General features: G+C 51.6%; 5 protein-coding genes, 2 long non-coding RNA genes and 1 pseudogene across 21 annotated transcripts, besides 2 other annotated features; 4 read left to right on the plus strand and 4 right to left on the minus strand.

Moving 5' to 3' along the window:
* Positions 1 to 7,932: 7,932 nt before the first annotated feature.
* On the plus strand, positions 7,933 to 25,778 carry Bik (BCL2-interacting killer). Of its 6 annotated transcripts, none has more exons than XM_006520354.4 (6): positions 7,933 to 8,079; positions 8,260 to 8,484; positions 22,438 to 22,585; positions 24,208 to 24,306; positions 24,723 to 24,840; positions 25,276 to 25,778. In XM_006520354.4, exons 2-6 carry the CDS (start codon positions 8,391 to 8,393, stop codon positions 25,366 to 25,368), a joined length of 552 nt encoding a protein of 183 aa, XP_006520417.1. In that variant the 5' UTR covers positions 7,933 to 8,079; positions 8,260 to 8,390; the 3' UTR covers positions 25,369 to 25,778. The 6 variants fall into 6 exon arrangements, with proteins under 6 accessions (XP_006520417.1, NP_031572.1, XP_006520418.1 ...); XM_006520355.3 differs by lacking the exons at positions 7,933 to 8,079; positions 8,260 to 8,484 and adding exons at positions 11,484 to 11,997; positions 14,689 to 14,802; NM_007546.2 differs by lacking the exon at positions 8,260 to 8,484 and having other exon boundaries at positions 8,005 to 8,079.
* Gm46495 lies at positions 14,857 to 21,435 on the minus strand (annotated as a pseudogene).
* Positions 25,779 to 27,939: 2,161 nt separating the features above from the next.
* Mcat (malonyl CoA:ACP acyltransferase (mitochondrial)) lies at positions 27,940 to 36,902 on the minus strand. Of its 3 annotated transcripts, XM_011245586.2 has the most exons (5): positions 36,414 to 36,828; positions 34,513 to 34,590; positions 33,677 to 33,764; positions 30,261 to 30,478; positions 27,940 to 29,085 (listed from the first exon to the last, which is right to left on the minus strand). In XM_011245586.2, exons 3-5 carry the CDS (start codon positions 33,690 to 33,692, stop codon positions 28,663 to 28,665), a joined length of 657 nt encoding a protein of 218 aa, XP_011243888.1. In that variant the 5' UTR covers positions 33,693 to 33,764; positions 34,513 to 34,590; positions 36,414 to 36,828; the 3' UTR covers positions 27,940 to 28,662. The 3 variants fall into 3 exon arrangements, with proteins under 3 accessions (XP_011243888.1, NP_001025185.1, XP_006520878.1); NM_001030014.2 differs by lacking the exon at positions 34,513 to 34,590 and having other exon boundaries at positions 36,414 to 36,854; XM_006520815.3 differs by lacking the exons at positions 30,261 to 30,478; positions 34,513 to 34,590 and having other exon boundaries at positions 36,414 to 36,902.
* Positions 36,903 to 44,715: 7,813 nt separating this feature from the next.
* On the plus strand, positions 44,716 to 55,346 carry Tspo (translocator protein). Its single transcript, NM_009775.4, has 4 exons — positions 44,716 to 44,787; positions 52,528 to 52,738; positions 53,343 to 53,481; positions 54,913 to 55,346. The coding sequence occupies exons 2-4, from the start codon at positions 52,557 to 52,559 to the stop codon at positions 55,099 to 55,101; spliced, it is 510 nt and encodes a 169-aa protein (NP_033905.3). The 5' UTR covers positions 44,716 to 44,787; positions 52,528 to 52,556; the 3' UTR covers positions 55,102 to 55,346.
* Positions 55,347 to 56,236: 890 nt separating this feature from the next.
* On the minus strand, positions 56,237 to 76,300 carry Ttll12 (tubulin tyrosine ligase-like family, member 12). The gene is made up of 14 exons (NM_183017.2): positions 76,092 to 76,300; positions 72,522 to 72,691; positions 69,646 to 69,844; positions 68,217 to 68,376; positions 67,994 to 68,127; positions 65,799 to 65,875; positions 63,489 to 63,605; positions 63,188 to 63,382; positions 62,811 to 62,922; positions 61,638 to 61,789; positions 61,211 to 61,292; positions 59,778 to 59,846; positions 58,890 to 59,028; positions 56,237 to 58,191 (listed from the first exon to the last, which is right to left on the minus strand). The coding sequence occupies exons 1-14, from the start codon at positions 76,251 to 76,253 to the stop codon at positions 58,040 to 58,042; spliced, it is 1,920 nt and encodes a 639-aa protein (NP_898838.2). The 5' UTR covers positions 76,254 to 76,300; the 3' UTR covers positions 56,237 to 58,039.
* Gm52182 lies at positions 73,712 to 76,589 on the plus strand. Of its 2 annotated transcripts, none has more exons than XR_003951514.1 (2): positions 73,712 to 74,436; positions 75,230 to 76,589. It is a non-coding gene; the product is annotated as a predicted gene, 52182 (long non-coding RNA). The 2 variants fall into 2 exon arrangements; XR_003951515.1 differs by having other exon boundaries at positions 75,480 to 76,589.
* A 7,136-nt stretch (positions 76,590 to 83,725) lies between these two features.
* On the minus strand, positions 83,726 to 206,194 carry Scube1 (signal peptide, CUB domain, EGF-like 1). Of its 7 annotated transcripts, NM_001271472.1 has the most exons (23): positions 205,962 to 206,182; positions 202,993 to 203,124; positions 184,561 to 184,689; positions 158,049 to 158,183; positions 140,169 to 140,294; positions 135,312 to 135,428; positions 132,798 to 132,887; positions 119,847 to 119,963; positions 115,814 to 115,936; positions 110,527 to 110,643; positions 109,095 to 109,217; positions 102,555 to 102,674; positions 102,172 to 102,276; positions 101,199 to 101,315; positions 99,695 to 99,832; positions 97,754 to 97,957; positions 96,013 to 96,174; positions 94,581 to 94,748; positions 93,559 to 93,720; positions 91,297 to 91,494; positions 89,867 to 90,019; positions 89,361 to 89,440; positions 83,726 to 88,620 (listed from the first exon to the last, which is right to left on the minus strand). In NM_001271472.1, the coding sequence occupies exons 1-23, from the start codon at positions 206,047 to 206,049 to the stop codon at positions 88,468 to 88,470; spliced, it is 3,057 nt and encodes a 1,018-aa protein (NP_001258401.1). In that variant the 5' UTR covers positions 206,050 to 206,182; the 3' UTR covers positions 83,726 to 88,467. The 7 variants fall into 7 exon arrangements, 6 of the variants coding, with proteins under 6 accessions (NP_001258401.1, XP_006521305.1, NP_073560.2 ...); XM_006521242.4 differs by lacking the exon at positions 89,361 to 89,440 and having other exon boundaries at positions 205,962 to 206,191; NM_022723.3 differs by lacking the exon at positions 132,798 to 132,887.
* Positions 119,971 to 121,861: an enhancer, noted in NCBI's record as "VISTA enhancer mm84". NCBI's record gives its function as "enhancer in: limb[7/10] | branchial arch[10/10] | heart[6/10] | other[6/10]" and the evidence as "EXISTENCE:transgenic organism evidence [ECO:0001131][PMID:17130149]".
* Positions 153,780 to 154,922: an enhancer, noted in NCBI's record as "Scube1 Hh enhancer fragment". NCBI's record gives its function as "Hedgehog-responsive enhancer" and the evidence as "EXISTENCE:reporter gene assay evidence [ECO:0000049][PMID:26912062]".
* Gm52183 lies at positions 175,758 to 177,961 on the plus strand. The gene is made up of 3 exons (XR_003951516.1): positions 175,758 to 175,801; positions 176,572 to 176,701; positions 177,908 to 177,961. It is a non-coding gene; the product is annotated as a predicted gene, 52183 (long non-coding RNA).
* Positions 206,195 to 216,093: the final 9,899 nt, after the last annotated feature.

The raw sequence follows: 216,093 nt of genomic DNA on the forward strand, positions 1-216,093 counted from the left end.
AGTCATCAGTGGGCAGGTCTTCACCTGGCACCCTTCCAGGAACAGAAGCTAAGAGAGCTGCTTGCTCCCTGGTAGGGGCCTGGCTGTCTATTCTCCTGCTTCTCTTCCCGCTCTCTTTATGGCAAGTTTCTTACACGCACAGCCCGCCTCCGGCTCCACCCCTTGTGTCCTCATACCGGGCTTAGCTCCTCTTCTTCACCGTGTAAAACTGTTCAGTCCGTGAGGAGAGAGCTGCCCTGAAACCTGTAACTAGACGATGCCTCCCTGTGCAACCCTTCTCTGAAACGACATTAGCAAGCCAACGTTTGTTATTAATGCAAGAGTAACCTCAAGTCAGGACCACTGTCCAGAGCATGTCTCTTCACCCAAGAGCAAAACCCAGGTCCGAGATTCAGTTTCTCTATTGAGTTGGATTAGGGCAAAGGGTTGGAAACCAGATCCATTCTATCAGACTGGGAAAGCTGGCCCCACTCCTCACCTTCCAGCTCCCTCCACACCCCAACCCCAAAGTATTGCTTTCAGCATAGATAGCAGGAGCCAGCTGAGAGAGAGAATGCAGATCTACCCCAAAGCCAGGCCTTGCTCCCCACTTCACCTACAGCCCAGGTCTCTTGTTCTGCTTGGTTTTGTTTTTGCACTTGGCCTGTGTGCTGTGGAGAAAACAGACTTTTATAAGCTGCATGGGGTGCATGGCCCTGGCTTGTGACAAACTCTGTCCCCTCCGCAACACCCACCCCAGCCCCTGTGCTTTTCACACATCCTCTCTGCAGACAGCACCCAAGGCCTTTAGAGACCAGGCAACCAGACAGGCGACTTTGTCATTTTGTAAGCCCCCGAGACCTGGGAAGTGGGAGACTGGGAATGCCACACAGGGCCTTCACATGGCACTCCGAGGTCTACACCCAAGTCCTGTGGAACATAGAGGAACCACCAATGGTTGAGAGGCTGGGTCAGGTACTCAGATCCTCTGAGCCCCACATAGTTAGCCTTGGGGCCCGTGGGAATCCTTGGCTAGGAGTTCCAACTGCGGTGGCCTCTATTTGACAGGCTGCATCCAGATTCACTTTTCTTCCTGAACTCTAGCCCAAAGAAGATGGAAAGTTAAACAAAACAAGCAAAAAACCAAAACCGTACTGTTCTTGCAGAGGACTCTGGGTCAGTTCTTAGCGCCTCCATGACAGCTCCCAACCATCTGTAACTGCAGTTCTAAGGGGGCCAATACCCTGTTTTGACCTTTAGGGGACACCAGGCACACACATATACATGCAGACACAACACTCATACACATACAATAAATAAATCTAAAAGTAAAATGGAAAGGACTCTGGCCTCTACACTGGTTGTTGAATTTTCCTTTCCAGTTGCAATTGCTTCCTCGATAGGAGTTCCTGGGGAATAAGGGTGACAGGCCTTCCATGAGTCTCCAGAATCACACTGAGGAGGTACAGGGAGCTTTGAGATTGCCCCAGAGAGGGGCTGTGATGGTTTGTATATGCTTGGCCCAGGGAGTGGCACTGTTAGAAGGTATGGCCCTGTTGGAGTGGGTATGGCCCTGTTGGAGTAGGTGTGTCACTGTGGATGTGGCCTTTAAGACTCTCATCCTAGCTGCCTGGAAGCCAGTATTCTGCTAGCAGCCTTCAGATGAAGATGTAGAACTCTCAGCTCCTCCTGCACCATGCCTGCCTGGATGCTGCCTCGTTCCTGCTATGACGATAATGGACTGAACCTCTGAACCAGTAAGGTAGCCTCAATTAAATGTTGTCCTTTATAAGACTTGCCTTGGTCATGGTGTCTGTTCACAGCAGTAAAACCCTAAGTAAGACAGGGACCTAGAAGTTGGGAGCCACACATTGATGAGCTCAGACGAGAGCTGTGCAAGGAAGCCAAACCCCTGTGACATCAACTCTGACATTAGGCTGTGACATGGTGTGACAGGATACAAAGGAGAAAGAAAAGTGACAAGGTCGGGCTTTGCAACCATGCTTAGCCCCTGAAGGCAGGAGAGCCAGCAGGTAGAGCCAGCAGCTTCCAGGCTGTCTGGACCTGTATTAGTTAGGGTTTCTACTGCTGTGATTTTTTTTTAAGGCTTATTTTGCCCTATGACTTATGAGCCCATTATCCAGGGAAGTCCGTGCCAGAACTCAAGCAGAGCCTGAAGGCAGGAGCTGATGCAGAAGCCTTGGAAGAGCGCTGCTTAGTGTATTGACCCTCACGGTTTGCTCAACCTGCTTTCTCATAGTCCTCAGAACCACCAGTCCGAGGATGGCACTGCCAACAGAGAACTTGGTGCTCACACACTTAATTGTCAATCAAGAAAATGCCAACCCGGGCTTGACCACAAGCCAATCTGATGGGGAGTCTTCCAAAAGGCTCTAGTTTGTGTCAGGCTGACATGAAACCAGACAGCCCAGGGCCCAACACAGGCCTCCTTAGGACTCGCCTGCTCAAGCTCTCTCAACTCCACACACCCCTGCTCAGCCCAGGAGGAGGGCTTGTCAAGGACACATAGAATTGTGAGTGACAGTGGCACCTTCCTCAGGCAAAGCACCAGACCAGCCTTGTTTTCTTTAAAGGAAGAAAAAAATCTCAGCAGAGCAGTAGGGGCACATACCTTTAACCCCAGCACTCGGGAGGCAGAGTCAAACGGATCTCTCTGAGTTCGAGTCCAGCCTGGTCTACAGAGTGAGTTCCAGGACAGCCAGAGCTACACAGAGAAACCCTGTAGAACCCAAACCTCCCAAATTGTGTGCTCCCCGCTCTCTCTCTCTCTTACTTTTCTCTGTCTCTCTGTGTCTCTCTGTGTGTGTGTGTGTGTACACACATGTACATGCATGCATGTACCCTCAGAGGCCAGAAAAAAGCAGCAGATCCCGTGGGAGCTGGAGTTAGAGGTCGTTGGGTACCAGGTGTTGAGAACCAAGCACATGACCTCTGTATAAGTAGCATAGTATCTATCTCTTTACCTGCTCCATCACCTCTCCAGCCCTGAGAGACTCGTGTCTCCGGAGGAGTGCCCACACTTGGGATTTCCTATCCTTGCTCCAGTGACCTTCCCACTCACTCACCTGAAATATCTCGTATGATAATGTTAAATGTCAATTTTACAGAATTGACAGTCACCTGGGAGATGGGTCTCTGGGCATGCTAGTGGAGGTTGTCTTAGTTAGATTAATGGGCAAGGCATCAATCCCTGGCTGGGATCGTGGATGGTATAAAGGGAGAATGAGGGCTGGACAGCAAAGCTGTCTTCATTACAGTCCTCTTCCTGAGGGCAGATGGAGGAGGAGCCTTCTTCCTGCTCCTCCTCCTCTGGTCACCTTGCCCTTCATGCCTGCTACCACATTCCCATCTTCATGCCCCGCCCCCCCTCCCGGAACTGTGAGCAACTTTCCTCCCTTAAGTTGCTTTTAGAGCATTTTGTCACAGAGGTGAGAAACTAGCCAGACAGTGGTGGCCTTTAACCCCAGCAGAGAGAGAAGAGCTAGACACAGGGGAGGATAGAATGAGCCAGAGAGGAAGCAGGAGACAGAAGATTAGAACAGATTGCCAGGGTTAGACTGAGGTCAAGCAGAGCATTCAGGAGAAGCCCAGAGAAACCAGATTGAAGAGTTTTGACCCAGAACAGCGGAGTTGAACCAGCCAGAGCTCAGAAAGCACTAACTGGGAAGGGGTGAGCTTATTCAGCAGTAAGTCTCAGAGGCTGAAAACATTCTAGGCCTAGATTAGATTGTATGGAGGCTAGGAGCTTCCAGGACTAGGCCTTGGTTAGCAGATGGAGGCAGCAAGCCTCGGAGATAGCAAGGAGCCGGAGAATAAAAGTTACATTTTTGCTGGGCAGTGGTGGTGCATGCCTTTAATTCCACCTTAATCTCCGTGTCTCAGAATATCTTCTAAATATTAAAAAAATGTATTTGTTGGGCAGTGGTGGCACACTCCTTTAATCCCAGCACTTGGGAGGCAGAGGCAAGTGGATTTCTGAGTTCAAGGCCAGCCTGAGTTCCAGGACAGCTAGGGCTACACAGAGAAACCCTGTCTCAAAAAACTAAAAGAAAAAAGAAAAAAAAGTTACACTTACAGAGGATAGTCTACTCTGGCTTCTATACCCATGCACCTATACTTATGCATACATATACAGAATGTATAATAAAGCTTTATCTACATTTCTTTTTGCACTTCAGGGGAACACAGTAGCATATTAATTTCCCCAGAGGAAAAGACGTGCCTGCAGAACTTTAAAGGAAAAAAAAATTGATGATTTCCTGTGAGAGGAAAAAAAAATCCATAAATGCCCCCCACTCCGCACTCTCCACCCCACCCCACCCATCCTCCACCTCCCCACCCCCAACCTCCCTCTTGGTTCTCTTCATTCTTTGAGGCAGGAGAAGCAGCAACCGAGAAAGGAAAGCCCAATGGGCTGGGGATGACAAGCCAGCTCGTGTCTCCTGTGGAACCTTGCGGGTGACCTTGCCTGACCTGGTGTCCCTGTGTGACGCAGCGATAACAGGGCTGTGAGGCTGGATAAAACAAAGGTCTCTCCACTGTGAGACAGATCCCTGCTTAGGGCCCTTTGTGGATGCAGCAGAGGAAACCGGCTCACAGGACCTGCCTTCTTAGGCCGAGAAGAGGGAGCTGGGCCAGAAGAGGCCCTTCTCAGGGTGCCCTGAGAGTGAGCAGACATGTGTCCAGCCTTCACTGTCCATTCCTGCTGAAGGTGAATGGTGGGTTTCTGGGAGCTGTAATTGTTTTTTTGAGAAAACCTGCTATCACACTGATAAGCTGCCTGTCAAAGGATGTTATTTCTGGATGGGAGGAGAGTCCACGGGGCTGGGGCTTCTTCCTGTCTGCACCGCGTGGGTCCACTGCCTCCCACCGGACCTGACTTGAATGATAACCAGGGGACAGCCACAGCCTGCTGCTGCTCAAGGCCTCCACGGTGCTGCAGGGCCAGCTATCTCAGGACCCTGGATTCCTGGAATTGTCTGACAGAGTGGAAGTCTGTTCTCCATCCCCTGACAAGCCGCACACTCCAAAACAGGTTATTTCGGTCACCCCAGCCACTGGTTCTCTGGCCTGACATGTGTCTAAATTAAATTGCTTTTAAATACCCATGCCACCGGGCTAAGCAAGCTGCATTGTCTATTCTGCCAGGACTGTCTTCAGTGACGATTCTTTTTGTCACCAGTGAAGCTGGCCTTGTCCAGAGAGCAACATGGTCTCAGCTAGTCAACCCTCCTGGCAGCTGTCAGTCTGGAGCTTGGTGATCCTCATTGCTTAACCTTCCGAGCCTGCTCTGTTGTCCTTTGTGGACTTAGATTCTAGTTCGTATTGATTTTTGGTTTCCTTACCAAAACTCGCACAGATGGTAAGCGTCTGACTCAGTGCATGGCAAACTGTGTGTGTGTGTGTGCCGATAACCTCAGTTCTGTCACCCAAGAAGCTCTCTTGTGCCCCCTTTTCACTAACTCCTGCCTCCATTATTTTCCCTTCTCTCCATAGATGACCTTTGCCTTGTTTCAGACTTCATGTAAATGTAACCGTGGTGCAAAGGAGAGAGCTCAGCCTGAAAAGCCATTGTTAAATTCAATCCCAGCACCCATGTAGAGACCTGTGTGGCAGTGCTGGCTTGAACCTCTGTGTTGGGGAGTCGGGGACAGTGAGATCCCTGGCATGGCTGGCTAGCTCCATTAGTGACTGGCAGGTCCAGTAGAAGGTATGCACTCCACCAACTAAGCTATACCCCAATCCCCCATTCTTCAAGTTTAAGGCAGGGGGTTTCACTATGTACCCCAGGCTGGCTGAAACTCTCATTCCTCCTGCCTCAGTTTGTAGAATGTGGATTGCCGGTGCCACTGCACCAGACTCTACCAGTATTTGTTAAACAAAGGATCCAAAGACAACTCGAGGCCAAAACTTGGCTTGAAGTCTGTGTCAGCTGGATCATAGACACAAGTGATCTCAGGCACAGAAGGCAGTGGGGTTATGAGGATCCAGAGGTAGCTGTGAGCAGCACCTGTAGATTGAGGCCACTAGAGAAGAAAGGGGCAAGTCCCTGAGTATGGTCCTCTCAGGGAGCAGGGTGCATAGCCTAGTGGCTCAGGGACAGAACACGGGATCTACATGGTGAAGGAGAAAACTGACCTCTGAGGGTTGTCTTCTGACCTTCACACACATAGTCCCCTCTCCAACAGAATGAATGAATAAATGTTTCAAAAGAAGGGAAGAGAAGAGCAAATGTGAGCCCTGGGGACAGAAGGTGGCGGTCCCCATTGTCACCACTTGTATTACTTCTTGCATCTGACCCAATTATGGAGCACTAACAGGAAGGCGCACTCTTATTTAAGTGATTTTGCCCCATTTCCCTTCATTTGTCTCTCTTTCTTTTAATTTATTTTAGACAGGGTCTCTTGTACCCCAGGCTCTCCTGGAACTCACTGGAAAACTGTGTATGTAGCCTTGAACGCCTTGGCCTCCCGGCTTCAACTTCCCAAACCTGAGATGACAGGGGTATCAACACACCCAGTTTTTCTTTGTAATTTGAGACATGGATTCTCAGCCTGGTGGTAGTAGTGGTTGGTGCATGCTTTTAAACCCAGCACTAGGGAGGCTGGGGCTGGCACATCTCTGTGAGTTCCAGAAAAGCCAGGGCTACACAGAGAAGCCCTGTCTTGAAAAAGCAAACGAACAAATAAACAAACCCCTCCAAATAATGAATTCTTGCTATATTGCCCGGAACCTACCCAACTTCCTAGTCTCCCCAGCGGCAGGCCGTTCAGGGATTGAGTCACTGTGCTAGCCTCCCATTTGATCAGCCTGTTGCCTTGGGGATCTTGCAGGCTAAATATTTTCACTCACCCCCTCCCCTGGGCCCCTAAGTCCCCATCTGACCTCAAACTGGCCTCCTTCCTCCACCTTGTCTACTGTTTACAGAACGCATCTGCTGACCGGTCAGGTCTTTCTGGACTGTGAGACCCCTTGTCACTGCCTCTCTTCTCTCAGTCTCAATTTTCTGCAAATTCATCTGCAAAATGTATTGGCAGAGAGGCTTCAAGGTCCCCTGCCCCCAACTCCAGGTTGTGACAATCCCTGATGGCTAATGGCCAAAGATCAGGGTTCAATTTGCTTCTGGGCTTGGAGGTGACAGAAGGACCACAGAACTGGAAAGATCTGAGTGGCAGGATTGGAAGGCCTCTAAGATTAAATTCTGCCGAGGACCTTCTAACATGTGGGGGGAGGGGCTGCCTTCCCGTGTCAGGAGAAGATTTAAGGAACCCCAAATATCACCACCCCTCTCCTGACAGGAGAGGGAAGAGTCCAGCTGACTACTTGACAAAGCACGCAGTAGGAGGCACCTGCCCCAGATTCTGACCTCTGCTATCCCGAGAGGAGCTGACTTGGGATAAACAAGTTTTGTTGTTGTATAGATAGTGGTTACTTTGTAATTCGGCCAGTGCTCCATCTTTACTCACCTCGGAGCCCCTGCTCCAGGGCACTGGAGACTGAACTCCTCCCACTTCACCTGTAATTCTAGATTTCACCTCCTACCGATCCTCTCCTTCACCCTAAGTCTTCGCCAAAAGGAGGGCTGGGAGAGCTCCCTATACACCGGGAGAGAAGAGAGAGGGGAAAGGGGGAGATTTGGAGGTGCAGTGCGGAACTTGTAGCAGGCGGGAGCAAAGGGAAGCCACAGAAGCACCAAGCCTTTAGGAGTACTATGAGGACCAAGTAGACAGCCCTTGCTAAGGTTTGGCCGCGGCGATGGCAGAGGCGGCGTCTGCGGAAAGCACACTCGCAGACGCACTGGCGGGGACACAGTAGCAGGTCTACAGGCGACAGAGGAATGTCTGCAAGCTAACGACTTTAAAACAGGGGTTCTGTAGCTACTTATTGGGACCGGGGATTTGGAGCCCCGGAGGGAGGAGTTAAAGGGGCGGGACGGGGAGGGCGCGGCCACCTATCAGGGTCCAGCCCGCCGCTCACAATAACCCGCCTCCAGCCAGCGCCCCCGACTCCGCCACCGGCGTCCCAGCCGAGAGGGTGTTCGGGCAGTTCGCCCGCCGCTACGCCAGCTCAGCTTGGCAGGTAAGCGTCTTGCAGCCCTAGCCCAAGTTGCTGGAAAGTTGGGGACCCGTGCCCAAATCCCTCGGTGGCCCCGGCTCTGAAACGTCCCCTCTGCGTCTGACACCCCAGAAGGTGCTAGTCTGGTCCGCGTGTCTCGCTGTGCGTCCATGCACTGGGGTGGCCCTTGTGTCCTGGTTCTAGGGCGCGCTGAGCAAGTGGCCTTCGTTGTCGCTGTGCCCTGGTTGTCGAAAACTTAGGGGGAGCAGCTTGAGACCAGGGCGCGGCACTGCCACAGTAGGGCGGCCAGGCTGAGCCCGGGCCGCAGGCGGAAGATGGCGTCGGCACCTGTCTCCGCGAGGACCGGAGAGTTCGCATCTGTCCCTCCCTCGGGGATCCTGGGATTCGCACCGTCCCTGCCGCGACCTGGTAATTCACACCTGTTCCCGACAGAATCCAGCTTCGCATCTGTCCTCTCTGGGACCCGGGGATATAGGTCTTCGAGGGGCAGCAGAAGGGCCTTCTTAGGCGACCTGGGTAGTTCAGACCATCATTTCCCCGAAGCTCCTAGCCACCTGCCTGCGCCCAGGCGCAGGGACTGGGAGTGCATCCGAGGGGCCGGCAAGGTCGCCGGTGTACCAGCCACAACCAGCACTGGGGGTTCAATACTTGTGTCACTTTTCCACCTTGTGGCCTTCAGGATGCGGATGCAGGTTGTTTTATAAACTTAATTGCTGTTCTGAAGTGTACTGAACCACCCCTACAAAGTGTTGTTTATTGTTGTTGGCGTTGATGCAGGTGATAACACTGTTACAGGGGTTTGGAGCCAGCTGCAGCTCTCAAGAAGGCTGGTCTCCTACCTACTTTGGGGGATGGGGGAGTTGTCAGTGAACCTTAATTTTAACCTCAGGGAAGCAGGCCTCATTTCAGATAGGCTTATGTCCCAACAGCTACATAGAGCTGGCTCCTTCAAAGCCTGGAGGGCTTTCTTAGAGGCCACACCAACCTCTCTACCTGTGACCTACTTTCTGTTCTGACTGTGTAGCTTTCTACAGGCTCCTCCACCATTCTGGACCTCAGTTTGTTGAGTTTGTAAACTGCGTTGTGGTTTAGCCTGGTGGGGAGGGACCTTTCCCAAGAAGTGGCTGAGTAGCTCGGCAATGCTACCTTGATTTCCACTAGGTTGGGGCATGTTTACTGTTGCTCCTTTACAAGTATACACCTAAGGGTCACCTGGGGTCCTTGGCTGCTTTTGGATCTAGTGTCCTGCCTAGGGCAGGTGGCACTCGTGACCTCCCAGCCTTGCCCCTCCCCACATCTCTCACTCCACCCTGCCAATTTTCTCCCCTCTATACTCCAGGATTTGAGACTTTCTTTGTTTTGTTTTGAGGCAAAGTTTCATGTAGCCTAGGCTGGCCCCCAGCTCACTATGTAGCTGAGGATGGTCTTGAAACTCCTGATTCTCTTACCTTCACCACCTGAGTTCTAGGATTCCAGGTATAGTTACTGTATCCAGGTTATTTGTAGCTGGGGATGGAACTCACAGCTCTGTGTATACTACCATTGTTTTCTTAAGTAAGGCCTCACTATGTAGCAGAGGCTAGCCTCGCATTCTCAATCCTTCGGTTTGCTTCCCTAGTGCTGACTTTTAGTCTGCTTTCTGTTGCTAATAAGATACAGTGCATTGGGTTGGGTTATAAAGAAGTAAAATTTATTCTGGCTTGTGATTCATGTGGGGTTGAGGGCCATCTTGGGTGACTCCCTTTTGTTGGCAGAAGACATACATTGTACATTTTACCCACCTCTCAAAGGTCCGGCCTCTAAACCCCACAGTGAGGTTGAGTTTCCCCTTTAAATACCTCACAAGGGGATTAAATGTCAACACCCCAATCTTTGGAGACCCCCAGGTCATATCTAACTACAGCGCCTCCCCTTCAAAGTCACAGAGCTGCTGTTTCTCAGTTGTTCCTCCAGAGTTAGGTTTTAAAGGTTGTCTGTGCTTTGCTCTTTTTCTATTTCGGAGACAGGGTCTCACACTTTATAGCCCAGGCTGTCTTTGAACTCTCAATTCTCCTGCCTCTGAGATCCTGGGGTTATGGGTCTTTATTGCTTATTTTTTAACTTTCTTAACTCAAAATGTGCACCTTTGCCAGAGGATGCTGGCTCTCATCCCGAGCTGGAAAACGCAGTGTGTCATTTTTCAACTTGGTGACAGGCTCATTTAACTTATCTTCTAAGCTGAACCCTAGTTAGCATTTTAAAGTTAGCTAGATCTGTTTTGTTTCCAGATCTGGGGATGGGACCCTGGGCTTTGTGTATTTTAAGCAACAGGGGGCCAAGAAGCAAGCAGGCCGCCTGGCTTACTTGGGGCATGGGATGCTGAAGGCTCAGTAAAGGGTCTAGGTAAGAGCCCAACACCACCAGAAGGAAGGAAGAGGATGGGGTCCACCTCCCAGAGGAGCCCAGACAACTCTAGTACTTCCTCCTCAGGCTCAAACATTCCAGAGCATATGAAGAACGTAGAAGCTGAAAGGGGAGGAGGTAGCTTGCTACTCTGGCCTTCTGTGATGGAGCTACTCTCCTGTCACAGTTGATCCTTTTTTGTAGCACTGGGAGGTTTATAAGGGGTCATCGGAGTGATACATCCCTGGCCTTTCATCTTCTGATGTCTTTGCTCAGTTGACATTTCTCTGACAACCCCTCCATGTCCACCCTTCCTGACATCTCACCCATTATTTGTTCTGTCCTATGCCCTTGGCTGTCTGAAATAATCTCATGTATTCGTAGCCTGCATGTTCTGTGAGACAAGGAACATCAAATTTTAGGTTCCTGGTGCCCATCATAGCCTGAACTCTCTCTGGATGGAGGGCTTACCTGCATGCTGGTCACTGTAAGGTGGTTGATATACAGTAATGAAATCACTGCTGGATTCGCTGAGAGCAAAGAAACCAGAGCTTGTGGACTGGAGATGTAGCTCAGTTGGTAGAGCGGCGGGATAACACACACAGATTCCTGGGTTCAGCTCCCAGGACCGCATATGCCAGGGGTGGAGGCCAACACTCGGAAGGAAGCAAAAGTTCAAGGTCATTCATTCTTGGCTGCATATTGAGTTGGAGGCCAATGTAGAAAACAGGAGACCCTGCCTTGAAAGAAAAGTCACAGGGTACATACAGTTTGCCATCTTGTCTTATTATGTTCCTTTCCCACCTCTCTTAGTAGAAGGGCAGGGGTATTTGGAAGGCCATATTGACTAGTGAGTCTTCAAGCTGTCCTGCCACACTGCCACAGACAGAATCCCCCCCACCCCCCGGAAAGCATCCTGTTTTCAGTGAGTTGGTTACATTTGTGGACAATTAATGACCCTTGCTTCCTCTGCGGCTGACTGAGTGAATCCTGCCAGAGAAATCACTGTTTTGCTCTCTGCCTAGAACAATTCGGAAGCTGTTTCAAGGAAGTGCCGAACGATGCCCGGCTTTTGTTGGGAGTGGCCACCAGGAAGCCAGCAGCAGGTCTGGACTGGACATGTGTGGCTGCTTCCTTTCTCCTACCCTTGGTTGGCTGAAGCCAAGCCTCAGAGAAAAGTGTCAGCAAATGCGTCCCGGGCAGGCGGGAGAGGGCAGGGCGCAGGGTGGCATGGAGAGGGCAGCTGATTTACCTAGTGTCAACACTGAGTTGTGACAATACAAAACACCCTCTGGGCACTGCCAAGGAAACCTGTTTTTCAGGAGATGGGAGAAAATGTGGTGCCCAGTTACCCGACCTGAGAGGAGGCTCACCATGCTCGGGAGGGGAGTGAAGGAGAACCTACTTGGCCGTCTGGTGGAAGGCTGGGTGCTGGAGACCACTCCAGGGTCCTCCACACAGGGGCATGGTCCCCCCTTGTCCCCGTGAACTGCTCATTCTTGCTGTTTTGCAGAGGACTTTCCCTGGGCAGACAGACAGGTAAACATTTACTGAGGCCATAAAGAGCCAAGTGCCCTATCCAAGTCAGCTGACCCGAGGTGCTGGGACAGCAGAGCCAGGAGCAGTGGAATTCTGTCCTGGAGACAGAGGGCCAAGAAGCAAGCAGGCCGCCTGGCTTACTTGGGGCATGGGATGCCGAAGGCTCAGTAAAGGGTCTAGGTAAGAGCCCAATGCCACCAGCAGGAAGGCAGAGGATGGAGTCCACCTCCCAGAGGAGCCCAGTCAACTCTGGTACTTCCTCCTCAGGCTCAAACATGCCAGAGCATATGAAGAACTTAGAAGCCGAAAGGGGAGGAGGTAGCTTGCTACTCTGGCCTTCTGTAATGGAGACAGAAAAGCAGAGAGTTCTGGTGTATATGTGTGTGTGTGTGTGTGTGTGTGTGTGTGTGTGTGTGTGTGTGAGAGAGAGAGAGAGAGAGGGAGAGGGAGAGGGAGAGGGAGAAGGAGAGGGAGAGATGGAGGGAGGGAGAGAGAGAGACAGAGAGAGACAGAGATAGATTCCAGACTCAATCAGGCAGTCAGGAGCATTGTTACATTTCCCCTGCAGATTGGACAAAGCCTGGCCCTGGTGCCTACTGGCCAGGTGCTCTGCCACAGAGTTGCAGTCCCAGACTGCAGTATTCTCAGAGAGGATTAACCTGGCAAACATACCTCTGAGCCTCTCTTCCCTGAAGAGGAATTAGGGGTCCAGGAGGCCTAAGGGAATCTATCCAAAGTTACACAGAACCCAGAGGTTCCGAGGGGCCTGGAATGTCCCCCAGAGAAATACATGTTAAACAAAACACTTGCAGGTCTCCGGTCATGTGCCCGGCAAGAAGGAAACAGAACGCGGGTGGGTGGGTGCCTTCCCTATGCACAGCTGAATGACCTTATGTGTCTTCCTGCAATCCTCAGCAGCACTGTGGGAGAGGGCAATAGAGATCTGGGGAGCAGCTCTGTGCTGGGGTCCAGGATGATAGGCAATTAAGTGCCCTTTGTCCAACATTTAAGCTGGGGCCTGAGGATGGCTCTGTCGGTCGTGTGCTTGCTTAACATCCATGAAATTCTGGGGTCTTTTCCCAGTACTGCATAAAACTGGACATGGTACAGTGTGTCCGGAATCCCAGCACTCAGGAGGTGAAGACAAAAGAATTAGAAGTTCAAGGCCAGCCTTGAAACCCTGGGTACTTTGTTTAAAACAAAACAAAAGTTTGCCTTGGCTGTCTAAGCTGAGGACTGCTCCCTGTCCTCTGGCAATCACTTCTGTAAACTCCATTGCCCTCTTCCAAGGTTTGCTTCCAGACCTTTCTTCTGTGAGGTCATTTGCAGATAACTATGAATGGCTCTGTGACCCATGAAATGTGAATATTGGTATCCACAGTAGGTCATCCACAACCGCAAATAACTACAGTTCCAGGGGACCCTATGCCCTCTTCTGGCCTGCAAGGGCATTGCACGTGCAAGGCGCACATACATGTAGGCAAAACACAAGAAATCAAACAGATCAATCTAACTGTGTCTGTCCTGGGGGGGGGGGGGGAGTGGGGACAGCGCTGAGGTTGGTGGTGACAAATGCAGGCCAGACTGAAGGGCTGAGCCTGTGGGGTTACTTCCAGGCTACCACTTCCCAGGTTACTGACAACACCCACAGACACAAAGGTCTCTTCCTTTCTTTCTCCTCCCTGTCTTCCTTCCTTTTCTACTGTTTCTCTGTCACTGCTGGGAAGTGAGCCCCGCCCACCCCACCCCCAAGCAAACTGTTTTGGACGAATGTAGGTTCCTGAGATTGGGGTCCTGGCTTGGGAAAAAAAAATACTTTAAGACAACCATCTCTATGCTCCACCAGTTTGAGCCGTTAATGAGGATTTTCGTTTTTCTTTGAATTGGTCTTGGGTTCCACAGGCGTGGAATCAGACTGAACGGTGATGGATGTATCTGTGGTAGAAAGGCCACGCCCCTCCTATGGCCTCCCTCCTCCTGAGATCCCGCCTCCTTTGGGAGATAAGTTTGTGCTTGAAGGTGTATCTGTCTGTGCTTGTGTGTGTGTGTGTGTGTGTGTGTGTGTGTGTGTGTGTGTGTGAATGGGCAGGTGTATGGAGGCCAGAAGTCAGTGGTGGGTGTCTTCCTCAATCACTCCCTACATTTTGGGGGACAGAGTGTCTCGCTGAACCTAGAGTTCATGGATTTGGCTAGACTGCTCTGGCGGTGAGCCCCAGGGATACTCCTGCCACTGTTAAGAGTCAGGCCAAGCCGCATCATCCCAGACTTTTGTGTTTTGCTTTCGTTTTTTGTTGTGGTTTGCTTCTCTGTTTTTGTTTGATGAGACAGCCCTGGCTGTCCTGGAACTCGCTCTGTAGACTAGGCCTCTGGAGTGATGGGATTAAGGGTGCGTGCCACCACCGCACAGCTCATACCAGGCTTTCTTTTGGATGGATGCTGAGAATTGGAACTCACAGCCCACTCAGTTTCCCCAGGGGCTGCTGGGTACCTGCAGGATGCCTGCAGGAGTCACATGGCACACACACCTGAAATTCAGAATGCCCAAGAGAGCATGAACTTGCCTATTTGGAGTGGAGTATGGGGCTTTGATTTAAATGAGCTGATTTCTGGTGGCAGTGGGAGAGCTACACTGGATGCCGAGGGAGCAAATCCACACAGAGCTGAGCCTTGCTAACATAACACACCCTTTAGGTTCTAACAGGGGCAAGCCCCAGAACTCTTGCCTGGACAAGGAGTCCCAGCAACGTGGCTGCATTATCTCCACTCAACAGCGTGTAGGGAAATTGAGTCCCGAGGACGGGAAAGGTGAGTTGAGGTTAGGATGGTAAGGAGGTCAGAGTGAAGTCTGTCCTGAGCTTGTCAAGATGTAAGAGCTGTGGAGTCCAAGAGGGTTCTAAGGAAGATGGAGATGGGTGCCTGACCCTCTGGCAGGGCAGGTTCTCTCCGGCCTCTGGTGTCAGCAGCCATCTGGTACTCAGGACGATGGGAGTTCAGCAAGTCAGGGCAGAGGATCAAGGAGAAGTCCAGGTGTCCAGTTTCTGGGCTGAAGTTGCATCCTGCTGTGGCTCCTGCCTTGGGGTGGGTTGGGAACAGGGGTCTGCTCTGGGGTGGAGCTGAAGATAGAGAGGTGGAGGCTGGAGTCTGGGGAGAGAAGGAAGAGGAGGAGGGGACAGATGCAAATTAGGGCCTGGCCTGCTTTCCCAGGGAAATGGCTTTGCATGCTGAGTCACCCCCCTGGCCTGAGCCTCCTCAGGGCAGCAAGGTTCTGGACACAATTTTACAAGGCCCACCCAGCAGGTACGTACACACTCACAGACATATGCAGACACACGTGTTTGCACATACTTCTTCTAGTCTGACTTCTTCTAGTCTGCACCACACCAAGACATGTTGGCCATAAGCATGCCCGTGTCTCTCTTATCTGTCTGCATCTTTGATGGTATCTATTACTATTTTATGTTTGGTGTTTTGAGGTGAAGCCTCAGGTAGCTCAGGATGTCCTCTAACTTGCTATGTAGACCAGGCTGGCCTTAAACTCTTGATCCTCCTGCTTCCACCTCCTAAGTCGGGGGTGGGGGTATAGCCTGTGCCATTATGCCTGCTTCTTTCCCATCCTTTATGTAGGCGTTTTAGAGTGTCTGAATGAAGATTTTACAAAGCTAACTTGACCTGAAACCTTCTTTTTCTCTTCCTTCCTTTCTTTTTTCCTTTACATTTTTGTTGTTACTGTAAAAAAAAAAAATGCACGCGTGTTCAACTCCCCCCCCCGCCCCCGGCCCCCCAGGGTCTCACTGTGTAGCCTTGGCTGACCTGGAACTCACTATATAGATCAGCCTGACTGAACCAAACTCACAGAGATCCCCCTGCCTCTGCCTCTGGAGTGCTGAGATGAAAGGCGTGTGCTACCATGATTGTTCAGTGAAATCTGTTTGGCATGGTGTATGGATCTAGTCTTTGGCATATTGACCTATGTCTGTCTACTCTGATACTCCGAGATAAACATGATGGTACATAGACACACATGCCTGCTGACGTGTCGAAGGAGGCTTAGCAAGAGAGAGCCCCCACCCCCACTCCCGTCCTAATGCTGAGCCTTGTCCTTGCCCCAGTGTAGGACATCTGTGGCTTCCCCATCCTGCCTTCTGTGTGAGCCCTACTTTCTCCTCCCTGCCTGCCAGGAAGCTGGCAGCACAGTGACATGGTCAGTGAGGTCAGGCTGCCTCAGTGAGATGGTGGCATTGCTGGCCACTGCCCAGGGTTGGGAATGGCTCCTATGAAGTACAAGCTCAGCCTGGGAAAGGGCCTATCATGGCCTATCGGGGCTCTGAGTGGCTTCGAGCCAAGCTAGCTAAAGATAAGCTGGCATCTCTGTATTGTAGATCCTTGGGCTGTCTCTTTTCTTTGTAACTGCTGCCAAGCACTCCCTGGGAGAAATGTGGCAAGAGTTTTGAGGTACCTGTATGAGCACATGGGTGATGCCGGGTGAGACCCGGCCAGGCCCCTTCCACAGGTCCTGGCCTAGTGGTGCAGGGGGCTTGCTCCTACTTTATAGACTTGCAGCTCTGTCTGACAGGCACACTGAGCAGGTGGAGCCCCTGTCCCTCCCGCTGTAGCCCACAGCTTCTGCCTCCAGGCAAAGGTGTTGCCCTGGCAGGTGCTGCGGCTGTGGCTGTGTTTAGCTGTGGCTGTGTTTACGCTTCTGATCCTCGAGGCCCGGCTCCTGTGAGATTTGAGCTTTCGTCAGGAACAGGTGTCCACCTCTTCTCCACCTTCCTCTCAGGAAGGGGAGACAGCCACCTCTTTGTTGAGACAGAAACCCTGGACGTGTATTCCTTTTTCCATTTCTGGAAGGAAGAACAATGCTTCCCCTTATATGGCTTCTCAAAGCCTGGAGCTCACCACGCCCTCTTGCCTGCTGTGGTGGCCGATGATGTCACCTTGTGTGCACTCAGGGCTCCTTGATCGCTCGTGCCTTGCTGACAGTCACCCGTCTCAAGTCAGTCCTGAGACACCCGGAGTGACACAGCTTATGTTCTAGTCTCCCAAGGGCCTAGGCTTCCAGCCATCTTTTTCTTTAGTACAGGGAGTGACGAGTAAATGGTGTCTAGTCTCGTGTCCTCAAGAGGATGACTTTGCGCACTGTGCCTGCGGTCACTCCACTTTACGATGGACATTATTAGTCTGCCTCGGAGAAGGGACAGGAAGTCTTAGGTCACCATCCATTCTTGGTTCAGTATGAACTTTTCTAAGACCCAGTGTTCTCTTTGAACAGAAAGTCACTTTCTGGGTGGTTCTTGTGCATCCCTGTGTGTTGCTGGGGATGAAGCCAGGGTCTTGTGCATACTAGGCAAGTGTGCTGTCCCTCCCTGGATTGTTGGGTGGCGAAATAAAGGAATCTTTACAAGCACTTTGGACACAGTGCAGGGTAGGGAAGCAGCCCCAAGCCAGCAAGCAGGACCTTTGTACCATCTCAGGATTGGGCTACCAGAAATGTTTTGGATTTAAGATGTCAGCTGCTTATCTATAGTGAGATATATGAAGGGCTGGGGCTGGAAGATGACTGTTGACATCCTCAGCACCGAAACAGAAAGCCAAGCCTGGCTGTGCTTGCCCGCAGCCCAAGAGCAGGAGCAGCAGAGACAGGAGGATCCCTGAGGTTTGCTGTCCAGCAGAAAGGACTCCAGGCCCAAGTGAAGAGCCCTGCCTCAAAAAATAAGTGGAGGGCAACCAAGGAAGATGCCAACGTTGACCTCAGGCCTTTTCATGCATGCTTGCACATACACACACACACATGCTGCAGACCCTCTGGGTCCCTTTGTGTGGACGGGTCTCTGGGTGCAGATGGGCAAGGAGTCGGCAGGAATGACAGACAGACGCACACAGGAGATTGTGTAGAATCTGAATGTCTTTTGTCAGGTCGAGCATCAAACTTTTTATACAGCAGAATAGCAAGAAACCAGACGAGATACAATCCACCAAGTTACATAATACAAAAGGAATGTATACATCAAAAGAAGGTAGGGACCAGGCTGCTGCCACTAAGAAGGGAGCCAGGTGTAAAGCTAGTCTATTGCTAAGCCCATCACCAGGGGTTCTACTTTAGCAGACCTTCTCATGAATACTGCAATACCACAACACCTCTATTTCCTAGGCCTTGATAAATTCTTATGAGTGTAACTTTAAGTATCTGGAGAATCTCCACTTGTCAGAAGAATTCACCAACTTGCTTCTAATGTGCAATGTAGCCTGTACTGAAGATTTCTGTCTCAGTGGGATTCCCTGGCTCTTTCATGGTATTCCCTTGTTTGGGTGAGACTGGTTACTGTCCTTAGTCAACACTCTGCAGACCAGCCCTGAGCTGCTGGCTCCGTCTTTTGTAATGCTTAATTAGTTTCACTGTCTTTACCATGCTCCTTGGCGTGGTGGCACACACCTTTAATTCCAGCACTTGGGAGGCAGAGGCAGGCGAATTTCTGAGTTCGAGGATAGCCTGGTCTACAGAGTGAGTTCCAGGACAGCCAGGACTATACAGAGAAACCCTGTCTCGAAAAACCAAAAGAAAAAAAAAGAAAAAAAAAAAGCATTTTCTAGGACATTGGAACACTGGTGAAGTCTCTGGCTATGTTAGAATTCAATCTTTAAAGGCACTTATAATAAGATAATACTAAAAGAGAGCACGTGGATCCATACACCAGACTAACTCGGGGATAGGGTATGAGTATACGGGTTATAAGAACGCTAAAGCTCCAGGAGGTGAGTTCCTTTTGAAACTCTTTGCCTCGTGAGTTCTCCCAGGCTTCTCAGCCTGTCAAGTAGACTTCACTGGAGTGTGCATAGCACACACACACACACACACACACACACACACACACACACACACACAGTATGGGGATGAGGCCAGAGCCTACTCATGAAATTCAGTTACCCTTACCTCTCCTATGCACTTTCATGTATGGGCTGAGGGTAACTTATAGGGTACATATGGAATGTTAAGTAATTCAGTGCATAGGATAAAGTTCCCACACTCTGAGCTATCATCACACATGTGGTATGATGTTGGGGCTCAAGGTTTTGAATTTTGGATTCTTAGGACTGCTCAATGCCTTTTTTCTTTTTCATTTCATTTCTTTTGTTTTCTTTCCTTTAAAAAAAAAAAGAAAAAAGAAAGAAAAGAAAAGGTCTCTGCTCCCTGAAGCCCTGGCTGGACTAGAAAGTACTGGACTGGCCTTGAACTCAAAACAGTCCCTCTGCCTTAGCCCCCTGAAGGCAGAGATTACAAGTGTTTGAGTTGGGCAGTTAAGAGCCCAGATCCACACCATCATTTCCTTGGTGGCAATGGTCTCCGTTTCCTGCTGTACAGAGATGACTGCATCTCATACTTCTCCACCCCGTCTGTCATATGCTCTTGCTTCCTGCAATGCATCACGTCCTACATAGAAATATAGTGGTCCAGGGGACTCTGTACTCCATTATGTGCTCTACATAGCTGAAGTGACCTCCCAGGCCATGGCAACAGTATTCTTCTAAACATCAAAGAGATAAAGGTACTTCTGAACCAGTGCATGCTGGGCCTTCTCCATGTTACCTGCCTCCTGGATTTGTTTGATGGTTGGCTGCTTGACTCCTTCCAGTTGAGCAATTATCAAGTTTTTCAACAGATTCTCCACTAGAGGTACCATGTTTCTTAGTCATATATTGTGACTCGTTTATAGGATAGGTGACAATGATAGTCATCATTGTCACAATGAGTCCTCCTACTGATATTGTACAGAAGGTCTCTGAGGTGATCACATATATTTCTTTGGATAGAAAATACAAGATAAGGGCTGGAGAGATGGCTCAGTGGTTAAGGGTGCTGACTGCTCTTCCAGGGGTCCTGAGTTTAATTCCCAGCAACCACATGGTGGCTCACAACCATCTGTAATGGGATCTGATGCCCTCTTCTGGTGTGTCTGAAGACAGCTACAGTGTACTCATATACTTACTTAAAATAAATAAGTAAATCTTTTTTTAAAGATTTATTTTGTTTATGTATTTATGCTGTCGTGTTGGTGGCAGAAAGTTCTACCTGGGACAGCATGGTCTTTGTAGGTTCCGGCATTGGTCTTTGTGTTCCTGTGAGCTTGGCCTCTGTTCCCTTTCTTCCAACCCTGTGTCCAAATTCTTGGAGACCTCACTGGCCAGACTTGGTCACATGACCAGCATTGCAAGGGATACTGGGCAAGAGAATGTGTGACAGGGTCTTGATGGACCTCAATGAGTGCTGGTGTAGAGGTGTTGTCCTAGCAGGAGTTGAGAGATGGTTAGAGATCAAAATGAAGCCTCTGACAGGAGCTTGAGGGAGAGGGGGCTGCAAAGTACTGTGGGGCAACCTTGGTTTGGAAGATGCCTATGTGGCTACAGGCGTGTTTAAAGGAAAGACTGACCAGCATAGGATCATGGAGGACTCTCATCTTATTTCGCCCATTTGTCATAATTACTCCAGAGCAATAGCAGACATTAAAGGAGGTGGGGAATCCCTTTAATCCCGGCACCAGGTGGCAGGAGCAGACAGATCTCATGTTCAAGGCTAGGCTGGTCTACAGAGAAAGTTCCAGGACATCCAGGCCTACATAAAAAAAGCTAGTCTCAAAGGTGGTGGTGGGGGTGGGGGAGTGTCAAGGGCCTGGGAAGAGGCTCACTGGGGACAAAACCTGGTGACCTCAGTGTGGTTCCTAGAACCCATGTGAAGGCAGAAGGAGAGGACAAGCTCTGCAGAGTTGTCCTCTGACCTCCCCATGGCCAGTGTGGCATGTGTCCCCTTCCATCACACACACACACACACACACACACACACACACACACACACACACTGAGACTAAGAAAAGAATAAGTAAAGAAGGAATGAGGCTGTAGGTGTGGCCCAGTGGCACACACAGCCCTGTCCTGCGTGAGGTTCAAGTTCTGCCCCCAGTGGCACACACGGCCCTGTCTTGCGTGAGGTTCAGGTTCCGCCCTCAGGGATGAAAACAGTGAAACCCGCTAGTTGTGTTCTTCATAAAGTCAGGGCGAAGGAGTCGCTCTCCTTGGGAACTCACTTCAGTCTCTTTGTGGGCAGGGGTGCCTGGGCTTTCCTCTGTCCCCAAGGACAGAGCTGGGGTCCTTAGTATCTTCACTTCAGAGACCCAGGACTTGGTGATTTGCTGAGGCACACAGCCTGCGTGGAGGACTCTGGAAGGGCTGGGGGGAGGAGGAGTCGGGGAGAGTTGGATGACGGCCCAAGCAGCTCAGAGGAAATGGCCACAGAGGCAAGAAGGTTATTCTTAGATATGGGGCAGCAGAGTCTGACATATTTCCCCTGCCCTCATTACAGGGGACATGGTTCATGTTTCTGTCATAGATGGTCAAAGACAGAAAAGTGACAGTCACTTTTTCTACCTCATGGGAGCCTTCAGGCATGAAGACCTGGAGACATGAAGAACTTTTGTATATACACATGTTTTATGTGTGGGTATGCATGCATGTGTGTGTATATACACGTGTGTGCACACATGTAGAGGGCAAAGGTCAACATTGCTGTTCCCCCAGGAGCCATCCACCTTGGGTCCCCTCCCCCCGAAGATTTGATAATTGTATGTTGTATGCATATGTGTGTGTGTGAGAGTGTGGGTGCCCTTGGAGGGTGAAAGAGGGCTCTGAGCCCCTCCACCTGGAGTTTATAAGGGGTTGCGAACTGCCGATGTGGATTCTGGGAATGGAACTCTGTTCCTCGGCAAGAGTGGTACACACTGTCTCTACCTGATTAACCCGTCCCTCCAGACGTGACTTGGGTTTCTGAGACAGGATCTGGAAACTGGGACTCACTGATGAAATTGGGCTGGCTGGTCAGCAAGCCCCATGGACTCTGTTCTCAGCTCCACAGTCCTGGGGTTCCAGGCATGTAGTGCTGCACACAGCTCCTCCAGAGTCCTGCCTTGCATTCTGGAGATCTTAAGTCAAGTCCTCATGCTTGCATGGTAAGGACAAGCTTTTCTCCCAGCCCTTGGAGAAACTTGGTTTGATGCTCAGGTCTGCTACGGGGCAGTGGTGTGTAGAGCTATGGCTGGGCAAACAGCATTAGCAGGCTCTGGACAGACTGGGGTGGGGCTAGTGGGGAGTCTATTCAGAGTCTTTGAACGTCCTGATCTTCAAGGGACCAGGAAAGAGGACCAGAATCTTGTTGAAGCTTGGTGGCCTGCTTTGGGAAAGATAGCCCAGCTTATGTGAGCAGCCTGGATGGAAGCATCTCTGGTTTTTGTGACTCATTCTGGGACAGAGGAGGGTCAGGAACACTCATATACCAAGGCCTTGTAGTTCCCGGGGGCTTTCTGTGCCCCACATACCAAGCACTTACTATGGTCTGTAGCCACCGGTGCATAGTTCTGGAGATCTAGTCACGCTCTGCCTTATTTTATCCCACAGAACACATGTCGGAGGCGAGACTTATGGCCAGAGACGTCATCAAGACTGTTCCACACGACCAGGTCCCCCAACCTCCAGTGGCCTCTGAGACTCCCAGCATGAAGGAGCCTGTGAGAGACGTGGACCTCATGGAGTGCGTGGAAGGCAGGTAGGGCCTGACTGGACTCTCCACTGGACATGGGTTGGAACAGCACCTTCTATATAGAGGAGTGGGGGGAAGGGGAGTGGGGAGATAACAGGGCAAGGAGCTCCTGGAGGTCCCCCCACCCACACAGGGCTCCAGTGTGTTTCCTGGGTGTCGGGACCAGCACAATGCAGCCTGAACCTGGGCCATCTGGTTTCACTAGTAGAGGGCTTATCTGTTGTTGCCTCTGTGTCCAGAAGGCCAAGTCCCTCCCTGCTCAGGCTCTGAGACCCATCCTTCATTTCCCAGCAGAAAGAGAGAGCAGCCATACTGGCCAGGGCGAGTCCTTCTGCACATAGGCAGGTCAGCACAGGCTCTTCACGTGTACCCTCAGCTTCAGGGTTCTCTGCCACTCTGGTTGTGGAATCAGTGTCGCCTCACTTTCTGCTCCATTCCTGAGTGGAATGAAGCCGGGGACAGTGTTTTCCTGGGGGGTCTCTCAGGGAATAGGCGGGACTAAATCCGCTCAACTCGGTTGCCAGGCGACCTTCCAGGTTCCTTGAACCCTTGTGACCATCAGAATCAGGAAGAAACCTAGGACACTGGGTGTGTGGAACAGGTGGCTCTGGAGATGCCCTCTGTAGGGACTTTCCAGTGAGCTGCTGTGTCGCTGGTGTGGAATGTGTGGGCAAACCCCAGGAAGGGCTTAGCCAGGCTGGTTTCAGTGTGTGTGTGTGTGTGTGTGTGTGTGTGTGTGTGTGTGTGTGTGTGTTTGTGTGTGTATTCACCACACAAGTGTGTCTCCTGTTTCAATGGAGACTTTTTATTGTTTTTAAAAGATTTATTTTATGTGCATGAGTGCTTGCCTGCACGTATGTCTGTGCCCTTCGTACATCCCTGGTGCCTGCAGTACTCAGAGGAGGACGCTGTAGCCCTTGGAACTGAAATTACAGGTGGCTGTAAACAATCATGTCGTCTGCCTGAGCAACAAGTACCTTAGCTGCTGAGCTACCTCTCCAGCCCCTGAGATTTTCTTTAAATTGAAGGCACGTGCTACCAGTGTAGATGGTGGAGGGAATTGAATTTGGTTTACTGCTCTCCATCTGGAGAAGGTGCAGGCACCAGTGTTCTGAGACTGGGAACCAGGGACAGGTCTCCGGGAGCAGGATAGACTGAGACCCTATAGGAAGCCAACTGAAGGGGCTCCAAGCACACACACCCCACACTTGTTCTTCAATGTTCACCAGGTAGGCCCCTCCCCAAGATTCTCTAAAGGAAAGTTCCTGGAGTAAGCAGAAGTAAGCTGTCCCTGACTTCCGGGCAGGTTCACAAGACATCCCCTAGTACTTTTGTGTCTGACTTCCGCAAGAGGCAGACATGGGGTATAGGCTGGGATAGGTCTCAGTAGCCTGTGGTTTATCCTACAGGGGCACATTTGAAATGGCTCTTACTCATAAGTGCACCCATGGATAAGAGGGACACCGAGGAGGTTTGCTGCTAGCCCCCCCGCCCCGCTCCCTCCTTCCCCCAGTATCCCACTGCCTTCCTCTTGCTGGGTCCTGAATTCCATGGAAATTAGGCTGGGTGTGTGGTATGGCCTCCCCAGCATAACCACACCAAACTGCCTTATGTATGCCTTCCTGCAGAAACCAGGTGGCCTTGAGGCTGGCCTGCATCGGCGATGAGATGGACCTGTGTCTGCGGAGCCCCCGTCTGGTCCAGCTGCCTGGGATTGCTATACACAGGTAACCAGTTACCCAGGGTGAACCGGACAGGGCTGGGCCCCAAGGGAGCCCTGCAAACCTTGGAAGAGGAGTATGGGAGTTCTCAGGCAAGCTTGAAACCCCTTGCCTTCCAGCCCCCACGTGGGTCCCCCCAAATCCTCCCTCTGGCCTTAGCAGTAGATCAAGCACCACTCAGGGCCTTTCTTTTGCTTCTCAAGCTGAAGAGTCCGGAGAGATCCCGACTCACAAGGCCGTGTGGATCTGAGCGAGGCTCAGGGGCCTTCAGAGAGGCAGGTGCTCCTTGAGGGTGGCTCTGGGCAGAGAGAGAACCAGAGGCGCACAGGGGCTCTCTGTGGGCCATGCTGTAAGGGGTCACACGCGTACACTTCCAGTGCCTACGGCTATAGTGACCACCTTGCTCATCTCGTGTCTTACAGACTCGCTGTCACCTACAGCCGGACAGGTGTCAGAGGTATTTTCAGGAGCTTGATTCGAAGCCTCACCAACCTCAGGGAAAACATCTGGTCCTGGAGAGTCTTGACTCCTGGCGCCTGGGTAAGCACCTTGAAGCCTCTAGTCCATGTCTTATCCTTCCCATGGGGCAGCCAGCAGCTCCTTAGCTACGCTGTCTAGTTAGCCACAGTCTCCACCCCTCTCTAAAGTCTCTTCCCCACCTCTTGCCCCATCCCAGCAATCTGCTTGATTGGCTGGTGAACTGAGGGAGGTTCAAGTCCACACAGTGCCATCTGGCCCCTCCTGCAGGGAGCCTTCCTCTAAGAGAGAGGATGCTCTTGTCAGTCATGGTCTCTGGGTCGCCTCCCCTGCTCACCCCCGCGCCCCCCCCCCCACTGGCTTGAATGCCCAAGTTCACACTGTATCCCAGAACCCCCCAGTTGTGCATAGGTGCTTCTTCTGAGCCAGCCCCAAGAGCTGGCTCCTCACCCCAGGCAGTCCCTGGGTCTCACTCTCCTTTCCCTCTTGGTCCCGCAGGTGTCACCTGACCAGGACCCTGGGCAGCTGTTTCCGATGGTGCTGCTGGTCTTCTTGCTGCTGGGTGGGGCCTGGTATTTGCAGCTTCAGTGAAGTGCAGCTGGGGCAGGGCTGGTCCCTGCCCCCCAACCCCTAGAGGTGCCGGCACCCTAACTGAGGTGTTTTCTGACTGTCCCCCCCCCTTTTTATATATATATTTAACTCAGGATAGTGCTGAGATTTCATACAGGTTTTCTGGGTTTTTGTAAGGCAAATGAATTCACTGTACCTCAGGAGCATTACTGGCTAAGTGCCCCTGAGGCTTGGCTGGCCCTTCTTCTCTTGACCCCTGCTCCCTTCCTCTCTGCAGGCTGGTCCTGTGGCCATCAGTGGGGGGAGTGCTGGCCACACCCCTGTCTGTGAAGCCTTGAGGCACAGGATCTACTGGACTAGAGTCCTTTGGGGTGGAGAGTTCAATTAAGTGGTGTTTGCAGGCAAGTTCAATAAAATGTTTCCAGCCAGTCTCCCCTTAGGTCGTCCTCTGTGGGGCTGTTGCAATATTGGATGTAGATGGTGGAAGGAATTGAAAGTGACCTCTGCCCCCAGTCCCATTCACCATGCCTGCACCCAAGGGCCATAAGAATGCCCCCCAGAGCTTCCCATCTTCCTGAGTTTCTCTGTATAGCCCTGGCTGTCCTGGAACTCACTCTGCAGACCAGGCTGGCCTTGAGTGCAGAAATCTGCCTGCCTCTGCTCTGTCGTGCCTAGCTCCACTGTCCCTTTCTGCCTGTCACCTGATGGGGCAGTCTGTCCATCTCCTGTATGGGCAGGGGCAGCTCTCCAGAAGAGCTGTGGCGTTGGGCTGTGCTACACAAGGAACACCAAGGGAGGAGGGCCAGGCCTGCCACCACTAAGCTCTGGACCTCCCCCAGGCCAGGCCCATTATCTTTCTAGATCAACTGAGACCTCTACCTGGAACTTTGGTTTTTCTATCTGCCCATTCCCATCAGACAGCAAAACAGTGTCCCTCCCTGTGTGACTATCAGTGGCTGTGACCACTTTCTCTGGTCTCCCAGATGCCCTCATTGTGTCCTTGAATTGTCCCAAACTTCCCAGTTCTGGGTAAGGTGCTTGTTCTGAGTCCCGTCCTCCCCAGCCCCCACTGTCTTATGCTTCCCTTTGCCACCTCGGCCTTACCTGGCAGCCCCAATGCCCTTCCCACAAGGATGGGACCATGAAGGAAATGCCATCCCGAGGAGCCAGTTTTGGAGCTGGGGAAACCTGGCATCAAGACTAAGGGTTAGGAGACCGGCTGGTGAGACCTCAGCCTGAAGGACTATGACTGGAGGTGACTGATCCATGTTGGCTATCAGAGCTGGCTCATTCCTTGGGACAGGTGCTAATACTGTGGCTCTGATCCTCCAGGAGGGAGGGGAGATGGTGGCAGCAGGCATGAGCTCTGCTCTAGGGACAGAAGGAAAGGACCTTTCTGGCCTGGGCAAAGGAAGCAGATGTCACTTAGTGCTAATGGTCCGCCCTTTCCCCACCATCAGCCCTGAGGGCCTCGGTGAGCCTTCTACCCACTTGGCCACACGTTCTAGGCCCTCTCTTCAGCAACTGTGACCCTCAGGTTGGAGCCTCACCCTAGGCAGTGGGAAACTGGGGGCACTCCTAGAGCACCTGGGGCGTTCCCTCTCAGAGTGCAGGTCAACCCAGGAGGCACCACTCCCCACTCTCACACAGCTGCCCTGGGCACAGTCTCCATGAAGCTGCTCAGAGAACAGAGGCCTCCTGCTTTGGGTCCTACTCTTCCAGGGCACAGAACTAAACTCCAGAGGCCAAGCCAAGCCACCACCCATTGCTGTTTTACCAGGCTCGCAGTCTTCAGTGAGACCAGCCCCAGTTAATAGCAGTACTCCGATCACTCCAGTGCTCAGGAGTGGGTTGGAGACTTGTCATGTTTGTCACAGCAGTGCCAGTCTCTGATCTTCACATACCTACCTGCCTGCCTGCAGTGGTCCCAGGGGCCAAGTCAGGTGGCTGACTCAGGCTCACTGAGATGGAGGCTCTGGGACAGTAGGGCAACTTCCGTCAGGTGACAAGGCTGCGGGAGTGTCTAGGTCCTGTCATGTGACCACGCTGGATGGGACCAACCACTTCCTGTGTGCTGTCATGGGATACTCTGGTTTAGGTCTGTAAGCCGGTTGACCTCATACTGGGTTCAGGAGAGGTGATCCTGAGCTTCTGGGAAGGTGGCACCTACCCTCACCCCCCACCCCCGGGCAGACAGACAGGCCGAGGTGCTCCAGACCCAGCACCCAGGCCCCTTCGAGCAAACACTGACAGCTTTCCAGAATCCCCCTCATTTACCGGCAGGCTGTACTGCCTGCTTGGTGCCAAACTTAAGAGCTAAAGCCGTTCTCCAGCCTCAGCTAGGACAGATGTGCTCACTACTTGCATGCGGGTTGAAATCCACTGGGCATCTGGAGGTCACAAGGCCTGCAAGTATACTGGCCAGGACCAAGGACACTTGTACAAGAATGGGGCACTTAGACAGTAGGACGGGTCCTGTCAGGCTGACAGCCCAGCTGACAGTCTATCACATTAGACACAGGCCTCCCCAGCTACAAAACAAGTTCATGGGCCTAATCCCCAAGACTCCTCACACAGAGAGAGAGAGCCAGCTGGCAGCTTAGAATGGCTCATGTTTATTATATGTCTTCCCAGGAGCATTGCCCCACTCCTGCTGTGGAGCAGACTGCTCTGAGGAAGCCATAAACACAGTATGAGACACACTGTCCCATGGATGACCTGCTGTTGGTGGTGTCTCTGTGTGAATGAACACAGGCTGGCCTAGGAAAGACAGGGTTCCCACTCCACACCTTACACGGTTCTCCTAGTTTCTTATACAAAGGACCACCCATTCTAGGACATACACAGGCACTTAATAAGTGCTTCTGAGGTCTGTATGGCACACGGGACTCAATCTCCCACCTGCCAAGTGAGTGAAGAACAAGGCCACCACACCTTGATTCAAGATTCAAGACCAAAGGAGCACGTCACAGGCAGCTGAGACGATCCTCTGGCACCAGGCCTAGCTTGAAGCCAAGCAGTGTGTCCACAATACCCACAGGATGAGTCTAAGACTGCCCAGGCTAGCCCTTCTGGGTTCACCGAGGAACATGGTTGGGTGCAGAGGCAGAGCAGCATTCTGGCCGGGCAGGCCGTCTGCACAGGCGCCCTTTCCCCAGCAGCCCGATGTCCTGTCAGTTGGAGGATAGGCACTCAAAGACTATGCTCTGAGGGAGCCTGAGCCACAGCTGAGACTGCAGTGTCCATCGTCCTCAAGTCTGAGGAAAAGAGGCAGGCACAGAGGCTCACACTGGGGCCATTCTAAGCCCAAGGCCCTCAGGGGTCAGGATCCATGATGTTCTGCATCACATCCACATGGCTGTAGGACTTCCACGCCTGCCTGTTGCAGCACTTGAGGATGCTTCCCAGCTGCTGCCCGGGGCCCACCTCGTAGGTGCTGGGGAACTCCATGCCTTTCTTCCGCTCGTAGATAGAGTGCATTGTCTGTTCCCATTTCACTGGCGACACCACCTGCTGCCCTAGCAGCTTTCGGATGTGTTGTGGATGTGTGTACTTCTGCCCACTGACATTGGAATGGACGGCAACCAGTGGCTTCTTGATGTTGATCGAGCCTAGAACTTTCATCAGGGGATCCACGGCTGGCTCCATGAGGCAGGTATGGAAGCCTCCACTTACAGGCAGCATCTTGGTGCGCCGGAAGTGATACTTAGCAGAATTCCTCCGGAGAAACTGAAGGGCCTGGAGGGAAAAACAGAAGGCATCTTACAGAAGCTAAGGTTCCAGCTATTCTGGTATCCTCATAGATGCACAGCTGTGTGTGTCTGTGTGTGTGTTTTGTTTTTGAGACAGGCTCCCACCATGTAGTCCTGGCCAGCTTGGAACTCACTATGTAGACTAGACTAGCTTTGAACTCAGAGATATCCTTTTGCCTCTGCCTCCCAGGTACTGGGATTAAAGAAGTGCATCACCACACCCCACACCTGATTATATGTTTCTGTTTTTGAGACAAGGTCATTGGTAAGTAAGGCTGGCCTTGAACTCACTATGTAGCCAAAGCTGGCCTAGAATGCCACATCCTTCTGCCTTCACCTCCCAAGTGCTGGGGTGACATGGCTTCAGTGGCAAATGCTTAAGGCATTTGATTGTGAGTTCAGGATCAGCACTGGCTGCACAGAAAGACTCTCACATTTCTGGCTCTTGTTTTTCTGCCTCAGCTTCCACTTGTGTGACAGGACAAAGATGCCTTCTAGATGGGGGACGAGCAGTACAGGAGGTAGACATGGTAACTGGCCCTTACATGGCTCTGTGACACTTTCTTGGCACCTCAGGTAACACTAAGTCCCCAGCTCCCACTTCCACAGGGCTCCTGCCCTTCCACTCAGGCCCTGTGCTTGCCCTGCTTGTCATTGTGTCAGTGGCCTGGAGTTCCATGTTGTGCCTCTAACAACAGGAACGCTAATGGGTCTGTGTACTAGTGCTAGTACACAGACTGCCTTGGTAAGGGACACCTGAAGTAGAGCGGCAAGCAATTGAATGCAAAATCAGACACTTAAGAAGCCAGGCAAAAAAGCCAGGCAAAGCCACAGAAGACAGCTCTTCTCCAAGCAAGTACCCAGACTGCAGACTCTTAAGAAGCCAGAGCACAGTGTGGACAGGCCTAGACATGGTGTGACCTGGTCCTCTGACCTGACCCGTGAGCCAGGCGGCTGGTTCAGAACTGTCCTGTCTGCAGGGGAACAGGCAATATCCTGGCTTCTGCTTCCCCCTGCAGTCCTCACTCTGCCACACATGCCCCCCACCCTCAGACATGTTCTCCAGATGATACTCAGCAAGGTGCCCACTCTTGCACAAGGAATGACTCCCTGCAGCACAACGGACTGGAGTCTGGGAGGGTAGCTCCCATCAACACTAACCTCAAGGTGTCCTGAGATGACCCTGCAGTCAGGAAAGAGGTAGTTGGACACCTGGCACACTGGGTTCTCTATACCCAAAGACTTGCAGTGCTCCTGGGCTTCCAAGCAGGCAAAGGAGAAGTTGGACTGACGCTGGCCAAGGACAGACAGCATCCCACTGGGAACGGCTTCGGATGCTTCTTGCATAGCTTCGGCACGGGCCTTCACCGCATACAGACCTAACCAGATAGAGGTTCGTTTGGAAATCTAACTGTGAAGTGGAAGGTAAGCTGTCATTCAGGGAAACAGGGACAGTGGTGCTGACTGCCAGCCCCAGGGCCACAGTTTTAGTTATTTTTATATGTGTGCTGAGTGGCCACATCCAGCATAGAAGAGCACTTACTGCATAGGATCAGCCTGAGTTCAAATCCTTAGCACCACATAAAAAGTCAAGTATGGCAATGTAAGCCTATAACTGAGTAAGTGGGAGTTGGGCCAGCCTAGCTCCAGGCTCAAAGGAGAGACCCTGTCTCAGCCCAGTAAGTGGTAAGACACACACTGCTCTTCTCTAGCATCTGTTAGTGCACATACGTAGTACACACACATGCACACAGCCACAGAGAGAAGGGGAGAGGCAGGGAGGAACAAAGGTAAAAAGCAGGCCGGGCGGTGGTGGCTCGCACTTTTAGTCCCAGCACTCAGGAGGCAGAGGCAGCAAAACTGGCTCGGCATCTAAGAGCGCTTCTGTTCCTGTAGAGGACTAGGGTTCTGTTCCCATCACCCACACTGAGATAGCTCACAAGTGCCTGAAACTCCAGTTTAAGGGAATCCAGTGCCCTAGGCACTGCACGCACGCATGCCCGCGCACACACACACACAAGGACACACACACACACACACACGGTGCACATAAACTCATGCAAGCACACACACATAAGAAGACAGATAATCTGAGTCAAGGAGCTTCCTACCTAGGGCAGGAATGAAGACTCTTTGGTTGTTACAACTGTGAGAGATTCTATGGACAGTGATGGACAAAGACTAGAGTCCTGCTACAAGGAGCACCTACAGTGATCAAGAAAACCCCCAAAACAAGAATCTCCTGGTCCCTGCAGACCTACACCATCCACTCTGCCTGGGTTGTTACATAAGAGAAGCTGGAAAGGAACAGTCAAGAGCACCAGATGCCCAGGCTGTCAGTCATAAACCAGGCAGGGACAACCCCTGCAGAGTATGAGAGCCAGCACTGCCAAGGCAGGAGTAGAAATGGGCTCAGGTACAGCTCCAGGGCCAAGACACCAAGGAAGGCTATGACTACACTCCTGCCCTCTCCCAGTGTCTGTGTCTTGGGCAGGACAGGCTGACTGGAACAACGAGAAACACAGGCACTGCCTTGGGCTTGACAGAAGAGCGAGGATTTGGAGAGGAGGCAGCCTCACCCCCTTCTCTATGCACGCCATTCAGTCAGTGCTTGGGTATGTTTGTACAGGACTTACAGCTCGTGCCCCAGGCAACTGTGGGGCACACACATGCTGAACTGTGACAGGAAGCAGGAGAACACACTGCAAGGTAGAGGGTACGTGTGGCCATCCCTCAAGGGTGTGGTAAAGCAGTGACCATGACACACAGACATTCAGCTCGCACCTGTAAACACACTGCACTCTGCAAACCGCACACTCAGTACTGCAAAGCTAGCGGCTGGCAGGACATGGACACACTGCCATCCCTTCCATGATAGCAATGCTTTTAAAGCAGCAGCACTGGGGCTGGAGATGCAGCTCTGTGGCAATGCTGGCCGTGCATGCTTGGGGCCATAGGTTCAATGCCCAGCACCACTCCCTCAAGAACAGCTCTCCCATTTCTTCCAACCCCAGCAGGCTCTAATCTGCCCTTTCTGCCAACTGGACTCCTGTCCTGCGCACACTTCGTATTACAGTTTAACTGTACAGCGGCGCTCCTGTTTACATTCCCAGAAGCAGGAACCTGGGCTGACTTCTGCACACCCTCAACCTTCATCTCCTATGGGGTATGAAGTGCTGCTCATGTGGGCTGTCTTTCACTTCCCTGTTGACCAGTGTCGTTACACATGGGTTTATCTTCCATCTGGGTCTCACCTCCCTAGAAATGTGCGTTCAAGTCCCTTCCCTGGACGGAACTATAAAGCAGATTTTAAATCAATGAATCATTCAGTCAAGAACTTGTGTAATATTCTGTGTGTGTGTGTGTGTGTGTGTGTGTGTGTGTGTGTGTGTGTGTGTGTATGGGGGGGGAGTCGTGTCTATCTCTGCCTCTCCCTCCCTCCCTCTCCCCCACCCCCCAGACTGAATGTTCCCTACACTAGACTTGAACTCAAATGCCCTCCCTCCACCCTTTTTGAGACAGGGTCTCACTCTGTAGCGCTGGTGGATCTGGGGCTTGCTATGTAGACCAGGCTTGCCTTGAGCTCACTTAGCCCCCCTGCCTTTGCTCATTCTCCAAGTGCTGGAATTAAGGGCACAAGTCCCAAGCTCAGCACAAGTGATCTTTTTGCCACAGCCTCCTGAGTAGCCAGGGCTACAAGTATATGATACTTTGCCCAGTTCCAGCTTAAAAAAAAAAATCTTAGGAAATGGGGCTGGAGAGCTAGCCCATCAGCTTGGAGTACTAACTCCTCTTGAAGAGGATCCAAGGTCAGTTCCCTGCACTCAAGCTGGGTGCTGAATAGGCTTTGCAAACACTAGGCAATAATCAAAGTATTCATTTACTCTTTTTTTTCATAACAGGTACTGAACATCTTCCAGGTGTGACAGGCACAGAATGTGAACGGCTTAAGAATGCAAAGGGAGGCTGGGCGTGGTGGCGCACGCCTTTAGTCCCAGCACTTTGGAGGCAAAGGCAGGCAGATTTCTGAGTTCGAGACCAGCCTGGTCTACAGTGAATTCCAGGACAGCCAGGGCTAAACAGAGAAACCCTGTCTCGAAAAAACAAAAATGCAAAGGGAGGGCCAGCAAGAGGGCTCAGTGGGTAGAGGTGCCTGTAGCCAAACCTAACAACCTGAGTTCAATCCCAGAAATCCACAGGTTAGAAGTAATAGACCAACTCTAAACATTGTCCTTTGACATCACACACACTGAGGCCTGTGCATGCATATGCATACACACACACACACACACACACACACTCTCTTATGTAATTAAAAAAAAAATGCAGAGGACAGTGAAGGGTTGCAGCCAGGAAAGCGGACCTCATGAAACTAGAGGAAGAAAGCAAACACACCTCGGATCCTTGAGATTCAAAGGGGGTCAGTGGAATCCAGTCCTTGAGCTCCAGTATCAGCTGCATCCCTGGGCTCCCTTCCCGACAACCCTGCGTGGCTCCAGCACCACTGTCCACAGAGTCCCCTGTCCCCACTGAGCCCAGCGAGAACACACCCTGAACAAGTCACACTTCTTGTGTACCTTCAGAAAAATCCATGGCTCCAGCAAATACCAAGGCAGCAAACTCTCCCACACTGAAGCCAGCCGCAGCAACACAGTTGTCGATGACCTGCGGAGACAGAGCACAACATGAGGCCGAATCCTCCGAGCTCAGTCCCGGGATGTGCCCCCTCCCTTGGAACTGACAGGGCAATTAAGTGTCACCATGAGCCAATTCTATTGGCCTGGTACTCACTCCCCTTTATTGATGAGGGCTTTCCTTAGCAAGACAGCTAAAGTCGATTCCAGTCACACTATGAGCCAGAGCACTGATCCTCTGTGGCTTCTCGGGCACATAGGATACAGAAATTACATGCACACTGCCTATGGCCGCTCATGGTTGTAATCAGTACCGGAGGAGGCTGAAGCTAAAGAGTTTTGAATTCAGTGCCAACACAGCTACATTACAGTTCACCCTTCCCATGCTTCCAAACAAAACAAAAGTACAGGCATTAAAAATATGATTTTCTAGGGGGCTGGAGAGATGGTTCATCAGTTACAAGCACTGGCTGCTCTTCCAGAGAACCCTAGTTCAATTCCCAGCATCCTTGTGGCAGCTCACAGCTGTTTCTATTCCAGGGGATCCAACACCCTCAGAGACATGAATGCAGACAAAACACCAATGCAGATAGAGTAAAATTAAACTTAAAAAACTATGATTTTCCAAGCCACAGAGAAGCAGATTTAGTCCCCCCAGACCTATTTCACATGACTGCTAACATAAGTAGGCAATGCTGGTATCTATAGACTCTCAGTGCGGGCTTGGCCCAGAGAAGCACCGAGGAAATGTGCCACAGGGCCATGCTTATTCCTGTCACCTGAGCCTTCCGTCAGGATCATGTTCATTCCTGTCGCCTGAGCCTCCCGTTGCTCCTAACAATTGCCTCAGAAGGTGGCTGTGGAGGTAGAACAGAGGGTCTCAGCACCAGTTAACATGTGTTGTCCTGGGAGTATAACATATCCGCAGCAAGTGAAGTCACATGCTCTAATGTTTGCCATGCCATCTCTGTCTTTTCAGACAGGGTCTCACTGTGTAGCCCCAACTGGCCTGGAATTTGGAGAGATCTGCCTGCTTCTGCCTCCTGAGTGTTGAGATTAAAGGTGTTCATCTCTAAGCCTGGCACATGCTCGTGGAGGCTGGAAGAGGGCACAGGATCCCTTGAATCTCAAGTTACCAGCATTTTATGAGCCAGGGTCTTGCTTGGGGCCTGAAACTGGCTTCTACATGAGCAGTAAACACTCTTAATGGATGAGCCATCCCTGAGCCCCTAACATCAATTTCTTAGTATCTTTCATTTAAGGAACTCATCTTTTAAAAACATTTTCAAAGGGCTGAAGAGAGAGAGATGGCTCAGCAGTTAAGAGCTGTTCTTCTAGAGTACCCAGGTTAGATTCCCAGCACCCACAACACAAGACAGTAACAAACTGTTTCTAACTCAAAAATCCAAAAGGTCCAGTATCCCCTTCTGGCCCCTAGGGGCACTAGACATGCATGTCACACACAGACATACCTGCAAAATAACCATACATAAATCTTTAGCATTTAATAACTATTCTAGCAACTCAAACTCATCTAAAATCACAGTCCCTTACCCTACTGTGTATTTCTTTCTCTGACACATATCTTCAAATTTTTAAAAAATCTTTTTATGTGCATTGTATTTTAATTACATATATGTCAGTGTGAGGGTGCCAGATCTCCTGTAACTGGAGTTATAGACAGTTGTGAACTGTCATGTGAATGCTGAGAATTGAACCAGGATCCTCTGGAAGAACAGTCAGTGCTCTTAACCACTGAGCAATCTCTCCAGCCTCTCAAAAATTAAAAAAAAAAAAAAAATTATGTGGGGGCTGGTGAGATGGCTCAGCAGGTAAGAGCACTGACTGTTCTTCTGAAGGCCCTGAGGTCAAATTCCAGCAACCACATGGTGGCTCACAACCACCATTAATGAGATCTGACACCCTCTTCTGGTGTGTCTGAAGACAGCTACAGTGTACTTATTTATAATAATAAATAGATCCTTGGGCCAGAGCGAGCAGGGCCAACTGGAGCCAGCAGAGGTCCTAAATTCAATTTTCAACAACCATATGAAGGCTCACAACCATCTGTACAGCTACAGTGTACTCACATACATTAAATAAATAAATAAATCCTTTTTAAAAAATTTATGTGTGTGGCCAGGTGTGGTGGCACATGCCTTTGGTCTCAGCACTTGGTAGGCAGAGGCAAAAGGATCTCCGCGAGTTTGAGGCCAGTATGGTGTACAAAGCGAGTTCAAGATATACAGGGCTGTTACACAGAAAAACCTTGTCTAGAAAAAAACCAAAATAAAGCAATTTATGTGTTTGAATGTTTTGCCTGTTTATATGTTTTGTGCACATGGTGCACATACCTGATACCCGCAGAGGCCATAAAATAGCATCAGATCCCATGGAACTGGAGTTATGGATGGTTGTGAACCTACCACATGAGTGCTAGGAACCGAACCAAGATCCTCTAGCCCAACGCATTCATCTTTAATGTGATATGTTAACTCGGTGCATTAAGTGTGAAGTGTCTGTGTCGTCTAAGATGCAAACTCCCCTGGAGCAGGGATCCTCATTTTGTGCAGTGCGTCTAGAATACTATCAACGAGGACCAGATTGGGGACCAATAAGAACCAGACTGAGGAACCCTGAGACCCAGAAGGCGGGGTCCGGCGCTCGCTCCTCGGCTCACCGCCGGCTGCAGATGATGTAGCTTCTCCACGGCGGCCAGTGAAGCCACAAAGACGGCGGGCTGGCAATGCACTGTGCGGTCCAGGTCCTCCTGGGGCCCCCGCAGGCACAGCTCCAGCAGATCGTAGCCCAGTACCCGGTGCGCGGCCTCGTAGAGCTGCCGCACACGCGGGAGGTGGAGCAGGCCGCTGCCCATGCCGACCGCCTGGCAGCCCTGGCCGGGGAAGAGCAACACGGAGCACTGTGAAGGTGGCCGCCGCCGCGCCACCGCCTCCTGGGCTCCCTCCTCGGCCACGCTGGAGTCCCGCAGCAGCTCCGCCACGTCCACGGCGTCCGGCGGCGGCTCCCGGAGGCTCGAGGCGGCGCGGCGGCCCCAGGAGCGCCAGGCCCACCCGGCCCGAGCTACCCGAGCGCTCATTGCGACGCGCAGAGCCGGTGGTCGTTATCGCTGCGGCTGAGACGCACTGCGGCTGCGCAGCGGGGCGGTCCTTCCTGTATTTCCTGTCGGGTCATCTAGGCAGCCAGTAAAAAAACGTTCCTATGTTACCTACTCATCTTTACCAGCTCTCAAACTATTTGCAGTTGCATGTCGGTCCTGGAGTGGTCCGTGCGTTTCCTTAAACATCTCCAACCAGGAACCGCAGATAGCTTCCATAGTGAGCCTTCAATAGGTATCTACGTACTAAATTGTGCACCACCGTCCAGTAGACCGTGAAAGTGCTGTGGTTGGCTTGGTTTTGCCCATGATTCTGCCAACCGTACTAAGCAAATAGTTCTTGTTGCCTACAAAGCACAGCGAGGTGTCCAAATCATAATAGGAAGCTAGTAAATCTCCGTGCGGTGGAACCAAGTACAAGTCAGATTCGCTTTTTAAATTCCACAGTTTATAGCCGAGTGGTAGTGGCGCACCTTTAATTCCAGCATTTTGAAGGCAGAGGCAGGCGGATCTGAGTTCGAGGCCAGCATCGTCCACAGAGCAGTTCCAGGACAGCCAGGGCTACTCAGAGAAACCCTATCTCAACAAACAAACAAACAAACACATACACACACACACTCAAACAAACATACACACACACACTCAGAGAAGCTCTGTCTCAATAAATAAATAAATCCTCAGTTTACAAACAAGGAGACAAACGTCGTAAAGATTGTGTACTATATGGTTAGTCACAGAATGGCACTGGAAGTTGTGCTTATGCAGTCTCTGAGAGCTATTGTGAGTCTGGGTCACACTGATCCTTACCTGAGCCCTGCACCCCTTTTCCAGAACTCTGATCTGTTCTCATTTCCTGCCAGTCTCTGCTAAGGTGCCCAGGAAATCCATCCCCGCCCCCACCTCAATACTCACCACAGCCTTTACAATGAGAAGATCTATTTGGAGGTATGTCTCAGTTTGCTCTGGCTGGCATACCAATGCCATAGACTTAAGGGCTTAATAATCGAAATTATATGTCAGAGTTCTTGAGGCTGAAAAGTCCAAGATCAAGCTCAGCACTTGCAGATTCAGTGTCTGGAAAGAATCTGTTTCATGGCTTGCAGATAACTAACTCTTCTGTATCCAAACCCGGGTGCCCTAGCCCTAACTCTGTTAGTATACAGGCAGTTCCACTGGCCTTCACTCAGGGACCTAGCAACTGCTTACCTCATTACCGGCCTTAGCCAGCTGTGCCAGGTGTGTTACAGCCACCCCAGCTCTCTCCGTCTTTGCATTCCCTCTTTGTTCAGAATGTTTCCTCTTTCTCTTTCTGCTCCCCCATCTTTGCCTCCCTGTCTACATGGCGATTTCCCTGGCCTCGTTTTCTGAGACCGGTGAACCTGTTCGAGAGCTGCCCACAATAAACCAGCTTTTATACTTTTAATTGGGCTTGAGTTGGATTATTTCATCAGTGGGGAAAAACTATTAATATCCCCACATGATAGATGGGGGGGGTGTTTTCTAATAAGGGTATTCATCTAATTCATGAAGGTCCCACCTCTACTTAATCACCCTGACCCTCCAGGTGTCCTCTAGATTCCTCTAAATGCCTTCACCCTGGGGATTAAGGCTCAATATAGGAATTTGATGTATCAGAGAGGATGTGCCTCTCAGTACTCCACATCATCAAACATATTTCACTGAGTTTGAAGAAAATCAAATAAGTGTTTCAGGCTTTCAGGCTGTTCAGTCTTGTTTTCTTATTTTATGTTTTCACATGTGTGTGTGTGTGCATGTGTGTGTGTGTGTGTGTGTGTGTGTGTGTGTGAGAGAGAGAGAGAGAGAGAGAGAGAGAGAGAGAGAGAGAGAAATAGGTGGGTAGAACCTCACTATGTAGCCAGCCTAGAACTCACTATGTAGACTAGGCTGGCCTCCAACTCTTGGAGATCTGCCTGCCTCTGCCTCCTGTGTGATGTGGCCAAAGGTGCCCATCACACATGGCTACTTTTTATCTTTTTAAAAAAAGATTTATTGATTTATTGATTGATTGATATGGATACACTGTAGCTGAACATGGTTGTCAGCCTTCATGTGGTTGTTGGTAATTGAATTTTTAGGACCTCTGCTCACTCTGGTTGGCTCTGCTTGCTCCAGATGCACCAGAAGAGGGCGTTAGATCTTATTATGGGTGGTTGTGAGCCACCATGTGGTTGCTGGAAATTGAACTCAGGACCTTCGGAAGAGCAGTCAGTGTTCTTACCCGCTGAGCCATCTTGCCAGCCCTACTTTTTATCTTTAATTATCTGTATATGTGCGGGGGCTTGCAGGCTGTTGGATCCTCTGGATCTGGAGCTATAGGTGGTTTTGAGCCACCTGATGGGAGTGCTGGGAATGGAGCTCAGGTCCTCTGCCAGATCAACAAGCACTCTCAGTTGCTGAGCCATCATTTTCTAGCCTCGAGGTTTTGCTTTGGATAAGGAAAAGGTCATAATCCCACTAGAGCAGATTCACTGTGCAAAACATGACCAGAAAACAGTGCAGGGCTCTTTGGCCTAGGGTCCAGAAATACCCAGCCAAGGACTGTTCTGTTTTCACATTTGTTCCTATGTGTATGCTTGAGTGGAATCTGTGCACATGGCGGTGTGTGCACACATGCATGTGTACATGGATGCAGAGACAAGGAGTCAATATTGATGGTCTTCCTCTATCATTCGCCACCTTACTTTTTTGCAACAGGGTCTCTCACCGAACCTGGCACTCATTGGTTCATCCAGCAGGGCTAGCCAGTGGGTTCCAGAGATGCTCGTGACGCTTCCCCTCAAATGCTAGCATTGCAGGTGCGCTCTCCCACCCCTGGCTATTTACACGGACTCTGGATATCTGAAGTGAGGTCCTCAAACTCGTGCAGCAAATGCTTTACTGACTGCGCTGTCTCCCTGTTCCAAAGGAATCTTTGGAAGATGTAAATTCCTGCCTGACAGTGGCCGTGTATGTCTTTAATCCCAGCACTCAGGAAGCAGAGGCAAGCAGATCTCTGTGAGTTCAAGGCCACCTCTGTTTACAGAGTGATGTGGGATGTAAAACCATGCCAGGAAGTTTGATAAAGTAGAGCAGGTTGAGACCCAGAAACTCTTGGGCACACACCTGAGTGTTAGGTGACTCCCAGCTCTCTGCCAGATTCCCAGCCTGAAACACATGTCACGCTCCTTACATAAGGAAACATGACCTGTGGTCATGTAGGCCCAGAACTGAGTTCTCCATGCCAATGAGGTACCTAGAGGACCAGAGGGCTTAGCCAATAAGCTTCCCTTTCCAGACATTCCTCCCTGCAAAAGGTATTCAATCTCAGGCCTACCCTGAGAAGTGGGCTTGGGCCATTTTTCACCATGAACAACTAATAAACTGTTTAGAACCATGGACTGTCTTTTTCATCAAGATCTGCCATGGGGAGCCATGAAGAAGACCTTTGTCTACAGAGCTGCAGCCTAATCTCCCTTAGAAGGCCTTTCTGTGCTCCCAGCTCCAACTGCCACCCAGACTGCCTCCACCAAGCTAAGGACAATCACTCATGGGACAAGCGGGGGCTCCCTCCACCCCTGGCCCTGGTAGATGCTGTCCCCAGTCCAAGTCCCACCCCTACTCTGTTCTCTGCTCTTCAGAGACTCCTAGTGGCATCTGGATGAATCTGAGAAACCCATGGCCCCGGCCTCGTCACAGGCCTGGGACTCCCAAACCAGCTCCGGACCCCCAAACCAGCTCCGTCTTCCCCACATCTCAGAGCTTTCCCACCCCTGAGCAGTGTCTTGGTGCTTCCCTCCAGGCAGTGCAGTCAAACTCCCCACATTCTGCCTCCCCAGTGGCTGGGCAGTCACAGAGTGAGTTCGAGGATAGCCAAAGGCTACACAGAGAAACCCTGTTTCAAAAAAAAAAATTACAAAAAAAGACATGAATTCCACAGACTGAAAGAAGATAGAAACCCTAGTCACTGATTGTCTTGAAAACAGAAAGAAGATAAGCTGGGTTACCTGTCCTGGCTGGCCCTAGACTCTCTCCAGACATGGAGGAGAAAGCTAAAGAACAGGTGGTGGTTCTTTTGATTCTAGAGGCAGGTGGATCTCTAGTTCAAGGCCAGCCTGGTCTACAGAGTGAGCTCCAGGACAGCCAGGGCTACACAGAGAAACCCTGTCTTGAAACAAACAAACAAACAAACAAACTAACTAACTAACTAACTAACCAACCAGCCAACTAACTAACCAACCAACCAACCAACTAACTAACCCAAAAGCCAGGTCTCATTCCTTTAACAGCATCCTTTAAAGCTTAGCTGTGTGCAGTAGCAGCTCCTTCTAGAAATGAGGGAGAAAGAAAGTGCAAATCTATTTGAATATATCCTTGAAATAAAAAAGATTAGATCCTTGAGCCTTCACCTCTCCCCAGCCACTGGTCCCTGGAATCATCTGAGCTTCAGTTTGGGAAAATCAAGGGAAAGGTGGGGCAGGAATCCGGGGTTCCTTTGGAACAGGCTCACAGTGAATGCTGACTCTAGAGACCCACTCCAGTGTGCTGCTTCAGAAAGCTCCTGGAATGTTAAAGTCAGACCCCTATCCTCCAAGTAAAGGACTGGGGAACCATGGCAAATGCTAAACATTTCAGAAGGAAAACCCCGACGTCACGGATGTTCCAGAAGAGCGAACCCCAACTACTGAACAACAATCACCCACAGGCTTATTTTTTTTCTTTGATGATGATGATGATGGTGGTGGTGGTGATGATGATGGTGATCATCAGGCTTTTTCTGGATAGGGTTTCTCTGTGTATCTCTGGCTGTCCTGGAACTAGCTTTGTAGACTAGGCTGGCCTTGAACTCAGAGATCCACCTGCCTATCTCCTGATGCCCAGCTTTTGTACATTTTTTTTTTTAAAGATTTATTTATTTATTATATGTAAGTACACTGTAGCTGTCTTCAGACACCAGAAGAGGGAGTCAGATCTCATTACAGATGGTTGTGAGCCACCATGTGGTTGCTGGGATTTGAACTCTGGACCTTCGGAAGAACAGTCGGGTGCTCTTACCCACTGAGCCATCTCACCAGCCCTGTACATTTTTTAAATTGGGATAAGACATCCAAGGACTCCCATGCATCTAAGAAAAGCCTCTGATGGGCAGAAAAGAAAGCTAACATATAGATTTTGGAAGCTGAGGAAAGAAGAAAACAACAGTTTTTAAATATTAACTTTAGGGCCAGTAAGACGGCTCTGTGGGTAAGGGTGCTTGCTACTAAGCCAGAAACCCTGAATTTGGTCCTTGGAACCTACATGATGGGAGGAGAAAACCACATCTGGCAAGCTCTCCACTGACCTCATGTACAAAATAAATGAATGTTACAAAAAGGTAATTAAAAGAATATCACTGATCTCTTCAGGAGGTAGGACAGTGGGGTTCTGAGATAAAAATGGGCAGTGATTGACAGCAAACGGCTGGGCAGAATTGAAACCCTCAGTGGAGTCCAGAAGAAACCACTGGGGGGAGGGGGAGGACTAAAGAAGGGAAACAGAAGAACTAAGCAAGAACAGAGAGCGAGAAGAGCAACACGGGAAGTCCAGGGCCTTGAGTGACAGGCATTCCAGAAAGAGAAGTGAGGAAACGAAAGACGAGAAACTGTTAAAAAAAAAAAAAAATTCAGGTCTGAAAAGTAACAATGAGGCCTTCCACACTGTCAGGGCTGTGGAAGCCAGGCATGATGGTGCATGTCTGTATCCCCAGCACTTGAGAAGTCAGGATCATGGGTTCAAAGCCAGCCTGGATTATACAGGAGACTCCAAAAATAAAGATTAAACAAAAATGGGAGCTGGAGAAATGGCTCAGCAGTTAGGAGTACTAGCTGCTCTTCCAGAGGAGCTGGGTTCAATTCTTACAACCATCTGTTTGTTTGTTTGTTTGTTTGTTTGTTTGTTTGTTTGTTTTGAGACAGGGTTTCTCTGTGTAGCCCTGGCTGTCCTGGAACTCACTCTGTAGACCAGGGTGATGTCGAACTCAGAAATTCACCTACCTCTGCCTCCCAAGTGCTGGGATTAAAGGTGTGCGCCACCACGCCCAGCTCTCACAACCATCTCTTAACTTTAGTTCTAGGATGTCCAAGGCCCTCTTCTGACCTCTGTGGGCACCAGGCACAGACATGGTACGCATACATATATGTGGTAAGATACCCACACGTGTAAAACAAAAAATAAAAAGGTCAGGTCCTTTGATTGCTGGCTCAGTGGACTAAGTTTAAACTCACATAGGAGGCTGTGCTTGTAAAATTTCAAATCTTTGCAGCCCAAATTTACATCCACAGGCTGTAGCAAGAAGGTAGTAGCAACAACAGTCGAGTGCGCCAGAGATGTATACAGTTGCATACTGATGTCATAACACACAGCATGAGGCCGCTGGACCACAACCCACTTCCAAGGATCTGAAGGACAGAGGGACTCTGGCAAGAGCTCTAGGAGGACTAGCCAACCTAGACAAAATGAGCCACTGAGAGGGAAGATGCTTCAGTTAGTTTTCTGTTTCTATCACTGAATGACATACTGGGCCATTTATATAGAGTACAAGTTACCGTCCTCAGGGTTGTAAAGTTCAAGGTCAGAAGCTGCATCTCACAAGAGCCTCCTTGCTGGTGGAGACTCTCTACAGAATCCAAGGGATGTAGGGCTTCATCTGACAAGAGGGGCCCTATCCGAGAACCTGCACTGGCTGGCTTTGATACCAGACCTACACTCAGGATAACCGATGGATCTATTCCTGAATGAATCGTGAATGGATAGGGGCCACACCGTGAATCCTTGGGACATAGTCACCTCAAGGTCCACCTGGTCCCACTTGGTTTCACCTCTTGATTCTTCACAACGGGGACTAAATTTCCACCATAGATCCCCTCCCCCAGCTCCCTCTCCCCCTTCCCGGTGACAGTCAATCCTTTGCAAATACACAATAGGACGTGAAACCTATCCAGGAGGCAGACAAGGGTACGCCAGAGGGGCGCAGAGAGACTGAAAAGCTGTAGGCACGTACAAGGCATGTAGAGCCGTTGCCGCAGGGATTGGCAAGGCTGCAGAGGTGTGCTGAGAGATGTCTCAATCAGACCGCCTTCGGCTGCTGTGCTGCTGGTTAAGAACAGGAAGCCCGGGACTGGGACGATACCTTAGTGGGTCGCATGCTCACCTTTACCTTGCAGACACCAGGATCTGAGTTTCATTTCCAGAACCTGTGTTAAAACCCTGGGTATAGTAGTACACAGTTATAATCCCAGGGCCCAGGAGGTTGAAACAGGCAGATTGGTGGGGCTCCTTGCCCAGCCAGCCTACTCTAATTGACTCACAGGAAGAGGTTGAGGGCTGCCAGCAAGTGGGTGTGGCCAGGCATAGCGCCTAGGGCCTTACTAACACAAGAGGCAGAAAGCGGTTAGTTTTGTTTTCCTTTATTTTGGGCAGTGCTGGGGATTGAAACTCAGGGGCCTTTGCGTGCACAGAAAGTACTCCACAATGGAACTATATCCCAAGTCCCTCATTAAAACAAACAAACAAATAAACAAACAAACAAAAAACACAAAATACGGATAAGATGATAGGTAGAATTCAGCCAGGCACAGTGGGGGGGGGGGGGGGAATATAATACGCAGCTCAGACTGACTGCGAGCTCACTGTCATCCTCCTGTCTCGGTGTGAAATACAAACATGTGCCACCTCTGTGGCATTCGTTGTCTGCCTGTCTGCGATGCATCTCTCCCCTCTGTGTCCAGGCCCACGATGAGGAGAGAAAAAAAGAGGGGTGCCTGGTTGAGGGCGGGCCTGGGAAGGCAGGGTGCCTCCGGGTGCGGCGCAGGGCGGGGCGGGGCGAGGCGGGGTCAGCGGCTACCAACCTCTGTGCGCAGTGTCCTTCACGGAACAACCAGCGACTGCGTGAGCGGGGCTGTGGGTACGTGAGACCCTGACGGCGGGGAGCCAAAAGGGAAACTGAGGCCAGGTCCAAGCGGGAGGGACTCCTCCCGAGGATGTGCTGCTGAGGCTGAGGGTGTTTGGCCTTTGGGGACAGCGGCCAATGTCCTGTGCCTACCTCGGTGAGGCAGGAGTTGGCTGCTGCAGCTGGAGGCAGCTGGGCGGGAAGAGGAGATAGCCTCTGGCTGCTGGGAATCCTGCTTCCCCTGCAGAGGAGTTCTGGGATCCGTGGGAAACCGAGACTATGCAAAGCCCAGGAGCCAGGATTTGAGCGGCAGCTGCCTAAGCCTGCTTTGAGATCAAAGCCTGCATGTGTGGTGTGGACGCTTCTCCTGCGTAGTGATTTGTGAACTTGGGTACTGCGTGTGTGTGCCTGGCCGTCTCAGGGCTGAGACCCGCCAGCGTCTAGAAACTCTTGATAGTGGTAGGTACCTGAGGGGTGAGGCCGACAGACAGCAGGCTTGCTTTTTAAGCTTTTCTCTGATCGGAGTTTTCGGCTTCTGTTTGTGTTCCCCTTGTTAGGGGGTTGTGCAAGCGGCGCCTTGAAAGCCAGTTTTGTTTGATAAAGTTGCCACTCCGCCACGCCATTTCCCCACACCCCAGACCTCATGGTGACCAGTTCCTGCCGGTCCTAACTGACCTGTTGCTGGCGCGATGATTACTTTCAGAATGAGAAAAGCTGGCAAAAGGTATAAGGAGGATTTGCAAGTTCGTTAAAAACAAAAAGTCCTAAAATTCCTCGGGACAGAAACGGCTTTGCTGGAAGGAAAGCTCAAGGATGGGAGGAGCTTCACGCAGTGGACGGAAGAGGGCGTGGCCGGCTCCCTTCTGTTTCTGGGTCATAGTCTCTAGGGAAGCCCCAGGGCAACAGGTACCCCAGGCCCATTGGCTCTGACCTAGCTTCACAGATAGCAGCCTAGGAGAAGGAGGGCTCAGGCATCCTTTCTGGCTGTCCTACTAAGAGGTGGGGCCCGAAGCTCTATGGAGTGATGGTGCTAAGTATGGAGAGGGCGATGCTGTTGGCCTGTGTCCATCAGACACTGAGAAGAGAGACAGCCTGTGGACCTGATCCTTGCCCAGGGCATTGTATCCCAAGGGAAGGTGACCGAGAGTGGCCGAGTGTCATTGTGGATGTAGAGATACCAACCTGGAATGTTCTACAGTTTCCCCATCAGTTTCTTTCTTTCTTTCTTTCTTTCTTTCCTTTCTTTCCTTCTTTTTTTTTTAAAGATTTATTTATTTATTATATGTAAGTACACTGTAGCTGTCTTCAAACACCAGAAGAGGGCATCCGATCTCATTACAGATGGTTGTGAGCCACTGTATGGTTGCTGGGATTTGAACTCAGGACATCTGGAAGAGCAGTCAGTGCTCTTAACCCCTGAGCCATCTCTCCAGCCCCATATCAGTTTCTTTACCTGGAAGGTGACACTAGCAATAAACCCTTTCTGGGGACTGTGGATCAAAGAGAGGTGGCTGACCCCTGCCCTGTGGCTGCTGTGGGGAGTACATGAAGGTTTGACTGAGTGAGTGAGTGCCTTTGAGTAAGGCTTGGCTCCTTTACTGAGGCCCTGGGGTGGTGACCATCGAGAAGGCCTACTACCATACTCTCCTCTGTCTAGTCCTTATTCTTCTGTCCAAGATGCTCTCTGGAAATGAAAAGGTAGCCATCTCCTCCTCCCCTAGAGGAAGCAGCTGAGTGGTCCCTGAACTGATAGTCACAACCCTGGGTGGAGTTTTCCAGGGAGGTCTTGGTGTTCTGTCCTTCCTTCCTGGAACACCCCAAGGACCCTGAGCAAGCTGGTGACAGGGTGAAGCTTAGGATGTTACATGTCTTCTAGAAGAGACCGAAATAAAGGGTGAGTGGGTGGCTTTGCCCCTCTGAGTATCTCCGTCCTGCACTCTATACTATCCTGGGATTCCACCCTGAGCTGATCTCCTGCCCAGCTCAGTCTAGCCGAGGGGTGACTCAGCTTTATGGGCCCCACCCCTGCCTGTCTACCACCCCTCTGTGTGGGTGACTCAGGAACTGGGCAGTCTCCAAGAAGTCCCTGGAAGGTCCCTGGCCCAACTTTCTCCTTCAGTTTCAAGTGGGGTGGTGACTGTCCTGTTTTGTGACTTTGGATGGAAATAGGGGGCCCTCCCTTTGATCCCCTTAGTGAAGCAGAGCATAAAGATAGTCTTGCCTTCCAGGGCGGCTAGAGGGTGGGAGTAGAAACCTGGGGTCCAGTGTCCTGTCCCTAGATCCTGTCCTTATGGTATGTCTTTGGGACAGCCACCACACTATAATGGGAGACTTGATGGACTCTGAAACATTGGTTGGTCCTGTTTAAGAACTTCCCAGACACAGAGAATGCCCCCCTTGCTCCCACCCCTGGCGCATAGCTGTCATGAGAGCACTTTCTCCTTCAAAGCCATGGCAAGAGGGAAGAGGTACTACTGTGGGGCGTAAGGCTGGCAAACCTCTAAGGCAGGGAGGGTTCCCAGGAAGGAAGCCAGCCACACACAGGCTCTGACCCGCTAGGGAGTGTTCAGGAAAGGCAGCTTCTGAGGGACCTAAGGGACTTGCTGGTCATGAGGAAGGGCAGGGCTGGGTTGGCACAAGAAACAAGTGCCCAGTAGGCATTGGTTTCTTTGTGGGAAATGCACACGTTTGGAACTTGGTGTCAATGGCTGGGGAGACAGCAACATCATTGACTTGTGTGATTGCTACTTTACGTTTGGGGACTTTCAGCTAAATTACTAAAACCTGTTGTCTGCAGTGGTGGTGCTTGCCCGGGAGGCTGAAGTAAGAGGACGACTATCAGTTTGAGGCTGGTCTGGGCTACATGGTGAATATCTTTGTGCCCCTATTAAGAGAGGAGAGCCAGGCAGTGGTGGCACATGCCTTTAATCCCAGCACTTGGGAGGCAGAGGCAGGTGGATTTCTGAGTTCAAGGCCAGCCTGGACTACAGAGTGAATTGAGAGAGAGAGAGAGAAGAGGCTGGCTAGAGAGAGATGGCTCAGCAGTTAAGAGCATTGACTGCTCTTCCAGGGGTGCTGAGTTCAGTTCCCAGCAAACACATGATAGTTCACAACCATTTGTAATGGGATCCGATGCCCTCTTCTGGTGTGTCTGAAGACAGCAACAGTGTACTCATATACATAAAATAAATAAATAAATCTTAGAGGAAGGAGGGGAGAGAGAGGGGAGGACAGAAGGGGAAGGAGAGGGGAAGGGGGAGGGGGAGGGGGGAGGGGGGAAGGGAGGAGGGAGCAATAGTATAAACCAGGCTGTAGCAGTGCAGGCCTGCAGGTCTGTAATCTGAGCCCTCAGGAGCTGGGAGGCTGAAGTAGGATGGTCATGCATTCAAGGCTTAGCCTGGGCTATGGAGTTCCAGGCTAGCTTGGAACAAACAAACAACAACAAAACCAACTGAAAACACTAACAGGTGTCCCCAGGCCATGGAACAGGAGTGGTACTGTGAAGGGGACTTGGCAAGGTGGAGCAGTGACCTTAAGTAGGGACACTACTTCTCCCTCCTTCTTTTCCTCCTAAGTCCCTCTGTGCATCCCATGTTGGTATCCCATGCTTGCAGTCCTCCTGCCTTGGGGCCCCAGTGCTGAGGGATTACAAGATGTGCTACAGTGCTGGGCGGGGCAGTGCAGTTTCTTGTCTAAACTTTGGAAAATGCAGAAATGCAGAATAAATGGCCCACAGGCTCCATTAACCTCCCCCTCTTCTCAGCGAGCTTCTCAGAAAACAGAAGTGGTCCCCTAGGCTGCTTCTCATACTCGCAGGTACTCCCCTCATTCAGCATCTCATTACCCCAGGTACTCTTCTCTATTCAGCTTCTCATTCTCCAGGAACACCCCTCATTCAGCTTCTCACTCCCCCAGGTACTCCCCCCATTCAGCTTCTCATTCCCCAAGTACTCCCCCCATTCAGCTTCTCATTCATTCCCCCAGGTACTCCCACCTATTCAGCTTCTCATTCCCCCAAGTACTCCCCCATTCAGTTTCTCAGACACTCAGGTATCCTCCCCCAAATTAGCTTCAGGTTTGACCTCTAGAACTTGCCACCTTCCCACACAGGCCCCAGTGAGCCCACCTTCTGCAGTTCCGGGCCTCTTCCTCCATCTTTCTTCTTGTGAGCTGATGCTTTCCAGGGGCACTGAGCACTGTCAGTCTGTGTACAGAAGGCTTCTCTTGAGAGCCCTCCTGGTGTCTCTAGGCTCAGGCCCAGGCTTGAGGTTTGGCAAGATCACCAAGTGTGCCCAAGGGGACTGTGGTGTCCATGTGTGCTGTAGAGATGGCAAGCTCCCAGTTATCTGTAGAAGGAGCTCTTCTGAGAGGGAGAGAGAAAACTGAACATACGTTGGGCCACTCAGTGCCTCACTTTCCAGCTCTCCACTCTGCCGCTGGGCCTCAGTTTCTCACAGTGTGATGTGGGGTCTCATGCTTGCTCTGATCATGCTGAATATGCAAGGAAAACCTAATTAATGTACTAGTCACGGCCCCTCCGGCTCACTGGGTACCACACTGCTGTGGCATTTATTAGAAAGGCAGGATATGTCCTCATTGCAGAGATAAGCAGCTTGTGAGGTAGCCCAGGCTTGCTTGAGGGGACACTAGGCTGAGCTAAGTGAGCAGCCAGACTTGGACAGATATTTCCTGTACCCCAGCTTTCTCAAGGCCCGGTGAGTCCTGTGACTCAGTAAAGATGCAGAAAAATGCCTTGTCTCTACTGAGAGGGGCTGCCAACCCCCTCCCCAAGAAGTAAATGTTTTGGTCGGTCTTAAGGTTATGTTGAAAACAGCTGGGTGGTGTTGGTGCATAACTTTAATCCCAGCACCCGGGAGGCAGAGGCAGGTGGATCTGAGTTCAAGGCCAGCCTGGTCTACAGAGTGAGTTCCAGGACAGCCAGGTCTGATCGGAGAAACTCTGTCTCCACTCCTGCCCTCCAAAAAAGTCCATGGTGAAAACAGTTTTCAACTCATTAAAAATGTCCTCTAAGCCATGACTGGATGCCTTACGCAGGATGTTCTAAAGTTCAAGGTCTGTGGGCTAGAGAGTGAGTTTAAGGCCGGCCTCGTTACTTACTATTCTAGTTTGCTGTCCATGGCTGTGATACAGCACTGTGACCAAAGCAACTGGTGAAGGAAAGGGCTTATGTAGGGTACAGATTACAGTCCATCACTGAGGGAAGTCAGGGTAGGAACCTGGAGGCAGGAGCTGATGCAGAGGCCATGGGTGGGTGCTGCTTGCTGGGTTGTTCCCTTGCTCAGCCTGCTTTCGTATACAACCCAGGACCTCCATCTCCTCGGGAGTGGTGCCACTCACAGTGGACTAGGCTCTCCCACATCAATCATGGATCAGACGAAGGCCTCAGACTTGCCTACAGTCAGTCTTCTGACGGAGGCATTAAGTTAACAACAACAACAATCTAATTAGGACACTTATCAAGAACTTGTCTCAAAACAAAAAGTAAAAAGAGATCTGGGAGGGGCTGGTGAGATGGCTCAGTGGGTAAGAGCACTGACTGCCCTTCCGAAGGTCCTGAGTTCAAATCCCCAGTAACCACATGGTGGCTCACAACCACCTGTAATGAAACCTGATGCCCTCTTCTGGGGTGTCTGAAGACAGCTACAGTGTACTTATATATAATAAATAAATAAATCTTAAAAAAAAAAAAGAAAAGGAGAGAGATCTGGGCTTGCAACTCAGTGGTAGAACGCTTGCTTGGTATGCACGAGGCTTAGGCTCAGTGTTCTCAGGACCAACAAGAAAAAAAAGGAAAAAACGAATAAGAAAAAAGTTCTCTTCCAGGCTAGCTAGCTGTATATCGCAGAACACGGGCATGCCAAGCACTTTATAAACAAAGAAATGAGTCTTCTGGAGCTTGGAGGGAGTGTGTGGGACTCCCCTGGTCTTGAGCACAGTATTAGCTACTTTTGAGTTATTTTGATAAAACACCAGAACCAAGGCAAGTTATAGAAGGGAGAGATTAGAGGGATAAGAGTCCACCATGGTGGGCAGGCGCGGCAGCGGGCAGCGGGCAGGTGTGGCTAAGAGCAGGTATGCTGCAAGGAGCAGGACTCTGAGAGCTCACATCTTCAAACATAAGCGTGAAACAAAGAAACCAAACTGAAGGAGGCAGGGCTTTTGGCTTTCAACGCCCGCCTCCAGTGATAGAGGCCACACCTCATACGCCTACCCAAACAGCACCACCAATCAGGAACCAAATATTCAAATCACTGAGCCTATGGGGGACAGTCTCCTTCAAACCACTACAGGAAGTGGGATTGTTTTCGTGGTGGTAATGTAGACTGATTTCAGGGTCTTGTTAATGAAGCCCTCTGTCTACCTACCACTGAGCTGCATCTCCAGCCCATAAAATTGTATGTAGAAGTTTGTTTCATTCCTTCGCGTTTGTGTGTGTCTGTGGGTGTGCCTCTGTGTGTGTCTCTGTATATGTGTGTCTGTCTCTGTGTGTGTGATGCACATGTTGGTGTACTGGCATGGACCTCTGGCTTCCATCAGATGTCCCCTTTATTGAGTGGTGTAGAATGTTGCACCCAGAGTTTGCCAATTGCCGCTAGTTTAGCTGGCTTAGCTCTGAGGATCCTGTCTCTGCACAGTGCTGGAATGACAGGTGGATTACCACACCCAACCAGCATTCATATGGATTGTTTTGGGGGGTGGGGGGAGGATCCAAACTCCGATTTTCACAGTCTGCATAGCAAATGCTTTACCATACTGAGCCATTTTCCCAGGGGTCTTCAACAATGCAAGCGGACACCCTGATTCTCCAGTTACTAACAGTATGCATGTTAGTGGGAACGATTTTTTGATGGAGAAACTGAGTCCCAGTCAGGGTACTGACTGGCTTTGCACTCCTATAGCAAGCAGAGGCAGAGCTGTCCCTGGACTTCTACACCAGGGCTCCCCATTCTCAAGCTCCTTGGGTCTTGATTTCAGCCCAGAGATTGGCTGCAAAGGGCCTGAGACCACCCGTAAGAAACAGAAAGAGGGCTGGGACCCAGTCTTGATTGTTTTCCTGAGTGTTCATGTGTGTGAAACTTTGTGATTAGGGCAGAGCCTGACCTAGAGTGCTGGGGAACTCTGGGCAGGCTGTCCTCTGGTGCATGGGTTTGGCCTCTGAGGTAGACACCACCTGAGGATCAAAATACTCTATGCTGCCCCCTGGGGACACTAAAGTAGGCAGCGTCAATTTTGTGCATAGATGGAAACAGGATTGAAGTGACTTCTCTGAGGTTATGGTAGACTAGTGTGGGAAGATTTGAGGAAGCCAAGCTTTGCCAATTGCCAATCACCAAGGGTGTGAATGAATGATGGACTGAAGCACTTAAACACAATGCACAGACCTCCCAGCATCCCCGAGTGACCCTTGACCTGAGGTCAAGCAGAACTGAGAGCCTTCCTAACAGAGGCGCAGTGAGTAGAGGTCACACCAGGAGACCACAGATCGAGGGTGAGGTGACAGAACAGATGCTTGAAGCAGAAGTAGGAAGAAGGTGGGTAGAGCCCTGGTGGCACCTCTGGGCAGGGGCACAAGTGTGAGTGGAATGGGGACTCCACTCTCCTTCCTCACCCACCAGGAATAAGTGGGCTGGTTGTTCCTGGGGAACAGGACCCTAGAGGTGCTGAAGGCAGTGATGGGTTGACCCCCAAGGTTTTGTAGAACTGCCCTCACCCCTACCCTGTGTTCTTTTTCAGATCTTTCCAGAACATCAGTTGCAATCACCATGCCTGAATCCTGGGTGCCTGCCGTGGGCCTCACTCTGGTGCCCAGCCTGGGGGGCTTCATGGGAGCCTACTTTGTACGTGGCGAGGGCCTCCGGTGGTATGCTAGCTTGCAGAAACCCTCTTGGCATCCGCCTCGCTGGACACTGGCTCCCATCTGGGGCACACTGTATTCAGCCATGGGGTAGGTAGTTGTAGGTGCCACCGTGCTGTGCTCTGTTGCCCCTGGAATCAGGCTGGGCTTTGACTCACAGACAGAGTAGCATCATTGCCCACTGAGAAGGAGAGGGTGGTGAGGCTGACAACCTATGTGTTGCAAGACTGAACTTTTTCCTGCTTGCCTCTTGGATCCCTGCCTGGGCTCCAACTACTGAGGCTGTCCCATGTATAAAGGTCAGCGTGGACAACAGCAGCGTGTGCCAAGTCAAATGCCAGGCAGCCACAATCTCCTGGTGTACAGCACCAGGCCCTGGTGTGGTCCATTCCCAGAAGCCCTCGGCAGCTGTTGTCTCATGGCCCCAACAGCCTGCAATGACCAAGCTGCCACTTATTTGTCCCCTCCCCCTCCAGCCTTCATTCTGTAACCACATACCGACTCGGGGTTCTCAACTCAGATCCCTGTAGCAGTCTTATAAGAAGCCAAGGCCCAGAGAGGGCAAGCAGCTTCTTTGAGATCATACAGAAGTCAGTAGCAAGCAAGGCATACTTGAGCCATCGCCGTGTAGTCTCAGAGGAGGGTGATACACTTGGCCTTGCCCTGTGATGTCCTGATCGGTTGTCTGTTTCAGGTATGGCTCCTACATAGTCTGGAAAGAGCTGGGAGGTTTCACAGAGGACGCTATGGTTCCCTTGGGTCTCTACACTGGTCAGCTGGCTCTGAACTGGGCGTGGCCCCCCATCTTCTTTGGTGCCCGGCAGATGGGCTGGGTAAGTATGGCTGTAACTTGACTCTTAGGTCATTGAAGATGGCTCTGGGGGAGCAGGTGGCATCACATCCCAGATAGGGTCAGTATCTACAGGGGTAAGGCCTGTGGCCTGCAGCCCCTTTAGAAGTTCCATGAGTCTGGTGCAGTGGAGTTCCTGTAGTCCCAGCTCTCCAGAGGCTGAAGTGGGACAATCAGTTGAGCCCAGGAGAGAGCCAGGTCGGCCTAGGTGACAGTGACCTGTGTACTAATGTTATTTTAGCTCATCTTCCCTCCATGAAGAAAGTCTGGAGGGCCAGTTTGAAGTGGGTGGGGCTGCGATCTTGGGTATACAAGCAATGGCATGAGACACTGGCAATACATCTGGTGCCCTGTGTTCTGACACAAGGACAAAACCTCTCCTTAAAAATGTTCTTGTTGGGCTGGTGAGATGGCTCAGCCGGTAAGAGCACTGACTGCTCTCCCAAAAGTCCTGAGTTCAAATCCGAGAAACCACATGGTGGCTCGCAACCACCCGTAATGAGATCTGACACCCTCTTCTGGTGTGTCTGAAGACAGCTACAGTGTACTTACATATAATAAATAAATAAATAAATAAATAAATAAATAAATAAATAAATAAATAAATAAGATTTGATGCCCTCTACTGGTGTTGTCTGGAGACAGCTACAGTGTACTTATGTTTAATAATAAATAAATCTTTGGGCCAGAGCCAGCAGGGACTGAGCGAGCAGAGTTGACTGGAGGGAGCAGAGGCCCTAAAAACAATTCCCAGCAACCACATGAAGGCTCATAACCATAAAAATAAATACATAATAAAATCTAAAAAAAAAAAACAACAACAACAACAAAAAAAAAAAACCAAAAAAAAAAAAAAAAAAACAAACCAGTTCGGGCTGGAGAGACAACAACAACAAAAAACCCTTGTGACTTGATTGGAAAAGGATTTAAAAAAACAAAACAAAACAAAACAAAGCAGTTCTTGTTTAGATCTGGCCTGTAGTACCAGCAGAGGCAGAAGGATTGCTATAAGTCTGACAGCCTGGTCTATAAAGCTAGTTCAAAATCAGCTAAGGCTACACAGTGAGACCTGTTTTTTTTTTTTTTTTTTTAAAAAAACGCTTTGGCTGAGCCACTGTGGGTATATCATACCAGCAGCAGTCTGGCCCTTACACTGGCCTCCTAGGTCAGCAGCACTTTACAATGTTGTATCTACAGGTCAGAGGCCTTTCAGATGCTGTTCCCCTCCGGGATATGCTGTGCCCTCTTGGGGCTTTCACACTTGGTACAGTCAGGCAGGGATTTGCAGCCAAGGAAACTGAAGCTGAGAACAGAGGTGGGCATCGGGCATCAGACCCTAAGGTTCAGCAGGGCTAAGTGAGGCTTCTAGACTTGGCATGCATGGCCTTAGTCTTCCCATCTTCTGTCTTTGCAGGCCTTGGCCGATCTTCTGCTTGTCAGTGGGGTGGCGACTGCCACAACCCTGGCTTGGCACCGAGTGAGCCCGCCGGCTGCCCGCTTGCTGTACCCTTACCTGGCCTGGCTGGCTTTTGCCACCGTGCTCAACTACTATGTATGGCGTGATAACTCTGGCCGGCGAGGGGGCTCCCGGCTCCCAGAGTGAAGGCACCCAGCCATCAGGAATGCAGCCCTGCCAGCCAGGCACCATGGGTGGCAGCCATCATGCTTTTATGACCATTGGGCCTGCTGGTCTACCTGGTCTTAGCCCAGGAAGCCACCAGGTAGGTTAGGGTGGTCAGTGCCGAGTCTCCTGCAGACACAGTTATACCTGCCTTTCTGCACTGCTCCAGGCATGCCCTTAGAGCATGGTGTTTTAAAGCTAAATAAAGTCTCTAACTTCATGTGTAACAGACTCTGTACTTAGTGGAACATCTGGCCTGTTGGACAGGCAGATGGTGGGTGGCAGCTAAGCAGGATGGTTCTGCTGCTGAGGCTGGGCCTGTCTGGGCTGGTACCACCCAGGTTCTCCACCTAGGGTGACCCAACTGGCAGGAAGAGGGTAAATTCCAGCACCCTTTCACCTGCTTCAGCCTGCTTCCATAGGCCTCATGGGTATACAGGGCACAAATGACCCATCAGGTATCACAGGCAACCATGTTGGACATTTTGATGGGTAGTGCACCCAAGACTTGGGAAGGGCTTCTTGGCAGTGCTCTTCATAGCGCTCCAGCAACTCCCTAGTGATCTGAAATGGGGGTCACGCGCCACCTACAAATGTGCTTCCCTTGCCCACCACTGGAGGCACCTTCTCTTCTATGCTGTCACCAGCTCAGATGACAATGGCTTTCTGCAGCCTTTAATGAGAAGGGCACTTGGCCTACTGGTTTAGACTGGTCTCTGGCTTGTGCTTATTCCCACAGCACAGGCCTTAAACTTTTACCCCAGCCAACTGTCAGCATGGAAGCCATGTTGATTTAGGATTAGAGGGTGCTAGAAACACTTGAGTTTGTGGTCAGCCACTGGCATCTCCCAGGCGGCCAGGCCAGGGCCTACAGAGCTCAGCTGCCTACTTCCTTCTTCAGCAACACCGCTGTGGCTACCTAGGCTCTCCAGCCTGCTGCACATGCCCACCTTGAGCACGTGCTGGCCTTTGATGACCCCTTAAGTGGAGAGAGCGACCAGGGTGTGGATGAATACCAGGAGGATTTGTCAGAGGTATAACCACTGTCTCTACAACTGGCTGGTGGCCAAGCCTGATGCTGGGCCAGCTGGTGCATGTGAAGTACCTGACTTCTTTAGAAGACTTTTAAATTATATTTTTGTGTGTACATGCCTGTCCAGTCACATGTCCCATGGTATACACATGGAGGTCAGAGGACAACCCGTGGGAGTTGGTTCTCTCTCCTGTAGCTCCCAGGGAAGTCTTCAGGCTTGGCAGCAGGCATTTTTACTCGGTGAGCTGTCTTGCTGGTCCTCTGCCAGCCCCCAGAGCCTCTTGACTACCTCATGAATTATGGCCTCTCATCCCCACTCCAGAACAAGGAGGTAACATAGAGAATGCTATTTCTCAAGGCCACCAGGTGGGACCAAGCCTCAGACCCTGCGGCCCCCAACGCCCCCTTGGGTTGGTAGTGTGGACTGGTCAGGTCAGATCTCTTCTCCAGCTTGGAACTGGGACTCTAACTAGGAAGCTAGACTGCCTTAGGGAGCTCGGAGGTCTTTCTTTTCCTTCTCATTTCTCAAAGCACACGTGGTGACATGTTGGGTCTGCTTGCAACCTTGGAGGGACACAGCCGCCCTGCCAGCCCAGCCCAGGCCTCTAGGGCCCCAAAGAGAAAAGACCAGGTGGAAAGGAGGCGTATTTTACTGCAGTATAAAAGGGCAGATGCCAGCCGCTTTCCAGGGGTGCGACCACCACAAGTGTCTCTACCCTGACCCTGATGGTGGCGGGGGCAGGCTCCCTAACAGGTGGCCTACAAGCCCAGAGATGAGCAGGAAGAACCATGTCCAGTCATGCTAAGAGAAGGTCACTTTTACCTTCACAAGTACAACAGCCACCACAGTGTCCCACCCGAACAGTAGGACATCTGGAAGGAGCTCCTGCCCACTCTTAACTTCCTGGGGGCAGGATCCCAGCGCCCAGCAGTTACAGAAGCAATGGTGGCTGACTTCAAATTCCAGCAACAAAATTAGGAACTCCACGTAACATTGTCTTTCCTGCAGGTTGAAGGAAAACCAAACCCAAAACCTTAACACTAGGACTCTGAACTTTGGCAAGAGGCAGCCTGATTCCCACATGAAGTTCTCTCCAGAGCCATCTTAGCCGCTCTGGCATTTCCACAGCCACTCCTGCTTGGATTCTGCCATGAAATGTCACAGCCCTAGAGCAACCTAGCACCCTGTCTACCACAAGAGCACAGTGGGACTTGGTGAGGTACCAACATGCAGAGACCATGGGACTCTGCATAGCCCAGCTTCCCAGAAGGGAAACACCCAGGGTAGGCATGGCTGAGAAGTCTGCTGGTGAAGGCTCTGGCGGAGGATGCCGAGGCATAAGGCCGGGTTGGCAAATGTTTCCCCTTGGCTGTTCTGGGGCCTGTGGGTGCAACACAGGGTTCCCGTACCCTGCTTGCAGCAGCCATGGGACAGGAGGGCAGAGATTCTGAGAGTACTCCCTGGCCCTTGTGGATACCGGGTTCCCAAACACTTCCCTCGTCGAACCCTGTTTCTGCAGAACATTTCTTGGTCTGCGAACTTTCTGGATGCCAGGAGAAAAGCCCTTAGCTGAGCTGCAGACTCTTCAGAGAAGAGAGGGCGTTAAGAGGTACAGAGACCAGGTACAGCTGGTCGGAGCCCAGTCCTTGGGACACCACTCACTGTCCAGCTCTGCCACACATGGACCTGATATCCCACATATGGAGCAGGAACACGGCTCAGGAGGGTTGAGTATAACTTAGGCCAAGGCTCTGGCTGAGGAAGGAAGGAGGGGAGAGAGGGAGGGAGGGAGAAGCCTGGGACTGCAAAGGCAGTTCTGTGAGCAGAGGCTGGACCGGCTGGAACCGGCTGGAACTGGCTATGAGAACAGGCAGAACTCTGGGCACCTAGATGATGCGGGTGACATGGCAGTTGTCAGTCTCGTCCAGAAACAAAGTGCTGAAGACATCATTGAAGAATGAGGGGTGGTATCTGCAGGCTCGCTCGCAGTCGGGGTTGAAGTTCACCTCCAGGATTTGGGGCTGCATCACCCGCTTTCCTGATAATGAAACAAGAGTTGGGAAGGCTCTGTGGTAGCAGGGTTGGGAGGACAGGCTGGGACTGTGATGGGTACAGACTTAGGCCCTAATTCCCAGTGTGTGCGCACAGGGTGTGACCTAGAATGTACATTCCCTAGCTTGAGACCTGCTCCCCAAAGAAAGGCTGAAGCTACCCCTACCCCTGGGGCTATAAGGGCACATTGCTTCAGGCTTCGATGGCTAGTTTGGTCAGAGGGAGTGGCATGCAGGGCTGGCAGGGTGGCTCCAGCTTTCCAGTCCCGTGAGTTCTCTTGGCCCTAGTTGGCTGCCTTTCCCCCTGAACTGATGCAGGTGTTTCCTTCAGGGATCAGGCCAGGATACCCAACCTGGACCACCTGGCTAATTATCCAGTGAAATGATAATCATGGGCTAGAGAGATAGTTCAGTAGGTAAAGGCACTTGCTGTCTTTGCAGAGGGCCTGGATTGAGTTCCTAGAATCCACAAGGCGGCTTACAACCATTCCTGACTCCAGTTCTAGGGGGTCCTGGGTCCTCTACGCACACACATACTGAACTCTCAAATACATAAAACAACCAAACCAAACCAAAGCAAACCAAGCCACATCAAAACCCTACCGCAGCCAGGGCTGTCCCAGGTGCTGCTGGTGTGGGCCCCGGTGGCCGGGGTGGGTGGTTCTGGTGTGGAGAGCCCCCTTACCATCTGGGTGGTTGTCCCAGTTGAGCATGAGATCAATGGCATACATGGCCCGGGATGAGGGGTAGTCACAGAGGCCCATGGGCGGTGGCTTGGCACATGCCACTTGGAACAGCTCCGTGAAGGCCTTGAAGATCTCAGCCTAGGGACAAGCAATGCTCTGTCACACGGTGTTCTCAACCCTGACTTTGGGACTAACAAGGCCCACTATCCTTGCCTGAACCCTGTCCTGAAGATGGACCAGATCATCCCTCCTACATCCTTTGTCTCTAGGCTTGGCCAAACGGCCATGTCAGCCTGTCCTCACCCTCCTGGAGTCCATTTCTGCTTTGTATTAAGGAAGGAGCCCAGTGCTTCAAGCATTCTAGGTAAACACCCATCACTAAGCCATGCTCCAGTGCAGGGCTCTAACCTCCAGCAAATCTGCCAATTTTCTGTCCTAAGAACAGCACCCTCCCTGCCCTGGTACCAATGAGATTGGATTCCTGGAGTTGTTGGAGCCTACTGCTCTTAGGCTACCTCATGATGCTACAAATTTCTTCCCTTCCTCCTTTTTTTTTTTTTTTCCCGAGGCAGGGTTTCTCTGTGTAGCACTGGCTGTCCTGAAACTCACTTTGTAGACCAGGCTGGCCTTGAACTCAGAGATCTGCCTGCCTCTGCCTCCCAAGTGCTGGGATTAAAGGCGTGCGCTACCACCGCCCGGCTCTTCCCTTCCTCTTTAGAATATTCTAAAGAGCCCCCAGACCTGCCACACACAGGTCCAGAGTGCATGGGAGAGGATGGCCTGAGCCCAGACATCTCTGCCTGTCTCAGCAGGAAGATGACCCCGCCCTGCCTATAAAGGAAGGGCGTGGCTTTCATAGCTCCAACCTGGCAGAGCCCAAGACTCACCTGAACATCACTCCAGGGAAACTCTGGGTACTGCTTCTCAAACTGAGGGATGAACTCATTATAGTGCACCTGCAATAGATGAGAGCCAGTTACCGTGGCAACAACTGCCTCTAGAATAAAGCAGGACATTAATCCCATAGCACAGGATTCGGTCCAGCTCTGGTCCTCAGGGTACTCAGGAGGCTAGGAGACCAAGGTTAGGCTCTAGGCAGGCAGACTCACCATTCTGAGCCTCAGTTTTCCCTTCTATGAAAAGAGTAGCGCTCCCTGCTCAGCCTACTGACTGCTGGGCTGCTGCAAGGCTTAAGCTGGGAACTTAAGGTTCAGGGCTCAGGAGGTTTTCAGGCACGGCCACCATGCCTAGCTCAGCACAGCCCACTGGCAGCAGAGTCCAGACCCACTCTGTAGGGGCCCTCACAGGCAACCCAGGACAAGATCCCTGGACCAAGATTTTATCAAAACATCTGAATAAGGAAGCTGAGATTTCTCCCAGAGAACGATAAGCCAGCACAGGCCCCTGCAGAGGTCCCGTGTGCATGTCCCATGGGACACGAGTTCCTGTACCAAGGGGCTTCTCAGGTAACACAATCACCAGGCAGAAGAAAAGAACTCAGCGTTCCTTGGGCTGCCCTCCAACCATGCCAGGGGCCTCGGTGGGTAATCTGGGTCCTGGCTTTCAATCCAATCAAAAGTAAGAGGGCCAAGAAGCAACAGGGCCACTTAGCCCCACGGAGAATCTGGGTCAGCACAGCCACTCTGCTGTCGTAGCTCCTTTCTTACAAACCTACTTAGAAGATGCTTGGGCGGGGCACAGAGAGGCACCTCAGACAGCCGTTAGCCATGGGAAATGGGTTGCTGTGAGGTCCACCAGCCTCTGCATTCAGTATCCACTTGTGAGGCTGAGGCAGGAGAGCTGGGAGTTCAAGGCTAGCCTGGGTCCCATGAGCCCACGTCTCAAAAATGTTGAAAAAAAAAACTGAAAATAAATTAAAAAAAAAAAAAAAAAAAGAACTAGAGTGTGCCCACAGAGGAAAAAAAAATCACACATTTTAGGAAGGGGGGTGGTAGGAGACAGCATGGGGCTCTCCTGGTCTCCTGTCAGACAGGGTCAGGTGTTATGGGCTTACACTCCTTAGCCAGGACAGAGGACTTTGATGTAACAAATCTAACAGCCTAGCGCCCCTTTCCAACCCATGCCCAGAGTTAGGACCTGGGGCTTGCACCCTATTGTCCTAGACGCACTGCTGGCCTGATGTCAGCCTTGTTGCCTTTAGCCCTGGCATGCAGATCTCACTGTACTCCTGTGGCAGGAGTGGCAGTGCCCCCTATAGAGACCTCATTCCACGCACTCGTCTTGGGGCCAGAGAACCCTGCCTCTCCAAAACCCAACTGTGATAGCCAGAACCTTGCTCTTGGGCCCCACCAGGCCCTACCTGCTTCAGCACCACATCCGGGTCATAGTTCATGACGGTGAAATGCTTCTCATAGTCGTCTAGGTCATCGAGGGCGAAGGGCCTGTGAGACAAGAGGACAGACAAGCATGGGTTCCCAAGCCCCATGGAGATCAGCCACACATTGCTGGGGCTGGGATACATTGCTCCCCTTGTCTGTGGACTGGGACAGCCCCTCAGCCTGAATTTCGAGTGAAGACAAGTGATGCACTGTGGAGATACTCTGTAAAGCATAGTATGTCATTATGATTCTTTGCTGATATACAGGAGTGTCACAGTTACTACAGCAATGACGTAACTGAACACTTGAGAAGCCGTGGGCTCTGTGATGTGGTGGGGGATGCCCCACAGGGAATGAGGGGTTGCCCGATCCAGCTCTTGGCACTCAGCCTCCACCTGACCCACTCACCGATTGGAGAAGCGTAGCCAAAACACATCGTAAGCAAACAACCTCAGCGGCCTCACTGAGCGCAGCAGCACAATGTAGCGGATGTCAAACTTGACGTTCCCCACATCTTCTCGGAGGAACAAGACGGGACTTTCGATGTACTTGGACACAACCTGGAGGACAGATGGGGACTTGCCAGCAGCTCCCAGCTCACCAGAGACAGAGCACCCGGGAGCTCCTGCAAGCCGAGCGAGACCCCTGATGGCTTCACCTGTGTCCGCAAAAGGACTCCACATGTGACGCCACCTTGGCCAGCTATGGCTGCTCCCTCCTCCTCCTGCACTTCAGACTCTAGCTAGGGCATGGCAGATTCTTTATGCTCACCCCGATTTTGTACTTTAAAAAGATTTATTTATGTGTAAGAGTGCTTGTCCTCGTTCACAGGCACGCAGAGGCCACAGGCAGCTATGAGCCAACATGTGGATGCTGAGAACAGGACCTGGGTCCTCGGCTGGAACACCAAGTGTTCGTAACCCCGATCCATCCCTCCAACCCTTTCTAGTTAAAGGAAAAGCATGCCATCGAGCCTCAGCATGTGGGGATGCACACACATGTAAGCCAGAGCCGCCTTTGAGTGCCGTTCCTCGGGCGTTAGCGCGGAGTTTTCTTAAAGCCAGGGTCTCTCACTGGCCTGGGGTGTGACAAGCAGGCTAGACTGGCCATGCTTGGCTCCCCTCCCCCCCTTTACGTGGGTATGGGACTGAACTCCTGTTCTCATGCTTGCAAAGCGAGCACTTTCTTTACCTGCTGAGCTCTCTCCTGGGCCCTAGTTTTCAGGTTTTAAAAGGAGGGGCTCTCAGCAATAGTTCCATCCATTCCCTCCTGCTGTCTCAAGTCTCCAACCATGACTGACAGCCCTCAAAGTTTACTTCCTTCAGCTCGTGCCATGAATGTGTAACCAGCACTGTAGCCACGGCTGAGGAGAATCTGACACACACAGCGTCTCAAACAGCCATAGGAAGTCCCGCCTCTGTAGGATCACTTCCACAGACCTGGGGGTTCCATGGGCGGTGAGCCGTGTGCTGTGTGCTGTGACTTGATCTCCACAAGCTGAGTGACCCCGAGTCACAGCTGACTCTCCTTAGAGTCTCTGCCTGTATCTGGAGCAGCTAGGCTGGGGAGCTGTGTGCCTACCTTGGGGGTGCTCTCTCGGTGCCGAATGATACTGTGGAGGTTGTTGGTGACGTGAGTGTCCAGGCTGCGGGCCAGGTTCCAGGGCTTGCAGATCCAGTGGTTGTCTTCACCCCTACGGGAAGACAGTTGAGCCATACCTGCCTTTCAGACAATGTGTCCTGAGGTTCTAGAGGTAGACTGGCCAGCCCGTGTCTTTGGGTTAGGAGTGTAATAGAACCTAAGGAAGGTTACAGGGTGGAACTAGCAACAAGAGAAGCTGGTAGGTGCTCAGCTAAGGAGAGGCTGGGCATGGGCTAAGGATGGGGACAGAGCTGCAGCACTATAATGGAACTGACCAGCAGTATCTGTTCGCCCTGCCTGAAGCCTAGGGGACTTACCGCCTCTCCCGGTGCTGGAAATAGCTGACAAACTGGGGCAGCTCAGTGCGCAGGTTGAAGGTTCGGGGTAGCCAGGGGGGACCCTCAGGACCCCCAGCCCGGCGAGCGATGGAGGCCAGACAGTCCTTAACAGTCAGCAGATTCTCACAGGGGAACTGGTTGAGTAGCACCTGTGGGCTCTCTTGGCTGAGTTTCCTGTGGGTGGAGACAGGTATGGCCAGAGAGGTCAGCTTAGCATCCCGGGGAGGGTGGCAGTCATCAGAGGCACTGGGTATGCGGTACAGGGCTTCGAGGTACCTACATGTAGTCCTTGAAGTGTGAGAAGTGGAAGAAGATGTCGGCATCAGCCTCGCTATCAGTGAAGGTGAAGCGAGGGTGGGTAAGGTGGCCGAGCACCTGCTGCACGTCGCAGTGGACTCTGTGGAGAGACTGGAGTGAGCAGCGGCCCAATTGCGGGCAGGTGCTTCTGCCCACCCCTCTCCTGTGTCTGCAAGCCCCAAGGAATACTTGGTGTTGGCAGTCTGAGCCTAGACCCATCTCCTCTACCCAGCTGTAGGAAGACATTCATATTCCCAGGTTCCCTATAGGAGCTGGGACCACAGAGCTTGCCTCACATCTGCCATCAGGACAGCAGGATGGCTTAGATGTTCGTAGATGCTGGTTTCTCATATGAGAATGGATGGGTAGGAGTCAGGCAAGCATAGGGAGAGCTTAGTATCTGGGACTCCACACACTCCACTCTGAACAACAAACAATGAGGCAAATTTCTCCTCCCCGTAATGACACCAAACTCGAACAGTTTCTATTCAAAACTACATCCTGGAGGAGGGTCAGTCTGGCCTGAACTGGCTTAGGGTGCAAGGGCAATAAGCCATACCTGTCCCCCAGAGGACTTTTAGGGAGAATCCTTCCTTTATTTACCATCTTACGTTCTTGCATAATTGGCAACAGATCTGATCAAGGTCAGATGTATTATGGGAATAGACACTCACAGTGAGTGAAGGGCTAAGAGATCTAAGCCTCTTAGTGAAAACGGAGAAGCCAGCTGTAGTGGTGCTGGCCTTCATCCCAGCACTAGAGAGGCAGAGGCAGGTGTGCCTCTAATACAAGGCCAGGCTGGTCTATGGAGCAAGTTCCCGAATAGCCAGGGCTACAGAGAGAAACCCTGTCTCAAATGACAACATAATCATCAACAAGACCACCCAAGTTATACCCCGAGGAACTAACTTTCTCTTGAACCCTGTACAAGGAAACCCCAGACAGTAACTGGGACACAAGTTATCTCTAGTCTGGGGCCATTCCTTTCTAATTTCTACTGACTCTTTGTTTTCAATAAGTTTCCCTGCTACTCTACGATCTGTGTGAACTTTCTTCTTACATTCATTTGTGTGTATGTGTGTGTGTGTGCACAGAGATCAGAAGACAACTTGCGGGAGGCAGTTGCCTTTACTGGCCGAGCCATCTCGCTGGCCCTTTTATTTCATTCTCCAATAAGAGGCTTAAAACTGCTGACACCAGCAACCTCCCAATCCTGCTTGATCTCAGCCTATGAGGCGAGCTAGTGCCCCCCAGAGGACTCTCCTGAATCTGCAGGGCTCCTGTGCCCTGGGACAGGTCTTAGGTCATACTTCAAAGCCAGCACAGAAGTGAGGACAGGGCCTAGAGGTGGCTGTACTTCTGAGGTTATTAAGTGGGAAGCAAAGAGGACTCAGAGCATAAAGGTGAGGTAGGTGGCAGCTTGGAAGGATGCTGCAGTGTGAGGGCTCAAAAGGAGGCCTAGCCTGCTGGGATGGGGCTGGCACCGGGCTGTTAACTTGCCTGAGTCTAAAATGAGTGTGAACCACAGCTGCAACCGGGACTTACTGGGCCCCTAACTAGTCCGTTCCAGAGGGAATAGAGGTGTGTGTGGGTGTGGGGTTTGCAGTCTTATCTGTGTCTCAGGACACACCCTTTGCTTGGCTGGGGCTCTGGCTTCAGGCAAGAGGAGGACCCAGTAGGGAGGCAGACCCCAGGACCTGGTAGACCTGGACGGAATGGAGCACACAGCCCAATTCTAGCTGTACCAAGTTTGAGTAGCCATAGGTATGGCACCTGGGGGCCTGTAGGGAGGGCCCCTGGAAAGGCAGAAACCCTGCTCAGCACTGGGTAGATATGGCTTTGTATTCAGGCCCCGTGGCATGGAGGTAGAGCTGTGCCTTTTCCCCATCACTGCCTATACCCTCAGACTCCTGGGACTGGTTTTCCTGGCAATATAGATGCCCTTTTCCTTTATTGAGATAGGGTCTCACCCTGTAGCCCAGGATGGCTGAGAACTTGTGATAACCTCCCTGCCTCCATCGCTCATGTTGAGATTTATAGGAATGACACTGAGCCTGGCTGTTTCTAATTTTTCCAGGGCAAGTTTAACAGCCGCCTCCTGCAGGCAGTCTTGCCTGCTTTCTCACACTCCTCTGTGATTCGAAGTGCTCTGGTACCATTGCCAGCACGGCTAGGTTCCAAGACTCCAGGACACAGCCACTGACCTGGGGCCCAGAAAAGTCTTGTTCTGGGACCTGGGAATGGCAGTCATAGAAGTCAAGTCTCAGTGACAACAGAGAACAGGGCTATGTACCTGAAGACGTGGCCCTGGGGACGTGCCACTGGGCTAATGGCGAGCGGCAGTTTCTCCTTGTTCTCCTCCAAAATGGCCTAGAATCGGAGAGAGGCGGAAACAGACCTCAATGAAGGAAGAAGCAAATAACTGATCCTGAGCTTCTCCTGTGCGCCAGGCCCCACCCCTCACATCCTTGCCTCTCTCCGAGGCAGCCCAGGGCTACCTGACCTGATGCTCTGGACTCAGGCCTCTCAAATCCCCAAGAATCCAGGCTGGGCAAAGAACAAGACACACATTGTTCTCATTCTTCCAGACACAGGTGGCAAGGGGTGCCAAACCTGTGCTGGGAGGAGCCGCTTGGTCTGAGGGGAGCCCCTGAGGGCTGTTCCTGTCCTAAACTGGTTAACAGTTTAAAACATGTCCAGACTCTGACACTCCCTTGAAAGGCAGAGTGTAGTTCATCACAGGACCCAAGGAGCTATTTCTAAATGAGCAGCAGAGAGGAAGCGAGATCTGAGCCCAGATCACAGGCTTAACTCCCTCTGGCTTGCTCCTGGATCACTGGCTCGAATAAAAGCCACCTGCCATGTCTCAGGGACACTCAGAAGCCCACAGAGAGGCACCTGTGTGGAGATGCTGAGTCCTCTCCCCTGAGTGCTACATACGAACACTTCAGCTTCAGGAAGGCTCTGACTCCTCAGCTTTGGGGGAATCTGTGCACCCAGGAAACCCTCAACCAGAACCACTTGCTGAGCACTGTCTCCAGTTCCTGTCCCCATCCAAAACTGTGGGAGGCAATAAATATTTACTGTCCTAAGCTGCTAGAGCAATTTCTCACCAGCACAGGTCACCCCAAGGCCAGATCACAGCCTGGACCCATGATTCTGTGCCAACAGGTTTCAAGTAAGGATTGTCTGTCTCTTGCAATTCGTAGAGCTTCCACTATCACCCATGTCAACTTGTCTAACCCATCTACAACCTTCCACAACTCAGTGGGCATCAGAAGTCTGCAATGCCAGGGTAGACTCAAACCAGTAGGGTGAGGTGTGCAGCCTCTGCCGAGTCACTGCAGACCCTTGGTTTTGATCTCTACTTCTTTATACCCCAGTGTGCTTACCATCAACACAACTGTGAATATAGAACAGCCCATCTATGAGGTGCCAGGCATAGGCTCCTGTGTGTATGGAATTGAGGACAAGGGAGGCAGACCTTTCTTGAAGGGGCCTGGTTTCATTCCTACCCCTTAAAGACTTATATTTATGTGTCGAGTGTTTACCTGCACATGCATTTGGAAACATGGGTGCAATGCCCACGGGGGCCAGAGAGGGTGCTAGATACCATGAACTTGAGCTATTGATGGTTGTCAACCACCTAACCTGGGTGCTGGGAACCGAACAAAGCTCTTCTGTGGCTGCAGTCAATGCTTGTACCACTACGTAATCTCTCTAGATATTAGAGGCTGTCCTCCTGATTGGTATCAAGGCCTTTGTGTGAACTCATCACAGCCAGGCACTTCTGAGTGAAACTGCAGGGTCCTGACCTACAGGCTTCCAGGTGACAGCGAGGACTCCCTGATGGCCTGCTGTGCTGTACGATGTACAATACGGTCGGCCCTCAGAGCCTCAGGCTCTACTGCTTCAGAGTCAACCAACAGTAGTAGGTCACAAGTATTTTGGGGAGGGAAAAAGTCCTCTGTAGGGATTGTGTGCTTGTCACTATTCCCAAACCAGATGACTGTCTACAGCACACCTCCACTGTACAGAGAATTACAGACTATCCAGGGAAGACGAGGGATACTGAGGCAGTGCTGAGAGTTTTACATGAGAGACCTGAGTACCCACAGATTTTAGTATCCATTCAGCCTTACAACTCACCCCCACAGACACCGAGGAACAATTAGTGTCTTCTTGTCCCCTATGAGGGAGCACCATTAGAAGAGAATAGGGAGCACCATTAGAAGGTGAGAGTAGTGCATACAGCCAGATCTAACTGCACAGACCTCTTCTTCCCAAACCCAGACTACCTGGGATCTAGACCAAGACAGACAGCCACCCTGTGTGGCTACAGGAGCTGGTGCACGGTAAGCCTCCTCCATCCCAGAGCAGCTAGCCTGAGCCTGGAATCCAGCTGACACTTAACACTTGGTAAATGGATAGAGAACATTCCAAAAAGCACCAAACACTAGGCCCAAGGTTGCAGGCGCAGGGCCACACCTGGTAGTACTTGGCAGGAGGCTCAGGCGTAGAGAAGCTGAGGTCCAGCATGTCGGCGGGGGCCCAGGGCAGCAGCATGCATTTCCGGATCAGAGGGTCTGCCTCTCCGTAGGCAAAGTCCCGGGTCACCTCCTCTGCGCCAAGACACGCATGCCCATCAGTGGGGGTGATGGAAGGCCCTCCCACGGCCCATCCTCTGGGGTATGCAAGGCACCCGACTTACCGCCTGTGTCTAGGTCCCTTAGGGGCCACAGCAGCGTGTATGCCACCTGCTGGGGCATGTAGAAGAAGGGAGCAGTGGCGAAGCTGGGCATGTCTGAGTGCTGGATCCTCGAGCCAAACTCGTCCATGATGTACCACACTGGCACCTTCTCTTCGGCTGTCTGTGGGAAGAATACAGCAATGTTCAGCCGTGTGTCCATCCACCCGCTGTGTCTCTCACATATGTACCTAACAACCACTGCTCATCTCTGCCCACTGCTGAGCTTGGAGGTTCCCCGAATCCTAATAACCATCCCAGGCCTGTGGAAATAAGGCCCTCGGTGGCATAATTAGTATGCTGAGGTAGGGAGGCTCAAGGAGCTAGCCCAGAAGAAATGAGCATGGTTTTCCCCAACTGAGAGTGGCCAGGGGCTAGAGTCTAGAGGGAAGGAGCCTAGAAGCTTGGCAGGCAGGGGGGAGGCGGGGGGGGGGGGGCGTGAAGGCCTGAAGGTGAATCAAAGCAGTCTGCTGTCCTCTCTCAAGGGTGGCAAGAACCACAGAGGGCAACATGTTTAGAAGGGGCAGCTGAGTCACTGGTGCCTGGGATTAGAGTTCTTAGGGAGGCTTGTATCCCATAAGTACAAAGGCAGAGTACCTTGCTCCCCAGCCTTGGTTGGTTGGTCCCAGGTACCAAGATAAGGTCTTGTATGTAGTCCTGGCTGGGTTAAAACTAGCTAGAGACTAAGTTAGCCTTGAACTCAGAGATCTACCAGCCTCTTCCTCCTGAGTACTGAGATTAAAGGGGTGACCTCCATGACTGGTTATAACTATTGTTTTGATTGATATTTTTATTATTTTGGTTTTTTTTTAAAAAAAGATTTATTTATTTATTTATTCTATGTAAGTACACCATAGCTGTCTTCAGACACCCCAGAAGAGGGAGTCAGATCTCACTACGGATGGTTGTGAGCCACCATGTGGTTGCTGGGATTTGAACTCAGGACCTTCGGAAGAGCAGTCGGGTGCTCTTACCCGCTGAGCCATCTCATCAGCCCCCATTATTTTGGTTTTTTGAGACAGGGTTTCTCTATGTAACAGCCTTAGCTGTCCTGGAACTTGCTTTGTAGAACATCCTGGTCCCCAACTCAAAGATCCACCTGTCTCTACCTGTCAAATATTGGGACTAAAGGGGTGTGCCACCACACTAGCTGGTGTTATAGTTGGTAATATCCTTTTAATTTTTTTAAAAGACAGTCTCTGTGTAGTCTCGGCTGTCCTGGAACTTACTTTGTAGACCAGGTTAGCCTTAGATTCAGAGATCTACCTGCCTCTGCCTCAAGTGCTGAGATTAAAGGCGTGCACCACCATGTCCAGGTGGTGACATACTTCTGATAAAGGCACAGGGACCAAGTGGGCTTCTACCAGCACTGAGAGAAAGTGAATCTACTCACCCCATGGGCCAGCTGATAGGTCTGGTTGAATTTCCACATCTCCTCCAGCACTAGGGCCACAACCTCTGGGCTGGGCACTTCCCCATGGAACTCGATGCCCATGAGGTTGGCCATCCGGTGCAGGAGTCCAGGTACCTGCTGCAGCTGTTTGCGTGCATGCTCCACACGGCACGTCCAGGCATGGTCGATGAGGAAGATGCTGCGGGCACAAGCTATCCGTGAGCTACTGCCAGCGGTTTTCAACCTTCCCAACACTGCGGCAACCCTTTAATACAATCCCTCACGTCATAGTGACCACAGACATAAAACTGTTTCGTTACTACTTCATACCTGTAATTTTGCTACTGTCATGAATTGTGATGTAAATATATGTGTTTCCTGGTAGTCTTAGGTGACCCCTGTGAAAGGATAATCCAACCCCCTCCCCCTGCCCCAAAGGGGTCGAGATTTACAGGTTGAGAACCACTGCACTAAGCAATCAGGGCAAGAACGGAGAGGGGAGCTGGGCAGTGGTGATGCACACCTTTAACCCAGCACTTGGGAGGCAGAGGCAGGCGGATTTCTGAGTTCGAGGCCAGCCTGGTCTACAGAGTGAGTTCCAGGACACCCAGGGCTACACAGAGAAACCCTGTCTTGAAAAACCAAAAAAAAAAGGAAAGGAAAGAGGAAAAGGAACAGAGGGAAAGAGAAGACACAGGCTCTGACACAACCCCTCTGAGACTTGCTCTCCCCAGCACCTCAGTCATGGAGCTCCAGCCCAAGGCCACTACTCTGACCCCACTCAGTGTGGCTCTCTCTAAGGTCTAGAGCAGGACAATGGGAGTCCCCACTGCCCACCCCAAGACGGACATGAGCATCACGTGGAACAAATATGGTCACGCTGACTGCCGGTACAGGGCGAAGGCTCCTGCTGCCACTCTGCCACTGCAGACTTAGCAGTGACAGGCATTCACCACTTGAAGGTTCTACAGACTGGAAGCACCTGTGATACCAGCAGGCAAGTGACAGAACTGAAGCACAACACACACAGTCACATACCCTAGGACCTAAAAGCACCAAGAACTTCCTATGAGAGGGGCCGGGCCTGTCCTTTTTTTTTTTTAAGATTTATTTTATTTATTATACATAAGTACTGCAGCTGTCGTCACTTTTTCTTCTTTCTCCAGCCCAACTCACTCTGGCCCAAAGATTTATTTATTTATTATTTGTAAGCACACTGTAGCTGTCTTCAGAAACCCCAGAAGAGGGGATCAGACCTCATTACGGATGGTTGTGAGCCACCATGTGGTTGCTGGGATTTGAACTTAAGACCTTTGGAAGAGCAGTCAGTGCTCTTTATTGCTGAGCCATCTCTCCAGCCCCCAGGGCCTGTCCTTCTACTCCTGGCCCCAGCAAGCTTTGCCGAATTAGGGGGACCCATACACACAGGTGTCCAAGGGACAAGGCAGCCCCTTCCCTGAGCACATAGCCCCTTGACCTCATTCGTCAAGGTCAAGTTCAGGAATTTATCACTATGCTCTTATTTTCCTTGTCTGTTTGCATATCCTGAAGGAAAGGCAGGTTTATTCCTGCACAACGCAGCGTGTGACACAGAGTCATACCCCAGAGGGTGACCATGAAGTATGACAATACTCATACCCAGGCAGGTGTGGGGTAAAGAGGACTGAGAACTTCCAGGGCCTGGCAAATGTGAATAACTCAGAGGGACAAAGTCCTTAGGGCAGAAGGGACTGAAAAGGCCACCTGTGCTCTGTGAGGGTCAGCGCGGTCACCTGGGAGATGGCACGCCTGTGAGGGGCTGCCTGGATTGATTATGTTAACTGATGTGGGAAGACACATCTTGGTTGTGGAGGAACCATTCCCTGGTTAGGGGGTCCCGGACTGTGTAAAGTGCAGAGAACCAGCCGAGTACCAACAAGACACTCACTGTTCGGTTTCCAGGTTGCAGATATAACAGGAAAGACTACTTCCGATTCCTGCTACTGGATCCCCCTGTGCCCACCCCTGCCTGTCATACAGCCTGCTTCAAGTTCTTGCTGGGGGACCCTCCTGCACCCAGCCCCACCCTTCATGATGGGCTGTATCTTACAAGGATAAGCCCTGCCTCCCTTAGCTGACCGGCTGGTGTATTTTATCACAGAAGAGGTTACTTAGATAAGTTCTGTCCAGTTTGTTTGTGGGTCCTTCCCCAGCCACTCCGTAGAGTGCTGAGGTGTAGGACAGCATTGAGCTTAGTGAGACTCAAGCACCTGGGGCAGTGCCTAAGTCACTTATAGGTTAACGCCCTCAGTTGGGGTGATCCCTATAGCTTCCTAGGCCTGGGGAAGGGGAAGATAAAAGCTTGGAATCAGGGATGCCAGGGAAACTCAAGAAGTTCCTTCCTTAGGCTTCAACAAAGCCTCTTGCAGAGAGAGCCACAGGCCTACCCAGGTCCCTGGGAGATGGAAAGGGCTGAGTCTCTGGTTAACACTAGGCAGGCCTGTGTCAGGTCTCAGGTCTTCCTGCTTCCTGGGAACCTTCTCCAGGACTGAGTCAGCATGGTTCAGGGACAGGGGACAAAGGTCCTCGGCAAAGCCAGGCTCTGTTAGGTCTTGCTGGGTTCAGCAGCCATATCCTTAGCCTACTGACCCCATGCAAGTCCTTCCTTCCCTGGGTTTGGTCGCCCTTAGCAAAACCAGGAGCTACAGCACTGTGAAGTCACAGGGATGCGCTCTTGTGGGGCGTCAAGTTCAATTCCTGGTCCCGATGAACCTGTTAACAGCATAGGTTAGAAACAGCCCCAAAGCCTGTGGGGACACCACTGGCCACACATGTCACAGGGAAACAGGGTCTAGGTGAAACCTCTCTAAAAACCAATGCCCAGACCCCGATCCTACCTGTTGGGGTCGTCAGCCCGGACGCCGCTCTCACTGGTCACAATGACCTTGTAGCACAGCTCGCCCCCAGGGTTGGGCTGCTTCCTCTGAGCCTCCCTGGCGGCCTCGTCCTCAGCCTCCTCCACCTCCTCCACCTGCATTATCCCAAACATCTCCCCGGCATCGAAAACCTACAGCCAAAGCACAGTCAATCAGGGGTGTGGATAGGGAACCACACTCCCGAGCCCTCCACCTCCAAGGAGCAAGTCCTAGTTACTAAACAGCCTCTTAGCAACACCTAACTGAAGAACTGAGGCCTCGATAGGCACATCTTGGGGTCATTCGTAATCTATGCCAGGGTCTCCTAGGCCACTGTTCTCAAGACACCACATGTTGGCAAAGGCAGAAAAGGTATCCACTCGAGAATCATGTCTACATCCCTTGCTTTACAAGGGAAATGAGGCCCAAAGGCAGAGGGTGGCTCTATGGCATTGGAGGTGGATTTGGGCTCAGGATGGTAGTTGGTCCAGGGTGGGGGTGGCGCACCCTGACTTCCTTTTTACTAGAGCTATCCCAGGACAGCTGACACCAGGACAGCTGAGGCAGCCCACAGGTACCTTCCCACACTCGTGCAGCAGAAAGTGTGGCCTCTGGGGCAACCCTCAGGGCAGCCGGGAACTGTAAAATGTGGGCTTGGATCTCCCAGGCCAGGAATGATTGGGAGTCAAGGACAGCCTGAGAAGCAACAAGTCTTTCTCTTCTCCCACGGGCTCTCCCAGTTTTCATCCCGTAGGGACCCCAGGCCTGTCACGAGCCAGAAGAGGGGGGAGCGTGGGGGGGGGGGACCTCTGGAATCTAAGGCCCAATTGTGAGGTTTGAATCTTGAATTTGCCACATCTTATATAGGTAGCAAAGTCATGACTCAAACCCTCTGTGACTTGGTTTCCCCATCTGTACTACAGGAAGGTCTGGGGTTGCTGGGACATTTAACCAATACAAAGTCAGGCACAGAATGGGGCTTGGGCTATATAGTAAAGGCTCTTCCAAGCCAGGCTCCAGTATCACACATTTGAAACTCAGTTCCTTCACCCACCCTGCAGGACAGCTGCAGGAATCAGATAACACGGGACTAAACAGGCGAGTTCTCCCTGAGACCTCTCCCACCCTGGGGCAGCAACGACCCCCTACCTACTCAGGCACAGGTAAGCTTTGTGAGGCTGGAGGAAAGAGGCTCTTCAGGGGACTTCCAGCTCAGCAAGGACTAGACCTGGCTCCTCCAGGAGGGAGCACCCAGAGGGAAAGATTCAGGCCTGCAGTTCTGGAGTGTGGAGGGAACTAGCCACCGGTGGGGAGGAAAGAAAGGCACAGGGGAGGGTGGCATGGTGAGAGGCTCATGGGGTAAAGGCAACGGCCCTGGGACCAAGCTTGATGACCTAAGTTTGGTCACAGGTTTCCCAAGGTGGAATGAGAGAACCAACTCCTGAAAGTTGTCCTCTGATCTCCACAAATGCATAAACTCACGCGCACACACACTTGATAATTCTATGAAAAAAAAAAATGTGTGTGGGGAGCAGGGAGTTTACCACACTCCAGGGTGGAGGCCGGCAGGCCAAACAGAAGATAAGGGAAAGCTGGTGCTCTGGGGAAAGCTCTTACTTAGGTAGAAGGAGTGCAGAGTCTCAGCCAAGTTCTTTCTTGATCCCTGAGTGAGGGGAGGCCTCAGGTCTTCCACACCCCCAGCCTTTCACCCCAGGTCTTCTGGGGGACAAGCAGGCCCAACCTGAAGCCTGGCTTGGTTGTTCCTCTGCTTTGGCATGGAGGGACCAACCCCCACCTGTCAAGCTGTAAACCCCTAGGGAGGTGACCCCAGTGGATGTTCCTGAAAGTGGGAGGGAGTGTGAAAACACCCCCAGTCTTTTCTGTGGAGCCCTCTGAGGTAAGGAACCAGAGCTGATTGCCTGCTTGGTGGGGGAGGGTGGCTCTCTACAGGCAGGGATGCAGTCCTGCTGAGCATTCCCTCTGGGCCTTGTGGCAGGTCTCACTGTGGTGACTCAGCTTTGTCTGGAATGGCTCAGGAGGGCCTGGGGAAAAAAAAAAAATGGGTATCCCTGACTAGGCCACAGCAGCCCAAGTGAGAAGGGACAGGACACTGGTGGAGTGCAGTGGCCTGTCATTATCTTCTGCACCCCCTCAGGGAGCCAGGTGCTGGTGTTTCTCCATGCCTGCTTTCCAAATCAGACAGCTTAGGTGGGGAGTCACCTGACCAGGGAGAGTGCCCCTGAGTGGGGTCCCAGGGCATTCCAAAAACAAACAAACAAACAAACAAACAAAGAAGCCCAGCCCTTGCAGCATCTTGGGTACCCTCTTATCGTCACTAATAAATGGGGGTCCAGTTCTACCTCAGCACTGGCCTGAGATCAAGGCAAGTCTGCAGAAAGTAGCAGTGCGGAGGAGGGCCCAACACCACGTGAGCAGAGAACTTAGTGACAGGGAGTAAGTAACCCTCTGTAAGGAGGTGCCACTGACAGATGAGCCTCGACCAATGATGTAGTAATATCTGATAATCAGACTGAAGTAGAGAAATCACTTAATACTCCACCTACCAAACCGGTCACTACAGCTGCTTGCCCTGGGGCTGACGGCCAGTTATAACCTCACGGTATTGCCCAGGACCATCAACAATGTAACACTAGCACAAGGCTGGCTCCTCCTCTTTTACTGTCCCACAGGGCTAAGGATTGAGGCGCCTCCCAACCGCCAGCATGCTATAGTGAGCTGCAGTACAGCCCTACGTATAGGCTTAACCAGGAAATATCTGGCCCATACACAGTGTGGAACTAGATCAAAGAGGGTAAGCCTACCCCATTGAGAGGCACCGGGGAATCCTAGCTTTTGGACTCTCCCAGTCACCTGAAGGCTTAGTGGGTCTCAGATAGGAGGTGGTGTCCTGTGAAAAACCAAGCTCTTGCTTCGCAAAAGACCCTCCGCCCAGCCTAGCAGCTGCTGTCTTCATCACCCAAACCCTGTTCTCCGACGGAAGAAGCCGGGCACCCCGTGGAAGCCTAGCTCAGGTGAAGGATGGAGCCATTCTCTCAAAAGATGGGGGAGACCTTCTAAACCCTCTCTTAGCGTCGTCTCCATGTCTCAGGGCCTCCATTCTCTTTAGTGTACAAAGGGAGACCTGCTACTCACGCCGTGGGAAACAACTCCACAGAGTTCTACGGACTAAGCAGAGCTGCACAGAGCTGACTGAAATGATGCCGGTGTAGCTTGAATCTAACAGGAGCTCCTGCATCCGCCGGAGCCTCAGTTTCCTCATCCGTAAGTGGAGTCGCGAGTTCTACTCTTAATATATCAACCGAGGCGTTGGGATGCTGCGAGCCAAGCGCATGCCGGTTTGCAGGTCCCTGCGCATCCTCGGCGGGCCCATAACCCTGCAGGATGGCGGCACAGGCGCATCTCTCGGCCTGTACCCTTCTGACTCCCAGGTACATCCTGCTCCTGAACTTATAAGTGGCTCCCCTTCAGAGCTGCTGAGCTGTGCTCCCCACTCGACCGCATAGCCTGCCCGCAGCCCGTGCCATCTCGTACCTCGTGCTCCAGCTTGTGCAGAAGGCGGCCCCATAGTCGCTCTGGGACTCCCGAGGCGCGCAGCGTAGGGCCGTGCAGCGACACGAACTCGTCCAGCAGCCGCGCGTTCAGCCTCTCGGCGCGGCCGGGACTGCCAGGCTGCGGCCCGGACTGGATCTCCATAGTGCTCGGAAGAGCACGGCGCCGCCCACCGCAGGATTTAAGCGGACGGCGCGCACGCGCCTGCGTCCTGGGTTGCGAGGTTCCAAGAGTGCGCACGCGCGCTGGGGGCGTGTCTTCTCCATTCATCCCAGGACTGCCGCGAGGGATTCTGGGAACGCTGCTTAGAAGCCCCAGAGAGTCAGAATCAGGAGAGATTGTCCTCAAGGAGCCGGTGAAGCTGAGATGGGGAGGGGGTCGGGAAGAGGCAGAAGGTGCTCCCCCTTGCGCTGGTTGCAATCTTGTTTCGCCTGAATTTTTTTTTTAATTTTAGTTTAAAATTTTTATTTTTTTATTTTACGTGTGTGAGTGCTTTTATTTTACGTGTATGAGTGTGTATGTAAGTGCATATATGGCTCATGAAGGTTAGGAGACTGCGTCAGGTCCCTTGGAACTGGAATTACACATGGGGTGCTGGGATCCAAACCGGGTCATCTGCAAGAGCAGTTAACTACTAAGCCATTTTCCCAGACTTGTTTTGTTTTATTTTGTTTTGGTGTGTGTGTGTGTGTGTGTGTTTGTGTGTGTGTCACAGCGCACTTGTGGAAAGCAAAGAACAAAACATTGTAGAGTCTGTTCTCTTTCCATTTTTATCAAACGCAAGTCATTAAGATTGCATGGCAAATGCTTTACCACTGAGCCATTTGCTAGGGCTTGGTTATCATCATCATATTGCCACAGGGTCACATTCAGCTCAGACTAATCTGACCAAGAAACTCACTTTGTTTCGAAGGCTGGCCTTGAACCCTTCCTCCCTCCACCTGTCAAGCATTGGGAGACACCAGCGTGTGGGGATCCTAGTTATATCTCAAAGGTGGACAGATCTTTCTAGGGATTGGAGGAGCCTTCTCAGTCCTTGGAATGCCTTGTTGAATTCAAAGGTTGTGATAACTTGGTGTGCCATCAAAAGGGTTATTCCACAAGTGCAGAGATCAGCTTGCCTCTGCCTCCCAAGTGTTGGGATTAAAGGCATAAGTTACCACCTCCAGCCGCTTTCTTGCTTCCTGTCTATCGAGGAAAAGAGAGCCCTAAATTCAGAGAAAGACTCTGTCTCAAGAAATTAAGCAGAGAAAGGCAGATGAGGATACCCAATATCTTCTTTTAGCCTCCACTTGCACATGGCACACTCCCTCCCTGTATGCATGGACTCATATACCCACAAGCCCTCAACAATCAATCAATGACTGCATGGATCATTTCATCATATAATTTGCTAGATGGAGATGAGATAGAGGGTAGTTTAAAATTTTTTTCAATAGATGTATGTGATGGTTTGAATATCCTTGCATAAGAGAGAGAAACTGTGAGGACGGGGCTGGGTGATTTTGGGAAGTTCGCCAAGCAGCTTCCAGCCAGCAACACAGACTCTCTTCAGCTTTCAGAGAGTCTGTGTGTATTCTCTGGTGGAATTACCTTACAACAGCAGAGGTTAGGAGAAGTTCTGGGTGTTCTAGATCACCTGGAACTGGAGTTATGGATGTTTGAGAACAGATATGGATGCTAGGAACTGAATCCCAGTACTCTGTGAGAGCAGCCAGTGCCCTTAACCACTGAGCAACCTCTCCAGCCCCCTTTAAGGATCTAATGCTGCCTTCTCCGATTGCTGACTCTATGAATAAAGCACAATTTTAGAAGATTCCATCCCTGTCCCTGGTGACTGGCAAGTATCACTAACCCTGGTGCTCTAGTTAGATAGCCTAGTGTTGGCTGTTTGCCTCCACCCCAAGGGCAGGGGGCCACCATGGGCTAGGAAACAGCAGCGGCCTCTTTCTGGATCCTAGAAAAACCTCCCTCAGTTTTACCTAGCAAATTGAATCGATTTGTATTCAGACTTTATTCAGGCTTAAGGCACTTTGGACTTTTTTTTTTTTTTTTTTTTTTTTTTTTTTTACCCTGGCAGTGTCTCACTATATAGCCCTAGCTGTCTTGAAACTCACTATGTAGAGCAAGTTGGCCTGGAACTCACAAGAGATCCATTTGCCTCTGCCTCCCAAGTGTTGGGAATCAAGTTGTGAGCCACTACACTTGACTAGACTATGGTATTTATTTATCAGTCAGTCGGTCGGCCTATCTATCTATCTATCTATCTATCTATCTGGCTTTTTTGAAACAGGGTTTCTCTGTGTAGCCTTGGTCATCCTGGAACTTTCTCTGAAGACTAGACCAGCCTCTAACTCAGAGATCTGCCTGCTTCTGCCTCTTAAATTCTGGGATTAAAGGCCTGTGCCACCACAGCCAGGCTTGGACTATGATTTTTGAATGCTGCTGGTTCTAGTCTGTTCTCATTCCCAGGTTATTGCGTTTTGGGATATCTGCCAGAGAAGACTGCTCAGACAAAGGTTTAAGCTAAAAAAACAAACAAACAAACAAACAAAAAAAAAACTTTATTAACAGTTCAGGATCATAGAGTAGTCCAGTCCCTGGCCTTTCTCAGGACGAGTTTTTAAGCACATAAACCATATGCTGGGTTGACACATTTCAGTTAGCATGGACAGCTAGCCAGAAGCAGAACTTCTAGCCAAAAAGCAAGGTTGGTACATATAGAGGCTTTCCCATAACTATGGACTTTGACAAAACTCTGGTCTTTGTTTTTGTGTCGACTGGTGGTGCTGTCTCTGTGCTGAGTTGTAGCAGGCCTGAATGGAATCATGGCATCAGGTCTGGGAGCTGTAAAAATTGGTTTGATTCGCCTCTAATTTTAAAATTCTTTTCTGTTTTGTTTTGTCCTGCCAGATCTCTGACTGAGAAAGGAGGTATCACAATTTCCATTCCTGGTAACAGTCCCCTGAGTCATGTTCAGCAAATACATCTAACTGTCCTTGTGTCTGTATGAACAGAATAAGCCCTTGCTGTCTCCTTCCCTCTTCAGAGAGGCCATGCATTTTGTATCATACGCATATCTTTTTTTTTCCCCCTCCTGTTTGCTTTCTTGCTTAGTATGAGGTTTACTGACCAAGGCCATGGGAAATTTTGTTACCTTGGCCAGCTCTTGCTGCAGTGTAACACAGAAACTGTGAGACAAAGAATAAAGTGTGTGAAAGAGTGCTTTTAAAACTCTGAGCAACAGTAGCGTCCGCCTCACATCTGCCACACACAGGAAACTTTAACAATAGGTGGACATGTGATCTTAGTTTGTTATATTAGGAATGAGATTTGTAGCCGGGCGTGGTGGCGCATGCCTTTAATCCCAGCACTGGGGAGGCAGAGGCAGGCGGATTTCTGAGTTCGAGGCCAGCCTGGTCTACAAAGTGTGTTCCAGGACAGCCAGGGCTACACAGAGAAACCCTGTCTCGAAAACCCAAAAAAAAAAAAAAAAAAAAAAAAAAAAAAAAAAAGGAATGAGATTTGTGTTCAACTGACTCATTATCAATTGCTGAGTTTATTATGCTGATATTATATATTATTACACATAATTTATACATATTATATATACCATATATAGTATACAACTTTATGTTATATAATTAGTGCATAATAGATTAATATATTACATGTGTATATATATTTATTCTTTTTTATTTTTTAATTTTTAAAATATTTATTTATTTATTTATTTATTATATGTAAGTACACTGTAGTGTGTCTTCATTCCAGAAGAGAACATCAGATTTCGTTACGGATGGTTGTGAGTCACCATGTGGTTGCTGGGATTTGAACTCAGGACCTTTGGAAGAGCAGTCAGCGCTCTTAACCACTGAGCCAGCTCACCAGCCCTATTTATTCTTTTTTTTAAACAATTTTTTATTAGATATTTTCTTCATTTACATTTCAAATGCTATTCCGAAAGTCCCTATACCCTCCCCCTGCCCTGCTCCCAACCCATCCACTCCCGATTCCTGGCCCTGGCATTTCCCTGTACTATGGTATATAATCTTCGTAAGACCAAGGGTCTCTCTTCCCAATGATGGCCAACTAGGCCATCTTCTGCTACATATGTAGTTAGAGACACGAGCTGAGGGGGTACGGGTAAGTCATATTGCTGCTCCTCCTATAGGGTTGCAGACCCCTTCAGTTCCTTGGGTACTTTCTCTAGCTCCTCCATTGGAGGCCCTGTGTTCCATTCAATAGATGACTGTGAGCATCCACTTATATATTTATTCTTTATCTATGGTTAGCCAAATGAAAAGTAAGGGTGAGAATAAAATTAGGACTTAAGCATATCAAATAAGGTCCAAGCCACACTTCATTTAGTTTGGTTTATATTGACAGTGATTCAGACCATGGTCTCCTGGCCCTGCTGCCTTGGGCCTATGTGGTGACAGAACACCTCGATGGGAACTCATGGCCTCCGGTCATGAGGAATGGAGTCAGGTCACATTAGGTGATAGCCTCCGGCCATAAAGAATTGTCTCAGCCTGGCTATTCTGTTCCACCTGCAGAACCAACAGGCCCAGGTATCAAGAAACAACCTACCCTGCTCCTAGTCAAATCGCAAAAGTAGCTTTAGCTTCCTGGTAAGTTGTGTGTGTGTGCGTGTGTGTGTGTGTGTGTGTGTGTGTGTGTGTGTGTGTGTATGTGTGTGTGTGCGCGTGTGTGTGTGTGTGTGTGTCCTAGCCCCTCTGCACTGTTATGTCAGTGACTATAGAAGGGTTGCTGGCAGCATTATTCAAAAACAGATTTCTGCCTGTCAAAAAGAGCCACTTGAGTGAACTTCCCTTGCCTTTGGCTGTATCTGTGGTTCCATATCATTGACCATGCTCTTTCCCAAAGGCTCCTCTGCTCCCAGTAACACATATCTCGTGAATATGACTCTCTCACACTAGATCTTGACCCTTCTCATTGCCCACATGGTGCTAGTTCCCAGGCTGCTCCAGCTCCTTCCCCCACCCCCTCCTCACCTCCCCTCCCGCCTCCACAGCTGCTCCTCTCTGGCAAGGTAGCTCCGAACCGCTTTCCCCTCTGCTCCAGAGAGATGGAGAGATAGCTCTGGCTGGTGGCTAGTCTACTCCCCTCCTGGTCCCTCTCCCCCAGAGGTAGCCATGGCTACTCTGGACTCTTCCAGATGCCTCTGGCTAGGCTCTCATATCTACAATAGAAACCTTCTAACCATCTTGATGGAGTTACTTTAACTTCTCCTACCTTCTCAGCCTTCATCCCTCAGAAAGCTTGGGACCCTTCGCCTGTCCCATTAAGTAAGCCTTGGCCTCTTGAGACTGAGTCTGTTACTCTGCCTCACTTTCCTTACAGAGGACGCCCTCATGGCTACACGGGGCCTTCGCTGAGAGCTCTTGCCATCCATCTTCTCCAGCTTCCCTGCTAATCTCTGTGCTCACCCCTGAGTTCCCCCAACACTGACCTCTCGCTGCAGAAGTTCATCCTGCTGCTCTCTACGGAGGGCCCTTGTCACTTTTCTGCTCAGCTCGCAGTTCCATGTACTTAAAAAAAATAAAATAAAATTCCAGCCAGGTAGTGGTGGCTCACACCTTGAATCCCAGCATTCACGTGGCAGAGGCAGACAGATCTCTTGTGTTCGAAACCAGCCTGGTCTACAGAGCAAGGACAGCCAGGGATACACCCAGAAACCCTGTATGGGGGAAAAAAGTTCTCTTATCAAACAAGATTGTATGTTTCATTGAATTACATACTCTTTGGTTTTGAAATTTGAAAAAAAATGTTATGTTATGAAACCTTTGTTTTCCTATTTCCTTTTTTGCATATGTATTATATGTATAGTTGTGTGTGTTTTCATACATGTGTATAATTGTGTGTGTTTCCATACATGTGTGGATGCACACACGCTTTGACCCAGTGCCTTGCAAGCACTTGCAAGCAGCCAGCCACTCGCACTAGGGATCCCTGTGTCTCCAAGTCCCAAGGACTGGGATCACAGGTAGGCCTTGATGCAGGGGTTCGAATTTATAGGAAACATGCATGCATACATGGTGACCCGAGGGCTGGTCTCACTCCTGTTGGGCAGACACTTTCCCTACTGAGCCATCTCCCAGCCCAGACCCCTTTTCTTTTTTCAAGACTGGCTTTGCTGTGGTACCCATTGTCAAACCACCTGGATATTTTGTGTTTATCCCGAGAGCTTTGGGCTGTTCTCGGCCTTAGTGAGCTGCTTTCTGCAGCAGCTACGGTTAATACAGAGACTCAGGGCTGAGGGGAGTGACTGTTGAGTGCTCAGCCACAGATGGGACTCCTCCCTCCCCCACCATCAAGGTTCAGGGAACACCAGAGGAAGTGGGCATGGAGAGAATGTAAGAGCCAGAGGATGAAGAGGAGAGCTGTGAAATTATGTCTTCTGCGTATGGCATGGCTACTGTACACCCAAACCCACCTGCTGTATGCACCAACTTGGCTATTGCACACACAGGCTTATAGCAGCTCTGGTTATCTGTACTAGATCAAGCCAGTTAAATGTCTATCATGGATGGGGGAGGGGAGCCGTTAGCTCAGGAGCTACTGGCAGTCATTGGCTGCTGGGGAGAAGAAAGCTACTTCTCTTTAGGTATGGTCACTTGTGGGTTGCCCATGTCCCAGTAGATGGTCCCATACACATGTACATACAGGTAGCATTAATTGGACTCAAATGGGATACATAATGCATGTATGCATGCATGCATACATACATTCATACATTCATTCATTCATACATACATACATATGCAATGGAGACATGAAATTGAGAGGAAGATATGCTATATGGGGCAAAAGGGGACTTGAAGGGGCCTGGATATGATCAAGATAAATTATATAGAGCAGTAGCTCTCAACCTTCCTATCACACAACCTTTTTAATACAGTTCCTCATGCTGTGGTGACCCCCTCAACCATAGAATTATTTCCTTGCTACTTCATAACTAATTTTGACTCTGTTTTGAATTGTAATGCTAAGTATCTGATATGCAACCCCTGAAGGGGGTGTAAGCCACAGGTTGAGAACCGAAGACAGACAGGAACTAACACAGAGCATAGAAAGAGATCTTTCAGGCGGGGGTTCATAGCTCAATGAGGATGTCCTGGTCATGCCAAGGACCTGAGTTCAGTTCCCAGTACCCGCATCATGTGTAACTCCAGCTCCAGGATTTCAGATACCATCTCTTCTGGCCTCTGACAGCAGTGTTGTTATGTGCGCATGATGCAGACAGACAGACAGACAGACAAGACACAGACACACACACACAGACACACACACACAGACACACACACACACACACACACACACACACGAGCACGTAGTTAAAAATAAAATCTTTACCAAAAAAATTTTTAAGAAATCTTTCCCATCACAAGACCAGGAATATATTCTCCTGGAATTTATTTGGTTGTACGGTTGTACTAGTGCATCAAAATTTCAAGACCACCGCCCCCCCCCCCCCCCCGCCCTGCTTTCCTTCCTCCCTCCCTCCTCCCTTTCTTTCTTTTCTGGATTGCGTTGGCTTTTTTCCATCCCCTCAGTCATAAACTCTAAAGGAAATAAGAAATGAACAATACTTAGGCTCATTTCCTGTTTATTGTTAAAGCGATTTCCACAAGTGTTTAATTACATGCATTGAGGGAAAACAAGGTAGAGAGAAGCTTTGACTATCTGAACATCTGGAAGGCAAATGAGGTTATGTGGATATTGGTCACTGTGCATTAGGACCGCCACCCAGTGTCTGGACAGACTATGAACGTGTGGGGTCCAGGCCGAAGACCGGGGCGCAGGAGTGCATCCGTCTCTTGAGCAGAGTGGATGCCTTCTAGATGCCCGTGGCTCTGACCTTGGCATAGCTTGTGGTTTCTGACAGATCTGCTTAAAAGCCCAGCTGCTTCCTGTTTGTGCTGACAGACTCTGTGCCTCTCTCATGTGCAGGGCTGAGGACCGCTAGGCCTTTGCAGGCATTATGGGTGATGATGACAGTGCATGGCTGGATGGTGACTGGTCTGGATGGGCCCTGACTCCTACCCAAGAGATGCCAAGTCTATCCTTTCTCTGAATGTGTGTTAGGAAAGGTGGGCTGCCACCAAAGTCAACCCTAACTACTCCAGCTCCTCACTCTTCATTTTGGGCATGTTATTTGGTCTCTCAGAGCTTCCAACCAAGCCCTGTGCACTGGCATGTCTGGGTGCAGGCTGGGGAGGCTGCAGCCAGCAGAGGGCCTACTACTGTTGGGGGGCTGTCTAAATAAGGTGCTGGGGGAGAGCACAGGCTATGCCAGCCACATCACCTTGACCCCGAATCCTCCATCTGGTACCTTGCAGATTTTTTCCTAAAGATTTATTTATTTATTTATTTATTTATTTATTTATTTATTTATTACATGTAAGTATACTGTAGCTGTCTTCAGACAGCAACAGAAGAGGGCATCAGATCTCATTACGGGTGGTTGTCAGCCACCATGTGGTTACTGGGATTTGAACTCAGGACCTACGGAAAAGGAGTCAGTGCTCCTAACCACTGAGCCATCTCTGTGCTTTTGTTCACAAGTCCTTCGGCCTCGGTCTGAATGGCACCAGCCAGGCACGGCCTGCTTGAGCAGAAGGGCTGACCCATCACTCTGGGCATCTTTGGTGAAGTAGAAGTAAATGCTTGCCAGGTCAGTGGCCCTTTGCAGGCTGGCCCCACCGCAAGGAGGAAGCCCAGGCTCTCCTAGCCTCCGGGTCATGCAGTGGATGAGTAGAAGGCTGCTGTGCCAGGTGGCTTGTTTGTGGCCTTGTTGTTCCCTAGTTAGTCTTTCTATAAGTTTGGTATATAGTAGGTACTCAGGAAATGTTTGCTGAGTGACACAACTCATTTTAGGCCCACATTTTTCTGCTGAGGGATGAGTAGGACGAGAGGAGGCTCTATAAGATACACAGTTTCCACATTTCAGTAGGCTCCACCCAAGCTGGAGCAGCCAGGGCCTCCTTCTGTAGAAGCCAGAGGTGGCTTCATATGCAGGCTCCATAGTAAAGCTTTTGAACCAGGACTTCTGGGCATGTGTTTAGGTTCTATTTCCTCTGTGTGCTCCAAACTAAAGATGTCAGGAGGGGAAGGGTGTGGCCCAGGTCTCCACCTCGGGCTGTGGTGTGCACTTGAGTATGTGACTACTCCAAGTAGGGAGGCAGTTAGGAAAGACTGTCTTGGGGGAGCCAGGGCTTGAGAAAGTAGTCACCACCAATAGCCAGTGTGACAGGAGTTGGGGGCCACAGGTAGTACCCGCTGATTGTGTTGCTTGAGATTTGGGGATGGAGGCAGGGTGAGAAGGGTGGTGTAGCCATCGCTGAGAGGCTCTGTAACCAGTACAAGTGACCAGGACAATTAAAAGGCCCGTTTGGGGTAGGGAATGAGGTGTCCCACGGTTGCCACCAACAGTGGAGGGCTGGGCTGAGCACTGACCCTCAGGGCAGGTCGTTCTCCTTCCTCATGCAGGCATTCCCAAGATAAGTGCCAGGAGGTGCCAGGAACACAAGAGGCTTTCTAGCTGCTCGCTGCAGTGTCTCCAATTCCAGGTCCCACGTGACGACCATCTGTGCCGACCATCTCCTGGAATCCAGGGAACAATTTAGTTTCCCTTTCACCTCCATAAAGGTCTTCAGGTAGCCTGGTTGCAGGAGGGGGACCATGTGCAATGAAGCTGGAAGGACACAGGCCTCCCCCTCTCAGCCTTTGGTTTGGGCGGATAAGGGCAGCCAGGGGCACATGGTGGGGCAGGGGGAGGGGATGAGAGCAACAAAAGGACTTGACCATGAGGACTGAGGGGCCTGGTCTGCACTGTATCTGCTCCTACCTGGGGGGACACTGGGCATGATGTGGCCACAGTAGGGGTGGGCATTCTGGAGAGAGGACATAGTTGGCTTTGTTAATGGGTACACAGGGTAGTTACTACCAAAAGCCACTCGGGAGTTGTAGGCAGGACGTAAGGTGAACCTGAGAACACTTTTCTGATTTTTTTTTTCTGGTTTTTGAGAAGATTAAAAAATGAAACCTGAAGCCCTTCAGTGGGTTAACTTGATATGTCAACTTAACCGGGCAGGGCTGAGCCCCCAAATACTTGTGGTGTGGTAGGGCAAGGACTGTGGTGTCCTGGAGGAGATTAATTAGCATCAGGATCTGGAACTAGAGAAGAGCAGGTCCTCACCTCTGTTGCTCTCTTCTTTCAGTAGAGTGGTGGGGGTGGGAAGCAAAATTGGAGGGAGGGCAAATGACAACGACCTGAGACAGGCAACCCACACAGCGCTCCTGGCTCAGGCCTTCAGACTGGCTACACCGATGCCCAGGGTCTCTGGTTTGAATATTGCCGCCTTTCCTGTTTGCTAATTTGCATATGACACCCTGTATCACTTCTTGGCCACCATAACTTTTGAGCCGATTCGCGTAATTCCTTCTTAGCGTGTCTCCATAGGTATCCTTGTTTGCTTTGTTTTCCTGGAGACAGTGAGTGTTGCTGGGGTCGTTCTGCAGGACCGAGGATGCCCTGTGGTCCAACGGAAGGGGAAGAGAGCTTCTCCCGGGTACAGCCAGGCTGCAGGGCTTGTGAACTGCAGAGGCAGTAGATCCTGACCCTGACCTTCCATCAGACACAGCAAGTCCACCTGCCACACTCCACAAAACGCGAGTGACTGCCACCGGTGATCCCTTCTGCCTTGTGGACCCATGTGGTAGCCATAGCTTCTCCCTGAGTTCCAAGCCTGTGTTCAGATGTGTGGTGCCCTCTCATCAAGCTGTGGCACCAGGCCTGGCTTGCCGGCTCACACATCTTCAGCCTTCGGTGAGCCTCATGTGTTTTCTGAAACAGTACATTTACACCATCAGGCTGGGCTGGAGACCAGGAACCCCAGGAGTTCATTCCGAGATCCCCCTACATTCCTCCAAGTGCTAATATCCATTAATTTGAGAGATATAAGCTTCTATGTGTATCTGACAGCTGGCAGCAAGCCATCTGAGGCACAGGCAAGGTCTCTGCGTGAGGGGGTGACTCCCCGGCCACTGGGATGCCGTGTGACCTGGCCATACAAGGGCTCCTCTCTAAGAGGCTGAGGAGCATCAGGGAGGCTCCCAATAGCTTCTGCCTTGGAGGCCTCCTCTCCTGGGCCTTGCTTTCTCCTCCTGTTGCCATAAAGAAGAGTGGGGGCTGCTCAGCAGACAGCCTGTACGTCCCTGAGGAAGGCCTTGTCTCTGGTGACCCGCAGGCACAGTGCGGAGACGGTGAACGCTCGAACCCAGAGGGGGTGGGGGGATGCTTTCTTTCCATTGCGTTCTGTTGAGGGGAGTGATGTTGCTTGTGAAGCCCCCACCCCACCCCCACCCTTGTCAATACTTCCACACAACACCTAGTCCAGTCTCCAACAAGTCACACTCCACAGCCTGTGCAAGCATATCTGTGTTCTCCCCAGGCCTGCGGGGGCGGATGGGTGCGAAGGTTGGTCTCCCTCACACAGAGGTGTCAAGCGCTGAGAGGAGCAGTTTAATCACAGGGGTAGAGGGTAGGGGGTGGGGAGGGGTTGGCAACACTGGTTAGTATTACAGTTGCTGAAGAGAACCCTTCTAAAATACCCGCCCACATAGAGAAATGTATATATTTAATATTTATATATATATATAGATATAGAACTTCTTTAGATGTTCTATTAAGGCGAAGCACAAGCACGTGGACTCCTCTCCTGGAGGACCTGTCCCATCTCTCACAGAGTCCCTTGAGCTCCATGACCCGGCTTAGTGTCCCATGCCTGTGGCTGGAGGAGCTGGCAGCAGGGTGTGTTGGTTCCGCAGGCACTGGCACAGTCTTATCGACCTACCACACACCCCTCTAGCCCTGGCCTGGCCCCGTGTGGGTGACAATGGCCCATGCTTTCCAGAGCCTGCAGGGAACTGGCCATGCTCCTCTCTCCCCACACGTCAGGCCAAGGGCACAGTAGTCCTGCTCCCGCTCCCCACATGGTGGGTACAGTGTGTCCCGGCCCAGGTAGACCCCACTGGGGTGGTTCAGAAGGGAATCCTCTAGGTGTCCTGGGAAATAGAGGCAGAGGGTAGGTGAAGGCTTTCTGAAGCAGTGTTTCCCCACAGGCATGGCAGACCCACCAAGGGGTCTCTGCTGGGTCTAGGCCTTCCACGGAGGCAGTACAGGCTGGATGGCTTTGCCAGAGGCATGTGTCATGGGTTTCTCACGGCAGCCTGGAGGCCCGTGGAGCCTCCTTTTGGCTCCTGCTGTGAAGGGAAGGCACATTCCCCTCCCACTTGGCTCCCACTGTCCCCACACAGGACAGCTGGCTGGTTATTTGTAGGGCCGCAGGAACCGAGACACTTTGGAACGCAGAAGTTTGATAAAGGACCGGGGGAACATCTCCTTGGACTCCTGGGCTGTGTATTTGAAGTAGTTTTGTGGGTGTGCCAGCACGTCAAAGAGGGCCTTGATCAGCTTCTTGTCCTGCAAGACACGGGGACACTGTGGGACAGAGCGCTGGCAGGGGACCTGGTTCCTACCTAAACCAAATGGCAGCTCCAGGAAGGACCAAGAGCTTGAGGGCAACTGGCCAGCCTTGTGCCTGTCAAACCATCACCGCACACTAGCGCCATCTGGTGGAATAGAAGGCACGGTGATAGCTGAACAGGGGTGCGCCAGGGGTGCATGGCCCCTGTTTCTGTTCTCCCTAGGCTGAAAGAGCTACTGCCATCCAGAGGATGAGCCAGTGTCCACTACACCCAAGCCAATCCCCGGCACTGGCTTCATTCAGTGAGAGCCAGATCCTCTGAGCCTTGGGATAGTAGTGTCTCTGTGTGACAGTCACAGTTTGCCCTCTCTGATATGGTGTCCTGCTTCTCAGGGCAGTGGGCAGGATGCAGAAGAAGAAGTCCAAACCCTATGGCAGTGGGTAGACTCTGCTCATTTTTAGACACTGTCCATTGAGCCACCCACATTTCACAGATGGAGAGTGAGACCAAGGACCAAGCCCAAGCACCTTACTAGGTCCTGGTCCCCATCTCCCAGTCGGCTTGTCTCAAACCTCATGGACTGAAGGGGAGACATACAGTCTAGGTCCAGTCCTATGTAAGGGTCCTTGGTCCAACACCCTTATCCCCAACCCCCCATCCCTTCTCCAGGGGTTAGGAGTCAGGGCAAGGGCAGGGATGGCCCCAACCATTCTCCCAGAACTACAAACAACTCACTTTCAAAATCTCCTGATGGTTCTCCGAGGCATATAAGCGCCCATCACGCACGATGTCTTCTATTAGCTGCTGGTAGTCCTCTGGGAGCCGGCCAGCAGGGAGAGGGAAGGTGGAGGGGGCTTGAGACCTTACACCTCCCTCCTCTGCCCTCCCCAGCTCCCTGGACCCGCCTTGGACAGCTGGTGGTGGCTGGATGTAGTTGTGTCTCTTGGCCTTTGCTCTGGGGTCCCCTCCACCTGCTTTGTCCTCCTGGTGGCTTTGCTGCCCCTATTTAACCTTGCAAACCCTGGTGGGGCAGGACCTTCTGTGAAGCCCACAGACAGTACCCACGGCCCCCTCCTCTCTCCTGTACACTTAGACCCCTTGGGTCTCCGCATTGCCTAGCCCTAACTTCTGTCTCTGGGTTTGTGCTCTGTCAGAGGCAGGGATGTGCAACTCATTTCTGAGTCCCCAAGCCAGGCCTTGGCTAGCACAGAGAGGGCTGTGACAAGATGGTGGTGACTTACCATCATAGGTGACATAGGGCACTTGAAACCCTTTGCCACTGTTGGCTTCGTTGGATTTGAACTGGATCCAGAGTTTGCGGGAACGGGAGGTAAAGGCGATGGGCCGCTCATAGGTCTGGCACGTCTCATAGGTGGTGACTGACGTGGGCGAGGCTGTAGGGATGCAGGCTTTTGCAACACTGCCCCAGGTCTACAGCTCAGTACCTTAGGCCGCTCACCTCCCCCACCTCATCAGCCTCCTGCATCAGAACACCCAGCTCCTTTGGTCCTCTCTGGCTCTGCCCTTGGCCTGCTGCCCCAACCTTCTGAGGCCTGTTTCCACTGCCTGCCCGTGAAGCCTCCCTGCTGCCTCTTGCATCCAGCCTTATTCCTGTTACTCTGTTGAACTCCCCTTTACGGTCTCTCTGTCTCCCCCCAGGCTCATGGCTCCTTCTCCATGACAGGGACAAGGAGACCAGCTCAGGCAGGTATAGGAGATGAGTCAGCATGGACCAAAAGCCACCAGAAACTCAGGTGTAGAAAGTCGACTCATCTGGGGCTGAGTGACAAGGGTAAACTCAGAGCTGCCTCCCTGACCCTCACAAGGGTGTTGCCTGTGGGTAGTCCATGAGCTAGTGATGAGAGTGGATGCAGGAGGGGGTCCAAGGCCAGGCTCTGACCAGCTGGGCAGGGCCCTCATTCCTTCTGGCTGTAACCCTCCATCTGTACACTGTGGCTTTCTGGCCTGTCAGCCAACCAATAAGTAATATATGCACGAGGCCACAGAGCCACACAAGAACTTTGGCTGAGCCACCTCCTTTGCTTGCCACCTGTCTTCCTATGCACAGATGGTCTAGCTCTAGACCAACTATGTAGTTTTGTGCCTGTTTGGGTCTCTAGCCTTCTCCCTTAATATTCTGGCTCACAGTTCACTCCTATGGGTGACCACCCCCCAGTGAAGTAAAGTCTCTGGTCAGGATGCTGAGGATAGGGCCAAGACCGTGCAGGCATTCAGTTCCTTCCTGGGTTTGTCACCATCGTGGCCTGCACCCTTTTCCACCCCTGCTGAAGGCTGGCTCTCTGTTTATCCCACCCTATCCTTCCCTCACCTGACAGGGTGCATAGCTAAGGCTCTAGGAAGGGCTAGCCCAGGCGACTATGTGTATCTGGATGGCCCTTGGTTCCTGCAAGCCTCCGAGGGAACACTGTAGCTGGCTAGACACTGGAAGAGACTGGCTGATAAGTTGAGACCACAATTGACTAGACCCAGATTCCTATCTCAGGGTAGCCCTAAGCCTTCATGACCTTTCCCTAGAGTTCTGTATGTTTCAGCTCTTACACCTGGCTCAGGTGAACTTCTATCCTACCTCGTGGGGACTTCGGAGTCACCCACTTTCTGAGCACATGAGCTGTCTTGCTCTTACTGTCCCAGCCCCAGCCCAGGAACATACCACTCTTTCTCATGACCAGGACATCACCACACTCGTCCTCGATGGGTAGGAAGATCTCCGGGACTACGATTAGGATCCTGCGCTTTGGGGGAGGTGCGATGTGCCACACACACTCTGCATTGGCTGGGTAGTCGCCAGGGTAGTTGGGGGACTCGATGTAGCCTGTGTAGTCACCAAGTTCGCCGCCGCAGTGCTGGTCTGTGGGTACCATGGCCAAGGGACTTTGTCAGGCTGGCTGCATGGGTGTGCTAGCCCTCAAAGGCATTAGAAGTGCAGGGCGGGGCCAGCAGGTACTCCTGTGCCAGCTATTGAGGCCTCGTGCTAACTCACAGCGGGCCCTGTCTGGACTGCTGTTGTGGAACTAGAGGGCAGGAACTTGGCTGATACCACTGGGTTCCCTGACACCTGGTTGCTTGCCCAGCTTCCTCCTCCTCCTCCTCCTCTTCTTCTTCTTCTCTCTCTCTTTTTTTTTTTTTTTTTTTTTTTTTTTTTTGGTTTTTCGAGACAGGGTTTCTCTGTGTAGCCCTGGCTGTCTGGAACTCACTCTGTAGACCAGGCTGGCCTCGACTCAGAAATCTGCCTGCCTCTGCCTCCCAAGTGCTGGGATTAAAGGCATGTGCCACCACTGCCTGGCACCCAGTTTCTTTTTATGAGCTAGATGGTGCCTAGTTTTTTTGTTTGTTGTTTGTTGTTTTTGGCTTTTTGGTCTCTCTGTGTAGTCCTGGCTGTCCTGGAACTCCCTCTGTAGACCAGGCTGGCCTTGAACTCATAGAGATCCACCTGTCCCTGCTGGGATTAAAGCCGTGTGCCACCACTGCCCAGCTGGTTCCTAGTTTTAAGCTTACAGTTTTAGCTCTTCAAAGGTAACTGAATGTAGATAGTAACTGCTGGTAAATTTCCTGTGCACTTTCAAGTTTCTGAGACCTGGGGATGGTGGTTCATGCCTTTAAACCAAGCACAGGCCAAGGCAGGAGGCAAAGGCAGGTGGCTCTTTATGAGTTCTTGGTCAGCCTACACAGTGAAACTCTATCTAAAATAAAAAAGTTTCTGAGGAACAGGTCTGCCTCCAGTATTCTAGAATCTTCTCTCACATCTGGCTTCCACAACTTCACTCATTAAAACATATATATTTTTTAAAATTTATTTTTAAAAAGTTTTTTTCAGCTGAATATAATATTTAATTAATCTTTTAAAACGATGTGGCTGAGGGTGCCTCCTCATTTGTATGCTACAAGGGGTAACTTGGCAAAGTTGGGGACAGCCCTGGACAAAGGGTTGACCCAATTGTCAACCTTGTAAAGGCTTCTAGGAGGCTCTAGATCTGGCCAGCAGTCAGGAAGGAAGTGTGAAACTCTGAGAAACAGCTTAGCATGCCTGCCGGTGCACACCATTAGCCTCAGCACTCAGGAGGCAGAGGCAGGTGGATCTTTGTGAGTTCAAGGCCAGCCTGGTCTACATAGCTAGTTCTAGGCCAGCCAGGGATACATAGAAGGATCCTGCATAGAGAGACTCTCAAAAGAAAAAAGAAATAACAGAAGCAGGAAAAAACTCTTAGAAGGTGAGTAAAAGCCCTAATTTAGTATCCTGCTAAGCCAAGAGCTGGAGGTTTATAGGAAGGGCCAAGCTGTCTGCACTATGGTTTGTTGGATTTTTTTGAACCCAAGTCTCTCAGATACCCACAAGGCCTTTCTGTTTCTCCTCCAGTCCTTCCACACTGGCCCATTCTCAGGTCCCCATTTTCCCATGCTTTCTGGCGTTTATATGATGCCAGGTGATGGCTTAGGTCGTGATGGCTTCTATACCTGAAGGTGGGCACTTGGAGGCTGCCTCATAGCCTGCCACCTGCAGGCACAGAGCCTGCTTTCTATCCCTGGGTACCCAGAAACTAGAGCAGGGTCTGGCCTGGGCTAAGGCTCAGGTCCTGCCAAGCATGTATGTAGCCACACAGCCTTGTTGCTTTAACTTCTTGTAATCCAAGATGTCCTGAGAGAGAGAGAGGACCCTGCCACACCAATTGGATGTCCAGTAAGAGCGGTCTGTAATCTCTGAACCCATCTTCCTGATCTCTATGTGGTCCCTTCCTTTTATGTCCCCAGCACCGAGCAGGTAGGTATGTAATCATGTTAATTGTACAGTGGGCAGAGCATGGGCTGTCCCACCTTGCCAGGGCCCAGTGGTCTCCTCTCAGAACGTGCGGTCAGGTCTTGCTTACCTCCTGCCCCATTGCCCAGTGTTCCCATCTTCTGTAGGAGTGACACTTACTCTTGCAGTGTGTGACGTTGGTGGAACCATCAAAATCGGTGCTGGTGTTGCCCGGACAGGAGATGCAATGGTTCTGGCCAAACTCGGGCTGATAGGTGCCCACGGGACAGCGGATACACCGGTGGGTGGTGGTATTGTAGTGGTGTCCGGGAGAGCAATGCACTGTAGGGGAACAGGTGGGTGGGGTGCCGGTGGGCGAGGGCAGGCGATCCCCTGTGCTCTCAAGACCCTCCTCACCAAAAGACCTCTCTGATTTGTCTCACCGTCATGGGGTAAGTAAGCCTAAGCTATATGCCTCATAGTGAGGGTGAGGAAGAGCTTTGGGGGGAGGATGCTGATTATATTGAGGATGTGTGGGGCTCCAGCCATATAGTGACCATGTTAAGGACCAAATGTACTTGAGGGGTACAGTGGGCGTGACTGGAGGGGAGTGGAGAGCTACACCTGACACCTCTACCAAGTGAATGGGCAGTGGAGCAAAAAAATGGGGCTTGAGAACTCTGTTCCTGGAACTGAGTGGGAGGTGACACGGGGTAGCCTGTGTCAGGGGACCCTCTGCCCGTGGCATTGATGGTCCAGCCTTGACCGGCAGCACACAGGGTCACAGAGGGCCAGCATGGAAGAGGATGGGGAGGGGAGGGTCAGAGAGTGAGTGAAGAGGGCATGGTCTGGGTGCATTTGAGAGAGAAAGTCTGGTATTTCTGCTTTGGTGGGGCCCCTTTGCCACTGCCTGTCTATATATCCTCCCCATATCTCATCATCCTCTCTTCCTCCTCTTTCTTTCTCCCAGTAGCCCATCTACTCCCTTGAGGTGCTGGTATCCCCCCCTTTGACACTTCCAGTGCTCGGCAGGCTCAGAGTCTAGCTGCTGTCTCTTTCTGGTGTCTGACACGGTATACCGGTAATTTCATGCCCACTGCTGGAGTCTCTAGACCCCTCCTCTGACTTTAGGGTTGGCCTTGTGAAGCAGAAAATGATGTGGTGGTGGTGGGGAATGTATCCCTGAGTAGCTGGCCTCTCACCTTTGGCCTCGCAGTCCTGGAAAGAGGCGGTACCCGTGTGTTTGGTGAGCAGCCCGCCTCCACAGGGGAAGCAGCCGGTTCGCCCAGGCTCGGGCTGGTATGTGCCCACAGGGCAGGCCTGGCAAGGCTTGAACCCATCCGCTGAGAAGTAGCCTGGAGAGCACTGGCCTGGAAGTCAGAAGTCACGGCTCAGGTAGGGGAGAGGTGCTGCAGTGGCTACTAAGATTTGAGAGGTTGGCCCTGCCCTTCCTGGTAAAGGTACCCTGGGCAACTTAGATTGGAGTTTGCAGGCCCTGGATCTTGAGGCTGACAGTTGTCTACTGTATGGCTTTGCCAGACTGCCCTCCCATCTCTCAGCAGCAGCAATGGCTGGGGCTAAGTAAGGAGCAAGGGGGCCTCACTGTCAAGCTGGGGTACAGAGGAGGGGGTGTTTACATCCCAGCTTCCCAGGGGCAGGTCTCAGGTGCTCACAGAAGGAATAGCCTAGGGTTCTAGGCTGATGCCATCTGATCTGTCAGCTGGACAGGCCAGAAGAGGGGGAGGAGGGAAGGGAGGGTCTTTGAGAACCAAGGGCCTGGCTGGGACAAAAAGGGACCACAGGAAAGCCACCCTGAGCTCAACACTTCCACAGAAATGTGGGTGCAGGTGTTCCAATATGGAGTGGGTGCAATGTCCTCTTGACCCCGTCTCTGAGATTCTTAGCTTCCATCCAAGTGGAGACTGTCCCCTCCCATGGCTACCCTGTGCTTTATGGCTGCCATTGTCCTGGGAATCCCATTCCTGGGGGCTAGAGGATCAGGGAGTAGCTGGCACCCACAGGACCTCTGGTTGGTCTCTAGGTGGGCTCTCGTGTGCCTTGGAGAAGGCTTGGAGGTCTCTGCTCCTCACCCACCCTCCTGGACACTATCCCTTTCCAGGGTCAAGCCCTTGGTGTGCGTTCTCTAGAGTGAGCCCAGTATGGCCCAGTGGGAGAGTCCAGTGGGGAACTCTGAGTCATGTTGCTCAAGGGGCTGAGTGGGCTGTCCATGGCAGGGCTGGGTGATAATACAACTGCCCCTGCTATTAAATTGAAAACTGGCATCTCATCCACCAACAAGGCAAACAGCATGCTGTATGTGGAGAAAGCTCTGGCTAAAGTCGATCTCTTGACTTGGGTGGAGCATCGCTCAGAACGTGGAGTGTCTTTTAAGCACCCATGTTTTCTGTGACAAGCCACACCTCAGTCTGTCAGTGGTTGTATGGACATGCTGTAAGGCCTTTCTGTGCATGGTGACTATGTGGACACTAAGTCTTTGGAAAGGGTAGAGCTTCCGACAAGGCCACCGTTTATAACTGCACATGCTTTGGCTCAGGGAGCCTTGTGAGGGGCTGATGGGCCCTGTTGGGAACTTGTCCCCACCTGACCCCCTCCCTCCAGGTGGGCCACACTCGCCTCCACATTCGGATACGTTTCGGGCACCAGCCAGACCCAGTCCTTCGCTGCTGGGGCATGGCGTGCAGCTGAGCTGGCCTTCCATGTCCTGGTAGGTTCCCGACACGCATGGCATACACTGGCCTGGGTCACCACTGAAGTAGGTGCCAGGAGCACACGGTACTGCAGAGACAGAGCAGAGAGATATGGGTCAGAGGTCACCCCTTGTATGCAGATAGGACACAGCCCTTATCCCTGGGGCTCTAAGAGTCTATCCAGGAGAGCAGAGAGCACCCAGGTGGCAGGCATTTATGATGACCCTATAGGCCACACCCTGCTGCTCTTTCTGTGTATTCTACACAGCCCTTACCCATAGCTGGGCTCTGGGTTCCATCTGGACTTCTGTGTCTCTGACCTATACCCCACTCTCAGCCTTGCTTTTTGGTTTTACCCAACATCCCTGTCCCCGAGATGTTTCTACCAGGCCTTCCCACCCCAAACCTCTTTCTCCTTTCCTGCCTGTTTGGGGAAGCTGGCATCCAAGAACACAGCCTGGGGACCAGTAGAAGGTGTGGGTGAGAACAGATGCTACACAGTGTTCATAGCTGGAATATACCCAATTTTTGGTTTGGTTGACTAGGTTTCTGAAAACTGGAAATGATTCCCAGATAAGTTGTTAAAAGTGAGAGAATGACATCACCAAGTCCCTCACTGTCCCACATGGAACTTGTGCACATGCACAGATCATGTTCTCTGTACGGCGTTCCTGATGTTGGTTCTTCAGGCCTGCTCAGCACCTTCCTGGGAGCAGGATAAACTTCTGCGTGTCCCTCAGCCCCCCTCTTCCTCAACTTCCTGGATGAGTGAGTAGTCTCTGGCTTGGAGCACCCCTGAAATCTTTTCCTCGACACTCTCCTGATGGTGGGGTACCTGCTTCCAGGCCTCTCCATCCATTCCACAGTCAGCCTTCCTTCCGGGGGTCACCTCCCTGCACTCAGCCTCGAGGAGACCGAGGCTCGCTCATACATACGGAGGCTCTCACTCATCTAGGCCATGTGGGACTTAGAGCTGTATCTGTGGCCGTAAAGCTCCGTCCTTTTTCATCTCACCTGTGTGTGCACCAACCTGCTCACTGCCCGTCATCCCCATGGGGACGAGGACTCTGCCTGGAGAGCCACCACCCAAGCCTTATGCACCTCTGAGTCTGCTCTAACAGGGCATTCTTGTGTGATACAGCCTGGGTCTGCCTGTGGTTGCAGCCTCCAGCCTCTCTCCTACAGCTTGCTGGGCCTGGTCTCCCCATTTCTTGGATGGCACTCTGGGGTGTGTGTGTGTGGGGGGGGAGAGAATGAGGGAGGGGGATGGGAAGCACCGTGCATCTCAGACCTGCCTCAACCTTCCAGTTCCTCAGCCTGAGGGCTCAGCTCGCACACCTCCTTTTGAACCACACTGAAGGACTAGAGCGGGGCCCAGTCTGGTCCCCTGGGGACTCAGACCTCACTTCTGTGACTTTGCTGCCCTGTCCTGTGTCTGTTCCCTCTTCTGAGGCAATGGTGAGGATCCCCTACTTGGTCCAGCACCGGAAGGGAGGGAGTGTGCTTTAAATGACAGTGTTACAGCAAATGCTCCCCTGCTTGGCAGGCTGGTCCCTCTGTTCCTGCCACGTACCATGTATCTGTCTACCCTGTGGTCACTGCTGTACACTGGGCTACCAGTGCCGGGAGGGATAGAGGCAGAGTCTGGCCCACAAGTAGGGACTCACCACACTTGCCGTCCTGTAGTATTTGGCCTATGCCGCAAGTCCCGGTTCCCTCCAGTGCTTTGGCTGGCCGCTGGGCCACCTCGTACTCAGTGCCCAAGACCTGGACATAGAACTGGTTCCGACCAATGGACTTGCGCAGAATCTTGATGGCGGCTTGCAGGCTCTGCTCGGCACGCTTCCGCATGCAGTCTGCTTCGCAGGTGCCTGAAGGGGTGAAGGAACCCAGTGAGAGTCACTAGCTAATGACTGTCTTCTCTGCTCAGGGCTCCCCCAGCCAGGCCCTGTGCTGGGCTTCTGTCTAAACCATGTCAGTACACTCACAGTGGACCCCAGTCGGGGTATGGTGTGTGTGGGGGGCATTAGAGGTGTCAGACAGAAAGAAAACACTGAGGGTCTCAGAGGCCACAGAGCAGATCTGAGACTGAGCAAGGCCTCTGCCCATTCGTGAGGACTGCCACTGTCCCCAGAGTAGTGTCCTCCAGGGCTGTACAGATGGCTTAGTTGGTTAAATGTTTGCTATGCAGTCATGAGGAGCTGAGTTCGGATCCCCCGGATCCCCAGTACTCACATAAAAATCAGGTGGATGTGTAACAGCTCTCCTGACCCCCTGCTTGCCACAAAGGTTTGAAGGCATGGCCCCTAGCTAGCAGTGCCGTCTGGAGAGGTTCTGAACTCCTTTGGTGGTATGGCTTAGCTAGAGGATGTAGGGACCTAGGTCCCTCTGTCTCTCTCTGCTTCCTGCTTGCCTTTGCTCTGCTTCCTTGCCGATCCCTGGGTGACAGTGTCCTGTTCTCTCTGATCCCTGTGCATCTACCTGCTCGGTTTCTCTTCCTGGACCCCATTCCTCACCACTTCAACCAGAAAACTTTAGATTTCTGTCTCTAGTTTAGAAGGCTTCCCATACCTCCCCTTGCCTATGTATTCTCACAGGCCTGCCACCTACTCTCGCCCAGCACCGATGACACACACATATCTGCTTCTCCACAGGTGAGAGTACTTCTAGGGCGGTGGTCATGGCCACGATGCCCATGGCCCGGACCAGACACACATTTCCACAGCACAGCTGCCAACAGCAGCCGGTTCTGTCATTGCCTACCACTGGAGCCAGGAGGGGTGGGTATGTGCCCGAAATCCCAGCATTCAAGAAGTGGAGGCAGGAGGATGAGGAGTGAAGATGATACTTAGCTGCCTATCAGCTTTGAAGGTTGCCTGAGCGACATAAGACCTCATCTTAAGAGCAAACAACCCAAGCTAGGCCTGGTGGGGCACACCTTTAATCCCAGCACTGTGGAGGCTGAGGCAGAAGGATCTCTGTGAGTTTGAGTCTATCCTGGTCTACATAGAGAGTTCCAGTACAGCTAGGGCTGCATAATCGATAGAACCTGTCTCAAAAAGACGACGACGACGACGACGACTACTACTACTACTACTACTACTAACAACAACAACAACAACAGAGAGTTCTAGTATAGCTAGGGCAGCATAATAGACAGAACCTGTCTCCAAAAGACCAATAATGATAACAACAACAACAACAACAGTAACAATGACAACAATAATAATAACAGTAGCAAATAACCCATCCATTACCCACCGCTCACCTAGGGCTAAGAAGGAATGCCTGGATGAATCTCATATTACAAGTTTCTCTTACTGGTTGGAAAGAGGGCCTGGTTTGGCTGCTATAGGGAGGCTCTGCCCCTGCCCTTCCTGCCCTAGCAGGCACATAGAGTTGGGGTACTTTGCCATCTCTGCCCCTTAGCTGTGCTCCAAATGTTACCTCGAACTGCCTCCTGAACCCAGGGCTGCAGAGCTTGACCTGCAGTGTGTAGTACCCACCCTGCAGTGTGCAGTACCCCCCTCCCAAAGCCCCGACTTCTCTATGACTCACTCGGCCTCACGTCTGCCAGACCCCCCAGTCCCCAAGAACACATCACCCACCTGAGGCCTCATCCACCTTCATCTCCACCTCAAACTCTGCTGTGATGTGGGACACCTCCTTGGATGGGGACTTGCGGCCTCGGCGCCTCTTCTTGGAGGAGTCACACTTGAGGGTCACAAAAGTCACGTGGCAGTTGTCTGAAGAGAGAAGAGTACACTGTGGCGAGGGTGATCTTTGTCAGAAGCAGGGTCCTTCCTAGCCCCACATGCTAACTCCCACGGGCAAGGTCCTGCCATGCCACAGGACAGATAGTGACACTGTGGTGGATTGAATAAGTATGCCCTCCCCCATAGAACGCTTAGCCCATGGGGAGTGACATTATGAGGAGGCCTTGTTGGAGGAAGTGTGTCACTGTGGAGGTAGCTTTGAGGTCTCCTATGCTCAAACTATGCCCAGTGTGATACACAGTCCCCTTCTGCTGCCTGCAGATGAAGATGTAGAACTCTCAGCTCCTTTTCCAGCACCATGCCTGCCTGCTTGCAGTCCACCATGTTTCCTGCCATGATGATAATGAACTAAACCTCTGAACCTGTAAGCCAGCCCCAGCTAAATGTTTTCCTTCTTTAAAAAAAATATATATATGTGTGTGTGTATATATATATGTATGTGTGTGTATATATATATATGATATATGAGTACACTGTAGCTGTCTTCAGACACACCAGAAGAGGGCATCAGATCCCATTACAGATGGATGTGAGCCATCATGTAGTTGCTGGGAATTGAACTCAGGATCTCTGGAAGAGCAGCAGTCAGTGCTCTTAACCACTGAGCCATCTCTCCAGCCCCCAAAATATTTTCCTTTATAAGAGTTGCTGTGGTCATGATTTCTCTTCACAGCAATAAAATCCTAAATCTGACATAAGACCAGAGCTGCATGGCATTCTACAGGGACTGGGGGCTGAAGTGAGTCTTGAGTTCAACCTTGAGTGACTTCCCACCATATATGGAGATACCCTGTAATAGTGAGGAGCCCATGGGTCTCCCTAGCACCTGCTGAGAGTTTGGCTAGGAGACCCTACACCCGAGGAAAAGCCTGCTGAGGGATGAATTTTGCAGGTCTGTGGGAGGATCTCCAGGGCCCAGAGATACAGGCTTCTCTCTTTGGTCTTATACCATGCTGTTAGCCTCTTTTCTCCCAGCCTGAGACCTGAAGTCTCTTCCATCAGGACTCCACCAGGCCATAAAGAAAGTGTGTGTGAATGTGTGAGTATGTATTTATGTGTGTGTGTATGTGGGTCTATGTGTGAGTGTGTGTCTATGTGTATTTATGTGTGTGCGTGTGTCTGTGTGTGTGTATGTCTGTCTGTCTGTGACATTTGCCTATTAGGTGCTGTAGTACCCATGTTTCTTACTCATGACTATTGCAGCGTGGGCAAACATGTCTCCAAGGGCTTAGAGGCCCTGGTGGAGGACAGGCAGGTGCCTATGCTTGGCAAACCAACCCAGCAGGCCTGGGTACTTTGTCGCTTTCTGGGTAAGCAGGAGAGGTGGCCCACTTACCTAAAAGGGGATGCCTCAGGGTATCCTTGGCTCGCTCCTGGCTGCGGGGCTGGAGATGGCACTTGGCATCTCTGATCTTGAAGCGGGCCTTCTGTCTGATAGGGGTGGTGGGGGCATCTGGGGAAAGCCAAAATTCCCCCAGGTGGCGGCCTCTCCTGTGGGCAAGGAGGTGGTGGGGGACGGGGGCTGCCAGAGGACAGGTCCTTCTGGAGCTAGGCGGGGCTTGGTGTGGGCCCTTCTGCCCCGGCAGCCCTCCTGGGTGGAGGACCCTCCCCTGACCCACTTCTTTTTCTGTCTGTAAGGCCTGAAACAAGTGTATGCAGGACTCAAGGCCAGAGCCTTCTATGGGGAGGAAAGGACGCTGCTGCCCACCTCTTCCTTCATGGCCAAAGTCATAAACATGGCTTGTCCTTGTGGGAAAGAGGACAGAGAAGTGCAAGGAAGGGGGGGGCTGCAAACTCCAGGACACGTAGAACCTCTTCAGAGCAGACCCCAGCTCCACAGACTGGAGTCCTATGACCCTGAATTCTCAGAACCCATCCTAGATGTCCTTGTCACAACATCCCAACCTTCTGTGCTGTATGGGAGCAGGGTCCGTTCTGAGAGGCAAGGACCCTGAGCACCTCCTAGGCATAGTATTCAAGGCCATCTCTGGGACCTAAGTTCAAGGCTATCCTTTGCTACATAGCTTGTTCGAGGCTAGCCTGGGCTAGATGAGCCAGTCTCAAACAGCCCGCAGTTGCAGAATCACTGTACGACTGTGACAGCAGTCAGAAAGGCCCTCTGCTGGCTCCCTGACTGTGGGCTGGGCCTCAGTCTCTAGACTTCACGGTCCTGGCCCTGTCACCTCTCCAGAATCCTAAGCCATGCTGGGCAGGGCCCTGAGCAATCCCCCTCCCTTCCCCTGACGCATGCACTGGATAAGAATGGAAAGGGGCATCTAGTTGTTCAGTGTGGACAGGCCCACGGTTACCTGAGCAGCCGGGCCCTGTACTGGAGCTAGTGCCATTGCGTTTTGGCAGTGTCTTGCCCTGGAGACCTGGAACACCACAGCTCAGGATGTAGCTGCTTTCTGAATCTGTGGAGAGGCCAGTGGGTAAGGTTAGCCAGGGTGAACCTCCCTTCTAGGGACCCAGATTGCTGAGGTCTCCAAGGGGCTCCCGAATGAAGATCAAGACTGACCCCTGGGGAAGTGGCCCAGGTCCACAGAGAGCCAGGGAGCTAGCTGTCTGGGAGCGCTTGCTCCTGTGACTGGGAGCTCTCCACTGGGCTCTGTCCTGCTGAGCAGTGGGAGGCTGGTGTGTACCCCAGGAAGCAGCATGTTAACCCATCCCATCCCAGAGGGCCAGGGGTTACCTGGCATGAAGAGACTGTGGCCCAGGCAGGACAGGAAGCAGTTTTCCACTCCACCCACCTTGCCACAGGACAGCTGGGCCTGGGCAGAGGCCTTGGACCGAGACAGGCACCCGTTCATCTCTGAGGAGGAGAGAGACACAGAGAGGGCTTTGGTGAAGCCGGAGGACCTTGTGGTGCTAGCAGAGGTCCTGGATGTGGGTCACTCCAGTCTCCCAACCTCCTCACAGGGCCAGACAGTAGCAGGAAGGCAGTGTGGAGTACTGGCTACTACCAGCCAGCTTATTCTTCCCCCCTATAGTCCTGGTCTTGGCTGTCTGAAGAAAGGTCATTTGCATCCTCAGACAGAAGCTCCTGAAGGCAGACCTGTCCTTAGAGCCGGTGTCCAACTTCCTTACACAGACACACATGCACAGACCAAACACCAATGCACATGATATAAAAGTAAGTAAGTAAATAAATAAGATTTAAAACATTCTTAGGAAAGGGACTGGGAGATGGCTCAGGCTGTAAAGTGCTTTTTTTTAAAGTTCAAGCTCAAAGACCTGAGCTCAGATTCCCTAGCTTGTAAAAGTTGGGGATGGTGGTGAGTGTTGGTGGGGGTGGTGTCAGAGACAAATAGATCCTTGGAGCTCATTGATCAGCCAGCCTAGCTCAATGAATTCCAGGTTCAGTGAGAGACCCTGCCTCACAAGAATAAGGCGGAGGGCAAGAAAGACACTCAGTGTAGGCTTCTGGCTATCACACTCACATGGACACATTGGCACACACATGCAGATGTGCACATATACCATAGATAGATAGATAGATAGATAGATAGATAGATAGATAGATAGATAGGTAGGTAGATGATAGATAGGTAGATGATAGATAGATTGATAGATGATACATAGATAGATAGATAGATAGATAGATAGATAGGTAGGTAGGTAGGTAGGTAGATGATAGATAGGTAGATGATAGATAGATTGATAGATGATACATAGATAGATAGATAGATAGATAGATAGATAGATAGACAGAGAGAGAAAGTAGCACACACTTAGTAGGCATCTGATGGTAATTGATAGGCTCTGAGCCAGAACAGGCAGAGCACCACACACTCTGAGCCAGTGACCAAGCCACTCCAGTGACCAGATCCCAAGGCTCCATCAAGCCAAGTCCTTCCACAGGCAGGATAAGCCACACTTAGACTCTCTCTAGCCCAAGCTTCACACTGCCTGAAACAAATTTACCTCCCACTGCCTCTGAAGATCAGAGCATGCCTTTGCTCAGTGAGCAAGCCTGAAATACAACTCCCACTGGGGGAGGTTACTGCTCAGCTTCCTGCGTTAGGTGCTGAGTGGCCAGGGCTTTCCTTGGGATTCTGAGCCTACATCACCAGTCCCTACAGTCATTCTGGTCCTTTGATCCAGAATCAAACCTAGAACTTCACACCTGAGGTCTTTGACATCGAGTTGAGCTACTGGTCCTGGTCAACCTGCTTCTTTCGTTTTAAATTTTTATTTTATGTATATGGTTGTTTTTTAGCTGTATGTATGCCTGTGTACCAAGTGGTATGTCTGGTGCCCATAAAGGCAAAAGAAGGTGTTGGATTCCCTCAAACTAGACTCTCAAATGGTTGTGAACCACCTTGTAGGTGCTAACAATCTATCTTGGGTACTCTGGAAGAGCAGCCAATGCTTTTAACCGCTAAGCTAGGTCTCCAGCCCCTCCTGACTTCTTCCTTGACAAGCCCTCATTTTCTTGGTGCTGTGCTTGGCCAAGGAAAAACTTCACTGTATAGGATTCTATTAAAATCATTTGCCCAGGGCTGGGGGACAGCTCAGGTAGTAAGGTCTTGGCCCCACAAGCATGAGGACCAGTGTCTTAGGTGTGAAGAGACACCATGACCAAGGCAACTCTTATAAAGGACAACCCTTAATTGGGGCTAGCTTACAGGTTCAGAGGTTCAGTCCATTATCATCATGGCGGGAAGCATGGCAGCATCCAGGCAGGCATGAGGCTGGAGGAGGAGCTGAGAGTTCTAGGTCTAGATCCAACTGCAGCCAGGAAAGGACTGTACCCTAAGCAGCTAGGAGGAGGGTCTCAACGCCCACCCTCACAGTGACACACTTCCTCCAACAAGGCCACACCCACTCCAACAAGGCCACACCTCCTAATAGTGCCCCTCCCTGGGCCAAGCATTTTCAAACCACCACAACCTGAGTTGGATTCCTAGAATGCATTTAAAAGAAGCTGGATGTGACAGCACAGGATTGTAATCCTGTTGCTGCGGAAGCAGACAGACCAATCAGCAAGCTTGCCTGAGTGGTAGAGGAAGGCATCTGATGCCCTGATTGGCCTTCCACATGGGTGAGCTTCTACATAGTCACGTGGTGGTTCATGTCACTCATCCATCGTACTAAAACCCCACTGTACCATGTGTGAACTGCATGGTGAATTCTGTGCATGGCATGTGAGTTACCTCTCAAGACAGCTGTTAACAGGAAAGGAAAAAAAACAAACTCATGAGAGATACCATTAGTCTGAACACGCAGGAATTACCCACCTGGGCCGAGCCTGTCTCAGACCCATACTGTGGCTACAGACAACAGGGTGTAAATGTTTACAGAGAGCCACGGCGGAGCATTCAGAACCATTAGCAACGCTGTAGTGCTGAGAAAACTGAGCGCTTTATGGTCACAGCTGAACCCTGATGCCTACAACTGAGGAGCCTAATGTCACCCGGAAGTGTTTGTTTTCCCACAATGCCACTCTTCAACTGGCGGCTCTGACCTGAGAACTAAGGTCAGGGTTTAGGCTGGCACAGACAGCCAAATCCCCTGCACCCTCATAGATACTGTATCTGGTAGCAATCTGATCCTGAGGGCCAGGAGGATGCTACCTGGTGAGACCATGCCATCCCCCCAGGTACCTCCACACATAGATGTCTGCTTACACTTTCTTGACACCCCAACCTGTGGGATCAAAACAGCCAGGGAAGATTTTCCTGTGTCCCAGCAATTCATGACTGTGCTGGAACCAGCTCAGTCCCAGACAGATATAAAGCCAGACTGGAAATATGCTACCCTCGGGGATCCTGATGGATGGAAACAGTGAGAGTTGTTTTTAGATGGGCTGCCCTGCTGAAAGGGATCCTTGCACTCTGAGGAGCTGGAGGAAGATACTCTGCCTTCACATTTGGGGCACTGCGAAACACTCAGCAAGTAATCAAGACTCATTTTATTGGAGGAGTTTGTCATGAAGTGCTTAGAAAACGCCACCGTCTTCGTTATTCTTGCTGCTCTGGAAGACTAGAAATGAATTTCCCAGACTGTAAAGTCACCATGGAGAGCCTTAGCTGAGGCTCTTCAGAGACCATCCCGGTGCACTGAAACGGACTCCCCAGGACTCAGAGCTGATGGCTGCGGTCACACAGACAGCGTAGCCAAAGACCACAGGAGGAAACCCATTTAACACTCAGCTCCTGCCAGCTCCCCGTGCTCCTGGGGATGTGCTCACACTTCAGTCTTTTGGAAATGACAAGGGTTCAGGTAGCCCAGCTTGGCCTCAGGCTTGCTAAGGAGAATCTTGAACTTCCGTTCCTTCTGCCAGGGCCTCCCAAGCTCTGAGATGACAAGTGTGTGTGTGTGGGGGGGTCATACCCATCTGTCTGTGTCTCCTCACGATGGTTCCTGCTGTCTGGAAGGTTCAACCCTTCTGACTTAACCTATCAAACAGGACCACCCAGCCGCACCTCACCTCTACTGGGAGAGCTGCTATCCGAGTTCTGTAACCAGACTTCTATTTAGTGCTAACTTGAAAATCACAAGCTGTGCTCTTTGTGATCAGAGAGGGAGGGGGAAAGGCTCTCGCTTTGTGAGAAGTGACTTTGGGGATCCCTGCCGGGCACCTGTGGGCACTTATCACCCCCTCTTCTCCAGCTTGGCACCACTGAGAAGAGCTGCATCTCTCAGGAAAAGCTGGCTAGTTGATACCACAAGGACCAGGCTGACTGCTCTGTGGGGGCTGTGAGATTTTCCCAACTTCAGAACTTTCCATTGCAATGTTCACAGTGACCTGTGCTCTCCTTCCAGGAATCAGCGGGACGGGGTCCATTTGAGGGGTATGATAATAAGGGCTGATTAGATCACGGGATTAGATGGGCCATCTATGGGGGCCAGGCAATCCAGAGTGCTCGCCAAAAGTTTGCTCGAGAGTAGGCTTATGTAACCATAGCATTTGAGAGGTGGAAATAGGGGGGTCAGGAGTTCAAGGCCAGCCTCAGCTACCGGGTGTGGCTCAGTGCTAGAACTAGCATGCAGGAGGCCCTGTATTTCATTTCATTTCTTTTTCCTTTTCTTTTTTCTTTTTGGTTTTTCGAGACAGGGTTTCTCTGTGTAGCCCTAGCTGTCCTGGAACTCACTTTGTAGACCAGGCTGGCCTCGAACTCAGAAATCCGCCTGCCTCTGCTTCCCGAGTGCTGGGATTAAAGGCGTGTGCCACCATGCCCGGCTTCCCCCCCCCCCCCCAGTTCCATTTCTAGCACTGAAAAACAAATGGATAGGAAGAGCTCCTCTTTCTGGGTGACACTGAGAACTGCAGCCCATGCCACCATGGGGGGAGGGGCGGCAGGGAGGGCCTCATCAGGCTTGTCACCACAGTCCTCCATGGTAGAACAACTTGGAGCCTTCCTTGGTCATCTGTGGGTTTAGCAACGGTTTCATGCTAGACCTGGATTCACAGCCAAGTGAGGGAAGTGAGCCACACTGAGGCTAAGGTAAGGCAGTTTGGATGCCTGTGGTAGACTTACTGAGACCTTGGTTCTGTTAGCTCACGGACACAGAAAGCCTTCCAGCACCTTCTATTGATGTCCTCAGTTATATTTGTCTGTCTTAGTCAGACCATGCTCAGTGTCCAGAACATTCAGTGACTTAAAGGAGGAAGTGGTATGACATGCCATTCATCAACATAATAGCAGTCAGGCCAATGGCAGTTAGCCCTTCCTGTGACAGGCCACCAATGGCAGTCAGACCTTGTGGTGGTTTGAATAAGAATGGCCTCCATCAGCTCATGTATTTGAATGTGAACTAGTTGAGGGATTAGAAGGATTAGGAGGTGTGGCCTTATTGGAGCAGGTGTGGCCTTTCAGAGGAAGTATGTCACTGGGGTTGGGCTTGAGGTTTCAAAAGCCCGTGCTAGGCCTGAGCTCTCTACCTGTGGATCAGGTGGATCTCTTGGCTACTGCTCCAGCCCCTGCCTGCATGCTGCTATGTTTACCATGATGATAATAGACTAAACCTCTGAAGCTGTCAGCATGGCCCCAATTAAATGCTTTCTCTCCCAAGAGTTGCTTCGGCCATGGTGTCTCTTCACACAACAGAACAGCAGCACATCACTCAGGGGGAGCACTACAGTGAAGGCTGTACAAGCCCTGATGCTTCAGGCATCCTTGGCTTGAGGGTGGAGTGGGGGCATGGTGGGTTGGCATGGAGCAAATGCAGGGAGGATGATGGCCATTCTAACAACTGGACCCTGGCTGGGCATAGTGGGGCATACCTATGATCTCAGGAGGCAGAGGCAGGAGGGTTCTGTGAGTCTGAACCAACCTGGTCTATATGGTGAGTCCCATGCCAGCCAGGGCTACAAATGAGACCCAGTGTCAAAACAACAGAATAAAAAGGGGTGAGGGCAGACCTGGGGTTTGATTCTCAAGGATATGGAGCCTTGCTGGAGGGCCTCCAGAGAGCATTAGCTTTTTTCATTAATAGGGGCTGTGATGGTTTATATATGCTTGGCCCAGGGAATGGCACTATTAGAAGGTGTGGCCCTGTTGGAATGGGTGTGGCCATGTTGGAGTAGGTGTGTCACTGTGGTTGTGGGCTATAAGACCCTCATTCTAGCTTCTTGGAAGCCAGTATTCTGCTAGCAGCCTTCAGATGAAGATGTAGAACTCTCAGCTCCTCCTGCACCATGCCTGCCTGGATGGTGCCATAATCCTGCCTTGATGATAATGGACTGAACCTCTGAACTTGTAAGCCAGCCCCAATGAAATGTTATCCTTATGAGAGTTGCTTTAGCTGGGCAGTGGTGGCGCACGCCTTTAATCCCAGCACTTGGGAGGCAGAGGCAGGCAGATTTCTGAGTTCAAGGCCAGCCTGGTTTACAGAGTGAGTTCCAGGACAGCCAGGGCTATACAGAGAAACCCTGTCTTGAAACAAACAAACAAACAAAAAAAAAAACAAAAAAAAGAAAAGAAAGAAGCAGGTTGACCAGGACCAGTAAGTAGCTCAACTCGATGTCAAAGACCTCAGGTGTGAAGTTCTAGGTCTGATTCTGGATCAAAGGACAGATTTCTGAGTTCAAGGCCAGCCTGGTTTACAGAGTGAGTTCCAGGACAGCCAGGGCTATACAGAGAAACCCTGTCTCAAAAAAAACCACGGGGTCTGTTCACAGCAGTAAAACCCTAACTAAAACAGGGACTGAACCTAGTACCAAGATCTCTGGCATGCCCTCCCCCATAGAGAGGGCAGGGCCAGCAAGTGACCTCTCCCCACTCACCCACACAGTCCTTCTGATTCCAGTGCAGCCTCCTCCCTGGTGGGCACACACACTCGTAGCTGCCCTTGGTGTTGACACAGCCCTGCTCACAGCTGCCGTTGTTCATGCTACATTCATCCACGTCTGGAAACACAGGCAGGAGTGAGGGCCGGAGGGGGTGGGAAATAGCAGCCCAGGTCACACACCCAGGACCAGAGACCAGGAAGCTCCTGATTCTGGTCCGGTCTGGCAGAGGTCTTGGGCATCACGGATATCTCATCCCCCCAGGGAAAGCTTTGGCTCCTCGACAGCCTTAGTTTCCCCTCCTGGATAGTGGGCACCAGTCTGAAAGAAGTCACTGGAGACTCTTCCTCCTCTGACCAAAAACCTCCTTTAGGCAAGGGCTAGCTAGCTCTTCCTGCTCCAGGCCGCCCTGGATGCCAGCACACATGTATGCTATCCTATCAGTCAGGGAAACGGCATTTGAGAGTCCCTTGACAATGGCACTAGCATCAAGTGGCTATTCCGCCCCTGTCTCCAGTATGACCTGGCCCTCTCTAGCTTTGCACTGTTCTCAGGTCACAGAGAAAGAAGAGAGGCCACGATGACCCCCTCTCTTCCCATCTTCACCAGCCACATCTGGCCTAATGTCCTCTGGCTCAGTCCAAGCTCTTGTTCACTGTGGTGCTGGCTGTGGAACCCGGGGCTCTAGGTAAGAATTCCTCCATCCCAGGCTCTTGAATCTTCTCTCCAGCTCTGCCCTACCCCTCCTCCCAACCCAGAGGATAAGGTCTCAGGCCATGAGCCATCTCCCCCATGGGCTGCCTGGATCCCATGTTCCCTTCCTCCAACAGCCAGAGTCCTTTGTCATACAGATATGACTATCTAGCACTCTGCTTCAAGGCTTCCTGCGTTGGTGTGTAGCACTGTAAAGAAGCCCTCAGGCTACCCTCAAGGCTCCCTCTGGGCTCACACAGCTCTGTACATCCTGGGCATGTATCTCCCCGGGGGATATTACCCTGTTTCCTGCTGCTCATGGGCTCATCCCTGCTACATCCTTGCCTCTGTGCGTCTGTATATGCTGTTCCCCCGAACTGCTTTCCCGTCTTGACCCAAAGGTTCCTCCTTTAGGATTCTCATTGTCTCTAGAATGTACTTTCTGGAAATTTCTGTGCATTGGCCACCCACTTCTGGACTGGTTACCCCAGGAAATGAGGTTCTGGGTTTATGTTTCCAAACCTGCTAAGGCACCCTCATGGTGCCTCCCATGCCCTGTCTCCCCCCAACCCCTGTCCACTACCTTGTGCCTGTTTGGCAGAATCCCAGCCTTGCAAGGTCCCTCCCAGGCCCACCAGGGTCAAAGTCACGATTGGGGTGTGGGGAGCACTGTTGATGGCCATATGCCAGGCGCGTGCCTCGAGGGGGAGGTGGCCCTGGCGGGCGGGCTGCAGACCTCCGCAGTGGGTTGTCCCGTAGAGTGTGTAGCCTCGGCGGCACAGGCACTGGAAACTGCCGGGGGAGTTGATGCAGATGTGGTCACAGGTCCGCTCAAAGGAACACTCGTCAATGTCTGTGGTCACAGGGAGACAGGGTGGCATGTCAGCTTGAGGTGACTAGGCAGGCCTGTCACCCACGGAACATCCTGTCTGGATGGTTCCTGGGTCCTGAGGCGCAGCACAGTCTCCAAGTCTATTAAGTTTCTCGTTGCTTACTTTTCCACACTGTTTCTGTTAGCCCTGTTGCTGGGGTAGAATCCCCTCATGTCTGTTATGGAAGTGGATTATTATGGATCTCTGTTACTATCTCATTCACCTGTGGTTAGGAAAGATATTTACATTTGCTTTAGCATGCGTTTGCATGTGTGTTTACCTGTGCATATGCATACAGGCCAGAGGTCAATGTTGGGTGTCTTCCTCCACCTTAATTACCTGTTTTAAAATGTTTTGTTTTTAATTTTGTGTATGTGAGTACCCAAGGAGAACAGCAGAGGGCGCCAGAGCCCCAGGAGCTGGAGTTAGAGGCCTCCTGATGTGGGTGCTGGGAACTGACCCTCTATAAGCGCAGTTCATGCTCTTAACCCTGAGCCAGCACTGCAGCCTTATCTTTATTTTCTATACAGGGTCTCTCACTGAATGGGAAGCTTGCTGTCTGCTATACTGGCAGGCTTGCCCATCCCAGAGGTCCTCGTGACTCCCCTGGTCGCCATGCTGGGTTTACAGGCATGTGTTGCCATGCTTGGCTTTTACATGGCTGCTGGGGATGTGCAATGCTCACGCAGTGCTCATGCAATGCTCATGCAATGCTCAAGCTTGCTCACCAAGCACTTCCTCCTGGGCCATCCTCCCATCTGTTTCTGTTTTACTTCTGAGGCTGGGTCTCATGTGGCTCGAGCTGGCTTTAACTCCTGCTCTGCTTCCCAAGTACTGGGATCAGAAGCCTGAGGTGCCATGCCTCTATAGGAAAGCAACTTGGTACATATGCCAGGAAGGAAAATGACTGGGACTTGCTTAAGAACCCTCAAGAGGAAGCTGAAATGGAATACAAACTCGTGATGTTGACCAAAGTGTGTTCTTGCCACCCGAAGATGTTTTCGGAGAGGTTAGGAATGTGGCACCGATAGAAGAGGGGAGAGGGAATATACTACACATAAGGTTTTAAAAAGTAGCTCTGATAGCACAAGCCATTTGACTATGAATTTCCTTGGGCAGCCAAAGTCCAAAGGGAATGGAGAGTCATGGGTTGCCTGCACATCAGCCGTCCCATAATAGGTACCGGGGACTGGGGTATTGCTGTAACAGGCCTGACTCTACTATTTGCTGGAGGACTATGGAAGATTTTGGGAGTTTGGACTAGAAAAGCAGTTGAATGCTCTAAGTGGGACTTAGTGGGCCATCCTGTGGGAACATGGAAGACAGGGCTGAGGGTGATTTCAATGGTGGGGGCCCAGCTCAATAAACTTCGAAAGGTAAGAATATTAATAAGTGGCTCAGAGAACATTCTTGGGATATTTTGGCAAAGTGTGGCTGCTTTTTTGCCCTTGTCCTAGAAACCTACCTGGCGTTAAACTAAAGTGTTTGTTTGTTTGTTTGTTTGTTTTTTGATTAATGACAGAGGGGATTTCAAGACAACCTGGTATCAACTGTTTTATTGATGTGGTTGCTAGTGGTCACTCTTATGAAGATCTCTAATGGAAAGAAACAAGCTGGACAAAGAGAAACACATACGTGGGGCACGGGGAGAAAAGGACACCAGAAAAGGTGATATTGGAGCCAAGTCTTGAGCGCCAGGGGATCAAAAGTTTAAAGGAAAGCAGATGCTGAATGGAATAAAGGGCGTGGTGACCTCGGGGCAAGGCCCCTCCCAGCTAAGCTTCCAAGTTGTAAAAAGGACAGCCTAAGCTGGGGAAGGAACCATCAACCCGGAGAGTTGATTCAAATGTTATTGAACAGGGGGCCAAGTTCCCCAGCCCCCCAAAGCAGAACTTGGCAACATCGGCTGAACATTGGTTCAGGCTTTAGAGTTGAGAATACAAGAAAGGGATTGTAGAATCGCTGCGCCGTGCCCCCACTCCCACCTCCATGGGTGGAACTGTAAGGAAGCTGCTGAGGCCAGGCAGGCATGTGTTAGGGTTGTCCCTGCTTGGAGGCTCAGAGAGGCTATTGTATGGAGCTGTGAAGAGGAAACCTGGATTTCAATGGAGACCCGAAAATGTTGGAGATACCAAAGCATGGGAATACCTGCCAAGGAGAGCTGCTAACAGGGAGTAGAACCAGCCAGCGGGAGGCAGAGACAACGGCATTAAGAGATACACTGAGAGACAGAGTCACAGAGAGACAGAGACACACAGAGGTGTGTTTCAGTCAACAGAGCTAAAAGAAGTTAAGAGATCTGACATCAGACATGGCGACACAGAGTTTGGTGACTGCCTGCTGCTTTTTTGCTTTTGCTTTGGTCCAGTTCTTCCTCACTAGGGTCCCCTTTGTTTCTCTGGTAATGTCTAGTGAAAGTATGTGATCTGTTTGTTTTTTTTAATTTTGATTTTATAGGTTACACTTAAGAGCTTGCCTTGAGTCTCAGAAACAGCTTTGGATTTTTAAGCAGTCTTGAGACTGTGAAAGACTATGGAGACTTTTGAAGTTGAACTAAATGCATTTTTCTTTTCTTTCCTTTCCTTTCCTTTCCTTTCCTTTCCTTTCCTTTCCTTTCCTTTCCTTTCCTTTCCTTTCCTTTCCTTTCCTTTCCTTTCCTTTCCTTTTCTTTCCTTCCTTCCTTCCTTCCTTCCCTCCTCCTCCTCCTCCTCCTCCTCCTCCTCCTTCTTCTTCTTCTTCTTCTTTTTTTTGACAAAATAGGGTTTCAATATGTAGCCCTGACTTTCCTGGAACTCACTCTGTAGACCAAGCTGGACTCAAACTCACAGAGATCCACCTGCCTCTGCCTCTTCCTGAGTGCTGGGATTAAAGCAATGATCCATCACTGCCTGGTACATTTTTTCTTATGACATGGCTACAAGCCTTTGGGGGCCTGGGAGTAGAATGTGGTGGTTTGAATAAGAGTGCCCCCCCCCCCAGGCTCAGATACTTGAATACTTAGTCACTAGGGAACAGAACTGTTAGAAAAGATTATAAGGAATAGGAGGTGTGGCCTTGGTGGAGGAAGTGTGTCTCTGTGGATGAGCTTTGAGGTTTCAAAAACCTACATCAGGGCCAGTCTAACTGTCTACAGATCAGGAGGTGGGTCTCAGCTACTCCTCTGCCACCATGCTCCTCTCCTCGATGATAATGGGCTGACTGACCCTCTGCAACTATGAGCCAGCCCCCAGTTAAATGATTTCTCTTATAAGAGTTGTCTTGGTCATGGCGTCTCTTCATTGTAACAGGACAGTGACTCATGTATAATAGTTATTTCTCTTAGAGTTTGTGCCTAGGATAGACTTGTTTCCTATAAGCATTGGATCCATTTCTCCTGAGAAGCTTGTGAAATAGACACTGACCTGACCCTCCACAGGCACAGCAGTTAAGAGTTTGTTCTTTGAACACATTGGCTCTAGCTCTAGTGGTGTCATACCTCTATGTATGTGCTCATAAGACACTAATGCAAGGAAGATGCTGTGCCATGGGTGCTCAAGTGAGGGTGTGAGGTCTCCCTGGGGTCTGGGAGGACCTCCTGGGTCACGGATAGGTCCTGCTTGGAATGGAGGAGGATGCCCCAGGCAAAGGCAGGGAGGCCAGGAGGCTGTATGAAGGTCAAAGGGCACTGGGATAGTACGAGGGTCCCTAAGGAGCTTGGACCTGAGGAGTCTTCAGATAGATGAGTTGGAAAAAGGTGGAGACACAAATGGGGCTGGGTAGGGAGGATGCTAGCAAGGCTGTGATACAGAGCCTCAGTGCGCCTACTACCTTGCCTGCTCCCTCAGGGGCAGTTGAGGATTCAAAGTCAAAGGATCTTTGGCCAGCAGCCCTCAACCTTCCTGATGCTGTTATTTCTTAATATAGTCCCTCATTTTGTGTGACCCCCAATCATAAAATTATTTCATTGCTACTTCATAACTATAATTTTGCTATGTTATAAGCTATAATGTACAACATCTGATATGCAGGATATCTGAGATACATACAATCCCTGTGGAAGGGTCCTTTGACTCTCAAAGGGCTTGTGGCTCACAGGTTGAGAATTGATGCTCTTGGCCCTTTGCAGAGCTCGGTAAACTAACAGGGAGACAAAACCAGAGTGTGGAGGAGCTCTCAGGGCTGGCCAGCTGCCGGGAGCCTGACCAGCCTGCATCCAGAGGAGAGGGGCCAGGATGCTTTCCAGGGGAACGAGGCTTGGATGAGGGGAGGCTGTGGTTGGAGCCCTGCCCCAGTGAGTCGGAGGTCACATTGACCTTGGTAACTGACCTCCTCTTACCAGGACCTGGGACTTGAGGGCCTCGCTGTTCAAACGCAGAGGCTGCCAGTCTAATAACTTAAGGGTTGCCTACTCTGAAACTACTGGGGCCTCCTGGGAACAAAACAGCCAGACCCTGATAGGAGAGTCAGAGTTAGAACTGAGGCCCTGATGTGTTTCATGTTTTCTCCTGAGGTTAGTCCTCCAGGGAACCTGGTTCCTCCCCAATGGCCCTGTTCAGCCCCACTGAGGTCTCGTGTACCCCAAACTCCCACTCCTAAGGGTGCAACTTCCTGCTTCTCTTGGGAAATGATTTGTCCAGCATGTCACCAGTGGCTTTCCCAGGAATCTCCCTGATCACCCTCCTCCTGGGATCCCTGCATCCTAGGGGCCACTAGGTTTGAGTTATCCAAACCACTGTTGGAAAGTGTCTGTGATGTGCCATGTCTTCCACCAGAAGGCAGTATTGTGCCTTCAGAGCCGGCACAGGGAAGGTGTAAATAGGAAGGGAGGGCCAGTGGGCCTTAGTTTCCCATAAATATGCATTTTAGATAATGTCTCATTGTGTAGACTCAATCTTACAATTATGTTCCAGCTGGAATTGGGGCAAGCACCACCATTCATTTCCAGATCTTTTCTTATCCATAAAGGGGACAGGAGGCAGGGGTTGGATTGTGTGGCTATAAGTCATGAAAGACAGGTCAACAAGCACAGGCACCAAGTTCTAGAGAATTCTGCATCTTGAGCTACCCACTTTGAGCGCTTTGCTCTCCAGGAGTCTGTAAGAATCTGGAAGAAAGGGTCATTGACCATGGCCAGTGACTGTGAGTGGTTCCTGGGGTCTGGTGGGCGCTTACCTTGGCATGTCCGCTCGTCCGTCAGTAGCTTGTGGCCCTTTTGGCAGCCGCATTCAAAGCTGCCCACGGTGTTTCGGCAGAAGTGGTCGCAGCCTCCGTTATTCATCAAGCACTCGTTGATGTCTGAAGAGGTTGGAGAGGGGAATAGGCTCAGGTACCATGGAGGGGATGGCCTGGGGAAATGGGGGTGCCACCCTGCCTTATTGACCTTGATCCACCTGCTGATCACTGCCTAGGCTAGCCTCAGCTCCCCAGTTGAGCACAGATAGGAAGAATCTGAGTGAATAGCTAAATCCTGGCTCTCCAAGGTCTCAGACTTCCCCTGTGATTGGTAAGCCTGTATCTTGTTTTAGGGGAATCAACAGGGACAGTGATGTCCCCCCCCCCAATTCCGACATGACCCTTTACCCAAACACCTAGGGAGGAGTTCTGGAACGAGTGGGGCTGCCACAGGTGACATGGGCAAACTGTGCTTTCCCCCTCCTCTCCCGGATGAGGATAGAAAGGGTCCCTATAACACAAGACAGATGCCATGAGGATGATAGGAAGTCACATCTCCAAAGTGCTGGGGCTGGGAATATCAGTGCCATGGAGAAGCAGGTGTCACTGCTGGCTGCCTGCTGAGGAGAGGCTGTGTGCAGGAGGAAGTGAGGGGGTGAGCCTTCCCAGTGAGTGAGTGAGTGAGGGCTGGGCCCACCCCACACCCCCTCTTTGCCTGAGTTCTTCTTTCAGCAGGCAGTGAGTAGCGTCTGTACTCCACAGATCACTGACCACACCCATTTTGATGCCCCTCCTGCTGTGGCCCTCAGGAGCAAGCCTGTCAGGTGGCCTCAGTTTACAGTTTCCCACTGACAGGGAGCCTTCTCCTTCAGAGAGTTGGGCTTCTAGCTAACACTCCACCTCTGTGAACCTCTCTGTTCATGTCCTGATCACTTGAGCCCGGATGCTGCCTATGGTTGGACTCTTGTCACGCTCCCCCCTGCCCCCATCCCTCACCCTCCAGACCTAGGAGCCTCACTAACATCCCGTCTGTTCCTGAGCCTGTCAGCAAAGCTCGAAGCTGGCTTACATCGGTTGAGAGAAAGCTGCTTTTCTCTCTAGCACAGAATCTAGTGGGGGTGGGGTGTTGTTGTTGTTGTTGGTCTCACATGGACCTCAGCCTTCATTTCTTTTTCTTTTTTTAAAAATATTATCTATTTATTATTTATACAAGTACACCATAGCTATCTTCAGACACACACCAGAAGAGGGCATCAGATCCCATTACAGATGGTTGTGAGCCACCATGTGGTTGCTGGGAATAGAACTCAGGACCTTCAGAAGAGCAGTCAGCTCTCCTAACCGCTGATCCATCTCTCCAGCCCCTCAGCCTTCATTTCTGTTTCTCTCATCTCTTCCCTTTACCCTGCGCCCTCTCTCCCACACAGGCAACCTGTACCACCTTCTACAGTGTATCTGCCAAGTGTGCTGAGGCCTTTGGTTTCCCAGAATAAGAACCACCATTCCTGCCCCCCCCCCCCCCAGGGAGGGGCGGGGATTCCCCAAGCTCTTCCCTCTGCAACTGTCTACTTCTCCCTGCTGACCTTCATGACTCTGCCCACCCAGTCCTAGAGAGGCCACTCAGTTGTCATGGACTCTGTTCTCAGGGACACAGAGACCCTGAGGTAGGCTTTCAGGGCCCTGGGACTTCCTAAGAATGTTCCTCAAGTGAAGAGTTGAAAGAAGATGTCAATACCAAGGCAAGGATCCCAGACAGTAGTGGGCACAGAGGCCTTGGGCCCAGGTGTGTGTATATAGGGTACTCTGATTGGGGGGAGCCACAAGAACACACAGGTCACAACCTCCTCTTCCCTTCTGTGCCAAGGGCTACGTTGGGCTGGCTTGCAAGACAGGTGAGGATATAGTCTTCCCACTTTGATGAAAGTCCTGGCAGGTGGCCTGTTTGGCCCAGGGCATGGGGGAGGGGGAGAGGGAACTGAGGGTGGAGAAGGAGGCTGGTGGGTGGGGGCTCTCCCAGGCTGTTCTGGGAGATGGTGGGAGGAGGGGCTGCCATATCAGAAGCACTCTAGGCTCCAGTCAAGAGGACGCTCTTTGTCAAGAGCGTCCTCTTTGGGGAAGGGTCAGTTAGCAAGATTCTCATCAGCACTGTACCAAACAGGGAGCCCAGGGCTAGTTGGCCCAGAGCAGAGCTAGGTCTGGAGTAAACTCCCCAGTCCCTTGGCCTCTTGCTTGGGCAAATGCTCCGGCTTCCCACCCTGCCTCCACCTGCTCTGATGAAGTAGTTGGCCTAGGGCTTTCCCAGCTGTCACCGCCCCCTGCAGCCACCTGTTTACCCGATGATGAATCCCAGGCTCTCGGGGAAACGCTGAACTTTTGAAGTCATCCCTTTGATATTGTCCCCTGGACCTTTGCCAAGATCAGAGTGTACACCTGACTGGTGAGCTAGAACCCCTGGGCAGGTCCTCAGGTGCACTAGGAAGCCCCTGTTGGCTTGTGTGGTCCGAGTCCCTAAGCCCTGCTGGAACATCTTTAGCTTCTGTCTGGAACTCTACAACAGCACCCCTGAGGACTGTGGTTGCTCCCTGGCTTCTTGGACTTGGAGATGTCACAGTGGCCACGTCAGGCACTTACACATGAGTCCCTCCCTCTTCCATTTTAGTAGTTCCCACAGAGGAATCTCATCTCTGCTTTCTCCCCTGCCATGGTCACCTGGCCCAAAAGATGCCACCTGAAGTCTCGTTGCTCTTTAAGATGCTACCCAGGGGCCAGGCAGTGCGAACGACAACCTGGGCCTGCGCCTGCCCTACCTACCCTTGACTAGGGCCTGGGTAGCAGTCACTGGAAATGCTGCCCACCCTCATTCTGGTGAAGGCCACTGCCTCCCACCAGATCATAAGGGCTTCATCATGCCTGGGCAAGATGCTGGTCCATCTTTACCTCAGAGACTGACTGAAGTCGTTCATCTCTGTGGTGCTCTTCCCAGCACCTGAAGCCCGTTAGGAGTCAGAGCGCCTGTTACATGAAAAGGCCCCATCCTATGAGGGCAAATGACTGGTCTTCCTGGAGGAGGTTTGGCCAAAGGGCTAGGCAGGGCCAGTCTGGTTAAAGGGTTCAACCATTTGAAGCAGAGTCCTGGGAAACCCAAGAGTCACTGGGATGGAGCCTAAGGCTATTACTGTCCCTTTCACACCTATTGCCCTTAAAATGGAGTGCAGATCAGAACACGGTTTGGGCTACTGGCACAGGGTGGGGCAGTGTCTCCTCTCATCTGTCCCCTCTCAGAGCACATATGGCTCAGACCCTTCCTAGCTAGATAAGTTGGCTTCCAGATATGAGCAGCTGGCCTCTATATCTCCACTTCTGACCACCCTGGTCACAGGAATGAAGCACTGCACAGCCCTCTCGTCGAGCGAGGGTCAGCCTATGTCTCAGAGGGTGCAGCAAGGCCCGAATCTACCCTCTTCTAGCCTGGGGTCCTATATGGCGGCTGGCTTTCTGTGACATGGGTGTGCTGTGGGGAAGAATGGGAAGTTTCGCCCTGTGTTCTCTCTCGCATAGCTGCAGGGCATCTTACCTTCTACCTCAGTCATCTGTATCCTCACCTCTAGATCCCCCAGTTTCTATGCCAAAGTCCTTCCTCCTTTAGTTGAGAACCTCTCGTACATTTGTGACACACAATGATTCATGTCGTGTGCCAGGCTGTCCCCGCCAGCTCTGAAGGGCACGCAATGAAAGGTCAAGGGTTGGCCACACACCATAATCCCAGTCCTAGAGCTGAATCAGGCCTGGGATGTTCTGTGGTTCTTATTCTATGGAATTGGGACCTTCCTGACCAAAACCCAGGACGCCACAGGTGTGCCACAGTACCCTGCAGGGGCCTCTCCCTCTTCCTGGCATCGCTGACAGCCACTCCCGTGGTTGCCAGTTGCCTTCGCTCACCTGTCCTCCCGCCTGGTTATCTGGGCCCAGCTGTAGGACCATATGGGCCGCCCGGGGCCAGGTGGGGCTGCACCCACACAGCCCATGTGCTGACCTTTGCATGTCTTTCCATCTGGCTGCAGCGTGAATCCAACCGGGCAGCTGCACCGCACGCCAGTGGCAGTGTCCTTACACGTCCGGTCACAGCCTCCGTTGTTCACTGCACATGTCTCTGGGGAGGGGAGGGGAGAGACAGATGCTCAGTTTCCCCAGGCACCAGCCTACCATTTTTCCCCATCCACCAGACCCAGGAATCTGGGCTCAAGTTTTATCTGTGGAACCCTGGCTCTCGGGACACTTTCTGAGCCTCAGGCTCCCCGTCTGTAAAATGAGTGACCGGTACCACTCATGTGGAAATGTCTGCGGGTGACTTAGGGCTGTCCTAGGGGTAAAGGTTACTGCTCACAGTGAGGAGGTTGTGTTTTTAGGATCAGTGCTGAGACTACCCTAGCGGCTACCTAGTGCTGTTTTAAATCTTGGCCCTGCTTGGTTTTAGACACCCAATCCTGCTGGTGACTGCCAGAAGGCTTGGGGGGTTCTTAAGCCCAGCCTGTGTGAAATGGCTCTCCAGCCTGGCCACAGGACTGGGTTCCAATGGCCTGCACACCATTCATCTATCACCCTAGGGAGGCTTGGAGCCGCACATCTGTTCTTGCTGAACCCTTTGCCAAAGCATCTGGTTTTTGTCTCCTTGAACCCTGTCTAGCGCTTTCCCCCCCCCCCTTTCAGCAAATTTCAAAGGGGCCAGAGTGGCTGGGGGCACAGTGGAGGTCACCAAAGCTGCTGCAGGGGTGAGAGTGATCCTCTGCAGGCCTGCAGAGGGCTGGCAGAGCTAGCTCTCCAGGACATGGTGCCTCAACCACCACCCTCCCAGCCCTCTGGTCATTTGCCACCTGGTTTTCGTCATGAGCACCTGGCAGGCTTGCTTCTCGGGGAAACAGTGCCCGCGTGAGGTTGCTTCTCTCTGCCTTTACTGTGGGGCAGGAGAGGGAGAGAGAAAGAGAGAGAGAGAGAGAGAGAGAGAGAGAGAGAGAGAGAGAGAGAGAGAGAGAGAGAGAGAGAGAGCACGCACACCAGGTGCCCATCTCCACAACCTGTGCTACCTTCTTGCCTCCACTTTGCTTTGCCGGGTGCCTGGCCATGTCTGCTTTTCCCGAAGGTTCTTTCGCACTTCTGAAAATGCGTCTCCTCTGCAAAGGCTTTGGGTGTGAGCCCATGTGAAGGGATGAAGGGAGACCCTTGAGTACCGGTAGTCCTCACTGCTCATTTCATTGGATTCATGGGATCTTGCCTTTGAACTCTGCCCCAGAGTAGAGGTGCCAGGACAGGGAAGGAAGCGTCACAGCCTATGTGTACTCAGACCCAAGGTCACAGGGGTGGGCGTCATTTGCTGCAGAGGCTAAGCAGTCGCCAGGGACAGCCCCTTCTTTCTCAAGGCCAGCATCCGCACTAGCCATCACCATCCAGAAGAGCCATGGTTGTCACCAAAAGCACATGTCCTTTTCCCTGGCACTCTTCTGGGCTGACCTCCCTGAGTTTCAGGCTAGCACCTCCAGCTAGGGATGGGAGGTGTCTGTGAGGGGGCTTTGTGGTGTTCAAAGCCTATTTCCTTATCCTTTATGATCTGGGAGGCCTCTCCGAGGCACTTCCCTGAAGTCCAGGCTCCATGAAGGCTGACCTTCCTAACACTTAGGCGGGTGGGTCCCCCGTGCCAGCATGGGCCAGTTCTAACTGGTTTGTGGCCCATGTGTACCTTCTCATCTCCTCCCAGAAGCATCTGCTGGGGCAGTAGGGGATAGAAGGCAGCCCCACACCTGGAAACGAGAAGACAAGCCTCCCCCTCCCCCTTAACCTCCCCCTGGGGCCAAGGTGAAGATCAAATACACTCTCTACTTAAAAGCCATAAGGCCCAGGTGCTGACCTGGAGGGTTCTCACCAAATGTTTCCTTTCCTGAGGTTAAACCAGAGGGGGAATCCTGCCGCCCACCCCAGCAGAGAGCCTGCCAACCTTTCATGTGGGACAGCCCTCTGGAGAGGGGCAGAAAGGCTACCTGTCTTCCAGGTGTGGATAATTATAGCTCAGTGACGGGGGGGGGGGGGGGGGGGAGGGGCAGGGAATGCCGGCTGGGTCTGGGGCCCGGGCTGGGTGGGCCCTGAGCCTCTCTGGTGGTGAAGGTGGGGTTCAGGCATTAGGGGCTGTGTCCTCAGGAACCAGACCTGACAGTCTGAGAGTCCTCCTTTCTCTTTGATGGGGCTTTAGGCTTTAACCAATGAGGCCCCCGGGGACCTGCTGGCCCCATCTGCTTATTCTGTAGACTGAGGTTGAGACAGGGTGTTGGGCTCTGGCACAGTGGTCACCCATCCTTGCACACCCACTGTAAGACAATCTCTCCCATGCCAGGCTTTCATCTCTCCTTGCATTGCCCCAGCCAATGGCTGATGCACAGGCCTTAGGTTCTTAAGTCCTCAGTGACCTTAAGGCTTCTGTGTCTGTCCTTGGGTGCTAGCCCCGGAGCCCACGGCACTTTATTACAGTGATTGCCAGAGGCCATACCCTCCCTCTGTCTCCCAGGTCTCAACGCTCTGCCTTCTCAGCTCCTGGACCTCACTTCCTCAATGGGAGCCTGTGTCCAGCTGTGCAGACTTGGTGGCAGTGGTTGTTGAGATCTGGACTAACCACACAGTTCCCTGGGCACAAGGGTCCTAGCTAACATCCTTCAGCCTGCCTCTGGTAGACCTGCTCCAGGGGCCTGGGTGTGGCCTGTGTAGTTACACACATGGTTGGACAAAATCCCCAAGTCCCCGAGTCCTCCCTAGCAAGGGAGCTCCTTACCCCAGGAATGCTCTTCTACCCATCCCATTGGGGAAGAGTCTCTCCTATACCTTACCTGATCAAATGGCTTCTTCATAGCGCCCAACGACAGTCTCTATTTTTACTGTGGTTCTGCTGTCACTGTCCTGTGACGCCACAGCCAAACAGTCCCTCCTTTAGACCATTGCCTTACTCTAAATAGCTAAATGGTTTTTGGGAGAACGTTCCCTGAGCAGTTTGATGCCTGGCCTGGCCTCTATAGGCCCCTCTATCCTCTTGTAGCACAGGGAATAACTTCTGCCCTCCCCACCTCAGCCATATTGTTCTGGGTGAGGGATGCCACAGAAGTCAACACATACAGAGCCCACCAAGGTCCCCTGAGGGTGGGACTGAGCATCTTCTCTCTAGAAGTTTCCAGTTAGAAGCTTCCGAGTAACTGCTGAAGGCATTGGCAGCCTGCACTACTGCTCAGCTCCTGTCTTAGAGGACCTCACCTACAGCCTTACCGCTCTGTCTCCCAAGACTAGAAGTCCGCCTACATCTGATGTTTGCCTACCACCATCTCAGAGAAGTTTGGAACACATTTCTATCTTTACAGTGGGTGGGAGATGAGAGTTGGAGTCTATAGCAGAATATTCCAAGGGTTCTGGTTTCTTACCCTGGCCTTCTCTGGTTTCCATCTCAGTCCCTGAGCTGGTATACAAGTTGGCCTGGGAATGACCACCAGAACTATGGCACTGGAGCATAAGGGGAAAAGGGCCTCTCTCAAGGGTCAGAGGCAAGCTCCTTTATGATCATGGGAGAGTGCCATATCTCTCCGTGCCCTGGCTCCAGGTGAGAGCTACTGGGCTCTATCTAATGGCTGTCCCACTCCTCCTGCAAGAGAAGCATCTTCCAGAGGAATAAATAGCCCTACTCATCTGAGAAGGGACCCTCTTCTCCACTACCCTCAAAATAGCTTGAAGTAGTCAAAAAAATGGACATTTTTGTTAACAGTACCAAGGCTCAGAAAAGGAGTTTGCTCACATGGGAATAGCTGCCTTGCATGTGGCTCAGTGAGAAATAATGAGAGGCCCGTGTTCGAAAATGATTCAGAATTTCCAGATAGAGACTGCAGAGCAAAGCCAATTGTGGACCTATCTCTGGCCAGCCCTGGTGACTTTACGGCCATAGAGAAGTAGCCTGTGTGTCCAGGTCATGCAGCCATCAAGGGAGCTGGCTAACATGCTTGCTCAGCCATGACACATCAGGCTATGGAGGTCACTGGTCTAGTCCAGAACTGGGGCTTTGGTGATAAATCTCCAGACAGGTGGCAGTCTGTACCCATGGTGGCATGACTCTCACAGAGGGATGCAAGAGCCAAAGGCCCGCTGTCTGGAAGCAGCCCCTTGTGCAGGTTCTGTAGGCTGGCACCGCCATTGATCAGCAAGTTCCCCGAAGAACAGTCTTACCCAAGTGAGGATCAGACTTGAGCTGTGGCGCCAGGATAGGCTGCATGTGCCCATGGACTGTGTAAGTGTGGGAAACCTCTCTACACACAGATCTGCATCTCCATCCGCTCACGGCAATGATAGTGTTCACCATGTGGCTTTTGAATGGCCCAGACATAAGAACAGAGGTGTGAGTGCTTTATCGGCTGGCCTGTCATTGTGACCACTTCATTCCTGGAGTCCCGTTTCAGACTCTCTGCATGTGGAGTCTGGTATCCACTGTCTATTGATGAATCACTGAATCATCATCCTTTCTGAGTAGCTTTGAGCTGGGCAGACGTGCTTGGGACCCAACTCTGGTCTCAGGGAGACTACAATATAGTGGGCGCTCCAGAGACCAAGAAGACAGTGTTTTGGAACAAGGGGGGAGCCACAGAGAGGAACTGACCTACCTAGGAGCCAGCTGCTTCCCAGGGGACATGGTACAGGGCTAACACCTTGCTTTTTTCACTAACTTCTGCTGGGTGGCCTCTTTAGCTAAAGCTAGTGAAGTCTCTAGGGCTTGAAAGCTCACAGTCCTATGCTTTCTGAAGCCCAGCCATCAGGATGACATTATTTGGTTGGTTGTCCCCTCATCCACCATATGGCTTCAGGAAGAACCATACCTGGGTATCCCTTTTGCCCAGTGATGCTCATAGGCCCAGCATGGTGGGGGGTGGCTCCTGCTAATGATGGGATAGGCAAGCAGGGGCTTGGGAGGCCCCCGAGGAGGAGGAACACAGGGCATGGGGAATGAGTCCAAGCCTGTGTCGGTCCTGGCCAGGAGGAGCAGGGCTGCAGCCGGGGTAAGGAGAGTGACACCAGGGTTCACGCCCAGCAGGGCAGAGTTCTGTGACTAATTGACACAAGAGTTGGGGACAACCCATTGGCCAGTATGCCAGACTTTGCACCTCCAAGCTGGAGGGTTTTAGCCAAAGACCTGACTCCTCGCTCTAGAATACTGGTTCCCACTTGTGTGTATCTGGCCTCACTGAGGGCTTGTCAACAGTGTAGTTTTCTCCCAAGAGGCTCTGACTGGGGTGGAGGTGGAGGTGGAGTTGGAGGTGGAGGTGGAGGTGGAGGTGGAGGTGGAGGTGGGGAAGGGGATATTCTTCCTGTGGGCCCAGCACCCAGCATTGCCCCAATCCCTTGAAGACCTGACCCTGATGGGGAGCTGCCCCAAGCCCTGGTTGCATCTGTTTAGGCCTCAGTCAGGGTGGGTTCATCTGCCTTTCAGCCTTAGTACTGGCTGTAGCAGCGGTGAAGGAGCCAGCCACTGGCTCTCTCCATCTACCTACTGATTGACCTCTGACCCTCTCTCCTCTGAGGACTACTGACCCTTCCCCAGTTCCCTTCCCTCCGAGATAAAAGCTGTTCTCCCTGGCGTAGCTGTTATATGGAGTCTCTCCTCCGTCCCCACTGGGGGCATCTCAAGTCCATCTCTGACATTAGCATCATGTGGCAGGTTTGTATCTGTCACTGTGTTGGGCATAACAAGCAAGATCTCTCATGCTCTGTCCTGTCACTCAGCAGGGAGTGGTGGAAGGCACTTGTGGGAGCAGAGCAGGGGAAGTGTAATGAAATAGAGAGGTTTGGAGGTGTAGGACGAGGTCCCCGAGGGAAAGCAGGAGAGAAGACTGCACACATATAACGCAATACTGCTCAGGGCTGCCCTGTGCCCACGATGCTCAGAGGGTCCAGCAGACCACAGAGGCAGTCTTCATGCTTTCTGGACTCTATCTTCTTAGCATAGCCTGGTGGCGGTGAGGCCCATTGAGGCCTTTGTTGATAGTGGCCTGGCTGTGCAGGTCCCATCTTACAGACCTTAGGGAGACAAACTACTATTAGAGGAGCCATCTTCTGGAACACCGAGGGATCTCAACTCTAGGGATGCTGGGAGCACCAGAGAAGAGCTGCACGAACCTAAAAAGGTTGGGATGTTTACATGGTGGTTGGGCAAGCAGAATCCAACTTGGGGATCCGCAGGTTTGCAGAAGGAAACCTGGAAGGAGCTGGAGGACAGAAAAACCCAAGAGAGAGATTGAAGCCTGCAGGAGGACAGGCTTCTTGTCTATACTAAGTGACAACAGAGGCTTTTCCTTAAGTCAAGAGGCAGGATCAGGGGCTCCAAGACACAAGCCTGTCCTGGCCTTCCTGACCTTTCCCTAGCTGTGAGGTCCAGAGTTCTGGGAAGACGAAGGATGCTCCCAGGAGGGGAGGTGGGTGGGAGTTTTATGTCTTTTCTGTGCATGGCTCAGGGAAGAACACAGCCAGGTCACGCAGCTGGTGAACATCTGGGTCTGTCCTCTTCCAAGTCACACGGTTGGTGGATATCTGGGTCTGTGCCCTTTGCCTATGCGGGTCTGTCCTCTGGGCTGTGTGTGGGACACAGTGGTCTGCAGTGTGCAGACCCTTCTGTGCAGAGTCCCCATAAACAGCAGCTAATACCCAGTGAGCATGTCCTTGCCTGTCCCATGCACAAGCAGACAGAGCCACTGTGTCCGGCTGGAGGGATGGTGTGTGCCACTAGGGACTTATGGTTAGTTAAGAGGCTGCTCAACAAAGGAAAAAGCCCCAGTTCAGGTTTCTGTGGCTGCCCCTGCAAAAAAAAAATGACCCTTGGGCTAGAGTAGACAGTGAGTTGGGGGGTCTGAGGGGAGCCTCTACGCAAGGCAGCATGCTCTTTCTTCCAGCCTGGGAGACCCTAGGGGTAGAGATTGCTTCCTCAGAAGGGTCTAGATTATGAGTTCCTGGCTGATATTTGGTAATCCCATGCTTAATCACCCAGCTCAGCAGTCACAGCTGACCAAGTTTAGGCAAAGCCCTGCGACTCTCTCCTCACCATTGACCTGCCTCAGGACTGGTTCCCTGCTGCCATTCCACAGGCCCGGCTAAGTGGGGACACTGAGGAGAGGCCTGTAAGTGAACACCTGCTCCGGGCTACCCACGGCCAGACACTGCACACAGGGCTCCAGCAGGCTCCTCTAGGGAGTACAGCTTCAACCCTGTCCCAAGCAAAAGGGCAAATGAAGCCCAAGAGTGGGAGGTAACCCTGGCTGGAGTCAGGGAAGCCAAGATGGAGGTCAGACTTGACTGCAGAAGCTGGGCCAGAATGAAGTGGAAGGAGGGACTCTGCTGTGAGGTTGGGCTTCTGTCCAATCACAGGGTCTATGTTGTGGACCGGCTACACAACCTTATCAACAAGCTCCATCTTAGAGGAACCCGAAGCCCTTCCCCCGTCTCCCCTCCACTCCCATCACTTTGCCCATGTCAGTCTTGGAGCCTTGCTTGAGAGAGACTTTTTATCCTGGCCCACATGCTCATTTCAGGGGGACTTGGTTAGAGATACACAGAAGGCAAGCTGGAGGTAGGGGAACAGGCCATGTTCTTCCCAGGAAGGTAGGCTGGGAGGAAAGAGCGTCATGGGTCTGTCTGTTTCTACACTGGTGAAGACTGGTTTATATTGGTGTGGAGGAGGGTCATGCTGTTTTCTGGCACCTTCCATTCGTGGCGTGTAGATATACACAGCCACTTGGGTGCTGGCAAGGCTGGGACTTGGTTAGCAGAAACCTCAGGAGTCGGGCATGGGCAATGTAATTAGTGGTAGAGGGCTCTGAGGTCATATTTCAAAAGGTTTTGGGGGTACATAGGTCAAATCCTGAAGGGCAAGGAGCTGAGGGAAGAGGTAAGGATTGTGCCAGGGAAGATGGCTATGCCTGCAGCTAAGCACTAGCGAGGGGAGAGACAGGGAGGAGGCTGGGTGTCTAGGGAGAGGAAGTGTGGCGGGGTAGTGAGAAGCAGCCATGGGCCCAGGCAGGAAGAGGGTATACTCTGAGATGGCTGAGGTCCAGAAGCATCAGAGTATCAAAGGTGCCTGGGCCCACTATGACTGATGGAAGGTGAGACATGGGAGAAGGGGGCCCAAGGCAGGTTGCCTTCTGGCTATGAGGCTCACTCCACATCTCTGCTATCCCTCAGCCAGCTGCCAGACAGCAGAAAGTCCCCTAGCCAGGCTTGGTCCCTAGGTCCAGAAGTGCTGCTTCTATGGCTTTGTGTGGCTTCTGTCTTTCAAGCCTCAGTTTCTTTATCTGGGGTCAGCCAGAGGTCCCATTCCTCTTTTCGTTGGTAACCCTGGCCGGACTGCTCACCTCTATCCATTCTACAATATGACAGCCAAATCACCACTAACTCCCATCAGCCCCAGACATACACTAACTGAACCAAGGGAGGGAAAGCACATGTGGGGTCAGTCTAGAAGATGGGTGTAGCTGGGTCACCTGATCCTTCTCAACTGGGCCCCGTCTCTGGAGTTCTATGCGCACTTGAGTCCTGTGAGCACGGAAGGGGCATGCAGGTGACACAGAGCTGTACTGACGCTGAGTGGACGTGCGAATGGGGACATGAAAGCTGAAGGCACCCTTGCCAGACAGAACCATCCTAGGTATGGCCCTGGGTAGTGGTGAAGATGTGACCCACTGAGGCAGGGAGCCCAGGACGGAAAGAAGCTATACCCAGAGAGACAGTAGCTGTACAGATAAGTGGGGTGTGGGGCTGGGAAAACGAGGAGCAGGTATGGAGTTGTCAGCAGGGAGGGGACAACTTGTTGGGAGAAGCAAGTGAGCATCCAAAGCTAGACTAGCCATTGTCATCTTTAGTTTCCCCTACCCCACAGTTCTCCAGTCCCCTTTCCTGTCCTGAACTGCTCACAGTGCAGTAGACCTTGGGGTGCAGTCCTGCCTACCGCAATTTTCAACCTCCAGCTCCTTTGAGGCTGGTGAGGTAAGTGCGGGACACTCACTCATGGGGACCTCAGACTCTGCTGGAGAAGGCTGCACTGGGAAGCTCCTCCCAGCAGGACACGCCCACAAATGAAGCTACCCTCAAACCCACCCCCCACCTCAGCTGCTTCCTCAGACACTAGAGGCCTTGGCAGTGGGGAGGGGGCATGTGGTGGGGGTGGGGTGGAGGAGACAGGACTGGGGAAGGACAGGGCAGAGCCAAGGGCAGTGCTGGCTTCACCTTTGCCTGCTCACCCAACAAACTCGCAGCGGCCCCTCACTCCTGGGCTTGGACTCTGGCCACCTATGCCAACAGCTGGCACTATCAAAATCTGCCTTGTGCTAGCCACTTTTTCCACGAGGGCTTATATCGTCTTCCTGACAGCTCTCGTGGGTATGTGATGTGCATCTCCCAGTGTAAAGATGTCTCCGAGAGAGCTAAGAAACATCCCTGGCAGATGAGGCTCCCAGGGGGCCTTGTAGGTTGGCTCCAAGGCCAAAGTCTCCACCTCTCCCCCAGGTCCAGGCACCTCTGGGCCACGCCTGTGCAGTGGCTGCTGCTGAAAAGAATCACGGACACTGAGCTGAACCTAAATTTTGGCCATTGGTGGAAACATTTATGAAGAGGGCCTTTCAGGTACAGAGGGACAGGTAAGGCTTTGAGGAGACTCCTATCCCTGTAAACCTAAGACCCGCCCCACCCTCAGACTAGGCAGTGTCCTATTTACTCTGATGTCTGTTAAGTAACGAGCATCCATTCCTGGACAGACTCCAAGGGGAAGCAGGAAAATGTGGGCCTGAAGGGGTTGGGTGAGAGATGCAGAGTCAGCTAGGATAGTGCCCGGGAGAAGTTTCTGAGCTGGGTCCTTATCCATCAGCCATGTCAGTCCCAGCTCTCAGTGAAGCCTGGGCAGAGTACAAGGCTGGGGTCGCTGCCCTGGGGACAGGCACCCTGCTCTCCTGAGAGCTCCTGCAGAAGCCTGCTGGCTGGCTGTAGGTTCTGCTCCTTGGTGCCTTTGGGAGAACAGGCTAGAGCCTGGGCACCTGCTGAGCTCTGTGATTGGTGCCTGGCTTTGGATTTGGTATTTGCAGGAGCCCACCCTAGCTGTGTCTGCCTCCCTTCTCAGGACTTAGGGCCTGCACGAGTGCTGTGGGACGGATGCCTCTGGGGCTGTGGGGACGCAAGGAAGCAGCATTGTGGAGGAGGGAAGATTTGGGAAGATACTAGGTTGGGTACCACTGCAAGGATTGGCTGGTGGGGAGGCAGAGCTCATGCTTAGTGTGTCTCACACGTGCAAGTCTGGCTTTGGAGCTTCAACTGTGGACAGGTAGACTGGGAGTCTTGGGCTGCATCAATGAGAAAGAACTACTGTGGTCTGTGCCTTAGCAGAGGGTCCTCAGCCTCGGCTGGACCGTCTTTTATAACTCAGAACCCATAAGACATGAAGGCCGTTGCCGACAGGATTGTGTTAAGGGCCCTGTGCTGGGAGGCCTCCTTAGATGGTTTGGTCTGAATGGACCCTAGCTGTTCTCAGCTCTCTGGAGGGTTCTCCCCAGGCCCCCAAAAAGGATAAGGTTGGCTTCATTGGAATGTTCTCTCAACCTATGGGGTAGCACTCTGCTGTCACACCAGGGGTGGATCCACCTCTGTCCTGAGAAATCATTGTACCCTCTTTCTACTGTATGGTTATCACCACGGTCAGTTGACCTTTCTTGTCCTGCCTGGTGCTGTCAGGAGTGGGGTTCTGAGCCTGAAAAGTTACCAGCACCTTCCCATGAATGATGCTGTAGGCCTGAGTCAAGGCTGGGTCACTTCTAGTCTCTAAACTTGGGAGCCTTGTAGTCAAAATAACACAGCTTGGGCAGAGGGTAGCAAGCCCCAAGAAGGAGCTGAGGGTCCTGGAGACTAACCTGCTTTAGTCCCTCTGTGTGTCACATCCCCTCTCTCTCTCTCTCTCTCTCTCTCTCTCTCTCTCTCTCTGTCTGTGTGTGTGTGTGTGTGTGTGTGTGTCTGGCTTACAATCAGGAGAGTGATAATTGACTTGTAGGTATCTAAGGGATATGACCTCTGTGGTCAGGGCACAGACTCGGTCTTGGAAAGTTCCTAGCTTTGACAGTTGGGTGGGAGATGTGGTCTCAATCCTACACATCTTTTGTGGAGTCCACGATGAGAAGCTGCTGCCCGAGGGATGTATGACTCTGGGCTCCCACAGGGAAGGGAGGCTCTCTCGGCCTGAGAATCAGCCTGCTCTAGATGTGTAGAGAGCACAGAAGGCCAGAGGGAGAGGCAAGGTAGGAAGTAGGGGGGCAGAACTATCCCCTCACCATCTCTTCCTGTGGGGTGCGCCTTCTGCCTCCAGCTTTTCCCACTCCTCAAATAAACCCCATTTATAAACTCTGGGGTGAAACCCGCAGGGTCATCTTGGCGGTTCTATGACAACAGGGCATGTGGTCTTCACTCTAGTGAACCCCCGAGTATGTGGTATCCTGGCCTGCCTCATCACATCTTCACCGTGTGCCCTGGAAGCTGGTCAGTACAGGGGCCAATACACAACCTAAGGAGCCAGGTGGCCTGGGACCCAGCCTATCATGGGATTTCCTGTCCCTCATCTTCCTTTCCTGCTGCCAGGTGCTTCCCCCTTGGCCTGTCCTCCCTCCCTTCCCTCTTAAGATCTCAGCGACCCAAGCTACCTCTATCTAGCCTTAGACTCTCCTAAGACTCTCTCTCTGAGGCCAACACCATCAGCTTGACTCAATTTTATCTCTCCTCCCTGTCTGTCTGTCTTTCCACACATGACCTGTCTCTGAATATGATGCCCTCTGACAAGCACAAAGCAAAACAGGATGCTCACCTCTACTATTCTCCAGATCCTGTTGGTTAACATTACCTGGGAGCTGTTTTGCCTCACTGAGAACTACAACTACAGTCTGAACTCCTAGAGCATCCTAACTCTTTTCACAGGGGCCTCTTTCAGAGAGAGGTTCTGAGAAGTCACATGGTTTCCAGCTGGGGCCTCCACACTAGTGTTACAAAATGAGGTGACCTCTCTAAGACCTTCATGCTCTGACCTCCAAGACCCACATGACCATGATCTCTAAGGGTGCTTAGCTGTGTAGGGTAATGAGTGACCTGGGGCAAGCCAGGGACTCTCACTTTCCTTCTCTGAGAGATAAGGATTCTTCTACCCAGTCCTACAGCTGGAAAAGTTTATATGAGGCTCGCAGTGTCACCGAGTGGGTTGTGACAACCCTGGAGGCTGTAGCTATGCACAGGGGGTACAGACAGATGGCACGGCCTATAGGCCTGCCACTTAGAGCAGGAACCCACTGATGGGTTGGGGAAGGAGCGAATGCAGAGACCCTGTGTCAAGAGTGGTCTTTCTCCATCCCTTTCTCTGGCCAGCAGGTCCCCAGAGAGCACAGAATTCCTCCCACCAGGGTCCCAGTGGCCACTGAGTCTCCGTGTGGCACGCTGACCCTCGGAGCCTAACATTCGTGTTGGTTTCTACAGGAGCAGAGGAGGGTTAGGCACTCAGGCCACTAGACAATGGGTGCTGGGTTCTTTGCTACAATATGCAAACAAAGAAATCAACGTGTTTGATGGAGGCAAACTGTTTGAAAAAGGGAAACAACGAGTTCCCGTCTGCCTCAGGGCCTCCCCGCCTTCATAGACAACACATGGAGACCCCACACCTCACACACAGACACATGTCCTCATCCTTATGCTCACCCACATGCTAGCACATGTACAGTCTCACAAAGCAGCACACCTCCTCCCCACCAGCATCTGTACAGTCCCGCATCAGCGCCCAGGCTCTCACACTCCCCGAAGCTGGCGTGTCACACGTGACCGCATGCCGGGACCCCCCCAGGCCAGCATTCATTCACACTTACCCACACACCCAAAAAGGGCAGGGAGAACAAAGGAGGTGGAAGAAAAGTGTTACCCATGAGGAGCCGCCGTTTCACCCGCTTGTCCACATCAGCTACTGACGTGGCATTGAACTGAGAGCGCTCAATTGCAGCCTCATCCTTCTCTAGAACACAAGTAAGGGACAAACACGGAGCCAGTGGTTAATGAGAGCCCACTTCCCGCGGCCCAAGACAGTCAGCCTCTTGGCGTGGCGCACACAAAGCCAACACAGCATGCCGGGCCAGCGCGGTGCCCTCGCCAAGGGCTCATCCCAGGAACTTCCAGGCAGGTGTGCTCAGGGTAAAACAGAGTAGCAGCAAGGGTGGGAGGGGCGGCATGCAGACGAAGAAGGTGGCCACGACACAGACCCGGACACAGCCGGCACACGGGGCCCATGTGCAGACAGGCAGGGAGGGCGGCTGAGGTCAGAGCAGGAAGCCCGTGTGGAGGACACGGAAGCAGACAGCATGCCATAGGCTCACAGAGAGACGCGGTTACAGGTCCCCGTGGGCTCAAGCATGTGGGACATGAAGCACGGGACAAAGGGACAGGTTTGCGAGATCTGGTGATGGATATACCTGCGACAGCAGATGCCCTGTTACGAGGATGCTGCCACTCATGCAAAATTAAGAACGAGACTCACAGAGAAACGTACACATACATACACACGGAACGCTGGATCCCATTGGACAGACAGAAAATCCAGGGATCTGGGCAGCACTGGTTGCCTGCTTGTCTAGAGGACCAGAGCTAAGCATTCAAGTGCTTGACAAGGGACTGCAGAGAAGGAGCCGTCATTTTAGGAGCGTGCGGGAGGGAAACGGCTCAGGCCGGCCAGGGAGCCTCCAGCCACTGGGCACCAAGCTGTGCCAAGAAGCTTTGCTGGGCCTGGTGACAGGGAGCAAAGCGGGACAGGAGGTTTCTCATCCTGGCCAAGAGTTGAAGCCACAGTGGTTGGAGCTGGGTGGGTGGGTGGGGGATGGTTTCTAACAAGAGGGGATGGACAGGAAATGTGTGGCTTGGGAAAGAGATCCAAGCAGGGACTGTCACATGCAGCAGACATTAAAAAAAATGAAAATAAGAAGAGACAGGGGTGAGTGAGGAAGACACGGGCAAGAAGGGTTAGACCCAGGCTGGAGTTCATCTTCCCAGCAGCTGTCTGTGCTGGTCCAGCGGCTGCAGGGCAGGCTCGACTGGACACGGGGTAATGGGACAGACGAGACAGAGGGGAGACCGGAGCAGCTCAAGGGAGCTCTGGGCAGGACAGCCACGGGAGAGAGGTCAGAGGACAGGAGGTTCTAGATGGGATCAGGCTGCAATAGAGACACTGGTCTGAGACCTGCTTTGGCTTTTAATTATTATTATTTCGGTTGGTTGGTTGGTTGGTTTGATTTTGGCTTTTGGCTCTGAGAAATGATTAATGAATGTCAGTTGTCAGACAAGACAGGCAATCAGGGACCATCACGAGAGAAGCAGCAGGGGATGAGGTAAAACGAAATCAAGGATGGCTGTCTGAGTGAAGAGACCACACAGAGGAGAGGAGAGCCACCACAGGCAGCAGGATAGCCCCCAACCACAGAGGGGATAGCCTGGGGTCCCTTCCCAGCCTCGCACCCAGCTTTCCAAGACACCAAGGAGCAGCGACAGGGGAAGGGATAAGATAGCAGCTTGGGGACACAGATACATACATGGGTTCCCCCAACACCTTTCTGTCACTCAAAAGGCCCTCAAGAAACACCCCGCCAGTTGATCATAAGAAATGGGGCCTTATCAAAGAAGAATCAAACATGATTCCCACCGACTCAAGTTGGGTCTTAATAAGAAGACATTTTGGCTCCAAAGCCTGAATTCTTTTCTCTTATTATTATTATTTTTTAAATCTTGCTATTATTTTTGAACAGGAGGAAAAAACGTATTAGTAATCATTGCACAAAATAACCACAAGTGTTCAAGCTGCCCGTGGGAACATGGGCCTGGAAGAAAGAAGTAGCCGAGTCTCACTCGGGACTCCAGGGAGCAAGCAGGTGATAGGACAGGAGCAATGCTGAGGAGAGGGGACTTCAGGAGGGTGAGGGAGTCCGAGGGAGAGCCGGCCAGCTCAGAATGAGAAGCAGTCCCAAGCACGCACACCCCACGCAGGGTGCACACCTCCACCCTCACAGGGAGCCATGTGCCAGGAAACTCCGTTTCCGCATGGCTGCCAACAGCGCCCGGACCTACAAGTTCTCACGCAGACTCAGTGCGGCTGTTAAGGGTTCTCCATGTAAGAAAATTCCAGGGCATTAGGGACAGAAGATACCCCCAAGCTGAAGCAGACAATTGGGAGACCCAACCTAGATGTCCCTAGGGTACTTGGTCCCATGGGACCAAGGGACCCAAGATAAATCCTCATAGAAGCTGCCTTTGGGATGCCTGCCATTCCCATTGGCCTTGTGGCTGCTTCCTCTTCTTGTCTCCCTTCTGTTTCCTCCAGAACTGGGGGAACCACACAAGGTACCTGCAGGGGCAGTATGGCACAGAGTGGTACCAGGTTACAGTGCCTACTTACCGATGCACGTCCGACCATCTGCATGTAAGGCGTACTTCTGGTGGCAGCCACACATGGGGCCCGTGTCCGTGTCCTCGCAGCTGTGCTGACAGCCTCCGTTTCCATAGTTACAGGTTACTAGTTAGTCCCAAAGTGTATACACGTGTGTATAAACAGAACAACAACAGACATTGTTAGTTTACAGGCACTGGTTTGCTTTTTGGGGTGTGTGTGTGTGTGTGTGTGTGTGTGTGTGTGGTGAAGTAAAAGTTTGAGGTGGCTAGGGAACGGCATTTTGAAGACAGAGGGTAGCAGAGATGCATCTCTGTCCCTGAGCCCCTTCAGGGTGTCAGGTAGGAAAGCTGGTCTATAGAGGTGAATGGGGAGAGCCCAAAAGTAGACTCTGAGCCTCACATGGGAAAAAGGGAAAGGCTAGATACACATGCAAGACACTTTAACCCCATCGGTCCCATTGAGGTAGATGTCTGTTAACAACATTAGGACATAGAGGGTCAATTGTAGGGGAGATTACAGATGAGGTTCAAAGTAATATCCATTTTCTTAGTTCTTACTATCTCTCCTCTCTCTCCACTGCCTGTGTCTTGGCACAGGTAGAGAGATGTCTCTACGGATACCCCCGGTCCCCCTGGTCCTAGTTGTGAGGTATCTCAAGCTCTGTTTCCTCACTGCCCTGACCCTTACCCTGGAACTCAGCAATGCCCAGATAGACAGAACTTAAGAAAATTAGTGTCGCCTGGGGTGTATGCTGAGAACGACCTACATCATGTGGTCAGTGATGCCTGTAGCTGGAGGACTTAGGGTCCTTCAGCTCAGATGCTCCCGGCTGCCTGCATCCATGGAAAAGGGACTGCGCAAGGAGCTAGTCTGAGGTAGGAAAATGGTAAGTTCAAGTTTATTTAAACGAAGACTGCCACTGTCTAGCGGGAGGGAGACCACCAGAAGAGGTCAAGGATCTAAGTCAGATCTCTCCCCAGGCCTCTGGGAAACTGCTTCATTATTCGAGGTGGCCAAGGTGACTGTCAGGACAACATATCATCCTAGAGACCTTGGCTGGATGTCTATACTCTGTCTACATGCGTTATCTACTTATGAAGTCATTCTGAGGCCAGGCCTGATTAGAAAAGCATCGAATTCCAGAGCTGAGAGTTTGAGTTAGTCATGCCTATTATTTAGTAGATCCATTCAGATGGCTGGGAAGGGAGAGAGGTCCCTGGAGGTGACATCATGGGAATGGCTTCCCTCTGCAGACACGTTCCTCATATGTTTCTCCTTAGGAAGGAGTTATCATGACCCTCTGGGCTTACTTGTCCCAAGAGCCCCTGGACCTTGGACAAATGTAATCTCCATAGCAGGTAAGAGAAGGGTGAGAATTTACTGGATAGGGCGGGTATCTCTCTGGCATCTCACACAGTCTTCAACATCAGAACCTCTCGGTGGTGTCCTCCTCTTGACCCAACTTCCAGGGATGTCAGATGGCCCACAGGATCTCCTCCATGAAGTCTGTCCGTTCTCCACTTAGGGATGGTGGTCACAGGCCCCAAGTTTCCCCAACCCAGCATTCCCTCATAGGGACAGAAGCTTAGGGTTCCCAGGGGATGGGACAACCTCAGGCTGGTCGTTATGTTTTTGTGTTTTGTTTTGTTTTGTCTTGTTTTTTAACTGAGAATTCTCTCCAGGGAGGGCACAGGGGGATCTTGGAACAAGGCATCAAGAGTACCATAGACAGTGCCTCTGGCTCAGCACGCTGGACTCTGGGAAGATGGATAAAGGAATGCCCCTCATCTCTGAAAAGGAGCCTAGACTCTGGAGGGGTAAGAGATTGGGGTACAGAGCCCTGCAGCCTCTCCGCACCAGTCTAGAAGTTTCTGGGCCCAGCCTGGGCTCCTGACCAACTCTAGAGTCCTAGGTCCTTGAAACACAAGTGAGCCTGGGGCTCACGCAGGTCTCCCCAGCCCTCCCCAGACCTTTATGCTGATCCTTGTCTTCTGCCTTGTTGGAGGAAGGGTCTCTTCTTGTTTACCACTGTGTATCTCATGTTAGCTGACCCAGGAGCTTCTAGGTACTCTCCTGTCTCCTCCTCTCATCTCACTACAGAAACACTGGGACGGCAGGCAGACACTACTGTGAGTCTAGATATATCTGGGGATTTGCTCTTCCAAGCCATCTTTTTATTTTTTATTTTTTCAAGGCAGGGTTTCTCTGTGTAGCCTTAGCTGTTCTGGAACTTGCTCTGTAGACCAGGCTGGCCTCAAACTCACTGGGATTCACCTGTCCCTCCCTGCTTCCTGAGTGCTGGGATTAAAGATATGTGCAACCACCTCGCTTTTCTTTTTTTTTCCTCTTTCTTTCTTTCTTTCTTTCTTTCTTTCTTTCTTTCTTTCTTTCTTTCTTTCTTTCTTTCTTTCTTTTTTTTCTTTTTTTGGTATTCCAAGTCATCTTTAACCACACATCACACTAAGAAGGAACCAAAGTCAGACAGACCTCTTGAGTCCCACCTTCCAGGGAGGCCATAGGGCCTGTCCCAACTCCTTAGAATTAGGCTTCCACATCCTTCTAACAGCCAAGCCGGTTTCGCAGAGGAGTCTTGTGAGTGAGCCTTCTTGTGTGGCACTTGTCTCAGATGAATTATAGCAGTAAACTGGTCCAGTGAGCTCACCAGCAGCCCTCTTCCTCGTGTTGGCACGGAGCAAGTCTTCCGTGCTTGTCTGCAGCCTGTGCCTGCTCCTGTCCTCACTTAGCACAAGGACTGGGAGAGCCGGCGTCGGCTCCATCTGCTCTGAAAGTGGCCAGGTAGCGTGTGTTTTCTTTGAAGTTGGAAGAATCCATCATTGGGGTCAGGCTAGGGCCCAGGCTGCCTTGGTGACAGCCAGCATGCATGTCTTTGGCGTTCCCTGGGAAAGATCTGGGAGTAATGGGGAAGACTGGCCCCTATCCTGACCACAGGCAGATGTTGTCGAATGTTATCCTTGAATACAAGAGCAATTATCTTCTTCATCGGAGCAGATGTTTGCGATTCTGCCCCAGCCGCATGTGGTCTGAGGCGGTGATAGAACACATCGAATGTGGAAGGTTAAGGGATGGAGTTGCAGGAGGGGCTCCTGTCTGTGGCTGTAGAGAAGCCAGCATCCATGCTGCCACAAGACCTGCTGGTGGTGTGGCTGCTTTGAGGTCACCCATGCTCTGTTAATACGCCCAGTGAACCCATTGGCTCCCCGAGTTGGACTTGGGTGCAGTCATACTCCTGTCTATCGATATCTAGGGCGAGCAGGCAGGCGCTTGTTCATATCTCTGTAGGAAAAGTTCACAAAACCCTGGAGATGAAAGTGCCTTCATTTTGGGAGATGGGTAGTTAGCATGGGGGGCTGAAGGATGAGTCCCTGGGGACAGCGAGAACAGCAGGTGCTCATGGGTCCCCAGGGCCTTGGCAACTCTTTGGGGAAGGTGAAGCCAAGAGAGTTGCAGTGACTGGGGATGGTGGTCCAGCTGGCTTCGGCCCAGGATGGAGGAATAAAGAAAAGCTGTGACCTTTATAGCGGCGTCCGTCAGCTCAGAAGCTGAAGCCCAGGCGGCTGAGTGGGAGCACATCCTTCAAGAGTCAGAAGCGGCCTTTCTGATGCTGTTTCTGTATCCCAGCACAAGACTAATGAAACCTGGTTCCGCTGAGTTGGAAGTAGTTTCTGAAGTCCCCTCAGTCCTCAGCATACCCAGAACAAATAAAACCCAGCCTGGGTATCCCCATGGCCAGTGAGCACAGCCTGCAGCCCACGGCCTTCCCACAAAGCTGTTCGCAGGGTATGTGGTACCCGATGCTCTAGAAGCCTTTGAATGCCTTAAGCTCCTGTTTCCTTTCTTAATTCTGTTCTCACTCAAGGGCTGGATGCCCACATTAAGAGGATGGACTAGGGATGGGTGTGTGGAGCATGCCTTTAGTCCTAGCACTCTGGAGGCAGAGGCAGATGGATCTCTGTGATTTCCTGGCTAGCCTGGTCTACATAGCAAGTTCTAGGACACAGTGAAACCTTGTCCCCATAAAACCCCCCAATAAAAAGAGGCTGGTCTATGTTGAGTCCTGGGACAGGTCTCTGCTAGGCAGGCAAGCAGGCCTTGAAATGGTACCTCTGGTCTGCTGCTTTCTTCAGATATGGGGCTCATGGTTCTGCTCAGGCCTGTGGAGGTCCCTGAGTTCTGCTATTGATTGATTGATTGATTGATTGATTGATTGATTTTGAGACAGGGTCTCATGTAGCACAGGCTGTAGTCAAACTCTTTATACAGCTGAGGGTGACTTTGAATTCTCCTCCTGTCTCTATACAAGTGCAGGAATGCACCACCATGCCTGGCTTATGTGGTGCTGGGGATGGAAGGAACCCAGGCAAGGCAAGCACTCTAGTGCCTGAACTACTTGGGTCCTGATCTTTGAACCTGGGAAACTGTCAGCATCAGGTCCACTTTCTCCCATCTACCCTCTGCCATCCACCCTCCTTTACTTCTTTATACTGTTCTGTCACCCAAGGCTTTTCAGGCTGATAGACAAAATGAGGCTTTAAAAATTCTGAGCTATAGCCCCCCTCCCCCACAGGAGAGTTTGACTTCAGGACCCTCTAGATGGTCCAAGCCAGTGCCTGGGGCTGTGTTGATGATACCATACCAGGGATAGAAAACTCCAAACTGGGAGGTCATGACCCATCCCTCCAGCTTCCCAGAGCCCCTCAGCAGACCGCGTCCTCCACCTACCCCAGGGTGCTGAGATCCTTCCCCGAGCAACATCCAGCACCCTGAACAGACCCACCGCCACACACAAAAGCAATGGTAGGAGACACGTGGGGGTGTCTGACCCATTTGCCTCCGTCTACCTACGTGTGCAGTCCTTCTGGTTTTGGGCAAGGTCAAAGCCGGGCCTGCAGTCACAGGCTACCCCACCTTTGGGCGTCTCCCGGCAGATGTGGGCACAGCCATGGTCTTTGTTCATGCAGTTCATACCCTCTGAGAAGAGAGACAGACAAGACAGAGGTTGGAGACCAGCCAAAGCGGGAGAGAGAAAAGCCCCAGGCTGTGGAGAAATGACTTGTAGTATCTTAGTGCAATGGTGAGTGTGTTTGGTCAGCTACTGCAGGCAGCACTCGCATGCATATGTACGTGTGTGTGCACAAACACACTTAGCCACAGGTGCATTCTGCCACAGCGCCTGGGTCCTGTAAGGTACAGTCTAAATGACATCTCTGAGCCCATAGGCACAGCTCCTGCTTGACATGGGATTGCAGGGTTAGGTGTGTAACATCAGCCGGGACCATTTGGCCTCTCCTCAGCTGCCAATGGGTCCATGATACCTTTGTATCCACTAAGTAAGCTCTGTTTCCTCCCTGTCTGCCTGGCATTGCTTGGACCTCCTTATGATGACCCCAGTTGATGTTTATCTTCTTGGTGATTTGTGAGGAGTTTCCAGAATTTATGAGGGGGTCAAGTGAGGGGTTGCAGGTCACAGGCAGATCAAAAGGCAGAGAGCCGCTGTGTGCTGCACACTGGCTCTGGGACCTGATGTCCCCTCCAGCTGAAAGAACTCGGTGAGTGAAGCTGTCTGGGAGAGGGAAGAAACCCCTGAGGTGGTAATATCTCTTCCTCAGGGGCCACACTGGGTCCTGGTACAAAGCAAGAGAGCGTAACTGTGACCCGGTGGGCTGTACATGGGCTGTTAATAACTTGGACATGTTTCAAGGGACAAATCTCTGGCAGTTATACTATAGACCAAGAAAGTCTTGGGCTGGAGGTGTGGCTCAGTAGAGTGCTTTGGCTAGCATGGCAGCAGCCACAAGTTCTTTCCCAGCATTGTGATAAAGTTTTTTTCTTACGAAGAAAAAAGAAAGCAGTCTAAAGTGAATTTACAGATGGAAATGAACTACAGCCCCATTTTGTTCAACACCTGACTTATCACTGGGATGCCTTGCCTGGCATCTCTTCTTCTCCCTCCCTTTGATTTGCTCATCAGTTCAAGCCAAGCGGCTATAGCAGTGCAGAGACAGACTGACCTACTGACTTTGACTTACTGACCCATGACAGACAGGCAAAACACCCAGGGCACCAAAGGAAGTCACACCACCCCTTTCCTCGCCTCAATTTTCAACGGCACCCAAGCCTGATGGTGGTGACGGAGGCCTGATGGCCCCTGTTCTGTAGTCACCGGGAGGGAGGTGACCTGTGGCCAGAGCCTATTTCTGTACAAACACTCACACCTCAGCTGGTCACCACTAACCAGGGTTGCTCCTGAGCCAGTATGAGCCAATCCCAGCATGCAGCTTCATTAGAAAGCCCATGTAGGCTCGAGGAGGTGTGGACATCAGTCTGGCTTCCCCAAAAGCCGTGTGCCTTCCCGTCTCTGAGCCTCACCCGTGAACATGCATGACACCGATACCCTCATCCTTGAGGATTAGGTAGAAACATTCACCAAGGCCACAGACAGGAAGATGCCCAGTGCTTGGCTGGCATTCAACAGTCCAACTACCTCTGCGGACCCCGGCCTGCTCCTGCAGATCTGTGAGAGGCAGCTCCCTGATGGGTGCTGGCAGGCAGATGCAGAGGTGGCTTCAGGATAGGAACTTTCTCAGTCATCCAGCCACTTCTAGTTTCCTGGGATGCCTTGCCTGGCAAGAACCTGGCTACCAAGCAGCCTCCTTGACTCATGATGGGCACTCTCAGTGGGCAGCTCACAGTCTAGGTCATGCTAACTCCTTGCTGATGTGGCTGCTCCTATAGCTCTCCAGCAGTTCAGATGTTCCCATGTGCATTCTCCTGGGGCCCACAATCCCATACTGCCCGCAGTATCCCCTAGCTTCTCCTTCCTGGTTCCTTCCTCCTGTCTTCCATAAATGACTTCCGAAAAGGCTACCTCTGAGTTCATCCATCAGTTACAATAAAGCCTCTTGACCCCCCAGGTTATCCTCCAGGCCACAGTGATTTTGCAGAGCTGCCCCAAGCTAGCCCAGATCAATACCCCAACATACCTGGTTTATTGTTCCAGGCATGGAAGAGCCCATAGGCTCTGTTTAGCTCAGCTTATTTGAGGTGAAGAAAGGGAGATTGAATTTCCATTTCTAGTCAAAGAATTGCAACTTCTGTGAAGCCTCACACATCGCCAGCCAGCCATGAATGTGGCCCTGAGGAGCTGGTGTGGCCCTGAATCCTGGACCACAGAGAGCTATGTTTTAGAAACTGCCATGCCTTCTCCTCCTGAGGATCTGTCGCCATCAAGTTTTTCCTTTCCAGTGTCCAGACTCTAGTCATGAGCTAAGGGGTCACACTCTGGAGAGACTCTGGGGCAGTGGTCCAACATCACTGTGGTTGCTGCAGCCAATGGTCAGTGGTGTGGCTGCAGGAAGGGACCAGGGAGCCACAGAGCTGGTCTTAAGGATGCAGCCAGAAGATTCCAAAAGTTTCCTCTTAGTCTGCTCTACAACTGGTGTGTGTGTGTGTGTGTGTGTGTGTGTGTGTGTGTGTGTGTGTGTGCTCATGAGCTAGCACACACATGTGAAAGGTCTCTGTCCCCCACTGTAACCTTGGGGCAAAGCCAAGGTTCCCCAGCTTAGTCTCTTATCCCAGGCTCCCGTACCAAGCCATACAGTTAAAATCTTTGTTGGATTTAAAAGTTACATCTTAAAACTCACCACACGCAAACATAATGATCTTCACCAAAAACTATATTTTCTAGAATCAAGGAGAATGCAGGCCCAAGAGGCACAAGTTTGCAGTAGGCACGCGAGGCACTGGGTACCAGCCACTCCTGTGGTTCAGACTCCACAATGGAAGATGCTCCCCAGCCTCTGGCCTCTGCATGGCTGCGCTGGCAACTTTGGCTACAGATGGTTACCCAGCCAGGGTAGGTAGCCTAGTATATAGCTTCTGTGACTCAGGACTGTAGGCCTTGCTTACTCTGCCTGGACCACGTCTGCTCCTGAGAGGGTTGCAAACCACATGCTTTCCTACACATCTCCCTAGGTGTAGGGATGGGGGCCACATGTGCCAAGTTCAGAGAAAGCCTGCTTGCTTCCCGCTACAGAGGAGTTGCAAGAATTTCAGTCATTCCCGGAAGTCCTGGTTTTCACGTGCCTGGTGCCCGCCAGCTCAAGGCTAATCTGATCTGACCCATGCAAATCCAATTATGCTCTGCAAACTTGGGCTGAGTGTCTCCTTAGTGCTAGGCCAGGCGGGGTATAATGGGGAGACAAGGCCCTTAGCTGCCACATCGATTGCCAAAAGGAGCTAGCACATGCTATGAGCAACTTGCCTCGTGTCTGAGCCTCAGCTTCACCTGATGGGCAGAATTAGAAGACCATGGGTCTGACTTCTGAGGCGGGACAAGTGACTATAAAGTTGTCCCTGGACCTCAACCCAGGCAGGAGGAAGCCATGGGAAGCTGTAACTAGAGGGGTGAAGTGCAAGAGGACCTCTGCATGCTTTAGAGAGACAGGGTTTCAAGCCAGGAGCTAGGGGAAAGCTGTCACAGAACCCTAAGTGGGACTAAGAAGCGGCTGGGAGGGTGGAGGTTTATTAGGGATCTCTTTTATAGTCTCTTCCTAGACCAGCCTCTCTCAACTTGTGGGTTGAGACCCCGTTGGGGGAGTGTATATCAGATATCCTGCCTATCAGATATTTACATTACAATTCATAACAGTAGCGAAAGTATAGTTACAAAGTAGCAACAAAAATAATTTTATAATTGGAGGTCACTGCAACGTGAGGAACTGTATTAAAGGGTCAGAGTATTAGAACGGTTGAGAATCTCTGTCCTAGAGTTCTCTGGAAGATGAGATGCATGGCCCGAAGCCCCCACTACACTGCATTTGCTCTTTACAAGTCTGAGAAGGGGGCATGCCCACGTTGCAAACCACCCGTGCATATGGGTCGATGTGGTGGAAGATGTGTCTGGCCACATCCGGCCCAGTGTCTCTTTCCATTGCCTTCCCTGGATCCTTTGAGAGGCCCTATGGTGCTTTCCCACCAGAGACTCTCCCATAGGGCAGCTGTCAGGTTAGGAGATGGTCCCATGTGTGCCTTGCCTGCCGTACCAGTGTGCATGTCACATTCCCCCAACACAGGTCTGGCACCTTTGTCCCAGTTAGAGTTGGAATGTCTGCCTCCCAAGGGTCATTGCTATGGCAACATCATCAATAATATCACTATCTCAGTTCTTGTCCCTCAAACACAGAGGAGGACAATGGCCTTGCCCCACCCCCACCCCCCACCCCGCTCCAATTCGGGAGGAAGGGTTTGCTTTCCCTTTACAGAAAGTAAAAGTGCCAAGAAAGAGCCTGGGACCTTAGGGGACGTCCACAGCCCAGAATTACCCCAGCCTATCAGGGAAAAGGAAACCCAGCTTGTGGTCTCAGAAAGAACCCCAGAGAGGCTAGGTGAATGGCGGGAGCACAGGACTGACCTGGGGAAGAGAGAAGATGAGGAGGACCCCTGGGGTGCCTGCCTGGGGGTCATATTTTGTGCTAACCTACAGATATGTCATCTTGTCAACTTCCAGGCCAGCCTTAGGGGGATGTAAGCTGGGGTACCACATGCCCTTCTGAGACAGGGGCATTCCCTAACAGGTATAACAGCATCTGTCCATGGAGTGTGGGTCAAAAGTCTACTGTCACATGACCATACAACTCAAGCTTTCATAGAAAAAATTGTGTGTGGGGGGGAGCGGGGGGTGGGGTGGGGAGTTGTCCTCACCTGTAGCCCTTCAGCCTGCTTTTGGGCAAATCTTGATTTAGAGGGGCTCTGGCAATTGTTGCCTAGACCCCAGCTTCTCATGAGCCCAGGGAGTCACTGTTGGGTAGAACAGAGACTGTAGCTTCACCCACCCAGACCTCCTCTTGCTGATCTCCTTAACTGGACATCTTGGAGGCTGAGTGCTAGAAATACCACAGCTCCAGCAGTCTCCAGTGGCCACTCTAACACTCGCTCACTTCTCATTTCTGGTCCCCAGTCGGCAGCATCTATGGTCCCTTAAGAGACACCCTATGCTGCCTTCCACATCTTCTCCCCTCTATTTCATCTGGAACATACAGGGAGAAGAGATTTTCCCTCAGGGACTCTCAGGGACTCGGGTCCCGACTGAGTGTGTCACACAGAACAGAGGCTGTCTCATTATCCCTTCTGCCTGTGAAGTACTCTGCTCCCCCTAAAGGACTCAGTGCCTCTCCACCAGAGCCTCAAAAGCACAGCCCCTGGGTCCTTTGGGGGGTGTTGATTGGCCCCCTCAGTGATTACTGCCTGCTGAGACTATGGATGGTTGGCTCCAGCCATGCTGGGTGAGATGGGGGAACAGTTCAGCACCTCAGATGTGCTTTGGCCTGTCTGGTCACCGGGACTCCGAGAAAGCTGCTTCCAGGAAGCAGGGCACTCTTCATATATAGTGGGGAGGACAGATGTTGGCAGACACATGTGGCCAGATGTGCAGTTACCAATGGGGATCTGTGGCAGAGGAGGGTGGTCCGAGTCCATCCCTCACTGAGGTCTTCTGCAGTGTGTTCTTACAACCTGCTCAGCTTCCTACCCGTGAACCGGGAAGTCTTGAAATCCTTTTCCTCTTAGGAGTGATTATGGGCATGAGGAGTGAGCTTGAAGAGCAGCTTTCCTGAGAGTCCCTCTGAGATGCAGGCCTACCTCATCTTCCTCCTCACCTCTTGAAGTTTCTCGAGCTGGTCACTAGGTGTCACCACAACCAAGTTGAGGCCTCACCAAGGACCAGGAGGCTGTTTTGGAGAAGGTCTGGCCTAGAGAGCTGGCCTTCAGCCTAGTGGGCCACACTCTCCAGCAAACAGCCACAGGGCACACCCAGTTAGGCTGGATCTCAGATAGTGGTACGGGTCATATTTACACGTAAAATAGCAAGCCTCCCGTGGCAGCTCATTGGCCTTATCCCTTCCTACCGGATCTCTAAAGGAAGTCACATGGGCAGGTTGCCCCATGTCACCCCTCAGTTGGCCCCACACCTGAAGCAGGAGGATCCCAGGTCCCTATCTGTGATCTCCTTTTTTACAGGGCAGCTGTGGTCAACCAAACCCTGAGAGAAAAGCAGGCACTCAAACCACCTGGAGAACCTCTCTGTACCCAAAGTTCCGATCACAGGCTACTCCTACCATTTAATCTAATCTAAAGGCGGTACTTACTAAATACAGGTGTAAATGCAGAGGTGGAGTGGGCTGGGCAGAATGGGATGGGGCAGGGTTACTGGGTGGGCTAAGAGTCAAGGCCTGAGCTGGAGAACGGTGCTATCTCCTGAAGAAGCCAGCTTACGTGATGAAGGTAGACGAGGCTGTTGTACTTCTGACAGATGAAGCAGGGAAGGCCTTGCTGGAGGGATCTGAAGGGGGGGGGGGGCTGGGGGAGATGAGCTGATCTGATGGCCATAGCATAGGTGTAAGTCCTGGCTGAACTGAACCAGAGATCCATGGGAAGTTAATGCTAGGTGTCCCTGAGTGGCCTCTCCAGGCTGTGCTCTGTTCAGCACAAGGAACAGGAAAGCACTTTATAAATCAAAGCCACACACAGCCCAGACATCTGAAAAGGTTCTCAAGGGAGCAATGGTCAGGCCAGACAGGGAGCTCCAGACAGAGGGAGCAGTGTGAGGAGACAGGGACATGGAGAGTGCGGGGGCTGGTCTGTGACAAGGACAGGTTGAGGAGGTCCGAGTTAGGACCCTGTAGGGGGCTGAGAGAGGGTCAAGGGAGACAGATTGGGTGCATGAAGGCTCAGGGAGAGCTGGCAGCCCTGACCCAGGTAGAGGGGAGCACACATGGCAATACCGGGGTTTCTATGTGTCTCAGGGGGCCTAGGCTGCATACCCTTCTGCCCACCTGTTTGTTCAGGCATATATACGGTCAAGCTGTCAGACCCGGGTTGTAGAACCAGCCTCTGCTAGTTTTCTATGGCCAGAACTCTCTGCATAGCACCAGTGGAATAATAGTATCTAACAGTCAGATTATACTCAGGAGCCACCAAAATCCAGGCACGATGCCAGGCCCAGTCATGCTCAGTGGTGATGCTCATGGCTGTATATGATGCTGGCGACACAGTGCAGTGGAGCTCATGGATGGGCATTCCCGAGGGACACAACCTGTGCACACAACCTCATTCTCACAATTCTGTCCCTTGCTTCGCTTTCTCAGCAAGAAACTAAGGCTCAAGGACTTATTGATGAGAAGAGAGCCAAGGCCAGGTGGTCTGTCTCTTGTTTTGGTATCCTCTGAACTGTGGCTCACCTTCCATCCTCCACCATCTGTTCCTAAGGACCCCCAAGGGCCTACAGCCTTTCGGAAAGGTCCCCTGCCGGTGTTGAGAAGTCAGCCCTGTGGTGCCCTTGGCGCCAGCTTGAGGCCAGACCAGGAGAAGTACGTGAAGCTGGCTTACCAGCCAAAGGAGTTGTTTATGGGGTGGGAGGCTCATAAAAAATAATGGGATGGATTTATTGTCTCCGCCTTGAGGGCCATTCCAGACCGCACAGGACCAGGCCAGGCCTCTTCCAGTAGCACCATAAATCTCCACGCTAAGTGGCAGGGATGTCCGTCCTCCCACCCACCTGGTCTGTAGCAGATGAGAATGTTCAAGGCAACGCTACGTGGCCTGTCCCAGCTCCCATAGCCAGTGATAGAAGGCCTTGAAACAGAGCGGGGGATGACCCTGGCCCCGCAGGAGTTACAGTGGGGTCCCTGGAGCACAGGCCTGGCTTGCTTCCCAAGATGTGAAAACCATATCTGGGAAACTAACAAGAGCCTGCTAGCTGTGTAGACTCACAGGATGCTACGCCACGGCTTGGTTGGGAATTCCCATGTGGGACAGACAGGCTCTGTCTGGGGGCTTGCTCATCAGAATCTGGAAGTGAGGAAGAGTTGGCTATGGTACCAGAAATCCAGCCTTCCCCGTCTTTAAATGCCCCCACATATAAGTGGGTTCAGTTCCCAGAAGCAGGCGAGCTTGGCTTTTCCTACATCCCTGACCATGGCCAACTCAGCTAGGTATGCCAGGGAGGGCCTTGCTTCCATGCCTCAGGAGTCTGATTGTTATTGGTTGGAAGGAAATGTTTCATTCCTAATCCTGACATGTAGGAAGCATGCGAGTCCCTTTCAAATTCACACGGAAACAGAACACCTCGTATAGCGGTATAAAAAGTGAGCCCTTCTGAACGACTGGACTGGTGGGTCTCAGGGGTGAGATAATATTAAGAACAGGCCCAGGCCCTTTGCCCCCTGCCTTTTGTTACATTCGGACACAGAAAGAGGCACCATCTGTGTGGCATAGAAGCCCTCACCAGATATGGAATGTTCTGGAGCCTAGTCCTTCAGCTTCATAGCCTTCAGAATGGTACAGAACAGAGCAGAACAGAACAGAACTAATCCTGAGTAATTGTAACAGCAGCAAGGGACCAGGACAACGCATGCTTTTCTTTGCTATGGACAGATTGAGTGAGCAAATGAATGGGTGACACCCCCTCCATTCAGACCCTTTCAGATCCCAGCAGAGGTTGGGTCTGAGTCAGCCACACAGGAGAGGGAGGGGAGGGTGCTCTGTACAAGCCATTCTCGAAGAACGTTAATCACACGCCAAGCCAGATTCTGAGCAGGACTTGGCACTTTCAGCTTCTAAAAATGTAGGAAATTGGCCGTCATATATAAGGCCCTGGGCCATATCTGGAAAAAACAAAATAGACTGACTTTTCTCTTGGTCCCGCTGACTCTCAAGGTTTTAGGCTGCAAACGAACAAAGCTTTGCCTTGTTTGGAGGCCCCCGCCACTGAAATATTCAGCACCTATGTGACCGAGTAACCGGACAGTCTGAAGTGTAAACCTGAGGTAGGCAGGTTCTCGGCAGAGAACTGTCTCACACCTGCCTCAGACAGCCTCACATGCTCTCTTCAGCCATGCTCCTGTTACCTTCCATATCAGTATCCTGACATTTCCCAGTCAGTCACCTACCTGTCACCTCTTCCTCGGCCATTCTGTCACACTCCCTCAGCCATATTTCTGTCACTTCTTCCTCAGCCTTTCCTTTACCAACTTCCCTTCAGTCACTAACCTGTGATCTTCCTCTTAAAGATTGTCACATTTCTCTCAGACATCTTCTTGTCACTTTCTCTTCTTATATTGTCACCTCCTCTCACTAGTCTCCTGTCACCTTCTTAGCTATCCTGCCATGCCTCCACAATGTCTGTCACTTTCCTATCAGTTACCGTCTTGTCTCCTCTCCCATCGGCCATTTTCTTGTCATTTTCCCCATTAGTTACCTTGTCACTTTCTCCTCAGCCATTCTGCCATCTTCTCCTCAGACACCTTCTGTCACATTCTCAGTCATCTTCCTGTCACCTCCCCCTTAGCCATCTTTCTATCACCTTCCCCTCAGCCATTCTTCCTGTCACCTTACCCTCAGCTACCTTCCTGTCACCTTCCCCTCAGCCATCTTTCTGTCACCTTCTCCTCACCCATCTTCCTGTCATGTTCCCCTCAGCCATCTTCCTGCCACCTTCCCCTCATCCATCTTCCTGTCATGTTCCCCTTCACCACCCTCTGCCATGTTCTTTCAGTCAACTTCCCACTAGCCATATTCCTGTCACTTCCAGTCAAGCACCCTGTCACACCCCCTTCCCAGTCACTTCCCTTTCACCTTCCTCTTGGCTACCTACTTCCTCTCAACTACCTGCCTGCCACCTCCCCTCAAGCCATCCTGTTCCACACTCATGTACCAAAGGAATGGCTGGGAGTGTGGCCCAGCTCTCCACTTGCCTCATCTCCATGTCCTACCTAAGATGGATAGGATTCTTATGATCAAATGTGCCTCCTACATCCACCTCTCGAGACCAAGTGAGCAAAAATCCAAATTCCTGTCAAATACAATTTCTTGTCTCTCTTGCTTTTGGCAGTTTAAAGAGTGGCTTTAGGCTCCTGGGGCCACCCTCTCCTATAGGCCACAAAGCCACCAATAGGGATGCTAAAGAACATGGGGATGGTGAGGGGACAGGCTGGACAATGGAGCTGCATCTGCTTGACCCAACAGGGTGGAAAAGGGTGAATGGCTCTGGGGGAAGGAAGGCAGTGGACTCATGGTCTAGGTGAGGCAGGGAGCTACTCAAAGGCAATCATGCAAACAAAGTGTCAGGCCTAGGACAGGGTAAGAGCAAGCCCCGCTAGTGAGGCTGCATTATGCACATGGTAGGGTAGACACTGGTACCCCCTCTGCCAGGCTCTGGGCCCCTCAATCAGATGGCACTGGAGGGTGGTATCTGAGTACTCTCCTTGACACTCTTCCAGAAAAAAAATGACAGAGAAACCCGTGCAATGTGCTGGCCAGAAGTCCTAAGCTTCTTTGCCCTGGTTGTTTTTCAGGCTGTTGGTGTATGGCCAGATGACCCCACTAACCCCTTGTTATCTCTTTCCCATCACATACTCCTGTTCTCTCCATCTTCTTCCTAACCCTAACAGCCCTGCAGAATCCTACCATGTCATGCCGGTCCTCAGTCCATGCATGACAGCCTGTCCCTTTCCTAGTTAGCTGCCAGCTCTCAGAGGCTTCTCCAGCCCTTGTTCCACAGGTCCCCCAGCTCCAGACTACCCTTGGTACCCTCAGTTTGACTAGTCTACTGGTTCTTCAGATCTATTCCTCGGGGCATGTGCCAATCAACCAGTATAGCACAGCCAGGTCTGTACACATCTGGGTACCACAGGCTCAGTATCAGCTGCAAGAATGCTGGGGAGAAGATATTCCTCTCTCTAGATCCCCATTGCTTCTTCCCCAAAAGAAAAGTGGGAAGCCATGGCGTGGCAATGTTTCCTTTAAACACTATGGGGTAGCCTAGGAGGTAGTCACCAGGACTCGAACTCAGATCCCTTCGGTTCTCGTCTTGTTACTACTCCAAAGAGCCAAGAACCCTGGACCTGGAATTTTCTTGACTCTGTCTGTGCCATGGGAGTGGCTAGTGTCCATGTCATAAGGCTCAAGGACTCAACACTGGCAGTACCATCTCAAGGCGAAGGTTCAGTGAAGCATCCCTGAAGACCATAAGCCTCAGTTTCCCTGGATGACTCAGTGGGTATCCACTGTTCTGCTACAATTACCGAGTGACTCCTTTCACGCTCAGAAAAGCACTGGCTTGGCTTTTAAATGCTAAGGTCCTTTCAAGTCATCATTCCGGCCCATCAGCGCTGGGCAGAGAGGACAGTTGTTCCTAAATGCAAGTTCTTCTTTTATTACATGTGTGCAGGGGCATAGACACATGGGCTACAACATAGATGTGGAGGTCAAAGGCCAACTTGCAGAGAATCTGTTCTCTCCTTCCAACTATGTGGGTCCCAGGACACTGTCTCAGGTCACAGACATGGTGGTGGGACCTTTTATCTGCTGAGCTATCTCACTGGCCCCAAATGTGAATTCTTGACCATGGTATTGATGTGAATCCGAACCTAACCAAAAGGCACAAAACCATGCACACACACACACACACACACACACACACACACACTCACACACTGTGCCCATGTTGACTTCCTGGCTTGAGATTGTTGTCTAGTGACCTAAGATGCTGCCTTTGGGGAAAACTGGATGAAGGGCACCTGTGGACCTCTCTGTAAGACTTTGTTTTTTTTTTGTTTGTTTTTTTTTTGTTTTGTTTTTCTTCTTGTTTGTATTTTTTAGCTTTTGTAAATCTTGAATTATTTCACAACAAAACTGTCATTAATATTTCTATTACTTGTCTTCAGTTATATTGGGGGGTATTTACTCTTCCAAAGTTCCGGATAAAACAAATTGAGCCCCAGATGCTTCTTATGTGGCTTGGTGAACACAAGAGCCAAGTGCGGTTTAACCCAAGGCCGGTTTTCACACGACCGGACCCTCTGAGACACAAGGATATCTAGAAACCGTGGGCATGGAAAATGGTGAACCTGGAGCTGTGAGATCTTCTAAACAGTCTGAGAGCCACTCAGCCTCTGACCTGGACTCCGACCCTTAGGGCCAGACCTGTCACAGATCGGTGGCGTGTGACAGCCAGCAGTAGCAGCATCAAAAGACACACATTCACTTGATGCCCAGCAGTTTGGACACATTCAGCTTGGGGACAAACAGCAACATGTATTTTCAGTCTCAAGGGGCTGCTGTCTGTATAACTGAGTTCATGGCAAAAACTGCAAACTGTTTGGGAAAGCAAGGCAGGTCAGCTCAGGCTGAGAGGGAGGGAAGTGTTCTGAGATAGTTCATTTGGAGGCACAGTGGGTGCCTGGAACTGTGGGTAGTAGTAGCATCAGGTGGGAAGGGGTGTCTGCTGATCCAGAACTCCTGAGTCCTATCGATCTGGGTCAGCCATTGCAATGGACTCCTGGAAGCGTCTCACCGTCTGCTCTCTGCGCCAGCCAGGAGTCAGGAGACCATTAATTACCCTGACAGGCAGATTCTCTCAGTGACACTGGCAAACTTGTGCAAGTTCTCTGACTTTCCAGTTTCCTAACTGCAAATGGGTCCGTGTGAGGATGCAGATGGGACAGGGAAGTGCTTAGTAGCACACAAGTCACGTGTGCAGCATCATGTGCCCAGCTGCACGAACTCACCAAAGGGAGAGATCTTCTAAAGTGCCAACACTGCTCTTGAGGGCCAAGTCTTGAGCCTCATGTGGCCCCGAGTCCTAGGGGAGTGTCACGGAGGGAGCACACTAGGGTCCTCTGCATTCATTTACACATGTGCATATGCAGAAGGCCCTCAGCCAGATGTAGAATGTTTTCAGGTCAGCTCCATGCTCGTGGGTCTACAATATTGCCTGTCCCGTGGCTGAGTCTAGTGTAGATCTCAGAGAAAGCCAGATATGGCTGGCCTGCCTGTGGTGTGCTTCGCCCCCCCCCCCCCGCCCCTGGCTAGATAGGATCTGCAGGTGTAACTCTCTGAATCTACTTGTCCACCCATGCCCAGCATAGACAGCGCTGACTCCATATTTACAGCAATGACCTGAGGATGTACCAACAATGGATGCCCACCCCACCCACCACTGCCAGGGCAACCTAGCTCTGTTCGTACCTGTCTTCCCTCCCTCCTGCTCTGTCCCTCCCAAAGACTCGAGTTTGCCCTGGAACTGAGAGTTGTGGTGAACAGTGTCCCTGTCCCTAATAACTCTCTCGCTGCAAAGAGCTGCACACCCTGTCAAAAGCTCGGAGGACAAGAGCTCCGAAGGGAGCCAGGTATCCTAGGGTACAACTGTGTTGCCAGCCAATCTGGAAGCCAAGGCTAGCCTATCAATGGAGCCTGTGATTTTGAGGTGAACCTGGAGAACATAGCAGAGAGCCATCCCAAACTAAAAAAGGTGGCCCTGGGGCTGGGTTTGGCTACATGCGGCTCCTGAGAAAACCCCTGTGAGTCTGTTACTTCCTATGTCTGGAAACAAAGTGATGTTTCCTCACACTGTGTTGCCTCCAGCCCCTGCCAAGGCTGGCCCACAGCAGGTCTCTAGTGAGGCTCTAAGCACAGCCTTGAGGTACGGCTTCCTGCACAAAAAGCAGGCGCACCTCAGCGTCATAGCCCATTGGTCAGGATGATGATGCTCACGACAACACTCGTGTACTCAACGGCGGGCCGTGGTTATGACAGCTCCATCGGTCACCCCTGAGAAAAGTAAGAACTTCAGAATCCCCAAGATGTTTGTTTTAGCTTAAAGTCATAGAGGAATTCACAGTAAATCTTGTTTTAGACCAAAGTGGGGTGGGGAAATCACACGATCCCAATCTTAGATCTGAAGGCTTGTGAACAAGGAATTGAATCAGTTAAGTGGAGAGATGAGAGCGTCACCTTTTCTTCACATAGCTGAGTTTGTGGTCTTCAGAGGCTCTTCCAGATCCAGCTAGTATTGGTTAGACTGAAGGAATAACCTCTTCCCTGAGGAGAAGGGAAGGTCACCCAGGAGGCTGTATCTTCTTGGGGCATGAGCATAACATACTTTAAGGCTAGAAAGGGCAGGGGTAGGAGAGGTAGAAAGTCCAAGGTGTGTGGCCAGGTGTGTGGCCAGGTGTGTGGCCAGGTGTGTGGCCAGGTGCATGGCCAGGTGTGTGGTCAGGTGTGTGGCCAGGTGCGTGGCCAGGTGCATGGCCAGGTGTGTGGTCAGGTGTGTGGCCAGGTGCAGCAGAGGCTGGGCTGAATCTGGAGTGGCCCTTGGACTAGAGCAAGAGGAGCCATTGTTGGCACTTGGGCCAGAGGCTGAGCGGAGGGGTGTGTGGGCTGTCAGGGCATCAAAGCCAGTACCAGGAAATACTAAGCAGAAGGACTAGCCAGATTCCAACAATCCTAGTGTTCCCTCCCATCGAGCACAGCCTGAGCTGTTGCCCCATGTCAAGTCAAGCCATGCCAGGGTTCCCTGGACCAGAAGGAATTAACTGTCTACATACTGTCTACATGTCACCCCCGACCCCACCCACTCCTGGGACGATTTTACACTTGGATGCTTCCAAGTACTTTCCCTGAGGGCTGACTGAGACTTTTTTTTTTTTAAATGGCCAAAGGACATAAAGAGGCAGAAATGACAGCAGAGGCCCCAGGGGATCTGAAGCCAAAAACCTAACCCTCTCAATCCAGCCTGGGTCTGATCCATTAGCCTCAGGCCAGGGTTTAGGCTGGCGCCTGGGAAGCCAGGCTACTCAGAAGGGCTGAGCTGTGTGGCCTTGTTTCTGGGCCAGGAGCCCAGACTGACCTTGGCCTACCCCTCATAGATCTAATCAAAACCAGTCTGTGCTTTGGGTGGGTGGGTGGGGGTGGGGGGCGGGCAGGAGGTAACCCAGAGATCCGGAGGGCAATTAGCCAGGCAGGTAACATGAGGAATCTAATTTGCCAAAGCCTCTGGATCCATCTGCCTTCTCAGGAGCTACAGAATCAGAGGTCATGGAGAGGGGCAAGGAGCTCCAACCTAGCACCTCGAGGCAGGCTCTGATTTTGAGCCACAATGCTCACCACCAAGGCTGACGCCATAGTGGGCACTCACGACAGACCCAGACTGTACCTATCTACGAGGTAGGCTACCTGCCTGTTCAGGACCCCATGTCCTGACTTCTCCCAGGCACTGTGCACAGTTAAGTCATGTCTCTCGTTCACCTTGTTCCCTCTGTGCCACCCTCTGGCTTAGAAGCCTGGACAGTGTCACTGTTTGCCTTGCAAGGTGGCCTCAAAAAATTACCCATGAGTTTTTGGATTGGCTTCATGGCCCAGATTTTAGAAAATCCGGAGATTCCACTTAAAATGTCCAATAAGACAAGGGACCTTCTTCGGACCACATGCTAGTCAGCGCAGCTGGGGGTTGAAGTGCTGCTCCTGGTTTTTTGTTGGTTTTTTTTTTTTTTTTTTTGCCAAATCTGCATTCCTAATTTTGTAAAAATTCCAGGGGAGCTTTTGGGTGCAATGGACTATGTGTCCAAGGCTATACCCAATACCAGCCAGTATACAAGTCTCTCACTTCCAGTCTCCAGAGTCCCCAAGTTCTCCTACAGTCAGTTTCTCTCTCTGTCTCTGTCTCTCTCTGTCTCTCTATCTCTCTGTCTGTCTCTCTCTCTCTCTCTCTCTCTCTCTCTCTCACACACACACACACACACACACCTGGCCCAGTGAACCGCTTCAGAGTTCCACAGGGCTCATTTTCATGATTTGATCTCAGTACAACCTTGCTTCTACATGGAGGCCTTCAGCACTGGCCACTCTCCCACCACCTGCTACCTCTCTAAGGAGTCTTGTCACCTGAGCAATGTTACAGGGAGCACCTCGCTTCCTCCCTCTTCAGAGGAGTCATGCCCAGCCTGCTATGACCGGCCTGTGGTGGTGTAGGCCTGGGCTGCAGCAGCAATTCTCTGCTCTCCCTGAGCTGTTACCCCACACCCCAACCCATGTCCCGTGGCTAAGACAGAAGAAGTCTGTGACTTCTCAGCCTGGCAAATGCTGAGAAGGTGAAGGGCCAGCCACAGTGGCCCTCTTGCATCCTGCTTCTGTCCTCTTTCATACTAGAGGCATTAACTTCACCACAGCCTACCCAAGGCTCTCTCCAAAGCCAGGAATTGAAAGCCTGCACTCGCTGGTAGACGTAAAGATCCTGGAGTGTGGCCCAAAGCTGCTCTGAGAGACTCCTCCTCCCCGTCATAGGCAGGACCTAGGGCTTGTCACGCGAATCTCCTTTTCTGTCTCATGAACCTGCTTCTTATGGTCCTCGTGGATGCAGGTCCTCATTTACATCACCTATACTCATCTTGGACCTCTCTGCCCGGTGTCACAACAGCTAAGTGGTTATCAGGAGCAAAGTGAGCACCTGTCTGCCTGAGGCCACCTGTGTGGTGGCTCTGGTGTCTGGAGCAAGCATCTGGGAAACATTGAGTTTACCCTTTACGTCCCTGAGAGGACACTCTAATGGCAGGGGTCAGTGCACCAGACTTGTCTACGAGGAAACTGCCAAGAGAAACCCAGACAATCTAAGAATCTACTAGAACATTTCTGGTTTTCTGCCCCAACATATTTTTACAAAAGGTTTTTGGTTGTTGTTGTTGTGTTTGTTTGTCTTTTATTTTCTCAGGAATCATTTTCTAGCAGAAACCAACCACAATGTCCTGCAATTCCACTTTTCAACCTCTTGTAGCCAGCAGGTCACACTAGATTTTCCTTCTAGCTTCAGATACCCTGCTGACTCAAAAACTATGTCCCCTGTCTTGTGATTGAGGAAGCCGAGGCTCAAGCTCAGAGCTTGCTGAAGAGTAGCCTCAGAGAGGGATGGAGGCTTTGAGTTCACACCTGGGTCCTGCTGAGCTGAGCTGAGCTGAGCTGAGCTGAGCTGAGCTGAGCTGAGCTGAGTTTAGCATGAGCCTTCTTTGCCTCCATCTTTCAGTCTCAAACCTCCAGCTCCCCCTTCTTGTCAAAGCTCAGTCTTGGAGGAGGAACAGTGGGCTCTTCTTTAACTTCCTCATGGCTCCAGCCTTGACTATTTAGGACAGCCTAGCCCCAGAAAGCCTTGGTTCTCTGCACCATCCCACCAGGCCTCTCTGCAGTGGTCCACAGTCCTGCCTTGGGACTGGGAGCTTGCTTAGCAACCGATGGTGCCTTTTGCTGTTGACTTGGCCCAAGTTCCATATATGTGTTGGTTTCTGACCAGCTCTGTCCCACCTTGAGGTCCTGCTGTCCTAGGTTCAAACTTCAACAAACTTCAGCATCGGACCACCTGTGACACAGCACCAAGAACTTTCACCTACTAGGCTTGGCTTGTCACCAGTTCTCTCCCTAGCTCACCCAGCTTCAGCCTGCTCAGTCACCCTATCTCATCTGGCCTCCATGGGCAGCAGACTCTCAATGCCAAGGTCCTTCAGCAGGCCGGTGACCCAGGAACATGCTGCAGATAAGCTCTGCTGCCAGAGGCTCAAGGGACAAAAGGTGACACCAGCTTTTTTTAAAGAGGTCTAGAGAATATGCATCCCAGTCTTCCTGGCCATAGCTAGTCTCCAACAAAGAGGAAGCCATCTTTGGTCATATCTACCACGTGTGGACCTACCACATACAAACAGGGAAAATACCAACAGTTGGCAGAGGGAAGGACCTAGAAAGATTTTTTTTTTTAACAAAGAACCAACATTGGTAGCACAAAATAGCCACTAAGGCCACCACTGAAATACCCCACCCTGACCTTTAGGCCCCTGGAATCCATACGTAGAGCATCCCGTGTTTCCGCAGGGTTGGAAGGCATGCCCGGTCAACACAGGCCGAACTTACCATTGGAGCGGTGTATGCAGGTGTGTTGGTTGTCACTGAGAAAAAAGCCGCTGTGGCACTGGCATTCATAGCTGCCCATGGCATTGACGCAGATCTGCTGGCAGCCGCCGTTGTTGTCTTGACACTCATCTACATCTTCATGAAGAGGAAGAGAAGGGGAGAAGAGATGTCACACCTGGAGCTAGTGGGTCGCAAACACAATCAGTATCTCCATCAGTTAATGAGGGGTTTCCACCCCATGGTGCCGTGCCGTAGAGATCCTGTGTGGGCACCATGCTACGACAATATTGAATGGGGGTAGTCTATAGCACCGTGCTATGGAGATGCTGTATGGGCATATGCCATGGCACCATGCTATGACAGCACTGAACAGGGGTATCCCATAGCACTATGCTATGACAGTACTGCATGGGGGTATCTCTATAGCACTGTGCTATGGAGATGCTACATGGCAGTACACCAGAGGTATTTCATGGTACTCTGTTAGGGTTTGAATACACTTGGCCCGGGGAGTGGCACTATTAGAAGGTGTGGTCTTGTTAGAGTAGGCGTGTCACTGTGGGGGTGGGCTTAAGACCCTCATCCTAGCTGCCTGGAAGTCAGTCTTCCACTAGCAGCCTTCAGATGAAGATGTAGAACTTTCAGCTCCTCCTGCACCATGGCTGCCTGGATGCTGCCACGTTCCTGCCTTGATGATAATGGAGTGAACCTCTGAACCTGTAAGGCAGCCCTAATTATAAGATGCCCTTTATAAGATGTGCCTTGGTCATGGTGTCTGTTCACAGAGTAAAACCCTAGGACATACTCCATAGGCATACTGCGTGGTATCTCTTCACAATCAAACTACAGAAGTAGTCAGTTACAAGGGCTAGAGGGCTGTACCTAACATAGTTCTAAGCATTGTTCCCGTGTTAACTCTAGTCCTGCACGAACACTCTCAGACTCCGATATGAGCTATTTTATAGACAAGGAATCTGAATCCCATGTGCAGGGCTACGTGGAAAATGGCAGGGGCAGACTCAGACCCCTCGGATCGACTCCCACGCCTGGCCTCTCCTCTAACACCACTGGACTCCTGTCCTCGGGGTGACAGTGCAGACCGAAGCATCTCCCCACCCCATGAGGCTTGGCTGGCCACAGCTCACCATTCCACCCGTTCCCAACCCACCTCAGATTTACAGCTGGCGGCACAAGACCCTGGAACCCCGAGGAGGGAGGCTGGGGGCCAGGGCAGCCGGCACCACCCTGAAGGTCTCTGCTTGGCAGATTGATTTCAAAAGCCTGGAGGGGGGGAGATTTGCAAAGCCCCTGACCTCTGGCTGCCAGGACTGCAGGGGAAGGCTGCCAAGAGGGCTTTCCCACTCAGCGGGAGGCACCAGCTCAGGGCCGACACTCACTTCTGACCAGAGACTGCGGGCACAAAGGGTGTGCCTGGCTGAAAGGACCTTTATAGAGCTCTGGTCCAGAGTGGAACAGCATGTTTCAATTACCAGAGTCATAAGCCCCTACTCTGTCGGTTTGTTTAATGAAAGAAGGGCTTCTTAAACCTTAATGTCCCATGGCTGTATTGTCATTCCAGGAGGCAAATACATAAAACCACAAAGCAGTATGTATGTGGAGCTACTGGCTGTGTCCAGCCTTCAACACACACACACACACACCCTTTTCGTGCATACGTGCACGCACATACACCGCTGGCACGGAAAATTTCCTATGCTTCTCAACACAGACGTCTTTTGCCACTGAGACCAAAAAAAAAAAAAAAAAGGATGTGGGAAGGTAGAGGCAGGCGATGACCTACACTGAACTGGGGACAGCTTGGCTCTGGAGCGCTGTCAGCTGGGTCCTATTTAGGCTCGAGGACTGCAGACCACTTAACCACCCAGGAGACCGCGGCTGCCTTTGAGGCCCACAGCATGGAGCATCATTACTCTCTGGCAAGCTCAAATGTCAGCCGTGTGGCCGTCAGAGGAGGGAAACGGAGCTCTCAGCTCTAAAAGCCACCGGAGTTTCCAGCTCACATGTAAAGGTGGCTCTTGCAGAGAGGAGCAGCAGGATCAGAGGCTGACCTGGGAGGCCAGGGAGAAGGGGCAGGCATTCTTAGTTCTCTGAATAGCCTTCTCTAGGTCTTGTTGATGGCTCCCTGCTGGCCTAGCCTTACCAGCAGCGCCTTAGGGCACCCCAAAGTGCTCAGAGCTGCCACCTCTCCTCTGTGCTGCAGGAGGGGGTCTCTGCCTCCAGACTGTGGCTCTGCACGGGGCACTGTCAGATCACCTGAGCAACAGGAAGTCAGCATCCTGGCCGCATACGGTGGATCAAGGGGCCTCACTAGAACTGCAGAAGCTCGTGGGGTGGGTCGCTAACTGCATTTGATTCATGCGACTCTGACACTCAGGGGGCTGCCGTGACCTGGGTGACCTACTGTGTGGGTCAGGACACCAGAGCAAGAGCCTCCAGCCACCTTGCTGGGCTCGCTGTACCCCGAATGCATTTGGATTTGTTAGGTAGAACCCGCTTCCTCCTGAGCTTGAGTCTGGGATCAACTTAAGCACACACTCCTAAGACTTATAAGACATGGTCCATGAACAGTGAGGATGGAAGAGTGGCTGTTTCTCTGGTGAGTCCTATCCCTGACTCAGCACCATTGGGAGGCGGGGCGGGGGCGGGTTGGGGAGCGGGGTAGGCACCTGTACCTGGGTCTTAGCACATAGCTGACCATGAGCCCTGAACTTGGGATGCAGCTGAGCCCTCTGCCATCTATTCCTGCCTTCTTCTCCTGGCTCTGAGACTCTTGGCCTCTCTGGGCCAAGCAAAATCTCCCCACTGCAAGTCAAACACATTGGATATGGATTCTCCAGTGCTGGCTTCCTGGGGCAGCAATGCTGCCTTGGCCCCGATGCCCCATCTGCAGTCATCTGGCCTGGCCCAGCTTTGCACATCACCGAAAGCAAGGAACCAAGGCTGCTGACATAAGGCATCCACAGGCCCTCAGTGATCTGGCAGGGTGGCTATGCTGTTGGGACAGGGCTGTTTATACTAGCTGGGAACAATGACTCGCCAACACTGATGAATAATTTGAAACAAATGCAAGGCCATGTAAACATGTCTTTCCCTTGCTCCCAAATGATAAAACCCCAAGATTAAGCAGGCGGGAAGAGAGAGCTGTCCGTCCACACCCTTCTCAACAGTGTTCAAACAGGGCTCCATGTCCTCCCCAAGTAGGGGAGAAGGTCTTGGGGACCCTGAATCCTTAGACAGCCTGAGACCACACTCATGGTCTCTTCTAGAGACACTACATCTCAAGCTTTTTGACAGGATTCCTGGGGGACGGAGAATGGGCAGCTGGTGTACTTGGGATCAGGGGGAGGTCTGTCTTCCACCCGGGACAGATAGGGTTCACCTGGCAGAGCACCCCAGGGACACAACCCTTTAGCTGTCCCTTGGAGTTAAATCAGAACACTGTGACCCAGCACAGGGTGCATCCTACGACACGAGAGGCGCCTTCACGGCCAGAAGAGAGACCACACCAGGCACTGGGTTCCCTGAGATCTGCTCTGCCTTCCCCTTGGCACAGGATAGTGCTGGGCCGTGTCTCCAGGAAGTGCCAGGACCGCAGACTGTCCTCTAGGAAGAAGCTCTTTGGAGTACTAGGGTCCAGGCAGGCTTTTTCCTCTCTCTATGGAATCATGATTGTTCTCACTGCTGGACTGTGTGTCTGGTCCTGTGGGGAGTTCCTTTTCTCGCTGCCCCCCAATCAGAGGCAACATGATGCCTTGCCATCACACAGAAGGATGCCCAATGCTGGCTCCAGCCCCAGCTCAGACAATGCTCACTAGATCCACCTAGGAGCCTCCCCTCCTCCTGAAAGCCTCAGTACCGGGTCTGGTCCTTATATTCTCTGACTCTTAGAAGAGAACAGAGAAGGAAAGAGACTTTCTCAAAGTCCCAGGGAGGCAGAGTGCTCTCCTGTCAGTGACAACAACCTAGTCAGGGGTTCACAGGACAGAGGGCAGTCCCCCCCCCCACGTGCTTTAGTACTTTCTTCCAGATTCCCAGCCCTAGAGGTCATATCTCCCCACTACTTCCCTTTGCCTAGACCACAAGTCCTGCTGTGCCGCACCTGCCTTGGGTGGGGATAGGCCTTTATCTCTTTCAGGTTGAGGGCCGGCAGGGCAGGAGGCCATACCTGACAGTCTAGGGAGGACTTGCTAAGGGTGATATCACAGCTCACTTTAGAAGGAGGCTAGCAGCAGCTGCTGCTGCTGTAGAGTACTGTCTTGGATCACCAGGCATCCAGAGGGAATTTGCCATTTCTCCCAGTATCAGAATGCACCCCACTCATACACACAGATCCTTCTCCAGGGATAGGCTCGTCTCCTCAGACCCAAGCCCTTGCTCTTCTGCATGCACAGACACTAAACGCTGACTGAGAATGAATACAGCTTGGGATTTTAAACCAGAAATCAAGGACGGGGACGGGAAGCTTCCTGGAGGAGGTGATGTGAACGCTTAGCTTTCAGTCCAGGGAGATGGGTGACCCGAAGCTAGAGGATCGGCAGAGAGGGAAGGACCTCTGAGCACTGCCGCAGCAGGAGAGTTCTGGAAACCCCCAAGGCCAGTGACTGGCTAGATCCCTGTGTGCTGACGAAGGCAGCTGGGAAAGTTAAGCCCTGAGCATGGAGGTGTGTCACCAATTGAGCTCTAACTACTTTGTGGCCACGACCCTGCAAGGCTTTCAAACAATATTAGCTCTCCTGGACCTAGCTGGCAGAATGACACTCTTGGAGAAGTAGCTTGACAAGCTGGGTGTCACTAACCCTCAAGGCCTCAGCAGGACAGAACCTGTGTGTAGTGACGCTGAGGGCCTCTCTCCAGCCCCGCCTCAGGGACCCTGTAACAGCTAGGGTGGGCCCGGGATGTCTTGCTTCTATCATCCCCCTTTAAAACCACAGTGGGCCTTCCTAGAAGGCAGGGAAACTAAACTAACCTAGGCACTGGAACTAAGCTAAGAAGATTCTAGGAGGCTTTAGAGGAGACCCTGAACCAGGTAACAGGGCCGAAGGACAGAGAGCGAACAGCTTATCTTTGAAGTCCCAGCTTGTCGAGAGATGCCAGAACCAGCCTACACCTTCTGCGGGGTGAAAAGGTTCCCTCTTTTAACAGATAGAGCCTCTCTGCATGGAATGTCCCCCTCTTTGGCTAGCTGAGGTGACAGACAGCAAATAGGGAGGAAGCCTGTGTACCTGCCCCGAAGGGAACCCTCAGTAAGAATACTATTTGATAGTTGTTCCTTCAATCAAAGGCAGTGTCCAATGTCAGGTGGGCATGCTGAGCCTAAGAAGGCCTGAAGACCTCACGCATGTCGGTCTGGCCTGAACCTCACCTGGCCAGCCAAGTGTGAGAAGTACCATGTTTCCCAAAATTTCTTTCGTCTCCCACCCCAACAGTCACCAGTCACTACTAACTTGTCCCCGACACTTAGGCCACCTGTGTCCCCAGCTCCCATGGCACAGCCTATCTTAGACCTCAGTGACCCGCCCCCCCCCCCCCATACACATTCTGTCTCACTCGTAAGCTTCCCTGGGTCGTAAACTTCAAGGGTGTGGCCACTGAGGACCCCAGGGTGGCCAGAACATGGCATCAATGATGGCGCCTAACAGTGTCCCTGGGGTCACTCACTGCCCAGGACAGGCACAGGTCTGGCACTGACATTGGAGCGGGCAGCCTTTAGCTGTGACTCCTGCCAGGCTTTGCTCTGGGGACACTACCCTTGCTCTCTAGTTCCCACTAGCCCTGAGGGGTCATTTCAGGGCTGGGGCCTACTCACTGTGGTTGTCCCCTCACAGGAAGGGTCTCTGAGGCCAAGGCATAGGCTTCTGGAGGGCGTCTGCAAAAGGTCTGTGGTTTGCTACCAAGGGCCGCTGCTTGGCCCCAGGTAGGGCTGTTTGTTTTTTTTATTAATAGTGGGCTGTTTGTTGTCTTTTGGATGAGGAACTCAAGTTTGCAGTTATTTATAACTGAAAATTACTCCTTGATCCTGTTTCATTCACTTTGTGTTGCCCATGAACGAGCACAATTTGACACAGAGACTCTGTGTTTTGAGTGGACCCCACCCATGTTTCTGTGGCTGCCCAGAATCCACTGTGTGTCCGGCCTTGCCTGGGCTCCAGCGTCCTGTGGGCGGGAACTGAAGCTCAGGCGCCTCGGAGAAGTCAGGCTCAACCTCCGCCCCTGAGCTTAGCCACCTGGTTCTGGCAGGAGCCGTGCGGGCCCTCCCCTTCCCCATCCCTCAGAAGGGCAGCTGAGGCAGAAATGCCTCTTGGCTATCGAATGACTCTTGCAAAATTGCATTTGATGAGTTAAGTGTAAATAAACGAGAACCAGATGGATTTGATTTCGGGTAAAATACACACGGGTCTTAGAGATCCGGGGCCTTGAGTTCCAACAGAGCCAGAACACTCCTGAATTGTCAAGAGCTCTGACTTGGCAGGGAGGAGGGAGCAGCAGGTCATGGCTGACCTATCTACTTACTGCCCTGGGTGTCATCTGAAGCTTTCTCCCGGGCCCCCTGCCGGTTAGCAGCATGCAGCCTCCAGGGTCTGGGCCCAAGTCTAAACTCAGGACTGAGTGATGAGACCAGAATGGAGCTCAGCTCTCTAGACCAGCAAGCCCACTGTTACGTGAAAACCCCCAATGCAGCCCAGGAAGGCCAGGCTCTCCTGGAGCTACCTGTATCCAGGCACTGCTTCTCCAGGAAAGCCCTGCCTTCTGGGCCCAGCTGCTAATCTAGGCCCCCCAGGGCTCTCTGTGTGGCCAAGCGCTGGTTTGCTGCCTAGCTCAGACTGGGGCTACTTCCCCTCAGAACTGCCTGTGACCCTGTGACCACTGCCTATGGGTCTGTATCTTTTCCCACAGGTCACACCAGACGGGGCACTATTCATTGAGGGACTGTTCTGACCTCGAGCTGCTGAGCCATGTAAGGCCTGGGTTTCATTCTCTGTAAGGCAGGGACCACAATGTTGGAAGGGAAGGGAGCGGTCAGGAAAGCACAGAACCAAATCTCCCAGCACCTGAACAGGCCCACATGCTAATCAACAAATGTGAGCAGTGCCGAACAGAGATACAGTAAATGTCTTGAATCTCCGGGGCTTGCAGGCATGGCGTGCTGGACAGCCAAGTCCCTTCCAGATCAGAAACGTGACAACGAGCCACATGAGAAGCCTGCCTGGCCTTCTGGTCTCTGAGCGGAGGAGTTCCTTAAACTGCCTTCCTCTTGACTGGACATCAGGCCATTCACCCCCAGGATTGCTCTGGGGTTGGGAGTGGGGGCCGGGGTGGGGTAGGGGTGGGGGAGACACCAGCTTATGGTTGTGTTTAAAACTGACCAGACCAGGGGTGGAAGGAACTGTGCGTGTGGTCTGCTCGCTATGTGGGACAGCCTTCTGCTCTTTCCTTTCTAGAGTTGCGTTTTAGAATGGAGCTGCAGTTCACACTCTGGTGTGCACCGTGGACATTTCTAGCGGACTCGCTGGGTCATGCAAAACCGTCACTACTAATTCTAGGTCATGACCTTCCCACCAATCAGTATGGATGTCCCCTTCACAGTGAGTCCCAGGGCTCCCGAACCCTAGGTCTCTACATATTTACCTAGTCTAGCCATTTCACATCAATAGAATTGCTTATTATCAATGTTATGATAACTATATAAATTTATAAAACATAATAGTTATAATAATATATTGTTCTCTGGGTTTGGCTTCTTTTACATGACATCCTGTTTTGAAGCTTCCCCCAGTGTGGCATTGTACTAGAAGCTGCATTCTTTTTTTTTTTTTTCTTATGACCGAGTAATATTTCCACGTCTATATATCTGCCACCATATTGGATTCCCTGGAGCTGGACTGTAAGTGGTTATGAACTTCCTGATGTGAGTGCTAAGAACCAAGCTCAGGTCCTCGGAAAGAGCCGCAGATGCCTTAGCCACAGCGGTCACTCCAGTGTCCCCGTATCTAAGAGCTTCCTGTTAGGCTACATCACTTGACACTGTCAGCAGCAAAGTGTGAGGCTTCCAGCTCTCCACATCCACACGGTCAGCGCTTGTCAGAAGGGCCACTCTAGTGGGTGTGACCTGGTGTCTCCTGGCTTCTAGTCACACTTCCCTGACTGCTAACAACCTTAAACAGTTTTTTTTTTCTGAATGTACAGTGGTCATTTGCATATCCTCTTTAGAGGCCTCTCTATTCAAATCTTGCTCTTTTTGTGGAAATACATAAACTGGGTTGTACAACCTAGTGCAGTGTGGCGTAGTGGCTCACAGTTGTGTGAAGTTGTCTGACAGCTGGGACTTCCCACTCTGCCCACCCTCCTCTACCAAGGCTGGGCCTCTGAGACATGGAAGGTTTCACACTATCCATTGTTTGCTTAGTTAGGGTTTCACTGCTGTGAACAGACACCATGACCAAGGCAACTCTTAGAAGAACATTTAATTGAGGCTGGCTTACAGGTTCAGAGGTTCAGTCCATTATCATCAAGGTGGGAACAGGGTAGTATCTAGGCAGGCATGATGCAGGCAGAGCTGAGAGTTCTCCATCTCCATCTGAAGGCTGCTAGTGGAAGATTGCCTTCCAGGCAGTTAGGATGAGGGTCTTAAGTCCACACCCACAGCGACATGCCTACTCCAACAAGGCCACACCTCCTAATAGTGCCCCTCTTTGGAAAAAACATTACACTTGTCAACATCCTGCTCTGACCATGCCTCATAGCAGCATCTCTGATGACTGATAATCTGCTCTTGGAGCTAGGCACCTCCTCTACCATCCTCTACGACTGTACATTGGCTAGTGCGGTGCCTGCCTTTGGATGTCCAGCAGACACACCTGACCCACCAGAGTCCAGGCTGGTCTCCTAACATCACCTCTCACAGACGAGCCGAGTCAAACACACAGCTGCATTAGGCTCCCAGCCTCTGTCTCACCACAGAGCCCAGACACCTGGCTGTCAATCTCAATACCACCTTCCCATCCCTACATCTGGTCCCTGTGACAGTTGTACCTGCTGTAAAATCCCCAAGCACAAATCCATCTCTCACCTCTCCCTGTGGGATAGCTGGCCAGCCTCCCTTGCTCAGACCCATATCCCTGCCTTTACCCCACAGCCCCATCAAAAAGACCATGTTATCTACTTCCTGAAGCCCCCCCAAAAGCCCACAAACAGGCTTCCTTTTCCCTGGTCACCAAAGGTGATCGCTCTGGCCGCATGCCCAACAGCTTGGCTTCTGCTGGCCAACTCTGGCCTGGCCATACATATGGTGTCTTAGTTTCCTGTCCAGTTTGCTGTGATAAAATATCTGGCCAACAAGCAATCTAGGGTTCCAAAGGATTTATTTCCACTCATGGTTCTGGGCTATACAGTCTATCATAGTGCGGGCATTGCAGCAGCAGAGGCTTGACAGGACTGGTCATATCACATCCACAGTCAAGAGAACAGAGAATGTCTGTATGGATACAGGTTCTCGGTTCATCTTCTCTTTTATGCCAGAGAATGGCCCTGCCCACACTTAGGCTGGTCTTCCCACATCAATTAATATAAGCAAGAAATCCCCCATAGACAAGTCCACATACCAACCTGCTCTAGAGGGCCTCTCACAGAGCTTCTTCCCAAGTCCTTCTAGACTGTGTCAAGTTGACAATTAAAGACTAACCCTCATACATGGTGAGATCAGCTCTCCAGGAATCCCTCAGTACAGTGGGGGTGAGACGGGACTCTGCCTCAGTGGCGTTCCAGTCCCATTACAGGAAGCTCCCCCAGCCAGCAGCCTGCCAATAGTCCACACGTGGGCGACAGAGCAGGGACAGGAACAGGACTTTCCTCCTCATGGGCCCCACACAGCACAGACAGCTGTGACTATGACCCTGGCCGGACATCTGTGGGAGGCACTCGAGTTTTTAAAAACGTCTTTTGATGAGGATAAGAATGGAGGGCTGGCGGGGGAGGGAGGGCAACCAAACAGACGAGGCACAGAAACAGAACTCTGGGAGGAGAGTTGCTCAGGGTCTGGCAGGACCTGAGGGAGAGGCCTGCAAGGGCCCAGATGGGAGTGATGACCTCTGTGGGGTGTCTGCAAGAAGCCCGATTCTTCCCTCCAGAGATTCTTAGAGCAGAGCAGGCCCAGAGTTGCCCTGACATCCCCACTGACATCAACTGACACAGCTAATGCACATCCTGCCTGATGTCAGCCCAGGACACCGGTTGGTTTTCAGGCTTACTACTATCTCAATTGGGAATCTCCAGGCCTCGGTTCTTCTGGCTGCAACACTTGGCAGGTCCGACCTCCTCAAGCTTTTGCGCACTAAGGGCTGGGCAGGCAGGGCAGGCAGGGCAGAGTGCTGTGGGCCTCAGGGTTGTCTTCCATTTTGTATATCTGTGTAAATACATATGTGTGTATAGGCGGGAACACCTATGGGCTCATATTGTGGATGCCATACATCAACGCTGGGTGTCTTTCTCAACCTTATCCTTAAGACAGGGTCTTTCACTAAGCCTGGAGTTTGCCAGCTGGTTTGGCTTGCTAACCAGAAAGTCCCAGGACAGTATTCTCAACTTTCCTAATGCTGCAACCCTTTAATACAGTTCCTCATGTTGTGGTGACTCCCAACCATAAAATTATCTCATTGTTACTTCATAACTGTGATTTTGCTACTGTTATGAATCATAATGTAAGTATCTTAATATGCAGCCACTGTAAAATGGTCATTGAACCCCCCAAAGTGGGTTCCCTGGGATCCTCCTGTCTCTAACTCCCAAAGCTGTGTCTTTCACCTGGCTGCTAAGGACTGAAACTCCTCCTTCTTTCTAGCTCCTTCCACTTGCCCAGGCCCGCTCCATCTCTTTGTGAGAGACTTGTCATGCCGCTCAGTCTCCTACCCCATGCATGTCCTGCCCTGGCCCTCTAACAGGTGTGGGTGGATTCTTTCCCGCACTCAGCACCCCTTCTAGTCAGCTTAGGGATGGGACATTTGGTGACCGACGAGACCAAGTGCTGGCTTCATCTCATTAGTGAACACACTTGAGAGAAAGCAGAGGCCAAGGCAGGACAGTTGGAGACTACGAACTGATCCCTCCGAAGCCAGGAGCTAACATCCCACCCTCGCCCCCAGCCCCCACCACCAATTCCTCCACCTTAAACTGCCTATGTCAGCCATCTCATCACAGGGACGAAGAACCTGACTAACACACCACAGAGGAGCTTCAGAGGCCTGCCAGGAACACGCTATGAGGAGAAAAGGCCAGACAGATCAACCCAGAGCCTGTGAGCCTCTCTCTCTCTCTCTCTCTCTCTGAGATAGCCTGGGGCCAGTGAGGGCAAAAGCACCTTTGGTGATGGGATGTTGTGAATGTCTCATGTGTGTGTGTGTGTGTGTGTGTGTGTGTGTGTGCATCCAACGTCTGGTCAGTAGCGAGGTTCTGACGTTCCTGCATCCCGTACACCTGCAGATTCTGGTCAGGCAGTGTGTGATGCACCTGTCTCCTCAGGCTTACAGGTTTCTATCCCAAGTCCATCCCCCAACCTGCCTGAGCTTCCTGCTGCTATGCTTTGTGCATACTGTTGCCACCTCTTAATATATTCTCTTTGCAAAGTGGTGGTAGTGCACGCCTTTAATCCCAGCATTCAGGAGGCAGAGGCAGGCGATCTCTGCACCTGAGACCAGCCTGGTCTACAGAGTGAGTTCCAGGATAACCAGGGCTACACAGAGAAACCCTGTCTTGAAAAAAACCAAACCAACCAAACAAAGGAACCTCACTCTTGATCTGACACTCGAGCCGGCTGTCAATTTTCAATAACCCCTGGACAGCCCACACCCAGCCTTGATTACACAGAGGCACCACATTGGGAGCCATTTTCCAATTCTAAGTCCAGAATGAGCTAACTGGCAGACATGGGCATGCAAGGAGCCAACATTGGCAGAGAGGGCTTTGCCATATTACAAGCTATATCTCCCAGGTACATTGCTGCCCCAACCAGAGGATCACCGCAGCAATGGTACCAAGTGCCCAATGGCCACCCGCTCCCCACATCCTGGGCCTTGATTAGATTCTTGGCCACACAATTATGTATCAGTGTTAAGGAAGGGTCTTATGTTGGTGTGGAGAGGCAGCATATCGTATCAATCAATGCAGTGCATATAACCATATGAAGTTATATCTATGCCCGGGCAAGTCTGGACATGGCCTTAGAGCAGGGTGACCACACCAAGTGTTTTCCAACTTTGTGCCCGATTTGTCTGGAAGTTTCCGTATAATTATCCCACGTGTGGAAGATGGGCGAGCAAATGTACTAGCAATGCAGTCTAATTCTTGGGGGTGGGGTGGCTGTATGCAGGGTTGGGGTGTGTACTGGCAGCCAGTCACTAGGGAGGCTAGGGAAGGGGGGCGGCTAGAATACCTGGGCCAGCAAGGATGAGGGTGGGGTATGCAGTGGGGGGAGAGGTGCTTCCAAGCAGGGACTGGCTTAACTTTTAGTTTGCTGGGAGCTTAGGCAAGAAAAGTAAGGTTGGCCATGGCAGGCAGGATCTCTTACGACCCCTGTCTCCATCTGGGGAGCCTGGCTCCTCATCATGGAGCTACCATTGTGGTCCAGCCCCTGCACATTCTTCGTGGAAGGACCAATGGCTGGTCCTAAATGCTTCTGCTGGTGTCTGATCCCTGAGCAGCCAGCAGACAAACCAGGGATGGTGGCGGCGGCAAGATGGCCTGCAAGATCCTGTCCTTGTTGAGGTCGACTTAGGAGGTGATGAAGGACCCCAGACTAAGCAGCCACACCTACTGTTCACCCCACAGATGGGGAGCGTCCGCGGGCACAGGCTGTCCCTGCCAGGCATCTATTTCCAGTTGCATGTGGTCGGGATGAGGTGAGTAAGAGAGGCTTGCTGGGCAGGCGGATGCATGGGTTGGCTGATGACCATCAGAAACAGCCAGGGCTCTGTCCCACAGTGTCAGGGCAGGGGTAGCTGCATCATCTGCTCAGACACAGCCAGGCCCTGCATATGTTTGTGTGACCCAAGACGCTACCCGGGGCCCAGTGGATCCAGGATGAGCAAGAGTGTTGTCATAGGGGTGGGCTGGAGATGGGCTGTGGGGAGGCACCCTCATGTCTTACCAATGCCCCTTTTAGTGCACAGCTCGGCGCTGGGTCTGAGCCTGTGATTTGGAGGCAGGCTATTTTTAAAGAGTCTTCACAAGACACTTAGTATTGTTTATTCCCTCAGGGTTCCGACTGAGCTCTTGGCACCCAGACGGCAAACGGAACCCGGGGAAGGCGAGTGTCCGGCTTGCCTGCTGCTCTCTGTCCGTGGTCTGTGTTTACTTTGCTGTTTGCGGTCTCTTCTGTTATGGAGTCTCTGCTTTGGGACAGAGCAGGGATTCTTCCCCAAGCCACCAAAGAGAGATCGCTCCAAAGGTGGGGTAGGCATAGGGTGGAGTGACAACAGACTTCAGCCTAAGGCATGATGAAGTTTCAATTGACTGCTGACTGAAGGGGAGGGAAGGAGCCGGAGGCCTATGCTCTTCATTGATCCTGTGTTTCTCCACACAGACCTCACTTGGCTTCCACTGATCAGGCCAATGCCCCCACAGGCCACACCCCACAAACTACTTTCCCACACACCACACCCACACAGACCACTCCCCTGACCACATCCATATAGACCACACCCTGACACAAGTCATATTATTCCCATTCTGACCACACCCCCATAGACACGCCTCCACAGACCACTCATATATACCTAGGTCACACCTCTATATAGACTATGTTTACACTCCCACTCCTCTATAGAAGTCCTCCGTAAGCTCCCCCTCCACACACATTAACATGCTGTATTCCCAGGATCCCCTCCTGGAACTATCACCATGCCACCTTCCCAGATAAGACTGGGAGCACAGAACTGCTCTCTACCTCCCACGCTGGCTAGGCAGGGAGCCAGGAGTGAAGGTCCAGGGCACCTGATTTCCTGGTGCCTCTTCTCCAGGCATCTAGAGCAGAGGGTGGAAGGACCTGGGAACAGAGGCACCGTGTGGATAGATTCTGAGCCAATATGGGCCTCTATCTGGTAAAACACCTTCCCAAAGAACCTGCCCAGCTCAGTTTGTGCTGGGGTGAGATCTGCTCCAATGGCAGGTCTGCAAGCTCACAGCTATGCAGTCGGCGTGCTCACTGCTGTTGGGGTGCCTTTCTTGTGATGGCCCCCTGGTATTCCTGTCTCACACGAGAACCTCACAGGCCCTGGATGCATAGCCAAGTCAGTATGGAGCACAGCTCTTCTAGGGAAGTAGGATGATCCACTCCCAGACTGCCAAAGCAGCCTTAAACAGTGCTATAGAAACCATATAGTCAGAGCTGGAGAGATGGCTCAGTGGTTAAGGGCATGGACTGCTTGCTCTTCTAGAGGTCCTGAGTTCAATTCCCAGCAACCACATGGTGGCTCACAGCCATCTGTAATGGGATCTGATGCCCTCTTTTGGTGTGTCTGAAGACAGCTACAGTGTACTTACATATAAAAAAAATGAATAAAGTAAACAAATCTTTTAAAACAAAACCAACCAACCAAACAAAAAAGTCGTATAGTCAGGGAAGCGTTTTCTGGGAGTTGTCGCTTGGTCAGAGTGTCTTGGTTAGGAGACAAGTGTGTATGTGTGGGTGAGCCAAATAGGCTTAACTGGGAGGCTGGAGTGGGCCATTTCAGTAGCAGGGACCACAGGGACCAGGCCTGGAGAGCGGGAGGAAAGTTAGTTAGGGGAGTCACAGTTACTCCATGTGCTGGGGGCCACGGTCCAGAGACAGCCAGGAGCTGTCAGCCTGGGATGAGGAGGACATGGGAAAAAGCCTGACTACTGTCCCTAAGGCATCTAGAGGGAGAAGCGGCTCAGTGAGGAGGTCCTGGGGCTCCAGGGACCTTGTGGGGGTAGGGATGGGCTCCATGCCCCCCCCCCCACATCTGGCCTCCCATTTCAGCTGGAGCAACATGACCCCTGCATGATCTCTGAAGAGAAGGAATTCTGCTGCTGTCCACACAACCCCGTGAAGTCTGAAAACCACTGGCCGAATCCCATCCACTTAATCTCACATACCATGTGGAAGCTGAGGCCTGGAGACAGAGTGTCCCAGCATACCCCGGGAAGGCAGCTGCCGCCAGTGCCTGCCTCTTAGCTCACTGTCCTTTCACTCCAGGGCTGGCCTGGGCTCTTCCAAAAAAAAAAAAAAGCTCACCCCACTTTCTGGCTGGCCCTGGAGAAGGGGTGGGGAGCCCCCCAGCTTGGAACCATTCCACCTCCCCACCTGCTTCCCATTTGTGCAGCGACGGGGCAATCCAGCACACGTTTCTTTTTCTCAGGCCAAGGAATTTCTATCAAATTAACAGATGCAAACCTGCAGTGAGCTCACAAGCCTGTAATCCCGGCCACTCTAGAGGCAGAATCAGGAGGCTCAGGAGTTCAAGGCGGGGTCCCCATACGGAGTAAGTTCAAGTCCAGGCTGGGCTCCATGAGATCCCCATCTCAGCAAAAAGGAAGCCAAATGAATCGTCGTAAAACGGCCTGCCTGTCTCGAACTGTGACAGCCTCCTGCAGCCGAGGATTTCCATTCACCTCAGCAAGGGCCCAGATGAGAAGGAAGCAGGAGAAGGGTACAGGGATCGGGGAGAAGTTTCCCACCTCAGCCTCAGAAACACTGCCACTTGTGCAGAGGAGACAGGGTTGGCCAGGGCTGTCTAGTTTTACATCAAGAAGGTCAACCTTTATTCCCCTAGTGAGAGACATTTTTGAGCTGCCGGGAGTCTGAAAACAAATAAAGGGTAACTGGAACCTTCCTCAGGGTTCCAAGGAACAGCGCTGGCTCCAGCTGTCTTCCCAGAGCGACCCAGCATAGGGAGCTCTCACTCCTAGCATCTCAGCGACTCCCTCCCACCACACAACTGGGCCTTGCCATCCTCTCCCCAGGGCCCTTCTCCACATCCTCTCCCGCCTGAGGCAGTGGTATCTAAAGTCACTTGCACACTCTCCTTCATTTGGACACAGCAGAGAGTGGCTGTGCCCACCTCATAGGGGCCAGAACCACACTGAGAAGGAAGAGGATGTGACCAGGTTACAAAATGAGAAGCCCTGATGTCCTGTGATCCTCCACATCCCCTTGAGAGGGTGGAGGGCTGACTGACCTGCATTGGTTTATCTGTCAGGAGCACCTTGTTGGGTGTAGGGCTCAGGTGTCTGTTATAGGTCTCACACACAGTCCACAGCCCAGGCTGGCCCACTGCTCCTTCACCGGTTCAAGCTCTACTCGTGTTCTTTAAAAAGGACTCTAAGTGGCTTTGCATAGTAGGGCAGTGGTAAGTGGCTTTGCATAGTAGGGCAGCAGTAAGTAGATCATTGACATCCATGGAGCCTTTGCTAGGTGGGGGGTATCACACCGAGTGCTTTACAAAGCTCATCTCAGAAATAAGCATGCTCACTGATCCCACCTTACAGTAGAGGTCCAGAGAAGCTAGGTTACTTGACCACAGTCACACCGTGAGGGACTCAGGCAGGATGTCCAAAGCCAGGCAGGTTGAGTGTTGGTGATTACTAAGGACAGGCCATCCATACTGGATTCTCATCTGTGGGGGGGCTGCACAGGGCAGGTGCACATGAGATCTTTATGAGATAAACTGGTATTGACGTTTCTGGTATTCAAAGCCATCTTGAAGCTGACGTCTCACACTCCTCCCAGGTTAGACTCCAGAGACATCTGACCTTGCATGCCCTTTGTATGTGGAAGACCGGTTCTTATCTCCAACAGAATTCAACCAAGCTTGCGTCCTGCAATCCATCCTACCTAAGACATTCACCTGTCCCCCCTCCCTGTCCAAGGCATCTTTGCCTAAGTCACAAGGCAGAACCACACAAACACTGAAGGTCAAACTCCGACAATTGTTCTCTCTGGCCTCTTAAGTTGAATCCATCGGGACTTCCTGTTGCCTGTTGCAAAATGTATTTTGAGTTTGGCCACCACCTCCACCGCTGTCACCCTACACTGAATCACCAGCATCCAGATGGGCCACTATAGGGGCCTCCTTTCTGAAGCACTCTGCCCCCCATTACTATAACAGTCTATTTGGAAACAGTGAGGGTTTTTATTAAAATGTCAATCAAAACATGTTAGTCTCTGGTCAAAATGTCCCCCAGCTTCTCAGTTACTTGGAATAAAATCTACCCTGTGGTGGTTTGAATAGGAATGCCCTCCACCCACCACCTTACTTGGCCAATAAGGATTGGCATTGTTAGGAGATGTGGCCTTGTTGGAGTAGGTGTGGCTTTGTTGGAGGAAGTGTGTCACTGTGGGGATGGGCTTTGAGCTCTCCTATGCTCAAGCTCTGCCCAGCGTGGCTCACAGTCTCTCACTGCTGCTGTCTGCAGATCAAGATGTAGGCCTCTCAGCTCCAGCACCATACCTGCCTGTATGCTGCCAAGCTTCTCAGCGTGATGATTATGGACTAAACCTCTGATCTGTAAGCCATCCCCAATTAAATATTTTCCTTTATAAGAGTTGCCATGGTGATGGTGAAGAGGTCAGATGGTGAACTTTAGAAGATTCCACCGGACCCCTCCCCTCCTGGAAGCGTAAGGTCATAAAGAACACAAGCACCCCCTCCCCTCCGGAAAGGAGGGGCTAACTACATTCCTCAGACCACAGGGAGGAGGGGTCAACCACCGGCCACCTGCAGGTAGGGGAGGCCCAGAGCGACCATTGGCCACCTTCCTCATTCTCTATAGACCAATCAGTTTAAAAGCCACACTGTTCTGCCAATCACATTGTGCCTAATGGCTGCTGCCTGGAGAACTGTATAAAGGTCTCCATGATGGTTGAGCATTGTCATTCTCTCTCTCCATGTTCAGGGCGACCCCAACATGTTGGAACAATAAATTCTTCTTGCTTTTTGCATGGATTCCCAGCTCTGAGTTGTTCACTCAGGGAGTCCCCAGTAAGCTAAGGCTTGTCAGTCTTACAATGGTGTCTCTACACAGCAGTAAAACCCAACCTAGGACACACCCCTTTCAGCAATCTGTGCCTGTCTCCTGGACCCATCTACTTCCCTCTTCTATCATTCTCTAAACACAGTGATCTGTCCCTAATCCCACCAAGCTTGTCTTCCTTCTATTAGCTTAGAGGTCTCCAGACCTCTACAAGGTACTTCCTCCTCCTCCTCTTTGACGTCCTCTCTCACATCTGTTCCCCTTAAATCACACGAAACCATTAAAACCACCTTCACCATGAGTCTAGAGGGGACTTCCCACACTTGACCTTGTTCTGCAGGGGCAGAGCCACCCCGCAGGGGAGGCTCACCCTGGCCTGAACGAAAGCCCAGACAGAAAGGCTGCCCGTATACATTCTGGCCACCATCCAGCAACCACCACGGGACATGAGCCAGGAAGCTTCCGGATGGTTCCGGCTCCTGGCCATCCGGTCCGCCATCTCCAGTTTCATGTCTTCCAGTTGAGTCTCCAGACACCTTGGATCAGAGAGTGGATTTTCCTGACTTGGTCCTTGTCCCACGGAACCCACAGGCAGAGGATGATGAAATTCCACGCCACTTGATGTGGTGTGATTTTTCATGCAGAGCAATGTGAGCAAAACTCATTGATCAGGCAGGTCACTCCCCATCCCCACCCCCTGGCTATCTGATGGTGCTCCCCCACCTCGGGTACTTTCTGTGTCTATCATTACTGTTTTGGGTGGATCTGATCTGACTGAGCTACTATGCTGAGCTGTATGTTCGCATGTTGTTGTCTGTGTTCCTACTATGTGAATGCAGAAGGGTGAGCCCATTACTGATTTTCCTTACTGCTTGTGTGGTCAGTGGGTACCCAGTAGGAAAGCAGAACAACTTTGGTGCCTACACGAATGCTTGAACACTGTTGAACAACACTTCCTCTGCCATGGATACAGGCTTCCATCTTTGTTGACCTGGGGCCCTAGAGGGTTTCCACGCAGTCCTTCTCTCCTGGCACCTGCATTTCCATCATGGAGATCAGCTGAGCAAGGGCTGTGTCCAGGTCGCAAATCCCCGTTTTTACTCATTCTATAACTTATATAGGCAGCTTGTCAAGAGCAGAGAGACATGAACCCTGAGGTCTGGAGGCACGGATAGTGAGCGAGGAGGGTGCAATGTAAGAGGAGGCATAGGCAGGGCCCTGAGCTGGGTACCCTGGGGAAGCAGCAGGGCTTTGGAAAAACAGGGCTATATACTGTCACCTGGAGTAGGAGATGCATGAGCAAGGGGTCAAACACTTCCCTCAGTGCCGGGAGGAGGTGCTCACTTGCCCTTTGGCACACCTCTATCCACCTGGTCTGGCAGGTGCTGGGATTACAGAACAGACCTGGTGGCCCCAGGACTGGGTGCATGCTTGACATAGAACATCCCTCTCTCAACCTGGGGCTTTCCTGGGCGCTGTGGGGCAATGCTTATCAGCAGGCACAGGCTCAAGTCTTGATGTGACAAATGCTGAGTCTGGTCTTAGCTGTGCTTCCTACTGGCCCTTGTGGTCATTTCCCTGAGTCGAGATTTCCTCATCTGTAAGGATTGGTACCAGTGGCTTCTATCCGTCTAGGCCCTGGATTCTAGAATGAGGCTGCTAATGGTGTCTACCTGTGGATGCTGGGGATGTGGGGGAACAGTGAGAGAACACAAACCCAACACGGGGCAGCCTCACAGTACAGAAATGCACCCCCTATCTTGCCTAGGTAGAACTGCCTCTGAGCAGAAGGTATGGCACACAGTAGGTGCTCAATACATGTTCGCTGATACAGAGCCATCTGGTTAATCAATCAGCTTGTCTGCTGGATGCGACTACAAATAACTTCTCTTCAACGGGGATCAAAGTGCTGGGGACCAGTCCAAAATTCCAGCTGTGAGCGACTTGAGAAACACATTTTTCAGTCAGTCAAGTAAAGATGAAGGATGAAGACATCTGGCTCAGTGAACTGATGGCTTTCAGAGAAAAGAGAGCCTTGCTTTGTGGAGGTGGGGGGAAAAATGACCCGCTGCTGGTTCTAATTTAAGATGAAAAAAAATCTTATTCTATTAGCCTAAATATTGCTCAGCTGGCCGATCGCACCGAGTTTGGAATAATATTTTTGAAACTGAACTGCTATTTCAAGTAATTACACGGGCTAAAGGCAGCCATTCCGGCCTGAGTGAGATCCCATCCCAGTTTCTAGTCCCTCTGGTGTCATTTTCTGTTATATTTGAGAAATTCCTCAATAAAGATGTCAAATAGAGAGAGGGCTTCACCCTCCAGAGCACAGACTTGGCTCCTTTCCAGGACCCTGGTCACAGACAAGCTATCTTCACAGAAAGCAGGCCCGCCTGCTCCAAAGTACAGAAACTGGGAACGCTCAAGACAAGAAAGTGACCCGTCAGCGCCCCAGCCTCACTTCTGGCTGACTCCGGATGTTTTTCAGCTCCCTCTATTGCTCTGTAAGATGCTCAGGGGTTTGCCCCTGCCACCTTCCCTAGGAATCCAGCAGATTCTACAACTGGAACAACGCTCTCTCTCTATCCAGACTTCTGCAGTCAAAACAACATTCAGGGACGACTCTTCCCGGAGTAGGGCAGGCTGTGGCTTGGTGTCCGAGCACAGGTGTAGGAGCCACAGGCAGCAGTGTGGACAGGGAACCGTCCAGCAACTCAGCCAGCCCTTCCCCAGCCACCCAGCAAGCCTTGGGGGTGAAAACCCTGTGCTGGGAGCTTTGGCAGACAGCAGGACGTTCTATGAGCGACTAATGGAGTGTGTGAGGAAGTGAAGTGTGTCCCCTCTCCAGGGGGGACAGCTGGGGCAGCCCCCTCCAGTGCTACACTGAGGTGTGGGCAAGGGTGCCCTACCCTGAACATCACATTTTTAGGGCTCCTGCGCCATCTCCCTTGTGCTTGCCAGCCTCCTTCTGGAAGACTGGGTTCATGAGTGGCACATGATTCCTTGCAACATGTTCCTTCCCCAACCCCACTCCAGACTGTTCCCCGGGTGAATGAAACATTAACCTGTCCTGTCTAAATGGCTTCGACCTTTTGATTCTCAGAGGGACACTTGTGTCTGAGCCACAGCAATAGGGCAGCTGCTTTGGGGCACAGGCCCATATCCCAACAGGTTAGGGGCCCTCACGCTCAGGGTAGTGTCGGACGCAGGAGGGGCAGAAAGGATGGGGGGGAAACAGTTTCTGCCATACTTGCAAAAATGCAAGGAGTCCTAGAATTCAGAAGTCATATCCGGCCTACAGGTCACTAGGAGGGCGTTTGTGTCAAGGGCGGGAGAGCTTTGGCATCACGGAGGGATTATAGTTCTATTGGAAGCAGGTCTTCCTTGGGATCCTGCCTTGAGTCTCACAAATATCAGGGGGGCAGGGCAACAGTCACCTAGCAACAGTGAGAAGAAAAACAAAATTTTTTTAAGACAGTATCACACGTAGCACAGGCTGGCCTTAGGAACACCTGGCCCTCTTGCCTTCACCTCTCAGGCACTTGGATCACAGGTATGCACCAAGATTCCTGGCCACAAAGACTGATGCTTGTGTGCCATCCCCTGATTTGAATTGCTGACAGTTCCCTCTGTGATGGCAACATCACAAGACTACAGCGGGGAGAACTCAAATGTGCCCCTGGGTCGGGGGGGGTGGGCTTCCAACTTGAAAACTTGGCTAGGACATAATGGTGACATCCAGCCCTGGGTCTCCTCCAGATTTAGTCAGCCCGCCACGTCTGAGGCTGGTGTTATAGACCATTGCATAGCTGTGACAACTAAGGCAGGAAGGGCCCAAGGAGTTGGGTCCAGGCTCTAAGATTCCCAAAGACTGGGGGCAGCAGAGTTTGCGCTGGACTCTTCCATGGCCCAGCCCTGTTCATTCCTTAATTATAATTTGACTGAGCCCTTATTGTGTCACAGTCATCAGTGCTTCCCTGCCCCTCGAGTGTGCACGTATGTGTGTGTGTGTGTGTGTGTGTGTGTGTGTGTGTGTACACGGTGCATGTGCCCGAGAAGGCTGAAAGCCAGCCTGTGGTGTCATTTCTCAGGCACTAGCTTGGAACTCGCCAAGTATTGGCTGGGCGGCCAGTGACCCTGGGAATCTTCCCAGCTGTGCCTCCCAGGTTGACAAGACAGCACCGTTGTCTAGACTTTAAGTGTAAGGACTGGGGATCCAGCTCAGGTCCCTGTGCTTACCAAAGAAGCACGTTACCAACGGAGCCATCTCCCCAACTCCCGGGCACCTATTCTTAATGTGCTTCGAAGCTGGAAGGCTGCGGCTCTAAAAGTTCAGCCTGGGGGTCACACTGGGGGTCGGTGCTGGAGCCGGCTGCAACCGAGGCCCTGACTCCTCTGAGTTGGAGCTTTCTCTTGAGAAGGAAAAAAGACCAAACAAAAGAAGCCTGTAGGAAAGGTCTGCCCTCGGCTGCCACAGGATCTGTGCTCAGAGTGGGAGGGGGCAGAGGGCTCTCGCCTAGGTCTTTCATATCCAGCAGTGTAAAAAGAATCCAGAGGGAAAACAGTGTGGTTGAAACAAAGACCCGTACAGACGTCGCCGTCAGGCTGGAGGCTGGTGGGGTGGGGGGTGGGAGGGTGCCTGCCCTAGCAGGGGTAAGGGTGGCCCTTCACAGAAAAGAACACAGAGCCCCAGCCAGGGAGTCCGGGGAACACAGACCATGGGCTCTGGTCCTGGAAGGTGTTGTTATAATACATTTCCACGGGTGGCTGAGCATCTGACCCATGCCGTGACATTTCTGGTGTCAGATGCTCTGTTGCCTACATCTGTAATTTCTTTTCACAGAACCCTCACCCAAGCCCTACATAGGAGACAGGGATGACACGTTTCACATTGTAGGTAGGAAACCGAGGTGCAGAAAAGCGAAGATACTGACCAAAGACTAAACAGCAGCTCAGAACTGGAGAGTCAGGATTTTAGTGTCAAACCAACAGCATCCAGGTCTGTCCCCTGGGCCAAAGTGATGCTGCTTGCTTCTAACAAGATATCCCCCACCTCCCACCCCAGGGGACAGTGGTGAGCTGTGCCTTTGCAGATCATTCTATTACTGAACCGTATTTGCTGCAGTGTAGAAAGCAGTACACATATGAGGTGAAGAATAAATGACATTTCACCTGGAGGTGGCACTGTAAAAGCTGTGTGGTCTCTGGTCTGAGGCCCTGCTTGGCTCTGCAGTCCCTGAGCCCAGCCTCAAGGAGCAGCCTGCAGCCCTACACACACTGTGCCTAGACCTACCAACATCTTCCCCCTCCGAGAGCGTGAGCCCCGCTGAGAGCTTCCTCTTTGAAGCCCTGGCAATTCTGCTTCCACCCCCCCCCCAAGCCTCACCCCAGCCAGGGGTAGCTTTTCACAGGCCCTTCTGGTCTTTACTAACTCTTGTCCAGACCTCTGTTTTGGCATTTCTTTGGGGTGTAATTACATGTTCACAGATCTGTTTCCCATAATGAGCTCATCTGAGCCCCAACACGCGTTAAACAAAACCAGACAGGAGCTCTCAGCCTGACACGCCACTAGGAAGGAGAGGCCCAAGCAGTCGGGATATTGAACCCTTCTACCTAGTACAGAGAAACCAGCTGGCACCACGAGGGTCTGATCGGCCCTTTTAGGAATTCCTGCGTGCAAGGCTAGCAAATCCCAATGACCTTTCAACCCCTCGGCCCCGTTTGCGGCAGGGATTCTGAAGGGATCACATAGGGAAGCAGAGAAGAAAATGTTCTCTGCCTAGACTCACTCCGGATTCTGATGGCAAATGCAGATAGGTGGCTGAGCCTCGGGAGTAAAACTAACGCTGGCCGGTTGACCATTATGTCTGTACTCAGTCCAGGCCCTTCGGCTTAAGACCGTCATTTCACTCAGCCTGTCGACATAGTGGCACACTGACCCATATCGAGACCGTGACAATACTAGCAGCCGTAACAGCTTTCTCCCACAGACAGGACAGAAGAGACCCTGATAGGCCTATAACCTGCTCACAGCCAGGCACCTGACAATCACACATCGTGTCCTCCTGCTCTAACGGCTATGTTTCTGCGGGTCCTGGCAGAAGAGAGTTGGGGACAGGTGGAGTCTGTTCTGAGAGCCGTGTGTGGCTCACTAGTTGCTGTCCCTTGGGTTACAGACTGTGAAACACCTCCATGTCCCTTCCTCAAAAGATTCTGAGGCCTTAGCTCCAGAACTGTGAGTGTGGCCTCCGGAGGAATAACGGTCGTCATAGTTGCATCAGTTACAGTTGGCTGTCTTCTGTGCCAGCTACTTTTCTTTTCTGATTACTATGATCTAAAGCAGCTTAGGAGAGGATCCTGTCAGGAGGACCTGGCAGCAGGGGTTTGAGGAAGCAGCCAGTCATGTTTCATCCACAGCCAGAACACAGAGACAAGCCTCTCTGCTCAGCCCCCTTTCTCTTCTTCATTCAGCCTGGGACCCCAGCCCATGGAACAGTGACCCCTAAATTTACTATGGCCGCTCAACAAACCTAATACAGACTATCCCTCACAGACATACTCAGAGGTGCTCCCATGGTGAATCTGAACCCAGCCAAGACGGCAATTTTACCCAGCACGTCAGATGATCATTGGGGTGAGGAAAGGCAGCCATGGCCAGTCCTCATCCAGTATACCTGACATCCTTGTGAAGAAGAGAATCTGGACCATGAGAATGTCTGTAGAGCTAAGACAGTGTGAAGATGTGAGGAAATACTGTCTGCAAGCCTAAGAATTCTTGAGTGACCAGAGGCCGGGAGAAAGGCCTTGGGAAGAACTTTACCCACGGTCCTCAGACGGAAACAGCCCTGCCTTAATTTTGGGTTTTTAACATTTAGAGGTGTGTGAGGATTGACCTCTCTTGTGTAAGCCACCCAGCTCAGCCCTTTCTCCCAGTAAACCCAAGAAGCTCCAACAGGCTGTTAGCACCGTTTTTTGACTGGTGGAGTGACCAGCTGGAAACAGAGGCCACACGACAATGCCTGATGTGTACCCGATGCTAAAGGGACCAGATCCTGCTGACATCTGATCACAGGACAGCAAAACATGCAGAGGTGGATGGAGGACCGCGGGAGGACCGCGGGAGGACTGTGGGAGGCTAACCAGCAGTACATGCCATTTTTCTTCCTCACTCATCTACATTTTCTCAACTTAGTCACCCAAAATAATCATGCACATAAATTTTATATAATTGGCTTAAGATAGATTTGAACTGTGGACAATGGGAGGAATACAAGACTATAGGCTGAACTGCATTCCCTCAAAAAGACTCCAAACAATATTACCTTGAAATGTGACTAAATTTGGAGACAGAGATTTAGAGAGGTAAAAACTGGAACTGTTGGGGTGGACTTGTTCCAATATGACAAGTGTCCTTAATTTTTTAAATTAATTAATTTGTGTGTGTGTGTCTGTCTGTCTGTCTCTCTGTGTGTGCATGTATGTGTCTGTGTGTGTACATACATGTGTGCATGTGTGTATTTCTGTATGTGTGCCACAGTACACATGTAGTAGTTAGAGAGCAACTTGCAGGAGCCGGGTCTCTCCTTCCACCACATGAATCCAAAGGACTGAATTTTGGTCATCAGGCTTGGTGGCCGTTGGCTTTCTACACTGTAGTGGTTAGAATAAGAAATGTCCCCAAAAGCTGGGCAGTGGTGGTACACACCTTTAATCCCAGTACTTGGGATGCAGAGGCAGGCGGATTTCTGAGTTCGAGGCCAGCCTGGTCTACAGAGTGAGTTCCAGGACAGCCAGGGCTACTCAGAGAAACCCTGTCTTGGAAAAAAAGAAAAGAAAAAAAGAAAAGTCCCCATAGGCTCATGTGTTTGAACACCTGGCCTCCAGTTGGTGGCGCTGTTTGGGGAGGTTACAGGAGGTGCAGCCTTGCTGCAGGAAGTGTGCTACCTGCAGCAGACTTCGAGAGCTTCTAACCTGACCCCACTTCCAGTTTCTTCTGTCTGCTTTGTGTTTGCAATTGAAGCTGTGATCTCTGGCAAGCTTCCTGCTCCTGCCTCCATGTCTCCATGGCCGCTGCTTGCTGCCACACCGTTTCACTATGCTGTGCTTTTATTTCTCTGGGGCCAAAAAAACTCTACCATAGTCGCCTTAGCCGGGGTGCTTTACACAGCAACGGAAAAGTAACGAATGCCTCAAAACTGAGCCACATCTCTGGTCCAAGTGTCCTTAAAAGAAGCAGCAATCAGGACTCCGAGAGATAATACCAGATGCATTTGTGCACAATGTAAGTGGTCTGGCAAGCACAAGAAGGCAGCTCTTTGTGCCTGATCTCCAGAACAAGAGGACAAAAACCTCTGCCATTGAAGCTGCATGGTTTGCGGTCTGCGAATTGACAGACTACTACAAGGAACCAGACGAAGGTGTATCTTTGCACAGCCCCCCAACTCTACATGGTAGAACTGAGAAATAAAAAGGCTGTGCCCAGAGGGGAAGGCTCAGCCTCACCACTCACCCAGGCAGTTGTGTCCATCATGGGCCAGCATGAAGCCATCAAAGCAGGTGCACCTGTAGTTCCCAGGGATGTTGATGCAGTCATGGACACAGCCCCCGTTGTAGTAGTCATTCTCACACTCGTCAATGTCTGCAAGCGTGGAGACATGAGAAGTATCAGAATAAGAGCTTGGGTTCCTTCTCTCACCAGGGCGAGCCACTAGGATATGACTCACGAGGGGATGTGACTGCTTTAATTGTCAACTTGATTCAACCTGGAATCACCTGGGAAGAGAGTCTCAAGGAGGGATTATTTGCATTGGGTTCGCTTGTGGGCATGTCTGAGGGGGCATTGGCTTAAGGAATTGATATGGGAAGACCCAGCCCACTGTGGGTGGCACCATTCCCTAGGCAGGAGGTTCTGAGCTGGACAAGAGCGGAGAAATCAAGCAGAGCACAAACAAACAAGCAAGCAAGCATCATGCACTCATTTCTCTGCCCTTGTCTGGGGTGGACTGACTAGGTGTTTAAAGTTCCTGTCTTGCCTTCCCCACCACAGTGGACTGGGTCCTGGAGCTGTAATCAAGAGCCACATTCCCTTTCCCTTAAGTTGATTTTTGTTACAGTGGTTTTTTGTTTTTTTAAATCACAACATCAGAAATGAAATTAGAACAGGGGAATAGCTCAACGGCTAGTCAATAAAATACACTTGAAGAATTATTTGGACACACTCTTGGCTCAGCAGCAAGGCTAACAACCAGTTTTCAGAAGAGTCACGTTGTGTGGGTGTATGTGTGTGTTGGGGGTGGGGCTTCCAGTTCCTGCCACAGCGAAGCAGGTAAGAGTCAAGTCTGGCTCTGGCTCCTTCTAAAGACTTGCCAACACTGCCAACATATGGGGCGCTTCTACATCCATGAAAACTAGCTCTTTTGAAAGCAGGGAGACCAAGTAAAATAAACTCTGTACATCACCGGGAGTGTCATCTCTGGAATGAAAGAATGTCTACTACCCCCTAACCCCAGTAGCTGCTTTCCCTATGGCCCGAGGCCTGGCCTTCAGCTGCTCCAGCTTCCTTGTTATAACAAAGACTTCTGTCTCATAAACAATGGTCAATAGCTTTTGTAAAGGTCATTCTTTTTTGCTGTTTTAAGTCTTTTTTCAACATTTCCCAGCAGGGGTCAAAGTTCTGGGGTTCCAGAAAGAAGAATAAGAACATGTCTAATTAACATTCAATGAGCTGCTTCTAAGCCCAAGGGGTTGGCTGGACTGTATGCTGTTATCTCTAAAGTCCTTACAGGGACTGTGCTGACCAGACTTATGTCAACTTGGCACAAGCTGAAGTCATCTGAGAGGAGGGAATCTCAATTAAGAAACTGCCTCCATAAGATTAGACTGTATGCAAGCCTGTAGATCACTAAGGCCATTGTGGGTGAGACCATCCTTGGGCTGGTTGTTTTGGGTTCTAAAAGAAAGCAAGCCATAAGGTGCAAGCCAGTAAGCAGCACCCTCCATGGCCGCTGCATCAGCTCTTGCCTCCAGGTTCCCACCCTGTTTGAGATCCTGCCCTGACTTCCTTCAGTGATGGACTACGATGTGGAAGAGTTTCCTTCCCAACTTGCTTTTGGTAATGGTCATGGCAACCCTAACTGAGACAGGCACTCAGCCCCAGTCCGCTTGTACAGGGCACTGAAGGAAGGCACAGGGAAGATAAAACCATGCCAAAGGCCACACACCTGGAAGGGATGCAAGTAGGATCCTAAGAAGCGAAACACGACTCTGGCTTCCAGGCACAGAATGACCCCACCAGCCATGGTTGGGGCCTGGCACCTCTGGTACAGGTCTTTGGCTATACCACTTGCAAATACTCCCTAGGCTCAATGCCTTCTAGTTACACTGAGACCAACCTCCAGGGACTCTAGGGTGATCTTTGTACAGAGGGAGCATGTCATGGCTGAACCGAAAGTGAATCTCAAGACACAGAAGAAAAATTTCCAAGATAGAAGAAGCATTTCCTCCCCTATCTGCCAGGAGTAGAAGTTTGAGTTGAAGCTCTAGGAGAAGGTGGAAGGAGCCTGAACCCAAGTCTGAAGTGGGGCAGGGAAATCCTAGAGACCCGCACTCGCACCAGCTGGTGTACAGAGAAGCCATGGCACGTTTGATGGTTAGTTTAGTATAGGAACACTAGCCTGGAAACCCAGGAGCTCACTCACTTCTGACTCTCCTAGGAAGTGTTTAAGCATAGCACAGACACCCCAAGGAGCAAAACCAATAACCCTTGAAAGGATCCAATGCACGAGCCCACCCCACTACCCAGCCAGAAGAGGGAAGAACAAGGTAGGGGTTCCACCAAGGTCTTGGAGTCATGATGCTCTGCCCCTGCTCGCAGTGATCACCTGTGCTATCTGGGGAAGAGAACTGAGTCGCAACATGTTTGAATCATCTTTAACTCCGACTTTAGATATACCTAGTAGTTTAAATAACATTAAGGCAAGATGCGAGACTTTAGGTTTATGGAAAGCCTGCTGAGCACTATCCCCACTTAGGGATACCATTGCTTTTAGGCTCTGCATGCAGCCCTGGTCGTTCAGAGTCCTGCACACATCATTCTAAACATGTCTTTTAGGCTTCAATCTACATCCCTCAGGCAATACATCCCGGCTTTAAGTCACCAAGCTGCCCAGCTCTGGGATTCGCCTTCACAGACAATATTGTTTTCCTTCCATGTTGCAGATAACAAGAATGGCTTTTCCCTTCTTCAAGCGCGCACACACACGCATCTGTGTGTGTGGTGGTGGTGTGGGTGTGTGTCTGTATGTGTTTCGTGTGTGTGTCTGTTCAAGTGTGCTCATTGTGTGAATGAGCATCTAGAGGTCAGAGGCCAACACTGGCTGTCTTTCTGTATCACTCTCGTCTTATTTTTTGAGATGGGGTCTCTCAGATGAACCCAGAGTTCACTGATTGGGCAGCCAGACTGGATCCCCAGTCAGTTCCAAGGATCCAGTTATCCCCACCCCCACCCTGTTCCCTCACCATTACCCTTAAGTGCTGGAAACACAGGCACAGGTTCATCTGGCTTTTTTGTTGTTTACCTAAGTGGCTTTTCTTTAACATAGTAATAGGCTTCCTTCCACTGTCTGCCAGCATGGGCATCACCTCCGACTAAACGACCAGCTTCCCCACTCCAGCCCCCCCCCCCCCCCCCCCGCAAGCTAGTGACTGGCCTGATCCCAACAGAATCTGCCTGTGGATCAGCCAGACTGAGGGAATAGACTTCCGTGCCAAGAATAACCTTTCTCATGCTGCCCCTTAGAGGGCAGGGAGCCAGCCTTCCTGAAACAAGAGCCCCTCCTGGCCTCAGTGTAGTCCTATGGAGAGCTGTTTTTCACGGCTGATCAAACTGAAATGCAGAGAGGTCAGAGAACCGCTGAAAGTCACATAGGAGGAGACAGGACACATACATCCTTCCTTCCAGGTCACACTGCCTAGCACAGGCCAGCCACAGGCCAAAGGCTCCATGTAAGCTTCCATCCGTAGCGCATTTCTGCTGTGTACTGAGAAAGTTTCCTGGCCACCCAAGTGCTGTGCACCCCTCTGCCCTGCATGGATTCCTCCTTCATCCACACACATGTGCATGCCTTTCCATATGCTCAGTCTCTAGCCAGCCAGCCATACAGTCAGTCATTCAGCCAAAACCCATCTTCCTCCTGCTATCCACGTGTCTGTACGCTCTATGGCATAGCTCCCTAAGTTCCCACCCAGCACCTCTCCCATTTATCTATTTATGCCAAAAACATATTCACCTTAAAATGTGAGTTGGTGGATTATCTTTCCATTAACCAGTCACCTACAAACCTATCCATTTACCCAAGCAAACATTCATTTATATTCATATTCATTTTCATTCATTCATATATCCATCTATATATTTGGTTGTGCACTGTCCTCCCATAAATTAGAAATATGCATTCACACACCTGGTCACTCATATGTCCATACAAATGTTTAACCACCCATCCATAGATTCATGGCTGCAAACACTCACCCTCCAAATACACATGTATATGCACACATGCACACACCTGCACACACATACTCATTCATACACACTCACACATAGGTGCACACACATGCACATACACTCATACTCATGTTCACACTCACACACATGCATACATATACACACTTGCACACACAGTCACACTTATGCACACATACTCACACTCACACACATGTGCACACTCATACACACTCACACACAGATGCACACACATGCACACACACACACTCACACTCTCACACACACACTCACACACACATACACACACCCTGCGTACTCATTCCTCCTTATATCTAACATACAAACATGCATCCATCTGTCCATCCAATCTTCCCTCTACTCAATCACTCACTTCCTTCAAACAGCTTAAAAATAAATAAATACAACACGGGTTTCAGAAATAAAGGTTTAAGACAGAGAAAACAAGTGAGATGGGCTGGCAACACTGTTAAGTAATACAGCACGTAATCCCTGCCCAGTCACACAAGGTGAGCTTCCAAGGTGCCCACAGAGAAAGAAACACAATCTTTTATAGGGTTACCATGTCCACAACACGCAACTAAACCAGCTGTTCAGTGGGGGTAAGACCTGAGCATCCATAGGTCTCCAAATAGGGAGACATTCCTTCTGACTGGGAGAATCACCCCAGTGGGCCTGGCCTAAGTTTAATCGGTGCCTGTTGTCAGTGTCTAATGATTAAGAAGAACACTCTTACTATCAGGATGACAAGTAGTTTCAGCACCATAGTCTAAGATGCAATAAAGCAACTGTGGAAGTCAATGAAATGATTTCTAGGCCTCCCTCTCATTGAGTCTCTCTCCATAGAGAAAGCCATAGTCGATGCCAATCTACGGAGTCTGGGATCACAGATGCTCACCACAGTGGCCAGCTTTTTGTGTGTCCAGAGATCTGAACTCAGTCATCAGGCTTGTATGGCAAGTGCCTATACCCACTGGACCATCTGCTAGCCCTCCACCTTATTCTTCTAGACAGGGTCTCACATCGAACCTGGAGCTCACTAATTCAGCTGAAATGCAGGCAGTGAACTCGTCTTCATCTCCCCAGTGTTGTGACTCCAGGCACACACTACTCCGACTGGCTTTTATGGGGACTGGGGGATCAAACTCAGGTCCCCAGGCTTGCACCAACTGAGCCATTCTCTAGCCTCTTTCTGGGATTTTTAGCAGATACCCTAGGAATATAGGCATGTAGAGGAAAGCCAGCCTGGGATGGCAGAGACAGAGCTGCGTGACACTGTCACCTGGGAAATGGGTGCTGGTCCCCCCTTAATGAGGAGAGGTTTCAGGCCCTTCCCTACAGATCCTCAGGCAGTGGCTGCATCCAACTTCACCCTCTCCTCCTCCTCCTCCTCTCCTCCTCCTCCTTTTTCTTCCTCTTCTTCCTTTTTCTTCCTCCTCCTCCTCCTCCTCTTCTTCCTCCTCTTCCTCCTCCTCTTCCTTCTCCTCCTTTTTCCTCCTTCTCTCCCTCCTGTTAGAGTCACATCATCAGGGTACATAGGGGTGAGAAGAACAGGTTGTCTTGCTCCACAAAGCCATTAAGAAGAAAGGTCACTGAGAGAAAAGCACGAACATTCTACCTTCAGGATGCCTTGATTTGAGACCCCAGGGTGGTGATGGGGAGGGTCAAGGAGAACTTCCACTGAAGGGGTGAGGTCCATCAGCTCACTGCCTACTCTGCTCTTCCTTCTGCTTGGGTTTTTTATTAATTTTTTTTTTAGTGATTACATTTGCATTACATTCACTTCTTTTTGTGTGTGTGATAAAATTTTCAATTACATTTGGTGTGTGTGTGTGTGTGTGTGTGTGTGTGTGTGTGTGTGTGTGTGTACACATGAGAGTCAGAGGACAACTTGCAGGAGTTTGTGAATTTCTTCTACTACGTGGGGTCTCAGGAATCGAGCTCCAGTCATCAGGCTTGACAGCAATCACCCTCACTCTGTGAGCCATCTTGCCCTCCTTCGTTTAATGAAAGCTTAGTTTCCAGTAGAGGATAGTTTTCCGAATCCAATAGAGCAGAACAAACAACACAGGAGCCGTGCATTCTGGGCTTTTCCAAAGGTCACATGGTCCTTCTTTTCCTATACTAAAATGTTAGCTTGCATGCCATCCCACAATGATGGGATGGACCCCAAAGAGCATGGACATTTTTTTTCCTATTTAATTCAAAATTGATTCTCACTGCCTTATAAAATATATATTTATTCTGTGGTGTCTTGGCGCTAGAAGATTCTTTCCTGATGAATCAGAGTGCTCTCTCGTCGTATTTTAATACTGTTTTAGGAAAAAAATTTTTTTTCTTTTCTTTTTAAATCAAAGCTAACGGGAAAACCTCAAAAGGAAGGTTTTGAAAGTAACCACACGTTCACTCTCAGGGGCCACTACTGACAAGTCCCACCTCCCCCTGATTGGCATTTTTGTAGACATTCCTCCCGGATGCGAAGCCCCATTGCTAACAAAGGCCCAGTCCCCGACTGGGCGCTAGCTTGTCCCCCCTTTGTCTGTGGCTTTAGGAAAACTGTGCACTCTTTAGATAGACGTCCATTCTGGGAGAGATGTATGGCTTAGGAAGTTGAGTCCTTATTGATGAATAAATCTTAATCCGGTTTGTTGGCTAATTATGCTCTCGGGAAGGTAGTTTCTCTCTGCCTCGCAGGAAGGATTAAGTCCCCTGTCTCCGGTGGCGCGGGGTTAAGCTCCGGGTCTGTAATGGCTGAGTAATGAGACAGGCTCTCTGAGGACCCCTGGCATCCATCGATCAGGTCTCCCTTCTAGTGAGACAATGCCAGAAGTGGGCCCAGCAGTTAATTATGGGAGAGGTCAAAGGTCACACAAAACCAACACCAGTCTATATACGTCCTCATTCCTAACTGCCAACAAGGTCCACGGCTCAGCCGGAGGCAGTGAGGGTCTCCCTACCCCTTTCTGAGATCTGAGACAACCATGGGGTTACAGCTATTCTGTGACCTCTTCCAGTGCCCGGAGAGGCTTCCGGTCAGCATTAAGTACACTTTGCAGTTTTCCATGCTTGGAGTACCTTCCCCAGCCCAGGCTCCTAATCACCCTGGCCCCCTCTGAAGCTTAGCCTATCTCCCTCCTTCTGTTCCTCCAGCTCCCCCCACCTATAGACACCAACATCACTGTGACACCGGGAGCTGCCTGTCCATGGGGACTTGCAGCTTGAGCCTTTGAAGCGAGCCGAATGTGTGCAGTTAGCAGTGGCTGCGTGCTGAATGAACAAGGACTAGGCTGTTGCTTCTGCTGCCTGGCCCTGCGTTATGTGGGACAGCACTGGGCAGGACTGCAGGCCCTGCACACAGGATAGCTCCAAGAGGTGGGCACAAGAATCTTAACTTTATGCCAAGTTAAGGACCCCTGGTATCCATTGATGGGAAACTAAGGCACACGGAGCCAGGAACTGAGCCAGGCTGCCTGACTTCAAAATTAACACCGTCCAGCCACAAAAGGCCACATAGTAGGTGATCCTATCCACAAAGTGCCTCCAGAATAGGCCTGCCCAGGGACAGAATGTGTACTACTGGTGTCCAGTGGTTATGAGGGGCTGTAGGTCTCAGGCTTGGGGTGTAGGCTAAGAAATATGGCACCTCTAAACTGGTTGTGTTGAGAGCAACTGTGGATTCACTAAAAGGCACCGGCTTGCAGACTTCAGATGGGTCAGCTATGCAGTATGTGAACAAAGCAGTCTTGAAAACAAAGAGAAAGCGGGCTGGGGGCACAGCCCATGATTTCCCAGAACCCACACAAAACTCAAAGAAGAGAGCCGCCTCCACTGCGTCTCAGTCCTCCGGCACAGCACGCGGTGGCACGCGCCCCGCATGCCTCAGACAAACATGCAATAATCATTTTTTTTTAATCGAAGGAAAGCCAGTGTTATTGTTGCACGTATCTGTGGGGCAAGCTGGCTTTTTTTTTCTCCTGCCTGGATGCAGGGGGGCTGTGAGGGTGGTCACTTTGGGTGTACAGTGCTTTCTATTTTGTTTGTTTTTCAAAAAGTATCCTTACTCCGTATCCCAGGGTGGCCTCCAATATCCGTCTTCCTCTGCCCCCCTAGGTATTGGCATCTCAGGTGTGTACCACTACCTTGGGCTCAAGGATGCTCACTTTAAACAAGGCCACCTGCTCAGCCTGGGTTCATGGTAGGGTGTGTTCTCCCAAGATTAGAAGGGCGTCCCTACCAAGCCACTAGGAAAAGGATAGGCAAACTGTTACACTTCTCCCTCAACTGTAAACTCTCCTTGGGCCGCTTCTCCAGGTTTTGGCTTCAAGACCTCATGAAACACTACTTAAGGGAAACCAAGCCTTAGAAGTGTCTGGCAGGGGGTGGGGTGGGGTGTGTGGCAGTGAGGGGGTGTGTGGGGCTCAGACATCCCTGTGCTCCTTCCTGCTTGCTACAAACTGGATCCCAGGAGCTTTCAGCCATTCTCTCCTTCCTTTGGCAAGACCGAAGGGGGCGTGCTACAGACCTCAGAACCCTCCAGGGCCTCCAAACCCCGACCCCCAGATCATCAGAGGTGCCCAGGTGCCAGCAAAGGTCTCATCTAAATGGCAGAGAGCTAGTCTATGTTCCCTGAATGGCATAGGGATGTAACAGCGTAGGTCTTGAGCACTTAGCTTGAGAGCAAGCCTGGACTGATGGCAGCTGAGACCCAGGACTCCCCACTCAGCTTTCAGTCCTTGTGGCCGTGGCTGTGAGCCTGAGCTGAAATGACCTGTGTGGATGGGCTCCCCATCTTCCTTCCTAGATCCCTGTAGGGCGTGATCCCCCCAAAACAAGAGAAGTAACAGAGGAGATCACCGCTCATGGCAACTGGCTAAACCTTCCCTGTGGCCTAGGTAGACCATCTGGATCCACTTCCCTACCCACGGGGCAAGTGAGCTATAGAGCCAAAACCCCAACACGAGCAGGCTAGCTTTGGAGTCGGTGCCCTTGATCCAGATGAAGCCGCCCAAGGGCAGTCCCAGGTCTCAACTGACCAGAGATTTATGCCCCATCATACTTACTGGTGATCAGGATACCTGCCTGCCCTCATTCTGTACCTATGCCAGGCCTCTTGCTCGCAACCTGGATCCTGGCCACAAGGAGCTACCAGACTGGCTTTGAGGAGAAACCAACAGGAGCCCAGTGAGATCCAGGTCTGCCTGTGGGAGCGGCAATGGGAAGGGGCAGGTGGTTGAGCTCTGTTGATGGTCATCAGCTCCTCCAGGGTAGGGAGCACCATGATGCTGAAGCCTCAGAGACTCACATGGGGACATGGGGACATTCTCAGCTCTATACCCCTTCACCAAGAAGGAAGGTCTAGGCAGAAGGCCTATGTCCTCAGAGCGAAAGGAACATTTCGGAGACTCTGAGAAGAACAGGGAAAGATCAGCCCTGGCGACTGCTAAGAGCCAGCTGAGGCCAGCTAAAACCTACAGACCCACCCCTCCCAGGGTTGCAGCCTGGATCCATCTGGAGGACCTAGCCAGGGCAGCCTCTGGGACCCCCTGACCTTGTCCATATACACGAGCCCCCGGCGCTCTTTGTCTCATGGTCTTCGGGGGAAGGCCAGTATCCATCTCAGTAGCACTCAAAGGCCAACGAGCCCACAGTTTATTTTCTTAGAAATAATGGTTTTTTTCTGGTTAGCATTCCTCTGATGGAAACACAAATACAGCCACTGTAATAAGAAGCAGCCGAGGGGAAGGGGAGGCGAGAGGGCCTGCAGGCAGCACTGGGAAGGTCTGCCACCTGAGGAGGGGTAGGCGGACAGGACACCCAGGGAGTGGGAAGCCAGGTGGGAAGAGCCCAACACAAAGCATCTCAGACTGCCTTCAACACCCCTAAGGCAGTGGTTCTCAACCTTCCTAACTCTATGACTCTTTAATACAGCTGCTCGTGCTGTGGTGACCCCCCCAACCATAAAATTATTTCGTGGATACTTCACAACTGTAATTTTGCTACTTCTATGAATACATAATGTAAATATATCGGATATGCAGGATACCTGCTCTGTGACCCTCATGGGGGGGGCGGGGGAGGTCGTGACCCACAGGTTGAGAACCACTGCCCTTGCCACAGGCTCGCTCCACAGCCTCTACTCAAGTGCATACCCCCAGGCAGGTGTTGCTGGTCCCACTGTCAAGGGAGGTGGACTGAGGAAACCAGGGGTCCAGACGACCCATCACGTGCAGGATGGGGGTGGGTGTCAGTGAGCCCCTCTGAGCCACCATTTAACCACCAGCCCCAGAGCTGAAGGTGATGTCAGAGGCCAGGTTCTACTCCACTCTCCTAGCCAGGCTTGGATGACACCTCCCCTAGGAACCCCCCCCCCCTTACACATATACATCTTCCACCCCATCCTGATGTCTTCCCTACCACAGGCAGGGGGAGATATCCATTTTCTCTTCCCTACCTCCACTGAGTCCTGTCTCTGTCTTAGTGAAGGTTTTCTAACTCATTTTGTCTTGTGCAACCTCCTGCTAACCACTGAGTGATGACCAGGAAACACTTGGGCCCAGCACTAACTAACAGCGAGGAGACCCTTAGCAAACATTCTGGATGCTCTGGGGCCAGGACCCACCCTGAAAGGGAACTTGTCTTCAATTCAAACCTACCAAGTACACAAGGTTTTCACTGTCCCCTGCTACAGACAGTCAGGGCCCCAACAACTCTCCCAGTGACCTAAACTGTCACTGACTAGGGCCAGTCACAAGCAACCCTGCCTGTGCTGGTCTGGTAAGGCTTGTATTTTCTTTTTTTTTTTTGGGGGGGGGGTTCGAGACAGGGTTTCTCTATGTAGCCCTGGCTGTCCTGGAACTCACTCTGTAGACCAGGCTGGCCTCGAACTCAGAAATCTGCCTGCCTCTGCCTCCCAAGTGTTGGGGTTAAAGGCGTGCGCCACCACGCCCGGCAAAGCTTGTTTTTTAAGGTCTATTTTATTCTTCATTTTATGTGTATGAGTGTCTTGCTTGTGGGTACGTATGTGTGACTGTTGCCCACAGAGGTCAGAAGAGGCCATTGGATCCCCCCCCCGGAACTGGACTCGCAGAAGCCTGTGAGCCACCAAGTAGTTGCTGAGAATCGAACCTGGATCCTCTGCAAGAGCAACAAGTACCCTTAACCACTGAGCCATCCCTCCAGCCCTGCCCCATCCCTGCGGGTCACTTTTAACTGTTGTCTTGTCAGAATTGAGAATCACCTGAGAAAAGAGTCTCAATGAGGGGCTGTCTCGATCGAGGTGACCCCATGGGCATGGCTGTGGAAGACCCAGTGTATTGTGAGGAGTCTGGGGCCCTAGACTGTGTAAGCATGGAGAGGGTTCGCTCATCCCTAAGCAAGTCGGCAGCAGGCGTGCGTTTGTCTCTCTGTTCTTGGAGTGTGAACCGGACATGACTACCTGAGTTTCTGCCCTGACGTCCCACAATGATGAACTGTACCCTGGATCTGTAAGCTAAACCACACCCTTCCACCCCCACCCCCCTCCCTTCATGTTGCTTTTCATGGAAGTATGATGAAAATTTCTGTTCTCACAGAACAGAACAGAACAGAAATGAGACCACCACCTAATTGCTCCCCGGGAATAAGTAACTGGGAGCTTCAAGTCCTCTTGCCCTGCTGGTCGGCTGGATCCTAGCTTTAATCTTGGAGGGCACACACATTAGCATAATTGCATGTTTTCAGACCTAGGGGGAGGGTCCCCCCTTGCTAGCTCCCTACCCCCAGTTTTTCCTGCCTTCCCCTGCCTCAAGCACAACTCTACCTGGAGTTTCACTAAAGCATGCTATAATCTGGTGGAAATGACTTAACAAGACCACGGCCGTTATTCGCTACGAAGGCCAATTGGTTTTAGTTTTTCTTTTTTTTCCCCCCCCCCTTAATGATAAACTAAATGAAGGCCGGGTGTGTTATTAAGAGTTTGGTTAAAACCTTTAATGACTTGCTCTGTAATCTGCTTAACTTTACTGATCGACAGGGACCCCCTGGGGACATAAAATCCAGGAAGTGATTATTTACACTCATTGCATACATGCTAAGTTTGTGATCTCTGATGGTTGTCTTTTTTTTTTCTTTTCACACACACAACCCGAAAGGAAAATAGTAATATATTTAATATGCTGTGGCCAAAACAAAATCTCATTGCCCCCAAGAGTTTTAATTACAGCATTTTGAAAAGGGCCTGAGTTGAAACTTGTGAGAGGAATAAACCACTTGAATGAATGGTCTAAAAATTAAGTACACATAGAAGGACGATGTGCGCTGTGGGTTCAGACTAAACAGCCATTAGCAGGGGGGCGGGGGGTGGGGGTGGGGTCTTGGTTATTTAAACAAGCCATTTGAGGGTGGTTTGCTCCTTGTTTGAGGCCTGGTCCTGATTATAAATGAGAGCTTTTAATTAAGATTAGTAAGACCCAATTCAAGCTATAATTTGGTCCTTTTCCTTTGCAAATGTCTATGAAGGCAAGGTGATTAAGGTTAAACGAGTTGAAGTCTTTAGGGGGGATGAGCTGCCCACTCCTGGCCCCGGCCTGCCCCTCTGGCAGAAGGAGCACAAACAGGCCTGGTTAATTCAGAACAGGGGGCTGGCTGGTGCAGGGCTGGCCTTCATGGCCTCCAAAAGACCCATGATCAAAGGTTCCTGTGAGATGCAGTAGTACCCGCTTTGCCAAGGGAAGAGGAACTGGGAGATAGAGTGTGCAAAGGTCCTGGGGTAGAAAGAAGCTGGATTTTGAGGAGTAAATTAAGGTAGCTAGGGTGAGATAAAGGAGGGAAGGATTTAAAAAACAAACACAAACAAAAAAACAAACAAAAAAACGTAGCTCAAAGTGATTAGGCAGAGACAGGGGTGAGCCCAAGGGGAGGGGCTCTATGAATGATGCCCAAGGGGGTGGGGCTCCGTGGATGACGTCCAAGGGGAGGGGCTCCCATTTATTCCATGGGACATGATCCTAGTGGGTCACAGACATAAACCCGTCTCTAGGGAACAGCTACAGAGAACAGTATGGTCTCTTTTATCATTCCACAGCGAGGGAACTCAGGAACCCTCTCCCCTCACAGTCTTCAGACAGACACTTGGGACCCCATGGCTGATGGCTAGAGGCAGTCTCTGCTGGATCACCTGGCTGAAGATTGAGCTCTCTGAACCCAGTTTCACTAGATAAACGTTGTCACTGGTCCTGCCAGTCACATGCCTCAGCTTCCTCCAAGTTGAGTGTTCGAGGCTCAGGCAGGCCTTCCCCAACTTTCCCTGGGCTCGTAACTGCCTTCTGACAACAGGTTTGGACCAACCTCAGAGGACTGATGTGGGACATCACAGCCTAGAACATCAGGCTCTGAGGAGGGTGGCGACAGACAGGTGGAAGTCACCTGTTTGGGGATCAGGGAAAACTTCCTGAAGGAGGTGATGCTGGGGATTTCTCCCCTCTCCTCACAGCCACGCCCTTCGTCCCTGGAAATCAAACAGGTGACAGCCAGCAGCCCTTAAGGTAGGTCCAGGAGGATCCCAGGAATATATAGTATGGCAGGGCAGACAATAGATGCATAAATGGGTTTGGAAAGGGCCACCAGGAGGAGCAATCAGGGGACACACAAGTCACAGAGCAAACTCTTCTGCTTCATCAGAGCCTCATCAGTGATCCAAGCCAATCCCATTTGTCCCCAGCAAGGCCCTTGCCTCAGTCACCATGTCAGTCCATAGCATGCCTTCCACCAGCATTAATACATCATCAGGATGAGATGATAATTAAACAGAAATGGAGACTGTCTCAACATCATCTGCATCCCATTGTCATAGTCACCATCAGCACCATAGTCACTCTCCATCATCAGCATCACAGACATCTCATCATCATCTTCATCCCATTGCCATAGTCACCATCAGTACCATAGACACTCTCCATCATTAGCATCACAGACATCACCATCTGCATCCCATCACCCTAGTCACCATCAGCACTGTAGTCACTCTCTCCATCATCAGCATCACAATCATCTCATCATTATCTGCATCCCATCGCCATAGTCACCATCAGTACCACAGTCACTATCTCCATCATCAGCATCACTATCATCTCATCACCATTACCACTGTTATCAACACCACAATCCATATCATTAGTCTCTCGGTGACTAACATTATTAATATCATCATTACCCTCACCTTCACCATCACCATCACCACCCTCACCAATGTCACCAATATTACCATCCCCATAACCATCATTTAAGTCAATATCACCTCATTTAGCAGGTGGTTGTGATGAATGCCTTTAGTCCCAGCTCTTGGGAGGCAGAGGCAGGCAGACCTCTGTGAGTTGGAGGCCAGCCTGGTCTACAGAGCAAGTTCCAGGATAGCCAGGACTGCACAGAGAAACTCTGTCTCAAAAAAGAAAAAACCCAAATATATCTGCCTGTCTGTCCATCCATCCATTGTCCATCCATCTGTCCATCCATCCATCCATCTATCCATCCATCTGTCTATCTACAATGATTCATGTGGCTTGCCCAAGGCCTTGGGTTTGGTTCTCAGCACTGCAAAAAAAACAGATAAAGGTAAAAAGTACCACATCATTTGACCTGTTAGCCCTACTGCCATCACCATAGCAACAGCAGCTAATGCTTGTGTATTACATGCTACAAGCCAGGCTATGCTATCATGCTTTAAATACATCAGCGCACTTAACCTTTGCCTCCTACAAAGTATATGCTGGAATGGTGCTCATTGTACAGACAGAGGTTGAGTGTCTCACCCAGATACACAGGCCGGATGTGAAACCCAGCAATCTGGCTCAACATCTATTCTTTAATGACTGCTCAGTTGAATAAGGGCCATTCAGAACGTGACAGACAGCAGTGACCACAGCAGACACAGCAATGGGCCCACCACACCTGGGCTCTCATCCCAACGCTGGCAAGGAAGGCCCTTCTCTCTCAGGTCTCCTGTGGACCATCTAAACAAGGAAATGAACATCTGGGTGGTCTCTGCACCCCCTCGGGCCACCCTGAATGTGGCCTCTCAGCCCCTGCAGATGTGTCTGCGGTCTTCTGGGGGTAGCCATCTTAGGGTTTCTGATGGCCTCTGTGTTAATATTGCAGCAGGCTGTGCTTATGCCAACCAATGCCCGTCTGTGAGTCTCCAGGAATAAGGACACCAAAGACAAGCAGTCTGGGCCTACCCAGGCCCTCAGAATCCAGGCCAACCAGCATTTGCTGTGCATTAAGATTGTCATAACTTCAGCCCCTAAGCACCACCAACCGAAGGGTGGGGCATACGGAACCAAGAGCATTACCTCCAATGTGTGTGGCACTGAGGGACTCTGAAAGGTCTTTACCATTCACAAGCCCCTGCAGCTTGTAGCTCCTATAACAGCACATGGTGGCAGGTGACACACTCATCTGCATGTTGGATACTGGGAGCTAGGCACCCAGGCAGGAGGGCTTCACACACTACACTGTGTCCTGGCTCAGCTCTTCACAATGAGTGGAGAACAGAGCCGAAGGAGACACTGAGACTTGCTGAGGGCAAACCATCGCCCAGGGCTTATGTCAGAGATGGGCTGCAACCAAGATGCCTTGCAGAGGCCAAGCTGTTCCCTGGTTTCCTCTCACATGACACAGGGTCAAATGGCACTATCACAGAGAAGGTCCTCCTAGCAACTCCCACGCTCCCGCTTCCCATCACCTTCCACTCGCTGGGGTCTCACAAATTGCTCGCCTGAACTCCAGTCAGGGCTGGGGAGATGACTCAGACTAAACATATTCTACAGACCAGGGATATCACCAGCCCTGCCCCAGGAGCTGGGAACAGAATGACAGACTGTGTAAGTGAGGCGCTCCTGAGCTCCTGGGGTTACAGCCAGTTGTATATGGCTTGACACCCAGTCCTCAGTAAACAACGTTGGGGGATGCAAGATATGAAATTGGAACCCAGGGTCAGAAAAGCAACAGTGGAGGGCAGCTAAGGAGCTTCTGGGAGTATAATGTGAATGTCATGCAGGCGTGTGCCTTACATGTGTGTTCCTGAAGGGTACTCCAACTTCCTTCTGGGGCAGAGATGGGTGAAAGGTCCACAGAGCCAGGTGGCCAAACTGCTTGGGAACAAAAGCCTGGCTCTTGGGCTGGACATAGCTCAGATATAGAGTGATTACCTAGCATGCAGGGAGCCCTAGGTCTGACCCCTAACTAGGTTTCATGATACACATCTGTAATCATCTGTAATCACAGAAATAGAGGCAGGAGGATCAGGAGTTCAAGGTCAGCCTCAATCACATAACAAGTTCAAGGCTAGCCTTAATTATGTAACAAGTTCAAAGCCAACCTAGACTCCACGAGATTCTTCCTCAAAATGAACAAAATACGTCTCATCCCAGGACTCCATCAGAATAGGGAGTTTAAGCAGAGCTCTGAAGGGCTTCAGAGAAACAGGCAGGAGAAGATGTCAGCTGAGGGCAATGGACAGCAGGAGCTGGGCTGTGAGAAGGACAGGCCAGATCAGTGGCTTCAGCTAGCAGAAAGGTTGTGCCAAACATGGCACATCGGGTCTTAAGGACAAAGAGAGGGTCAGAAATTACACACATGCTTCCACTTGCACCACCTGGACCACTGGAGCTACCTACCCTCCAGAACCAGCCAACAAACAGCCTTGCAAATGACCTGCTCTCTCTTCCTGCTCAGACTTCCCAGAGGTCTGTGGGTCACATCTGCTTGCCTCCCTGCAGCTCCTGGGGACCCAAGCAAGCTGACACTAAGCAGGACCCACGAAGCTGCCATCTGCTCAGCTCTCAGCCTGTAGAAGCCGAGTCAATGCAATGGGTCAGTGAGGTAGGTCTGCATTCCTGGGGGCACCGGGCAGCTGTAAGGCCCCAGCTCTGCAGAGCCTGGTCAGAAGAGGCAGGACATCATCCTGTTTTCACGAAATGCTTGACCAAGGCTATCAGTCCCACACTGAAGACTGAACACCAGCCTGAGTGAGGATAGGAAACCCTGGGGTTTTGTTCTGTCTGCGCTGCTGTGAAACTTGGGAGACACTGAAATCAATGCTTGATTTTTCTCTGTACAGTGATGGTGGGAGGGAAGGTCTCAGTTAGGAGTACGTGATCAGGGAGAACAGTTTATAGACCCCAATAGCTAAGCTCTGCCCAATACACATGAGGCCAAAATAACCATGAGACGTAGCTTAGACTCCCACTTCCCAGAACCACAGAGGATTCACATTCCTCTGTTGGGGAGACCCTTCCTTCCTTCCTTCCTTCCTTCCTTCCTTCCTTCCTTCCTTCCTTCCTTCCTTCCTTCCTTCCTTTCCTCCCTCCCTCCCTCCCTCCCTCCCTCCCTTCCTTTCTTTTGAGATAGTTCAGGCTAGCCTCAAACCCACTGTGTCTAAGATGGTCTAGCCTATAGATCCACTTGCCTTGAACTCTTTTTATTCTATTTTATCTTTTAAATTCTCTTTTTTTAAAATATTTTTGGGGGCTGGAAATATGGCTCAGAAGTTAAAGAGCACTGACTGCTCTTCCAGAGGTCCTGAGTTCAATTCCCAGCAACCACATGGTGGCTCACAGCCATTTGTAATGGGATCTGATGACCTCTTCTGGTGTTGTCTGAAGACAGCTACAGTGTACTCATATAAATAAAATAATAAATAAATCTTTAAAAAATTATTTTTTGGTTTTTTTTTCAAGACAGGGCTTCTGTCTTAAAGTTTGGTTGTCCTGGAACTTCCTTTTGTAGACCAGGCTACCTTCAAACTCAGAGAGATCCACCTGCCTCTGTCTACTACTGAGTGTTGGGATTAGAGGTGTGTACCACCATGCCTGGATTGGCACGGACTCTTGAATGCTGGGATTTCAGGCATGCGCCACTATGTCTTCCTTGGAGAACAGGTTTCTGAACCATCAATGCAGCACCCCAGGTGAAGGACGAGCGGCTAGACAGACAGATGAACGATTTGAACCACAGACTGGGGCTAGAAAGAGGAGAGGCAGCTGAGCCAGCCTCACAGCCCTCTCGTGGGCAGGTCTTCTGCAGAAGCTGCAGGCTACACATGGTGGTTTGGAGGCTGAAGTTAAGGACCCAGAAGTTGAATCACCTTGGGCTTTTACTGATTCTCATACGTAGTCAGGGCCAGACACACAACTAACCATTCAACCTTGATATCATCAAGGCAAAGGGAGCTAAAATTTAGGTGAGAGTCCAGTGCCCCACATATTCAACTTCTGCCCTCCAGGTGAGCAGCCTATGTCTCCTGAAAAGCCTGCAGGATTGACAGAAGCCCGAACTGCCCATGTTCACAGGGCTGGGCTATAGGATCAGCCTGCTGCTATGCCACAGGGCAGGCCTCGGCCACCTCCCTCTGGCCCCGGCTTGGGGAGGGCTGAGGGAACTCACCTTCACACTGCCTTCCTTCCCCCTTATAGCCGGGCTTGCAGAGACATTTGTAAGACTTGGGTGTGTTCTGGCAGATGGCATCTATGTGGCAGTCGTCTGTGCCCTCTGAGCATTCATCCACGTCCACGGCTCCTGTGGGGGAGGGGGAAGTGCAGGTGAGGCATGCTGGGAAGACATCTGAGACTGTGCCGTAAGTGCGTGCCCCCATCCTACCACTGACCACTGGGAGAGCCAACATTAACGGTCACATGCCAGTTTGATGTGACAAGGAACAAATTGGTAGCATCCTTGAGGCGGCTTCTCTGTGCCAGGCACACATCTCCTCACATCTGGTCTTTATTTTCATAACAGTCCCATTAGGTATAGCCATTATCCTCACTTAGACGGAGAAACCAAAGACTAGAAAAACCTCTCTGTGGATCTAGGTTTCCCCGCAGGCATCCTTCCAAGTCCACACTCCTCCTTCTTGGAGGAGTTCTTGGAGAGTCCTCCAAAGAACTCAGATCCAACCTCAGGGTGGCAGATTGGAAAACTAAGGCAGAATGGTGTACAGGTACCAAGCAGAGGCCACCCAAGGAGGCTGCCGATAACCTAGATGTGAGATCCCGAGGCAGTGGAACTGTGGGAAGGATCATCCCCTAGGCTCCAACCCAGAGTAGAGTCTATGGATCTGCCTTTCTTTCCCTCTGCCAACCCAGGCTTCAGATAGCCAGTACTCATAGCTCAGCCTCTAGACCTTCAGCATCATCCAGGCTCAGAGGGCTCTGGTGCACCCTCCCTCCTGTCACTAGCACATAAATCCAGAAAGCTGCTCTCTCTCTCTCTCTCTCTCTCTCTCTCTCTCTCTCTCTCTCTCTCTCTCTCTCTCTCTGTCCCTTTCCACCCCTTCACTTGCTTGTTTACTGGCTTAGGCTCCATCCTAGAATGAGCTCGTCTGGGCATCCCCCTCCTTCCCGCTGGCTGGGAGCACCACACAGATGGACAGGCGGAAGGACTCAGGTGAGCAGACAAGGGACTTTCAGCAGCTGCCCTGAGGACAGTCCCCCTGGGAAGCTCCAAATGTCCCCATCTCTTTATCCATCTGGCCTCACTCAATAATGTCCACTTTGAATTTTTTTTATCTTCTGGCTGGACCCTGGGCTCTAGCTCTGTGCTCCACCCCTCTTCTTTACTCCAGACTCCCTGATACCGGCTCACCAGAGGGGAGAGAGGCATTGGAAAGAAGCACATGAGAGTCTTCCCTGCACATGAAAACACATGCAAAAGGCAGATACACACATGTACACACATGTAGCATCCCTCCTGAGGCTAGCAACCTCTGCTCAAGTGTGTGGTCCACCTCTGCAGTTGCTCAGAGGCAGGAGGCAAGAACCAAGCAGTATAGTAAACCAGAGAGCACAAGCCAAGGCCAGTAGGGAGGCCAGAGGGAGGGGCTCTCTGGAGAGCTGGTCACTGAGGGACCCACTACTTCAAGGGTAGGATGCCAGAGATGGCCAGACCATATGGGACACCTCTAAGAGCGGCTCATCTTTCCACTTCCTAATGGTCAGGGAATGAGAGTGAGGGTCAGGAAGTTTCCTGGGGTTCTGGGGTCCCTTCTATCTCGCACCTACATAGGATGGAACACAGAACTTGGGAAGGGGTGGCTGGGGCTGTCTGCCTTTCAAACTATAAACTTGGCCTGGAAGCAAGGTAGCCTGGCTGAGCCAGACTGCAGATCCCTGTGCAACCCTCAGATATAGGCTGCTCACTTCAACTCTGGTTTTCTTATTCAGCTGTTAGGGCTCCAGAGTCACCAGACTTCCACAGAGGGTAAGGAAAGGCAGAAGAGGATAGACACTAGGAGGGACAGAGAGGAAGGGAGAGGTACACAGGATAGTCCCACAAAAGTGAGGACCCCCAACACCTGGGAGAAATGCCCACGGACTGTCTAGTATCCTCAACAGGACCCAGCTTCTGGAATGGGCGCATGGAAGAAAACTCAGCGCCAATGGAGTAGCATGGACTAGCATAAACTCCCTAGCACTGGATCTCTGTGGGACTCTCCGGAGAGCAAGACAGGCAGGAACCTCCTCGCCCTCTCCAAGGAGAACAAGGAAGAATGTGAAAAGAGAGACTCGGTGTGCAGCTTTGCCCGGAAGCCCCTTCCGGGAAACTCAGATCACGGAGGGACACCCCCACCTAGCAGTTCCTTCTGCCTGGACCAAAGGCTGTGCCTGTGCCTCCGGCCCCCTCTCTCTGATGTCTGTTCTGTTATTCGTGTTCTCATCCACCTCCTTCCCTACGTCTGTCCGTCTTTTCTCCCCCTCCTGTCTGACAGTCCATCTGTCCATCTCTTCCCAGACATCTCCATCCTTCCTCTCTCACTCGGCCCCCTCCCTCGGCGACGCCCCTCCGAGTCCTCCCGTCTCTCTGTCTGGTGTCCATCTGTCTCCTCCTCTCTGTCCTTTGATCTGCCTTTCTCCATTCCGCTGTCCACTGCCTCCTCGCTCCCCTCCCTTGCCTCCTCTCCCCTCTTCCCTCCCGCGGCTGTCTTTCTGAGGGCTTCTTCCTGGGCCCTTTTGTCTGTTCCCACTACGCCTCGGCTCCTGTCCGTCTGTCCCTCTATCTTCCCACCTTCCCTCCAGTCTCAGCGCGTCCTTTCTGACCACCTCCGGGTATCTCCTACGCGGCAGCTGCCCAGTCCTTGGCCCCGGGGGAGCGCCGCTCTCGGTTCGGGGGTCCCCGCCCGTCTCCGTACGCATGCCGGGCCCCGCAGGCGGCCGTCGCGCTTCCTTTCTTCCTCTGGCCTCCCGCTTCCCCTCCCGGGGCCTCAGTCCACCCCGCCCCCGCCGGCCCCGGGCGCCCCGGGCGATCGCAGAAGTTACTTTGCAAGGAGGCAGGATCCGGCGCTGGGCGGCCTCCGACGGCGCGGGGTGGCAGCCTGTAGGACCCCGCGCGCCCTCATCCCCCTGGGTCCTCGCGCTTACCTGGCAGCCCGCTGCCCCCCACCAGCCGCCCGCGCGCTCCCAGAGCGAGCAGTAGGTACAAGTGCCAGCGCACGGCCGCCGCGCCCATGCTCGCTGCGGGCCGCGCCGGGTGCTGGCGTGCGGGGCACGGGACGCTCGGAGCGACCGCTCCGCGAGCGCTCCTGTCTGCAGCGAGCTCCGCTACCGCTCCGGCTCCCAGCCACATAGCCGGCGCGCAGGACAAGCTGACAGCCGCGCGCTCATTGGCCCGCGGCCGTGGGGGGCGGAGCTCCGCGGGAGGCCGTCCAGTGGGCGTCGGGTGGCGTGGCCTGCGGGCGTCTGGGCCCGCCTCCTCTCCCGGGGCCGGCGGCAGGTGGGGGGTGGGAGCCGAGAGAGCTGGGGTCGCGGTACAGGGTGTCACCCGGGGCCTGGACTGGGCCGCAGGCTGCTCTTCCCCAGTCCCTCTTTGTGTGCTGATCCCCGAGGTCCAGGGTGTCTGTTTCCCTTCAGATATGCACACACTCTGTTGGGGGAGTAGAGGTGAAGAAAGGCCCAGAGGCACCCAGGGATGGTGAAGAAGATGCTAAGAGCACGCAGCCAATACATAGGAATTTATTGAGCCGCTACTGGATGCCAAGTGCCGCTGGGGACAGCCACACACTAGTCAGCAGTGAAAGCTCTGGACGATAGCTTCAGAATTTGCGTACAAAATCAAAGGAACTTTTCAGTACTGCCCCGAAGGACAATGGTTATAGGAGTGTTTGTCTTGGACAGGCGCGTGTCGCGCCTAGAACCGTTCTCCCAGTGAATGGACGCGCGACCAGGCCGGATTGAGTGACCTCTCTCTACCCAGGCTCTTGTTGCTCTGCGAAGCCCAGATCCTCGGGTGACAGGCCCAGCGAGGCGGGAGAACCGTGGCGTCGCGGTCTCCCTAGCCCAGATCCTCCCCCAGCTCGGGGTCTACACCTGACCCCTCGGCCTTGAGGCCTGGCGGGCACTCAATGGCCTCTCTCAGCTCCGGAGGGAGGCAGGACACTGAAGAAGTTCAGCAAACCCCAAGGCCCATCTCCTTGACAACCACCAATAAGAGCTCCTGTTTTCTCCTGCTCTCCAGATTCAAAGACTAGAGTTTTAGCTTTTTGTCCACTCTGCCTGTGCAGTGTTGCGCCCAGCGGTTCCCATCCACGCTGGCTCTTTCTTCCTCCCTGCCCCCAGCACACACTTTTGCAGCCACCTCCAAGGCCCCAGAAGGTTAAAGTCATGTGTCTCGGCTCCTGCTGCTAGCCAGACTTCCCGTGGGCTTAGGGCAATGGTTTGGAGACTAAGGCAAGGGATCCATTTCCACGTTATGCAGATGGAATCAAGGAGGAAAACGTGGAACTCTGGCCTCTACTGTGTCCCCATAGGCTCCTACCCTGGCCACTGCATGCATTTTCTTTCCCTGGTTGCTCCTGGCCATGTAGTTTAATTTGGGGGACCTTGTTACCACGCCTTATTTTGTCTTCTCTCAGCTGTAGGGCTTTGAGATTTTTTTCTTCGCCTGTGCAACCAATCGATTTGTGAGATGTGTTGTGTGTGTGTGGGGGGGGGGGAGTGAGGGAGTTTGGGAGAGGAACTCTGACTTCTTAGCACAATGTTTTTCATGTCTCTTCCTCAGGGGCTCTCATCCCCACTCATATTCAGGGGGGATGGAGGCTTGGGATTCCCGTGAGTCCCCGGGGACTCTTTTGCTAATATGGAAATTTTATCTGCAGTAACCTTTATCTTCAGTGACTTGAAGGTCAGGTTTGCTGATGAACTAACACTCTTTAAGCGTGCAAAAGAAACGAGGGTCTCATCTAGGAGACCATGGCTCATGTGGCAGAACCAAAGGGCTGTGCAGGGTGGGGGGGAAGGAGGGCTGGGGGAGGGGAGCTGAGTCTCTAAGTTCCTGACCAAGGAGAAGGTTTATCTCCTTGGAAGAAGGAGGGGGTGGAGAAAGATGCTTTATTTCCTAGAGCAGAAGGCTCTAGATTGTTCTGGGGTGGGTTGGTTACATGGGATCATCACTCTAATGTCAGGACTAAGGATGTCTTGGCACCTTTGCATATTGAGCTGAGAAAGTGGAAGCCACTGGTTTGGGGAACAGACTGGGCTACCTCACATCCGAGCCACCTGTGTGCATTCTGCATGTCAATCGGCACCCACACCCTCCTCTGAGGTCCTCTCTAGACCAACCACAGGCACGGTAGCCTGGCACACAGCTTGCCTTTTGCACCCTGAACCCAATGTCACGTTGCCACCCGGACAGCCTTTGTTTCCTCCTGTCTGTACCCCAGTCCCTGCCCCATAAGCTTGGTGCAAGACCCCCTTCAGGCTCAGAAAATGGAAGTCCCCACTTTCACATCCCTCAGCTTTCTCTCTGTCACCATCCAAAAATGCAACCCTGGGGGCCTTCTCTGTGGCCACAGTTCCCAAAGGGAGCTAAGGCAATTATCATGTGATTCTGTGCATGAATGAACGAATGAACGAACGAACGAATGAATGAATGCATGAGTGAGTGGGTGAATGAACAAATGGTCCCAGAAACAAGGCAGAACCATCTGTGAACTCCTATTGCTCCAGTGAAGTAACTTTGGCCGTGCCAGGTCCTTAAGAATAAAAAGTGAGATGGTGAGATGGCTCAGCGGTTAAGAGCGCCGACTGCTCTTCCAAAGGTCCTGAGTTCAAATCCCAGTAACCACAAGGTGGCTCACAACCATCTATAACGAAATCTGATGCCATCCTCTGGAGTGTCTGAAGACAGCTACAGTGTACTTACATATATTAAATATATATATATATATATATATATATATATATATATATATATATATATATATTAAAATAATAAAACCAGCTGTTCTCTCCCTCTCCCTCTTTCTCTCTCTCTCAAACAACCCACTTTCTGTGCCCTGTAGGGAAGCTAGGCTGGTCAGCAGAACCCCAAATCCTGAGTGCCCAGAGCAGATGACCCTGGACTTGGGGCCCTTTGGCTCCCCCTAGTGACAGTTCGCAAAGGTGTTTGCCTGAAAGAAAGCAAGAGGAATTACCCAGGTCCTCTCTTCTAGGCATGTCCTCTGGGACCTCACCTCAGGTCACAATCTCAACACTGACCAGCCCTGTAATAGTGTCCCCATCACTGAGCCCTCTGCAGCCTGGGTTCCTCAGCTTGAACGATCATGTAGGGTTGCTGGGAAGATAAAACGAGGCAAGACCAGGCAAGCGTGACAATGGGGCCTCTCTGAACCTCAGTACCCTTTCCAGTAGCGGAAGAGTGTTGCTGGTGTTTTCTGGGGAGAATTAAAGGAGACACTGGGATCAGGGTTTTGTGCTCCTGCTAGGGTCATGATAATTATACTACCCCCGCCCCCCTGCTCTGAATGATAACAATAGCCATGGGATTAGAAATGCTTTATTGTGGGCATTTTTAATCAGAAAGGGCTCTTTGGACTACTTGTGAGAGTTTTTTGGGGGACAGAGTTCTCTGTAACCATAAAATGTCATCATGAAGATGCCTTGCCTCTGTGGGGATGACTTGCTGGGGTTTTGCCCCTTTTTTCTTAAGGAAGATTACTTAATTCCTCCCGAGGCCCCTTTGGTCTTTCTTGCTGGCCTTTCTGCAGTTCCCTGTGCCATCCCGGGTCACACAGACTCTTTTCTTGGGCTGTCAGATGGGGTCTTAGTCTCCAGGTGCCTGTGATCCAGACTCTGAGATGGCCCAGAGTTGTGACCCTGTGTCTTTTCCCCTCCTACTTAGTATAACTATAGATAGCACTTGTTGGGCACCCCTGGGGATCTGATATGGTACAGGGACATCAGTGGATCCTGTCATCTACTCCTGTGACACAGAAATTGTTCCCACCCTCATTGGACATCTGAGAAAAATGGATCTGAGGTTGCCTTTCCAGGATCATGGAGCTAGCAAATTTCAGAGGTGGGATTCAAATCCCAGTCTGTACAGGATGTTCATAAAACACAGGGGCCAAAGGACAGAGAGGCACCATGGCACCAGCGGACACTATTCATTGTAAGGCTTTGAGAGTTTTCTGTTTTTGTTCCAATATTGAGAAGAGAGGCTTCCAAATGGTGCCTAAATTGTAGCAAGGTGCAACCTCCCTCCCTGCCTGCCTGCCTGCCTGCCTGCCTGAGGCCTTAGCCAGCTTTACCATTCTGCCACTCCTTCCTCCCTCTTTCAGGAGGCAGAAGAGACAGGATGATTCTGGAAGTGCTTCTCAGAGACCCCTAAGTGGAGCAGAGAACCATCGGCTCATTAAGGCACTTTACAGGCTAGGGGCAGGGGCATGGCGTCCGTGAGGGACACTCATGAACCTGACTTGTGGCTTCAGGTTCACAGATGGACATGAAGACAAGAGAGCTACAAGTGTAATCTGGGGACAGCTCAGCCTGGGCTCATCTGACATCTGGGGAAACTGAGGTTCAGTCTCACTAATCTATTGTTCCTGGGACCTTGTCTACCTATTGCTGTCTCCGAATATCAGACTCAACTCAGGGGACCATTAGTACTTCCCCAAAGCCTTGTCTACACACACACACACACACACACACACACACACACACACACACACAGAGAGAGAGAGAGAGAGAGAGAGAGAGAGAGAGAGAGCAAGCAAGGCTGCCCCCATGGCCTCTCCTCTCCTCCCTCTGACCACTGACTTTCTGGAGGTCACAGAAACTGAGGCTCACACCTGCCAAGCATAAGCATTTCTGACCACTCAGATGGCCCTGAGCTTCCCTGTCCTCAAATAATGCTTCCACCCTGCCTCTTTTCTGAGCCACAGCTCACTCCCTTCCCTTTCCCTTCCTTTCCCTCCCTCCCCTTCCTCCTCTCTTCCTCTCCTCTCCCTTCCCCTCCCTTCCCTTCCCCTCCCCCTCTTCTCCTCTCCTCTCCCCTCTCCTTTCACTCCCCTCTTCCTTCCCTGTCCTCCCCATCCCTCTCTTCCCTCCCCAACCCTTCCCTCTCCTCCCTCCCCTCCCCTCCCCTCCCCTTCCCTCTCCTCCCTCCCTTTCCATTCCCTTCCCCTTCCCTGTTATGCTTTTCCCTGTCCTCAGCCCTGACCTCTGAGCCCAGGACCTACCTTGGGTTCTCATTGCTCCCTGCATGGCCCACCCAGAAAGCCCCAGCCTGAGGTTAGTAGTCCCACTTTCCCTTCAAGTGGTCAGACCCTTTGTCACCAAAGGTCCCTTTTAAGCCTTCACTCTAAGCCTCAAAGGTCAACAGGTGACTGTCTGGGCCATTGACCAAGCAGTTAGGTATATGTCTAGGCAAAGGCATGTGACTACCTCACACCTGTCAGATGCTCTGTACGTGGAACTGTGGTCATGGCCTCTTTCCTGAGTGGACAGGAGCTGTCCATTTCAGAGAGAATGAATCTCAGGCAGTGAGAGGGGACAAGATGGGAGGGAAGGGGGGATGCTAGGGAGAGAGGGCAAGGGAGGAAGAATAAAAAGGAGAGAGAGAGAGGAGGGAGAAGACAGAGGAGAGAGGAGCGGAAGGAAAGAAGGAAGGAGGAGGGAGACATTAGTGTCTTGGCCATGTTATTTCTTCTGCTTTTGAGCCACACTTGTTCCTGTCCCTTGTAACCAAGACCACCCTGCTTAGCCATGGCTCACAGTGGGAGACCTGTCCACAAAGCTGACCTGTTCCTGTCATCCGGCAAACACTTTCCATGAAAACTCATGACCACCCAAGCAGATTGGTGATGCTCTGTCCATCTGCAGGTGTGGCTGGAGCCCTCAGAGGCTCAGAGATCCATCCTATGACTCCTGACTATGCCCTGTTCTCTTTACTGATAGCCAGGAATAACTGTTGTGGACAGCCAGTCTTTTTAAAAAATATGTTCTTACTTTTTCTTGTTCATATTTTACCTATTCAGACCCCAAATTCTGTGATTTCTCCAAGTACCATAGAGAATTTGAAAATGACAGTGAGGCTTTGCTGAGAACTCAAGGAGGATGGTGGGTATGTGCATACATGAATGAGTGTGTGCATGCCTGTGTCTGTGCATGTGTGCATGCTTCTCTGTGTGCGCACGGGTGCAAGCCTCTATGTGTAAATGTGTGTGCACATGTGTGCCCGCCTCTGTGTGTGTGCGTGCTCATGCATGAGTGTCTGCATGCCTGTGTGTATGCCTGCATGCATGGGTGCATGCTTCTGTGTGTATGTGAAAGTGTATATTGTGGAGGGGGGTGCATTCATGCATGTGTGTGGCCTCTCTCTGCGTGTGTACAAGTGTTTTGCATGCCTGTGTGTGCATGTGTGTATGCATGCATGTGTGCATGTTTCTGTGTGTGTGTGTATGTGTCTGCATGACTGTGTGTGTGTGTGCCTGAATGTATGTGTGCATGCATGTGAGCATGTGTGTGTGCATGTGAGTGTGTGTTTAAGGACTTTTGGATGGGCAAAACTTCACTTGAACCTCAAGGACAGTGTGGCATTATGGGCTGTATCTTCCTGCCCATCCAATCACTAGGCTTTTGTTTCCTCTCTGGGATTCTGGTCCCAGATAATGGACTCCAAAGATCCATCAGGTAGGTAGTGACTGTCATCAAACCACTGATGTTTTATTAGGTTGACATCCATTCAGTCATTCAACATTCAACCAAGCACCCTTGCCAGACCCTGTTCTGGGCTTAGCATCTGTCTTGCAGGAACTCATAGTCTCGTGGGGGATGGGAATTAGGAAGATAGTTTTGTCTTGAAGAAGGGGGCTGGATTTGAGGCTGGTACTGTTCGGGGAGAAGAGATGGGGCCTGCAGTGCAGGGGGATGCATGTGTGAGGGAGAAAAGCAAGCGGTACCTGTAGGGTGAGTAGGAGCTCAACTGGTAGCTTAAGGACTGGGCATTTGGAATGGAGGGGCAGACGTGAAGTCCTAGGGAGCAGAGAATCTGCAGAACCCTGGGACTCAGGGACAGAGCTCAGGCTCCAAACCGTGCTGCCCTGACATTACCCCATGTTGTTAGGAGCCAGGGAAAGGCTTAGGCAAGGAAGTGACGTGGTAGAAGTGTGTTCTGAAAGCATCCCTCTGGCTGGGGTGAGGATGCTGAGATTTAAGTCAAGGCCTTGTTTGGCCCATGCCAATTCTCTTTTGTGAGCGTTCAGAGTCACCCCAAGCTATTTCTCTGGGTCTTGGGGTCAAATCCACCTGTCTAGTACCATAACATCCGGGAGAGACATCAACGGTAGGAAGGGCTTGGGGACAACTCGAGGCAGAGGCATCTGGGATTGTTTGTTCCTTGTATCCCTATTGGTACCTCAGTCTTTACTTCAACCACACAACATTTATCACCTTCTTTTATGAGGCTGGAGATGTAGCTCAGTTGACAGAGAGCTTGCCTGACACACACAAAGCCAGGATTCGATTCCCAGCAACAGTGGGGTTGCGATTAATCTTGCAATTCCAGCACTCAGGAGGTGGAGGCAGAAGGAATGAAGGTTCAAGGTCATCCTGGCCTACAAAGAGAATTTGAGATCAACCTGGGCTACGTGAGACCGTCTTTCAAAAGAAAGAAAGAAAGAAAGAAAGAAAGAAAGAAAGAAAGAAAGAAAGAAAGAGAGAGAGAAAGAAAGAAGGAAGGAAAGAGCAGCAGCAATAATGATAATAGCAATAATAAGAAGCTCAAACACCAGATAGGTTGGCAATCAGAAATAAATGAAGGGGGTATAGACTTGTTCTCCCATAAACAAGGAGACGGGGAGCGGGGAGGGGGAGACAGCTGCAGAGAGAGAGAGAGAGAGAGAGAGAGAGAGAGAGAGAGAGAGAGAACACCAAAATGTCTGGATTATGTAGTGAAGAGCCTGTGGGGAACATGAAGCTCAGCCCCTGAGCTGGAAATTTCAGGAAGGGACTGAGGGATGCTGGGAGAACCTGGAAGCCAGGTTCACTTTGGCTAAATAGACACCTCAGTGGCTTGTCCCAGGTCTGAATCACAACAGGTGGAAAGGAGCAGCTTTGAGAACTCTTTTGAGCTTTCCAGTGGCCTGAGAAAAAAATTCCAAGAGGCCCTGAGAACACTGGCTGAGGATACCATCTACCAGTATCCATAGTGGGAGTGACCAGACCAGGTCTGGTAGAGGCAGACCAGGGCTAAGAAGGACAGTTTAACATCAGCCCCTCCCTGAGTCCAGCTATGTCAGCAATGAGACAGCCAGTTCCCCTGTGGAATGCACAGTCTACAAGACCAGCAATACACAGTGCATGCTGGGTGGGAGGGGGGCAGCCTCGGCCACTGGTGGTGGGAAGTGAATTGAAGCAACCTTGGTTAAAAGATGGGCTCAGTTCTTGCCTAGCAGGAGCAAGGCCCCAGCTTTGTCTCCTACTGCTGTTCCTTACTCTTGCAAGCAAATAAATACAGCTAAAATTAATAAAATGCTCCCCAAGTATCCGTGTGTGTGTGTGTGTGTGTGTGTGTGTGGGTTTATGCACATGAGTGCAGTGTCTTCAGAGGCCAGAAGGGGGCATAGGATTCCTTGGAGCTGGAGTTACAAGTGAGCCTCCTGAGATGAGTGTTGGGAATGGAACTCAGCTCTCCTAACCACTGAGCCATCTCTGACATTCTCAACAAAATAGAAATTCATCCTCCCACCCTGTACTGGCTGGTTTTGTGTGTCAACTTGACACAGGCTGCAGTTATCACAGAGAAATGAGCCTCCCTTGAGGAAATGCCTCCGTGAGATCCAGCTGTAAAGCATTTTCTCAATTAGTGATCAAGGGTGGGAGGGCCTGGCCCATTGTGGGTGATGCCATCCCTAGGCTGGTAGCCTTGGGTTCTATAAGAAAGCAAGTTGAGCAAGCCAGGGGAAGCAAGCCAGTAAGTAACATCCCTCCATGGCCTCTGCATCAGCTCCTGCTTCCTGACCTGCTTGAGTTCCAGTCCTGACTTCCTTGGTGATGAAGAGCAATGTGAAAGTGTAAGCGTAGTAAACTAAACCCTTTCCTCCCCAACTTGCTTCTTGGTCATGATGTTTGTGTAGGAATAGAAACCCTGACTAAGACATGCCCCCTCTGTGTGTGTGTGTTTGTGGTTTCGGTTGTGACATATCCACATGTTAATAGCATTTCCTCCTAGCATGGGGTTTATCAGGAACCTGACTTTGTTTTACGTTACATTGTATGTATTTCCTGTGTCATTGGAGCTAGAACCCAGGGCTTTGCATGGGTTTGGCAAGCACTCTGCCCTGCGTTATATGAGTCCCAGCAAGGGACGAGACTTTTTTCCCTGCATACCCGTGTGGGTCATGGATTGTTTTGAAATTGGTTTTTGCAGTTAAAATAATTTTGAAAACCCATGAAAATAAAATTAATTCTTAGAGGCGCCTAGGACAAAGTGGGTGTTCAATCAGTGCTTGCTGAGAGCCGGGACCTGACACCAGTAAGACTTGGGGGATGCCTGTCATGGAAGTTTCACAGTGGTCACCGCATTGCTCTGGGGGGATTGCTGGAAGGCCAGAAGTCTGTTTGACTGACCACGAATTTTATTTGTGGGGAGGGAGATGAAGAAAAAATAAAATAAAAAACATATAAAGCATTGCAACTTTCCTCTGTCCCCTGCTGGGGGACCTGGGGTCTTCAGGCAGGAGGCCCTGGCGCCTGCACAATCACAGGCCCACAAAACAAACAAATGAATCTTGGGGATAGACAGGGACATTATGCAAGGCCCCCTCCTCCCTGGGCACTGTCACTCCCAAACCAGGCACAGAACCCCCTCCCCCTTGCAGGCCAGCTAGGAGCCCCTCCCTGCACCGCCCCCCCCCCACCCCCCAGCCCCCTTCTCTAGCTCCTTCCTCTAACTCCCTACCTCCCTGCCAAGGACTTTTTTGAAGTTGATCAATCAAACATGTTTTATTTCGAGGGGACTCTGAGCAGCGTTCATTAGTTCCACACAGTGAAAGAATAGACCGATTCAAGGAGGAGGGGGAGAGAAAGGAGGGAAGATTAGAGTTAGGTCTGCACACTTTTAAAAAAAGGAGAGAGGAGGGGGTGGGGTGGAAGTGCGGGTTTGCTAAAGAGAGCCGACTGCATTCAGGGAAGGGTCCCAGTCAATCCTCTTAGCCTGACAATGTCAGACTCGGACCGGAGACCGCCTGTCCAGTATCCCCGTTCCTCGGGATGG

The sequence above is a fragment of the Mus musculus genome, chromosome 15 (assembly GCF_000001635.26).
Source record: "Mus musculus strain C57BL/6J chromosome 15, GRCm38.p6 C57BL/6J".
NCBI classification, from domain to species: Eukaryota; Metazoa; Chordata; class Mammalia; order Rodentia; family Muridae; genus Mus; species Mus musculus.

Bases quoted from the DNA above. Each gene is read 5' to 3' on its own strand.
- Bik (XM_006520353.3), top strand. From the start codon at position 14,631: ATGCCGAGGGAGCAAATCCACACAGAGCTGAGCCTTGCTAACATAACA. The intron at 14,803-22,437 runs GTGAGTTGAGGT...TTTATCCCACAG, and splicing joins GAGTCCCGAGGACGGGAAAG to AACACATGTCGGAGGCGAGA. The intron at 22,586-24,207 runs GTAGGGCCTGAC...GCCTTCCTGCAG, and splicing joins ATGGAGTGCGTGGAAGGCAG to AAACCAGGTGGCCTTGAGGC.
- Mcat (NM_001030014.2), bottom strand. From the start codon at position 36,830: ATGAGCGCTCGGGTAGCTCGGGCCGGGTGGGCCTGGCGCTCCTGGGGC. The intron at 30,479-33,676 runs GTACACAAGAAG...CTATCTGGTTAG, and splicing joins AGCCATGGATTTTTCTGAAG to GTCTGTATGCGGTGAAGGCC. The intron at 29,086-30,260 runs GTTAGTGTTGAT...TTTTCCCTCCAG, and splicing joins TCATCTCAGGACACCTTGAG to GCCCTTCAGTTTCTCCGGAG.
- Tspo (NM_009775.4), top strand. From the start codon at position 52,557: ATGCCTGAATCCTGGGTGCCTGCCGTGGGCCTCACTCTGGTGCCCAGC. The intron at 52,739-53,342 runs GTAGGTAGTTGT...TGTCTGTTTCAG, and splicing joins ACACTGTATTCAGCCATGGG to GTATGGCTCCTACATAGTCT. The intron at 53,482-54,912 runs GTAAGTATGGCT...CTGTCTTTGCAG, and splicing joins GTGCCCGGCAGATGGGCTGG to GCCTTGGCCGATCTTCTGCT.
- Ttll12 (NM_183017.2), bottom strand. From the start codon at position 76,253: ATGGAGATCCAGTCCGGGCCGCAGCCTGGCAGTCCCGGCCGCGCCGAG. The intron at 72,692-76,091 runs GTACGAGATGGC...CTTTGGCTGTAG, and splicing joins TGCACAAGCTGGAGCACGAG to GTTTTCGATGCCGGGGAGAT. The intron at 68,377-69,645 runs GTGAGTAGATTC...TTCTTCCCACAG, and splicing joins CCTATCAGCTGGCCCATGGG to ACAGCCGAAGAGAAGGTGCC.
- Scube1 (XM_017316719.2), bottom strand. From the start codon at position 206,166: ATGTGGCTGGGAGCCGGAGCGGTAGCGGAGCTCGCTGCAGACAGGAGC. The intron at 158,184-184,560 runs GTGAGTGGTGAG...CTCTTCATGAAG, and splicing joins TGATGGACACAACTGCCTGG to ATGTAGATGAGTGTCAAGAC. The intron at 102,277-102,554 runs GTAACCCCTGGC...GCCTCTCCACAG, and splicing joins CCACAGTCTCTTCATGCCAG to ATTCAGAAAGCAGCTACATC.